This window comes from Emydura macquarii, unplaced genomic scaffold (assembly GCF_026122565.2).
Source record: "Emydura macquarii macquarii isolate MOO-44397 ecotype Brisbane River unplaced genomic scaffold, CSIRO-AGI_Emac_v2 contig_312, whole genome shotgun sequence".
NCBI classification, from domain to species: domain Eukaryota; kingdom Metazoa; phylum Chordata; order Testudines; family Chelidae; genus Emydura; species Emydura macquarii.
Window position 1 is genome coordinate 2,015,333 of NW_027130449.1, and position 247,193 is coordinate 2,262,525.

The 247,193-nt window shown below is 46.6% G+C and overlaps 12 protein-coding genes and 1 pseudogene across 26 annotated transcripts in view; 6 read left to right on the top strand and 7 right to left on the bottom strand.

Annotated features, from left to right (window-relative positions):
• PATE3 (prostate and testis expressed 3) overlaps window positions 1-268 on the bottom strand; it is a 2,390-nt gene extending 2,122 nt beyond the window's left edge. The window contains exon 1 of the mRNA XM_067562538.1: window positions 153-268. Within this exon, the coding sequence (XP_067418639.1) occupies window positions 153-204 (52 nt within the window). The 5' untranslated portion in view covers window positions 205-268. The remainder of the gene's footprint in view (window positions 1-152) is intronic.
• Window positions 269-6,126: 5,858 nt separating this feature from the next.
• CHEK1 (checkpoint kinase 1) lies at window positions 6,127-21,270 on the bottom strand. 2 transcript variants are annotated; one of them, XM_067563422.1, is made up of 13 exons: window positions 21,257-21,270; window positions 20,860-20,939; window positions 19,323-19,546; window positions 17,641-17,705; window positions 17,480-17,549; window positions 16,364-16,552; window positions 14,459-14,563; window positions 13,167-13,262; window positions 11,490-11,598; window positions 8,914-9,091; window positions 8,575-8,706; window positions 8,242-8,343; window positions 6,127-6,679 (listed from the first exon to the last, which is right to left on the bottom strand). In XM_067563422.1, exons 2-13 carry the CDS (start codon window positions 20,922-20,924, stop codon window positions 6,584-6,586), a joined length of 1,431 nt encoding a protein of 476 aa, XP_067419523.1. In that variant the 5' UTR covers window positions 20,925-20,939; window positions 21,257-21,270; the 3' UTR covers window positions 6,127-6,583. The 2 variants fall into 2 exon arrangements, with proteins under 2 accessions (XP_067419523.1, XP_067419513.1); XM_067563412.1 differs by lacking the exon at window positions 21,257-21,270 and adding an exon at window positions 21,094-21,206.
• Window positions 21,271-23,656: 2,386 nt separating this feature from the next.
• Window positions 23,657-46,474, bottom strand: STT3A (STT3 oligosaccharyltransferase complex catalytic subunit A). The gene is made up of 19 exons (XM_067563432.1): window positions 46,406-46,474; window positions 44,056-44,141; window positions 43,457-43,582; window positions 43,040-43,100; window positions 41,826-41,947; window positions 40,567-40,712; window positions 38,987-39,077; window positions 37,677-37,783; window positions 35,606-35,770; window positions 34,294-34,474; window positions 33,339-33,494; window positions 32,084-32,175; window positions 30,997-31,152; window positions 30,497-30,685; window positions 28,240-28,356; window positions 27,897-27,999; window positions 26,384-26,572; window positions 25,497-25,612; window positions 23,657-23,950 (listed from the first exon to the last, which is right to left on the bottom strand). The coding sequence occupies exons 3-19, from the start codon at window positions 43,542-43,544 to the stop codon at window positions 23,912-23,914; spliced, it is 2,118 nt and encodes a 705-aa protein (XP_067419533.1). The 5' UTR covers window positions 43,545-43,582; window positions 44,056-44,141; window positions 46,406-46,474; the 3' UTR covers window positions 23,657-23,911.
• A 3,384-nt stretch (window positions 46,475-49,858) lies between these two features.
• EI24 (EI24 autophagy associated transmembrane protein) lies at window positions 49,859-93,105 on the bottom strand. Its single transcript, XM_067563479.1, has 13 exons — window positions 93,095-93,105; window positions 82,038-82,106; window positions 75,317-75,505; window positions 64,683-64,830; window positions 62,047-62,192; window positions 61,181-61,241; window positions 60,170-60,236; window positions 58,377-58,501; window positions 56,939-57,058; window positions 56,389-56,500; window positions 53,669-53,780; window positions 52,268-52,342; window positions 49,859-51,525 (listed from the first exon to the last, which is right to left on the bottom strand). Exons 4-13 carry the CDS (start codon window positions 64,722-64,724, stop codon window positions 51,363-51,365), a joined length of 1,023 nt encoding a protein of 340 aa, XP_067419580.1. The 5' UTR covers window positions 64,725-64,830; window positions 75,317-75,505; window positions 82,038-82,106; window positions 93,095-93,105; the 3' UTR covers window positions 49,859-51,362.
• LOC137165520 (small ribosomal subunit protein eS1-like) lies at window positions 79,548-80,291 on the bottom strand (annotated as a pseudogene).
• Window positions 80,159-92,072, top strand: LOC137163299 (surfactant protein C-like). 2 transcript variants are annotated; one of them, XM_067563490.1, is made up of 8 exons: window positions 80,159-81,122; window positions 81,455-81,579; window positions 81,859-81,934; window positions 83,901-84,038; window positions 86,697-86,831; window positions 89,147-89,263; window positions 89,492-89,629; window positions 90,823-92,072. In XM_067563490.1, the coding sequence occupies exons 4-8, from the start codon at window positions 83,913-83,915 to the stop codon at window positions 90,895-90,897; spliced, it is 591 nt and encodes a 196-aa protein (XP_067419591.1). In that variant the 5' UTR covers window positions 80,159-81,122; window positions 81,455-81,579; window positions 81,859-81,934; window positions 83,901-83,912; the 3' UTR covers window positions 90,898-92,072. The 2 variants fall into 2 exon arrangements, with proteins under 2 accessions (XP_067419591.1, XP_067419595.1); XM_067563494.1 differs by having other exon boundaries at window positions 89,513-89,629.
• A 2,101-nt stretch (window positions 93,106-95,206) lies between the features above and the next one.
• Window positions 95,207-103,196, top strand: LOC137162643 (surfactant protein C-like). Its single transcript, XM_067562544.1, has 6 exons — window positions 95,207-95,382; window positions 96,531-96,668; window positions 97,904-98,035; window positions 100,017-100,133; window positions 101,427-101,549; window positions 103,040-103,196. Exons 1-6 carry the CDS (start codon window positions 95,335-95,337, stop codon window positions 103,121-103,123), a joined length of 642 nt encoding a protein of 213 aa, XP_067418645.1. The 5' UTR covers window positions 95,207-95,334; the 3' UTR covers window positions 103,124-103,196.
• Window positions 103,197-106,078: 2,882 nt separating this feature from the next.
• Window positions 106,079-126,237, top strand: FAM118B (family with sequence similarity 118 member B). 3 transcript variants are annotated; one of them, XM_067563465.1, is made up of 9 exons: window positions 106,079-106,219; window positions 108,266-108,315; window positions 113,963-114,048; window positions 116,428-116,680; window positions 117,798-118,025; window positions 119,967-120,095; window positions 122,941-123,226; window positions 124,876-124,932; window positions 126,010-126,237. In XM_067563465.1, the coding sequence occupies exons 3-9, from the start codon at window positions 113,972-113,974 to the stop codon at window positions 126,081-126,083; spliced, it is 1,104 nt and encodes a 367-aa protein (XP_067419566.1). In that variant the 5' UTR covers window positions 106,079-106,219; window positions 108,266-108,315; window positions 113,963-113,971; the 3' UTR covers window positions 126,084-126,237. The 3 variants fall into 3 exon arrangements, with proteins under 3 accessions (XP_067419566.1, XP_067419556.1, XP_067419559.1); XM_067563455.1 differs by lacking the exon at window positions 106,079-106,219 and adding an exon at window positions 106,248-106,389 and having other exon boundaries at window positions 126,010-126,236; XM_067563458.1 differs by lacking the exons at window positions 106,079-106,219; window positions 126,010-126,237 and adding exons at window positions 106,248-106,389; window positions 125,495-125,977.
• On the bottom strand, window positions 126,216-147,487 carry SRPRA (SRP receptor subunit alpha). Its single transcript, XM_067563444.1, has 14 exons — window positions 147,272-147,487; window positions 145,395-145,478; window positions 143,570-143,733; window positions 140,218-140,378; window positions 138,724-138,889; window positions 137,326-137,479; window positions 136,338-136,447; window positions 135,635-135,753; window positions 133,887-133,973; window positions 132,802-132,974; window positions 131,217-131,430; window positions 130,221-130,384; window positions 129,954-130,052; window positions 126,216-127,810 (listed from the first exon to the last, which is right to left on the bottom strand). Exons 1-14 carry the CDS (start codon window positions 147,395-147,397, stop codon window positions 127,682-127,684), a joined length of 1,950 nt encoding a protein of 649 aa, XP_067419545.1. The 5' UTR covers window positions 147,398-147,487; the 3' UTR covers window positions 126,216-127,681.
• A 425-nt stretch (window positions 147,488-147,912) lies between these two features.
• FOXRED1 (FAD dependent oxidoreductase domain containing 1) lies at window positions 147,913-177,845 on the top strand. 7 transcript variants are annotated; one of them, XM_067563531.1, is made up of 12 exons: window positions 147,913-148,154; window positions 149,971-150,191; window positions 151,270-151,380; window positions 152,158-152,276; window positions 153,953-154,047; window positions 155,371-155,472; window positions 157,186-157,259; window positions 158,358-158,518; window positions 159,159-159,288; window positions 160,228-160,332; window positions 160,863-161,139; window positions 177,711-177,845. In XM_067563531.1, the coding sequence occupies exons 1-11, from the start codon at window positions 148,019-148,021 to the stop codon at window positions 161,115-161,117; spliced, it is 1,509 nt and encodes a 502-aa protein (XP_067419632.1). In that variant the 5' UTR covers window positions 147,913-148,018; the 3' UTR covers window positions 161,118-161,139; window positions 177,711-177,845. The 7 variants fall into 7 exon arrangements, with proteins under 7 accessions (XP_067419632.1, XP_067419641.1, XP_067419637.1 ...); XM_067563540.1 differs by lacking the exon at window positions 177,711-177,845 and adding an exon at window positions 167,665-167,809; XM_067563536.1 differs by lacking the exon at window positions 177,711-177,845 and adding an exon at window positions 163,997-164,189.
• On the bottom strand, window positions 163,575-177,450 carry LOC137163318 (cryptochrome-1-like). 2 transcript variants are annotated; one of them, XM_067563503.1, is made up of 12 exons: window positions 177,412-177,450; window positions 173,716-173,881; window positions 172,206-172,477; window positions 171,305-171,499; window positions 171,056-171,174; window positions 169,910-170,064; window positions 168,865-169,005; window positions 168,222-168,389; window positions 167,646-167,786; window positions 166,571-166,722; window positions 165,890-166,119; window positions 163,575-165,404 (listed from the first exon to the last, which is right to left on the bottom strand). In XM_067563503.1, the coding sequence occupies exons 1-12, from the start codon at window positions 177,423-177,425 to the stop codon at window positions 165,328-165,330; spliced, it is 1,830 nt and encodes a 609-aa protein (XP_067419604.1). In that variant the 5' UTR covers window positions 177,426-177,450; the 3' UTR covers window positions 163,575-165,327. The 2 variants fall into 2 exon arrangements, with proteins under 2 accessions (XP_067419604.1, XP_067419598.1); XM_067563497.1 differs by having other exon boundaries at window positions 163,575-165,407.
• A 1,016-nt stretch (window positions 177,846-178,861) lies between the features above and the next one.
• Window positions 178,862-187,275, top strand: TIRAP (TIR domain containing adaptor protein). Of its 3 annotated transcripts, none has more exons than XM_067563595.1 (4): window positions 178,862-178,933; window positions 181,906-181,953; window positions 184,069-184,659; window positions 185,050-187,275. In XM_067563595.1, the coding sequence occupies exons 2-4, from the start codon at window positions 181,947-181,949 to the stop codon at window positions 185,088-185,090; spliced, it is 639 nt and encodes a 212-aa protein (XP_067419696.1). In that variant the 5' UTR covers window positions 178,862-178,933; window positions 181,906-181,946; the 3' UTR covers window positions 185,091-187,275. The 3 variants fall into 3 exon arrangements, with proteins under 3 accessions (XP_067419696.1, XP_067419688.1, XP_067419679.1); XM_067563587.1 differs by lacking the exon at window positions 178,862-178,933 and adding an exon at window positions 182,614-182,664 and having other exon boundaries at window positions 181,905-181,953; XM_067563578.1 differs by lacking the exons at window positions 178,862-178,933; window positions 181,906-181,953 and adding an exon at window positions 182,702-183,419.
• An 822-nt stretch (window positions 187,276-188,097) lies between these two features.
• Window positions 188,098-243,310, top strand: DCPS (decapping enzyme, scavenger). Of its 2 annotated transcripts, none has more exons than XM_067563557.1 (6): window positions 188,098-188,286; window positions 195,816-195,984; window positions 219,596-219,741; window positions 230,731-230,844; window positions 238,156-238,266; window positions 242,371-243,310. In XM_067563557.1, exons 1-6 carry the CDS (start codon window positions 188,101-188,103, stop codon window positions 242,635-242,637), a joined length of 993 nt encoding a protein of 330 aa, XP_067419658.1. In that variant the 5' UTR covers window positions 188,098-188,100; the 3' UTR covers window positions 242,638-243,310. The 2 variants fall into 2 exon arrangements, with proteins under 2 accessions (XP_067419658.1, XP_067419667.1); XM_067563566.1 differs by lacking the exon at window positions 188,098-188,286 and adding an exon at window positions 192,407-192,440.
• Window positions 243,311-247,193: the final 3,883 nt, after the last annotated feature.

The window sequence follows — 247,193 nt, forward strand, 5'->3', positions numbered from 1 at the left end:
GTGTGTGACTCTCCCTCTCTCCTGAACGAAGGCCAGCTCCCCTGCTGGTGTACATCATCCAAGTTCCACTGAGGCTGATGGGCCAGCCCCAGATGGAGCTGAGTATCTGGTGCCTTCGGGGCAGAATTGTTCAGTTTCGTCTGGGGACTTACCCATTGCGAAGTAGAGCAGGGCTAGGAAAAAAGGAACCAGGATCTTGTTCATCCTTTGTTCTCTCTCCTTCAAGCCAAGTGAGAGCCCCGGGGGAGTGCGTGGAGTACTGCATACCTCACACACCAGCCAGATTTATATTACCCCCTTGGAGTCAGGGCAGCAGCCAATCAGGGCCCAGCCAGCGGGAAACTCCCAGGTATTTTTGCTGATTAATAGTCAAATCCCCAGATTGGATCGAATGAAAACGAGGTCAGCCAGGGAACAGAACGATTCCTATTCAGGTAACCAGCTCTGTGCATGCAGCTCCCTGTCCTCCCCAAAGGCAGGGTTGGGCGGGGCTGGTGCCAGTCGCCCAGAGCTCCCAGGGGGTCCCTTCCAATGCCCGCAGACCATAAATCTTCCTTTATAAAAATGAAGCTTCTTGCCCCATTACTGTGAATAAAACCTTCCGCCCGGCCCCAGGGCATGGCTGGCCACTGAGTCTGCGTGGCTGAAACCCCCAGTGGGAGGGGGAAGCCGGTTGCAGGTGGAGGAGGCCGCAGCAGACTTGGCAGCCCTTTGAAAGCCCAGTTGCTGGTACGTGGAGGGCAGCTCAGCCAGACTCCCCCCAGCTGTTACGGAGAAAGAGTCAGCGTGTGCGGCCCTCCCAGCTACCAGCAGAAGCTGGGGTGAGGGATCAGAGCTATGATGGGACAGTAGCTAAAACATGGGCATGGGCAGGGAGGACAGGAAACTCGGAAACAAACCTGGAGAACTCATTGCCAGTGCCCTGGGTTTGTCTCTTCACTCAGGCACCCCCTGGCCTGTGGCTTCAGCTCACGCACTGGGAAGGGTGCAAACTCCGCCAACCACTGCTCAGCTGTGCCCCTGGCACTAGGGAACAGAACCCCGGGCCCGATCACTGCAAACGAATAACAGAGGGGACATGCATTCCAACCTTAGGCGAAGGAGCTGGTAGCCCCACCTAATATTACGGTTGCCCGAGACATCCCATTCCAAAGCCCTGTTTTCAGTTGTTTATACCTTTGCCAAACTTCAGCTACTTAGACCGAAAGGTTCCATGCTGGGCGTCTCTCTCTGGCTGAATTTTCTTGGAAAGTTTCAGCCACAACTGTTCAGCTCTGTCTGAGAACAAGGAGAGGGAAAGTTAGATGTAAGGGTTAAGCTCTGGAGCAGGCTTCCAAGGGAGGTTGCGGAATCCCTATCGCCGGAGATTTTTTAAAACATGTTGGTCAAACACCTGTCAGAGATGGTCTAGGCTGACTTGGTCCTGCCTCAGTGCAGGGGGCTGGACTTGGGGACCGCTCATTTCCTCCCAGCCTGAGGAATCCTCTATGATTCTATATAGGGCTGAGGGGTTTCCCTTAGACTGACTGTAAAATATAGGGGCTAGGGAATTGACTGGTTGCAGCTGTGTGCACACCAGCATCAGCAAGCAAATCAGGGGTGAACATGGCCATAGCAGGAAGCCATGTTTTTGGGCACAGTGCTGGCTGGAAATGCAGACTTGGGTTTCTTCTGTGTTTAGGGAAATAGGACGTTGTGTCCAGTCTTTTTAATAAACAGGACGGCACCAAAGAAATACCTACCTCGGTCATCAGTTTCTCCTCCAAGGGAACCAACCCAGCAAGGCCCCAAATACTAGCCAACCACTTGGTCCAAAAGGGGTAACAAAGGTTTGCATTAGCGCGGGCTGTAGCACGCAGTGCATTCCTGTCTGTGCCGGCAGCGGGAAGAGCTCTGCAGGGGGACCAGGGTCTGTTAGCACAGCTGGTGATGTGCTGAGTGCACACAGAGAGATTTTTAAAGGCACTTTCTTAGCAGGACATTTCCTTTGCACAAGATCCACTGGAGAGTTTAGCAACCTAGCAACACAGCACTGGTCAGATTTATTTCCCCCTGTTGGCCCCACTCAGGACATTAGTGTGTTGATCCCAATTTATACTACTATTTCACTAAGTAAAGCACAATATTGATATTAGTATCAACACTAACGTTTTCCTGGTATTTGCACTATTGATGCTATTTACCAGAGTTTTGTATTCACAGTAGACGTGGCTTGTTGCCTTACCCCCTGAAAGAGACCCTGTGATATTTGTTATTCGAATAACAATGCTTCGGCTTCATTTGCACATACAGCACTTGACACAACACGGGCCTCTCACCATGCTAGGCTCAGAGTGACCCTGGGACATGCCAAGCTGCAGTCTCTGTCCCCAGACCAATTGGCTCCGTCTGATCCGGCGCCGTCCCTGCTCCAGGGCTAAAATACTCCCACCAGCTGTCACCCACGTTCCCGGCTCACCCCCCTGCGTCTCTTTCAGCCGAGCACAAATGGCTCAGGTGGGTTGATCTCCGAACACGGTGTTCTGTTCCATGCCCTGCTGGACCTCTCCGCAGCCCTTGACACAGGGCACCATAAGGTGATGCTAACCCACCCCCAGGGTATTGCAGGGGGCTGCGCCTCTCCGAAGGTCCTGCAGGAATCCATACGATTGCTGCTTCTCTTCAATGTCTATCTGAGCCCGCTGGCAGACAACGTGAGATGCCCTGGGCTTAGCTGCCAACAGGGTGCCCCTGACACTCAACTCTGTCTCTTATTCTCACCCACAGCTATTGCTAATGTACCAGAAAACCTTCAGGAAAACAGCCCCTGGGTAAAGCGCAGCTAGGTCCAGCTGAACCCAGTTTCATCCCCTCTCCTTCCCTTTTCACTCCAAACAGCCCTGATCCTGCAAACATCTGCACTGGGGTGGGCCCGGGTCCCTGAGGAGTCCTGCCACAGTCAAGGGTGGAGGGGCCACACGAGCCAATCCCCTAGAGCCCGATCCTGCAAGCTGCTCCATGCAGGTCTCTGTGCCCTGCTGACGGCAGTGGGGTGACGGCACAAAGCTCTTTGCAGGATTTGGACAGTGGCTGGTCAGGAGAGCCCCCAGCACCCCTTTGATGAGTCATTCAGAACAACCAGTCACACGCCCCGATGAGGCTGGCTCTGAACGGCCCTTTGGAGTCAGGGCTCTGGGTGTCTTGTTCTTTTCTGTAATACCCCCCTACTGATGGGCCTCCAGAAAGGGACGCCATGCATCCCTGCCACACACAGAGGTGGCCGTTAATGGGAACTTGCAGTACACACAGTGTGCTCGGACGTGTGTAATAAACATCCTTAAAATAAACCAACTTCACCGCAACCGGCCAGAGGCTGAGCTCTGGACACCAGGGTCCATGGGGAGGGACCCCAGCCTCCCTCGAGCTCAGGATTTGGCCCACAGAGTAACTCAGGATTGGGTCCCACATTATCTCCTCTCCCTCATTTACACCAGCCTGTCCTGACAGGAGTCAGTGCCATCCCATAGTACTCCTCCCCCAGCCAGCAAGCTGCCTGTTGCGGGCAGGGGGGAGTCACAGGAGACGCAGAGCACAGCTAACTGAGTGGTCCAGTGGTGATCATCCTTGTACTGGATGCACAGGGCATTGCACCGATCGTTCCCACATTTCACTGCTGGATGGCAACCAACAGTGTCTCCCGTGTAACCAAATCCCCGGGAGAAGCTGGCAACTGGCTTCCTGTGGGCTCTGGAGTCGCTGCTTAACAGTCAGAGGGAAGGGTGGGGAGCAGTTGGTTGCCAGAGACCCTCTCCATGCCACAGCCTCCTCTCCCGTCTGTGCGTTACCTGCCTCTGTCCTTAGGGACTGGGAAGCAAATATTGTCAGCATTGCCTCCTGTCTAACGACCTCTAACATGCTCGCTGGCCCCTAGTGTAGAGATGCTGGCCTGTGCTACTGCCAGTCCAAGGAAGGATTTACCTTTATCCCAAACAGACTCTTGCCTGGCTTGCTTCTCTGCAGGCCACTTCTTTGGCTCCTTATGCATCCAACATGCTCTTTGCCGGCTGGCTGTCTGCATGGCTCCATGTCAGGTGCATGGGGAATTCTGTGGCCTTATCACCTCACTGCTTCACATCTAGCTCCGTGTGGGATTTTCCTGGAGCCGAAGCCCTTTGCTGCGCCACCTGCCAAAACAAGATACCAGTCTTCGGCTGCATCAAAGGACGGGGCATCTACCACCTCGCCCCAGGGCTACCCTGCAAACGCATCAGAATCTAGACCAGCATGTATGTCCCGAAACAAGCACTTGCAAGGGGTTGGCTGATAACAGCTCAGTCTGCCTGTCTCTCAATTGGGCCCCAAATGAGGGAGGGACAGTGAGAAGACACGCTGTACTCTTTAGTGAGCCCCTGTGGCCAAGGAATGAGATGAGTTGCTCACCTTCGGCTGGGTGTCCACACAAGGGTTGTCAGAGCTACTTACGCAGCGCTTTATTTAGCCTCTGCTTGCAGAGCTGTAGGTTGAGCGTGGACTGACAGTAAAGGGCCGTGAAGAGCTACTTCTCGCTCTCCAAGGAGGGTCCATCCTAGGGCCAATACGGGGAAGAGGGCTGCCTTTTGAAAGGTGGCGTAACTTCATACATACATAAGAAATCAGCTTCAGTTTGGTTGATAAAAGCACTCAAACGGAAACAAGAGTGCCTACACAATGAAGACTGACATCCAGGCAGCCTCCTTGTATCCAGAACCACCAGCTGGTGCAACGTTTCAGCTGTCTCTGAAATACTGCTGATGTACTGAGCACGTTTCCGTTAGTCTAAGATATTGTGTTTCTGAACTGTGAACTTTGTTTTGTTTGGATTTTTCTACTTTGTTTCCTGGTATATAAAGCCCACTGTTGCTAAATGGACATCCTAATAGTTCTGATTTGTTTCAAGGGGTCCCCTTTGTTTATGCCAGGTAGCCTTCTGATCTTTCCTTAGCGTTCTCATGCCAAAAAACCCTAGAACACTCTTGGCCAGATACAGTCTGTTCACTTAAACGATAGTCCCAGTTTGATCTCTGGTTTGGAAGGTCAAATCAGATGGTCCCTGGATCAGAAATAGGTAAATCTTTTCTTTCAAGTTTATGGATAAAGCTAGGCATGAAGAGTTTTCAAAACAAAATGTGTTGCTAAACCACTGCTTAACAAGTGGCAGTGTCATAGCTGACTTGTCACTGTCATTAGGGGAGTGAGCTTTGAGCTGGTCCTATACTGCCAGGCCTGCTGGAGGCGACCCAGAGGCAGAGCCAGAGAGGGGGGCTCTCCTGGATGCTGGGAGAGAGAGCAGCTGGAAGCTGGTGGTGTGTCATTACACACTGGCTTTATCTGGATCCTTCGCTTCATTAATAAGGTGGGATCCCTAGAAGGGGAAGCCGCCACTGAAATAGAATTCCGCCCAAAACACACCAGGGCAGCCATTTGCTTTCTTTCAAATTGTGACTATATTTTATTTTGTAAAAATTTACAAAAGTTTATACAGATCGTGTTTATCTTCACATCATTGTACATTTGACTGTGATTGGTGAGAAGCGAGTGGTCCTTGTTAATACAAATGAACTACATACCATTCAAAGAAATAACTGCCCAAGTAAGTCTGAATTTTAGGTACCAAGAAAGGGGCATTTCTTATTTCCAAGAGGCCCTGCTACCCTCCTGCAAATTCCCAACATAAACTGTTGTACACAACAGGTTTGACTTTACCTTCCAATGTAGGGAAATCTAGAACACACTGAACAAGGGAAAAAGATAGTTAAAAACAAGATAAATGGGACATAAAATGTTAGCACAGTATCTGTTCTGCTGCAGACCTCTTAGCCTGAAATGAGTAAAACTATGGATGAACAATACACTAGAACTAGTGCTTTGGGCCCAACCTCATTATTTTACAAAAAGAGGAAAGGCCAAAAAAGTATTATAAATTTAACAAAAATCACATGACTAAGATCCTCATGGTCTTTTTAAGCCTCTGCACGCTGTCCTCTAATTTCATATGAAAGGGCAACAGACAAGTTATTGCTCAAACAGATTTAAAATCTGAAGATACAGAAATGCAGTAAGGGCGCTGAAACTATTCTTTATTGGGTATAGGCTTTCCCTCCCCTAACCCCCTCCCCCCCACCCAAAATAACCCTAAATCTGCATCAGTCAGTGGCTGCAGCAGCTTTGGGCAAGAAGACGTACACTCCATACGCCAGAAGAACCGTCAGGCTGGCTCCCACAGAAGCACAAAGCATCCCAATGAATCAGGGTTTGCTGACTGAGCAGAAGAAAAAACTGATGCAGTAGCTAGCAATAGGAAGGCATGCCACTGGCTAACTTATTAAAGTCAGACACTTTCACTATCCCAAATTTGTCTGGGAGACCCTGGAATTGTATTTACCAAGCCTGTCCTCTGAGGAAATGTCCTGTGTCAAGACAGATTATTCACACATATTTCCTAAATAAGGGTTTCCATTGCAAGTGGCTCTCAGATAGTGGCAGCCACAAGTGTTTCTTGATGCAGAATAAAAATTAAATCAGTGTAGCAGCATCCATTTCACTCCACTTCCCAATGGCAGCTGGATCACGTGGCAGGAAGCCACACTTTCTGGGTGCTGACAATATCATTCAGTTTCCCTTTAATCTTCAGGAAGTGCCTCTTGAACTCCAACCCATCACCCTAGGTAATAAAAACAAAACTATTTTGGGGACCACATTTGTGCATGCACTAATGCGCAAACCAACAAACAAGAAAGGAACGGGAATGCTGTAACGCCTGCCTTTCTGAGGGATGCTGGGAGGCAGGATCCCAGAGAAGAAATGCTTTCTGCACCAGAGAAGAAGTGAACAAAATCCCTCTTCACTACTAATTACTATAATGGTCTAACAGCAAGAAAGAGCCAGTGATGTCCAGAGGGCCTCCTAGCCATGGCAAAGGCCAGCACAACTTTAACACCTACTCTAGAGATTTTATTTTTTTCTTTACAATTTTTGTGTTCATTGTTTATAATTAGTTACCAAAGAAATGCCTCCTCCTCTATTGTTATATTCACAGTATTACTTTTATAAACTTTTACAAAAGGTGTCTATTTTACTTGCTGAATTGAGGCAGCCGTTGTGGAGTTTGTTCATTTTAGGGTGCAGCAGAAATTGCCCTGAACCGATGTCTTAAAAATATTTAATTTTATTTATCTTTCAAGAAGGGAAATACATGACATGGCAAGAAATGTTCCCAGCTCTACTATTATGCTCTTAACAGCTTGGTCCAATCATGTTATTGGGTGACCTTATCCATTTCACAGGATTTCTTTTTCATGCACACATACAGAATAGACTCTCTCTCCAAATGTGTTGATAATTTTGTTTCTATAGAAAACACTTATCAGGGATCTTTAAAACAGCAAGCAAATCAACTTATTACTGTTACGTGTCATTGGCAGAGGCAGAAGCTGGAGGTCTCTGTCAACTACACCAGACTTTTCTGCACCATCTGCCTAAATATGAAGAGCACCTTGGATATTAGGTTAGGCCTGTTCCATAGAATCACAGAAGTGTAGCTCTGGAAGGGACCTCAAGAGGTCATCTTGTCCAGTCCCCCGCACTCAAGGCTGGAAAGCTATTATGATCCAATACATTCTGATCTCTCTCAGTTTGATGCCACGGGCCAAATTTATGGCATCCTGTCTGTACTATGCTGGGGACAAGACAAAGGGAGCCCCATGAACACCATAATATAACTGTAGTGATGGCAGCCAGGCCAGCCAGTGCCTGCCAAGCTCCCAGAGGGGCTATGTAAGAATGTGGACATGTCTTCTCCCCAATCACAGTAGGCATCAGCAAGGCTGATTAGGGAGAGCGATGAAGGCCAGCTACACCTTTAAGGGCTTGATCCTGCTTCCACTGGAATTCAGAACTCTATTTCCCCACTCTCCAGACTCATAACTGGAAGCAGGGATTTCCAGACAACGAGCGTTAATAGCTTTTGCACTGCATGGGGCATTCAGTACCACAGCCCTGGTTTCAGGCATAAGTGACAAAATATTGTCGCTAACTCCCATTTTGTGTTTCTCTCTTCTGTTAGGTGCAAACTGCTCATGCAAAAACCTCTTCCCCCCAGGCTTGTCATCATCTTATCCCACTTATGCAGATTTATCCCACTTTATCATATGGGAGTTGGTCCAGTTTGCTTCTAACACCCTCCTCTTTCCTTAATGCTAAAGTTTGTTGGTTTATTTTGCATACCTTAGACAGGCGGAAATCCACCAAAATCTTGTCCTCCATTTCTACCAGGTTCACCTTGAAAATCAATTTATTATTTCTTCTGTCGGTAGTTGATATGGTGACCTTGAAGGCAAATGGGAGAGAACATAGTTATGAGAAGGAGAGATTTCACTGCTACGAGCATTATTTTCCCAGTACACTAGTAACAACATATAAAGGAGTCTTTCTGTGTAGGGATTTCATTTACAGGTCTTGTGCTGGTTTAGAAAATGCTACATCTCACTAAAGGATATTTTTACAGGATTTGCCAAATGGAATCATAAACGTTAATTTGTTTAATTCCATAGACTATACCTGGTTTGTGCAGCTTTTCTTCCAGACATAGCCCATCTTCTCACAAACCTCCTTTAAACTATTATAGGAGCGGTCAGCATCCAGCTTCGTAAAGAAACGGGTCATTCTCTTCACCAAACGTTGCCATGGGTTCTGCAGATTAGAGATCAGAGATATGGATTCCTTAGACAACCTTTCTGGGCTGAAAGTTTAGGGTAACTCCTCTCCAATTTACTTGACTTTAAAATTAAGTCAATGTATCTGAATCGGTGCAAACTGCATCTTTAACACCAAAGAACAAATTGCCACGCTGCATGCCTCTGAACAAAGATGAATGACTATAGCATTTCCAAACATTACCTGTGATGATCCCGGGGTGCCAAGTAGCTGACTGTTAACTAGCATGTGCTCAGGGCATGCCGGCTGGGAGAAGCTGATGCCTTGCACTAGTTTGTTGATAGTGGTTGGGCTATTTTCCCACAAGGAAATGCCAGTGCGAGGTTCTGGCTGAGAAGTGGAGTAGCTTACTTTCTCCTCACTGAAACATGAAAACACAAGTAGTTACATTAATAATAAAGTGCATCATAGTAATGTTGCATTTCCCTTGTGCTTTTTACCCTGACGGAACCCCCAAGTACTTTACAGACTACATCACGGATTCCCAAACTTTTTACCTAGGTGACCCAAATTTTGAGATTTACTGTTTCCTGTAACTCCAGACAGCAACACAGCAACCAAGGAATCTACATTTATTGCTCTTGGGCTTGCATGTTGCAACAGCTTCTCAAAATCTGGCAGAGTGGTAGAAATTGCACATCTAATCTCCGACGTGACATCAACAATTCAGAGACTTCATGGACACAAGTGTGATGAATCCAGCTTGTTACAAATATGTGCTTGCAAATGGCACCATCAATTTTAAGGAGAGTGTTGAGAGTACAGGATATTCATTACATAGTGAACCAAAACTCTGGCAGAGAAGGTGGAGTATATCTTCCTTGCAAGAATCAACTGCAAGAAATATTGATGAGCTGTTCGACTTCAGCTGCTGGCAAATCCATGGCATCAGGCTTGCACTACAAATGGTTTTGCACCCAATCAGACTCTCATGTCCAAGTCAGGGAAAAAGGATGCAAACTGTTCCTCTAAGATATTCAGCCATCATCTGTGGGAGGCTGAATAGATTCACTGTCAGCCAGTAACTTGCAAAGCTGCAGGAAGGATTTATAGTTTGTCTTTCAGTTCATTCAGATTCCCAAATATCTGTGACATGGGCAAGACGACATCTTCCTTTGGCCACATAGCAAACCAAATTCACTTTTTGCAGACCATTGCACAGGCATGCTACTCATCTCAGTTAAAATAATTGTCCCAGTACTTTTCTTTTCAACAGCCAACAAGCTACAGCGTGGACCACCACCACATCAAGATCGGATCCCTGTCTTCACACAGTTATGCAAATAGATGCATGTGGAGAGGCTGAGTCTTGATGTAGATCACAATAGACGAGACCTGCTGCAAAATTGCACCTAGCGCTGGACTCAGACCTTTAGATGCCAGTTGTTCTCGGAGAATCATGCAGTGAGTCCACACAGCAGACAGAGCAACTTTCTTTACCAAGGCGCACACAGCTGCTTTGCGGCCTGCCCAAGACAGAGCTCCATCTGTGCAAAAACTCACCGTGTGATCACATGGTACATTTTGTCTTGCATGTAGCCACATAGCACATCAAACATTCCTTGTGCTGTCTCATGTTCGGGAAGAGGGAAACAGAACAGATGTCTTTGAGAACCACAGCCTCCCATGGCATTTCACAAAAGCCAAGAAATGTGCATCACAATCCTCAGACTCACATCAGCTTACTGAGCAAAAGCAGCAGTGTTTTTCAGATGCTCCATCAGTGTTTTCTTTATCTGCTGCTAATGTCCCAACCCTTCACTTCACTGTGTTGTTGGAGAGTGGTGGGGTTTTGAGTTTGTTTGCCTCGGTTTCCCCACACTTCATGTTCACCATCGATTGCAGGCAGCAAAATCAAAGTCTCTCCAATTGCATGAGGTATCTTGGCCTGTGCAGTGTGGTACCTACTTCAAATGATGACTTTTGAGCTCAGTCAGATATGGACTTGGCTCTCTTTAATTGCAATGGTTGATGCAAAAGTTCTTTGCGGCACTGGAAAAAGGACCTTGGTTTTCTTCTGTGTTTCTTGAAAAAGGTTTCCAAATGTCATTTAAGTTTATTAGAGTCATGCTTTCCCTTGATAACACCGTGTGACATAGCAAGCATTTAGCCTTTCTTCATTCTTGACCAAAGCACTGGTGAAGCCATAATCAAAGAAAGCCTTGTCGTAGTAGCAAGCACATTTCTTGGACTCTTGTTTTTCATTCAGAACTGCATCACTAGACTCACTGCTGGAGGTTGAAACAGATGCTCTGTAAAAATGAGTCCATTGTGCCTCTCATCACAGCTCAGAAAGAGGAAGTCACTATTAAGAGAATGAGGCAAGGATGGAGAAAGGCCCTGTGTGGTGATGCTAGGGCAGCACAATGATTCTTTATTGAGTGACAACAGGGTACTCAGAGTGGCATAAAAGATGATACAGGCCCTGCCTTACAGAGTTTACAAGCCACTGCAGATTCCAAGCTCAGAACCAGCTCAAGCAGAGAGGATGCTCTGTTGATAAGGCCGCTGCCCATAGACGAGTATCTTCTGGATTCAAGTCCCTCAGATGGATGTTTGGGTATGGAGAGAAGAGCTGTCAGATTACAGCCCTGTTTTCATATAAGAGGAAAATATGGGAAAAATACATAAGGAAGGGTGTAATTTTGAAGCCAGTTTAACTAAGCTACCAGGTTTTCAAATAAAGGCTTTCAGGTGAAGAAGTGTGTGTGGTGTTAGTTACTGGAAACAACAAAAACACAAGCATAAAGCATTCTGACCTGTGTGCACGTTTCACTGGCGAAAAGTCCATATCAGACCGAATGTGCTTAGAAAAGCCACCTGGCGAGTCTGAAAGGCCCCCTGAGGAGACACGAGCCCGCTTTACACCTAACAGAAGAAGATAAATCACACAAGCAGGTGTCAGAAGAGCTTTCCTAAGAGTCACCAGGGGTTTAAAGTATATGGAATTAGGATGAGCTACCCATTAAAAATACATAGCTCTTGCATAGGTTGGTCTCTGAATTGTCACACAGATCATTTTCTTTGTTTATTTTTTCCATTTGTATTCCAGTACCTGAAACATGTTTAAGACTGAGATTCCAAACATCACTGAATAGCAATCTCAATAGTTCAAATACTAGCATACCCACAAGGGAAAAAATCCTTTGTACATTATAGTTGTCAAAAACAACATTTAATGGGCAGAATAAACCCGCCCCAATAGCAATACCCTGAGACAAATCAGAAATTATATCTACTTTATTCATCCAAAACAGTTTCATCTTACTAGAAAAGGTAAGAACTAGAATGCCTTAAACATATGCTGGCTGTGCTGATCCTGCTGTCTTTATGGTCAAGGAGTCCCAAAGGAAAAAAAATGCTTTGCAGATTTGACCCCTTCCTTGGGATGCTGATAGCACTTTGTACCTTCCCCTATGATTTTGTGTGCCAATCAGTAATAAGAGCATCATTAGACACTGAGGTAACATGCCCACATATAAGTTTCCTAGGCCCACGCGATGACATTAGAGCACTTATATGAGAAGAAGGTTAATGAGGTGACAAAAATATCACACTTGATATCAAACATATGTATGAACATTTTAAAACCAATACTCTGCAGTGTACATATTTGTACTCCACTTACATAACAGGGAAGTTGGGAGGCAAACATATATCCAGAGGATGAATTAAGGTAGTCTGAACACCTCAACTCTGAATTTCCAAGCTTTACAATATTGGAGTTTCTTGTAAATTTAAACCTTAACTCTGTTGATGAAGTCAGTCATAATAAATAAGAGTGGTGGAGGGCAGATATAATCAACCCTAAAATCATGAACCTAGAAGGTTCCTTATGAGCTGAAAAAGGGTGACCTCAAGTTAACTAGAGACAGCTGAGGCCAGTGAAAGGCTGCCAGTGACCTGTAAAAACACCTCTTCTGGTAAGAGAGGGAAGGAGAGAGATGAGAGACTGGCTGCAGCAGGGGTAGCGGCAACAGGAAGGAAAGGCTTCTACTGGGTGAAAGGCTGTCTCCCCTCCCCATAGGGAAAAAAACTAAGATAACAGCTGCTTGGGGAAACACTGGCAACTAGGAGCCCCTGTGGTAGGATAACAGCTGGAAGAGGAGGCAAGGGAAAGTATTTCTGTTTGCATTGTGAATTTGGGGATCTCTTTTGTTTTGCTTAAGAGAACCTTTTGGGCTTACCCAGAGGTCAACCATGTAAATAAGAGAAAATAAAACCCAAATGAAGACAAAAACCCTCAGGAGTCAGATTGGTTTACTCCAGACCAACCACCCAAGGGAGAAATGCTGAGGCCCTGCCACACTCTGAATTTCCTATCTTTAGGGTCTTTTCTGCTAACTACAGCGTGCCAAGGATTTTTACGTCAATATATACTCTCAAACTACATAAGCTGTTTTTCTATGTTGTACAAAGCACTTAAAGGCATTTACCTTTTTTCATAGGTTTGGTGTACCATCTGTCCTTTTTAATGTCTGCAATAGTAATCCTTGCTGTGGGGCTCTCCGTTAGTATTTTGTGGAGCAAAGCTAGAGAGAAACATTACATTCATAGGGAGAAACAACAGTGAATTAACTGCCACATATCCTGATTCCTAGATCAGTAAATCATATTTTCCTTAGGCAATTCCATTTCATAATGATACTTCAATTCCATCCCCAAATCTTTGAGTTCATCATCTGGTCTCTCCATAAATGAATTCTAATCCAGATCCAAATCTACATTCTGATCACTCATAAATTAACACCAAGTTCAGGTAAACTCATAGCTGGGAGGCCTAAGACCCCAGTTGTGTCAAGATTTGTGAATGAGCATGTACCAAAGTTCACTGTGTTCCACATGGGCTGCGGCCCGTGTACAGAGTCTTTGAAATAAGAAACTTGCCATAGCTGATGTCAAACCCACCTTCGTGAAAGCTTTCTGGCAGATTCCTGTAGGCCTGTTTACTTACAAGAATCATTTTGGTAAGAACAGGACGGGAGAGCGTGACACCAAATAAATCTAGCATCTTGGATTTCAGGTCACACAGCAAAGAAACAGATATTAGCAAAACTTCAGCCCTCGGACATTCCAGGATCAGGAAGAAATTTAGTAACCAAAGAGATGGGGGTGGCGGTTAAATTTGATAGGCTCAGACCTACCAAGTGACCTTAAGCTCATTACTTAAGAATAATAAAATGTAGTCTAGCTGTTCATGTCTTCATTGACAGGACTTTTGCCACTACCCTTGGGAAATTAGTTCAGTCTAACAGGTGTCAGGCCCCAATTCTTCACTAGCTTGTGAAGTCATTACAGCTGTGCAAAGTGGATGTGAAATAGTACCAGACCAGAATGACAGACCTTTGTATCAGCTTTGCACAGCTAAGTGACTGCACAGGGCATAAGGCAGTGTGGAGAAAGGCCCCGCATCTTTAGAAGTTTGTCCAGATAAACTTTTGCCAGGACTGCTATGTCAATCAGATGTCTCCCACCAGGCTCACTTAAAAACAAGATGGCACTACTGTTCCATCCCCCATTTTCAGGTAGTTCCCTAAAGGTGTCTTACAAGAACTTTTTTGTACCTTAGAGACAGATCCTATGAGATGATGAGTCCATGGTAGAATCCAGCCTTCAGACACAATGATTTTCGAATACAGATGTGCATAATACCAGCACTTTATTCCCCAAGAAAAGTCATTGTCCTATTCAAATACATTAAAAGTCTGTCAGTCAACTGACAAATTACCTAATGGTGCTGAATCAATCTTCTTCCATGGTGGAAGGTATATTTTCTTTTCCTTCCAATCACAGTATTCTTGGCAACTGTCACTAGGCTGGTCCCATGGCAATTCTGTAAGAAAGTCATGTGCCAAATCATGTTTATGCCTCTGAACACAAATTTAAAGATTACGAATTTAGGAGGGCTGGGGAAAGAATGAAAAGCATGTAAAGAGCACTGCCTTTCTTTGGTATAAATACCACTGCAATCAAATTAGCAGGTGACTCCAAAATTGGAGAGACAAGAAAATAGGACAGACCAAACAGCAAAACCTGAAAAGATTGTTAAAGTAGTGGGAACCACAAGCAACACAATGCAATACTATTAAATAGACAGCCCTACACCCAAGGTGAGGATATAGACAGCAAGACACCATAAATAAAAAATAAAATAAGTGGGGGAAATAACCAAGAAGCCACAGCAGTACTATGAAAGCTATATTGTTTTCATCTGGTCTCCTTAATTCTACTCTAATGTCACTTTTTCATGTGACCATATATAACAACAAGATCGTCCATGGCAGATCACCCATAAGAAAATCTATTAAGAATATTTAAAATACACCATTTAATTTCTCCACCAAGACCACCTCCATGATTTGGGATCAACTCTTTAAATCTATGTGGGTCGTCATGCTGGTTAGATTGGGGGGGAAAAGGGGGGACATTTAGTATATTGTTTGACATCAGTATGTCAAAATCATAATAATTCATGTGGGATATGCCATGTCAGGTACTGTTAGAAAGGCTATAATGTGCTAAGTAAGATGATGATGTTTATGTTCATGTGTTATATGAAAAATGGAAGTTATGGACATATTTGAAATATCTGTATTTCAAATTGTGCTGCCTGGGACATACCCCAGACAGGATGGCTGCAGAACAATAGCCTGCTTAATGGCCCATTAAGACATTCCCAGGTGCAAGGGGCCGAGGGGGAGAAGCCAGCATCACCAATGAATCACGAGAACCTGCTCATGTAACTCTGGACTCCATTTTGGTTCCTGTGAAATTCCACAAGCAGCATCACCTAGTGAGTCACCAGGATTTGCCCATGTGACTCTGGATTCCATTTTGATTCCTGTAAAACTCCACAGGCAGCATGGCCAGGGCCAGAAGGTATATAAGGCCAAACCACAGAAACCATTTTATCTTTTGTTCCTGTTCAGCTACAGACACATACCTGCCTCTGGATCAATTCACCTGCAACTGAACTGAAGGACAAAGACCAATCCAGATGCTGGATGCACACCAGAGGAACTATACAAGCCTGCAACTCCACAATTCTTCTAGAAACCTGATGTATATGGACTTTCAATCATTTGTATGTATCTGATTGCTCTAATCCTTTAACATTTCTCTTATGGTTTCTTTCCTTCTTTTTACAATAAACCTTTAGTTTTAGTTACTAAAGGATTGGCTGGCAGCGCGGTATTTTGGGTAAGATCCAAACCTATATTGATCTGGTACTGTGGCTGACCCTTTGGGGTCAGAGGGAACCTTTTTAGTAAAGAGCATAGAGTTTAAACAACTAGTCTCTTTACTGGCACAGTGCTGATTTGGGAGCCAGAAGCTGAAATGCAGTAAAGGGGGCTGTGTGTATTTGTATATTGGCTTCTGTGGGGATTCAGAAGCACAGTTTGTGGCTTCTTGGGAAGTCTGGCTTCAGTGCCACCCACCAGTGCTGGGAGAATCTGCTCTCCATTTGCAGCCTGCCCTGACCTTGGCATTTTTCAGGGGGCTACCCTGGGCACGGGACAGGTCACATGGGTAATGACCATTTGCACTGCAATTCTAAATCACTGTAAAGCTGCAGCAAATATGCATGTTATAACATAGTTTGTGTAGTGAGAAGAAACTGACCAACTCCTACCTCCTGCCAACATAGCAGTAAGTACTATTCCACATGACCAAACGTCAACTGGTTCTGCATGGAATTCTCTTCTCTTTAACAGTTCTGGGGCAACATATGGGAGAGTGCCACACATCTTATTTAACAGTCGCTCACGACCATTGTGTTTAAACACAGTTGCTAAGCCAAAATCAGAGATTTTGAGATTATCTAAGCAAAGGAAAAAAAGTCATTAAGTATATTATATAACAAGGTAGTGTCATCATCTCTGCTAGAAGAAAACATTATATTTAAGCTAGATAAAACCAGAGATAAGCACATTTATGCTCACTCTAAGATCCCTTTTAAGTTGCCTGTACAGTATAAAGGGGCCTTAATAAAAGTGAAAACAGGCTCTTATGACTTATTTCAGATCACAGGCATTTGAACAAGTGATCTGAAAGTTTGAACCTGAATTTATTCAGGGAGCAGGAGTTTGATTAAAAGAGATGAATGGGTACAGAAAACCTCTAAGACAGTTTGTGCAGAGATATTCTCTCCTTAAAAAAACCATCATGTTAGAAATCATTTTAAAAATAAGTTTTTATTACTAACATCACCTTTGATTATTAAACTGAGTTTTAAAATTCTAGTTTATTTTTCACCATATCCCGATTATTGAATGTTTTGCTTTTCCTCTCAGTTTTAACAAAAATACATCAATGCATTTCATTAGTCTGTTTCAGATTCTCATGCTGTAATATTTTGATTCAAAACACAGCACTGTTTTTAAAAAGTTCCAATCAAAAGTATGTTCAGGGTTCACGGAAACAAAATCTAAAAACCAGTACAAATGTAAGAACCAGCTTAACAGAACTTTAGTTTTTCACAAGTGTGTTCCTTTAAAGGCCACTAGCATCTCTGCAGAGACCCAGAATAACTTGTTCTAGAATACATTGCTGAGTCTATTTGCACAAGATAAGGGCATGAATACAAGTCCTTACAGCATGAACCTGCTTGCATTTGGTTATTCTCAATGCAGCAGGACAGCTCTGGGAGTGTTTTCAGACTCACTAGGTGATAGTGTTTCTTTTCTCCCCTATACCCTCAATGACCAAAAATTTAAGAGAAGATGAAGTCAAGAGTTTTTATATCTACCTCTTTCATCTAGCAGTAGATTCTCAGGCTTAATATCCCTGTGAGTTATTCCTATGCTGTGGAGATATACCTTAAAAATAAATAAAGACTTTAATACCATGTTCTGTTTAATTTAACTGGAAAAAGGAACTTGAAAAAAGTGTGTAAAGTATGACACTTACCACGCCAGCCATAAGCTGATGGAAAAACTTCTGTGCATCTGGTTCAGGCATTCCTATATCAGGCTCTGTAAAAAGTCATTTAAAATCTACTTATCAAAAAACTTTTCTACCATCATAAACAAATTATGGAAAAGAGAGTCTGCACTATGTTTTTGTAACTATTTTACAAAGTTCTCTGGATACTTTGCTCAACATTTATGTTTCATCTGCCTTGAAACAGTAACTGCAGGCAATGCAAAAGTGTAATGAAAGGTTATTGAGTTACACTGCAGTGTCTGCATCTATTTAATCTAAACTGAAATGCTACATTTTTCGTAACTTCCCAAAGTACTATGGGGAAAATGCCAATGGTTCTCTTTAAATCTTATACCACCAGAACACTAGGGCCCAGATCCTGCAAGCTGTTCTACACTAGCAGACCCCCTGCGCCCATACGGAGCTCCACTGTAGTTCCCTACATCTTTTGCATTTATTATACCTTCTTTTTTTAAATTCCTGGTTTCACTCCATTTTCTCTCCTGCCCTATAAGGCAACTCTTCTTGCATTGTCCTTAGGGTCAGTTTCATCTAAGTACCACAGAACTAAATCTTCTAGCCACAGACTTATATGAAAACTGGAAGACTCCAGTGACTAAGAGCACGCAAGCGGGAAGCCAACCCCCCACTAGTCCTAGAGATGTGTTTCCACATCCCCACCTGCCTAGTGGACGTGAGGAGTTGCCTCCAACACTTCACATATACTCCTAGCTTCTGTTTTTGTGGTCTCCTCAGCAGCTACCAATGTTTGTTACCTACATACTGCTCAGAGTTTTCCCAACTATTTGAAAAATATTTTTGAAAATATTCAAAAAATATTTGAAAAATAGTGCTGCCACAGTCTACACTGTTCATGTTCAGAACATTGGTTTTGTAGCCATAAGAGCTAGATTTTTTTTTTAAATGAAAGCTTAGATTCTGCAGAAACTGAAAGTATTGGCATGGAAATTTTTCAAGCTCTTCACACGAAGTTGTTTTATTTGTTTAAATAAAATAAATATATCCTGGTTTGTGAAACACGATGGCTGGCAATAGTCTTGTAACAAAAGTTCTAGTAGGATTAAGCTATCAACAGTGAACATAAGCACAACCATGCACAGAATCTCCTGCAGATTTCAACGGTTACCTTGTCAGCATGCATGCATGCATCTCCCATTAGCACTAAATGGAACTGTGCACTGGAAGGTGAATATAATACATACTGCATTGCAATCTGGTAACTATTGGAATGCAAGTCTGCACATATTACATTTCCCAGCCCATTTATCACATTTGCTCTCAAACCAATTTTTTTCCCCTAACTTTTATTTAACCTGTAGCATTAAATATGTAGAATTTCTGAATTGTTAGGATCATGCTAAGTGAAAAAAGATGGCTTAGTCAGCTAGGCACAGGTTTGAAAGGCAGGAACCCTACTTCTAGCCATGGCTTAGTCACTGACTCACTGTGTGCAGAAGCACAGTCACCTGCTAAGCCGGCCTATCCTAGCCACTCTCCCTCTGAGATCAGTGGCACTGGAAAAGTACAGTAAGGAATCCCTCTGCTCTTGTAAGATGACTATGGTGTTCTAATTAGCTTGTGCAGCCGCCACTGGAGTGGCCCTCAGACCCTCTTTCACTCCAAGAGGGATGCTTAGAATTCTGTACCTATTCGGTCAAAGAGCTCTCCCCCGCTGCAGTACTCCAGGAAGAGGTACTGAATACTGCCTTCTCTACGATGTCCATAGAACTTCACTATGTTCTCATGATTTAACATCTTATTAATACAGATCTCTTTTTTAATGTTCTCTGGACAATCCACAGCACGTTTCATGTCAACTATCTTTACTGCAACAGCTTCTTCTGTGCGTCTATTCACAGCAAGCTGAACTCTGCAGAGAGGGAAGAAAAAGCAAGGTTACAAGGAATGAAACAGGTAGCGCACTATGAGCCTTGGAATGCAAAGCTAGTTTACATTTTTAACACTATGATCCATATATTCAATGGGAGTTAGGCATCTAACATCTTTAAGGATCTGCATCTGAGACACTATGGTGATAGGTGCTAGAGAGAAATCCTCAATACAGATTTGTGTTTTAGACTGTAGTTTAAGGTACCCCATCCTTTCTTTACATAAGATACATACATACATATGGAGCATGGGTGCCTTTATCCCTCGGTGCTAGTGTGAGGACTACCCCCAGTCTGAATTTACATACCCCATTTCAACATATTGTTTTAAAATAGTCTGACAGATGAAAAAAATACCAAAACTAAGCTCCACAGACTCACGTGTCCATGTTCCTAGACAATTAATTATGTGCCTGTATACATGGAAGACTTACATCTAAACTGTAAAAGGGACAAGTTGTAAAAATCCTGATGAGCATTTGAAGTTTGTGGTCTCCATAAATTGTATGGAGAAAATTCTAGTTTTGGTGTAAACGGACACATCTAGACTGAGTTCAGTAGAGTTGCACCTGCTTACACCTGTGAGTTTCACCAAAGTGTCATGACTGAGCTTTAAAAACATCCACATAAAGCTCGTTTTGAAATTCCCAATGATAACAAAAGTTCCACTATTTAAATTAATTCTGATATTTGTTTAAGACGTTTCAATATATGCCTAACCACGACTTAAATAAAGGAAGAGAAAACAAGATTAGTAGTGACATAACTTAACACAGGATGCATCAGAGCTATTGTGTGTCACAGTGCAGGAAATATACAATCTACAGTGAGTACACAGGATGTCGGGGCAGCACCAGAACATAAGGCAGTGGGTCACACACCAGATTAACTTGATTCACCCAGGCCAGAAAGGGGTTCCCAGCGCTTTGATTAAACCCCCTTCTCTGTACAGGGAAGCACAGGCTGACCTGACCTGACCTGAAAGACAAGCCTGGTTACCAGTACCACTGCTGGTAGCAAAACTGTCTGGCAAGTCAGTTCCCGCTCCAAGATGTGACGGTATCTTGCCCCGGCCCCGCTCCTGCTGGGCAGAGCCAGCCGCTCGGCACCCACGGACTCCGGCGTGTGCAGGAGGCGCCGGACCCGAGTGGCGGGGCTGCACGGCTGGGCCCGGGGCCCCGCTCCAGACACTCGCCGCGACCCCCTGCGGCCCCCCGCCCAGCGTGGCCCGGCTGCCCGCTCCCAGCCCGGCTGGCTCGGCGGCGCCCCGGGCGGGGGCCCCAGCCGTACTCACTCTCCGTAGGCGCCTTCGCCCAGGGTCTGCACCAGGTCCCAGTCCTCCACGAAGGGCACGGCCATGGCGGTGCGCGGGCCCTGCAGCCGGGAGAGAGCGGGGTGAGCGGGTGGGGGCCGGGCCCCGGGGCTCGGCGCTGCACAGCCGGGGAGCCCGGCCGAGCCCAGGGCTGGGGGGGAGCGGCCCGGCCCCGCCCCGCCAAGGGGCTCGGCACGAGCGGGCCCCGCCACTCACCTGCTCCGCGGCAGCCGCGCGCCCCGGCCTTTGCCTTCCCGCCAAGCGCCGCCGGCGCCGGCCCGCCGCTTCCCGCCCACCTCAGGCCGCCAACCCCGCCTCAGGCCGCCGGCAGCGGGCCGGGCTAAGAGCAGGGCGGCCGGGCCTTGTCCCCGCCCCTCACCCGGGGAGCCGGGACCTTCCCGTCGGCGCCGAGCGAGCCTGGGACGCGAGCCGAGGTAGGACGCCTGGGTTCTTCTTCCCCGGCCAGGGGAGCGAAGCCGGGGGGGGGAGGAGGCGGCGGCAGCAGGACGCCTGGGTTCTTCCCCTGCCACGGGAATGGGGGGGAAGCGGCAGGACGCCTGGGTTCTTTCCTAGCTCTGCCCCCACGGCCGGGTCCCTGTTCCCCAGCGGCACCAAGCGGGCAGCGCTGCAGAGGGCAGGGCCGGGCCGGGCACGGCGGCTGAGGGTCTGTGAAGTGCGGTGCAGGAGGCGGCTGGAGCTCGCAGCTGCTGGCGGAGAGGGCAGGACCCTGCCCCGGGTGAGGCTGGGACAGGCCGTGCTCTGGGAAGAAGGAGCTGCCTTCAGCCTGCCCCGACCACCAGCAGGCAAAGCCCAGCAGCTCTAGACCTGCACAGGCGTAGATGGACACAGGTTAATTGGTGGGAGGAAGAACTGGACCGGGTACTTGCCTTGATGCCACGCTAGGTAAAAATCAGCTTTCATGGGGGTAAACCTGGTTATCTCCTCCATACAGGAGCATCCTGCTGCCAGGGCTGATGCTGTTCTGCTAAAGAAGTGTGCAGAGACCAGCTAGGAGTGCACATGCCCATGTCTGGCCCAGGGCCCAGCCTTGCTTCCTGTCTGATGGTGTACTCAAGGGGAGGGTATGGGCAGGATGGGGAGCAGTGGGACCAGAGGAGCCCCTTCCTCATGGATCTTCCTGTTCTTTCTTTCCCTTATCAAGGTTCCCTGTTAGGGGAACACAGCAGGGCTGCAGTTATGCTCTGTGAAGGAGTGCTACAGCTACTCTAGATTCCACTCACGAGTGTGCACGCACGCACGCAATATCAGCCCACACTTCAAAACAGCTACCATGCTGAGCATCCCAAGATCTAACTTTCATTATGCAGTAGACAAAACCTTTCGCACTGAGACCCCACACCTTCAGCTGCTCTCTGGGCATTTACCACTCTCATCTCAGAAGTCCCACAGTGCAGAACTGGAAATGTCAGTTTGTACATTTTTCCTGGTTGGTTGGTTGATCTGGTTTATACTGGAAGGAGGAGGGTAAAGGGTATAGTTTGTTCTTTTTAGTTCGTGGTTAACTTGTCACTGGCTGTGAAGGCATCTGCTTAGTTCTTGGGGACACTCCCATTCACTTTAAGCTAAAAAGAGAGGCAAAGAGCTCAGTTACCGTAACACGTGTTCTAATCCTTTACTCATTCTCGTAGCTCTTTGCTGAACCCTCTCCAATTTATCAACATCCTTCCTGAACTGTGGACTACAGAACTAGTCACCAGTTGTGGACACCAGCAGCAGTCCCACCAGTGCCAAATAAAGAGGTAAAATACCCTCCCCTACTTGAGATTCCCATTTATGTATCCCAGGGTCAGGTTAGCACTTTTGGCCATAGCATCACAGTAGGAGCTCATGTTGAGCTGATTCTTCACCAGGACCTGCACATCTTTTTCAGAATCACTGCTGCCCAGCATAAAGCCCCCCATTCTAGAAGTATGGCCTACATCCTTTAGGCATATTAAAACACCTATTGATTGTGCCCACTTTCGCAAGTGATCTAGATCACTCAAACAATGACCAGTCCTCTTCCTTGTTAACCATCAATTTTTGTGTCATCTGCAAATGTTATCAGTGATTATCTGGTTTTGTCTACATGATTGATACAAATGCTAAATGGAATAGGGTCAAGAACTGATCCCTGCTGGACTCCATTGGAAACACACCCACTCACTGACTAGTCCCCATTTACAGTTACATTCTGAGACACATCAGCTACTGTTTTTAACCCATATGCCATATTAATTTTATCATTATGTTTTTAATCAAAATGTCATGTGGTACCATGTCAATCACCTATTTGGGAGGTGCAGCTCAGTCATTTTTTTCTATTGCTGATTGGGTGCCCCCAATGAGGTGTGTGGACTGTCCCTGCCAGGAGAAAGCAAACTCAGATTCAGTTAGAGGCTGCTAACAGTGAACTGTGGCACTGATGCATGAGAGGGAAGCCTGGAACAAGGTGGCTCAGTCAGCTAGAGACTACCTAAAATGATACAGGCTGCAGAAGATAGCAGGCCTGGGTGGCCGGGAGAGGTTTGGTTTTATATATCTACTCCCCATTTCATATTAGTCGCTGTGTTCAGTGCCCTCAAGTGTAGGAAGCCGCAGGGAAGTTTGCTGCTTGTTTGGGTAGGAGGAGAGGTTTCATAGATGCGATCTGAAGTTTTAACTAGACAAGGACTGCTGTTTTATAGACTGCTGAGTGTTGATAGACAGAGGCCAAGCTGCCTTTCCTGTTTATCAGGGGAAGTGTGGACATCTAAATTGCTGCATCGGGCATCATCAGTGGAAGGGAAAAAAGAAACACACTCTTTTTTCTTTCCCCCTTTAATCAACCCACCGTAAAGCCATTATTTCTGATTTGGTAACCGGTTCATATTTATAAAAATCATTCCATCGAATACGGACTGAACGCATGAGGACGGGACTTCATGGGCAGTTAAATCCAACTCCTTTCTGCACTTACAAACTGTATAAAAAAAACTTCTGCTTCACAGGCAAAGGCTCGGTCAGTGCAGTTTGCATTAAAGCTGAAGGCAAACTATGTTCTCGACAATCCACGATTATCCAAGTCCTTTACCTGCAAGACACAAATAATCTTTGCAGCTTTCTATAGTTCCATGAATATAGGGAGCTGCTCTTCTGGGTATTTTCCCTCAACACGTGCTGAGATCATCATAAGTTATTAGTGTTGATTTGTCTGCTTTGTATGTCAACTTAAAGTTCAGTCACATTCTTTTTACTGCTGTTCATAAGTGCTTTGCAGCCTGTAGCTTGTGCGCTTCTCAACACCAGAAAGACAAGTCATTTCACTTACATGGTTTCCCTGCTTTTTCCACAAACTACTAGGTGAGTGGTAGAGGGGAGAGAGAATTGCTTTTAGGATCATTTCACCTGTCAAATTGTATTCCACAGACATGTTCCATTGGTTCCAGGTCTTAGCTGAAGTAGCTACCTGATAAATTTAAATTTCAGCTTTTAAAGCTTAATAAAAGGTTAAGCCCAAATTCTTTAGACTGCTGGCTGCACATTACTATCCAGATATAATCCACTTCAAACATAGTAATACAATACCATTTTGTACTTCTATAGTACTTAGGTATCACAGTGATGGGAGCCATATGTGGTAATTAAGATAACCCAAGTCCAAGTACTGTCTCAGAACAACCATACTAGATCAGACGAATGGTCCATCTATCCCAGTATCTAATCTTCTGACAGTGTCTGGTGCCAGATGCTTCAGAGGGAATGAACAGAACAGAGCAATCGAGTGGTTCCATTTTCTGGCAGTTGGAGGTTTAGGAACACCCAGAGCATAGGTTGCATCCCTGATCATCTTGGCTAATAGCCATTGATGAACTTACTATCATCATCAACCCCATTTTACAGATGGAGAAATGGATGCACAGAGGTGAACAGACTTGTTCAAGGTCACAGAGCAAATCTGTGGCAAAACTGGGAATAAAATCCATTTCTACTTACTCCTAGGCTTGTGCCCTGCTCACTCGAACCATGCTGCCTTTGAGTATTTTAATGGAAAGGGCAAAACCTGTACATGCTGTTTCAGGGAAGGTCCAATGTGATTGCAAATGAAGACCGAACAATGGCAGTCAGTACAGGGGAACTGAAGACTGTGCCATTGTCTGCATTCATTATTTGTTTACTTTAGTATAGCAGAAATAAGACCCGTGATCTAATCTATACAGCTTCAGCTTCATGGCTGACAACATACATCCTCTCTGAAGCGCGTATGGACATGCAAGTAATGTTCAAGAATCCTAATCAAAATGGAGCATTTTCTGCATAACCATACAGGAAGTGCCAACTACAGAAACAAAGAGCCCTGAAGGAAAGGCGGCACCGGCCCCAATTTAAAGCTTGACTCCTTTCTAAATTTAGCAGTCCAGTTACTAGGGCATTCTTGGCAGCTTCACAGGACTTGTAGCCGATAACAGTAACCTAAACTTGCCTCGAAAGCTGGACTCCATCCTCTGTTTAAAAGAAAATAAATACCCAAAGTCTCACTTCCAAAAAGCACAGCACAGGAAAACCCCAGATTACCCAGACTGTTCCCACTCTTCCCCCTCTCCACTGTAGACAGATGACAGCACCTGCTGCTTGCTTACTTTGTATATTCGAACTAGCCAGTGCTCTGTGGTATATGCCTCCTCCAGAACATCGAGCTCAAAGTCTTTGTTTCCAATCTCAGCGTTTCTCACTCTGTCATAACCTGGGGGGCGCTCTAGAAAGAATGGGGGAAAAAATGACCAAGGGCTTCAGAATCCACATTTCTAGCAGAAATAAAACAGGTCCTTCCAACCCAAATGAAAACCCTTTCCAGCGGCCTCTCAAAACTCAGTGGGCACAGAATGCATTCCAAACATGAGCTGGACAGGATCTTCTTTTCCCAGATGATGCCATTCTCAATGTACAGTATACTATGACTTCTAACACAGTCTGTGCCCCTATTAAAGTCAGATTTTCATCTATTTGTGTTCTATAGGGCTGTAGTACCAGCCAACTTGGGGCAAGCTGGAACAGGGGAACAAGGCAAGTGAGGTGTTATTTTTTGCATTCCTTTTGGACAGAGTCCAATTGCATCCTTAACTTTTTCACGTCAGGCATCAAGATTTGCTCATGAGAGGCAGTCATGCACCAACATCAGCACAGGAGGCTCAGAGCTGCCACTGCCTTCAAAGGCGGCCCAGAAGCTGGCAATGCATTTTACATTCCAAAACAGAACTTTGTACTGCTGAGCAGTGCTGGAATGACACCCCTGCCAATAGATGTCCTCCTTCCTGACCCCCAGGAGGCTGGTCAACATCCTCTCTCTGTTTTACAAACCAAGTAAAGACAGAAAAAGGACGGGACCGGCTCAGATTCACACAACAAGTCAGTGTCAGAGCTGGGAACAGAACCTCAGTACCTGGGTACTCATGTTCCCTGCTCTGACCCCCATACAGTATTCCTGATGCTCTTCTGCAATACCAACATATGGACCATTACTACGTACTGGCTTCTGTGTAGACCTGTCCAAAGCGGTAGTAGCACATCTTATACATAAGGCAGTTCAGCAAAACAGGGGAACCCTCCCTATCCACACGGAACTCTCCTGTTGGTGTGTAGTAATCATGCTCCTTTATGTGCTTCCCAGTGTCTGTGCTTCCACCAATTCGCACCATCCACAGAAACTTGTTGATATCTGAAGGAGGTAGGAGAGAGAGGTCAAAGTGTTTATGATTCACATGCTTCAAGCAAGCAGTTAGAGCAGCCAAGCATGGCACTAAGCAGGGTCACTTTCCAGACATCAGGCTTCCACCAGTGAGGTGACTCATGTGAAGGGTCACACACAGGGCCCTGAGAGAACTGCCCACCTAGAGGCACAAGGCTGAAAGACAGATGCCCTCAGTCCCTATATTCAGAAATGTCCGTAGCAGCTAGATCTCCCAGAGAGCCTAGCTGCAGGCTGAAACTATATAAATGGATCTGAGTGAAGAGAGGAGGTAGATGAAGCTGCTCTAAACTTTAATCTCCCCTAATCATACACTAGCACCTTAGTGAGCAAAAAGATAAAAAGTGCCATCTAAGTTCTCCTCGAGTGTAAACATACATTCATTAAACCTCAATGCCCACTGAGAGGTAAGGAATTATCTCCAGTTTACTGATAGGGGAATGAAGGCAGAGAGTGACTTTTGCCCAGAAGCAAAGAGGGAGTGGGTGGCAAAGCCAGGATCAGAACACTGTTCCCTGGCTCCCATCTCATGCTCCATCTGCTACCCAACTGTACCCTTCTCCCAGACATGCACATATCAGTTATCATGAGGCACTTAATTACTACCTCTGTAATAAGTCTCACAGTAACTTAAATTCTTTGCAAAATTGCTGCATGACACTCCATTGTAAGTTCCAGAGGGTACTGCTAATTGAATAGCAGGATTGTCCTTGTTCCTGGCAAAGAACTGGTTTTGCGTTTCTCCAACAGTCAGACCAAAAGCTCAAAAGATGCCATCCAATTCAATTAGCAATCCCTCTGGTCACCCTTTTTATTACCCCATATTGTACAAACACATCCAGGTATTCACCGGCAAGATGGAGAAGCTGCATGAATCATTCTGGCCTTATGCACCCGCTCATCCCCACACTGATTCTCCATCCTAGGAGCCCATCAGAACTGTCAGCCTAGCTGCCCATTCTAGTCTGTGTGTTAGGATTAATTTACATAAGATTAAACAAACCCACCCAATTTAAGAGTAATCAGGGGCCAGATCTGTCCTCCCCTGCTCATTGTGCAGTGTATACCCAGCACTGCAGTAGTTCTAGCAGCTCTTTCATGGTCCCAATGTGGCAGCTGAATGCAGAATCTACTACTGTGCATTGTGCTGGCAGGAGATGGGAGCATCACAGGACAGAAATAAGAGTTGTTCATCCAAGAAGGGAGTGTGGGCAATTGGGCTAGAGGAATGAGTTAGCATGCAGGAGTTTGCACAACAGCTGTAAGAAAAAGGTTTTAGAGTGACATATGTTACCATCTGAGGAATATCCAGTGAGGCCTCCAAATATTACCAGCACATAACTGACATCCAGTTCCCTCATAATCTCATAGGCCTTCTCTTCGGTGGATGCCATTGCCTTGAAGAAAAACGAAGTCAGAGTCAAGCGATAGCAATTAAATCCACAGTAACCCACATGCGGGAGTATAGGCTGCATCATAGAGCTGTCTCCATCATTAAGTAACCACATGGGTCACTCAAATGAGAGTTAGAACCTCCACTTGGTGTAGGACCCAAGAAGAATTTATCTTCATCCATAGGAGGTTTCCGTGGAACACTAAGAAGGGAAATCCTGGGTTCAAGGAGCGACTGCACCTACCTGACCAACTCGGGAGATGTGTGTGTTATTCCAGGTGTTGTTGTCCACAAGAATTGTCCGATTCGCCATGGCTGTTATCTGATACCCATAATCCCACCAGGACATGACCTTTGCATCCTGTGTTCAAATTCAAAAGAACCAACTAGTACACCGGCTTTCAACTGACATTCAGAAAGGACACTGTCCTAGTCCCACTACAACACATTTCAGTTGCAGGCATGAGTGACCTGCCCATGAGCAGCTTAAACATGTGTGTCAGGTTCCCAGAGTCCTTTGGCTCAAGAACAAACATTATGATAGAACACTACAGCATTCATTGAAGTTGAACTAGTTTGTGATGGAAAAAATTGGGCAGCCACAGAGCCACTTCTGCCAGAGGTTCAGAGGCAAGGCAAGAAAAGAGTAACAAGCTTGCTAAAATAGCTGAGCTCCGCAGCAAATGGGGCCCCTCTGCAAATAAACAGAGCAGACCGTTCTTTTCTGGATATCTCATTTCCCAGCTACAAAATACACAGAGGGCATGTCTGCAACAGGGAGTTCATTGAAAGCCACCCAGAAAGGTTTAGCTACAATGGAGAAGGGGCTCAAAGATGTTGTGCCTGCCAATATTCCCTGCAACCATTACTACATACAGATCATCTCCAGCTCAGGCTGTATCCTGAGGAACGCCCACCTAGCCATTTCCCTCACATGGTCTCTTCCTTTGAGTTTGAAGTCTGAGGCCAAAGACCTATCCACACAGTCAAACTGACCATGTCAAGGGATAGCATTCTAGCTTATAGACTGAACCAAGGTGTATTACAACCACGTTAGACTGTGTTACAGCCATGCAAAGACCCAGATGATAACAACTCTATAATGTGGGGTAGTAATGCAAGTTGTTCTAGTCTACACAGGCAGGATCAAACTGCCTTACATTGCAACCATCTAACACAGTTGATTTGGATATCTAGGCAGGTCCAACACAAGTCCTGCTCCATATGTTAGTTGGACAATGAGTTGCTAACATGTTGCCTTCTGGAGCCTGATAGCCTTGTAATGCAACCAACCATCCCAGAGACTGAGGTCATTTCTGAACCTGTGTTGTATCTGACAGAACTACCCACTGCACTGGTCAGTTTTAAATTTAAAAGGACATTGTCTTGGCCTCCCAAGACACAGACAAATACTTCATCTTCACAGACAATTCCTCCCCAGAGGTGGGCTATATTCCCCAGTGCCAGTCCAAAGGGACATAATGGTAATGTTAGTTAGCCCAACAACTCACTCACATTTTCCTCCTCATCTCTCTTTGCAAAGTTCATATTGTTCTTTATATGCCCCCCATCCCAAACAAATGCATCAAAACTGTTTGCTTCCCACAAGTCTAGGGCAGCAGCCCAGCACTCAGGAATAGTAGATCCATGTGCCACATGCAACTCTATGGAAAACAAACCAGCTGATGTGCAACAGATTTTGGCAAAGAACCTTCATTTCCCCAAGAAATTATGCACTCTGTCAGGGACCTTCCTGTACAGATGCTTTCTAAGCATCTAACTAGATTTCTATTGTTTTCCATTAGTGTGTGATGCGATCATACTGAACATTAGCATCTTCCAGATAGGGCAGTGTGGACCCTGCCAGGAAGCCTGGGACCTGGGGATGGGGTAAGAATGTAACCCCATCCTTACCATCAGAGTAATAATATTCACTCGTGTAGCACCTTTCATACCAGGCTATCAAAGCCCTTTACAATAATTAATTAATTGGATCTTTTCACTCTCCCAGAAGGGAGGTGTGCAACTATTATCCCCATTTTACAGATGGAATAATTGAATCACATATTGGCTAAGTGACTTCCCAAGGTCACGCACCATTGGGAATTAGAACCCAGCAGTCTGGACTCCCAATCACTTGCTTTAATCACTAGTCCATGGGTGCACAGTAATGTTCAAGTACAGCCGTAGGGAAGATAAAAATAAAACCCTGCTCATCAGAAACGCATTTAGCTCTCTGTATGCAGTTTTGATTTAGCACATTTAAATCAGAGACCATTTACTTTCTAAAACTGATAAGTGCCTCCTCTTTGGACTTTAGTAGGAATACATCTAAAATATAGTCAAGTATTCTGGCATTTTAGCCCAAATTGTTGCCAGTGTCTCCCCAACTACAGAAGGGGTAGTATTCCCCGTAAGACATTAGGACTAAAGCATCCCTGCTCCACCTGAATCCAAGCCCTAAGATCACTTTGTTTTGCAGAGACCCCGTGACAGTTTACCTCTGGCGTATTGTGACGCAGCCAGTAATACGCCTCTCTGAAGTCATCAAAAATAATCCTGCTGCCATCCCCCCCACGAGCAGACAGCACGATGGAGGGGGAGGAGTAGGCCTCACTAGTCACCCAAGTTGAATGGAAAGTATAGGTGATCAAGAAGAAACCCATGACCAGGATCATGCCACTGGCAACCTAGGAAAGCAGCAGACAATATCAAAAGCACATGGGAAGTTTCACTCAGTTTGAAAGAGAGCTCAACCTCTGTGAGCTCAGCACTGTGCTCAACTCAAGTGCACGGATCACAAGCATTGGTTGGTCTATGCTTAGAAGAGAGAGAATCCCACTGATCCCCTCTCTCCTACTCAAGAGGAGGGCTAATGAATATCTCCATGTCACACACCCCCCTCCCAAATCACCTTGCCCTAACTTCTGTAATTACATTCTCCCAGACCAGCCCCCACATCACCTCCCTTTGAGGCCTGGATTATAATCTGACAACTCACTTCGTTTTTGATAGGGTAGGTAGAGTCCTGTTGCTTTTTGGTTTTCTTATCTGGTCGGCTGATATCCAGGTTCTTCATGTAAGTGGAGAGCACCTGAGACACCCCAATGCCAGACAGGATGCACATAACTGGGGCCAGAACTAGCATGAGACGCACCTGTTGGAGACAGGGGGACATTTAGTACCTGGCTACAGAATGACGGCCTCCTAGCAGAACGCACAGTGAGCACAGAAGTTAAATACAGACTGTGGGTGCATATAACTCCTCCCATTCCCCACTGATGCAGTAACTGTACAGGCAAACAGCCACTCTGTTCTCAGCAATAACCTTCCCAGCCTGGGACACAAGACTGCTTTTCAGCAGGAAGTCATGACCAATATTCTGGTGTTACCCCCTTGTCTAGGACCATGGGGTTTCCAAACTTCATAGGGATAGCCACCAGCCATGTGCAGGAGGGATCTTTATTAAAAGTTCTAGAAGTGAGGTTAAATTGTGTCGTACTGTAACAAAGAATTATCGATGCTTCTTTGCACAGAGATCAACTCTCACCTGGGGCACAATTTGTGCTACAGCAAAATCCTACGCTACTAGTTCACAAGCAGCTACTCAGCTTTAATAATGAAGCCTTAGCAGTTGCCCAGAACCTACCAGCTGGGGAGCTCAATGGGCTTTACAACTGAATAAAACTAGAATAAATACTCACACTAACCCCTCCGAAAATCTACTCACCCACCGCGATGGCAATAGAGAGAGACTAATGAGATTTAGTTACGGCTTCAAAAATCTTGCAAGACTGCATTCCCTAACGAAGCCTCACAACCATGTGTGATTAAAAAACAGAAAAATGTCATGACTGTTTCATCCAGCTCCATGGGTAAGTGACATTATCCCTGTTTGTCAATGAAGAAAGTTCAAACACCAGGAGGAGAAATAAGTCTAAGGCCACTGGTGAGTCAGAAGTAGACTGACTAGGAGCCGTCCTAGTTTTCCACTTTACCCATTTCCTCTTTCAACCCGTTTTTCCATCCCCACATTGGTTAGTCCCATGACTGAGCACACTCAATCCTCAGCACACAGCAGCTCTCACCATGACAGCAGAGAAATACATGCTGGTCACGCCATACATGATGATAAAAATGCGGGCGTCCGACAAATTACTGAAACAGTAATACAGACCAACTGTAAGAGAGGGAGACACAGGTCAGCATCCAACTTGGCAACTTTCTTCCAAGCCAAGAGTCTAAATGCATATGTTATGCATCACCTGATTTGAGAATGCATCACCTGATACCAACAATGAAATCAGTTCCATGCAGCATTAGGCTGTCTAAAGGGGATAGAAGCCTACAATGCATTGACAGCAGGCGGGGGGCAGTGCTGGTCAGGTGTTGCAAGGCTGGCTTGTGAGGAATTAGTCTGTCAGCATGGGGGTGAGGGTTAGAAGACTGCATAGTAAGGAGACCCATGAGCATGTAATGTGCTACAACATTACGACACAATGAGCAGGGCATTTTACTGGCAGAATAATGAATGCTTCAACTGATTTAGTGGTTTTCTGTGTATGAAGCGTATTAGGCTGTAGTACTCTCACTAATCAATGCCCTGCAGACTGCACTGGCTTCTTATTCATATTTGGGTGTATTTCAAAATATTAGCACCAACTGACCCTAAATGCTTAAGTCTGAAGACTGATGGCAAAAACCGCTGGGGATAACTTCAGCAGTGACAACAGCACAGGGTGGGGACTGGCCATCGCTCAGGTTGTAATAATACCCGGCACCTACTGTAGCTACAACTTTTCATCCATAGATCTCAAAGTGTTTTACAAGGCAGTTAAGCATCATCGTTCCATTCCCTTCTCTGTAAAATGACTTGCTCAGGGTCACACAGTGGTAGAGGAGGCAACAGAAGCCCTAACTCCCATTCCAATGTTCTGTCTTCTAGACAATGCTCTTTCTGGTCAGTTGTGACCCAAGCCATATAGGCCAGGCCAGAAGGTCAACACTGAAATGTATCCGGAAGTAAAAGTGCAGGTTTCAGAGTGGATGCAATATGAACCATGTGGCTGACAATGCTAACTGAAGGGCAGCCATACTGGCGCTAGCTGAAGCTTTTAAATGGCCCTAAAATGTAGACCTAATCATGTGTACAGTGCAGTGCAATTTCCTACTGATCTTCTGGATGACAAGGTTTTTGGCTTTTAGTATAAAGCTCCTCCACTCTAGGGCTTTTCCCCAACTGGGGTTGGCAGAGGCCTGCCATTAGGATTTCTGCAGCACTTTTTTCTTCAGCTGAAGATGATTCGTTTGAGCACATTCCATAAATAAATGCACTGAACTCACCTGGAAACATGAAAACAAGAAGCTGCAGGTCAAAGTAATAGGAGGACCAAGTGGTGGGCTGGTGCTCAGAGACTGAAGCAATGATGGGAATGTTATTCTTTGCATAGGAAGGATCCAGCAGAGAGTAGAAACGGCCTGTCCAAGGAGAGATTTTCCCTGGCAGAGAAGACAGAAATCCACATTTATGTACTGAAGTCATGGGTCAGTTTACATCACAAGTTCTTCTACCGAGGATCAATATGTAGAGCTGTAATTTTATCTCACAAATGTTGTTCATGTGCAACACTATTAATACACTGAATTTATTTCTCGGGATTACCAGGTTATAAAATAACTTTGAGGTGCAGCTCTTTTCCAAACCAGATTCTCCGCATGAAGCTCCACAGTGCCATTTTTAATAGTCTGTCCTGGACTCCAGGTCAGTTCTGTTCAGATCCCAAGTCAAGAGGTGGTTGTGTAACCTCCAGCTCAGCAAATGCAGTCTGGGATGTGAGAGTCCATATCACCAACAATACAGATTCTACAGCTGGATATTACATAACTGTTCTGCTGATGATGCATGAACCAGAATATACCACAGCTCCCAGAGTTGTGCTGGTTCTGCTGGGCTACCACAAATACTAAAAACATGCTTTAGTGAAAAATATAAGAAGATTCTGACTCTGAACATGCTCACAGAGGGCCGGGTTTGAGAAAGAAGGAGGGTTTTTTTTTTTTTTTTTTTTTTTTTAAACATTTCCACTTTTCAGAGTACAGCTACACTGCGCATGCCGACTTTGGTACACGAGCTAGTACAATTTCTCAGCAAGGATAAGGGTTCTGCCTGTTTCATTACAGGCATGAATTATAATTAACCATTAGGTCACTTTCCAAAGCAACTGCAAGGAATTGAAGCAGAAATTAACATGTTCCATCACCACCATGAGCACAGCTTTCATCAGGTATCTCAATCTACCTGTCAGCATTAGCACGGCTCCTATCGTGAGAAGGACGAATCCAACCAGGGAGATGACGCTCCTGAAGAGAATTTCAAACTGCTGGGGGTTCAGCTTGCTCCGCAGGTAGTCCACAAAGGCATGGATCTGACACAGGCCAAAGACGCCCAAGGCAGCCATGTGCTCAGAGGACAGGACAGGCTGCGAGAAGAGAGGGCAGGGTCAGGTGCGGAGGAGAACAGCAGACATTTCAGCGTGCTCTCCTGCAGCATTCTCACGGAGGCACACAGAGCCTTCCCCTCTCCACAGAGGGTGCACTGCTCACCCAGGGGAGTCCCGTTCTTCTTACACAAATTAAAGCTCTTAGGAAGCCACAAGTAAAATTAATCCAGGAGCCAAGGAGAGCCTGATCACAGCAATCCCTTTTTCCTTGTACTCTCTCCCCAAGAGCTCCTTAAAACACAGTTGCTGACCTGAACTTCCCATACCGATACCGTAACGTTTAGCATATGGCAGTCAGATGAAGTCTCCTGAGTATTTAAGCAAGAGTCCAGAAAGGTCATGTAACTGTGGCTAGAGCCGGTTTCAACTGACTCATTCGTTTGAGAAAATAGAGGTATTTTAATAAAAGGCAACAGCCAAGATGCTGTGAATAATCTAGTACCAGCCTACTGCTGTAGAAGTCACCCAGGCTAAGTTATTAATCTGTAACATTTTACAAAGGCTGTAAAGCAGCATTCTCCCCATTTCACAGAGCTGGAAACAGAGGCACAGCGAGGTTAAGTGACTTGGCTAAGGCCACAGAAAATCAGTCTGGCAGAGCTGAAAGAGGAACGCATCCCCCTCAGATCACCCTGCCTTTCATAATTAGCACTAGGACTGGTATAATCCATAAAATGAAACAATGACTTTAATCACAACTGTACTGAGCAAGTCAGTGAAGACCAGGTGGTTTTAAGATCAGGCAAACCCAAGAAATTCAGGCCTTATAACTATTTTATAATAATGGATTTTATAATAACTTAAAATATCCAGAACACAACAGGTGAGGCTATTTACTAGCACTGGTAACAGTCTGCAGCACTCTGAGGAACAGTGCAAAGAGCTTAACCAAAGTTTAGGAAGCCCTGCACACTTCTGGGAGGAATTTAAGTCTAATCATCCCTCATTACCAATGGAAAGTCAGAGGGACAGAGAGGTGAAGCATCTCCCCTAAGGTCACACAGTAAGTTAGCACCAGAGCTGGGAACAAAACTCAAACATCAACCTGTGGTTCCCTTGCTCTAACCATTAGACTATCCTCCATCCCATTGCTTCGTTTGATTCCCTTACCTGGAAGCCGACGAAGGAAATCTGCATAGACAAGATGGTTCCTAAGCAGTACACTGTGCAGTAGGCTACATAGATCCTGTGGGAGAAGCGTCCTGTCAGCATCAGCACAAGGACATGCAGGGGGATCAGGTTAATTAGAAACACATAGCCACCCCACGAGGAGACCTGGGTAAGAAGAGAAAAGAAAAATTCTGCGATCAGAAAGAGTTGCACTGTGCAGATGGAAAAGAGGTTAATATTCTTCAGAACATCTCCCATTCCCTTACTCCTTTTGACAGGGAGACGACAAGCCCCAGAATACTTCAATGCCAAAGAGCCATTCCCCCTTTTATACAAATAATGGCTTATGCGACTGAGCCAGTAATTGCAGAAAGAGTGCACGCTCAGTGAACATGCCAGGGAAGCAACAATCATGCAGCAGATCAAATACCATCAATATTTAAATAAAATATATTAAGGGAGACAAGCTAAGCTGAACTGTGCATCTTTCCCTACAGGGCCATCCAAACTCTATCCAACACAGGACCATGTTTGCCAACCTCACAGAAATGCATGGTATGCTCATAGTTTGTGTAAGACAGACTGCACCTGCCATACAGATCACATAGCATAACTGAGCCACTCTCACCCACAAAGTGTCATGGGCTTTTGCTTGAAAACAGGACCATTTTCACTCTGGAGTGGGCCAATTAAGCAAACTAACATTTTCAAACATTTATTTTAAAAAGGAACAAATTCGCACCAAAACCTAATTGAAAACCGGACTTTTTCACAACAGCCAATTCCACACACATGGGACTCGTGCTCACACTCCAGTTGTTTTTAAACAGTTACCAATTCAAAAAGTGCTTCAGAATTAACATGGTCCATATAGAGTGGCCTTCTCGTGATGGCTTCAAACAATGCAGAGTTAATGTCCCTCTTTGGCTTTTCTAACAATTAGGTCACTATTTGGGCAAATGTTACTGTTTGTACATTTCACACTTCCCACTAGAGGGAAGAGAACATGTAAGGATCATGGTGTTGCCTCAATTCCAAACACTTTTGTTTTGTAATAAATGACTCTTCTTTAAAAATCTGCCTTTTCTCTGTAATGTTAGATGAGCTCTCTAGCACTGACCTGACAGAAAAATGGATCCAACAAGGAGAAATCTAATTCTCTTTGTAGCCAGATAGAAGAATTTCAGGATGGCTCAGCTCAGATCTTGCATTATCTGCTGTATTATGGATATAGTCTTAGCTGACACTTACCCAGACTCTCCAATGCTACTAGCATGCACAAACAATATGGCATGTAACACTGGGCAGTTAATCTGTTACAGTAGTCATAAAAGCTGAATGGAGCATTGACCCAATTTGCTCCATTCAATCCCTCTTCCTGCCATTAAGATGGCTGTCCATTTTATAAAACTTACTAGCACTAATATGTCAAGTTTAACTATTCATTGTCATTTTCCTTCCATGTTGTTTTATCTACCATAAAGCCAAATAAAGACAAAGTGACAGAAAATAGCACCTGAGAATACACAGAGGACCACTAGGTCTTAATGACAGCATCCAGGCAGGCTTAGATCATTGGACAAAATGCAATCCACTACAGGAGAAACAGGAGTGAAAGCTTTGCCCCTCACTTCATTTCAACAGACCAGGATGAATGTTCCACAGGACAGGGGAAACACGCTCTTCTGGCTCTGAAATCAAATTCTATTTTTTTTTACACATCAGAAACTCTTTATACTGGAGTTGCTAACCAGGTATTTCTGCTGGGCTGCTCTGGAGTCCTGGGACACCAGACAGCAAGCTAGGCAGCTCTGCTAACTATTTGCTTTGACCAGGTCTACACTAGAAAAACAGGTGATGGCCAAAAAATGCCACTGCATATGCCATGGTTCCTGCATATAGGTATAACCATGGAACACAAGACAGAAGATTGCATACTAGGACAGAGACAAAGACAGCCACATTTGACACCTAGGCTGTATTTTGGTTACTTCTGGTCAACTCCCACATCTGAAGTGGTCACTGGATTGTTGGAGATTCCACAAGGTTATGAACAGAAACAGACACTTACCATGTAGAAGTAGGCAAGGGCACACATGGCTGCCCAGTAGATGGAGCCAGTCTTCACTGCTTTGATCCACATGTAGTAAGTTAGCAACATACAGAATATTGCAATACCTGAGCAAAATAATGTACAGGAATCAGCCTGGAAAGACTACGGACACAAAACCAAACCATCTGCCCTGCAGCGTCCAGGACAACCTCTCCGTGGCAAAAAGGACAAATCTCTGAAGTCAATGGGGATTGGGTGCCTTAGGCATGTCTGTAAATCCCATTTGACACCCATCTGCATCTTTAGACACCTAAAAACCTTGGTAAACCCCTGCCCCCAGGTCCATCATGCAGTCCGGCAACATGATCTCCTATGAAAGTTACAGCCCGATGTCAAAATGGCCTTCCTCCAGCTCAGCGATGGGTCAATGGCACGGCACACTGTGTCCAGCTCCTGATAACCTCCAGTGCTTTGGGAACCACTTGTGCAGTGGCAGCACCTACCTAGATTTCAATATACTACAAGCTGCGTGTATATGTTGTGCACCCTTCACAGAGGGAACCCCAGAAATCCTTATTGGAAGGAGTAGAACTCTATAAAATTACTGTCTGCTACACAGACAACTTAGCAAATCACTGCCTATGTTGCCATGGGCCCCAGGAAGAAACAAACATTTACCCCATATGTGAATTCCACCAAAATGTAAAAAGTAAAAATACAAACATGTAAAAATGGTCCCTTCTTACTCTACACCTTTGCTCCTGGTGCCTCTCCAAATCACATCTGCTAACTTTACTGACAAGTTGATTCTTGGTAGTCCCAGCAGTACCAATACAGCTACGAGGAGCAAGCTGCATTCTATTCTGTCTGAGGTATCAAGAGCAAACTTGTCTCCATCTCAGTTGCAGAATTGTTGTTACTGGAAGTGAGGTAAGGAGCAGAAGGAACCCAGCAAGAGTTTCAGATCCCTAGTGGAGTTTATGGAGCTGGTAGAATCACTTAGTGACTTGGAACTGACGATATTATTATTAGAGCATGATTAGCTTGTTCATTTCTGCACAAAAGAGAAAGATGCTTTCTGTCCTCAGAGGTCAGCTGCCTCACCTGGACAAGCAAAACATGCTGGATGGGCAGAAGAAAAGACAAATCTCAGATTTTGTCTGGTGGATCATTATTGATTAGGAATGATCTGGCTGTAACTCACTGGGAGTGTATGAAGGAGGAACTTCGCTGTGCCATTTTTACAGTCAGTTTTCAGCACAGAGAAGGTAACCCTTAAAGAACCACTATCTCTACAGAACCCTATTTTGGAGTCCCACAGATCTCACCTTCGTTGTCATAGGAGCCAGCAACAGAACGAGAGATGTAACCAGGCACCACAGCAATCATGGCAGCGGCGAGGAGACCTGCCCCTGCATCCTGGGAACCACATATGGTCAGAGGGAAAGAGATTCAACTTCAGTCTTTAAAGAGAGATTTACAAACCAGCACAGCTAATCTAACCAGCAGAGCAAACTAATCCCAGGCAGAGTTCCTGCTTAGTGACCTGGTCAATTCAGTTCTCCCAGCGCCATGGGCCATAGAGAGGATTCCCCACACCCCTTTTCCTCTGGCTTCTGTGTCAGAGCCTGTCTGTCTTCAGCTGAGGAGAGCCGGAGGAGGATCCCCTCTGAAGCCCATAAGTGGTTCTCTTGTCTGCTAAAGGGATCAATGGAGAAACACAGACCAGATAATCAAATCTAATTACTGAACGTACCACCCTCTGGCTCAGAAAGCCAGCAGAAGGAACCCACAGAGCTGTACCTAAACAGGCTCCTGAAGCTACCTTCATTATGGTTACAAAATGCTGAAAGGAAGGCTGAAATTACCAGTTGGGCAGGCTGGCACGGGGGAACACGAACACATGAGACTGAATGAGGAAAGATCTTTGGGCAATGAAAGAGATAGGCAGTAGTCCAAGATCCAATGTCAAGGTCACCCTCTCTAGCCCAAACATATATTTTTAAAAGCCAGAGGGTAGAACTAAGAAAATACAAATGACTTTGCACCATCACTGTGCAAAGCATCTCTGGTGGGAAAATAAAAGCCTCTTGGGACCAAATTGCTCATCCAGGTGAATGTGACTGGGTAGTTGCTCTAGACATGTTGCTGTGCAATTACAAGCCTTGCAGGTCGTTCAAAAGGCATCTCTAGGCAGCAGAGAATTTCAAAGGGCACAAAATAAACTGTGGCCCAGCTACCCCAAGCAGACAGAGTTTATTCAGGACCTCACAGGGCTGTCTTTGGGTCAAGCCAAGGCAATACATTTAGTCCCAAGCCCTCCTACCCCCATTCTCCCGGCCATATTTAAAATAACAAGGAGCAAGGAAACAGAACTCAAGTTGGAAACCTAAGCCAACTATTGCCCTTCACAAATCCCCAGGCACCGTGGGATTTGTAGCATTCACAAAGCAATGCCTGAGACACAGACCCTAAACATGACAGAAGGGGAGAGATGTTCTTTCTTCCTAGTCTACAAGACCCCAGCTTGGTTGCTATCCTGCTGGCTTCCCCATGAAAGCCATCAGTGCCAAGCACTCAGAGGTTAGTGCAGAGTGAGACAGAGCCTGGAAAAGACCCCATTGAGTAGGAGTCAATAAAAAGCCCAGCCAAGAACATACAGGCTTCACAAATACTTTGGGGGATTTCCAAGGCCAGATAAATAAACTGAACTGCCTGATGAATCTGGCTCTTGAACAGCAAATAATCAACAGACAGCAAAATAAAAAGTGTTAAGGATCCACAATCTCAGCTCTCCCCCCAGTTATCAGTGCTTCTGCTCTGACAAACAGGTACACCAGACAGCAAGCCTCATGCCCTCTTACTGAAAGCTACAAAACTCAGCAGCTGTCGCAGATCTGCTCTTTACCTTGAGTTCTTTGGTGAGGTGATAAGTTACTATGGTGGTGAAGGAAGAGAAGAGGGGAGCCAGGAATACACAGACATTTCGGATGTCAATGGTAATGTGGAAGAAGTGTAGAACATGGTAAATCGCTGCTGATGTAATCATTAAACCTGAGTGACAAAGACGATTCTGTTAGCAAGAGGTCATTGATTCACAAGCAACCCATGAGTTTGCTGTACTTCATCTAGAACAGAAGGCGACAGAGATCCTGGTTTAAGTTAAGAAAGGGATAATTTAGCTGCTATACAGAATGCTTAGAGGGAGACTATCAGACTAAAGCATTTAAATTAATTCCTTACATATGTTACAGATAGCTAGGTACTTGTATTGCTCTCAACACTGTAATAACTGAAGGTCTCAGGGACCCCCAAACCTTCCTAAAATTAGGGGTTTGGTGGGGAGAAAAGAAAACGGGGGATTGTCTGGCCAGGGCCTCTAATCCAAGAGGATGCTGGTCAGATTTAAAGGGACAGCCATCAAAATACTCCAGCCCCTTTAAAAGACATCTGGCATCTGTGTTAATTGAGCTCTGAACATGGGATACCCAAGGTGCAGACTTCCTCCCCTAGCTGGTCTTGGGTAAACCAGACACCAGCTCTGAAGTAGGTTATAGCTTTGGAGAACCTAGAGCAATGTGCAACCCTGCAGGACAAAACTGGACTGCATTTAAGTGGAGTCTGGTATCTTAAGGCTGTATTGGAATTATGAAGGTCCAGATCATGTGGGATCTCAGATGATTTCACCTTTCTATTAACCAGGTACCCTGGTGCAAGTATAATCAACAATACAGCTCACTCCAGCCTCCTAATGTCTAAAAACCAAACAAAGGGTGAGAGGGGAGGAAGACACTGGCACATGTGGCTCCAATCACATTGCCTTAGACAAGGAATCCCTAAGCTTTTCACAGCAAGGATTATCTAAACTACCACAATCAGATACTAGCCCAGTGGGCTACCATATTAGTGGTCAATTTGTTTATCCAAAATTATTTCTTAAGTACCATTTCAGCTACGCAACCAGTAAATACAATGCTAATGTTTCATGATACTAAAGTGATAATCAAGTTTAATTGCCCTGTCACAAAGATCTCAGAGTAAGGGAACAGGAAAAAAAAGGTTAAGGGATAAGTCTCTTCAACTAAGATAGGAGCCTGGAACTTGCACCATCTGAACTTCTTGTACTTTAAAGTGAGATTTAGCACAAAAGAAACACCCTGGATTTACCTGGGTAGATGGTTCCACCAATGATCCTCCCCAAGGGGTACCAGGCTCTGTCGTCGAACCAGTTGTGGAATTTATAGAAGCCCTCCTCTGCCAGGAAGCGGGTTGTGCGGTAGTTAAAATACCTGCAATATCATGAGATGTTGAGGAGCAGTAAACGGCATTTTCTGTGTTCAGGCTGCAAAGACACTCAAGTCCCAATCTCAGCCTTTAACTAAGTAATGCATGAGGAAGTGCTGCCACGTATGACAGGTAAGCGCCAGCCCAAGTGCTGAGCTGTACACAGTCTTGAAGTAAAATCCTTAAGAGATTCATGTGCAAAAACACCAAGTATTAGATACAAGAGGCACTGGCCATTTCTTTATTATACATTCTGGAGTTTTAGCAGGCACCTCTCTCCAACTGTAGCTATTTACAGTTAAAGATACAGAACACAATGCTACAACAATTGTCAATATATTTTCTGATGAGAGAAAGAATGCAGTTTAGACCTCTGCATATCCGGGCTGCCTAACATTTTGAGAGACAGTTGCATTCTGTCTTTACTAGGACACCATCAGTAACAGCAGGGCCAGAGGAGACGGCTTGCAGAGCCAATCCAATCCACCATCCTCCCAGCAAGCATGTCACAAAACCGTTCACTGTTTTATTTCAGCTTCACTAAATCACCCTGGACCTCTGCAGTTAAGGTGCCCTGTCCGCCTCCCTTGGGTATCTGTGCTACTGCCTACTGGTTTTAAAGGTGACCACAAAGGTCCAAATTGTAGTAGATTAGCCAATACGAGCTCATACCTGCAAGGGGCACTCAGAGCTTTGCAACCTAAGCATACTTTACTGTATTTTTACTTTTTTGGGGTCCTCAATTCATCCCCATGAGGTCCAGAAGGCATGCACTGGCAGCAACATATTGATACCAAAGCCACCAGGGAACCTGTTCAAGTTAACCCCATCTAAGCCAGCTCCACGCTCCAGCGAGAATCACTGGTAACAGGGGAGTGACAGCTTTTGGGGGAAGGGAATCTGAAGGCCTGTATGGAAGGGTACATTTTCAATCCCCCATCTTTAATGCAGAGCAATATGCTCAGCATCCTCAAACGTGACACTGAAGAAGGGTAATGTGAGCCTAACAAACAGCACCATCTCTACATTCTCACGAAGAAGACTGACAGGAGCCCACAAAACACAAGGAGCCCACAAAACACAAGGAGGATACTTACGGGTCAAATTCATGGATGACACTTTCAAATCTTAACACAGAGAAGAGTCTAGTGGAGAAAGCTGCAATACACAGGCAGAAGGGAGAATCAACGCACAGCATTCATACAGCAAGGGAAATTTGATTCAACTCATTGTCTTTGGTAGATGAAAGCTTAAAGCCTGTGAAAAGTGGTGGGGCCATCGGAGAAGGTGTGTTTGGTTTGTCAGCCAGGACTGGCTCAAATCGACCCGTTGAGGGAGGTGGAGTGATGTTATTTTCAATGTATTAAAAATAATGGAAAGATGTTTGTGAAGCTATTTTAGAGTAGCTGCGTCCTGTTACCCTAAGAAATACAGAACATGGAGCTGGGCTAGCAGCATTCTGGAAGTTCCCTTTTGAGGAGGTACACAGTTAAATTACCAAGGCTCAGACTTACATAGCACAGCTGCCATCGACAGGATGAGAAGCTTGAGCAGCGTGTCCTGTTTTTCATAGGACAGACGGAGAAACCCTAACTTGGTCATTTTCACATCAAAGGCTGTGATGGACAATGCTTAAACACCTGAAAGGGAACAGGACAGAAGAGATGAGTCAAGAGCAAGCCAGCCTGTAGCCGAAGAGCAGCATCTCGGATTCATGTTAGAATGCTTATTCAGCACCCCTCCAAATAAGAAATTAACAGCTCAATATTTACCAGAGTAGGACCATCCTCATGCCTCAACACTATCCATTTCTGCCCCAAAAGCCAGTCTCCCCTCCTGTCATTCTGACCATGTCACCGGCTTCCTGTCTCATGGAATCCAGTTCAAACCTCTCACAAATCCCAGCCCAGCTTAGATCACTGATTCCATTCCCTCTCCCCTTACTTCGCCATTCCTCAATGCCTCTCATTCTCAATTTCATGCCTTCTACCATGCTGCCCCCCAGGGCTGGGACACTCTCCCTGCCCTCACCTGCCAGATATCCTTTTCCCACCCCCTTCAAATTCATCTTTGAAACACAGCTTTTCAACCTTCTCATCAATAATCTCCTCACCTGATCAGTTGTCCTCAGTCTTATCTTGTATTTGTCCTGCTTAGACTGCAAGTTCTTTGGGGCAGAAGATGTGTCTGTTTCTCTGTCTGTAAAGTGCCATGTAAATGTAAACTTATATAAGCAATTAACAATAAGTAATACTTCAAAAGCATTCCCAGGCCTGAAATCCTCCCCTCAACTTTTAATGTGACCTGCAACGGAACGGAAAGGACAGGACAAGACCACACACACGCACGCACGCACGCACGCACGCACACACACACACACACACACAGAATTTGTGCCCTTTTTTACTTCCTTGTGATGCATGAAGAAAGCCTGAAAGTATCTTTTTCCCCACCACCACCTTGATTTGTTTACATTAGAAATTCAGGACTTTTCTACTGTGGACCAGCATAGGGTTAAATTGCACCAATTTAAATATATTTCAAATCAATTTAGTTAAACTAGTGCAACTTTTTTAATCCTGACAAGCCCAAAGACTCTATAAACACAAACAATAAGATTATGATATCAGTCAACAGAGAAGTGAAACCTGATTAAGAAGAGAAGAGATTTTGATTCAGAATACATAAGACTGATTTTGTTAACACCTCTTTTAACAAATACATTTGGGAATAAAGCTCTGCTATTGATTTAGATTCCCTAACCCTTCAAGGGCTAAGAAAGCTCCTTATCCACATGTCTGAGACATCCAATAAGCTCTTCAATTAAGCCAGGAGAGACCAGATTTAACAATCCTGAGATTTATCAGATAAAATAAAGATACATGCAGAAACCCTTCCAGATCTACTTTACCTATCCGAAAGGTTACAAGCTTGCCCCAAAATAATATCCTGGATTGAATCACTGATGCTACATTTGTATAGTTTCCCAATTTCAGGGGCCACAGAAAGACCATTATTATTCTACTTAAGGATAACAGAATGCAAATGCCCAGGGAGGTTTCACGGCAAGAGAATCTGGCACTGGCTCCGGAGACTTTCTAGAAAACAGATAATCCAGCTCCGAGTTTGGCAGCAACCCCAGGAACTTCAGAGTAATGATGAAGGATATGGTGCTGGAGTTGCTGCCTACAGATCGTCTGGATCCCAGATGCTGACACACATAGGAAGTGTCTGCCTCACAGGTTGCTCTACTAACTGGTAAAGGTGGCTCTAGGGAACATTATTCAGCCATGGTTTTGTCATCAGAATGGGGCAACCTGCAATAACTGTATGGTAACTGCAGACAGTAAGAGAAATAAGCAAAAGTGTAGTGCTGAGGGCCATGGAACAACAGTGGAACTGATACCACCCAGATGTCACATCCCCTCCTTCCTCTCAACCCGAACACAGAAGGTCATTACAGACAACTGTTCCTCACCTGCAGTCCCCAAAGACTCAATATTCTCCCCCACATCATTCTACAGCTCAGTGAAGCCTTTGGGAGAGCTATAGAGTGAATACATGTCAAAGTGCCAGCAGAACACAGATGATACCCAGCTCTGCATCTTCTTTATGTTAAACGTACGCAGCACCATCTTCCAGCCAAAATCAGCACTGGGGTGAAGAGCAGCTCCCTAAAGCTAAACTCAGGCAAGACTGAAGTGACGCTGTAGGGTGAGGTAAAATCCTTCAAAGCAATGGGCTCCTCGACAGCATCCCCTACTAGTGAGGACAGGTCTGGGGGTCCTTTTTAAACTCCTCCATGCCGCTGGATACCCAAAGGATTGTGTCAAAGCAGTGCCCACTTCCACCTGTGACTGGCCAGGTGACTGCACCGCTCCCATCAGACACAGAGCGCTCCTCGTGGTGATCAATGCAACACATGTGAGTCGTGACCTCTGGGGTTTGGTCCCTGCAACTCATATTGAGGCCACAAGCCCCGAAAAAGCTTCAGCTGGCACAAAACACAGCAGCCCACCGGCCTGGCGCGGTAAGTCCCTCACCCGGGACTCCGCGCTGCGCACCGGCTCTCCAGGGAAGCGAGTCTCTAGCCCAAAGCACGGCACCCTCATCCCTGCTCCTCCCCAGCCCCAGCCCCACACCCTGCTCCCCCCCACCCGCCTCGCACCGTCCCACCCCCCCCAACCTGCCCCCCCTCGCACCCTGCTCCCCCCTCCCGCCTCGCACCGTCCCACACCCCCCCAACCTGCCCCCCCCCGCACCCTGCTCCCCCCTCCCATCTGCTCCCCCCCACCCACTTACCCTGCCCCCCCCTCGCACCCTGCTCCCCCGGTGACTCGAGGCCCGTCCCCGGCCCGGCCGCCCCCCGCAGCCCGACAACGCGGGCGCTCACGCGGCGGAGCCGGATCGGACGGGGACGGGACCGAGGGACCCCCCCCCCGCAGGCCGGCCGGGCCGCGCACCGGGGCGCTGCTCTCCGCCCCGCTCGCTCAGCCATCCATCCGCTCCGCTCGCGCACCCTAGTGTGCCCCGCCCCCTCCGCTGGCTCCCCCCGCCCCGCCCCTGGGAACACCCCATTGGCACAGACCGCTGTCCCTCATCTCGCCGCGGGAACGCGGCTCTCTAGGCCTGAGCTGACTGGATACAGGGCCTGCCACTCAGCCGGCGGTGGGCGGGACCCGCGTTCAAAGCCTGATTTGTGACTGGTGGAAGGGTGAGAGAGCGGGGCAGTTTGGTTGAAGTGCGAGCAGTGACGTGTCGGTCCGGGCTGGCTATGGGGGCACCCGGAAGGGGCTGGCGGGTCACGTGGCCGGATTCGGAAGTGGCGCCTCCCACTGTCGGTGGGCGGTGACCCGGCCTGTACCAACTGAGCCGCCCTGGGCGCTGCCGGGGGCGGGGCGGGGCGGCTCGGCTCAGTCGGAGTCTAGAGCCGGCGGGTCCTAGCGCCGGGGTGGGCACAGGGCCAGGCCTGAGCCACGTCACGGGGCGGAACGCGAGGGGCCCGGCTCGGCCCCGGCGGGATGTCTCGGAGACCCGGCCAGGAGGGAGGGCTCCGCAGCGCAGGCTGCAGCCGGAGCCGGGACGTCTCAGCTGCTCTTGTTTGCCATTGGACCCGAGCTGAGACTGGCTGTGGGTGTCCCCGCCGTGTAGACGTACCCCGGCGTGAGAGCGGTTTTACAGCGCCACTGGTGCCTGGGTGCGGATTCCTGGGGCTTTGATGTTTCTCAGCCTGAAGGAGAATTTTGTTGCAAGACCCCGCTGGAGAGCAGCATCTTCCATCCCATCGCAATGCCGCATCAGCACAGCATAACGCAATGACTTTCTGGCATCCTCAAAGTTATTTTGAGTCTCTCTCTCGTCTGTGAATCCCTGGAGATACGATCTCACCCACCTTGGCTCAGCCAAATTCTGCTCATTTTACTCCAACTAGTCCCTCTGACTTCCTGCCTTTGTGAGCAGGATTTGACCCAGAGCTTTAATAATGCTAACCGTGACACTAATAATCTCACAGCCATTTGCAACCCTCTAGTGGCCAGTGCTACCTCCTATTTTATGTTGCACACGCAGCAATGTTCAGCAAGCTACAAAAGGCAGGCACATAAAGGGAGGTAGGGTGATGGGTGTAGGGTTTGGAAAAGGGGCAGGGGAGTCTGCCCCCGGGCATTGCACAGCAGCAGCAAAGCCCATGCCTTCAAGGTACCACAAACATCTTTAATGTACAGATCTTAGATCTCCCCTCAGTTCTGTAAGAGAATTAAATCCTACTTTCCTCGCCATACTTCCCTTCTCTTTCCCCAACCCTTGCACTTTTAGTGGAGAGGAAGTACGCGGTTGAGTATTTGTTCCACATTTGGCTTCTTGAAATCCTTACCGCTGAGATGGCTTAACTGAATTCCCTCTTTCCATTTTATTTTTGACCGCCTAGGAACCATTCCCACATACCTGCTGTCACAGCAGTCCCCTTGCGAACGTGCTGGCATCTCCTGCCTCATGTTATGCTGCTCCCTTCCCCAGTGTTTGTCCCGCTCTGACTGCTGGTGAGATCAGATCAGAGTTGGCATAGCACTCCCTATCGGAGCAAACAGCAACTAGGGTCCATTACTTCGTAACTAGTTGCAGAAACCCACCATCATCTCAGTGAAGGGCTTGGTTCATTCTTTAGAACCTGTGAATTCCACGTTGTTCACTTCTAAGTAATGCAGCTCGGTGCTGGGTACTGCAGCAGAAAGATGGAAGACAGCCATTGACAGGCTAACAGGGAGAAGCTTTTACTCCCTTTTCCTAGCTAGGTGAGAAGTACAGGCAGCCAACAAGCCCACACTGAGAGAAGAACCCTAAGCACATTATTGGGCTTGTCGCCTTTAGTACCTGGTTTGCTTAAATAGGGAGAAGCCAGGTCTTGAGCTTGTCTGCTGAACTCCACTGCGCTAGCGCTGCCTGCTCCACCTCACTGTGGAATCTGGATTCCTGTGTCAATCAGCAGACCAGAGCTGAGAGCAGCTCAAGCACCACTGGTCATTCGATGGTGCATAGCTGAAAAGGAAACAGCAGGCCTTGCCAGGAACAGAGAGAGGTCTTTGTCCAGAAAACAGACAGGCCAAAAATGATGGGGAAGCACTGGCTATTAGCGGTAAAGGGAGGGAGCTGGCTGGTACACTTGCAAGAAAAGCAGCAATACCCACACCTGTTCTGTTTCACTAACTCTTAGAAACCCAGCTACTCATGAAGGCCAGACCACAATGATGAATATATTAGAACATGGAGTTTCCTTCAAACAACCTGTCACTTTCACAGGATTCAAGCAGCATCCAGCTGATGGTGGGCAGACTTCAGCCCAGTCCCCCTGGCCAGGGAAATCTTGTTAGCATCCTTCTAGCAAGAAGCATGTTTAAGAATGATAAACCAGAAAAGGTACTAGGTTACCATGCCCAGTGTATCTGTCCTCCATGCTGTTTATTTCAATTAAGTCATCATTCATCTATCATGTTAGCCTGAGAAGGGAGATTCCCATAGCCATGTAAATCTATATATGCATGATCAAACAATAGATGTGTATAACAGATTGTATATTGGAGAAAGATGGCAGCCCTCCCGTTAAATGTGGAAACAGCTTCCATTCCATTGCCCAGTTTTAGCCCCGATATAACTTCGAATTAGAAAATCAGTTTGGTCTGAAAACTGCCACACTTAGAAAGCAACAAAGGAAGTTTTTGCAAAGTTTGGCAAACTGTTTTTCAGTTACAGGCCATTAAAGTTACCCTGGTCTGAATGGTGAATTGTTGTTATCCTCCCTCTGACTTAAAACAAGCTCATTGCTGCCCCTTCAAACTTTCCATGGAGTGAAATCTCCTTGAAAACTCATGCACCTGCTATAGTTAAAGATATGCACATCTTTAAATTCCTGGTAACAACAGTAGGTTTGCTTATTAAATGAGCTATGTCAGATGTAGTGTCCTTCACTATTTCCTTGCTTTGAAGTGCTTGATTTGTTTCAATTATGTAATAGTCAGTGCAGTTATTTAGCAATCTTAAGGGCTGTTAAAGTTTTTGTTTTTACAGTAAAACAAGATTAATTGTACACAATCCCTTTCAAAAATATTAATTTTCAAAATGAATATGAATCTTTCCCTTCTCTTCCCTGTGCTGGAACAGAGTATGTAACATCCAGAAGTGGCTTTCTCTAGTATTACTTTGAAAGTGCTTTGTAGCATGCCAAGAGAGTCATTTAGATTATTTAGAGAAACTTAAAAAGTTCAAACTGTTGAACTGTTTCCCAAATCTTCCCCCTTGCCTCCCACATATAGAGCCTTATTGTACATGGATTGCAACTGAGACTTTAAGAATGACCCATCCATAGTAAAATGCGTTTTTTCATTTTAAAATTAACTTCAGTGCTCAGAGAGAACCCATTGCAATTTTTGATTTTTTGTTCATTTTCATTTAATATTTCAGTGTGAAAATACTAGAGAAAAGTTTCTGTAGACCAACCTCAGTTCTGAAAAACCAAGGGTTTCTTGAATTTCACAGATTTTTTTCTGCCAAACAGAAATTATACATGCATGAAGAACACTGTCTAGAACCAGGATTGCTCACCCTTCCTTTGTGTATATAGAGTATACACACACACACGGAGAGACTTACACACACACATAAATTCACATATCCTGAGCTGACAAAGCAGTTTCACTGCAGCTACAACCAAACAGGTGTACTTTGGCCAATCCCGTTCCACCTATGCTGGGACAACTGCAGTACAGATAGTGTGCCATGGCATCAGACTTGGAGCCTTTCTTGTTAATGGAACAAGCTCTCTCTTCCCCAAGATGCACCCAACACTTACATTAAGCGGGGCAATGGTGCAGCCTGGGTTTGTGTGTTCTCCTGTGCGTCTGGTAGCAACTAATTGTTCTCCTTTGTGTTGTCTGGATACAGTTTGGAATCTCATAATTTTGATTTTTTTTTAAAAATACCACCACTCTGCCTGGAGACCCATGGAAAACTGGCAGACCCTAATTTTCAGAAGCATCTGATTGCTGAGACAAAAAAATAGACCTTAAAAACCTTACAACCCAACCATAGAGTTAACGTGTTTCAGTACGTTTCCATTTCAGTTCCTGACCTTGTTTATACAATTTCCCTTTGAAATTTCAGAAGGAGCTTTCACCAGCTCCAAACAAGATTTAAAAAAAAACCGCATTCTGCTGTTTAGGTTAGGAATTTGCTTCAATCCTGATGAAAGTTGATGCTCTCCAGTATATACTGGGTACAGAAAGGTGGCACTTGTCCAGAGCTTGTATTGACAATAGACCCAAAGTTTGCCAGTTGACAGAGAGAGCTTGACTGAAGCTCCCCGGATAGTGGGCTGGGGGAGTCCTCTCTCTGTATAAATTGATCTTGCCCCTAGATCAGCGTGATCCAGTTTGTCTTCCAAGTCTGCTTTTCAGCACAACAGGAATTACAAAAACCTGACCTGAGATACAATATACAAAGAACTATCATCATTGAGGAAGCCAACGGTTGTGGCGCAATCTACTGTAAAGACTCCCATCAGCTTCACAAAGGTACAACAAAATGTGGATTACAAAACCACTCTTCCTGGGGTATGGAGGGAAATGGCACAGGAAAAGAGTATACAAAACAGTACAGGCACAGGTCTGTTACACTCTATAAAACAAGCACAGAGAACCCAGCTTCTTAAAACTCACAACGGTGTTAAAAATCCAGACTTTTCCAGAGATTTCCATCCACGCTCTCAATGTGACACAAAGCTAATGTCCAAGTGGTGCTTACAATGGTGACTGGTGGGGAAATGCAGCAGCCCCTTGGCAGAATGGGTCCTGCCCTTCCCTAGGTCACAGGGGCACATGTAGCAGCCAAGGATGACACACACACACACACACACCCCCCTTCGGTTGTGGTTCAGTGCCTCAAAGCAGCCTTCTGTTTGGCAGGGGATGAGTGAGGAGAGGGCAGTCTATCCACGGAGGAGGAGCTGCTCAAGGTGGACTGAAGGTAAACTGTCTTGTGAAAGAGTCTGTTGCTGAGGAAAACCACCAAGGAGAAGAGACGCAGCTGGAAATGGCTGAAACACAGAACAAACGCTGTGAGCGCCCATCCCAAAGTCTCGTTTGATGTCTCCTGCACGTGCGCACACACTAATATAACAGTGCAATGAGAAGCTCCCTTTGTCTGTTTTTATATTTTGCTTAGTATATTCTAGGATAATGAGCTTCAACACAGCACGGATTAGTGGAATTGTAGATACACTCTACAGTGAACAAAGAGGAAAGGCCTAACACAGACACAGTTATCAGACCACTCGGAAATGCAAGGTGCCTCCATTCCATCCTTGGATCTGCGTAGGGAGGGCAAAGCCGACCCAATTATTCCAACCTTGGGGTTAGTCTGTCTTGGAAAGCATGAAGCTGCAGATGAAAGCTGAGCTGATGGGTGCCCAGGAATTCCAGGCTTTTGGCACACCTGCTGTCAGCTCACGGAGCACGACAAATGAGGATTTGAAGTTCAGTACAAGACTATCAATATCCTCAGAGAACCTTTCCCCTACCAATAAACACACCTTTGTGAAGTGTTAACACAATGTCCTTTCCCTTATCTTAAACTAATGAAGGCATCCCAGCACTTGTCTTTTCCTCATTACATGACTAAGATGTTCACAGACACACAAGGTCACTCCCCTGACTTACCAGGCAAAGTCCTGCTAAAAACCCTGGTTTAGCTCATTGATTCGAGTGTCATTTCATCCTGCATTTAGCATTACCCCGTTAGTTAAAACCAACTCTGAGTTTCCTAAGGAAAATACTTACTATGCTTTCCCAGGTGTCCTTGCTTCATTGGCGCTGATGATAAACAGAGGGAAAAGGATGGAAAACAGGCAGCCACTGCAAAGAGAAGGCGGCACATTGAGCAAAAGGCCCATTACTACAGGTTAGTGTCATAATAAGGTTACCCAGGAAAATGTCCTCCCACACAATGGAAGCTGATTTCAGGGCATCTCTTTGCAGGGAGTTGAGAAGGATGAAGTGAGGCACCTTTAAACACGGGGGAAACCAAAGGGCCACATGGAATTTGTATAAATGGAGCAGACGCACCTGTCACAATCTTTAATAGGGAACCATTCTGCTGAGACTACATTTGCCAGCAGCTCAGATCAAGATAGTGTGTCATGCTGAGACCTGCAGTTTCCATAGACTGCACCTGCCTATTAAAGGGAGATTGCTGGGGGCTGCATGGGACAACTTAGTGTATGCATATTGCCCCTGCAGAACTACTACTGCAGCCAGCAGCACTTCACGGCAGCTTTAAGCGGGACAGTTGCAGTCATGTGGAAGAAGAGTAAAAGATGCAGAACTGACAATGTAAATAAAGGACAAGTAACTTCAGTAGAATTTAGGCATGTTTAACTCTTTCCCTGCTGGGACCCACTGCAGTGTTCTTTGAAGTGTAAGCATTCGGTGAACTTTCCCCAATCGTGAAGATGACACAGGTACACAGTTTGACATTGGAATCGGGTTTTACCGCCTACACATCTGCTGTGTTAGCGTTACTGTATGCAAGACCAATATAGTTAGAAATGCAGCTCATCACAGAGACACTTACACACAAGCTTGTCTGCATCAATAAATCGTGCATTACAAGGATAAGAGAAAATGTGCCCGGAAGGTTGGCTCCACCTGTAAGCGTATTCCAACTTCATGGGGGAGAGAAGTTACAGCAGAGCCAGAGCAGGACGAAAAATCATAAAGCAAACAGCAATGACACCATGTCACTGGTCAGCAGACAGAACATTTCTGAGCAACGAGAGGATTTCTGAGCTTTTCCCAGCCTCTGTGCCTCCAGTAAGGTCAATACAGTGGGGCAGGAAATAGGGGAGATTCTACTATCCAGATATGTCTCATAGTTGTATGGAAATTCTGTGCAGGAATCTGCACTAAAGCTCTGATTTTAATGGAAAAACCTTCCATATGCCTCAATGTACGCTCCTCATTTTATTCTCCTCCAACTATTTATTAGCAAGAGCTATTCCCTATGGTGCTGTTAGAGCAGAGATACTGCTTTTATCTGTGGGGGGTGGAGGAAAGGTACATTTCTCTGGTGGTGTCTTGGAGGGTGGGAATTTCAGGTGGTGTTTGGGGGACATGTTATCTGTGCATTCACCACCCTCAAAGCAAGATCCCCTAGTGCTACCAAGTCACCGTGAAAGTCACCTGATGATGTAAGAGGACTGCATTGCAGTGAGAAAGGCCAGTGGTAAACCAAATCCAAAGTAATAGGGCCAGTTCCTCTCAATGTTGGATAACCGTTGATGCATTTCAATTCCTAATAAAAACACAAGTTAACATACAGAAATTTAAGGAACTAAGGCAGGAAAGCTTTGGATAAAGAGCATGTGTTGTAACTAAAGCTCACATTTCTAGAGTGCCATGCATCCTGAAAGATCCCAAAGTAATTTACAACCTACATAAGGGAGCAGTACTGGCCATTCCATAGTAAAGGTTGCAAACTAGTTTCTATTACAAATTAGATTTTTGGCTCTACCCTATAAAATCCAAAAATGAAAGAATATCAGCCACAAAAGTGATAGGTGAAGTCTGAGACTACCGTAGAATTTTTCTATCATGCTGAAATAAAATCGGACAAGGGATCCCTGGTTTACAACACCCTAAAAACAGAGATAGTCTTCAAAGTCTAAAAATCTAGTTGTTTTGCCTTTCTGTAGTAATTAAAAAAAAGCAAAACAACATAAATTGGTTTACTGGACACCCTGAGTTTCTAATATATCTAATGCACAAGATAAAAAGCAGTAGTCGATGACATCAAGACTTCAAACAGTAACCTCAGAAAAGCTGATCAGCTCAGTTACAATATGGAGAATTAGCTTTTTAAAAACATATAGTAGGGTTCTACCTTCCTCCCCACTAGTTTGGTGCTTTTCTTTTTTTTATTTTGACACCTTTCTTGTAATGGGTTTTCCCTTGATAAGAATCACATCCACCATCACTGAAATGCTGACACCTTTGGAACAGAATGTGGCAGCAATTTATCAGTGGACTGTAAAATACAGATGTTAAATAGGATGTTAAATGACTCGTCTAATTTAGATTATGAGCTTTTTCTTTTTATGCCTAAAATGCCCCGCAGCCTATGGTGTGATGCAAAATAATGCTGTTCAGCTGAAACTTAACTAATAGTCGAATTTAGGTGGCAGAATTAACATATTCTAATTGGGATAGCTGAACTAACACACCTCTTGTGAAAAATAACATGGGATCTTTTGTCAGCACAAGCTGTCAAGGCATCTCTCTCTAATTTGGAAGAAGATACCATCATTCCAAAATAAATACAATTCTGATAGGAATCTGATTGCTCTAAAGACTAGCTCCAATTGCCTTCATTTAATTTTTTCTTCTATTACCTTTGCTGGAGAAGGTTAAACAGTTAAGAATTTTACCATGGCTGTGTGAGACAAGTCAATGTCCATTTTCTGCTCATTTGGATACGTGTATTACAGGGCAAGAGATGGCCTGGTCCTACCTGACATCTGTCATCAGATTCGTCATCCCAACCCAGAGCTCTAGCATTAGAAATGAAAGTTCTGTTTTCTTCTAGTGTTTTTTCTCTAGTTGAATTTAGAATGCAAATGGCTCCAATAATCGTAAGAGTGCCTCTTCCCTTTCACCTTCGATTTAGTTCCTGTTGGACTTAATTCCATGGAGTGAAAAATATTTGGAGCTGAAAAAACATTACACAGAAAAACCTTGGTATCCTGCAAACTAAGTCACAAGGAGACCAAATCCAGGCTTTTCAAGTAAGAGCCACCAGGAGAATTTCAGAGTGCATCTAGCCTCAAACAAATGTTTATTATTCTACTCATTTCTCCCTGCTGTGCTTCAAACACCACGTGGCTATTTCTCATCTCTGCTATTGCCTCAATGAATAAGTAGGCAAGTGACTCACCACAGCACAACCAGAGTGTTCAGTCACAGAAAAACAGAAGGGTAGTATGCCATCGATAATGGCCCCTTCTCAGCCATTGTTAAATAGATTGTGAAATTATGTATTCATCCCCCTGGTGTCTGCACTGCTCTATGTATTGCACTCACACCCTGATGCCAGAAAGGTGTGGAGTCCAGATCCCTTTCAGGATTTGGATTCACACAGCAATGGGGCATGGGCCAGAATGGGTTGACTGTGATGTGAGAGGTGCCAGCCTTCAGACACGATGCTGAAGTCCCATCTGCCCATCTCTGGTGACTGTTTCAGGCGGAAATGGTCCCATAAGCACCTTCTGAAGAAAGTCAGGGATAACATCCCAGTGTTGCAGTCAACGTTCTTCTCTCTCAGTAGAACAATCTCTTGTCCCACTGGTGGTATGGCTGTTCCACTGCCTATGCAGTCCACATAACACCAGGATCTCACGCCCAACTATGAGGTGCTTTGGGGTGCTGCTCCAGCTGGAGAGCCTTTCTGTTTTATTCATCTTATTGATGTGTCTGACCCTTGGGCAACGCCACAGCTCCTATACCCAGACCCATTACTGAAACACTTTAACATCCAAAAGTGGCTAAACAGGCAAGAAGACAGAGTTGTACCAGTGAAAATCATCTTCTAGTTATATCTTTCTTGTGGACAGCACAATAAATCTATCAACTCAATAAGGTTCAATGCTCTGAAAAAACAAATTTGCAAATATAGCAGAGATTCATTCTTTAAAGAGAGGACCATATTCTATACTCTGACATCAAGGGGAGTGAGGAGGAAGGGAGAGAAAGAGATCACTTGGAAACATCCCAAGTTACTTGCCTGGATAAAGTGGGTTTGAAACTAGATCGTCATCCTATCGGGGAGCTTATGCATTTAAATATTCCCAGCAATGCAGAATGTCCTCAGACACATGCCACATTAGCCTGGGAAGGGCAGCACTCACCTTTATTAAACCAGCGGTACTCAAAGCAGTACAGGGAGTACAGCAGCGACATGTGCAGAAGGCTAACCAACTGACCAATGATATCAATTGGGAAGAGGCTCACAATCATCCCCTGCAGAGAAAGAGAAGAAATTGACAGTTTGCTTTCTACAGTGATGGATTTATGTACAGCACAGCAGGAACACAATACGTTTATCTTCACCCCAGAGAGTGATATGGGAGCACAACAACTAGAGCGGCCATTGCTTTCTTGTCGTTTTAATTGTATTCCCCTGACCTCCAATAGCACCCTCCTAACCTCACCTCCTTTCTAGCAAAGCTCATCCTGTCACTTTGGGAATATCAATCAATTTGGCCACAGTTTTCTGCATATAACAGTCTCCTGGTCACAGCTCACGCCTCCAGCCAAGTGGCTCTCTTCTCTTCCAAGGCTGCCACTAATGCCATTCCAACAGCAGGATGGTTTGACATCTCCCCCACGTTTCACAGCTAATATGCACTTGGGTCTCTACTGACCCAGATACAGAATCTAAGCAAGGTCTAATCTCACCTGGATGAGGAAGAGCGCTTGCAGTAAGAGATTAAATAACATGTCAGCAATGATTTTACTGACACGAGGAAAGGGTTGGGGCTTTCTTCCAGAAACCTCAAATGCCAAATCTGCAATGTCCTGAAACAGAGAAACACATTTCAGGGAAACTAATTTATAAAGACAGTTAACATGAGCAACTGCACTACTGATCTGCAGTCAGCATACAGATTCCACTGAGTACATTTTCAGGATGCTATCTGAAAGCATGTTACTGAAGCAGTAACAGCTTTAGTGTAGCAGTTTATTATATGTAGTAATAAGGGTTTGCACTTTTCATTCAAGGAGCTCAGAGTACTTTAGAAACCTGGGTAAGTATCGTTAACCCCATTGCTACAAATGGAGAAATTGTGACGCAGAGTTCAAAGTCATACAATAAGCCAGAGCTGAGACTAGAACTCAGGTCTCCTGACTCCCAGGCCCTTTCTCTGATCACATCACCATGCTCTCTCCACCAAATATTTTCCAAACATGCCTGCTGCCAATCAAAATAACGGTGGCAAGAAAAAGAACAAGGGTTACTTCTCCCAGAAAGCAGCAAGCTATCTCCCCATGTAAACATCAACATGAAACACTGTGCACATATTTCACAGTGCACCTGCTAACACATTAACTCAAGCAACTATCACATTGCCAAATCAGCAGCACATCTGGAACAATAATCTTTATGTAGAAATATTCCTTTCATGGCATAATACATACGGCTAAGATTTAGTCATGGGTATTTTCAGTAGAAGTCATGGACAGGTCACAGGCAATAAACAAAAATTCACCGCCCGTGACCTGTGACTTTTAATATAAATACCCCTGACTAAATCTTAGCTACTCCTGGGGCGCCAACATCCAGCCCCTGCTCCAGCAGCTGGCGCTGACTGCCCCTGGCTGCTGGTTGCTTTGGGGGAGACCCCAGGGATCGCTCTCCACAGCTCCAGTGGATCCCCAGGGCTGCCTTGGGACCGCTATTCAGGCAGTCCCCGGAGCCAGCCGCACCAGCTGCCACAGCTACGGAAGTCACAGAATCCATGATTTCCGCGAGCTCTGTGACAGACTCGCAGCCTTAATAATACATAGCAGATCACATGACTGTCCACACTTTGACCAAATAAGGGCCATACCAGCAGCTTGTTTGAGACAGAAGGTCTTATCTAATACACATAAAATAAAGCAGGTTACAGCTCATTTATAACAGAGGTGCCAGTCTGTGGAGACTACATGTTTCAGCATGCAACGTTCCATCTCAGTCTCACTGGTCACCCTCCATACTAAAAATAAAGGAGACTGTGGGTTGTACTTTTGCTCTGTGGTCTTAACTGACCCCACCTGAAACACAGCGTATACTAGATCACTTGTTTAATGTCAACTCCTGCTCTCATAGTTACTGAGGCTGATCCTCACCTACCTGAAACCAGATGGCATTGACGACCTTACTGAGCACAAAGAGAGGAAGGACCCAAAGGGCACTGAAAATAGAGGTAAGGATAAATTCCAGCCAAGACCAGACATCGCCATGTAGTGAGGGGTCACCTTCAAAATAAGAATAAAGTCCCCGTCAGCGACATGCACATGGGATTCTCTTCATTTCAGACTGCATAACCTATAATTACAATGGAAAAATAGCTGACAGCAGCCTCCTTTGTACAGATGTGATACTCTAGTCCTACTACAAAAAGGGAGATGGAAATGGCCCTTCCTGGTTTTATCTAACTTTCCTTCTTTACAGATCCTTTTTCACACACTCTGCTCTTTAATTTATTTCTAATAATATCCTAGCAGAAGTACTTCCATAGGGAACCGGTGGTTAATCCTATGGGAACAGATGCTGTGGGATCACCAAAGAGCTTCTTGCTAGTTCAAAAGCAATGGCTGTCAATTTCTTGTGTTATAAACAGGAACATAGTTTCCTCTTCCATCATCAGGAATAAGGTTTCTGGATTTGACGTTTATTTGTTGAAAACATAAAGGGATGGGAAGAGAAAGCATTTTGCAACTAAAATGTCATGCAATAGACACAAGGGAAGACAGCTCTCGCCTACAGCTCAAATACTGTTTTGAGCAGATGCTATCAAAGTGTGTGTTTTGGTTCTCAAAAGATCAGAGCCCCAGAACATCCTGGAAAAAAATGGGTTTCTCCTTTGTTTTGATGGATAATTCTGTAAGAGGTTTCTGATGCCTGTAAGGAGATTCTCTGACCTATCTGCTTCTCAAGTGCTCGCTCTAATCAGCATTCTGTCCCCTGCTGTGCCTGAACACTCAGGGTGGGAAAAGGAAAAGAGAAGCAACAATTACAGCATGCACATCATGAAAATACCAGACATCTGAACAGAGGGAAGAGTGCACCCAGTAAGAAGAAGAGAATATACCAATTAAAAAACAACTCATCCCATGTTTAATGTTACGTAAGTTACACATTGTGACCTCCATAAGAAGCTACGTCCCCAATAAAGAGGAGGATGTACAGCTAGTGATGAGATACACTGTGAATAGTATTTAAATGGCAGTAATTACAAAGGGAAGCAGGATTCCCACATGGAGAAAAAATAACGAGTTTAATACTAAAACACAGGGTTCAAAAAATCTCTTCTCCCTTCCCAGTCCATTAGCAGAATTGCCCATCAATCTGACTTTCTATCTGATATACACTCAAGCTAATCATGTCACTGGGACATTGTTAAACTTTGTCCAAGTGTGCTTTTCAAGGCTGACATATCAGTTTTCACAACATAAAAATGAACAAAGAAAGGAAATATGACTGAGATTTTCAAAGAAGTTGGAGGAATGTGGATGCCCAAGTCCCATTAATTTCAATGGGACTTAAGCATCCAAATCCCTTAGGTAGCTTTAAAAATCTCAGTCTGAATCAGTTCACTAAAGAGAATATGGCAGCATTAAAGCATGAAACAAAAAGGAAGAGGAGGGCACAGCCCACACCGGCTGGGCTGAATCCTGAGATGTGTTGAGCGCTCACATCCCTTGTTCAAGTCAATGGGCGCTGCAGATGCTCTCAACATCTCTCAGGATTTTGCCTTCAGTTAAGTACCTGAGAGAGGGAAATAACTCAAGGATGGAGAAGCAGGGCTGTGGGGGCACTTGGGGGCAGAGTCTCCTTAGTCTGCTTCACAGATGCTGATCACCATTTACCCTGCAGAGGGCTGATGTCTTAGCACTCTTTAAAGAAACAAATTATGTACTTACCAATGATCTGTGCTGTGACTGACTGAAGTACAGGTATAAATACTCGGTAAAACAAGAGGAGACTAAGCTAAAGGAAAAAACCAACAAGGAAACCATAAAAGGGTTTTTGTTAATGACATTTACATGTTCACTTCTATTACTCTGATCTCTAGCCATCAACCCCATCTGCTAATCACGCCAGAGAGAGTAAATATGGGACACAACTGCCTCAAAATGCCCATCTCCCGCAGGAACCCTACTAAAAGTACCATCTTGTCTGACTGTACTGCCATAGTCACTCTGAATGGCTTTGGCGAATGGGAAGGCTGTTTCATATTTGGTATCTACACACCTCAGCTTCAGATGAAATAACTTTCATCTACTACAGAGAAAGATTCACAAACACTGATTTAAAGGCATATGTCATGCAGGCATTGTGCGTTCTCTGTTTAATCAATATATGTCAGGCAGACATTTTGCTAACATTAGACACCATGATCCATCAATGCACAGCACTGAAAAATCATTGCTCTATTTAAACACAACCAAAATATATAATTGAACAGTTTCCTTTCAACATTTCCATGTTGATTCCTCAGCCATCATGACACAGTCGAATGGAAGACGAAAAGAGACAAGTGATTTATTAGACTGCCAAGCGCCTGTTACAATCATGAATAAACCCATTAACAGCTGTTGGGAAAGCAGACCTGAGGACGTGTAATATTTGATTCAGTGGAGGTACAGATTTTGTTTCATCAGCAGGCAAACAAGCAGCATTAGGAACTTGAGAAAGAGACTCCAGATTAATCTAATGATCTGCTTAGGGAATACAGTAGTTCAATTATATATTTTAAGGAGGGTCCCCCTTTATATAAAACACGAAAACTAGGAAAATTACTGGTTTCTCTCTATTCAAAATACCTTCCAATTTAGCAGGGCAGCCAAGCTGACAGGTCACCTTTGAAACCTTAAAAACTGGTGCTTCAAGTTTATGTTTGGAAATAACGAAAAAACAAAACAAACACTTACCCAAAATACGCCTCCATTCCACGCACAACACTGAAAAATCCGGCTAACTATCCGAGGCTCACTGGAGATAAAACACATGCATGTAAGACTGTATCACTGTAATTACTTTTCTCCAAACAAATTACCCCTAGCATCATTGGTCACTGAGCACCTCTTTTATACAATATCTTAAATAAGAATATGCTGGATGCCTTAGAAATATTTATGAGACCAACTTAATTCTAGTAACAGAATTTATTAAGTCAGCAGCACTGTAATTCTCCAATAATTCGCCACACAAATTCATGACATATGCTCACTGCAACATACAAGTTAATCTTTCACCTCCTGTAGAAAACGAATACTGTTGTCAATGATATCGTGTGACAGTGGCCTCAGTAATATCCCATGAAAGTCACTCCACAGGTGCCTTATGTAAAAAGTGCATTTCCTTTCATCCATTTTACATTTGTTACCTTTCTGTTTCAATGGAAGTTGGCTCAGATATCCAGTTTTAACTGTAAAATATTTCAGAGAGATTCTTACCATCTGATCTACTGTTAAGGGGCATATTTTCATCCCAATGCATGGATAGGTAAGCATGGAAAGCCTCATATACAGGGAGGGAAATAGCAGTCTAAATGTCAAATCCCCACTCACCTCAAATTCCCTCCTATCTGGACTACTCTGAAATATCACATATGTGGACAAATCTTCTTGCAGATTGTTCCCAATTCAGTATAATTTTCAGAGTTTTTCTACTCATAGTCCGAGTCAGAACCAATCTGCTTACAAATTATTTTCTGTCTCCCTGTCCTCAGTAGACGGTAGATTTAGAGAGCACAAGCAAATCTCTCAGTCTTTAACACATAAGCACCTCTACTCACTTCTCCAGCTTTCTCTCCTCACTCTGAGCTCTCCGCTGGGCAAGCACACTGCTTGCTCTTCTTCTTCTCTGCTCTTCCCTTTTTTGCTGGATCCGGGCATCTAGCTTGGAGATTGTGCAGATCCCCCAGATGGAGTCCTTAATTCCCTGCAGACGCAAGCAAACAGCACACCGGAACTCAACATACTTTGGGCAGTCAAAGAAAAACTGAAAAGGGACATTGTTAATTGAAAAATCATCTTATTAAAAATTACCTATATTATCTGTAACCCCCTAGATTATAGAAACCGAAGGAATTTTACAAATCTCTTTATTATGATGATGGATTCAGTTTACTTTTCCACACTTCAGTCAGCTTGAGACAGTTAAAAACATAGCCTAATCAGTTTCACTTTCTGGTGCCTAAACTTCTGTCTTCGGGCTACAAGCTCTGCAGGGGAAGGTATGAATTATAAACCAGGTTTCCTGATATTTAGTTTTAATTTTATGTCAACATTCCTTTTAACACTGGCCTTTCAAAAAATATTTTCTAAACAAAACCTACATTTTGGGAGTACTAAACTGTGCAATGGTTTGCCTTTCAATGAAAATCTCTCAGCTTAGGTGGGTCTGAGAGGCTAAGAAATAAAACGGATGTATATAAAACTGCACGTGTACATGGCATTTTAAAAGACAAGGTCCCTGCCTTGAGGAGCTCATAGATTAATGTAGACAAATAATTAGTGAAGACAACCTGGCACAGTAGCAGGAAAACAAAACAAGGAAGTGGAAGAAATGCTCCTGGGACAGCAATTTTGGCACACGCTAAAAATTAGGCTATGTTTCTGTATTGTTCTTTTTTTTTCTTCTTCTTTTTTTTTTTTTTTAAAGTAATCTTGGCCATGCACAGCAGTGGCAACAGAGAGTGCCTGTGGCGAGATCAATGGCGGAAGAAGACAAAGTCATGAGCTTTTGAGATGGAATTCAAAGTAGGCTAGCGAGGCTGCTGGGATGGCAAAGAAGGGAGAGGTTGTTCTCTTTGGAACAGTTTGGCCACCTGTCCTGTGTTCCCTCAGCTCCCATCATTCTCTCAGATTGCTCAGTCAGGAGGGGCAGCCAACACAGTCAATTGTAGCCCAGGTTCAGTTCGATACATTACACCAAATATTTTCTGTGGACCAGTGACCTAAATCATAAACAGTTTAAGTATCGCTAACAGGGATATTAGAAAGCAATTTGTCTTTTTTTTTTTTGAAGGTGTAATTTTTTTGTTGACTTCCCATTATTTATAGCCCCTCTCTCAGAAGCCAGAGAATCATTTATTTTCTTGTCTGTTTTCTCCTATTTGGCAAAAAGTCCTTTTTCTCCTGCCAATTTGTGAATGAAGCTGGAATTAACCCAGCTGGGTTTCTTTACTGCCTTGTTTGTAAGACAAGCTGATAACCAAGATTGTCACAGCCATTTATTCCTGTGCTAGCAACAGAAGTATCAATCCACAAGATAGTGTTTCAAGGATCCCGCAAGAACTGGTTAATTTTATTCGTAATTTCTCACCAAGTGAGAAGTTATTAGTACAAGTTATGTGTATCTTTACACAAAGTTATCTATTATCTTGTTAGCTTTTTTAATCCATGGAGGCAGAAAATATAAGGCCAATAAAATACAATTACATGGATTTAGGATATGCAAGGCTTTTCTGGATGGACATAAATCAGAATCTGGTGTTTACACTACTTGATCATGTCCTCTAGTTACAAAACCAAGGCAGTTTGCTCTTCCTGGCTTCAAAGAAACATCAGCTCCACACTGCCCAAACCCACAAGTTGTGTTAAACCCACAGAGGACTGCACTTGTGAGATTTCCAACTTTTTTTTAAATGGGAAGGGGAAGCAGCATTTTTTTTAAATAGGTGGGAGTTAGTCTTTCACCTGTGGGTCACCTACTGCAACACCATCCAAATCAACTGTGATCAAAAGTCATTTATACCTGAAAGGTGGCAAGTGACCTCTGAGAAGCAAGCTGGCGGTCTCAGTCACATTCCCCATCACAAAAATACATAACTGACCTCTTTGATGGCAGTCTGAGCAGACTCAGCAGAGAAGCCAATAATTAAGGGCTCAGTACTGCAGGGCACTCAGCAGCATACAGAGATGTTTGGAGGTGCAGTGGTGCTCAACGTTTACCCAGACCACGCTCAGCAGGGTGAGTTTGTAGCGGCACCATGCGGAACAAGAGAAGATTTCCTCTTCTTTCCACCCCACCCCAAACACACACACGTGTCCAAAAGAATGCTAAGTGACCATAATGGGAATGTCACTGGGTTGAGTTGGAGGGAGATTAGAATCTTAGTCCTGGTTTGTGATCCCAGGTATTTAAATCAGGAACACAACCATTATATTGTTCCATTTTAAAAAAGGTAACCAGTGGTGAAACTTGAGGTTACTTTTTGAAGAGATATATTCTTAGTCCTCCATTGGGTACATGGAAAGGAAGGTACCAAGCACTGAAGAACAGGATATAATATGATTATTGAAGACATATAATATTGATTGGTCTTTCCGGCTATTTTGCCTGTAAATCTACCACACCACCTATGCAAGAAAATTAAAAAATATCTGTGAAGAGACTCTGGGCTCAAGACAACACAGAGAGACTTACCCTGACGAGATCATGAAGAAAGGTTTTTACACTGTCCGCCATCTCTACTCCAGCATCACCTCTGAATCCAAAACTATCAACTACAGGGAGAAGGGAAGTGAAGAGCCCAAACCTCTCTCATTGTGCAGAGACAAGAAACTGATGGAGCCTGGCAGAGAGAAAAGGAAACATTACCATGACAGATATAAACAAAATTCCTGGTTTAGGCATTGGCGTGTGTAATGGAATTGTAAGTTTAATAGCATCTCAGCCATTTTAAATAGAAGGCAGTATTTGTCCAGGCTACATGAGCAATTTAACACTTATTGCTATATTAACGTGCAGCATTTCTGAAGAAAAGGCAATTGGAAAACACATCGATAACACTCACCCCCCCCACCAAAACAAAGTGGGCACAGGGCCTCTAGAGGTTTGAAAGTTGTAAAATTAAGACTTTTGAACTAATGAAATAAAGTTTTGCATGAACTTCAATCTTCATTGTTGCAACGCATATCTAGGAATGAAGCCAAATACCCTGAAAAAAACTCCAGCAAGTATAAAATGCAGCTGCCCATCTGCTTACAAACACAAGTCTACATGAGCACATCACCCCAGTAACTCTGCTCTCTGCACTGGACTGTTGTTTGATGGGATCCAGTTCAAGATATCGATCCTGGTATACAAAGCTCTCCACAGGATTGGCCTCTACCTACTCAACAGATTCCTTCTTAAAAAGCTACAGTTAGGGCTGCAGATTTGTCACAGTGATAAAAATGTCATGGATACCATGACTTCTCTGTCCAACACATCTGTATGGGAAGGATCTAAGTGGGTCGCCCCACCAACCTGGTGTAGAGGGGAGGCTGGGTGGGGTTGTCGGAAAGTGAGTCCACCCTACACTCACCCCAATCCATGGTTCCTGGGTCCTTTGGGGCTGGGCCCACCTCCATGCTCCAGGCATTGCAACCTGGCCCATGGGTTCGCAGAACCCCTCTGAAATGGCAGAGGAATGGCCAGGCTAATTTGAGTGAGAGGCACTGTGACCTTTTATGTCAGGTCGCAATGCCACTCTCTCAAATTTAGCCCGGCTGCCCCTCCATCGTGACAGAGGGTGACTTGAGCAGAGCTGTGAGTCCATGTGCCAGGTCACAATGCCTGGAGCCAGACTCAGCCCCTTGGGACACAGGAGCCACTGCTGCCCGTGCCCAGGTGACCACAGGCAGACTTGCTCTCAACCCATAGGCCCAGCCCCATGGGGCAGGAGTCCCCACACCAATGGCCTCCCCTCCCCACCAGGATGAGATTAGGGTTGTGGTGCCTGGGGGGAGGGTGCTGCTAAGGGTGATCGGGGCGAGGAGGAAATGGCAGCAGCAGGAACAAAGAAGGATGCTGGCCTATCATCTTAACGAGGTACATTTGAATGTAATTTGTACAGCTTTAAAAATAATCACAAAACCTGTGACTTTTACTGACCTGGCTGTGACTGCTCCATGATTTTTAATAAAAAGTGTCATGAGAAATCTGCAGCCCTAGCTATGGTCCACCTGAAGAACGTAATGTCGACCAATAGGGAAACATGCATGAGTGGGAAGACACATCTTTCACAAGAGATGGTCCTAGACACTGCCACCACACCCACAAAAGAAAAGAATGACCATGGGCCTTATCACATTCGTAACTCCTAGACTATTTTCCTATATGAACACCTCCAAAGTGGCTAAAAGGAAAGTTACATGAAGATTAACAAGCCCTATATGCAATGGCAAGTGAGCAAGCGGTCAGGCCTAGGTGAACAGTGATAAGAGCATGACAAAACTCAGGTCAGAACAGGGGATGCATCTGACAAGCAGAGTTCGGATTAGGTTCAAGACTTGTTTTGCAAATGTTTTGGAAACATAAGCTCCTCCTTGCTCTGTGGCTAAGGACCCTTTACACAGAAAGACCTAGTGTCATTTACATCAAGGAAATAAGTATTACAGGAGGTCAAGTACAGGCCAAAGAAAATGGAAAGTGATTTAGGGCTTTGACTGCATTAGGGATTTGTGCACCGTAACTGGTGTACATTGATGTAGCTGTGCCATAACAAACACCAACGTAGGTGTGCTGCACCAATGTAAAGATGGGCTTGCACCAGTGAGATCTACCGTGGCTTTGAATATTCTGTAGCTTAGTAATACAAGATGTTACTACATCACAGTCTTTACTGTTATATTGTAGCAGAGATGTGCTGTGAATTTAATGAAAGAATTGGTAAAGTTCTATGGTATTTTGATCAAAAAAATCCTGAGGGACAACTTCCTACTGTTAAGGAGTTCCATATGTGCTAGTACTGGCTGCTCTGCCACACTGGCCTCATCAGCATCTCTAGAATTTAAACTTTTAAGTTGTTTCTAAGCCCTTCTGGTCAGGAAAAAAACGCTTCAAATATGCAACCAACACAGTGTCTGCAGACAGTCTAAAATAGCAGATCTGAAGCCTACTAGCTAGAAGTTAAATGTCAACATTGTTAACTATTTAACTCCTGAATTCAACTCTAAATATTCAGATATTCTGAATCTGTGGACAAATCTGAGTACAATAATTCTCCAAATACGTGACCTCTGTTTGAGGCAGATTGTAAACTCCTTGGGACAGCGATTGTGTCTTACAGTGAACACTGCTGCAAATAAACAACAATTTGTCAACATATTCCAGCATTATGCACAGCTTTTCACATTCTTCTTCCTGCAGGATCACACAAATGTACAACCACAGAGGTGAATCATTTCATTTCTACAATAACTGAAGAGTTATAAATACCCAGATGCAGAAACAGTATCAATGAGCAGCAGCCTTCACTGACGTCAGTCAAGGGATCTAAACCCTGACCTTCACACACATTCTGTTTTGCAGTTTTATATCTGCCACACTCAAATCAGACATTGTGTTGACCAAAGGAAAGCCTTTAGGTCTGTCCTTATCTCTAAGCACCAAAACTCAGTGCCCAAAACTAACCTGGAAACAGTATTTATTATAAGAGCACAGAATATGGCAAAACAGATGGGCCATAACATGTAATGGGCCGGGTCTCAGATAAGTAGGCCAGAACCCAAGTGAAGATGATGTCTATTAGTAGTAAACTTTTAACTGGACATAGAGAGCTGAAAATAATACTTCATCTGTGAAATAGCTTCATTACAGACTTGTAAGGCTGTCAGACCAGTATAAAACAAAAGATCTAGAACGAGTGTGCAGGATGAAAGGACAGTTATGAAATACATAAGGGCCATTAATGCAGAAATTATCAAGTGACTTGGGAGTCAAACATTTTCACGAAGTACGAAGAGCTTTCTCTATTTACTCTTCCAGTAGTGTACACACACAAGTTAAAAGGGGAAAGTATGGCAGACATCTTTTATTCTAAAAATGTATCCAGTGCAATCCTCTATGAGATTATCCCACTCAACAACTTTTAAAAAGGAAACACACTGGATTTCTGATCTGTATTGAATAGAAACTCATGTTATTTACAGTTCTCCATTCAACTTCCATGGCGAAAGTGTCACTAGCATTGCGATTCCGAGCTGAGTCTTCTGCCTCCAGCCGTAGGCTCAAGACGTTGATCAGCAGATGGTTCAGGTGTCTATGTACATGTGCCCACACAAAGTGGTTTATGATAATCTCTGAAAAGATCAAGTCAGAAACATGTTTCTATACTAAAAATATTCCCCCTCCAAGTCCTATGCCATTGCTAATTTATTAGAAGGCTGTGTGGCCCAGTGGACTGGCTGGATTGGGAGTCGAGGGTTCTGTTCCCAGCTCTGTCACTGTCCAGCTGTGTAATCTTGGGTAAATCACTTCATACCTCTCTGCCTCAGTTTTCTCATGTGTAACATGTGGACAATGACAATCTCCTGCATAAAAAATTTTGAAATCTACAGATGAGAAGCACAATATCAAGGACAGCCATTATTATTATTGGAGGGTCTCACGATTCCTGTGCTGTTGGCACTAATTATTCCAAACACTCCCGCTCTCACCATCAAATTTTGAGCCTTCAGCTTCTCTTAAAGTGTCAAAAAAGTATTAGTCCAGCCAGGTGGATCTTCACCTAAAGTCTATAGACTGTACTAAATCCAAGACCCACTGAATCACTCCATCTCTCAGTTAAAGAGAAAAACAAGCTGCCAACCTCACTCTTTCACTAGATATAGAGCAGAGGCACTAGTCCATTCCTGAGTGGTCTGTGTTACAACATTTGTCACTTTATCAACTTTGTTGCCATATAATTAAAACATTGAATACAAGCCATTAAAGCTTCAACACATTTGTCCCCATCACAAAAACCAGACTACAGTTCAAAATGACTGATGGACTCTGAGTAGAGTTTAAGTCTGGAATAACAGAGGGTGCTGCAGGCTGGGGTAGATGTGAAGAGGCGGAGCTGTATAAAGTAGTCCTGCACAGAACCAGCCTGGCTCGTAGTCCTCTAACCCATGTTATTAGCCCCTCAACTTCATGGGCCCTAAGTTAACTCACAAATGGACAAGATCAACTTGAAATCAACCTTTATAAAAGTGAATTCTAAGTCGTTTTTGAGGTCACATTTTCCCATTTTTAAAAATCTCTCCATCCACCCCCATATTGCTGTATGAAAGACCCATACAAACAGAGGAGACAGAAAAGTTTACAATGCATACAATCATTCAACTGACAAAGGTAGAGAAAAAACATTTTCTCTGATCTTTCAGTTATCGCAATGTCAGGTGTAAAACATTTCCAGGGAGACTTGTAATTTTTTTAAGGTGCCTGTAGTCAGTCGGGCAAGCGCCCACCCGCCCTTCTCAGAAGCTAGAACATGTCTCCCAGCAGCACCCCTGCCTAGAGGTTATAGTCAGCAGCAGGGGCAGCCACAAGGAGAAAGGGAGGAGAACCTGGGCCTGGTCGCTCCACCGGTTCCGGTGCCCTCGAGTACTGTAAGGATGCTGTTCGTTACCTGCAATCTGGCTAACATCCTTTTCTGGGTCTCTTCCTACTGCTCTGTCCCTCCTGCAGGCACATCGCAGCTTGCGGTTGCCCCCTGCAACCTAAACCACAGGCCTCTGGGGGCTGCCTGTGCAGCAGCCTCCTCCTGGAGATGCACGTTCCTGGTGTAATCCCTCCATCTCCCTCTGCTCCCTGCCCCACTGTACTGCAGTGCCTTTTTTTAAACCCCTCCTCCAACTGGAGCATCCTAGTAGGTCCACTGGGACAGGGCTTCCTGTGCCCAGAGTTGTTCCTGTGCCCCCATTCCCCTAGTGGTGGGCTAATCAACAGTGCCCCCTTAAATTAATCAATGTGCAAATTATATTTCATTGTTGTGGCATCTTTAGAAGGCAAAGCTTTAGCCCTGATTTTTAAGTTGTCATCCCAAATCTGGGCCCCAGTGCTACAGTCACATCCACAGGGGTGCACTCCTGAGACTCTGCAGAGCCCCATTCCGCACATTCTTATGTCACTCAGGCCTGTCTACACTTAAAATGTAAGTCAACATAGCCACAATCACTCAGGGGTGTGAAAAATCCCCCCCCTGGAGTGCCGGAGCTATGCCAATCTAGGTTTTAAGTGTAGGTGCCACCTCTGGAAGAATGCTTCCATCTGCCCAGCTCCACTTGCTCAGGAGGTGAGAAACCCCTTTGTAGTCTGCATCTGCACCATGGAGTTAAAATGCCACAACAGCAGCACTGTGGCTGTACCGCTGTAGCACAGACACGGCCTCGGTGAAGTCAATGATGGTTTTCAACCTTTTTTCATTTGCAGACCCCTAAAAAATGTCAAGTGGAGATGCGGACCCCTTTGGAAATCTTCGGCACAGCCTGCGGATTGCCAGGAATCTGCAGACCCCAGGTTGAAAACCACGCCACTAACGGATCTGTGTCAGATAAGACCACAAGCCACGTTTATGGTTACAAACGAAAGTGAGTGTTTGGCAATGAATCCAACGGACAGCAAAAGGCCCTTCCCCGGGATGGGCCAAAGGTCAGTGTGAGCCCAGCTCAGAGAGGAGCCCGTGAATGAAGTCCAGACACGTTTCAGTGGGAGACCAGCCCGGGCTGAAGGAAAGGGATGGGGGGGGGGGCTTCTCCGCACGGCCGGACACTGGCTGCACACTCCCCAGCAAGGGACCTTCCGCCGGGTCCAGCCCCGCTCCTGGAGCTAAATCAGCCCTAGCGAAGGGCAGCCCGGCTACCGGACCCCGGGACTGCGCCTCGCACTCAGCACAGCACAGCCTCGAGGGAAAGCAGACCCTCCCCTTCCCCTCCCCGCCAAACCCTCCGGCTGGGTGTCCCTGGAAAGCCGCCTTCCCGACGGACAGCACAACACAACACAACACAACACAACACAACACAACAGAACCACAGCACCACACAACAACACAACACAAACACAGCACAACACCGCACCCCACCACAACAACACAAACACACCACAACACCGCACCACAACACAAACACAACACAACACAAACACAGCACCACAACAACACAAACACACCACAACACCGCACCGCACCACAACAACACAAACACAGCACCACACCGCTCCCCGGGTGCGCAGGGCCAGCGCGAGCACCCCCCGCCAGCTGCCAGGCGCACACAAAGGAGATGGGCACCTGGTGGGGGGGGGCGCCTGGCACAGGGCACCCGGCAGATGGGGGCGGGGCGCCCGGAGTCGGGGGGGGCGGGGCTCACCCGCAGCAGCCGGGGGGGGCGGGGGCCGCTCTCGGGGCTCCGCGGACGCAGCGGCGCGGCCCAGGCGGGCTCGCTCCCAGCTCCTCAGCGCGCCGGCCGGCCAGCCGGGGACACACCCACACTGCGCATGCGCTTGCAGCGCTCCGGGCGGCCGCCGGGGGAGCCCGCTGCGCAGAGCCAGGCTCGGCCCGCGCGTGCGCAGCCCGTCCCGCTCAGGGGCGCAGAGCACTGGGCGGCGGCGGCAGCCCTCTGCTGGAGCAACCTTGGCGCTGCCCAACGGGGCGGGGGTAACGGGGCCTGGGCGTATTGCTGTGGCCCAGTGCCACCCTCTGGCCTCGTGCTGGGGCCACCCCTGGTGGAACACACACAACAGCTGAGCGCGGCGCTGTACACAGACCTGCCTCACAGCTGGGTGTCTTTTTTAATAGATCGCTCTTCCTAAGATTCATAACTGTAGTCATGTTTGTGGAGATGGGCCGAGGTTTTCACACCAGCTTTGCACCAGATACTTCTGCTGACCTCAGTGCAGCTTCTCCTGCTTTGTGATGGTACAACTCACAGGACAATCTCTCCATTTTAGGAGCACTTCTGAGTCTGCCACTTATTCCTCACTTGAAACCCACTGTGACATCAGAATCATTTTCCCACGGTCTCACTGTGGTGTTATAAAGAGAATTATACCTATGTCTTCACTGCAAAAAATAGGTGTATTTTTACATTAAGATAGCTAGTGTAACGTAAACTCCTAGTGGAAACAAGGCACAGGTAGTTTCTACCTCAATGTAGATAGCTGGAGTAAATCCTCTAATCCCCAGCTGGAGCTACATAGATGAGCTATGGATAAAAGACAGGGAAGGAAAATTCAGTAAATGACACAAGCAGAACTGTAATTTGAACGTTTATCTGTTTCCTACAAAGTGGCAGTGTGTGTCTTTGAGGAAAATGTGGCCTGTGTTTCTGCTTGTAAGAGCAAAGAGACCACATCCTACGTACTCCAAGCCTGCCTCCTCTTATGATTGCTGGCATGCATACAAATTAACTCATCTGCTCTAAAGCAGTTCTACATACAACACCCTCCCCTTCCAGCTATTAATACACCATAATATTAATTAATGTGGGGGAGGGTTGTGACAGCTTTATGAAGAATATCGTTACATTACAATATCACTACACAAATCAATCACTTATTGGAGATGGGCCTAAGTCTCTGGGAAGAGTAAAGAGGAGCAGAGGGATGGATAGGGTGTATGACACAAATGAGCATCTCTCAGTGTAACAGATGGTTCTTCTTCTTAACTGAATAATAACCATGCCCTGGGTAATAAACATCTCAGGATGTCAGCCCAGGATGTGGTTATTACCTTGTAAACAGGAAATATCCTGTAATTATCTAATTATAACAACAAGCCAATGGTCTGGCCTAGTCAGAGCATTCTGAATCCAGTGAGTGTGGAGTAACTGGGTGAGAGGACATCACCCCACACCCTTCCCTTCTTCAGAGCTTACAATGGCAACTAGTTAAACAAGCAGGTTACTCAGTTCACACAGCTCTGTGCTTCTCAGTTATCTCAGGGTATTACAGCAGCACACCTATGGTGATGCAGCTGGGCCCCTGTAGTGCCCTAGGGTAGATGCTTCCTGCAGAAACAGGCTTCCACTGATGTCATTTAGTGGTCTCTCTGAGAGGCAATAGCTAGGTTGATGGAAGAATTCTTCCGTTGACCTAGCCACATCTACACTGGGGGTTAGGTCGAGCTAAGTACACTGCACAGGGAGCAAAATTTTTCATGGCCCTGCGTGATGTAGCTAGATGGAGCTAAGTTTTAAGTGTAGACTAGGCCTAAGAGGTATTCCCTAGGATTGATCTCCTCACCTTCATAATAGGAGATATGCTAACCCTCGGAATTTGAGGTAGGGCAGGGCCGAGCTGACCCTAGCAGCATAGATTCTGGAGGTGAAGACAGGATGAGTAGCCTCTGCATACCAAAAAACAAAAAAATTCTTATTGCAAACAAACCCACCCACCCCAGCAAAGCAACCTTCCCCCATCTACATATTTGTCCTTGCTGCCCCTTTTCTGCTCAGACATCAGCAGCAGGCTCCTGCAGCTCCCAGACAGGGAGCTCAGACCCTTTACATTAGCTATAGAGCTGTTATAAAGGATTCTGGGCCACGTTCTGAGAATCGTACAAACTGACCTGCAACAGAAACTCTCTCCAGAAGTAGGGCAAAAAGTGCACTGAAGGACAAGAATGGCTTGGGACCAGCATGCTGGAGAGTAACATACCAGCCCTGGTGCTCATATGCGATCACTCTTAGCATCCATGCTTAACCTGTTTCTAACCCTTTTCCTGTCGTGTGAGCATGTTCCTTAAAAAGATAGACACATTTTTTTAATTCTTCTGGCTCATTCATAATGATTCAGAAATCCTATCTAATGCATCATCCCTAATACAACCATTCTGGTCACTTGTCCCTATGAAAGCAATGAGCAAAAAATATTATTATTACTTAATGATCATTCAAAAGAAAATACACCCCAGTCACTGAGCTGCAGCACTTCCTTGGTAGCCAATATCAAACTACAGCCTGAACAGTGAAACCAGATGATTTCTGCTAGATCTCCTCCCTCATACCTCTTAACCTTCTAAACATCAGATATGTAGCAGAGACCTCCAAGGTCCTGATCTTGCAACTGGATCTGCAGAGTCAGGCCCCAATGCCTTCATAGAGTCCCACTGAAGTTACCTGGGCTCTCTGCCCGGGGATAGGAGCCAAACTGCATGGAGGTGAGGGCAGGACTGGGCCACAAATGTGCACCAAATGACCAAAATTCATTAGAAGTCATTTTGGTTTTTACTTCCCACTCCTGGAGGCAGGTGGCCAAGAAACTGAAGCAACAATCCAAATCATTCAATGATTTATAAGCCGCACTTCTACATCCAGCCCCCTTTCAAGCAATTGTGAAGGCTAGGCTGGCTATTTTCCCTTGAAAATGTTGTTACTGGTTGTACACATTTAGAGAGAAAATTAAGGTAGCAATACAGGGATTTTTTGTTTTGTTTTTTTTAAGTTTGGTCTCAGGTCCCTTCAGTCCAAGCAATTCACAGCTGACGTCAAAATGTCAGTGAGCAGAATTCAATGACTATTCAGTTTGCTGTCACTTCCTCATTCAAAAGCCCACTCACAATTTGGTTGGTTGCCTTACAACTAACAACAACCCCAAACTGCTGGCAATTAGCATATATATCACACTCCACAAACAGGTTTCCTTTCCTGTGTAGCATTCAGAGATTGCAGAGATGGTTAGATGCCATGGTGATGAGCATGGTATAAAATGAACTAGAGAGCCATCCCCTTCACAGAGGTGTCTTTTCCCTGACTGAACCCTTTAGCGCTTTACCAATCATTCAGTTTTATCAATCCTGGGCAGTAAGTGGGAAGGCACAGTCACAATCTGGCAGGATTGTGGCTATTAAAAACGAGGCAAACTAGATCAAAGGAATGGCTTGTCAACCCGATATACAGTTAATATCTAAATTAGGGCCCCTACCTGTTGTATGCTTTTAATAGCACCACATAGGAAGAAATACCCTAAGATCATGCCATCTGACAGACACAGCCAACAGATTATTAGATATGGTAGGGCACAACTCCTGCCTGTGCAGAGAGAAAGGTTATTAATGTCCTCCCTGACACGCACCCCGGAGGGAAAGCGCTGCATGTCCAACCTGGCACATAGACACAGATGTGGCTCATGTTCCACCCAGCACACACCTGCACGCAGAGGGAAGAGTCCCCGACTATATTTCCAACACACAGGCGTGTGCCCTTGCTCTGCCTTACACACAGCCTCGCTATTCTGCCTCCAACAGAGTCCCAATGTGTTCAGCACCCAGAACCAGCCATTTCCCAGCCCAGCATGCTCTGCCCCATCTGACTTACCTCCTGGGGCTCCCCAGCTGGCTCTCACTGGGGTCTCCAGTCCTGTCCGTGTCTGGTTGTTAGCGCTGGGATTAATTCCTTGTTCAGATCCAAAACAGATCGGCTCCCCTGTCCCAGGCCCCGGACATCTCTGCACAGAGCATGTCTCTGAGTGAGGATCACCCTGGGAAGTGTAGTTCCTAACCTCTCCTGCAATGTAGGACAGAAACACGTGTCAGAGACAGAGCCGGATGGATGGGCAGAGCTGTCTGGGAAATGTAGTTCTCGAAGGTCGAGCGAGGACAGGCTCTTTCGCAACCTCCTCTGAGTTTCTGGAAAATGGAGTTTAATGTATAATAAATAATGATTGCAGCTATTTTTAAAGCACAAATATCCTCACCCCACCCCCGTGTTGCAAGACACTTAAAGGGCAAAGGCAACTTATATTTGTGCCCAACATTTAAATAGCGTAAAAGCAAACTTTTATAAAAGCTAAGGCTGGTAGAAATGTTTGCACAATTTTTTTTTAATTCCAAAGGAAACAACTGTTTTTAAACAAAAGATCCTTCCTCTTTCGTATTTGCAACCAGATTCAGCTCTCAGAAACAACTGTTTTTAAACAAAAGACCCTCTTTCCTATTTGCAACCAGATTCAGCTCTTAGAAGTGGAAAGTGACATTGACCATAAATAAAAGAAGGAAACTGATTCTGTTTGTTTCCACTGTGCAAACTGAGAGACACGGAGAAAGTAAACAAACAGCACAAACGGCGACAAGCACTTTGGATTTTAAAAATTCTCTCTTCTGATCATCTGAGGTATTATTAATATAAATAAAGAAACGTGTTTCTTTGCAACAAATACTTTTGTTCCTTTTGAACCATAACAGATTGAGATTGGGACAGAGAATCCAATGTGAAAAAGAAATAGGGCAGGATATTTTCTAGAGCTCTGTCCTGCCCAGCTGTAAACATGCGCAGTGTTAGGACTCCCACACCTTTCTTCTGGGAATGTCCCCATGTCCACTTCCCGGAACCCAAATAGAGGGAACGTCCCCATGGATTCCCCAGCTGAATAGATCTCAGGGGTGGGAAATGTTCCAGAGACCCACACTCAGCATTTCCCCTTTTATCTCCCCCTGTGGGGCCCCCTTCCCAGTGCTGCCAAGTGTCCCTCCCACATGGCCCTCACACATCCCACACGGCTGCAGAGATTCCTCTGCAGTAGCTTCCCCCACCTGGTGCATAGGTTGCCAGGTGGACTCTCTGCCTCCCCTCTCATTGTTTCCCCTGCTGGTGCCCAGTGATTAGGGAGGCAAGAAGAAAAACATAAGAAAGGCTCTATTGGGTCAGACCAATGGTCCATCTAGCCCAGTATCCTGTCTTCTGACAGTGGCCAAGGCCAGATGCTTCAGAAGAGTGAACAGAACAGGGCAATTATCGAGTGATTATCGAGTGGTCCCAGCTTCTGGCAGTCAGAGGTTTAGCGACACATGGAGCATGGGGTTGCATCACTGACCATCATGGCTAATAGCCATTGATGAAACCATCTTCCATTAATTTAGCTAATTCTTTTTTAAACCTTGTTACACTTTTGGTCTTCACAACATCCCCTGGCAAGAAGTTCCCCAGGTTGCCTGTGTGTTGTGTGAAGAAATACTTCCATATGTTTGTTTTAAACCTGCTGCCTGTTAATTTCATCGGGTGACCCCCAGTTTTTGTGTTATGTGAAAGGGTAAATAACACTTCCCTATTCACTTCCTCCACCCCATTCAGAATTTTAGAGACCTTTATCATATCCCCCGCTCGGTCCTCTCTTTCCTAAGTTGAACAGTCCCAGTCTTTTTAATCTCTTCTCATATGTGTGGTACTTTGCATAGTCTGGACTGCTCCAGTGCCCCAGCAGTATGGAGATTTTATTTTTGTTGGGTTAGGCAAGAATTTTTATAAAGGCTAATTTTCACTGGAAATTTGAAACTGAATTTCAGTTTTAGCTCATGGAAACACTGCAGGCTGCACAAAGTGATTGTTGCAAAATACAATGGATTTTTAGTGGGTTTAAAAATTATAGCAAACGCTAAATATTAAGATCCCCAGACAGATGCTTCATCCACACTGCTCTTTCCACGTGTTTGGAAAATTAAAGAAAACAATTTTGCTATTGGCACCTGTTTGGCTCTCCCTAGCTGCTCCATTTTAGCACGACGAGTCAGTGTAATAGCAGATTTCAGTATTAAACATCCATGTTTCTGAATGTCCATACTAACCTCACAGTTCCACAATGTATCAGCTGAGGAATCGTGAAATATAGTTTTCTGGTATTTGCTTTGGATAAGCAGGAGCCAAAACTCTTATGTTATATGAGAATCACTGTGATTTAGTATTATAGGAAAGAGACTGTTAGAGGGAGACTGAATGTAATTACATGAGTGGTATATGTCTCCACAGTGAAATAGGAATAGTGCTGTATATGAAAATAGCCAGTGAGTTAAATCCTTACCCTTCAGGTTATGCAATATTCTGACACTATGACAAATCATACTTCAGCTCTTGACAATAGAAACAGCATTGAACCCACACAGGACATTATGGGAAAATCCTGGCTTATTTAAATGCCTGTTGAGTAAAGATTTGGTTAAGTGGGTTGTGATGGATATGTCTACCCTTAATGATAAGTTTGAAAATAACCATACCCTGTTTCCCCTTTGTCCAATTACAACAAATATATGCCTTGGAGAATAAGAAATTTGCTCTGTAATTACAGATCTGCTGAACGTTACTGAAATATATTCATTTGTGCCCCAATCCATGTTGTGATATAAATAATAACAATACTGAGAAGACTGCACAGAAACATCTTTCTAAGGGTAAAGTCAGTACATGGTAAATATGGTCTGCATCAAAGAATAGCCATCATCCACTGACCTGGGATGGATCCATCCAAATACAGAAAATCTGGGGAAAGGATCGACTGACAGGTATTAAAGATGTGGCTGGGGAAATACATTTAAATAAGGCTATTTCTAATTATCCTCATTTTAATTTAATGTTTTCAAGTTCCTGATCTGAAAACCAAGATCCCCTAGATATAAATAGATCTTCACAGTGTCTCTTGCTATCCCGTCATGGGGAACTGCAGCAACAAATAGGCAAACACAAGGCCAGTGGAGTTGGTTGGCAAAACTCCATCTGCCATTTTAATGACAAATGGGCATTCCTCCAGCAATCAGCTGATCCACAAGGGCCGTGCTACCCGGGGTCATGGTGATTCATCTATAGGGGACAGAACGGTGCTTTCAAGGACAGGCATGTAGGGTGATGCTGAATTCAGCTAAGCTCCCCAAAGACAAGATGTTGGCTTCTCAGTTCCAGTCCCCAGTCGATGGCAGAGGTGCCTTTTGTGGGGGAATTCTGCGCAGTGAAGAATTTGCACAGAATTCATGTTCTACACAGAATTTCATTTCCCCCCCCCCCCCAGAAGTGGTGCTGCAGAGCTTCTGGCCACCACTAGAGGTCACCGGGCCCACAGAGCCCAGCTCCCAAGCCTGCAAACAGAGGACGCTGCTGGGGGGAGCTGGAGGGCTGCCAGCCACTGCGGTTCCCAGCACATCCTGGGCCACGGCCCCAGAGTAATCAGAGCACCCGGCTCAGAAGGAATGGAGGCTCTGTGTGTTCTGGCTTCTGGATTCGATCATTATCCATCCAGGAACGAGAGTGGACCTGGGAGAGCCAGTTCTCGCAAAGGGTGAGGCTGGGCTGCACAGCATCCCCCAACAGGACGTAGGAAGCTGCACTGGGCTCCGAGAGGAGGGGTGCACTTGTCTGGGCTCGGGGGGCCCATGCAGCCCCCTCCAGCACCTCCCAAAGACCTTTCCCAGTATACACACACCCACCCCTCCAACATCTTCCAATCACCCCCTCCTCCAGGTCCCCTCTCCCTAGCAATGTCCTCTGTTTGGGAACTTGAAAGCTGGCATCACTATGGGGGCAAGGTGAAACATGAGAACCGGCTAAAAGACCAGAGGAGCAGAGTTTTCCCTCAAGATGTGCCCAGCTTGCACATGTGACACACCCAGACTCGGGCATCCAACCAAAGCATAACAGAGAAACAGGAACTGGGTTGTTGTAAGGGCTTCTTTAACTCTCTGCTTCTGGGGGATTCTTTTCTGTTGTCTCTCTTGTTACAGGCTTACTTCCTGACAGGTATTTTGAAATAAATCACCAAAGTAATTGAAACTGGCAAGATTATATTAAGTTATTTTGACAAAACAAGCAGAATTTTAAAATACTGTCTGCAGAATTTTGAATTTTTCTGGTGCAGAATTTCCCCAGCAGTAAAAGGGGGCTCATATCCATCAGCTCGCTCTACTTTAGCACCTGTCTCATCCCCAGAGGGTTTTCCATCACCTTCACCGCACAGTTCCATCAGCTTGCCCAATTCAAACCTGGGCTCCTTCAGGATTTTCTCTTTGTGGACATACATGTCATGAAGAGACTAGATGGACTGATAAGCTTTTTCTGTGTCTTTCCCAAATCTGCCTGGAATGAGCTCATTGACAACTTCCTTCACGTCATTAATTTGCACATCCCGTGTCATGAGTCCCATCATCTTGTTGCAAATTTGGCAGAAATGCTCATGCTGGGCGTATGGGGCCTTGGGAATCCGGTTAATATGCTTCTTGGTAAAAATCACGCAAAAGAGGTGCAGTAGATAGCCATCAGTAATTTTGACATCAATCATTGTCTGTCATTTTTTAACCATGGAGCACATTTTGTCACAGGTGTGGGCCATTCCATGGAAGTCGGTCAGACAGTTTTTGCCCTGAACATCCTCTGCAATCAGCTTGAATTTATGGATGGCAACTTCATCATTCTGCACATCAGCAAGACTCACTTCAAATACATGGCCCTTACGTCCATCAGAGGCAATTTTGATTCCTGGGGTCCTGGTGAGGAGTGTCTTCCCAACGTTTCTGATGTTAAACATTGCAGATGCCATGCCAGTGGCGGTATGTTGCAGTACTGCCAACCCACCTCATTCAAAAATCATGCACGAAGCTCCAAAATATCATAAGATCGGCTTAAAAATCACGAGATTTTTAAAAGAATATGTTGGGGGTTCTTTTTATTTGCCTTCTGGGTTTTGAGTCCTTGTGGAGCACATTTTCAAGGGTTAGAAACTTGGAGATGGTTTTTTTTGGTTTAGTTTTTTGTTACTGAAAGCTGAGACTCCCCACTAGCCCCATTAAGAGGGAGAGGGCCCAGTCTAGCTGTGCCTGGGTAAGGGCCTTCTAATGGGAGTGAAGACACCCGGTTTATATAAAGGGTGAGGCAGCAGCTGGGAGAGGCAGGAATGGGTGCTCTGAAGTTGTTGAGCTGAGCTGCTGGGGGAAGTCAGCTAGGAGATCAGAGGAGAGAAGTTTGCCTGCTGACCTTCGTGAGCCAAGGGGGAAGGAAGATCCAGGAAAACAGTCCTGGGGGCTGTGTTCCAGACAAGGAACAGGGAGCTGGGGGACCCCTGGAAGAATTAAGGGTGTGAGAGCTAGGAAAGCTCAGGGCCTGGAGGATGGCGGACAAATGTTTGCTTGCTTACCTCTGCTGGCCCAGGAAGAAGGAAGTTCCAAGGGAACTGAACTGAACTGGGGAAAAACCCAGGAGGAACTAAAACCTTAAGCCCAGGGTGGCTGGACCTTGGTTACTTTACATTCTTGGAAAGCTCAGGGTGGGCGGATGCTGTTTGTTTTGTACTTTTTCTTTGTGCTTTGAGTTTGGCTAGGGGACATCTGCCACTTTGATTGAAGAGGGAGACTGAAAAAGCTTCTGTATTACGGTAAGGAACTGTACTCTTTGACTGTGGGGAGTCATTTAGGAGCATTTATGTTAACAAATTAGCCTGCAGCAAGGGTAAGATAGGACTACGTAGCAAAGATGGAGTTTATGAGGAACCCTAAAATGGGGAAACTGAGGCTGAGGTGCCTAGCCAAGAGGGGTAACACCAAGAGGACCTGCCTTGTTACACTCATGTAATCACATGATGCAGCTGCTGGGGCTTTAAGAAAAATACCAAATATTGCAAAACATGCAATAAAATGATGAGTGGGTAACAGTATCATGGGATGGAAACTGAGACTTGCTCAAGCGTCTGTGACTATTGCTCCCTAGAGACTGGAGGCGGACAAGGCTCTATATGCCTCCACACTGCTGATAAAAGAAGAGCACGTTCCTAGGAATCAGCCGTCTGTCCCATACGCAGTATCTGGCTCTGGCACACTTGTGTGTGAGCTTGGGTGAGTCACAATTTCTCTGACCTCAGCTCCCCATCTCTAACATGAGAGTAATGATCCTTCCCTGTCACCCCGGGGTGCTGTTAGGGTAAATACATTAGTAACTGTGTGGTGTTCCAATACTGCAGTGATGGAGTTGTGTAAAGCTGAAGGAAGGAAGCAAGCAGGGAACAGCCATGTTAGGGTTCATTCTGAGCAACAGGGAGGAGTGGGTTGTGAATCTGAAGGTGGAAGGCAGTTTGGGCAAAAGTGATCATGAAATGATACTTTTCATGCTTCTAGGGAAAGGAAGGAGTGAGAGAATCGGAATAAGGACAATGGACTTCCAAAAGCAGACTTTAACAAACACAGAGAACTGGTAAGTAAGGTCCCATGGGATGAAAATCTAAGGGACACAAGATGTTCAGGAGAGTGGGCAGTAGCTCTGGGAGATAATATTAAAGGTATAGCTGCAAACTCACCCAGTGCTAAGGAAAGATTGAAAGAATAGTCAGAAGCCAGTATGTCTCCAGCAAGAGCTCTTTAATGACCTGAAAATAAATAAATAAATAAAAAGGATCCTACAGAAAGTGGAAACAGACAAATTTGCTAAGGAGGAGTACAAAAGAATAGCACAAGCGCATGGAGACAAAAATCAGAAAGGCCAAGGCACAAAATGAGTTACACCTAGCAAGGGACATATAAAGAACCGCTTCTGTCTGTTATTAGGAGCAAGACAAAGACGAAGGAAAGCATAGGTCCTCCATTAGCAGGGAAGGAGGGCTAATAACTGATGACATCAAGAAGACAGGTGGTTAATTCCTATTTTGGTTAAATCTTCACTAAAAAGATTCAGAGTGACTAGACACTCAACACGATTAATATTAACCACAAAGCCAAAATAGGGAAAGAACAAGTTAAGAATATTTAGATGTGTTAGATGCATTTAAATTGGCAGACCCTGATGAAATTTGTTCTAGGTACTTAAAGAACTAGCTGAAAAACTCAGAGAGATCTGAGAGTTCCTGAATTATGATGTGTATTGGTATGGCAGTATTGGCTCGGAGCCTGGCCGTGCACTAGAATCTTGTTGTTTTTGGTGCTGTTCAAACATGGAACAAAATGATGGTCCCTATAATATAAGAACAGCTGTCCAATCTCCCTTATCTCAGTTAGTAATAAGCAGCGATGGGCCCTGCCTGTCAACTTTGGATCCACAGCTGAATTCCTGGGAACTCTACAAAGGTTTGTATCTGAAGCTCAGATGCTCTGGATTTGAATCTTCCCAAAGACTGAAGGTTTTCAGAGCTGGTGCCCCAGTCCAGATTCATTGCTCTTTATTTATTTTCTTAAGAGACACCTATTTCATGCTTCCATAATTCAAACATAGTTCAACTGGATTGCGTTGAAACCTGTCCCCAAACCATTCATCTGTATGCTGAGACTAGACAGAAATGAAAATATTTTTTAAAAGTTTACAGCAGAAAAAAATTAAAGAAGGATTTATTGAAATCTGGAACATCCCTTTCATCCTGTCCTTATCATGGGAGAGATGCCGCTTTCCTGGGAACAAACTCTGACCATCTACAACTCAAGATTTCTCAAACTCCCAAGGAAGTAAATAAAATGTTGTTAATACAATAATCCCTCAGTTTTTACATTAATCAAAGTGGAGTCTCCTATTTGCTGAAGGTAATATTATTTCTGGTAATGCATTTGTTCTTGGCAAGAACTTTCATTGACATACAGAGTAGGAAAACATGTTTTGGCCAATCCTACTCTTATATAAAAAGGACTATATAAAGCCCTGCACCTCAGAGGGAAGACAGCGTGTCTGGGTTTACATTTCATGTGCAGCAAAGATGGACTCTAAAGGTAGCCCTGAGTCCAACATGCCTGCAGAGCCACCTGTAAGTCATGCTGACATATCTTATATTATATTGGATCATGAAGTGTGTGTTAAATGTATGCATGTGCGTGCCGGTTTCTGACTGTGACAGATAGGAGGGCTGAGTGAGTGCTGTGAGAAATGAGAAAGCAAGTGTCGGTGAATGAGGGAGATTTATTTGGAGACTGCATTTGTGTGAGTGAATGTATGTTTTATAGGACATTAAACCACGGGGATGGCTTACCAAGGGATGTACCAAGGGACTTGATTTGTAGTCTTCACATCAAGACTGGACATATATTTTATCCCTCACCCTGATTACAAGTTCTGTACCAGTGTCTGTATATTGGTAAATGGCCATTACAAGCCTGGGTTTCCCTTGCTGTGGAGCAGCTGTTAACATCAGCTCACTGGCATTTAGTGTTTATAATCAGAATATAATGCATGTTTTCCCCAGGCCTACAGATTTATGCCTGCAGTGCCCAAGAACCGGAAGGAGGCCATCCTCATCTCCGTGGTGATGGTCCTCTTGGCCATTATCATCACTGGAGCCGTTCTGATTGGAGTTCACATGACTCAGAAGCACATTGAAAAGGTGAGTAGAGCAGTTAATAGAAGGCAGATGCCATTAATCTGGTCCGTGGGATATGTCTGACTAGGAGAAGGCTGGCTTCCTCAGCAGCCTGCGGAATTATCAACCGTTCCATATTAGTCTTTAGCCTTGGGCTGGGGCGCCGTTTATTGTCCAAAAGACCAAACTCACAAAAGGAAAACAAAAGTTTCCAGCTGGGGCTTGCTACCCCTTCCCACCTGGCGTCTTCCCTCCTCAGGGACCACTGCAGAAGACTCTTCCTTCCTGCAGCTGCACTCTGCAGTTCCCCCTCACTTCAGCCACTTGCTGGCTTTTATTGTCACTTACTCCCTTTCCAGCTGGTTCTGAGAATTGGCCAGGGCTGGCTAGCCCCACGTCTCTGGCCCTTAAAGGAGCAGGACAGCATGTTAAATACGTTGCCTGGCCCTAGGGCAAGTTTTACAGTCCATACTCTCATCAGGGCACAGTCAACAGACCCCTCTCTCTTCCTCCCACCTCTACTAGTCCATCTTTCAGGCTGTAGTTCCAGCTCTCCTTTCAGCAGGCTGATCTCAAAGAGTAACTGATCTCTTGGAGCTCCTCTTGCATGCACCAGAGCCACACTTCAAATCCCTCTCTCCTATCCTCTCAACCTGGAACTTCAGCCCTTGCTACTGATCAGTTCCAAAGCAGCAAGTGCCACCCTGTGCTTCTGAGCCAAGCCGTGCAGGACTCTCAAGTCCTCTCCTCCCAGTGCTCTGTTTGTGCATGGAGTTAGTGTGGCAGCTGTGAAGGCTACTGCCATAATTATGGAGCCCATTTTTGCTGCAGCCTCCAGGCTTGCTCCCTTCTCACACTGTTCCTCCTCTGCAGTTTGACCTTCTGAGCCCAAGCCTGCAGTTGCATTACTTACATTAATCTCCTCTTGCATTTTTTGCTTCATTTGCTCCACCTGGAATCTGACTCTCTCCAGCTCAGTCCTCTTATTCAGTTCCCTCTGCCCAGCCCTGGTTTGGGGAAGGGACTGTCCTCTCCTGCCCTTGTACTTCAGCTATAGCACTTTCCTGCCCGGGGGATTCTGTTGCTACAGACTTTGGCCTTTGTCTCTATTGGCCTCAATGGTAGGGTCTGATGCACCCTTTCCCTCTTGGCCTTTCTGCCTGGAGAATTACTTCCCTTGCTCTGCCCCATTATCCATCCTTTCTGCGGCAACAGGGAGATCCTGGCACACATCTATGTAGCACATCAGGTTGCAGCCCTTCTTCCGTCTCTTCCAGAACCTCTTACTGAGTGCAATCCTGGTTGCACTTTTCTCCGCACCTCTTGATCCTGGCACACACACCCATGGCTCCATAAAGTCACAGGACCTCCTTATCAGCCATCTCCTGGCACTGGCCAAGATGCCCATCCATCATACCAGGAGAAGGAAGTTGGACCAGGGGAGAGCTCGGCAACTGTGGGGCCTCTTCCGATCTCTAGTGCAGTTACATCTCTGATTAGAGTTCCTCTGGGCACTTTCCACTGACGCCTTGGATGGTTTTGAGGAGCTGTGGCTACAAAATGATTGAACTTATTATAGATCAGCCGGACACTTCTCTTTCTATCTGACATGTTTTCTCTCAAAATACTTGCATGTGTCTGTACCATTGTCATCTACGGATGTTGTATCTGGTTTTGATTTCTCTTTCTTATGTATTGCATGGATAGTTTCTGCTGACTGCTCTTCCAGGGTTCTAAACCTTGTTTTTCTTTTTTGTTTGTTTATCAGCTCTGCAACCCTGCTTATCTCCAAGCTTGTCCTCAAAGTTCAGTCCACTTTCCTCAGCAACCATTCTCATACACACTGTCTGGTCTCTTATCAATGAATCTTTCTTATTTCCAAAATTGCAACAGGCTGCTAGCACGTTTAAATCAGTGCTATACTCATAGAAGTATTCTACTCTCTGCCGGGCAGCTCTGAATGGTCTCTACTGCTGTCTCGGACTTGATCCCATGTGTTATCCTTTATTGTGTCTGGATCTTCTGCCATATAAGATCTCACTTTGATACAGGGTTCATTAACAAACTCCAGCTTTATTCTGCTGGGACTCTGATGTTGTTACACTGGGTTCTGTTTACTGTCTGTTTACTGACCACTCACAAAAGAAAAACAAAAATTTCCAGCTGGGGCTTTCTATTCAGCCACAACCCCCAGAGCTTCCCTCCTGGAGCCTCCCTTCCTCAGGGACCATTGCAAGAGACTCTCAAACTCCCCTCAGTTGAGCCACTTGCTGGCTTTTATAATCACTTACTCCCTTTCCAGCTGGTTCTGATCATTTTGACCAGGGCTGGCTAGACTCTGGCCTTTAAAGAAGCAGGCAACTCTCTTACACTCATACAGACTGTTAAGCTCTCATTCCCAAATGCTGACTCCGTGTCTGCATTTCAATCTATCTTTGTTGGAAGAGAAAAGCCCAAAGTCTAGTGATACCTATTGCTGTTTTACTATGGATCTTCCGTGCAATTCACTCCTCCCAGTCTTTGCCAGCAGCTGTTGACAGAGGCCATATCACCATGGGCCAAGGACACAGCCAGCAGGCCCAAGACTTGACAAGTCTTTTACCTTATAGTTGTTTACAAAGCCCCTAACCATGGACCCAGCCCCAGAGGCAGCAGTCACCAAATGCAATGTGTCTCCTTCAGATCATCCAAACCACCAGCAGCGGAAGCAACGGGGAAGTGACTGAGCAGACGATGATGGTGAGCAGCCAGGAGAACGTGGTTGCCTTTCACGTCGAGGGCAACACCTCAGCGACTCTCGTGTACGACTATAAACATGTGAGTCTCACAGATGTTCCAGGCTGACTTGAAAGAGTAAATGAGATCTCAGATCACTGGGTGTCAAAAGCCTCTGTACGGGACTGGTGTGCGAACCCTTAAAAATGCCTGGCATGAGGCAGGCCGGGTCAGGACAGGACAGACATTTACACGGAGAGTTTACACAGTGTGGTGCTTTGTCCACAGTGGCTAGATCACGTATTGGTTAGATCTGCAGTAGGAGCTAGGGCTGAGATCCCAGCTCACATACACGTGCTCACACTAGCTCCACGAGAGCTAGCACGTGTACAAATAGTAGTGCAGCCGTGGTAGCCCTGGCACGAACCCCCCTGAACTTTGTGGGGACATACTCGGCCTGGCTAAGCCGCGCTGCTGCTGCCTCTGCTACTACGGGTGTGTTACTGTTTATTCTTGTGCTGGCACTCATCAGGCTAGACAGAGTACCACATCCTAGCACAGTTTTCTTCACTGCAAGGCCCGGGAGCCAGTGGCGGCTCCCATTGACCCTAAGTGCGGCTCTCTGACCAATGGTTCATATTCCTATTTATTTGATTGTTAACATTAGAATATGTACCGAGCCTATCAAAGTCTGCCTTCTTTACACGTCACATTGGTACGATGTGCGCCACTAAGGACATCGAAGTATATCCGTTGTATAATCACATAATTTTACCATAGCAACCAATGCGTTAATTTAATAGTTCATGTGGCTCTCACGTTGAAGGTTTTTTGCCCAAGTGGCCCTCGCCTGACAAATAGTGACGATTGCTGCCCTAGCAGGTCGGGCTGGCGTAGTTTCCTTCTTTTCCTCAAGCCTTGCTCGGGGTGTCAAATGCATTTGGTAGTAAGGGCCCATTTCCCCTTTCAGTTAGAGTTCTTGGACGGGGTAAACCCAGCACTGGCAACAGGCAAATTCTACAATACTCACGGATGGCAGAACGTGCCTGCTAGTAAAAATAAATACCACCTTTAAAGCTTCCCTTCCTCTGGCCATTGATTGAGCTCTGTATATCTCCACTACGGCCAGTCCCCACCCGCTCCTGCCTCCAGCTTCCTGTGACTTTCCTTCCCTCGGTTCCCTTCCCTTTGGGGTACTTCTCTCCCCCACCATAACTGGACACTTAGCCCCCACCCCTTGGGCACGGCCTGTCCTCCCCACCCCCTCTCACCCACCCGTTAGCGGGAATTCACATGGCTCAACCCCCTAGGGCACTTACCTCCCTCCCCAAGCCCCTTTCTCTTTTAAGCAGCTTCCTTTGGACATTGGTTCCTCTTCCATCTCCCCTCTGGGCACTCCTGCCGCTCCACACGTTCGGGTGCTGGCGCTCAGGGCTCCGTGCTGGCAGATGGGAGATTCTCCCCTGTGGCGGGGCTGCTGAGAGCAGCAGGAAGCAGTGCTCTCCTCAACCTGGTGCTGTGGGGCCTGGCAGCTGCAGGAAGAAGGAGGGCGACGGGTAGGGAAGGACCTTCCTCTTCAAGCTCAGGCTGTGGGGTGCTGGTGGAGGTGGCGTGTGCTCAGGAGGGGAAAGGGCTCAGCAGCCTGTGGCCAATCAGACACAAGCTCTCCTCTGCCATGTCCCCTCAGGGCTGTGGGCCAGATGCCCTGGAAGAATGAACTGTGGGTCCTGAGAGCTGGAACTGGCCCACAGGGCATGCATTTGGTGCCACTGGACTAGCCTTTGGTGGATGGTCTGGCTGCCTCCTGAGCACCACCTTGTGGCCTGTGGTTGCTTTAGAGGCACCCTGCCTCAGTTTCCCTCTTTTTCAGCTCAGGGCCCCTTGAATCGAACTACCAAACGACGCTTCTTCGGTTTAGCCACCCCCCTCCTTGGAACAAAGCCATCCTCATATAAAGTTCTCCAATTCCCATCAAGTCCCTACCCTCTGGGGTCTCCCAGGCCTTGCCTGCCTGGAGTCTTTCCCCTGAAAACTCAGGGCTCCCTGCTGGAGCCTCCTGATTCCCAGCAGTCTTCATGGTTGTCTCACCGCCAGTGCATCCCCCTCTCTGCAGCGTCCTGCTGGTCCAACTAATTAATGTGTAGCAGGCAGGCTAACTGGATAGGGCTGGATCTGGGCCCCCAGCCCTTACAGGGCAGGCCACCCTGTTCTCTCTGTCACATCCAAGCCAACAAAGCTTCCTCTGTGGTGCTGTAATAGCTCGTTGCCAGCCACGCTGCTGATCTGCACACTCCTTTCACTCCCTGAACCGGAGGACCTGATCCCATTTCACACACACTGATGTACAACGGGCTGTGGAGTCAGGCAACAAATGCCTGAGTGTCCTGTGCAGCCACCCTCTCTCCCCATTGCCTTAGGGTCTCATTGGCCTCCGGGTTCAGGACAGAAGGAAGTGTTTGGTTATGAAGATGGATAAGGTCACTGTACCCAGCCTGGCTGAAATGACCCAGAGAATCGAGAACTTCGCCACACAGGTGAGTGGAGCAGAAGCGGGAGCTGGCTTGGCCAGGGAAGGTCTGGCGCACCCTTGTGGGGGGTCAGAGAGGGGATAGTCTCTAAAAGGTCTTTTCACTGACAAATATCGAAGCAGTGACAGAGTTCCTAGGATGTTTCTAAGAGCAGGAAGTGCCAACCAGCGCCAGAATATTTCTTTCCTTGTTTTCCCCTTAAATTTAATTTTCGTTTCATATCAATGTACACAGTTTCACCCTGTTTTACCACAGGGTTCTGGAGACAACAGCTTGTCCTACAGCTTCCGGGAGGGGCAGCTGGCTGACCGCACGGCCCTGGGAACGACAATGAATATTCTCTGCAATGACGTCCCCATCTACTGGGCTGAGGTAAGAGACCTCGGTTTTGAACTTTGCATGACAGCAGCGAGGGCTAGCATGGCCCATCCTGAGCTCAGGAAAGGACTGGAGTCACTGAGCCCATTCCTGTTCTGTATTCACTGAGAAAGATTCAGCACGATGCTGTGAGCTGAAGCAAAAGAGGCCCGTGGCGTTGGGGAGGAGAATCTACAGCGCCCTGCTGCTGTTTTCTCTCACTTCTTTATGTTCTTCCTACATTCTCAAGGTGACCGTCCCACCTGCTAGAGTTCTGTACACAGAGCCCTTTGGAAGGAAGTAAACAACCATTTGCATTTCCCTAGAGTTGTCACAGTGTGAGAACACACCCCCTCATAACCTGGGTCACCCTGCCTCAGTTCCCCCATATGTCTGATGGCTCTTTTGGCCCTCAGTGGAGTGCAGGCACTGCAGTGACCTCGGCCATAAAAGGCCACCCCTTACCAACTAATCAGAGTCCATATGAAAACACCAACCCCCCCTCTTCTACCACAGACTTGTGCTGAGAATAGCCTTCCTCACTGGGCAATTGCCACGACTTTTGCCATCATGGTCTTTTGGAAGTTCATTGTTGCACCCCCAATTCCCAGGCTGGTAGGAAATACAGTAGAACCCACATTTCATCAAGTAACTGGAGTTGAGGAGTTTATAAAAATCAAAATGTTCATAAAGTTGAACATGGCAAAATGACAGTAAGTAGCTTGTACAAGTTGCAGTCTGGTACATTGCTTTGCTTTCACCTTGTTCTTTAAGCCACTGCAAAGCAATTTCCAATGCAATAAAAGCATCAGATTGTGAGGCGACATCCACTTGTTCTTCACTGATATTTTTTTTTTCCTTTTTTGTATATTTTTTCATTGGGAAGAATGGCTCATATTAGTGATCATTCACAAGACTGGTGTTCGTAAAAACCGAGGTTTTACTGCAGGACTCATCCACAATGTGTTGAATTTCCTGCCCTTCGTGTCAGTACCTCTTCTTTAAAACCAAAGACATGAAAACTATGTGTTAGGGTTCCTCATCTGAAACATTGTTTAGTTGTGAGATGACATGGATGTTCAACGTGATTTGGCCAAACTGAGCAAAGTCAGCTATTGAAACCACTCGTGGAGTTAACTTGGGGGAACTGAGAAAAGCAAACAAACACTGGTAAAATAAATATAAATGCCTTTTTTTTTATTTTCCAGAACACAAAGAAACAGGAGCGTAGATGGTGGTTCTGTCTGTACCTCGTGTTTCAAAGAGCTTGCATCTATTATTAAGTGCACCAGAACTCTGCTGTGTTTTGTTATGATTACTCTGTGCAGCCTCCAGCCATTCTGGAGAAGTAATACTGAGCATGTCCTTGTTGAAATATATTTTCTGGAAAGATTTTCTATTGGCCTTCAAAACTCTCCTTGCCTTCCCTTTTATATTGCATCTGCCTCATTGATAGGGTTCTCGGGGGACTGCAGGCTGGGCTGAAGGATTATGACAAGGTTATCACAAAACTCCAATTCCAGCCCTTCAATGATACCAATGTGTACAGTGGAAGGATAAGAGTGTTAGCTCATGAAGGTAGCACCATGTCACTAAACCTATGCACCCTTAAGATAATGCTTGGGAGGCAATGTGCCAAATTCATGCAACAAGATTTGGGGAAAGACCATGGAAAAATGTTAACACTGTCTTAGTCTTGTACAAAACAGCTTATTGCCACGGCTTTGACACACTGTGTTTCTGATAGAACAAAACTGAGTCTCCTGTGTAGATCACAAGCAGCAGCTGGGACTCAGGACCCATCTCTCAGGACCAGATTTGCTTCATAAGAATAAGCAGAATCACTGGAACCATGATTTCCCTGGTAACTGCCCTGCTCATCCCGCAGTCATCCTGCCCATTTGGTCTTTTACATTATTTTTTCCAGTTGCCCCTGCCCCTTGTAATAGATTGGGTGACTCTGCCTTCTAGCAGGGGCAGTACTTCTCATCTGTGAAATCCTGCTCTGTCTTTGCCTCCCTCGTGTGTCCCCTTCCGTCCCCACACCATCTTCCTCCTATCCTCTCTCTCTTTCCCTCTTGGCTTTTCACCTGATCCTGAAATCAGCTATACTTCATGGCCCCAGCATGGTAAGATGAGATGGCCCATCCAGTCTCTTCACCTGAGAAGGACCAGTGAAGGAGAGGGACCTTCCGAGACCAACCAGATGATCTTCCTGACTGAGGAGGTAAACCAGTGTCCAGAGTAACAGCTATTATGGCCAACCTCCTGGCCCAAGCGTCAATCTGTGACTAACCAGATGCCCTGTATCCTGAGAACATCAACAAAAGCCATATTCCCCTCATCTTTGACTAGCCAATCTCCTCTCCTTCTTTTGTGTGCTTTGTCAAAAAACAGGAAAGGGACTATCATTCCCCACCCAGAATCGAACTACAGAACAAATCCTTTCTTCCCCACCAGAAAGGCCTGCTTGACAGAATAAGAGTCTTTAGCCAATATTTCCTGTCTCTAAAAGCTACAGTTTGATTGTTCTGCATAATCGCTCAATTACAGTTTCAATGCTTTTTGGCCTTGTTTTGAGTCTTTTCATCTTGTGTGTGTCAATCAGTAAATTTCGAAGCTTTGGCATTAATTTCCTCATGTGTTTGTCATGGTACTAAGGAGGCTGAGATCTCTATAGTTGGAACCCTGACTCTTGTTTAAAACTGTCAGTGTTGGACAGTTAACACCTTTGATTCTTCGGGGCCATATAGTCCATCAAAATTAATATAACACCTCCCAAGTTAAAACATTTGCATAGCTACATTTTATGGGCCTCCTTATCTACTTTTGTGTGGCGCATTACAGGAAGCAAGTAATTCAGTACCTGCACAGGGCCCTGTGAACATTAACTGAATTACCTCATCAGAATGATTTAGTGCTTGCAGAAAACTCTTGGGAACAAAAGCACACAGTGTAATTCCATTGCAAGCAGCTAGGGTCAGATACACAAAATGGTTCCTGGACTTCCCCAAACTCAATGCTGTGAAGTTGTCATCATGAACAGCAGAGAGAAGAGGCACCTGGATCCCCTGCAGATGCTGGTGTGGGAAAGGCCACAAGGGAGGAAGCACTTTTATTATGCATTTGAAAATGAAGTTGTTAAATTATGAGTTTGAGTCTGCTGGGAAAACATTTCCTCCCACTGCATCCGAGCCTGCCCCTAGCTTCCTGTCCATGTCCAAAGACAGCACAAACTCTCCCTTCTGAGGCAACTCCCAAGGAATTTCCTTTCCCTTCCCTCAACATCTCTGGTCTCCCCTTTTCAAGAGAGGTTCTTCCATGGTGGCAGCTGGGGCACTGCTCCAGTCAGAAAGATCAGATCATCATAAGTAATGACAGACAACAGAATTCTGGAGGGCCTATTAATCCTTGCTGATTCAGGTTTAAGCCAATCCCTTGCTATTAGAAATCAGGAGACCCAACGTGGAGATAGCTTACCCCACATCTGCTACTGCACGGTTCTTATACCATTCTTTGACGTATCGGGTGTTGGCCAAAGTTAGAGGCAGGATACTGAGCTAGTGGGACATCGGGTCTCATCCCCTCTGGCAATTCCCGTGTTCCTATAATAAAATCAAAAGGAAATAAATGTACAGTACCTCCATCCCTATCCTATGTGCTACTCCCCACTGTTAAATTAACAGAGCTGCTCTGCTGCTGCCTGACTGATCCATGCAGGGCAGCACTGGGGTGCCCAGAATGTACATGACACTCATGCATGTGTAAAATACTACGTGTGTGAGATTGTCTCCCTCTAGAAGTGGTCCACAAAGAGAATGAAAGCTTCCTACCAGCTATGGGGAGTTACTCCACAAGAAAGGGCTGATACCACTCACTTCAATAGGAAGAGGCCGATTGTTTAGCACATGCTCATATCAGCAACTGACCAGCTGCTTTGACTCAGTAGCAATCAGTGCACCTCATACCGATGACTGTTAATTAACAAAGCACTTTGCGAATGTAGATACAGCATGTTCTTTGTTCTGAAGAATTTACAGTCTCCAGCTGAAAACACAGATGAAACAGAACTGGAAACAGTGCAGGGATAGGAGGGTGTGGGGTGTTACTGACAAAGTGATAGAGGGATTACTGAAGAGGTGGGGGGAGGCAGGAGTAGAAGGAGGTGAGAGGGTACCTGGTAGATGAGAACTGGGGGACCGATGCAGATGTAGGAGGGCAGCATAATGGAAGGGATGAAGCAGGACACGGGGATAAAAGACAAGTACAATGCTTCCTACATCAAAACCATGAACCTTCACAACAACAGCCACATTCCTTTAGTGACCAGTAGGATAGATTTCACAGGCATACAGATTCCAAGGCCAGAAGGGATCACTGTGATCATCTACTCTGACCTCCTGTATGACACAGGACAGAGACCTTCCCAAAAGAATTCCTGTAATACATACAGAGGTAAAATAACTTTTCTACCTCTACTCGAGAATCCCGGTTATTCATCCAAGATCAGCATAAGCCCTTTTGGCCACAGCATTGCACTGGGAGCTCATGTTCAGCTGATTATTCACCATGACCTCCAAATCTTTTTCAGAGTCACGGTCTCCCAAGGTAAAGTCCCCCATCACTTAAGTATGGCCTCCATTTTTTGTTCCCAGATGTATACATTACATTTAGCTATATTAAAACGTATATTGTTTGCTTATGCTGTTTACCAACTGATCCAGCTTGCTCTGTATTAATGATTTGTCTTCATTATTTATCACTCCCTCAATTTTTTTGTCACCTGCAAACTTTATCAGTGATTTTTTGTTTTCTTCCAAGTAAATGAAAAAATGTTGAATAGCGTAGGGCCAACAACATATCCCTGCACACCCCCACTAGAAACAAGTCTTAAAATGTCATCACTGAGCAGATATATCAGTTAACCAACTTTAATGTGTGCCAGGTTAATTTTATATCATATAGGTTTTTTAATCAAAAGGTTGTGGTACCAAGTCAAATGCCTTACAAAAGTCCAAGTATATTACATCAACACTATTACTTTTATCAACCATACTTGATATCTTTTCGTTCCTATTACAAGTTAGTTTGACAGGATCTATTTTCCCATAAACCCATGTTGATTGGCATTAACTATATTACCTTCATTTAATTCTTTATTAATCAAGTCCTGTATCAGCTGCATCATTATTTTGCCTGGGATTGACAGGCCTATAATCACCTGGGTCACCCTATTTGCCCTTTTTAAATATTGACACCACCTTAGCTTTCTTCCAGCCTTCTGGAACTGATTTAGGAAGGTCAGTTTCAGTGGGCCTGAGAAGTTCAATCCAGACTGATTGGACCAAGGGGGAACCAGTTCCAGTGTTAAGGATTCCTCCTGGCCTGTCAGAAGCCTCCCCTTCTCTAAACACACATTTTGAAGTTCATCAGAACTTCTGTCCAAATAGTGATTCCAGCTGCTTTTTTAAAAACCTCCCCTGACAAAAGCAGATTTTATGAGGCCCTATTAGCACTACATTTGATGGTTTTATAACGGTCTGTTTCTATTATCACGTTCAGGCAAATATGAAAAATTCCTGCGGCAAAAACAAGGAAGTTCAGGGTTCTGAAAATCATCCTGGGAAAGGAACACTGGGTCCCAGGACACTTTATAAAGGCAGGGGAAGCTCCTGGGAGGGAAAACAGCTGCCTTGGATTTACAGAGAGCGGCAGAAAAGATGGATTGCAAAAGCACTACCGAGCTCACCATGCCTGCTCAGCCACCTGTAAGTAACACATTATTTTTGCAGTGGTTAGCAAGGGTGGGAGACCCCCTGTTTGGTGGAGTGTGTCTTCCAGAAATATTTAATCAACGCCCATTAGCTAGTGATTTGATCAAACAAGGAGTAATATGTGGAGTGTATTTGTCTCAAATGAAACAGCACGAGGTCATGCGCTGAGGCTGGATGGGGACTGCAGTCTCTATCCCTATGGCCATGTTTTTAAACAGCCTGCATTCAGCTTTATTCTAAGAAAGAAAGAAAGCACATCCCCCAGTTAATACTTCCCAATTGCTAAGCCTGGACAAGGGTATTTACGTTTACCAGAGGGGGCAGATCTTGTCCCAACAGCACTTAGAGAAGGTGGTTTGGGGCCAGCTCTGTGCAAACAAAAGCTCCAGGTGGTAGGAAGATCAAGACAGGTGGCTGGCAAGAGGGCAGGCAGGGGGAAATGAGAGACCCCTGGGGAGCAGCTGGGGGAAGTTTGAGTTGAAGCAAATTCCAAACATTTAAATGTCTGGATTAAATCGAAGATACTGTGCACGACGGTAGGGAGGGGCATCAGCAGCACGTCCGCTCAGGGAGGTGAGGCAGATGGCTGAACTGGGCACTTACAAACGTTAGATGTTCTTTTTATAATGGACTATCTAAAAATACCTGATTTAAATGAGGACTAGCTTTTACCAGTACACACACACACGCGCTAAATATCTGCTCTCGGAATTAAACCTTAAAATGTAAATACCTTCCCATGCTGTACACCACCGATTTCAGTCAGAAGACAGCCCCCTCTGTCCTAGCGAAGTCCTTGGCATGCACACACAGCAGGTGCTTATCCTGACTGAATGCACAGCCCATTGTGTTCTGACTTGAGGAGGGGGTCGCAAATCAGCATGAGGCTAGGGAACCTATTGCAAATCCAGCTCTGCAAAAATGATTAATCTCATTTAGGGCCTAAATCCTTTAAAACTTTACGCACATTGCTAGTGTTTACTCATGAACGCAGTCCCACCGAAGTCAGCTGGAGTAGTGCAAGATCAAACCCTTTAGTCAAGACTTTACCAGGAACGAATTTCCCATTTGTGGTGTTATTCCTGCCAACGTACTTTGTAACTGGGAATTATCAATTACCTGGGACATTTATTTCCCTTCAGGCTTACAGCATCACGCGCAAAGTGAGCACAACCCCACAGAGAATCATCCTCGCTTCAGTCGTGGTCGTTCTCCTTGGCTTTTTCATAGTTAGTGGCGCTTTGGTGGGAGTTTACCTGACCCAAAAACATTCAGAAAAGGTGAGCAGAACAGCCAGTAAAAAGCTATGCCATTGCTCTTTTGTTTGCTCAACGTGCCTCAGATACACGTCAGTAAATTTCAGCCACAAACTGCCATGAGACATCTGACTTGGCACACATATGCATTTCTATCCCTAATGCACATTTACAAATCACATCAATAATTTTTAAATGCAAAATTTTGACCTTCCCCGCCCAAACTGTCCATTTCAGACATGACAGGATGATTGAGAAATCATGACATCAAGGCACTGTTCTTAAGCTCAGGTTTATAAACCTTAACATTTGTCTGAAGGGCTGTGATGTATATTGACATCAAGGCAAGACTTCTCCAACTTGTCCTGCGGTGTGTGATTCAGCAACGGGCTCCTTGCATGTCATTCCAATTGGCTGGTACTATTTATACAGACCTTGCTTTCACTTAAGAAGTTCAGACATTACATCAGGAACTTCCTAGGTACTTTTCCCCTATTTACACACACAGTATGTACAATTTTATAACAGTTTTTGGCTGTAATAAGTGCAGTAGCAAGGTTAAGAAGTGAACTAAGGTAAATCCAGCCCAGCATCTGTGCAATTTAGCCCTGCAAATTGCCATTCACAGTAAGCTTGGGCGTACTGGTGCCCCACTTTGAAAATTCACCCCCTGATGGCAAAGTCAGCCCTTCAATGTGGTCACAGCTCCTGCTGAACTCAACAGAAAGCTTGTGTGCATGGAGGATGAAATCCAGCTTCCAGCTATAATTTTGCAACCCCCCTGAATTATATTTGCCTCGGGGTAGCTTCGTTATTTTTACTCTTGAGCCGTGCTCAGATACTTTGGTGATGGGAACCAGTGCGTAAGAAGCTGCAGAGATAATAACTTCTCCCCATTCTTGTATTTGTGTGAAATACCCTGGGTCAAACTCTACCTCTGCATGCACATGCAGGTTCAGATTGTGTCACTCAAGTGGTTACTTACTGAACTAGCATTATCAGCAGCCTTTAAAAAGAAAAAAAAAAAGGCTGGTTGTGCATCCCCTTTCTGTACAAGGGGTGGCCCGGACTCCCAGCTGCCTCAGGGCATGTCTACACAGCACAGAAAAATCTCCGGCTGGCCTTTCTTTGTTGTGTAGGCGTACCCTGAGACTATGGGTATCTGGAATATGGCTTTTGGCTCATTTCACTTTCACGCTTCCCTGACAAATATGCTAGGCCTACAGATGGTATTTCATATCCTGAAATGTTTCTTTGAGGTCCTTGACATGGTCATCCAGAAAAGCGAAGGGGAAGAGCAGACAGCCATGGTAAATGAACGGGAGAGCGTGGCTGCTTTCCAAATCAAAAGAAGGAAATCCACAGCCACTGTCGTGTACAACTATAACAAAGTAAGTGCAAGCAAATGGGCTGGAAGAGCTGCTGTTTAACAAAGGAGCCTGGATTGAACTGGAAAGAAAAAAAGGTTCAGTTCAGATAATCAACAAGCTGGAGCCGCTTGTGCTTATGTCAAGGAAACTCTGCCTTTTCCACAGCCCAGTGGAGGTTCCAGAATTACAGCAGAGGACTAGCAATCTTTGCCATCCCATGGCACTACTCTCTGATCAGCCCTCCCGTTAGAATAGGCACTTCCAGGAATGGTGAAAGATCAAAATGTGGTCCAGGTGCATGGATCAGTAGCTTTCATTTAGGCAGGGAGACCAGGCGGGGCTGTCCCAACCCCAGTTATTTAACCTATCTTTGGAGCGTGACATGATACAAGAGTCTCAATATTTATTATTTTTATTTATTTGTATTGTGGTAGCACTTAGCAGCCCCAGTCACAAACCAGCACCTCATTGTGCTAGGCGCTGTACACAGAACAAAATGATAATGCTTAACCCAAGGAGCTAACCATCTAAGTAAATTTACAAAGGTTTCATTTAGGCAGCAACAGCCCAATGCTAGTTGTGTATGTGGATGACAGACTAATATTACTAACTGACCTAACCATAGCCACACCAAGTCAACTGAAAATTATTGCCACAAATGGCCAACTCTCAGGGTATAAAGTTAATAGAGAAACATCTTCTCTATGGTCACTTCAATTAATCCTGCAAACAGAGACCCAATCCCCCTTGACACACTGACTTTAGGGCTTTAAAGAAGATAAATTGGAGAGGATGAACAAATTTCGTCAAGATAAGCATACCTAGGTTTCTTTATTTAGCTACACAGCTCCTTTTAGAGCTCCCCAATGGAGTTTTTTAAAAGGCTTAAGTGAAATCCTCAGCAGTTTTGTGTGATCCAAGTCACTAGGATGTTCTGTATTTGCCAGAGCAGGAGGTAGCCTCTCTCTAACTAATTTTAAACTTTACTGAGCTAAAAGTTACACCATCACTTCTTATCTGAACGCTCCCAGATGGAGGCAGAAGTGCTGGATACACCAATGTTCAACTAAACACCAGTTCACCTGCTTAGCAGACTGAGATTCAGAGGGAATTAAATGCAAGTTTGAAACTATTCCAAAACTTAAATCAAGGGTTTTATATTCCATTATGAATTTACAAGAATGAGACAGTTTAAAACAAAAAAAGGCTTTTTGCTCCAAAATAAAACTACTATTGAATGAAAAGCAGTCTCCTTTTCACTGAAGAACTATGTGATATTTTCAAAAGTACACATCTCAGATTTCCTTTCAAATGAAGATCAGTTGCGGTCAAGACATTTAGGGCCAAATTCTTGACCCCACAAAGACAAAGCAGGCAAGTCAACCCCCTGATCCTTTGTGTAATGGGGAATTAGCAGGTGGGCTAAAGCATAGTGGCTCTTCTCCCCTACTCACAAGCTCCTGGTGTAGGGAGGAGAGTTCCCAGAAGAAAGGGGGCATGATTAGGGAATCCCTAAACCCCTGTCATCTCCAGCTGCCTGACTGGACCCTTGGAGCTGTGAGGCTGGGCATAATTTAGTGCAACAGCTGGATTACTCTAATGCCAGAAGTTCCAAAACTATAGGAATGTAAAAGTGGCTTCAAGCTTTTTTTCCTCTCTCCTCTGCTCCTGTGCTGAACTGAAAACGTAGCCCTTAAAATTTAGAATTTGGCTATTCCACAAACACAAACTGAAATTCTAAGTTGTGAAATGGCCCAAAAGAAGAATGAATAGAAGTGTTTGTAGTATGCTTTGTGCAAACTTTTCATAACCTTTGCACAGCTTATTTGTTGGGGGCTCAGGCAAGACCAACCCAGGCCTTTCTGCTGGGGAAATAAACAATTTCTATACTAGCTTTTACACAGGGAAATTTCACAGGTTGTCTTGTTGGTCAATGAACACCTTGAACTCTATTTCTTGAAAGTGCCTCCTCTCAACTGACTTTTTGGATGTTTGCTTGTAGGGTTTAATAAGTCTCAGAATCACCAACAGTAAAAAATGTTTTGTTATGAAGATGGATAAACTCAACATACCAAGCTTGGATGAAATTTCCAGAGATCTTCCGCATTTTGATATCAAAGTAAGGTTCACGCGTCTGGGCTTTTATGACATTGTTGTACTAAATTGTAGACTGACTGACAGCAACACATTTTAAACCTGGGGCACCAAACTTCTGGCCTACTTAATGTGTTTATCCCACCTCCCTGAAAGAATCAGATTCTGTCAGACAAGATTTCATATTTTTAAAGTTAAATTTCTAGCCCTGATAGCTTGAAAATAAACTTTCAAAACGTAATACTACTCATGGCTGAAGCAGCTCTGAGAGAGATGTAAATTGCTCAAAATTCATCTTGGTGAACAGTTAACCCTGAAGCCTAACGATCATTTAAGGACAATTTCCACATAACCTAATTGTACAAACGCAGCTAATTTGTGCTCACAATTATATAGGGAAACTACATAACTGCATGTACAAATGGCCAAATAAATGAAGGGAAATGATGATGATGATCCTAAAAGTACCCTTGCATCATTTCCCCCCAAGTAATGCTGAATGCAGCAGTCACTAGAACATAAGGTTCATATTCTACCCTCAGTCATCTGCAAATCTTCTAGGGACAGCAGTGGCCAATCTGGCTTGGATACTTGACCCTAACTTCATAGAGCCAGTCCACCGTCCGTAATTTAAATTGTACTCTGGCCCCCTCCACAGATTGAGTTGGATACCCTTTTTAGAACCTGCATTTCCCCTGAAACAGAGTTTTTGAATTACAATTACTGAGTGTAGTGGGACTGGCCAGGCAGCTGGTGGAATAGATGGTGCCCTACTCACTAAAACGGCTCTGAATGTAGCTGTTTGCTACATAGGGCTCAAATCAGAAACTCAAGATAGTTGTCTACAACTATGCTATCAAAGGCTTTTCCCACCATTCAAAACAAGCTGTATTCAGCAGGATGTTAAGGAGCTGCTGCCCTCTGCTGTTACCAAGAGATTCTGCTCTTAGCATTCTTGATGCAAAATTCTCTCACCTCAGCATCTTCGGGTAGACATACACTGCATTTTAAAACCGAGTCTCCTCTGACTCCCACTGGTGTCTATCCATCCATCAACATTCTGCTTAAAGTTCAATAGTTGGATTTTTAAAATGAAAGTAATCTATGAAAAATTGATTGAAAGAACTGGAAGACAGATCTTGTGACGGAGTGGGATTTACTTTTAACTAATGAAACTCTGTTCCATGGTTGCTATAGGAAAGCTACAGAACATTTCCACTGACTAGAGCTCTCCTCGGTTTCTTGCTTGCTGCTATCAAGCGCCAGTGCTTGTACCTTGATCATATGAAGGGCTAGACTATGGCAACTTCTTTTACAGAAGGTCTCTGGAGACAATAACGTCTCGTACAGCTTCACAGAAGCGGAACCGGCTGACCGCACTACACTGGGAACTACTGTGAACATTCTCTGCAGCGACATCCCCATCTACTGGGCTGTGCCTGTGAGTGGTAGTTCTTTTTCCTTTTCGGCTTTTGCCCCTCTCCAAACCTATCTAGAGTCAAAACTCTCCTCCTCTGAGTCAATTGATGCAGCTCCCCTCCTTTCCTGACTTGCTACGCATGCATCTTCTGGGGCATTCCCATTTCAGTGGATTCAGAAAAGGAGATAATTCTGACTCTGAAGCCAAAGTGGAAGAACGTTTCAGTGATAAAAAAATCCAACCACACCCTAACCTGCCTCTGCTGAGCACAATGTCATGGTGGGGGGTCAGCACACTCAGTGCCTGGACATTCACTCTGCATCAACTTGTCAGGATCTACCTGCTGCGAGCCCATCTCAGGAGAGAAAGTGCTCCCTCTTTCAGCTAGCACTCTCTTGCCCTCCACAGCTTAAGGGTAGGCGCACAGAGCATGGGTTCTTCTGGGCTGGTGGCACCAGATGATGATGTTTGTGTCATAAGGTTAAGATGCTCCTATAGCAACACAGTTGATGGGAAGTGGGGCATCATCATACCCTGTGGTTAGAATCCAGCCCTACCCTGAAGAATCAAAAGCAGTGTTCAGCACTGCCCATAACACTTGGGCTTTGAAGAGGTGGGTGTAAGTGAGTTGGAAGCCTCAAGCAAAGCCTCACCTGGACTGACAGTTTGGAGAAGCTGCATCTTTTATCCAGAGCAGAAAGTGCTCAGTAAGGAGCCTGGATGGCCCAGAGTGCTGACAAAAAGTTGATCTAGGCTACATGCACTCCTCAATCCTAATTTTGATAGGGATTCCATCTTTTAAAGCTCACAGGGTACAAAAATCATCCTAGATTGCCAAGGGATCTGATGCAAAGTCATAGTACAAAACTGGGAGGCATAAAGACAGCAGATAAGCGAAGCGGAGACTGATCTGAGGTCTCATTCTCAGTTAGGCAGGATGAATGATGGATGAGTTAGGCATGGCAGAACAGCATTTGGAGAGTGAATGATTTGCATCTGGTGGTTTAGAGTTGCCCCCACCCCATTATTTTTGGGCCCTGTGCTTGCAAGTTATTAAAAGCATCCCACATTTTCCTTGGGGCCCAATAGGTTTCCTTGCCCTGCCCTGGCTACATAATATTATGCCAAAGTCAACCACACCTATGATGTGATCACTATCTAGGAGATCAAGTTATAAAAAGGCAGCAATGCTAGGCTGCGATTCTGACAGCGGATTTCAGTTTGTGCCCAAACTACTTAACCTCCCCACTTCTGGCTCAGATTATGAGGAATGGGATTGGTATTCATCCAACGGATCACACAACACTTCTTGTCACAATCTTATTTTCAAGACTGTCTTCAAGGTAAGTTTCATGACTCACCCCACAAATTTGTCTCTTGAAAGGCAGTCAGGTTTAATGTTATTTATGGTAATTCATCCATCCACCATCACTTAATATGACTAACCAGGTAGAGCGAAACAATTGGTATGAGTTCTCGGAGTTTGAGTTTTTCCTTCTTGTTTCCCCCAGCGCAAGATCCAAAGAAACCGCAGCAGTTCTGCTCCTCTTGGCTCCCCATGGTGTTTTTTTAGCTCTTTCTGTTTCTACTTTTGATCTGAAATCTCAAGTTACTGTGTGAACGATGCCTATTCCTCAGCACAGATAGCAGAATCCTGGATGAGACATGCAATGCTCAGAATAAAAGCCATTTTTAGAACTTTTTGGAGTGGGTTAATACATCAGATCCCTCATGTATTTCAGAAGATCCTTCCAACTGGACAATGCCATCACACAATACCTAGATCAGGGGTTTCCAAAGGTTTGACACATTTCAAACACCATAGGAAATAAAATTACTGCAAAATATGGGGAAACAAATCCAGTATGAGAGGAAATAAGCAGAAAATCAAAATTCTCGAGAGAGGAATGCCCTCAGCCCCGAAGGCTTCATAATCAGTTTCTACAAAAGTTGTTCTGACATTATTCGTCAACCCATACAAGAATAATTCAAAGATTTTAGAAGAAAAAACAAAGCAAAAAACTACTTTGCCCCCAAGAAACATAGCAAAGTTCATTAATAAGGCTCAGACTCCTAACTGTCCCCAGACCAGGAAGAGACATTTAGTTTTGTGCATGCTGCAGACCACTATCCATTATTAACAATCTGAAGACAGAGCTATTTGTCTAATGCAGGCGGCTACTCTGGTATTGCAACCTCCCACCATGTATGGATTTTGGCACCTGAAGGAAGAGCTCCCATGATGACTTGAGAAGCTCCTTCATTCCTAGGATTTTCAGGGCTGCCCTGATGCAGCAGCAAATCTTCTGACTGCCCTCCCTTCCCTGCCTCCAACTAACCTCCTGCATTATCATCTGCCCATGATCTCTACCCGGGATAGTAGGAGGTAGGGAAGGGCTGCTGGATTTCTGGCAGAGATGTGGAAGTCAGGGAATTGCTGCTTTTTGGAAAATTCCAGAGTGTTTTTATGGTGACATTACTTACATGAGTGATTAAGTTATGCATAGAAACAGTCATGACAGGGTCATTTTGAACATGACAAATAGTCTCACCACTTATTTTTCTGCAGCATTAATGACGGAAGATTGCATCATTTTAACATGTTGGCTAACCCTTGTTAAAAAAAACTGTTGGAGGACTGTTTTCCTAGTGCAGCCATGGTTAATGTTTCAATAACTTCCACTCCCTTTTGCTAATCAACAAGGAACCATTAAATGTCACTTCCTCCACATGAAGCAGAAACATTACTTGAGACGCATTGCTATGTTATGTATTCACAGGGTGTGGGCTATGCTCCGGCCTTTAAACACTCTGCCAGAGTTAATCCTGTAGTCTGCCAAACGGCTCAGGGTCACCCTTTCCCACAAGAATAGGCCACGTGACTTCAACATCTCCAAGACTGGGTCTTCAGGCACCCACACTCCTAGTTCTCACCCTGAGCTCTGTACAGTAAACAGGAGTCTACCTCCATCACACTCAGACTTTTCTACTCCCTTCAGGGGCATGGGAAATCAGTATTTGCAGAGATACCAAGCAGACGTTTCCAAAACAGGGTAGGTTCATATACTGCTATTAGGAAAGTTACTGAGTCACAAACCTCAAGTCAGCTCCCAGAGAGAATGAGGGGAGAACCGAACATCCTGAATACCTCAATGAAATAAAAGTTTATGAAGTTTCATTTATATTGTTTAAATATTAAAGGCACCTAAAAAAATTGTTATAGGCCCCTCAAAGGGGAAACTATTACCCACATCACTTGTTCACTAAAAAAAAAAAGCAGCAGCTTTTCATCTTCCTGAGAAAAATCAGACTAGATCACCTAAGACATTTTATAGTCCTTTTTACAGGTTTTTTTTACATTTTTATATATTCAACAAATAACATTTATAGCTTTAATTTAAAATGTCATTGTTCATGTTGCTGTTTGTGTGGGCAAGGTTGCATATAGTTACTCAGTGTAAGCACTTGGCTCCACATATTGAAGTAGATATTTAAAGAGATCACAAATAATCACTCCATAAGGACTGAGATTTTTAATTTGTTAAAAACTACATATCCTTAATTAACACACATACACATCTAAAACAAAGGCTGTCATGATTTATCTATAACTCCTTTATCCCAATACTGCAGAAGACAATATTGCAATTACCACAACCTATGCAAACACTGTTAGTAAAGTATCATTTGTCATATTATGCTTTCACCCATTTCTGAATGTCATGGGCCACACAGACTGTGCTTTCCTTCTACCCTTACTGCCATGCTCCCTCCTTCTGCATAGTTTTTGTGGTAACGCATGAGTCTCAAAGCTCACATAGGATTTCCACCTAACCTCCTGTAGGCACTTTAACGGAAGCCACACTGAGTTTCCCAATTTCCTCCTTCCTACACAGCCAGGCCAGGAGAGTGCTATCAGTTCACTAGCCTTGCCCAGGTTTCTGTGGGTTGGTACCCCAGGCCGTCACACTGCCTATCTCACAGGGAGGCCACACTAGGTAGGCCTGAACCCCTGAAGTGTTTACTTTCACACCCAAAGCACAAGGCAGCCAGCAACTCCCCCACAAAGAGCTCATCCAGGGCCCCCAAGTCACCCCTGCACCTAAAGGAGCCACAGTCTGAGGGCAGCCCATGAGGGATCCCGCCAGGCCAGGGGCCAAGCTCTGAAACAACAGCACCAAGGCACCTCCTGAGCACCCAAAATAGGGGCAGCGATGCCAGATCAGAGCAAGCTTCCCCCATAGACTCACCGCCTCAGGGGACCAAACAGACCACTACTCCCTCCCACTTCTTTACTAGCCCAGCCCGCCCCCTATGGCTCCCTTTATATATCCCATGAAATATCGCGATAACACAGAGGGAACGATGAGAGCCGATTGGCGCCGGGAGCCGGAGTTCTCGCGGTATTTCCCCCTCGCCTACCTAAGCGGGTACGGTCGTGAGGAAAGAGCCGACGCACGCTGCCCGCTAGGCGCTCCCAGAGCGCTATAACCCGCCCCCTTGCCGCTAATAGACCAATGGAAAGTGGGGGGCGGAGCCAAAAAGGAAATGCCCCGAGAGGCTCCCTGTCAGCTCCTCCCTTACCTGCCCTTCGCTGTGGCACGAGAGCGAGGCGGGCGCGGGACCTTCCTCGGAGTGCGCCGGCGCCAAGCGAGCCGGGTTGCACCGGCGCCCAGGAAGGCCCCTGCGCCGTAAGAAATGCGCGGAAGGGGTGACGCGCTTGCGCAGAGGGAAGTGGCGGGCTGGGCAGCGCCGCGCTGCGCCGGTGTGAGGCGGCGCCCGGCAGTAGAGGCTGGGCGGTGGCGGAGGGAGGGGCGGAGAGGTGAGGTGAGGTGAGGTAACGGCGGGGCCCCGCAGCTAGGTGAGTACGCGGCGGAGCCCGGCCGGGCGGGGACGGTCTGGGCCCCTCCCTCCCCTCTCGCCGCTGCCCTGCGCCCGGCCGGGCCCGGCCCCGCTCCTCCTGCCCGCGGCGGGGAACGCTTGCCCGGCGGGGAGGCGCGGTGGGGGTAGCCAGGCTGGGCGGTGCTGCATGGCCATGGCTCACCTGGCGAGGAAATACAGCCCCCTCTGGGGTGGGGCGGGGTGGCGTGGCCATGTGGCCATGGGTCCCCGAGCAGGGCGCTGCAGCCCCATCCTAGCGGACACGTCCGTGCTAGGGAGACGGCTACGCGGAGCAGGCCTCCCGCACACCCCCTTTTATACCAGGAAAAAGGGCTTTTAAATGTTGGCTGGTCCCAGCGCCAGTCGCCACCGCGCCGTTTTACCGCGTGCGCGCTGTTCCAGGGCCGTGCTCCTCGCCTAGCTGTGGCCGTCGGGGGATGTTTCACTAGCTCTATGAAAGCCCCTCCTGGGATGTGGAGAGTGAAACCAGTGCTTGAGACAGTGTGCTGTGTGGTGGATTTGCAGGGTCGGCGCTATCCCCTTGTCCTGTACTATTACAAAGTTAAACATCAGGGTTGTCAGAAGTTTAATCAAATAAGTACATTAGACTCCTGGTTTCAGCTCGAGCGACCATTCATCTACTGTGTAATCGGTTATAAGTCAGGAAAAACAATCTCTGGTTGATGGGAACCTGTTAAACACTTAGGAAGAAGCAAATAGTACAGATGGAAACTCCTGTGCAGACTTAGTTGCTAAGGTTACAGATAGATAGGTAACCAGACAGGAGCATGTAGAGGGATGGGGTCATGAAAAAAGCAGCACTATTGACTTCTGATGTGTGTATCAGGATGAAAATACCACATTAGTGTCCTATAACTGACTTCCTGCAGCTCTAGTCCAACTGGCTGCAGTCCGTAGTACTGTCTCTCAAAACTTAAGAAGGATGTAGGAAATCTAAAGGGAAATACAAATAACTTGAGAATTGAAGGATAGGTCATTTGAAGAGAGACCGTGGGAGCTGAATTTATATAGTTGAAGAAAGAGATGGCTCAAGGCATAATCACAGGGATGACCTTGGAAGATAACCATGTGTTGTAGGAAGGCAGCACTTAATTCTCAGAAATTGGTAGGAGGAATGAACTGAAGTTAAGGGAGGAAAGTTTAGGCTAGATATTAGGAAAGAGTTCTGAGTTTCAAGGGGGATTGTTTGGAACACCATCACTGCAGAGATTCAAGAACTGGTTAAACCAAAAGTTACTGAGGTGATTTTGGGTGGCTACTTTTTGCAAAATGTGGGGAGCAGACAATATTACACAACTGCACCTTTCTGCCAGTGTTATCTTTGATTCTGTAGCCTGCTACTGCAAGATTCTCAAGTAAACACCCTAGAATTGCTTCCATAAGGGGAAAATAAACTTCTTAGTTGGAAAAGTTGGGTAACCAAAGATTTATCAAACATACCAGCTCGTGTTTTAGTGGTGTTTGACATTCTTGAATGAACTGATTAGATCAAGTGCCTACCATTTACAGGCCTAGATGACCATAATCTCTATCCTCTTCATACAGAACTCTTGTTTGATATGTGCTATTGTGCCTCCTGACACACACATCTTTGCTTTGAAAAAGTAATATCAGACTTCAGAGATAAATTGGTCAGTCATTAGTGGCTATTTTGCAAGTGTGGTCAAGGGTTCTTTAAGGCACACCTCATTACACGCGCCATATCTAAGAAACATCTGCCGTCCTGATCTGATCTCTTTGTTTCATAACGTGGGAGTAAATGAGAGCAGGTTGGTTAGATCTGGAAGAAACTGATACCTGTTTGGAGTGTTCCTAACTTTTCTTTGGATCTACAGTGACACAATCTAATCAAAGGGACGGTCAGAGGACAACAGAAAATATAAAGGTAAGAGAACAGGTGTTATAAATATTTTATTATAAATTAAAACAATTTGGAAGCTGTTATGTGCTGTATAAATTTGTCAATGAAATGATGATCTGTTATGTTTGATACTCGTTGCATGGGCAGTCTGGTAATATTGCAGTTCATTCTACTTCATCATTTTTTGCAGAAGTTCAAAATGAGGTGGAAAAAGACACAGTTTTTAGGTGACATTAAATGTAAATAATGTCTGTATATAACTCCGTAACATAGGGAACTCCTGACATGAATTACTTTCTCTTGTTAAAGACAACATACTTGAAGGGTTAAGTCCCAAAATCCTTGGGAACATGCTGCTCCAAACTCCCATGAAGTCACTGAGAACTTGGAGCATGCAAAGAATGCAGGATCAGGTGCTAGAAAGATCATGGGTAATCAATTTTTTTGCGGTCCATTCAAAAGTCTGGTGGTTCAGATTTGGCCTGCAGTCCACCTATGAATCTCTATGCTGGTGGCAGCTGGAGGCTGAAATTCACACAACAGCTTGCAGTGCAAACTGCTACTATGCCTTGAGCCTGCACTGAAGGGCCTATCTTTGGAATGAGAAGAGGAGAGTTCAGTTTTCATGACCCATTCATTTGGTTTCTCATTTGAAACTGCTTGTAAGGAGTTAGTTGTGATAGTGGTGTGTGTTAGTGTGTGTGTTTAAAAACCTGGAAACTCGTTCGAGACTTTCAGTTCTAAAATAAAAATACTCAGAAGAAATTATCTGGACTTTAAAGTACAATGTAGTATGGCTTTGTATGTGCATCTTGTGCATGGATTTTTATTAAAACAAACTATTACAAATATTACTTAACACCAGTTACTGCAGTTGCTGTATGTACTTTACTTTCAGTAACTCAAACTTTCTGATCAAATTAGCAAAAAATATGCATTTTTTGTGCCTTACTGCACTTGGTCTCACTGACTGCATCTTGTCCAGGTGCTATGGATCCATTATTTGTATAGGCTTCGAAGCCTGTCATACAGTATTAGATAACATTATTTGTGTAGATTTAAGGATGATCCATTTTAAAAATCACTTTCGTTGCACATAGTGGGTGTTCAGTTATCTCTTCACTCTGCACAATCATTTCAAATCAATGTGCAAGTCACCTCACATCTTTAATAAAAAAAAGACTTTTTAAAACCTGCATTCAGCATTTTGCAGAGCTGTCAGGATAAAGAACTCAGATTTTTCACTGCAAGAATAAGATCAACAGAACTACTTATCATAAGATAAATATGACCTGACTTTCTCCATTTCAGACTAATTCAGACCTTTTGAGAAATGCTTTTGGTCTTTCCCTCTCTCCATAAGAGGGGTAGTCTTATGATGGGAGAACAGGATTTTGGACCCAAGAAATCTTCAGCGCTTGATGCTCACACAGTCTCCAAAATTACTGTAGTATAAACTAGGGTGTTCCAGGGAGCAGGAAGAATTAAAAATTGTTTTTTTTTGTTTTTTTTTTGCCTGGGTGTTGCTATTTCCCATTTTATCATCACTTTTGTTCTTCATTGGACTGCCATTCATAGCAATACCAGCTAGTGTAAGACTCCCCTCTGCAATCTTCTCCACAATGCAGTTGGCACAAGGCTCTATATAATTCAAGTGCCTACTAGCCTGGTCCGGAAGATGCTCATTCACTCACAGTTCCATCACCCCTGGAGAGCAGCCATTTTCTCCTGGCACCTGACCTAAAGACTTAACATTTCTTGACTCTGGAATTAAGACCTTGTTCTTAAGAACTGTCATCCCTGCCAGTAATAGCCTGACTGCTGCTAATGCTTTAAATATAAGCACTCTTTCCTGAGTTTGCAGGCAGTACAGAGAAATGCTTACATCCAAATTCTGTAAACTGTTTTGATACTTGACTGTCAATTGCCTGATTATATGAAAATGTGAAACTCACATAAAAACTTAAATTTTGTACTTAAACTACCTGGGTGTCATTTTTTAAAGAACTTTTGAAGCCTATGTAGGCTACCTGGGCTTAGAACAGAGTCCCTGGAAAACTTAAGTGGCCTAAATAACTATTAAACACTTGGCTGTCATTCCTGTTTTTCATTGTGGAATTGAGGTGGTTTTGCATAAATGAATGTGCAAAATATGATTTTATATTTCAGCTACATTTAATGCTTAAACCCTATTAGTTTGTGTCTAAACAGATTTTTATACCTTATTTACATCTTTCTTTGTGCTGTGATTGACCTGCTTCGAAATACTTTTTTCTATTAACAGGGTTTAGAATGATCAGAAATAACTGAGGAGAGATAAAATGTTCCCCATGGAAACAATCACTGACTTGGATCACATCAGAATTAATACTGCTGGAGGAAAATTGCTTTTCCTTCTATACCTTTTTTGGACATGGGAGTAGTTCATACAACAATATGTTGAGCCAGAAAGAATGAGATTAAATTATTTTCACTTTGTAAATTTACAAGTATGTAACAGTGAGGTTGTGATCAGCATACTGCAGAAAAAAAGTAATCCAATGCAGAAAATCAAAACTTTTTTTGGCGGGGGGGCACTCACTTATAAAGAGGGTACTAATAAAGGTCATCTGAGGTCTATAAGAGGCACAGCCTGCATGTATTAAATCAGCATATGGGAAGAAAGCCAGGGTGTATTTTGAGTTCTGTAAACTGTACCAATGATGATGTCACAGCCGAGGGTACACTGACAACTTGGCCTGCAATGTGCAGGAGATCAGACTAGATGATCATGATGGTCGCTTCTGGCCTTAAAGTCTAGGAGTCTGAGTCTAACTTGCCAGAAGTTTGGGAGCTGCACTTAGTCTGAATAAAAAGAGCCAGTAATCTCTTCTGCACTCCCCTCCACCCTCCAATCAGCCTCAGTCACTGTGTCACCTCTGTGGGCTGAACCCCTGGACTATACATCTTGTTCTCCAGTCTCCAGTGCTGTAAGATTTCTGTGCACTGATCTGTTTCAGAAGTGATATGGGGACCGCCTGTCCCAAGGGGTACTTTCTGCCCTGCAGCTGAGAATGTGAAGGCTCAGGGACAGGAAGAGATGACGATGAAACTAACATGCTGCAGGAATATGTAATCATGGAAGTTGGAAATGAGACCTGCTGGACCATCCAGTCCATCTCAGTGCCTGTGCAGGATGTTCCTTATGATGTTGGGTGGAAGCTGAAGATGGGGATGAGTGACAGTGCTTTCATCTGCATATGGTGCCACCATAGATTTCACTGAATGTTTTAATTTCCTCAAAAATGCCATTAGCCCTGCTAACAGATCTTTAACTAATCACATTGTGTACAGTAGCACTTAATATTCTTTCATGTTTGTGTATGTTAAGAAACCCTCCACTACACTGATAAAGCTATTCTTTGCAATAGAATCTATTTAAATGTGTCACTGAAATAAACCTGATAAGTCTATCAGTACAGGTGGAATTTCATGATTGTAGCTTTCTGCAGTATTAAATTAAATTAACTGTAGCTGGCTGGCTGAGATTTCCAGGAGACTTGTATTCTTTGAACCACTGTAATTCTGCCATTGTTACTGGCCAAGCAAGGAAGAGTCCCTACCCTCCAGAGAATGTCAGGAAGCCAACTGCCGAGGCCTCTACCCTACCAAGTTTCTTCAGAGAAGAGCATATTAGCTCACACCTCCCTCAGCTGTATCTTAATATGTGTATTGATCAGTGATTGTAAACATAAAGTTGCTGAAAGTGCTGGCTCATGCTTAAGGCTATGTCTTTGCCAATAGAATTCTAAAAATAGAATGTGTTCTCCCTTCCTTGCATCCTAGTAATTCCTGTTGGATACTAAAGCAAGTCAGGCACATGTGTCAGTGGGAGCCTGTAGTAGGCTTTTCCTGATCACTGTTTAATGTGCTTTGTTCATGTAAGTTGGAAATGAGCAGAGGTGTTCTAGTCTGGAAACCAGTGACACTGTTAATACAGACCCCAGTATTGCATACAACACCTCTGCATTACCAGGGTGGAAATGGAAATTAGCCAGCAGCGTTAACATGTTTGAAATGGAATTGTAGGTTGCATACTTATAGGAAAAAATTAGAACTATAAATTTCCTAGGTACCTGAAGACACTTTCCAACCACTTTAGTCAGTTACCTTATTTTCATAAGATTATCACGTGGCTACTAAAATTCCTGAAGGGCTGGAATTTGAAAGACATTGTCAAAACAGGGCATAGCAGTAAAGTTTTTTTTAATTTTTCTTGCTTTGTAGACTACAAAAAATCTAAGTTGGTCACACTTAAATTGCATAGCTGAGGGGAAAATGTTTAGCACTGTTTGCTCTCCTTAGGTTTATGTAAGTGTTACTAGAAGGGAATTGGGACCATGAAGTTAATATGCAGATGTTATTAGGTTCAGTCCCCCAATTTACACCAAAACATATTAAGAGGACACTGAGTTTTTACTCTAAAATATAACATGCCTTAAAAGCTCTTTGTAGAGGTACTGGCTGACTCGGGACTAGCAAAGGAACAAAGAGTCTCACCTGTAGGTCATTTGTTCAGATCTGGCCCAGGCTGAATAGCTCTGAAAGTCAGTGATCTGTGTAAAATAAATTGTGGTCTCAGGCCAGTTGCTACTGAATACACTTCCATGTCACAAAAACTACCATCACATTTAGCACAAACTAGAATCTTGCTGGCTGCTTTGAGATTGCTAAGGACTGAGTAGGCAATAGAGACTAAGACTAGAGACTCTCTTCCCTGGGTGATAGTTTTGTTCTGGAGGGGCTGATTTAGTAGTAGGAAAAATATGCTGGCAAAGCTCCTGATCAAGAATGTCATTTAAATGGGTATTGACAAGGGTTTTCAGGTATATCATTTGACCTTGAAATTATCAGCATGGAATATCTTCTGGAGTCTAGATATAGAACGAATAGGATTATTAACTCATCTCTGAAGAATAAAAAAAAATCCACACTAGCTTTTTTTATTTATTTTTTATTTTTATTTTTAAGTCAACAAAAATCTTTGTGCTTACTCCTGCTGGCCCTGGAGCAGCAAGTTTGTTGTCAAATATGGTTCTCAGAGAAGTGCCAACATTGCCCAAGGATACAGGCCAACAAACCAAGATGAGTGGGCAAGGTAAAATGAAGGTGTTTGACTAGAATCGAGGTATTGCCTTGATGCCAGTGATAGTATCTTGAGGGAGAACAGCTGCATGGTGGAAGAGGTGATCCTACAGTCAGGCTGGCATCAGGCATGATCATGCAGTGGCACAATGATTATGGAGGCGGTTTGAAACGAAATCAACAATGTTCATTCCAGCTATTAACCTGGGAGAAAAATGTTGGAGGGAGGAGTTGGAATTCTTGTTTTTTCAGCTTCTAACAGGATATTCTAGCTAATGGGGAGTTTGAAACTATTTGTGATAGGCATCCATTGTAATAGTCTCCTGGATACTTTGCAAAACTTCATTAAAAATAATACATTTTTGGTTCAGTAAAGATCACACTGATAAGCAAAATCCAGAATAGGGCAATCCTTAGCCCAAAAGTGATGTGATAATGATACTAAATATTTGTTCTTTGTTTACAAAGTTGACTTGGCAGAGTTATTTAGTCTGCTCCAGATCAGATTGCATATATTAATTTTGCTTATTGTAACTTTGTCTGCTAGAGAAACTGGATGGATTCTACCGTGACTGTGAATTTAGATAAAGAAATGTTGTTAGTGGATGGAGTACCACCTGCAAAAAAGCCCAGGTAAACTTACTAATCTTTCACTGTTAATGTAGGATAAGTAAAAGGGAAGTGATGAGAGCTTTTTTCCATGACCCTGCATTCATTTTAGAAAGGGATGTGCCATCTAGCATTGACTCAGTGATCTCTCCAATGCTTGTCTGACAATGTATGCTGTCTTCAACAATCCATTATAGCCAGTGTTTTCTTCTCAGGGTGGATAAACAAACAGATTTCTTTAAGATTTTTAAAGTTTGAATTGTATCTTTGATTCAAGTCCAATTTTACAAATTTTATTTTAATTGAAAAGGGTGTCTTTTGCTTCCTTTTCTTTCATTCTACTCCCTATCATGCTGGAGGGTGCCTGGGTGAGCTTAGATACTAGCCAGTGCACTATGTTCCGCCGACCCAATCCGGAAAGAAAACTGTCTGTCTGAAGAGCTGTTGGAGGAAGTGTATTCAACTAGCCTGTTTAGTGGCTGGGAGAATGCAGGAAGATGGATGAAATAAAACTTCTTAATTTAAATAACAATAAAAAAATTGGGGTCTTTGGTTTATTTTTTTTTCTTTTTCATCCAGCCTGCTGAATTCTAAAATAAACAGAGGAGGATGGCTGCTAGGAATGCACTGATAGAAGTGGCTATTGCTTATCAGTGTGGGAACAGAATCTTTTTCCTGAGCTGTTATTGCTTGGAATCGTCCCTATATTGGGCGTGTGCTCTTAGATGCTCAGGATTTTGAAAATATAAAGTCTTGGTTAAGATTTAATTCCCATGCTATTGGGAAAAGCGTCTTGTTTCTTTTGTAGATGAGGGAGAATTGGGGTTCAAAAATAATTTAACTGCCTACATTTTCTGAATGAACTGAATAGAGCCAGATTTGCAATGGCAACCAATAACACACGTGGCACAAACCAAAGGGTCAAACACGGTGTTTTTGTCAAGTGGTACTGTGGTGACCTCAAAAGAGTTTTCAGGCAAATCTGCTACTGTGCCCACACAACTCAATACAGAACCTGCATTGAGACAGAGACTATGGGAATGTCTACACTGCATACACACAAAAAATGGCCTAGTGCAGCAAGTCTCAGAGCCTGGGTCACCTGACTTGGGCTTACGCTACTGAGCTAAAAATAGCCATGTAGATGTTCCTGTTTAGGCTCTGAGACCCCGGGCTTGAACCTGAGTGGGAAGACATGCACTGCTATTTTTAGCCCTGTAGCACTAGCCGGGTTAGCTGACCTGGGCTTTGAGCCTTGCTGGGGTGAGGGGGTTGCAGTGTAAGCATACCCTAGGGTATCTCTGTATCTACTTTCCCATCTTTGCTGAGTGTCAAGACTTCACAAATGAAATGTTCCTTTTGTATTTGGGCTGCTTCTCTTTGCTCATTCTCTAGTAATAGCTGAACCTTTCTGGGACACTGTGGTCACTGGGTAAAACTACACACTAACTACACCTTGTTAGTTAATCACTAGTGATGGGGTAATTGCTTCCATTCAATAGGGTGTGGGCAGACAATCCCTTTATAAGACTCTGCATGGCCTAAGCTTTGAAAAGGATGGCTTTGACTCTGCTCCTTTTCATGGCTCACTATAAATCCCTCTCCCCACCCTCTGCATACTAGTCTCAGCAGAGGCCAGTGACACTGGGTCATGGAGACACTAAAGATGGCCCTTCCTGAGCAGCATACACTGGGAAGAAACTTTTACTTCTGCTGGCCTGTTCTGTATATAAAAAAAGCTTCTGTCTCAAGGGATGTCAGTGTAGCACCTGTCCCTTAATAAATAAAAGTTGGTGACGAGCTGTCTGGGCCTTTTTGAAGTTGGAATCAGACTCACTTAGGGTTACATTATTTCTTCTTCCCAAATCCGCAGAGGTGGGCTGGAGCACCCTTTGGTATGGGGCAAGGAATGTATTTTGAGGCTGACAGTTGATGTATGCAAAAGTGTAAAGAACTTTAGTGTCAGCGGCTGATACCCTCAACGCAAAGCTCTGTGTCCCTTACCCCATTCCAGCCGTCCTTCTAACCTGCATTTCTAGAGGTGGAGGACCAATTGCCAGGGTCTCTGCTGTCCTGTAACTAAATAAAGTTAACTTGACTTATTCTGCTTTCGGGGTAGCAGGCATTTTGCCTTCACTGGGCTGATAAAAGACCAAGTTGGGAATATCTCATACCTATAGCTGGCTGTTACTGGCCTGGAGAACTGTGCACTGCCTTTTGTGAGAACTCTGTCACTTCCCTTCGCTTTCCATGAGAGACTGAGTGTACGCTCTGACTCCAAATCTGAGCAAAGAGCAGCTTCAGCCTTGTCCATTGTCTCCTCTAAGTTCTGTGACCCAGTGTGTGCATTTGGGACATTCATTTATGTTAGCACAAATGTACTTCTCTCTTACTCCATTGCAGGAAACTGTTGCCAAGCCTTAAAACCAAAAAGCCCCGGGAACTTGTTCTGGTAATTGGGACAGGGATCAGTGCAGCAGTAGCTCCTCAAGTTCCAGCATTGAAGTCTTGGAAAGGGTTAATCCAGGCCCTATTGGATGCTGCTATTGACTTTGATCTTCTTGAAGAAGAGGAGAGCATAAAATTTCAGAAATGTCTCAGAGAAGATAAGAACCTTGTTCATGTTGCCCATGACCTTATCCAGAAACTGTCTCCGGTAAGTGAGTACATACAGCAGGATTCATCAACTTAAATGTGTAGAAGAATGTGGCTTTTAGAGCAGGGGAGTGGCCAAGGATTCCCCCCCCCCCCCGCGCAGTTGCCCCAGGGGGCCTGACTGGACCTTCCAGTCAAAGCTAGGTATAGCTCTCTCTGAAACACACCCATCGTCCTGGTGCACTGTTCTTTGTGCAACCTCAGGTTTGAGAGAGTTGCATGAAGTGCCTGCTCCCACCCTTAGTTTGCCAGTATCAAGGCGCCAAACCATTTGGGCTGGGATCAGTCAGATGGTGCATCGCAGGCCCAGTGCTTGATGGCTCTGGCCCGGTATGTCATGGTTGTATGGGCTGACATGGTGATGTTGGGAGCTTAGATGCCAGTTTGTGGAGATCAGCTTGATCTATACGCTGTTCCCGTACATAGCTGTCTTGTAGAAAGTACCTGCTCTGTTAACAGCGTATTTTTGCACCACTGGAGAGTGTAAATGTTAGTTTTTCTTAGATATTTCAGAGTAAGCATGTTCTCCCAAAGGCAGAGCGTGCTGCATAGTGTAACCCCCTTGATCTGTTGTATTTTGGGAAGAATATGCTTTTAAGTTGTGGGTTTTGGGGAGGCCTGGCTGCCAGTGGTCTCACTTCTGGGTAGAAGGATATGGTTCAAATCTCACCTTGGGTTCATCCTTGTTGCTGCCACTGAAGTGCAGCCCTAGAGGTGCTATAGGTAAAGGTGCCGCATTCTGAATGATTACATTTAGGTGCCTTCTGCTGGCCTGAGTGTTCGACAGACAGTAAAAATCCCACTGTATTTTAAGGAAAAAGCAGGGTGCCTTGCTTCTAGCTCCCAGTGATGAGCATATCAGATGTGCCTGGCTGGACAGATCAGCTTTGGGTCCCGGCCCACATTCCATCTCAGCCGTTCAGGCAGCTTTGCATTCTTTAACCTGATCACATAACTGCTGCTCTGTTTGCCTTACACATAATTTGACTCGTTGCTTTGCAAAGTGTTTCAGGGTATGTATTTAGGTTTTTATACTGCTCTTGCCCCCATTGTATGAAAAGTGCTATAGGAAACCAAATTCCCAACTCTGACCTTGGTTTGTTTGATTCCCTCCACAGCGCACTAGCAATGTCCGCTCCACATTTTTCAAAGACTGTTTATACGAGGTGTTCGATGACCTGGAGTCTAAAATGGAAGATTCTGGGAAACAGCTGCTTCAGTCTGTGCTTCACTTAATGGAAAATGGAGCACTCGTATTAACCACGAACTTTGATAACCTGCTGGAACTGTATGCAGCAGACCAAGGGAAACAGCTTGAATCTCTTGACCTTACTGATGAAAAAAAGGTAAACCAGACACTGATCTTTGTGTCAGCAAGGCTAAACATTCTGCTGTTTATTCACATAAGTCATAGGTCATGGGCAGCCTGACCTAGGCAGTGATGGTAAACATCCTGCACCTACTTGAAATGTGTCATGCTATTGATACTGACATTAATTTATAGTGGTAGATAAAACACCAGTTTGGTTGATCTGGAGTGTTGTACATTTAAGTGTCTCTGGTATTCTAGGAGTGGAGTTGGTAAAAACTGTGTGTACTTCAAGGTCCTTGCATCCCAAATGCCGATCCTTAGCAATGTCATGATTGCTGGCTGACGTCCTTGTAACTCAGGAGAAGCCTGCAAGCATCTTTAACATCTTCTTTACAGCTTTGATCTGTTTCAGACTCCTGGCTTCAACTGCCAGTGTGGTCCCAGCTTTATCTGACTCCAGGTAGGACTTGGCTTTAAGATTTTGAACTATGCAGGAAGCTATACGCACCGAACAAAGCTGATCAGTCTCTTTAGATAAAACACATTCCTTTTGCGGTACATTATAGAATATATAATACTTGCTGGGCCATAACCTTCAAGGCCTTGCGCTATTTAACCCCTGCCTACTTTTCTGTTCTTGTCGTCTTTTTCTTTCTCCCATCCTCTGTTACTTTTTGTCTTCCTCCTGTAATCTCTATTTTCTTCCATGTAGCCCCCTCTTTTTCTCCTGAAACCCCATCCCTTACCCACTCTGCCACATGTCAAACTCTCCTCCAAGTCCCTCCTTCATGCACACTTCCTCCATAAGGTTTCTGACCCCTAGACCTCATGATGGAGCAGTCACCAAACAGACAGATAATCCTAATTTTATTTTACTTTAACAAACTGTCGAATCAACAGCACATTCTAAATTGCACCACTCAGGCACGTGGTGCTCTGTCCTATTCCTGATCCTTACATTGTCAGTTCAAACCTGGGTCAAGAATCTGTTCTCCATACTGTCCATAAAAGGCCAAGCATGCTGTAGGGTTTAAAGAAATAGTGTGAGTAGCTAGTGATTTTTTTCAATTATGTCTAAGTAAAATATACCACAGTTCCATCAAATTTTTGAACTCCAGTCTCCTACATGATCTCCCAATCTGTACTGCTGGATATATTTGCAATGATACAAATGCAGCAGTCTGTCATTGTAGGGTTAAATAAGGAGATGAGCTGTATAGGAATGAATTCGCAAACATGGTAAGCAACTATGAAAATGTGATAAGGATTTTATACTAAAGCATGCAAAGGCTAAACTGATAAGCTTTCTCAAAACTGTTTTGAGTCTAGACTGGTAATGGAATAAACATGTAGATTTAAGAGAAGTGGATACTAAAATAATCAAATAGCCTGTTTCACCCTTTCCTTGCTGAGTCATGAGTCAGGATTCAACCTTTTCCTATCAATCATGGGTGATAACACAAACAGCTGAACCTCTGGTGCAAATCAGCATTTTGGCATCGTTAGTCTGATGTGAGAGAAGCTGTGTCCAGAACTCATGAGAGTAGATACATTAAGGAGAAACTGACTTTTCAAATAGCTTTTCAGGCATGTGTTGAATTTCAGTCTATGTGCTGTTAATAACTTGAACCTGTTACTGAAAAAAGATGACCGTGCAAGACCTGCTGCGAGGTGCCTGGGAAGAGCATCTGGTTCCCCTGTGGAGGAATGGCCTAAGCTGACCCGTGAGAGGCTTTGGATAAACACTGGCCTCCTGTGGTGTAGATGCCTTGCAGATGATTTGGGTTTGTTTTCTTCATGCGCACTGGGATTTCATTTCTCCCACCTCCAGAATCTCAGAAATGTTCCTTAACAATTTAATTCCTGGAATGAGAGATTTGACAAATGAAAACATTTGCCCCACTAAATTCTAAGTTGCCGAGGAGCCCAAATTGATGGTCACTGCTTGCTGATATTTTGTGTTTATTTTGTGCAGGTGCTGGAGTGGGCACAAGAGAAAAAGAAGCTCAGTGTCTTGCACATCCATGGAGTTTACACAAACCCCAGTGGAATAGTGCTCCATCCTGCTGGATATCAGAATGTGCTGCGCAACACAGAGGTTATGGTGAGCTTCAGCCTGCTTGCTCTTTCAGTCCAGGACACCCAATCTGAGAATGCTTTATTTATCTGCCGTCTTGTGCTTGTTTGGCTTTCCCCTTCATCTTTAGGGGTAATGAGGCTTCCTGTTCCGCATAACATTTCTGCTTCAGCATAAGGTTCAGATTTCACTGAGTTCAAACCCGTTGCCTTGAAAGGGGCAAGACTTGGACTGTTTGGAGAGGAGGTGGAATGTTTCCATTTTCACTGTCACTTGCTGCTCATGGCTGACTGGTTTTAACTTTCTGCTGAAAAATGATAGTTCCCCTGAGACTGAATCTTCTCTGCCTGAGGCAGGATCGCTGGGGCCTATGGATAAAGGTCAATGTTTCATACCCCCTGGCTGTTGCATATAAATATCTATAGATCTTGTGTGTAGCTGAACACTGTCCTTAGTGTGGGACTAGAATATATTTAGAATAGGATGTTCAGTTACAAGTTACAGAAACATTCCTGATTTCCTGTTGTCAAAAATGTGATGGCATTTAGGAGTCTTACTTAAAAACACAAATCAGCTGCTTTTTAGTACCAAATAGCTACAGAACTCTTCAGTCCAGCTTTGCACCGGAGGCTACCAGTCACTACAACTCTTTGTATTCTCAGCATCTCCAGCTTCAAACATCTGACATTATCAGCATGTAAATGTCTTGTACTCCCCACTTTGCAGCCACCCTTATCCTGACGTTTGTGCTTCTATTTTCTTCAAAAAACCCACTGTTTTTAAAGCTAACTTTGCATATTTCAGCAAAACTACCAGACTTGTCTATGCAAGTTAATTAAATTAGCCAGTTCTGCAAATGGCAAGCAGCTGGAATCAGTATTTGGACATAAGTTCTGATGAACTTTTAAAATGTATGTGAATATAAAGGGAACGGGCATCTGGCAGAGCATTTTTCAGGAGAAGTCCTTAATTTAGATATTGGTCCCCCACTTGGTCTCAGGCCCACTAAAGTCAACTTTCCTAAATTAGTTCCAGAAGAGTGGAAAAAAACTAATGTGGTTCCAGTATTTAAAAAGGGTAAATGGGATGACCTGGGAGATTGTAGGCCTGTCAGTTTGACATTGCTCCCAGGCAAGATAATGGAGCAGCTGATACAGGACTCAACTAATAAAGAATTAAAGGAGGGTCATATAATAAATGCAATCAACATGGGTTTATGGAAGGTAGATCCTGTCAAACTAACGTGTAACCTCATCAAAATAGTTTATTTGATAGAGGTAATAGAGTTGATGTAATATATACTTAGATTTAGTACCGCATGACATGTTCATTTAAACTAGTGCTATATAAAACTAACATGACACACAGTAAGTGGATTAAAAGCTGGTTAACTGATAGGTCTTAATGCCCTTTATAAATGGGGAATCGTGGTTCAGCAGGTGTGTTTCTAGGGGATTCTGCAGGAATTGGTCCTTGGCCCTAATAATTAACACTTTTATTAATAGCCTGGAAGAAAACAAAAAATTGCAGATGACACAAATTGGGGGAGTAGTAAATAAGTAAAGACAAGTCACTGATACAGAGCAATCTGGAGCGCTTGGTAAGCTAGGCATTCACAACCAATATGTATTGTAATGTGGCTAAAAGTAAATGTACACACCTGGGCACAAAGGATGTAGGCCACACTTAGAGGATGGGGGCTCTATCCTGGGAGGCAGTGACTCTGAACAAGAGTTGGGGGTTGTGGTGGATAATCAGCTGAACCTGTTTCCAGTGTGATGCTGTGACCAAAAGGGTTAATGTGATCTTTGGAGGCATAAAAAGGAATCTTGAGTAGGAGTAAAGACCTTATTTTACCTCTGTATTTCTAGCGGTCTGTCAGCTGTCGATAAATTAGAGAGGGTTCAGAGAAGCGCCATGAGAATGATTAAAGAATTAGAAAACTTGCCTTATAGTGAGACTCAAAGGGCATGTTGGCTTCAAAATTAAAACCTGCATCTGGCCCATACCAGATGACTCTGGATTGTGGGGCTCAGACTAAGAGGCTGTGTAACTGTAGTGCAGACGTGTGGGTTTGGGCTGGAGCCTGGGCTCTAGGAATCTGCGAGGGGGGAGGATCCCAGAGCTCATACTCCAGCCTGAGCTGGAATGTCTACACCACAATTAAACAGCCCCTTAGCCCACATCAGCTGGTACACGCCAGCTGTGGGTTTCTGATTGCAGTGTAGACATTCCTGCAGAGCTCCATCTTTTTAGCTTACAGAGCAGGTTAAGGGATGACTAGATCACAGTCTGTAAGTATCTACAAGGGCAACAAACGTTTGATAATGGGCTCTTCAGTCTAGCACGGAAAGGTATAACACAGTCCAATGACTGGAAGTTGAAGTTGACTAATTCAGATTGGAAATAAGGGGGTTGATTTTTAATAGTGAGGGTAATTAGCCATTGGAACAATTCACCAGGGGCTGTGGTGAATTCTGAGTCACTGACCATATTAAAACAACAGTAGATGTTTTTCCACAAGATCTGCTCTAGGAATTATTGTGTGGAAGTTCTATGGCCTGTTCTATAGAAGGTCAGACTAGATGATCACAGTGGTCCCTTTCTAACCTTGGAATCTATGACATTAGCAGTTGGGGTAAGACAGGGATGATAGCAGATGATAGACAAGTGCATCTGTGTTCAGGATGAATGGGTGAGTTGCCATGGGATAGTTCGGTTATTGTTAGAGTTCCAAATTTAAATCTTGTAATGTTTAAATAAGTGTAACGAGCCTGGGGTGTAATTGGTAAAAGCCAAACAGTGCGTAACTTGCACATTGTGAAAGCTAAAACCTGCCCACACTGACACTTTTTCTCTTTCCTTTTTAAAGCGGGAGATCCAGAAGCTGTATGAAAACAAATCATTCTTGTTCCTGGGCTGTGGTTGGACTGTTGATGACACCACGTTTCAGGCCCTTTTCCTAGAAGCTGTGAAGCACAAATCGGACCTGGAACACTTCATGCTTGTGCGGAGGGGAGACGTGGACGAGTTTAAGAAGCTCCGTGAAAACATGCTGGATAAAGGGATTAAAGTCATTTCGTATGGAAATGAATATGCAGACTTACCTGACTACTTTGAGAGGTTGTCAAGTGAGATCTCCACACGGGGTCGGACAGGTACATGCAGTGATAGGCTCTGTGCTGAATAGTAATGCTTCTCTTCACTTCTCCAAGCCACTTTGAGGGCTTTTGCTTTAAGGATGATAACGTAGCGAGCTCGGAGGGCTTTTATATAATGGTAAAGCCTGAGCTGCCCATTTTCAGCCTTGAACCTCATTCAGGTATTACTGCCCCTTTCTCTTGCTCCTGTGGTGCCACAAAAATACCACGTAACAGAATGTTTGAATTACTGAAGATTTTGGAACGCATCTAGTGCCTGCTTCTAGCTGATTCATATATTTGGCATAATCTACCTTTTTCATATTTTATTACTCATGGAATCACTTGTTCCCCCAAGGTTTATCTGTAGTTGAGGTCTGTCATTTTACTGCTAGTTTAAATTTAACTAGAGTAGGTGGCTATTTTTGCTTGGGTACCTCCTACACATCAACCATGATTTCTAGTTTGTTTATAGCAATCAGCTTTTTCCTCCACTTTAGTGAAATTAGTTGTGGAACCCTCCTGCAGCTGGACTCCTCATGAGCTGTTAAAAGCCATCTGCAGCTGACTTAAAATACACCAGACTTGTGCCTCTCTCTGATGCTTTGATGTACAAGGCCCAATTTTTGTTTTTTTGCATTTACCTTTTAGAAATATCAGGAACAGGAAATGACTTGCTGGAGGATATCTAGCAAGTCTGATATTGTGTGCTCAAACAGCATGGTTGAAGGGTGTTTTGAGTCTTCAACAGCCTGGGAGGGGAGAAGCTTGTTAGTCCCTGAAGTTCACTGGCTGACAAACCAAAGCTCTACACTCAGCTTCATGGTGTTTGTGTCTGTCTGTAATGTAAGTCGTCTGTAGGTCAAAAAATCACTTGAGGGCAGCCATTACCACCTTCTAACAACACACCCCTATACCAGCTTTGCCTGTTGTCCTACTAGTTTAAAATGTTGCCACCCTGATTTATCTCCCAGCCAGACAAGATATAATGGTGGGGGAAGAGCAGTATGGTGAGGAAAAGGGAAGGGCAGGGCTCCCAGAGCTCTTGGCATGAAGCTGTGCAGGGAATCCCTGGAATCAGCAGAGATGGGAAGGTGGCACAAAGGATGCAATGAGTTTTGCCTACAGAAACACTGAAGTGTATAACCCCCTTCTGTACCAAGTCCCTTTCCCTTCCGGCAGCTCAACTTCCTCACAGTGGGTGCTCATTTTCTCTAGTTCTACAGTCCATCTTGCAGTCTAGACAGGACCTCCATTTCTAATAGGAAAGCAGCTTGTTTGAAAGTACCTCAGGCCTTTATCCAGCAAAACACCAGAGGCACAAGCCCCAAATAGTTCTTTACAGGTCACTTTTGTCGTTCTGAATCCTACATGTGAACTCCGTGTGACTGTCTATTCATGCAGCCTATGGCTCCCTTCCCTTGTACTCTGTATTTGCGATGTAAGTTCTCCTAACCCCTTCCTTCCAAGATCTAATTTCCAAATCACTCAATCCCCCCCTTATCCCCCCACGGAAGAGTGGGGAAAGAGGCAGAAACTACCACAGCAGGAAATCTTGATTTCCCTTGGCTTGTTCACTGCTTCAGGTTTTTGGTTCCTAGGGTTCTAGCTGGCTGTAACCCCATACCAAATAACATTTCTTAAACGGTATCTTCTCTGTTCCCTAGCTCTGCCTAGAGAAGAACAGCTAAATGGCTCTGCTACAGCCTACACTGAAATAAAAGGTATGGCACTTACTCATGAAGCTCTTAAGCTAGAGATCTAACATGGCAAAACTGATAATCAATTTACCTAACTTGTGGGGCAGCTCTGGAGGTCTGTCCAGATGGGGGTATCCCCCTTGCAAAGATGGAACCACCTAGGCCCATGCTAAGGATAGCCCTGCTTGTGCATGGGAGGAACATGTAGCGGTAGCTTTGAGATCAGACGTGTATTCTAATGTGCCAGTAATTATGGATCTGAAAACAGTCAGAACCAGCCCTCTGCCTTCCTCAGCTGGCTGATTTTGAAGGGTTGGGAGGCAATGCAGCTTTCACTGAAGGTTAGCTGGGAACACAGATCAAAAAGCAGCTTGAATGCTGCTTGCACCTCTTCACAACTTGATGCTTAGAACAGGAGAGCATATGATACTCTTCCTTCTCCAGGGGCTACAGCTTGTATTTTCCAGCTACTGGTGGTATCAAAATTAGCACTTGACTGCTGTGAGCAGTTTAATTAGGATGTGTTTTGGGTAACGTAATGCTTTTTTCCTAGACTTCTTTGAAAAGATATTTTAACTTTACACAGGGTGCAGCACCTGACCATGCAGCTCGCCTGTTTGTGCTACTGGTTAATCTGTTTGCGTTAAAGACCCTGGCAGCTAATGCATGGGCCTGTGAATCTGAAAGTTAGTTTACAGGAGAAATGAAGAATCTCACTTTTTCAGTGGATGGTTTTTAAGCAACTGGGATGCAGCTGTGATCCTGCTGTTCTCAAACCAGCTAGAACCTACCAGACTTGACCAAGCCCCACCTGGATTGTTGTGGCTGGCCAAGAGGACTTGTAGCTTACACAGCAGTTGATGTCCTTTCTCTCAAGGTTGCAGTATCTGCAAGGAGAGTTTTCTCTCCCACTGAACCGCAGCCTCTGCAGTTTCATATCTAGTACTTTTGTATTCTTTGTTTCACTAATGAAACTTGAGCAGTTTTTTTTATTACTTGAAGCTCTAGTTTTCTAGTCTTTATACTGTACAGTGTTTTGTATGTTGAAGCTGTATAAAGAGCCTGTTCATTTAACTGCTTTGGCTTGATTCATTTGATTAGGTGGCAAGGTGGCTGTACATAGCTGGGACATGGAGCTAGTTCAGTTAAAATATGGTGGTACCAAAAAGGAATAAACTGCTTGACAAATAAGGTGCAGGAAGCTAAACATTTCCGAGAACATTCTTGCTGGTTGTCTATGCTGGTCAGGCACTCTCCTTCCTCAGAGAAGCAACTTGTCCAAGGTAACTATATGCACAACACTCCACTTATTTATGAAATTTATTTAATATAAATTATGTATTTCTTTTAGCAGACAGCATTCAATTTATTGCACTATAGCACATCTGCAATACTGAGCTATGACATCTTAAAGAGTTTTGTATTATTCAACGTAGCACTTTAGACCAGGACCTAGAGGCACTCTGAAGGGAGGGAGAAGAGGGACAGGAAAGCAGCAAGCAGCTAGCCTTGTCTTCCATTAGAACAAGTTTCCTTTTGCTAGCTGGTTTTATTAGAGGCAGAAGCTAACACCATAGGGACAGCAGGCAAGAGCTCATGGTAGCATCAGTTTGATCCTCTGCACTACTGGGGGTGAGACACAGGCATCAGCTATTAGTGGAACCAGCTTCTGAGAAAGGAGGGAAGGGAGCCTTGCAGTACAGAAAGCAGCTCTATCCTATGCCCTCCAGCAGTGCAACTTTCCTGCCACAATCCAGGCAGTGCTCATTCAGCTTAGAGGAAGATGCAGCTGGGGGTAACTCCCAGTTCCAGCCTCTGACTCCCTGCTCCCAGACTCAGACCAAGGGGAAAGGCTGCTTGCTGTGAGCTGTAAGGGCTCTCAGGTTCCTGCAGTGGCTGGCCAGCCCTGCTTTGGGAGTCCCAGTGCCGATAGAATAGGGACCTTAAGGCAACTTCAGCATCTTCCTTACAGGCCCCTGCTTGACAAGCACAGAGGGTTAGAGTTGAATTTTGGTTTCTCAACTTTGGTGAGCTGCCACAGTTAAAAGCTAGCAGCAAGTATGAATCAATGTGGATACACTAAAACCGTTACTAAGCAGCATCTATTTCTGCTCTACAGAATGTGCAAAGCTAGCCTTGGATTAGCAGAGGATCAGCCCCCACACTAGGCCATTCATGCTCTCAGATACCACTAAGCCTAGCATCTAAAAATCCAGATTAGTTTGTTAAAGGGATCTTGATCTGATAAGCCAAACAGTCCACAGATGCTTGCTTAGTGGCAGAGCAGCCCTGAAGTGCTGCAGGCCTTAGACACCTCTCATACGATATGAACAATACAAAGCTCTGATTTCAGCATCTACTAAGTGTGGAGGCTGAGTCACTTAGAATGAAGGAATCCAGGGGGCAGGGCTTTCACTGGATGAAGGCTATAGAGCTGATCTGGCCAGGGTGCTCCACCTGAAGGAAACAATTCCTACCCCAAAACAAGCTTTATAGCCAATAAATATGGAAGTGTAACAAATCAGAGTAAGCAACATGATTGAAGACAGCAACCTCCTTCCAGGTTTAAAGTCATGCATCAGGTGAAGGGAGGGGTAGGCACTGGTGAAAACAATGCAGTATTCAAGCACATGCTGGATGCAGCAGCAGCAGCCCCTTGCTCTGTTATCCCTTCATTCTGGTTTGCACTACACTGAAAAGACAAGTCAGTCACATTGTAAAGCACGTTCTTCTGAGACATCTGCAAACAGCAATTTGGTGCAATAATTGGATTTTAGGCCTTCATGAGAGCTGTGACGACAGCCTTGGCGTTAAGGCTACGCAGATCACGGTAGGTCTGTCCAGTACCAACGAACACAATTGGCTTGCTAGTGATGTAAGTCATGGAGATGGCAGCGCCAACCTGTGGAAGAAAGAGCTCCAGTAGTTGGTTTGAGGAGATCTAGTGACCAGGACTCTGCCTGAATGTACAATGCACACCACCCACTCCTAACAAAACCATCAACGTGATGGGCTAGAGCAGACATCTGTACTCTGGGCATGTTCAATTCCCCTTACTGCTACAGCAACTTGGAAGAGAATTTAAGGGTTTGACAGCCAGGAATTTGAATTAAGGTTCTGAACAACCTGAACTCCCCCACTCAGCCCCATGGGATAGGATAAATCAAAGTAACTCTGGAAACTGCATCTACTGCAAGAACAAGACTACTCTTGTCCAACTGAGAGGCCAGTTTCTATAGACCAGCTAGGGTGTGTCAGAGGAGGGAAGGGTCTCCATTATGAGACAGAGTTCCATTACAAATGGAGGGAGTGTTCTACTACAGAGAGAGAGGACAATGTTTCACGGAAAAGCCAGGTGAACCAGAGTAGGGTCCTGCTCATTCTGAGTTGTATGCAAGACGCTGCGACTACTATTTTAACTGTAGATGAGGGATGGTAGCTTAATGTTAAGGGTGCCAGTCAGCTAACTTCAAGTTACCAAGTTTGTAGCTTTAGAATACAATGGGCTAATTGCTGTCAATAGGTATTACGTTATCTAGGGATTTCTTTAAACTGTATTCCTAGCATGTTCACAAGTGAAGGAGTTGACAGTCAATCAGCATTTCCATAGTCTCACACTGAAGAGAACAGTTTCCAAAGCTGAACCTGGAGCTAAGTAAATAGCTTGCTGGACAGATCTTAAAGCCACTACCTGTCTTCCTGGGCCACATCAGTTCAAGGCTCTGAATGGAAATAGTCTTTCCCTGCCAAAACTACTGATGTTGTAAGAGAAGTACCTTAGGCAACAGTACAGTGCAGCTAAAAATCTATCCAGTGATAAGAGAGGACAGGAAAACACCCAATTTTTAACCAGGCATGGACTCACCAGCCAGGGAATAGGTACCATGCCAAAACAATCTTTGCTTGTGTCTGTGATTCAACATCATGCAATAACAGCAAAAGTAATGACCTGATAATTCCTGATCTGAATTTCTTTTGAACTAACCATGGATGTGGATGGCTCAATATAAAATGAACCATCCACTTTTTCTGCACCATCTTTTCAATGGAACTATAGCAGTGACAATGGAAGCAAGGACACATTCCCAGCAGCAGCTGAGCCATGTTTGTGAAGTCCTGTACTGACACTTCTATTCAATTGTCAGAATAAGAAGCAGAAAAGACCAGACACTCTTTGCTTAGGTCAACAGCTTAAAACCTCACCTGCAACTATCCCCCACACATCCTGGAAGAACAGTGACACTGCCTTTCCAAATCCCCTGCTGCTAAGTTAGTCATACTTGCAACATCCAGGGTAACACTTGCTGGAACTGGTTTAGAGTGTAAACATTTTGAACCAGTGAAGGTTTTTATACCCAACACACCAGTCCAGAAAAAAAGATGGGGAAACAGGCCTGCAATGGCAATATGCTAGCATCCTTCACAGGCGGTAGAGTAGAACTGCTACCAGCAAGAAGACATTTGAGAGTGCAAGAGGTTTTTATGTTATGAACTGTCCTGGGCTAAGGCAGTTTTCCCTTTCAAGGCTTTAGAGCAACTTTAAGTTGCCAACCACAAGATATGGGGTTTGGTTTTTGTTTAGTTCTGATTTGCAATAGGAATTTCCTTGTGGGCCATTTGTGACTTGCTTGTTACAGCACTTCTAAAGCTATCTGTGTTGGGGAGCAATCAAAATAGCGTCAATTTGGACTTCCAAACATTCAGATCTACAATAAGATCCCACTTGCCCCAGTGCAATATTGTTATATTACCCAGCAGTCACTCCCCACCTCAAAGTGGAACACAAACTTGTTAAACTACTTAAAAGTAAATCCAAAGAAAAGCCCATGTGAGAGGAGTCTCGGGAGGGGACATCTGACTGATGTATTGAAAGAACATGCCCTTTTGAGATCTGAGACACAGTTACTCCATTTCTCTGCTGCTGTTGGGTCTCAGCAAGGAGAGGATCCACCTGTGGTCGTTTATAAAGACAGTAAAAACAGAAGACTCCGATAGTTAGAGAAAGAATGAGCAATCTCCCTGCATGAAGCGAATGGCCATCTTACCTTGTCATCGATGGTATCAAATTTGGTGAGCACGATTCCATCAATGAGACGTGGTGTCTGGGCCATAGAGTGATCAGCAAGGGCCTTGTTAAACTTGACCTGTGGGAAAAAAAAAAAAAACAGCCAGGAAATAAGTCCACATAGGTTCTTCTAAGATATTTCTCCCTGGTATGTGAAAAATTCCCCAAAGTGCACACACAGGCTCATGCCAACAGGGGCCTTCTCTCTGGGGCAGAATTTTGTTTGAGGTTAAAGAATCACACTAACCAGCTGATCCACAGCTTCGTTTCCCACTAAGGCTTCCCCCACAAACAGGACCAGGTCAGGGGTGTTGACTGCAATGAGTTTAGCCAGAGCTGTCATCAAGGGGGCGTTGTCTTGCATACGGCCAGCAGTGTCCACCAAGACCACATCAAAACCCTGGTTACGTGCTGGGAAAAGAGACGTGAAGGGAGTTATTAGCTGACACAAGTTGAGAGAATCTATTCACGGACGCTCTGCTCCTCCAGCTATTGCCCTTCAGTGGCGTATCAGGGATTTATGCAAGTCCCTTTTGCTGTCAATATTATTCCACTACAACAAAGCACTCGTAATCCACAACAAACACCGTAAACATGAGGGAATTAGAACCATGGGCACAAGCAAGGCCCCCGATGAAGAATCTGGCACTCTAGAGAAAGTCAGATTGATGCTACAGCTTGGGCCCTTCTCTCCAGCAGGTGGAGTCAAACCTTTCCCAGTAGACAGATACGACTCAACCTTCACAAGGTAATTAGAAATCCAGCTGGGGAAATTGAGGCTTACTCCACCCCATCCCCACCCCTAGGCTGGTCAGGGTTCAGAAAGGGGGGCATGGCAGCTAATGCACAAAGTCCCTGATTTCCTGGACCAAGAAGGAATCCATCCACTCTGCTGGAAGCCTTCCTTGGTCTCCAGTCTGTGCTCCACCCACAGGCTACTCCTGAGCTCTCCACTGGGCTGGGGACCGGAGGGGGAGGTAGAGTCTATTCCAAGGGCAGTAGCGCGGAAGCAGTAAGGAAGGGGAGACTTGCAGCATCAATGACAAAGCCCGGAATAAAGCCCAGCAGTCCTGCCTCCCAACTCAAACTCTTCGGCCATACTTCAGCCCAGGAGTCCCCCCCTCAAACCCCATGACCACTCCCCTTCCCTAGAACTGCCAGCTCCTCTCTTGGGAAATCTGCTTTCCCATTTCCTTTCTTGGCACCTGTGACCAGTCAGCCAAAGCAGGACTTGGAGGCTCACCATAGGAAATGGCCTCCATGGCAATGGCAGCAGCATCCTTCCCATACCCCTTCTCATAGAGCTGCACCATGGTGCGGCCGCCGTGACTCTCCGGGGGGTGCATTGCGTTCAGGCGGCGGGTGTGAGTGCGCAGCTGCTCCACGGCCCCGGCACGGAAGGTATCGCAGGCGGCAATGAGGACGCTGAACCCGTTTTCAATCAGCCAGAAAGAGATCTGGGGCGGGGCAGAAGAGATCTTGTTGGCAACCGCAGCCTGAGTCCAGCTGCTCCATCTGAGCCTGACACGCCACCCCCAGGCACTTTGCGATTTCATTTCCTCCCCACCCCGACGTCTGACAAAGGAGTTTCACGGAGTGTCCCAGTCCAAGATAGTCACTGACAAAGCAAGCAGGGAAGGGGTGTAAACCTAGGCCCTGAATCTCCAGATGAGAGGGTGCATATGTTGGCCTCTCTCCCCTGCCCCCTGGCAAAAAAAGAAGAAAAAGGAATCTGCTCCATGCTCTTCTATAATGCCAACAACCCATACAGGGGGCTTCCCTCTCAGGCCCCAGCTGAGTCCCTTGGCGGAGATCCAGCTCCCTCAGTTCCTCCATCCCCACAGAAATGCCTCTGTGAACACACCACACTAAGGCAGTGATTAGAACCAGCTCTGGGGTTCCTGATCTCAACCCACCATGGAACCCGCAGGTGCTTATAGGCACCACTAAGCTCTGCCTGTTCTAACCAATACCCTGCATGTTTACACAGCTGGCTGGCTGACCATGCCAGAGCAGTTCAGTGCTTGTCCATTGCCTGCTCGGGGCTATACAAACAGGCCAGACAGTCTTTGCCCCAACTAGTGACAGCTCTGTCCTAGGGTAACATCACCACTGCTGCAGTCCAGGGCTGCAGGCATGGCTTGAGTCGTGCATTTAGCAGCACGATATCAAGCCATCCAGACAGCTGGACACATTGTAGGAAGAGCTTGATCACCTAAGCCAGACTGAGCCTGAGGGAGGTAAGGACCCAGGGAAGAGTCTGAAGGGGTTTCCTTTCCAGATTCTCAGTTTAACCAAGCCAGGGGTTTTAAAGATCAATGTGAAGGGTTTTGAAATTCACTAATGTTTCAAAATGGCTGGGAGAAGTCCCTTCAAACAGCACAGTGATTTATTAGAGGGATCTCTTCTCTCCTGCGGATGGTGACAAGGGGCTTTCAGCAGGGAAGGAGGTATGCATGTGGATGGGCTCAGAGCACACACCAGCTCTCCATCCCTGCTAGGGAGTGCATAATAATAGTGGCAATATATTGGTGCATGATTTAGGAAGCTGAACTGCACATCAGCATAACAAAATGCAAAGTGCTGTCAGACACACAAGGGAAGTGAACTGAACATAGGAATGGATTTTGCGAACACTTCAGTTCTAGGGATCAGGGTGCCATCTGCGATAGCTGTAAGTAGACATTCCTAAACCACGGAGATGTCGCCACAACATGTAGACCAAGGGGATTTGAGATAGTGTCTCTGGAATATAAGTAGGAAAGGTGCGTGGATCTCCCCAAAGGGACCAGGCTCATCCCTGAGAATGTATGCAGGTTGTGCCCTACCTTGGCCAGGTTGGTTGACTTTCCAACCCCATTTACACCACAGAAAGTCACAACATATGGCCGGCGGTGACCCTGGGCATCCATGACGTCACGTAGGACGTCCACGCGGCGCTGGGGCTGCAGGATCTGCACCAAGGACTCCTGCAGGGCCTGCTTCACTGTTGAAGTCACCGCTGGGAAAGGAATTCAAAGAGGAACCTTTGTCAGCATTTGATCCCAGATGGGGCAGCTGGACCACTGCCCATTCCTCCCCCAAGGCATCTCAGGAACAGAACAGTCAAATGCGCCTTAGACTGACACACAACTGCCACGCCAAGGAACCTGAGGTCCTTTGGACAGACTGGCTGTTCCCTTTTCAATTGCTGATTGTGCCACTAAGTTCACTTGTGACTGTCCCTGATAGCGCACCTCTAGAACAATGCTGCCTCCTCCACAGAAGTCCTCTTCTCTAGCCTGGATGAGGGACAGACGAATTACTTCACTCCTGCTCCCTACTGCTATGAAAAGGTGTGAAATCAAGCAACCACCATTCTATACATTTTCAGGCCTCTGCTGATCTTGTGACCTTCCGCCCACTTATCTGCTGCAGCAGAGCTTCCCACTAGCAAAATCCCAGCTATTGGTTGTAAAGGGTTAAACTTGCGAACTGCTGCAGGGGTTGCCATCACAGAAATCTTCCCCTACATTCTTTGAAGGCCAAACTACAATAATTAGTGCGGGGGATTAGACATTCCTAAACCATGGAGATGTGCTTACCCAGCAGGAGAAATATTGGCTGAGGCTATCCCCTTCTGCACATGCACTGAGAGTTACAAGTCAGTTGGCAACTAGAAAGGCGGCTATACAAGAACAAACAGGCTTCAAGGGCACGTTGGAACAAGCCCATGATCTTAAGTCCCTCTAGATATCAGAAGAGCCCATGCACAGTCAACAGAAAAGCAGCAGTGATCTGCTGCAATTAGCACGTTTTGTTTCAAGCATCAGGGAAGTGTGTGGGGGAAGAATTAGACAGCATTACAGAGACTTTGGCGAACAGCTTAGAGAACTCAAAGCAGCTCCTTGAATGGAAGGACAGAAACACTTACTGCTGAAGGTGCCCATCACTTTCCCTTCTAGTTTCTTAGCCACCGATTCACACAGCTGGACAGCGATATCGGCTGCAACGTTCTTAGCTTTGGAAGAGAAAAACCAAGGGAGTGGGTGTTAGCGCTGCGGTCGAGACCCTTGGGCTACAGTAGTCAGGGTTCTTCCAGCCCGCACCCGGAAGCTCTGTATCCCAGCCAACTGCAAGGGTGGGCGAGTCGGAGGGTAATCTGCCCCTGTGGAAGAGCAGAGCTTGGTAGTGCCAACTACGCCCTGCTCTAGCGCAGACAGCAATATGGTCACTGAGTGCAGATAACCTCCAAGGCCTTAAGAAGAGCATGAAATGTGCCCTCTTATCCCCAGTCACAACCCACAGCCCAGCAGCGCAGATGCTTCCTCAAATGATCTTTCAACTCTGAAGCAACCTAGATAAATGTGATCATCTCCGACAGATACCACCCAGGGGGAAGGAGATCAAGGCAAGGACCCCCAGAACAATACAGTGCCTGTTTTGGGGCCAATGGTATCTCTCCGCATCAGTCAACTCTAATGACCCCAACCATTTTATCCTCTTCCCCTGCCCATCAGAGTCCTCTGGATGAGACAAAGGCTTCAGAACCTGTCCACATCACGACCTGGTGAGGGGGCTCTGGCCAGCTGATAAATCATGGGACACTGGCTTCCTCTTCAGTCTGATACAAAAAGTGCATTATACTCAGGCACACAGTTCAGCCCGACTCAATTTGAAAGGGCTGAATTATTGCCCTCTTAAAAATCTCGGACGGTCACTAGAAGCCTGACCAATACAACCCTAGGGGCCTTTTACAGATTGCAAGCAAACTAATTAGAATATATAACGAATAGGATCTCTATAAAATACAATGTGCAGAGACACACAAACCTATATGCCTACCACCCTCCTTGCCACACTACCAACTAGTCCAATAACAAGGGATCGTGTCAGACATAACTCAGCTGGGATTATTCAGTGTGTCATGCCACAGGGAAGATAAGTGACAGACAGTCGTGGGTTTCACCTATGACCTTGGCATCACAGATGAGCTGGCCATTCAATGTACTTGATTCACTTGCAAAAGTCCTTATGAGCAATTTTACACCAACACTGGTACAAGTCAGAGCTATGTTCCAGGTTTTTGCAGTATCATTCAGAAGACAAGGATCTATCTCAGTGAAGAATGCTGGTTAAGTGAGTCCTCAGTTCAATGACAGGTGTAAATCAGTCACATGTATTCAGCAAAAGGCTCATCAATGGGGAATTTTCATAGTGAGTGCTATGTGTGGGACATGTCCCAAACTCTTCACTAGCCCTGTTCTGCACGTACATTCAAAACAGCAGAACACATGCATATGCAACACTCTTGCAGCACAGTTTACAAACAGCGTGGAAGGACATAACCAGACTCCATTGAGGAGAGATTCTAAAAATGGACAACACTAGAAGAGTTCAAAAGAAAGGCTGGAAATAGCAACAGTTCCATGATCACTGGCAAATGGGGTAAAATTCAGGCCACAGTATCCACAGTTGATACCATCCGATTGCCTGGAAGAGTCACTTTAAATCCTTAATGCAACTATTGATATAAAAAAAGGAAAACAGAATTTTAGTGAAAGGACTGGAGAAGTGGCTCCTTCCAAATGCAGACCAGTAGATCTACAGAGCCTCACCCCAAAAGCAAGGGCACAGGGTACTAGTTTGATAAAAATCCACTCAGGGACATTCTGGACTTACCAATCAGATGATCCTTCATCTTCTCCAGCACAGAGTCCATATCCTCTCTTGTTAAGCTTTTGGAACCCACCAGGCCTTTCAGCATCCCGAACATACCACCCAAGCCACCCTTCTTAGCACTGCGGACAAGCAAAGGGTGGTTACACATCACAGTTATCAAGCTTAAAGGGATGGTGACACTTTTGAAGAGAATAGCAACTAAAGGTAGGGAAAGGCTGGACAGCCATTAATGCAGTTCTCAAGCAAAAACACAGCTGGTCACTTTCACCTTCTGGTACTGAGCTACTCCCTAGTTCATGGCATTTTAACATGAGAACCAGATTACAGGCAACAGTTCAAACCGGGAGCTGGTATTAGATTTATACAACATCTTTATTAGCTGATCTGCAAGCAGCATTGACACAGCCAGGTTTGCAAACCCCATCTTGTATGAAACTTCTGTCTGAAAAAAGTTCCAAGTTGTCTGGGAACAAGCAAGGGTTTGCTTAGTTCCCATGCACAGACAGGTACAAAAGGTATATCAAGGAGTCGTCCAGGGAACACAGATCTTTCTCAGAAGTGGTGATTACAGGGTCATTCAGTCTAGTGAGGCATCAGCTGGCAGTGCCCTGTAAGCTACTCTATACAAGCTCAGCAGACTGGACATGTTGGAGGAGATAAAGCAAGGAGATAGCTGGAATAGGATGGCTGCAGGAGGACTTACCTGGGCTGTGAAGAGTTCTGAATAACTCTCTCCTCTTCAAGTTCCTCTTCATCACTCTCGTACTCAAGATCATAAAGGCGGCCAGGCTCCCGATCTTCATCTCCTAGGGCCTGAGAAAGGTGGTGGTAGGGGAGAGGGGGAAGAGGTACAGAGAATTAGTAACTGACGTTGAAGTCTCAGTTGACGACTTTCATTGGCTCATTGCTACAGGGAGCTCGGTCAGGTCATTTTAGCAGCTGAGTCAACTTCTGCAACGATTCCAGCCAGAAGGTGCATTCAGCTATTTGTGACACCATCTGTGAGCAAACCTGATGCTTGTGAGGGGCCAGTTGGAATAATCTGACCACCTGTAGCACCTGCAGGACCTCAAGGAGTTTTATTGATATTTTTGAATCACCACAACTCCCGTGAGCTAAGCGGTGGTTTCCTTTTACACAGAACACTGAAATAACTCTCCTCCTCCCCCCAGATCACACAGCAAATCAATGACAGGCAGAAATAGAAATCGGGGTCCTGATTCCCAGCCCTCTGCTCTATCTACAAAATGACCTTCCGTATTGAATGGGTAGCCCCCTTAAGGTAGGTTCCACCACCTTCCTCCACACAGCTTTGCTAGCCGTTGGGGAGCTGATTCCAGTTTCTCCAAGAGATGATTCCTCCAGGAATGAGGTCCGAAACTGTAAGAGCGCCATGAGGAACCAGATGGTGCAGCTTTCCACACCCTGGTGGAGACTGAGCAATAACTTGGGCAATGCCTTCCCACTTTCCAGGGAGCTACCAGTTTGCCAAATTAATACCTCAGCTGTAGCAGCCACGCCCCACAGCTTCCATTCAATTGTGCAGCCTCTAATCCTGCCATGGAGCTTGGACAACTCTCGTTCTCCATCAGAGTGCGCCATTCAGTTGAAGGAAAGTTGCAGTGGCAACGCCCCAAGGCCTAGCACAGAAGCTAATCATTCTGTAGCAAGGGGAATGTTTAGGATCTTACCATATCAGGGTCATACTCCTCTGTGGGACAAGCATCTGTGTTTCCATTGGTAGTGGAGTTACTGTAATCGAGTACTTTGGCATTAGAGTTCCCCAGATCCCACACACGGGGCTTCTTCCCCTTCTCCTTCTGAGTCTCAGGCTTTGGGGATTTGCTGGGAAGGCAGAGGAGAAGGAATTAGCGCAAATTCTATGATGACTGCAGTGACAGTACCACTGTGAGTGGACTACAAGAGATTTTAGAAAGGAGGTATCTCCCATCTGGCATGGGATGAGTTTATAGGGTTTACCACGTGAGATTGGACCAATGGGTCCACCAGGTCTTCCACAGTGGCCAGTATGTGATGCTTTAGCGAATGGGAGAACTTCCATAACACCCCTGCCCAGCTGTGAGAATTCTTTTCCAACCCCATCAGTTTGAGTGGTAAATTGCTAGCATCCCTTTAATCTGGAGATAGTCAAAAAAGTATTGGCAACATTCAAGGAAGACTAATTTTAACAACCCAGACACTAGAAAGACAGCAATTTATGGTCTGAAAAAAGTTGAAGTATAGAAATGTACCACAAAGGTCACCCAACCAGCCTCAACTCTGACCCTGTACTGCTGCCAAACTCAGTACAACTAATTACTTTTATCTGTATGTTTCCCCAGTACAATTCAACATGCTGCCCTTTGCTCTTATCCTGAGAATCCCATCACTGAGGAGGTCTGTATCTGGAAAGTATCTGCTGGTCCAATACTACTGTTCTTTGGAATCACATGTACCACTGGGGAGCAGGGTTGTACGGCTGTCCCAAATACACTCGTTGGATTCCCAGACTGACCGAATACTCTCTTTCCCCCCTCCAGTGAATGTCATGGGCATCCTAAAGAAGCCAAAAGCCACCGGGGGTGTTTGAATGATGGCAGTTTGCAACCGCTGGCAGATTGAGTGTATGGCATTCCAAGAGTTTCAAGCAAGCTCAGAGAGATACTTTTGAAAAAGCCAGTGTCTTGTTTAAGCCTAGCTCATTAGAGCTCAAAGGTAATGTACTGCTGCCTCACCTTCACCCAGGAAAAATGGCAATGACATTTCAAAGAGCACAGGCATTTACAAGCCATACCATGTGCAAGTCCTCAGGATTAGAAAGGCACAGGTCACCACTGACACTGGAACGAGATATTCCCACACTGTAGTGCTAGGAAGGACTGTTTGTTCCAACTTAAAGGAAGAGAGTATGAAGCTTTCTTGCCCACTATCCACCCAACACATTAAGAACAATTGGCAAAAGTTGGTGGTTCAAAATCAGTATGATAAATAGCTCCTTGCCCATTTGTTAATGGATGAAACTCACCCCCCACACAGATCTGTCACCCTGCCACCACCATCTCACTCAGGTCTGTCACCCTCTCACTCACTTGAACTTCTCTCCTCCTTTCAGGCGTTTCTTGAAGAATTCCTCACGGTTTTTTTGCAGGATCTCATCCTTGGTCAGTTCTTCCCTGTCCTCAGCTGCTGCAGGAAGGTTCTGCTTTGCATCTGGAGATGCTTTGCTGGGAACAGTAGCAGCTTCAGTTCCTGAAGCTGAGTAAGACATAGCTCTCACCACAATGTACACACACACAAGCGTGATTGATGGGAAAGAGCATTTACTCAATGCAAAAAAGGCTGATCAAGCACTCAGGAGTCAAGGAATCCTGGACGAGTTCCCCTAATATCAGCTCAGCCATGCTACACATTTATCCATGTTTCTACATCCTGCTCATCGGGACATAGATGCCTTACACAAAGGGGTTTGTGTTTGTCTCTAGCCCCTAGCTGAAGAGTTTGGAACTAACAGAAGTGACTTATATTTCAGTCTGAAGGCAGCCAGGTTCGCAATCATAACTTTTTCCAGAAGTTGCAGTGTTATGGGCCAGGTCCCACGAAGCTATCTCTGTAATCATGATTTGTGATAGACAGTAAGTTTTCCATTTAAATAGGGGAAAGAATGGCGAGCACGTGTAACATGGCTGAGTCACTGCCAAAGTGATCTTAGCTTTGGGATATCCCTGACCTCAGCGCTTAATCCCATAACTTTAATGCTAGTTTTCCCTTCCATTAATTTCCCACATTTCTCTCAAAAGTAAACAGCTTGCATCAGGTGGAGATTTAAAGCATCTACCGCCCATACTGCTTTAACTTTCTTATTTCAGGACTGCCTTTCTTCCCTCTCACAAACAAAGTAAATGCACTAGTCCTCAGTGGGCTTGAGTTCAGGCCAAGGTTCAAACTCCAGCCTTTTTGCTGTAGCCCTGTCTGTGTTAGATTTTAAAGTGACCAAGGGAGGTGCCGCAGGATTCAAAGCTTATTTCACATGCAAAACAAGGCTGCCTTATTACATGGGCAGTCAGTTCTAGCAGGAACATCCATGAGAACAAGAGTCAATTAGGCCAGACGTTTTGAACTTGGGCATTGAAATCAGACCCTAAATCCATATTTAAGCATTAATCACAGGAACCAGTTTTTCACATGTGCTGAGCACTGGAGTCAGTCAGGCTACTTTGATTTAAATCCTTAACTTTAGGCACTTAAGTTTGAAAATTTTGACCTAAACTTGTATGAAACAAAGCAGAGTCAATGAGCAGCAAGCCTGCGTGTTATGCATCTCGACCCGCCAGCTGGCGGGTGTTTCACCGCATCAACTGCTACATGTAAGGCAAGGGACGCTGGCAACCACGGGATGGCAAAAACAACTAGAATATGGGATCTGAATCAACCTGTTTCAGTAAAAGATACTACTCGGAAGATGTGCCTGCTGAGAAGTATGCGCTGGTTTACGGTCATCGAGAGCTACGACACAGCCTGGTTTTGAAGCCTTCTGGGCTATTTGCTTACTTCACTGCATGTATCTGTCAGTTACATCCACTTACCCTCCTTTTTGGAACCTTTGTTTTTCTTGTTCTTGGCTTTCTCCTTTGGTTTCTCCCCTCGGGTTTCTATCATAGACTTGACAGTCTTCTGAGACTTCAGGGACTGTTCAAACGTCTTCATGGCAGTAGGAGCTCGGATTTTACTGCTCTCCTCTGCATCCCTGATCAAAAAGAAAGAGTGATAGTCACTCTCCAAAATACAGCTCAGCTCCAGAACTTAGCGTCACACCATGATAATCACTGGGGCAAAAGCCTAGCTGCAGCACCTACTATACTGCAAACCTCTTAGCTCCCTATGGTTAGGCCTTGTCGACACTATAAAGATAAGTTGACCCATGTTAGGTTGACTTACTACATTGATTGCCTCAGGAAAAAAGTTGACTGTGAAATCCTTAACAAACATCACAATCACTACGATCTCTCCAATGGCAAGAGGACAGCTACACACACAGTCCCTGAAATCTGACCACCAGGGACCAGTGACCAAACCAGCAGACAAAGGCAGTGCTATCATAGTCCTCAATTTGAGGACTACGTTAACGAGGCCAACCAACAACTCTCCAATACCACCTACTATAAAGAACTCAAAGATAATCACATACCACAATTTACCCAGGAATTTAAGGGTATTATCAAATCCTTCCCCAAAGTCCTCCAAGAGAAATTCTACAAACTTATTCCTCAAGAACTCAACCCAGGGACCTTCATGCTTCCCAAGATACACAAATGGGAACCCAGGCAGACCCATCATGTCTGGCCACGGCACTCTTAGTGAAGGACTATCGGGACTCATAGAAACCATCCTCAAACACTTAAAACACAAAGGGCCAACTTTCTGCAGGACACAAGCAACTTCCTTTGTCAAAACCACAGGAACAGCTATGGGTAGCAAGATGCTCCCCAGTATGCCAACTTCTTCATGGGCCACCTTGAAGAAGAATTTCTGAACAAATGCACCGCTATATCCTGGGATGAACACTGCATACAACAACTTGTTGTCTATTAACAGAGGAAACCTGGAACCTGAAACTCCCATGGACTATATCTTCATCTCTAAGAAACTGGTGTTTGTTCATTCAGTACCTAGCATAATGAGGTCCTGGTCTATGATTAAAGCTTCTAGACGCTACCACAGTACAAATAATAAATAAATACACACAGCCTCCTTTAAAGTTTAAGCTTGTATGGAGGATTCCTTCAAAGAGAAAATGCTGACACAGATCCATGTCCTAAATTAGCAGGTAAAATTGTGCAATTTATCTTTCAGAGCTGTTTTTGGTCAGAGAAATGTCTAAAAATGGTACCTTTGTGCTCTAGAAGGTCAATTTAGTGACAGTCTGGCTATTACCATTAATCCTGCAGCTGCACGTACAACTACCCAACAGTATGAGACGGATTCTCCATCATCATCAGAACTATAGGACTAAATCAGACCCCTTAAAGACTACTACACTACACTGCCACAGAGCTTTCAGCCTCTAGACTTGCATATTACAAACCAATACACAAGAATTGCTTCAATGAAACATGGCCCGCTTTGGGGTGGAACCATCATTTAACAGCACACTACTATTACTTGCTAGAACAGAAAGGGAAGAACCTGCATCCAATTATATCAAGAATATAATTACCCGACTGGAGATTTACCAGGAATTTAAATCAACACTCTTGTTCACAGAACCACAGGATCTAGTGACAAGAGACCAGAGCTTCAGTGTTGCATCTCCGCTGAAAGATAGCACTACCTAAATGGCCGCTAGCATCATGCTGTGGCACTGTGGTCAGACCTGAGAGGGAGTGTCCTCTTTTGCAGCACCCAACAACTGGAGGTCTCAGAGAACTGACCAGACTCACTCAACATGAGGTTACAGCCCAGGATCTTGCTTGATTTTGTTATTATCTGTTTAGCAAGACTGGCCTTTCCAAGGCATTCGTTAGGATGCTCTTCATCAACTGGTAGAAACATTTGAAGATTGGAACAAGCCGTTTTTATCCCAGAGTTGAAACCTCCACAAATCAATAGGCCCATTGGATATGGGCCAGGGATTAGGCTGCAGAAGTTCCATTGCTTGGAATTTCAAGGAGTGAGCAAAACACCAGAAAATACCCGGTAGGTTCCAAGTCCAAGCTAGGACAGAGGGGATGGGAAGGATCATTTTATGGGCCTTTCCTAACATTTAGGATTCAATAGTTACTATTTTTGCCTTTTAAAGCGTGACCAAATTTTGGCACTTGTGTCAGGAACAATCAAAGCAATGATTTCAGCTGTTTACTTTGGCAGAGGCTGTAACTGGTAGTCTCACCTGGGAGGTAAATAGACTTTGTACTCACCATGGCTTCATATTAACTAGGACATTATCCACTCTAACACCAAACCAGTGATCTCAGTTATTGAGGAAAAACACTCCAAAAGCTTTTAAGGTCAAGTAATCTGGAAATTGGTCAATGTTGGCATTTCTGAAGGAGCAGTGACTCCTATCAGGGATGCTGGGGGAAAGAAAGGTTGGGTGTATGGAGAGTGAAGGTGGACTCAAAAGAGATGCCTTTTACACCATCTGGCTTCATCCCCTCTCATGCTCTGAACAAAAGATCTGTTGATGAGATGACCCTTGACGTGAAGTTTATGTTCTCTGCTCAGTCAACGAGATACAAGATGGCCAAGTGCCACCACCTTCACTCGCATACATCGATAGCCAGCTGGGGGTGGGGTATGATACAGCTAGCTCAGTTATTTTCAACGCTAGGTGCTGTCCAAATTGACAGTGCAGCAGGACCGCGACCCACCAGCTCTGACTGAGATGGCCTCAGTGTTCAACTGGGCCAGATAGAGAGGGGCATTGAAAGCAGTCAGGCTGGTTGGTCCAATCCAAGATTTTGGATGTTGAGTATCTAGCATGAGGTCACTTCTCCCGGGAAAGCTCCTGTATGAGAAGTCTCCTGGCATAGCAGCCACATCTGCATAACAGCCTGTTAAACAGGTGAGCTCCTATCTCTTGCTCAAGCCAGATATGGTTCACAAAGGACTTTAGTTTAGAGACTTTTTGTTGAGTCAAACACTTCTGGACACTATGGCATCCTTAGGTTATGCCTAGTGAGGGTCACAGCAAGTCAGTGGCAGTGCAAAGCTCCTCAGTCCTCTGTGCTAACCATTATACAACACTCCCTCCAATTTCCCCAGTGGAAGACAGCCAGCCAGAACGAGAGCCCAATCAGCACACACTGCATCATGAGTGCACAGACACAGTATGGCTATACAGACCATGTGCCATTCCCTAATACAGGGCATTCAAAACAACTTAGCACAAATGAGACACACAAGGAAACCGAGCTACAGCAGAAATGGTCTTATTACCGGAGGAGGCGTAAAAAATCCTCTTTAAAATCAAAGGTGCCATTGAGAAGCCCCAGAGTGCCTTTCTGCTGGAATTCATTGCGGTATTTATCCCGGAACTCCTTATGGACATCATCTATCAACTTATCCACGTAGGTTAGAGTCAGGATCTTCTGAAATCCAACCTGGAAGGGGTACAGAAAGTTACAACCATTGATACACATATTGTCTGCCCTCTGATGTTAGCTGAAAAGAAGATACACTGCAACACATTCTTATTGCTACATCTAACTAACAAGAAGAACAAACTACTAAATAGCTTAAATATGAGAAAGGAGATAAAAGAAGCTGCCATTTTGACAATTCAATGATTTATGACTCTAGGACTTCAGAGTCCACTTCAATGTTTTTGGAGACCAGAGACTTTCAAGATGCTGTTAGGAAAATTCCATGTACAAGCATTTTAGATTAAAAAGCACACACTGGAAAATACTGTATCTACTATTGTTACATCTAAGATGATGCTAACAACTACCAGAAAAAAATCTTCATTTTCTTTAGGCTGTTGTACATTTGAGAGCACTTTGTGTGTAGTCGGATTCTCCTTTGACTTAGACTGTCACAGAGATAGGGTAGGAAAAACTAAATAGGAAGATGTTGTTATAAAAATCACAAATTGGCAGAGATATGACCTGAAGCTATTTCTAACTTTTTTAAATGTACTAGATTTCAACTTGAAATGTGCCTTCATTTTACTATTTTGACCCAATTACATTAACCAAATTAGTTTTTAGAAATTGTACCATACTGTACAGCTTCAAAAGTCCGATTTCCAGTGGAGACAGTTCTCAGTCCTACTGTACATCACAAGGCTAGAACTGTTAGTATCTACAGTGCCGGATGATTAAAATAGCCACCAGCCACACACACATTACTGAAGAGAGATCAAAACAGCAGCAGGTATTCCTAAAAACTACTCTCAAAGTTCATTTAGTACACACCCACTAAAGCACACTTTTTTTAGGATCCAAAACTCTGCAAGCATCTTCAACTCTGAGGTCATTTTTACCTACTGAAATCAATGGAATTTGAAGGCACTCATCTCTCAGAATCAGATCCTAAATTTAAAGCACACTAACAGGTAAGAGGGAGTACAGCTTAGCCTGTACAAAAGCACTGGTTATCACATCAGGAAGAGAGTAGCCACGGTTTATCTCGTAGCAATACAGTGCCTTCACTCATATCCCCAAATAGAGTAGCTATTCTCAGGACAAAGAGTGTAAGAACTGCATTCGAGATGACCTTATAGAAGGACTTGGCTAATCTGGGATTGGTTTTTGATCCCTAAACCAAGGGCATCCAGACCAGTTAGGCAGAACAGATCTGACAGCAAATACACGTGCCATGGATGCCTTAATCTGCATGTTGTAATCCATGGCTATCCTCATCAAGCCTGTTTAAATCAAACACTAAAAGCAAAACTGGAAACTGAAAGAAATCTGGCTAAATGTGTATAAAACGCTGCTGACAATTCAATCTTTGAGGTAGATATCAGAGCTGTTTTACATAGAGGCAACAATGAAGCACAATGATACCAACTGACTTGCTCAAGTTCATGAAGCAAGACTGGAAAGTTACTGGGAAAAGAGTCAAGAAGTTGAAATAGCCTTTTTCAGCTATGCGCATGTCTTGAGTTTAAGATGTTCTAATAAGGGTCTGTTTATTAATACACTAGCATAGTTTATTAGCTTTGGGATTTTATGTCATTCCAGGAAGATACAGAGTCCTATAAATCTGCCCCAAATACCTGGGCAGGGAGGAGGGGCTGTTAACATAGTTTACTTACCACAAACACAAGCTCAAACTGATTGTCCAGTTTGTATTTAAGCGTAAGAGCTTCATGGTTAAAAGAATTGTTGCCAACTCGCTCCTAAGAGAAAAACAAACAAAACAATTAATCCACCATAGAAGAGCTGTACACATGTCATGCTGCACAATATAAGTGCACTACAGCTGGAGAATTCACTGTATACTAATGCCCAGATTTCTAGTTGCTGGAGACTTCTTTGCAAGTTCCTGCTGTGTCCTCATCTTTAGTTCACAGCATCTGACTTACATCACAGCCTGTTTTCCTGCAACAGGAATAATATGCTTTTCACAGGGAGAGTTTGTTAAACCCTTCACTGCAGAGCCCCAGCAACCTCATGGACCTCATCTGTTACTCCCCTCCTGATCATTTCCTATGATCCCATTTCCCCCTTGTCTTCACACACCGGAAGCAGAGTCAGCATGAAAGCTAAATCATCTACTGCTCGTGCAACCTGGAACAACCTTCTTGAAGCTCCTGTTCTTATCCATCTCTACACACCTTCAGTTTAGACACATCAGATGTTTAGCTCTGTAACCAAATAGGTTTAACTATGAAGCATTTAGAGACACTGGTCAAATTAAAGCTTTAAACCAGTCTTTAAAGTTCTCTCAAACCACCTAGTCCCTAAGTATTTCAAACCACAGAATATCAGACAGTATCTGCATGTCCACACCGGACCTTGGAACTCTTGTCAAACAGTTTACAACATAGCAACAACCTAATGCAAATTGTGCGCATTTTGCAGCCACACCAAGAAGTTACAAATATAAGAAACTGTGCTAGACCACAGCGAGTTGTAGCCCATAGCAGCAGCAGATGAAAAGGTACACACAAGCCAAAACTGATGTTTACATAGCACCTTTCATCCCAAGATGATCCAAATGCATTTCAGTCTCTATACAATTTAATCTACCCTTGTAAAGCAGTCACTTCTGAAGCAGATCATGGCAACCACCTGACAACACACAGCTATGATACACAACTGTTTAGTGCAGGATGTGAAGAAGAATTCTGTAGTCAACTGAAAATACACAGGGAATTTAGGAAGGTGGATTGTAATCACCCTTGGAATCAGCCCTGGACACCAAAGTTAACTTTGCTCTTGCAACCTGTCTTACAAGCAGCACAGAGTTTTTCCTCTGCTGACCAGGATCTCAGTTTCATGTCTCAAATAATACGTAAACTACATGGGCAGGAAACATGAGCATTGCTTGATGTCCCCTAACATGTAGCTGACGTTGGGGATGCACTCTATACCCAACCTCCCCCCTTTCCAGTGAGCGACCAGGGCAAAGGCAGCAGCGGGAACCCCAAGCAGTCAGAGCAAAGGAAAGGACGGGGAGGCCCCACCGACAAGCCCAACCTGTGCAGCTGATGGATGCCTTGGCAGGCGGCCCGACGTGGGAGGCCTGCGCTCAAGTGGCATAAAGCAGAGAGGAGCACAGACCGGGCACGTCTCAGCATGCCCGGCGGACAGCCGCCCTTCGCCGGACCCCACGGCGGGCACACACAGGCTGCGCCCGGGCAGCACCAGGGCTACGAGGCAGTGGGACAATCCTCCGGGGGCCTGGGGGGGGAACTGGATCAGAAACGACCCAGATGGTTTGGGGGGAGGAGACTCTGCAGGGGAGCGCTTCCTTCCCCACTGCTGCACCCCCAGCACACGATGGGGAGCACCAGCCCCCCCGGGCAGATCTCCTCCCCCCCAACTGAGACACCCCGGACGGTGAGTGGGGCGGGGGGAGGGAGGCTCTCCCCCACCCAGGGCCGGGGGGGGCGGGGAAGATCTCCCCCCCCCCCCGAGGGCTGAGCGGGGGGAGGGGAGGCGATGGCGGAGCGGGGCCCCGAGTCACCTGCAGCAGCACGGAGCGGATGAGCGCGTTGACGGGCGCGGTGCAGGCTGCCGCGGGGCCGCGCACGCCCTGGAAGCACCAGAGCACGAGGCCCCCCTTGCTGAAGATGGTGAAGAAGTCGAGCATGGCGGGCGGCGGGCTCCGGGCCGGGCCCGAGGGAGCGGGGCAGCGGGGTCCGGGGCGCCGGGGAACCAGCCCGACCGACCGCCTCCGCGCGTCCGCACACGTCAGAGTCTAAACTCCCGGCCTCACTTCCGCCGGAAACACCGCGCCGCGGGTGGGGCCAGAAGGAGACAGCGATTGGTCCGTTCGGCGCCGAGGGCGGGAGCGAGCGACCACACTGTCCAATTCCTACTGGCGTTGAGGGAAGAGTCGGGGCTCGAGGCCACGATTGGTCCGTTCTAGGCATAGGGACGGCCAAGAAGCTCAGGCTGCCCTATCCGCGCGCGCCGTTTGGAGGCGGAGCCAGTAGTCGCGATACTGATTGGTCACCTAAGGCAAGATCCAGCCCTGTAAGAGGCGGTGCCGGAGCACGGGACGGTCGGATTGGTCAATTCCTAGGAGTGGGCGTGGTGACATCGGGGAAAGCACACACGGAGGACGTGGATTGGAGGTTTGTCCGAGGGGGGTGGGGCCGTGTGGTTGGAGGCTATTGGTTGCAGCGCGGCGGCGGGGTGGGGGCGGGGCCTGTCCGGGCCACCTGCGCTAGCGGCCCCACGCGCGGGCAGACTGTGTCCGGCCGCCGCTATGATCCGGGCCGGCCGCTTGTGCCGGGCCCTGGGGCCTCTCCTCGCTCGGCCCCGGCCCGAGCCCGCCGCGGGCTCAGCGCCACGGCCCCGCCGCCTGCACACGGGCCAGCCGCTGCGCCGGGACATCTTCAGCGGTGAGCCGGGGCTGGCCCGGGCTGGGCTGGGCTCAGGCTTTGGGGCGGGGCCGGGCCGGGCCGGGCCCCGTGGCGTTGGGGGCGGTGTTACATGCTGCGGCCCGACCCGGCGCGCTGCCCGGCTGTCAGCGAGCTCCCTGCGGGTGACACCCTGGGCATGGCCGGGCCTGCGGGGCCCTGCGCTGCTGGACTCACCTGCTCCGGGGGGTGGAAGCGCGACACCAGCGGCTGTCCCCAAAACACTCTGCCCCAGGGCTTCACTCGCCCGGCTCCAGCTCCCTTGTCCCCGCTGCCTCCCGGCCCCGTTACGTTGTGTTCTCAGATCATGGCTCAAGCCCGGGTCTGGGAGCCAGGATTCCCGAGCTCAGTCCCCAAATCCCGGTGTAACCGCCCCTGTCCCCGCGTCCCACCTGTACGGGGAGGGCTAGAGTCCATGGCAGGCGAGTTCGCTTCCAAAACCACCGTCACCTGTGGCACTGTCGTCTGCGTTATTGGCAGTCTGAGCAGAGAAGCCAAGGAATGAAGGAGGAACTGGGAGTCAAGTAATTTCTTGGCTCTCAGGGCGTCCCTCCGTGGCAAGATTGAGGCCGCGTTGGCTGGGCAATGTGAGACAAACGTGTGCTGCCACTGCCTAGGCTGTGCCTGCAGAGCATGAACAGAAAAGTCCATTTCCAGAGCTATCGGTTGGGCATCACCTGCACTAAACCCACGTAAAGATTAAAAAAAAAAATCAATGTACAGATTTCCCTCAGCTGTCCAGGGGAAGTGGGGAAACCCTTTCGTGAGTCATTGAAGACTGGACTGCGGAACATGTGGTATTGTATTTCCACCGTAAGGCTTGATCAGAAAGGATGCAGTCAGACTGAGGAATGAGCCTAAAAGGCAAGGAGTCCCAGAGCTGGGGTTCCATGGGTCCGAGAGCCGGAGACTGCTCTGCTTATTGTCTAAATCTGGGTCTCTCTGGCAGCAGAATTCCTGTGGAGCATAGCTTCCTTGTAGGCTGGGGTGATCCCAGCCCATTAAGGTTTGTAGGGGTTAGGACCAGGACCTTGTTTTCTGTCCTGAAACAAACAGGGAGCCAGTGGAATGTACAATAAACACGTGTGACATGTTCATGTTGGCCTTGGTTAATGAGATACGCTATGGCAGGCTGAATCGCATGTCAGTTGAATTCAGCCCTAGATAGAATGGTGTGCAGTCATCTAGCCTGGTGGTGATGGTGTGAATTTCAGTGGCTAGGCCTTCATCCGAAAGCAGGAACGTTTCCTAGCCGCACAATGAAGGAAGGAAATATTCCTCACCCTAATGTCAATCTCTGTGTTCAGGACTAGTCAGGGGTCTGGGAGCATCTCGCAGAGTCTTATGGCTTGGTTGTCAGTGTGGTTATAGCATTTCAGAGTCTTTCCCCTTCCTAGAAACATCACTTTAAACTTTCTTGGGCTGAACCAGAGCCAAATGCTCTTCGTCTGCCTTCTGAACTCCTCCAGGTGTCAGGACGTCTTGGGGATGGCAGAGGCTGTATCAGTGGACAAAGGAGCTATGCAGTTATCTGCATCCCAGTGGAGCCTGGATCCAGGGTATCTCATGACCTGACCACATGGTTTAACGGAAAATAGAGTAGGGCATTGTGTCCTGAGCCTTGGGTGAACTCGCCCAGCAAACACAATACCCCTCCACCGAGCACTGCCCAGCTCGCCCTGCACACCACTTGCATAGCTCTTAAAGTGTTCTCTTTTGGGTTGATCATTGTTCCTGCTGTCTGGATTTCTCCCACTGGAGAGGGCGAGCCAGCTAACAATCCCTTCTCTCCTTACAGACCTGGACAAGGGTTTAGTGAAGTTTCAGAAGAAGTTAAAAGAGAACCTCCCAGGCAGTGAGTTGGACCTTGTAGGTATCACGAAGGGTCTCCCTCCTGAGGAAGCAGATGTGGTCATCGTGGGGGGAGGAGTGATGGGCTGGTCCGTCGCCTATTGGCTGAAGGCGCTAGAACCCCGGAGAGATACACTTAAAGTGGTCGTGATTGAGAGGGATCCAACGGTAAGTTACCTTCGGGGAGGCTGCTACTAAAATATGCCGCATCCCAGAATTGTGTAGAGTCCGAGCCTTATTTAGGACAGGGTTTAGAAATTGAGCTGCAGACCCAGCTCCCCTCTTTGCACCAGATCTCCCTCTTCCCCTTCCCCCCCCCCCCAATAAAGAATTGCATCCATAAAAAGGGAGGCCAGCTGCACCAAAGGAGCTGACCGGGCTAGTCCAGAAAAGAGCCAGCTCAGTGTGGGAGGCGGATTGGAGCCTGTACGGATCTGCAGAGTAACGTAGTAACGTGGGGAATCAAGGAGCAATGGCACAAGGTGAAGGAAGAAAAAAATTAGGCTGAGCATTGTGCAGAGAGAGAGAGGTTCTTAGCAGCCAGAGTGATAGAGGCAGTTGAATGGGCTTCCCCAGGGAGGGGCTGGAGGCTGATAAAGAAGGGGTCAGTGGGGAAGGAGGTAGTGGCTGGCCCTGCAGAGACCCGGTAGTGACTCTAAGACCTCTAAGGGGGTTACAGTTTTGTTGAGGAAAAAAGCCCGATGTGTTCCAGCTTGTTTTATTTTGATCAAGCACTCCCGTGTTCCATGGTGTTAAAATAGATCAGCGCCTGTGAGTTCAAGACGTTGCTTGGGCATGGCCAGGACGCACCAGTGGGTCCCTTGGTCTCTGTTCGCTCTGCATTGGAGCTTGATGAATCGAACAGCGGGATTGCATGGGGCTGCTGCAAAGAGCAGACTTGTTCCCCAAGAGCAAGTGCCCCCGTCACCCCATTGATCGTCTCAGGAGACCGACTTGGGAGTGAATGGGCCATGAACACCGACCTCCCCTCTGCCCACTAGAGGGAGATCCCGGGGTTCCTTGGTAGGGCAGCATCGGGGGATTCTTGCACCGCTGCTGCTCATCCTGGCTTTGCTCTGTGGAGAGAGGAGTGCAATCTCCAGGGCCTTCGGGCCCAGGCCTTTCGCCAGACTAAAACCCGTTAGCGGGAAGAGCTGAAAGCTCTGTGTAAGTAGCTGCCTCATTTCTGTTCTGGTAACTCTGCCATCCTGACCATCCATCTCTGTCCCCTTTGGTTTCCCCGCAGTACTCCCGAGCGTCCACCGTGCTCTCTGTGGGAGGAATTCGGCAGCAGTTCTGCTTGCCAGAGAACATCAAGATGTCCCTCTACTCAGCGTACTTCCTGCGCACAATCAACGTACGTCGTGCTGGCCAAGGCCTGAAGGGAGGCGCGGGGGCCTTGATTCTCCAGGGGCCCCGAGGCCTGCAGGCTCCATGCTAGAGGTTGGGGCTAGGAGGCTTAGGAGAGCTGCAGGCATGCTGAGCTCTTGTCGCCCGGGCAACAGTGGAGCCCTGTATGGTTCACTGAATTAGGGGTGTGTGTGTGCGTGGGAGAGAGAGACATGGCTGTCTTGATCGTACGTGCTTGTGGGCCTGAGTCTGCTGCTCACTGGTGTCAATCCAGAGTGACTCTGGATTGACACCAGTGTATCAGATTGGCATCTGGTCCTGTGCCTCTTCTGAGGAGAATGATCAGTCAGTGGCCTTTGCTTAATAATATCTCTGCCTTTCTGTTGCTCTGTGTGTCTGGGAAGCACGGTACAAAGAGTAACCAGGTCACACTCCATACAAGGGACCTGGGTTCACGTCCCATCTTTGCTCCCTAGCTGACACGTGCTGGGACGTGTGCACAGGTGATGGGGTCAGTCACTAGGGGGGCTGTGTAGCTTGTCAGCGACCCGTCTGGCAGAGCAAAGAGCTGCACTGACGGGCTCCAAGGGAGGCCTCGAACAGAGGAGTACAGGTCGTTCTGACGGGGCTGCCAGACCAGAGGGGCTCCCTTCTGGAAGAGCCTCTAAAAACACCTCCCTGAAATGGGCAGAGAATGCAGGGAGGCTCTCTTGAGTGAGTGTCCCTCTTCATCTGCCTGAGCAGACCAGTGACTGGCGTGTTGACAGGCGCTCTCTGTCCCCAGGAGCATTTGGGGGTTGTGAACCAGCCACCCATAGACATTCAGTTTAACCCCTCGGGGTACCTCTTCCTGGCCTCAGAGGACAAAGCTGCCATGCTGGAGGAGAACGTGCACATTCAGAGGTACGGCCCCTCCACGGGGAGAACGTTGGGGGGTGAAACAATGGGGGCTGCGAAGAGGCTCAGGGCCATAGATGCAGTGGCTGGTAATGGCCAGTCGACCTCGTAGTAAACAGCCCACACAGTTACACTTGTAGCAGGGTCAGGCTTGGGGCAGAGGGCAGCCGGGGATACCGCCTTTATTGCCACTCCAGTTCAGAAGCATTGAACTACCGCCAGCTCTGCAGAGGTGAAGCCTCCAGCATCTACATACTGGGGCAGCTGCCGTCCCTCTGTCCCTTGCTGTTCTAGTTTGGGGGTTTCCCACGTTCTTCTGGAACTGCTGTTGTCCCGGGCCCCCTCACACAGTTTTGCGGCTACATCCCAACCCTGGCCTGCCCACCCCTCCTCGCTAACCTCAGCCTGGGGCCTTCCCAGAGATCCCGTAGCTGATTGTGGAAAACCCCATGGAGTTTCTGGTGCTGTGGACAAACGTTCCCTAAAGGCTCGATTGAAAGGCCACTAAATTATTCCTTTTCCCGCACGACCAAAGTCTTTAGAGGCCAGGTCTTTAGATGGGAGGGGCGTGTACACTAATCCCTCACCCCACCTGGGCGCCTCTCCTCCCCCGCACTCACCCGCCAGCCCTCCTACAGAGTGACCTTTGAGTAGAGGTGCTGCACCACTGGCATGATGTGCTCCCTGGCAATGAACTGAGATGGTCACAAGTCCTGTGAGACCACGTGGGTCTTGCCTGGCGCTTTGAAGGTAGCTAGATTTGGCAATTTCCAGTGGTAGCCAAGGGGAGCAATAGGGGCCAGAAACCTAACTTGTTTCACGATTGAGCTTGATACATTTATGGAGGGGATGGTATGATGGGACGGCCTACAACGGCATGTAGCTGATCTGCGACTCTTAGCAGCAAATATCTCCGGTGGCTGGTGATGGGGTACCAGCTGGGGAGGGCTCTGAGTTACTACAGCAAATTCTTTCCCAAGTGTCTGGCTGGTGGGTCTTGCCCACAGGCTTAGAGTCTAACTGATCGCCAGATTTGGGGTTAGGAAGGAATATTCCTTGGCACAGATCCTAGGAGTTTTTTGCCTTACTCCGCAGCATGGGGCCTGGGTCACTTGTGGGTTTAACCTAATGTAAATGGTGGGTTCTGTGTCACTTGAAGTCTTTAAATCATGATTTGGGGACTTCAATAACTCAGCCAGAGGTTATGGGTCTATTGCAGGTGGGTGAGGTTTTGTGGCCTGCAGCGTGCGGGAGGTCAGACTAGATGATCATGATGGTCCCAGATAGTCTGAATCTATGGATAATGATTTCTGTAGCCAAGGGCCACTGCTGAGAATGTCCAGCCCCTGTGATCTTCACCCTGGGGTTCTCCAAGTGAAGTGTCCCTGTGTGGGGAGCAGGAGGAGAAATGGGCTTGAGCTAGCTGGGCCCCAGCACATGAAGGGTTTTAGGGATGAAGATCCTTGCTCCCTTAGCATAGGGAGGAGATCTAGAGAGAGAGAAGCAGAACTGCTGGGGGGGAAAAGGAAACTTTCAGGTCACAAAAAGCATCACTGGTTTCCTTTTTTTCCCCTAGTGGTTATACTTCATTCTCTCCAGATCTCCTCCCACGTGTATCCTAACAACAGCTGTGTTGGCACACAAACTCAGCGTGTTCTGATGGATGTTTAATGGCTTTTCAGGAACCATGGAGCTCAGGTCGCCCTTCTGTCACCAGCACAACTGAAGAAGCAGTATCCATGGATGAATACAGATGGGGTGGCCGTGGCATCCTACGGTATCTAATTGCTAAACCCCTGCCTGCCCCATGGGGGAATGGAACTCCCTTTGTGCTGCAGTCTCAGGAAATATTAGAGAAGTGAAGTTAAAAAAGAAAATGTAACGGATGTCTCTGAAACTCTGGAAAATACTATGGAAGGAACTGAAAGGGCCAGCTTTAGTTACAAGGGCCAGAGCTGCTGTTAGATATTAAGTGCAAACCCACATTTTAGTGCAATATAAGGGCTGAAAAATCAAAGTCCAAAGTAAGAGAATGTCAAAAATTAACGTTTCTGTTAAGTATTAATCCAGCTCGTTACCTGTCTTGTCTGTTTCATGGCAGACCTAATAACATAACCAACAGTACAATAGGGCTTCCATTTAACAAGGCAAACGGGTATTTAAGTACATGTGTACAATATGACCATGTAAACATAACTTTTGGGTGCTTGATTTTTCAGTTGTTGATTAGCATTAGGTTTTTGCATTTAATTTCCCTGGTTTTTTGCTCTGGGAAATAGAGGGGAGAAAGGTCAGAAAAAATATTGCCAAAAACACTGAAGTCATCACCACATCGCACTGGGGAGGGGAAATAGAATTCAAATGCATTTACTTAGAGACGCTGAATTTACATATTCATGCCTCTAAAATTACTGAACTGTCTTCCTTCAAATTTGAACTGGTTTCCCTTTGAGGTTTATAAAGCAAGCCAAGTTTAAAATTTCTAGATTCACCCACTTGAGTTACACGAGCATACAATTCTCCGTTGAAATGTGTGGGGAAAGTGCTTTATCTTCTTGACTTGAAAATAGCGAGACTGATCTCACTCACTCTCCAAGCAAATTCACCTTCTGGGTGAGACCAAACCCAGAACCTTTCAGACCAATGAGACTTTATTTGACAAAACGGAAGGAAAAAAATGGAGCTAGAATGCAAGTTGGAATTCCCACTTCATTAAAGTTCCCTTGCTGGGAACTGGTGCAACTTTTGTATAACCATAAGTTAAATACTTAAGGGTCTGTTGCTGAATGATGCCTGTGTATTAAAGAAAAAAAAGATGCCTTAAGCAGAAACAAAGCCTAGCTAACCTCACCACCTCTATAAAAGAGGATGATAATAATGCATACCTGTCTATATTGTGCATTTGCTAAATCCACAGTTGCTTATGCACATGCTTACCTTGTACGTGTGACTAATTCTGTTGACTTCAGTGGAACTTCTCATGCATAGAGTTAAGCGTGAGCACAAGTGTTTGTAGGATTCACAGTTTAGGGGGCTTGTATGGTTGAATGGCTGCTTCTTCATGCCTCCTCTTCCATGTGTTCATTCCTTGTTTCTTTAGGTCTAGAAAACGAGGGTTGGTTTGATCCTTGGTCCCTCCTCGATGCCTTCCGGAGGAAAGCAATGTCCATGGGTGTCTATCTGTCCTATGGAGAAGTGATCTGTAAGTGATTCTCCTCTCAGCAGCTAAGTGAGGCTCACAAGTAGTTTTGGCCCCTTCTAGGGTTGTGTCACCACCATCTGCTGAGATCCTCTAAGCTAAGCAGGGTTGGATGGGAGATCTCAAAAGAGCACCTACGATTGCAAGTAGTAGTGTTAGGGATTGAGTGCTGGTCCAGCAGGCTGCTGTGTTGCTGAAGGTGGTATCTTTAAAATAAAGTAAGAAAAATGAATACAGCTGATAAAATTAAATAAATAGCTACCAAAACCACTTAAGACATTGAATCAGAAACAAAAATGTGTAGATGTAAGTACTGGAAATATGTTTTAGAAACACACTGACAATTGGTATCATTTGTTGGTTCAAACTGCAGTCCGGGATTCTGTGTTTCCCCTGCCAGACCTCTGTGGGGATGGCACATACATTCCACACACTGCTCTAGTGTAACTCCTCGCCCTGCTCTGGAAATCAGTCATTCCATCAGCTGTAGCAGGAGAAACTGAGCTCAGGGCTTGCCAGGTAAAATGCCTTTGGTTTCAAACAGACAAACACAACCTCCAAACCTTTTCTAGTCAATTTCCTCCTCTACTCTTTTAAATTAGATTAGATGCAGCAATGGAGAATATATCCTGTAGGGAACAATGCAGGCCTGTTCTGGGAGAGTCACCCAAACGGTACCACAGTCCATTTCTGATGTCTGTCATTCTATGTTAAACTCCATGGCGGTCTATCTGAAGTGCTGTCCAGTGGATAAATGAGCAGACTGGAGAGTTAACAGAATAAGGACAGAGCTGGGAGTCAGGAGACATAAGGGCCATTCCTAATTCTGCCACAATATCACTGAGTGACCTTGGGCAAGTCACTTAGTCTCTCTGTGCCTCCGTTTCTCCATCTGTAACATGAGGCAAAGGACAGTTACCTACCTTTGTAAAGTGTTTTGAGATCTATGTCTGAAAAGCACTGTATGAGTGCTAAGTAGACACTGCATCTAACACACAATATCTCTGGTGCTTCCTTGGTCCACCTCTCAGCACAAGTTAAATTCCTCAGTAACCTGTCTAGTGGTTTTGGGTTCTTTTCCCCCCCTTTTGCTGCAACTACCTCATGAGTTGAGTGCCTGCCCGTTCCCGATCGCCGTATGTTACGAATCAGTGAGCGAGCACCGTGACAGAGCAGGGATCATAAAACGTACTGAAATCAAATGAGCAGCTGTTAGAGATTTTAGTTCGAAAGGCATATTGGAATACACATCGTGTACTGGCGAAGAGACTGGAGGTTATTCTCTAGCAGTAATGGGTGGTTCTGCAGTCCCGAGAGCTGTTCTTTGCATGTTACTTACAAGCTGTGCAGACTAGGCAGTTGTACCTGCTGCATATAGGCCCACGTATTTATAGGTATTTGAAATCAATAGAAGTTGGGGGATTAAATACGTTTGAGGATCTGGGCCATAATGGTTTTCAGGTGAGGTTGTCGACGTGCTTTACGAAGAGGGGTAAGTATGGGGGCATTATCCCCATGGAAAAAAGGGGTACAGAAAAAGGTGACTTGCCCAAGACTATCCAGGCCAAATGAGACATGGAACCCAGGAGTCCTCACTCCATCCTCTGATCTAAACACTAGGCCGCACTCCTGCCCACACCTGATGCACTCATGCGGCTTCTTGGGACTGAGCGAATTGCTGTTTGCTGCATGTTTGTTTCTTTGTCTCTTTCCCAGCCTTTTCCACTTCCTTCCGAGAAATAATGACGGATATAGGGGAGCTGACCTTTTCCCGCATTAATTATGCCCATGTAAGTAATCCCCCACGGGTCTGCCATAGTGCGACAGGAGAGGTCTGTGCTGGGTCCTGGGCTTGACACTGCTGATTACATGTGGGAGAAAAATATCAGTCATCATAATTAAAGATGGTATCCTCATACATACGCACTACAGGGCTGATTTGGGTAACCCTAACTGTGAGATGTTTTAACAGTGAGGGTAATCATTAGAATAGTTCCTTGAGGGACATAATGGGTTCACCATCACTTGGTGTCTTTTAAATTGAGACTGGGTGTCTTCCAAAACACTCCACTGTAGTTCAACCCCAAGTCACTGAGCCCGGTGCAGACTCACTGGGTGGAATCCCCGGGCCTGTGCTGGAAGTCCGACTGGAGGGTTCTTCTGGTCTTGAGTCTATGAAATCTGTACACCATGTAACTGCAAAAGCTTCTTTGCCCTTTGTGTTGGGCCATGTTTCTGTCGGAGCCAAAATACTGTAACAAAACAGCGATGTCTACTGGTCCAAGAACCCAAGCTCTTGGCAGTGGGTCTCCACGGATGGTGGGACTCCAGGTTTTACTCCCACCTCGGCCATGGACTCATTGCATGACGCTCCCTCTCTGTGCTTCATTTTCTCCTCGCTTGCCCCTGGTGAGACAAGTCACTCATATCATCTCACTTTAACCGATGGGGAAACTGAGGTACAGAGAGATGATGTGGCTTACCCAAGACCATGTTCTGAGTCAGTGGCAGAGCCAGCAAGAGAACTGGGAGGTCTGTCTCTGTGGGGCATTGATTTGCACGTTCAGGTTTGATTCCTTTTTAGGGAAATCCTACATCTCCCCCCCCCAAGGGGCTGGGCTGGGTTCTCTTGCTGCCTAGCCTGATGCTATAACCACAAAACCATCCTTGTTTGTCCTCCCTGCTTCCTGAAGCAGTGGTTCCCCAACATCTTTTCCAGTACAGGGTAATTCAGGGGGGCAGTTCCCCTGTTTATTCCAGGACATCTCCTCCAGTGTAGCCTGGTTGCTTTGCCTGTTGATGGCCTGGAAAGACCTTCATGGGGTATCTGGCACCCAGGGCTCTGTGGGGTCTGGAAAGCTCACTGCTCTGCCTCTTGTGCCTCCCAGGTCCAAATGCCCAACAGTCTGGAGTGCCAGCCTGTGAAGTGTGCCCTGGTGGTCAATGCAGCTGGACCCTGGTCAGGGAAGCTGGCAAAGATGGCTGGCGTTGGGGTTGGCCCACAAGACACCCCAGAAGGGATTGAACTGCCAGTGGAGCCCCGGAAAAGGTGCACATTAAATAACATGATATGTGGTTCCAGAGGGGTAGCCGTGTTAGTCTGTATACAGCAAAAACAACGGGAGTTCTGTAGCACTTTAAAGACTAACACATTTAATTTTGGCAGGCATAAGCTGTCGTGGGCTTACGTGATCTGTAGCGTGGGCCAATGATGGAATTAGCGCAGCGGGGAGAGGTGATGGGACCTGGAGTTGGCAGCCATGGAGCGCTCTGCAGGGCTGATGCCCTGGGAGGTCTGTGTCTGTGGGGCATTGATTTGCACATTCAGGTTCGATTCCTTTTTAGGGAAATCCTACATCTCCCCCTTCCAAGGGGCTGGGCTTGTTGGGTTAAGTGACGCTTCAGCACCAGAGCTGACGAGTTTAAGCTGCGAAGCGACGTGTTCTCTAAGGGCGACTGCACTGTGTTGTAGAACACAGCCCGTTGGCTCTCGGTTGGGTTGCTTTGTGAAGGTGGAAAAGCAGGCGACTTGGAAATCAGGGAGATGCGGATTCTGACTGCTCCAGCCTGCTGATAAAAAGGCAGCCCTTCCCTGGGGCTGCCAGGGCTCTGGATAACCCCTCTCAGGATAGAGGAGGGTTTGGTGTTCAGTCCCTTAGCCGAACTGACCCCTGTCCCTTTGCCCCCAGGTACGTCTACGTCTGGCACTCCCCCAGTGGGCCTGGCCTGGACTGTCCCATGCTGATTGACACCACAGGGGCCTATTTCCGCCGGGAAGGCCTGGGAGGCAACTACTTGGGTGGCCTCAGCCCGGCAGAGGTGAGTTCATCGGGGTCTCAAGGAAATTGCAATCAGCAAACCATCTCATAAAGGGGGAAGCTGGCGGGGGCTCAGCAGGGGAATGGATAGCCCCGTAGATACGGGGTGGAGCAGGGAGACAGCCAGGGAGCAATAACGCTGTAGTTATAGGGGCGAACTGGATTTAGTGACGTCAGACTACGCTGTGCTAGGCTGTGCTGTGCTGCGCTGTGCCCACCCCGACTCTGGGGGCACCTGACACCGGCCGGAAATCCGGGCTCAGTTAAACAGGAACCACCAGGGGGTCTTTAATTGCTCACCAGCGCCCTCTCTGGCTGACTCACGCAGGGGGCATTTGTCCTAGAAGGGGAAGGTGGGGCTGCAATCTAGGACTCCGGAGTGGGGCAGTGTAATGGAAACGGCTTTTGGCAGATTGGAGGCTGCCCCCTGCCCCCCTCCTGAGATCCTCTGCTCATGCACCATCGGACGTGGCCATTGAGCACGTAAGCGCTCCCTTGAGTGGGGGAATTCTCCCAGGCGGTGCTGGGGCCAGGCAGCTTCTCTCCAGCATCGAGAGCAGATGCGGGCACCCGCTCCGTACAAAACCCAAGTCTCACCCAGGTACAATCACCCACCCGTCTCCCTGGGAACTCCCAGCCCTAGAGCCTCAGCAGAGCAGTTGAACCAGCCCCGGCCCCACTAGCGTCTCTGGCGCGTAGCCCGCTCGCCTCGAGTGAATTCTGTTGCAGCACCAAAGCCGGACTTTCCATCACGCTGCCGTGCGAGACAGCCCTGCTGTCTGAGCTGCCCCTGAATGCCTGCTCGCCAGCAGCCCCACACGGGTGGCTCCCTGCCTAAGACTCTGCCTGTCCCAGGCGAATATCCTGGCTGGGCTCTGGCACCAGGACCATGGGTCACTGTCTGCTTGGGGCTCAAACCTCTCTCTGCTCCCACCTCCAGGGGGAAGAGCCAGACATCCAAGACCTGGAAGTGGATCATGATTTCTTCCAGGAGAAGATCTGGCCCAAGCTGGCCCATCGGGTGCCAGTGTTTGAGTCCCTGAAGGTAACGGGGCCTGTGCCTCCCTGTGCTTGCTCACCGCGAGAGAGGAGGGTGAGGAAGTGAAGGTCTCTCCCTTCCTTTAGCCCTCCCACCCGCTCCCGCGGGGGTGGTCCCTGGCTAGGAGAACCCCAGGCAGGGGGAAGGTTTGCTGCTGTGACCTGCTGGGCAGAGGAGTGTCCACGTTGGCGCGTATCCCTGCGGCTGTATCAGGCCGGGTGGCTGAGGGGGATGAGAGAGCATTGGGAGCTGCATTCACATGAGCTGAGCGCTGGTGAAAGGAGTTGGGCTGACCGCCCTGAAGGTGGGAGTCCCCCAGCCCCAGAGCGGGAACACCCCAGAGCAAGCATCCCCTCTCACAGCCCTGCCCATGAGCTGCTCCTCTGGGGCATGAGAGGTGAGTTCAGCCTGTCTGTCCCCGGGTCTCCCCGCCAAGCGTGGTACTAGTCAGTGCCAGCCTGAGGGGCTTCCTGGGGGGTAGATCGGTCCCGTCGATGGGTGGCCCACAGGGCCCTGAGCGTGTTTTCTTTGGCCAGGTGAAGAGCTGCTGGGCTGGCTACTACGACTACAACACCTTCGACCAGAACGCTGTGCTGGGCTCGCACCCACTGGTGGAGAACATGCTCTTCATCACGGGCTTCAGCGGACACGGGCTGCAGCAGTCGCCGGCGGCAGGCAGGGCAGTGGCCGAGCTCATTCTGGAAGGCAAGTTCGTGAACATCAACCTCAGGAACTTGTCCTTCCAGCGGTTCTTCTCCGGAGAGCCGACCCTCGAGAGGAACATTGTCTGAGAGCTCGGAACTAACCCAGCAGGTGGGTCCCGCCTCCCGGCACGCTCTGTCTGTAATGCTCAGAGCTCCGCAATCTGCTTCTTGGTTGAGGGTCCTAATGTAGAAACTGAGGTAGAGAGAGAAGTGACTGGCAGTGGGCCAGGCCGGGAGTTGAGAACAGAATCCAGTCCCCTGCTCCATTCACTAGGCCACGCTGCCTCTCTGGAGCTGTTGGGTTTTGACTCCCGAATCCCTCTCTGCCCTCCTCCCACCTGTTGTTCTAATCACACCTTTAGCTGCAGGAGAAAACACATGCCCCTCCTCGGGGATGGAAGTCTGTTCTCGGACACTTCTGAGTGCCCTTTTTGTGCTGGTGGAAGGTGCTGGCTTATCAGCCCCGGAGCCTGGCTGCGTCTGTGTATCCCACAACGTATGTAGAGATCTCAGATAATTGCTGTGTCTGGCTACTGCTAACGTTGGGCCAGGTTCATCCTGGTGGTGTGGGGTGAAAGGCAGCAGATCCAACTTCTCCCCGGGAGCCATTTGCTCCCCATTCTCGTTGCAGAAATAGGCTGTCTCTCCACCTCCCATTCTCTCGGAGCCTGAGACAGCCACTTGTTCCCTGAGTCTAACCTCTCCTGGCTCTGAAAGGCACCAGCTCATCCTGGGAACAGAAATTAACCGACTGGTTCCACAGCCTATTGCTTTCCAACTCCTGCATGCAGGGCGAAGTGGTTAACAGCTGGGTGACTAAGAACATCCATGTGAGAGGCTATTCACAGAGACCTATGGCTTTATCTTAATCCAACCCTCCTGTTTCTTTGAGGCCTCATTTTTCTGCTCCAATTCCGATTTAGCTAATAATTCTGCCTACCTGCATTGTCCTTGCAGTGTGTCCGTTATCTACAATTGTCTTCTCTTCCCCTCCCACCCTGTTGTATGCTGTTATGTGGATGGCTCGTTCCACCCCAGCGGTGGCTGCATTTCTTTAAATGATCTGTCTGTGCAGAACTTTCAACCCCCCTGCTGGAGTTGCAAACTGCTTTGGCGCCCTTTAGACTGAAGGCACTGTAGGAAGGGAAGTTCACCGGTTCCGCTGGCCATGGAGGGGGGAGAAAACAAACATTCTGACAGCGTCTTGTTCTTGGCTGTAGCAATCCGCCCCTGGGCGCAGGTCCTCTGAGGGCCATAGCAGGGGTTTGATACAGACCATTAACTTCCCAAAATGTGCTGAGATGCCAAGAACAAAACCTCATGAAACCCTGTGAGGGGCTGGCGGGCTTATTGCTGATTCTTTCTGTTGTAGCTGGAGGCCTGGCCAAGGAAGGAGGAGGGTGCCCCTCTCCAGCTGGGGACTGACTGGGTCACTTGTTTTCAACGCAGCCCGTCGGGAGCCCGTGGCCCAGAACTACCAGGGGGTGGAGTGTGGGATCCATCCAAAACACAACCCCCCGTTGATGTTGCTAAAGCCTCCCTTGCCTGAAGTGCTGACTCCGTTTCTGAGGGACAGAATTCAAGGCTGGGATGGGCCCAGTGCAGAGAAGAAAGATCAAAGCTATGGCCGAGGTGACAGATGCGGGACGCACACACTCCTAGTCTCCCCCCGACATGTCCTGGATGCTGGGGCTGACTAACAGCCTGCCTGGGCTGAGATGGGCTTTCCCCTGAGCGGGGCCAGGAACCAGCAGAGCCAGGCTGCTGCTGTCTAGGACTCTGCCCCAGCTGGGAGCCCACCCTCCCTCCTTCTGCAGGGGGCACAGCCTGTGGGGGGGGGGGGTGAGGAGTTTAGAAGCTGAGCTGGGCTGGAGATACCGTAAAGTGGGAAATAGCTGCTCTCCTGTCCCAAAGGTGCTGCGCTCCTCAAGGACGGGAGGGGAGGCAGCTGGCCCAGGAAGACTGCCCAGGCCTGAGCTGCCCCCGTGCAGCTCCAAGCGCAGGTCAGATTCATGTCGTCTCCTCCCTCTGCTTTGTGCTGCAATAACGTGAGTGCACAGCCCGGGGCTGGAGTGGCAGCAGGCGTGTGGCTGAGGCCAAGACGCTCCCCACGTTAAGGGCGGCACTGCAGTTACTGGCAGCTACGCTTGATTCAAACCCCAGCCAAGTCGCTGGGAAAACTGCCCTTGGCAGCAGTGAGCTGTGGCGGGGGGCCCATGCAGGGGCCCATGCAGCAGCTCCTGCCCAGGGCCCCTGGCAGAGGGCAGTGGGGAAGTGGAGGGAGCCAAGAGCAGAGCAGGGAGTGACTGGGTGCTGGGCTTGCACTTACATCCCCTGGGGGCTGCTTACCAGACAGCTGTTGTAAGGCACCACCGTCTGCGAGGGATGCTCTAGGGCACTGTCACCCCCAGGAAGTGTTGCCCCTCAGGAAGTGCTGCCCCTCAGATGCCCCCTGTGACATGCACGCACTGGGTGCTGCTCTAGCCCCCCCGTTTCCATCGTCAGACCCAGGTGGTAGGTGTAGCACATAACATACAGCGAGGCTTTGCCGGCGCTTCTTTGCCCTTCCTTTATTAGCACAAGAAATACACAGCTCTAGACAAATCCACTGGTTCCCTCACCACGCCGCTGCATTCTTCAGGCTGGGGACAGACCCGTGCAGGGCCAGCCAGGCTCCTCGGGCTGCAGCGCATGGCTTGAGTGCTAGACTAGGGAGCCTGCTTGCCTGGACCTCATCTGCTCCAGCCACTTCCTCTTTCCTGTCCCAGACTTCCTCTTGGGGCTCAGTCTGGTTTCATACGTCCCACCACCAGCACCTGCTTCCTGGGCCTGCTTTTGGTAACTTTCTCCCACACCTGGCCCCAGCCCCCTGCAGACGAGCTGCCCCCAGCTCTATCCAGCCTTTTCCCATTATCTATTGACCAGCGTGAGTACAGTCAAAGTGACACACACTCCCTTGGCCTTAGGCTGCTGGGTATCTGCGCCAGGCCCTGTCACAACGGACAGAGTGGAGCTGGTCCGTGCTACAGCCATCTCAGAGAACGGCCAGAATTCCCCACCTCAGTGATACGCAGACTGCAGGTCACGAGTCACAAGTGGCTTGTTGAGGCTGCGGCGGCTCTTGCAGCACCTGCTATTAAAACTGTGTGGTTAAAATAACTTCGCTTGGTTAATAATTAAATACATCCGTTCCAGAGGGGTAGCCGGGTTAGTCTGTATACAGCAAAACCAACCCGAGTTCTGTAGCAGTTTAAAGACTAACCCATTTAATTTCTGCAGGCATAAGCTTTCGTGGGCTGTAATGGCTGCAGAAATTAAATGTGTTACTCTTTAAAGGGCTACAGGACTCGCGTTGTTTTTGCTAAATAAATCAGGATGCTTTTATTAGTAATTAACCAAGTCAGTTCAGTTAGCTTAGTGCTGTAAGAATATAGAGATATAAAACTAAATATTTCCCCTCCTAGCGCTTACATGGGAATCTACAGAACTGTCATAAACACAGCCATGAAGTCACACAGCTGTGGCGCTGGGGGGTTAATGTTGCTTGCTAATTTGGCTCCTGCGCCCCGGAGGGCTGCATATCACTGCCCCAGAGGGTCACACTGAGCCCGCGTCTTCAGCTAGAGAAAAGGCTGCTCAGTGGTTCGGAGAGTAAAGGATTTGGACCCGGCTTTACTCAGGAGTGTGACCATACAGTGTTTGTTTAATAGGCTCTCTTACCTGTCGGCTAAACGTCTGCAACAGCCTGGCTCAAGAAAGCACAGTGCAGGAGGGCGGGGGGGGGGAGGATCGTGGGTGGAAGGCACTTGATTGTAGTTCAAGATACAGGTTCAGTTCCCGGCTCTGCCTCTTTGAGTGATCCGAGCAAGTCAGTTAGGGCAGGTTTTTTCAGGGCTCCGGCAGCTCGCGTTGGAAATCGGTCCTGTAATCTCGGTTTGCCCCAAGCACTGTAGGGTAAAGTTACTCGCACACACTGATCCGCTCCATGGCAATGGCCTTTCCAAAAAAGGACAGTCGGCGTCCGGCCTGGAGGCAGCATAGGACGCACCAAAGGACGGTTAGCTGAATGGGGCTGAACAGAAGGGTACAGCATGAAAATGTTGCCTGAGCCAATGAGAGAGACTGCCAAAACCTCACCGTCACTTCCTCTGGATTTGGGCGGCCAGGGCTCCCGTCAGCCAAGGGAGTAGGTCAGAGCCCAAGTGGGATGTGAGTGGGCTCTCGTGCTCCCTGGCACCAGGGGGGTGCACAGAAGAGACTGGCCCATTGTCAAGATCCACTGGCCGCGGGGAGGAATTCAGCTGCTTTTCGTCTTCGGTTTCTTGGTCAGCAGTTCGGCCACAGAGGGACCAGCAGGCGGCTTCCGTTTGGCCCCTACTGGGAGAAGCAAGCAGCCAGGTTATTTGGCTGAAGAGGGCAGGACCGTCCTGTCTTCCCTGGTCAGGCACCACCCTAGAGACCTAAGGACTGGATGGTGGCAAGCTGGCACAGGTGGGGGCCTCAGGCGCATTTGGCATGTCTCAGCTGGCAGGGAGAACTGGCCAGCAATACAAATAATTCACTAACACTTAGCTCTTGGGAACCGTTCTCAGCCACAAAGCTGAAAGTGCCTTTCAAAGAGGTTGGTGTTATCCCCATTTTATACAGGGGGAAGCTGAGGCACAGGGCGGTCCCGTGACTTCCCACGCTCAGCCAGCAGATCAGTGGCTGAGCTGGATATAGAGCATAGGTCTCCGGAGTCCCAGGTTAGTGCTCTAGCCATGCTCTGGATTCTTTCCTCCCAGCCTGTACCTTGCACTTCACCCCCAGCTCAAGAGAGCCCACGCCACAGAGCAGCTGTGGGCAAGGGTGGTGGTTACCTTTCTTGCCGCCCCCTCCCTGCTGCTGGGCTGTGGGGCTGGCCGAGCGCCGGGCGTAGGCTGCCTTCATCCGCTCCACGTTCCTCTTGCTCACCACCTCGTGCACCACGATGGGCTTGGGGTAATCTCGGCCAATCACGCAGCCCGCCTGCTCCTGCAAGCTTCGCGGCGCCTTCCAAGGCTCGTAGATGTACTCGGCGGGGAACTTCCGGAGGAAGGGGAGGTACTTCCTGCAGGAGGCCCAAGCAGCCCCCCAAGAAACAAGCTGAGGCGGGAATTCAGAGCTGATGCAGGTCCCCCACGTATCCACAGACTGAGGGGGTTAGAGGGGGGTATGGGACTTCTGGCCCACTCACTACTTAGCCTGTCCCCTGAAGCTGCTAGTCGGGGGTGGAAGGTGGCAATCGGTCCTTCCCCCCCTTGGAATGGGACAAGAGCTCCCAATTTCCCCTCCTCACAGACCACCCAACACAGGGTTGCCTTTCAGTTAGACTCAGGCGAACAATCTCGAGGTGGAAGGATTCCCTGCCGCCAGCGGTCCCCTGGGTGGAGACAGATGGCTGGATGGCCCCCCTCCAGCCCCGCTGTGTCCCCTCGGCAATGCCACGCCCCGACACTGCAGCAGACGCCTGCATGCCCCAGGAAGAGGCTGGGCTCTGCTGGACTTTGCCCTGCACCTACTTGATATACTCTCCGCCCTTGTCCGTCTTCTTGCCGAAGGCGACGGGCGAGTAGACACGGAAGAACTGGTGGAAGAAGGCGCTTGCCGACAGCCACTGCCAGTTGCCAGCATTCAGGGACCAGTCAGCATCCAGCAGCAGCTCCTCAAAGACCTGGGGGGGTGGAAGGAGCAGATGTTCTGGGGAAGCATGAGAGCATTCGTGGCCTGCCCCCACTCCCAAAACTTGCTGCTTCCCTTCAGCCTGGGCTCCTGCTGGCTCAAGCAACCTGTGTGGGCAAGGAGTGCAACCAGGAACCCCGCTGCATGAATTGGCACCTCCCAGGAAGTACCAGAATGGGAAGGTAAAGATGGTGCCTATAGATTCCACAGGGGCTGGTGCCAAGAGCCGGGATTCGGGAAGGGCTGCCGTAGGGGTCATGGGAAGGGGTTTGCGGCAGGCCTGTGGCTATCCAGCATGAGGAGCTAGCCACACCGGCCTTCCCCAGTCTGGCTCAGCTGTACGGCAGTGGGCCCAGAGCTGCAGGCAGAGAAGAGCCTCAGATGCTCCCTAATTCATCTGAATGGGTTTGGCGTCTAACTGGATAGGAGGCTGCAGGAGTTCCCATCTCCCTCCCCACCAGAGCAGCCGTCAAGCCAGCACCGTGAGTGACCGCCTGGGGCACCCATGTCCGTGGAGGTCTAGTTCAGCAGCCCCAGGGCAAGCCTGATCTCCCCTCCGGCAGCGGGACCGCAGGCCACGACGTAGCTCCCGCTGCCAGAGGCGGAGATGGGGCAGCTGGACTGGAGTAGGGAGGAAATTCTCAGCCCAGTTCCCAACTGCTCCAAGGCCAGCCTTGCCCCTCGCTGCATCACGCTCCAGCCGTTGGCTGTGGTGGTGGGATCTCCGCCTCCTGCCCCCGCCGTTTGCTCATCGACAGGCCGGGTGGAGAGTTGTGGGCTGGACTCCAGGCTTTCCTGTCTGCAGGACAACGGTGCAGCTAGCCTGCTCTGCAGCTGTCAGCCTGTCTGTTCTTCAACAAAGGCCACGGTTCTGGTGCCCCCCATTTCAGCAGAGCCCCTCGTGACATGCCTGACCTTTTGCCCTTCCTCCCAGGATATCCAGAGGTCTCCTCGAGTCAGGAAGCAGGCCACAGCGTGCCGGGCCAGGTGATGGATCCAGCCTTCAGTGCGCAGCTGGGTCATGATGGCGTCTATGAAAGGGTAGCCCGTCCGGCCCTGCCAGGGGGAAGGGAATCAGAGCTTGAGTTTAAGCCTCCAGCAAACTAATCCAGGCAGCCATGTGCAGGGCCCGCTCCTGGCTGCACCAGGGAGAGGTGGGGCTGGCTTCTAGTGGCTGGACCCACAGAGCTAGGGGACCTACTACAACCACCAGCCAAGGGAGAGCTCTGCTACCTCAAGAGGCAACTACTGTATGTTGAAGCCGAAGGACCAAGGTTCTAGTCCTGGCTGCCCACGCCTGTCTGACTTATCTAGTGACCGTGTCTCAAATGTCCATTCCTCACATGCCGTGCTCCCAGGCCAGCACAACCACTGATCTCCGGGGCATGAGCACTCAGTTCTCAGCGCTTCGTGCTGGGAGGCAGGGGGAGGCCTAGCCACGAGCGCACTAGAACGAAGGTCAGGCATGCCGCCGTGGCCAAAAACGAGTACCTCGCTCCAGGCTCTGAGGTGCTCCGGATGGTCATCCCAGTCCACCTGCACGCAGACGGGGTTGCCTTCCATCCTGCTGAAGTTGGGGATCCCAGCTCCTGCTGTGTAGAAGAACTCCCTCCACAGGAGCTGCCCGTGCAAAGACACGGGCGGGCTGGAGTGTTTCCTCTGCCGAAAACACAAAAGGGCGGAAGTTGTTCTTGTCTCTGGAACATGGGAGAGAAGAGGCCCGGAGAAGAGAGCCAGTGCTGGTCCCCTAGCAGGGGTTACTGCTATTGGCTTCCCAGCCATTCATCTACCCAAACGCCCAGTGGAGGTTAGGGAGGTGCTGAACCATGCACAGCTCTGAACCTCAGCCAGGCCTGGGCTTTCCTGTCAAACTCTGAAACCGTTGACTTAGAGGCAGCGAGAGAGATCTTCACCGACCACGCCAGCCATTCGTGGAGGCTCGTTGACTTAGAGGCAGCATCTTCACCGACCACGCCAGGGAGGTTATGTGCCTACGCAGAGCGGTTTAACTCACTCCAAATGCCCCACATCTGTAAGCTCCAGCAGCCCTTGTGGGGCAGAAGGCCGTGGCCTACCTGAGGCCTAACGCGAGCGCTGGCAAGGAGCTGCCGAGCAAAGCCGCTTTCCTCCTTACCCCCTGGTAGATTTCAGCCAACTTCCACCAGAAGGTTCGCACCGACAAGCATCCAAACTTGATGTAGGGGCTCAGCACGGTGGTGCTAGGGCTCAGGGAGTTGGGCTCAGTGTGGGGCTTTTGGAAATTACACACCCAGGACTGAAAAAGGACAAGAGAAGCAGATTAGAGGTGCCTGAAGCCAGACGGGGCAAAGCCCAGAGGATTGATTCCCTGCCCACAGGAAGAGCTGGTCTAAGCCAGACCCTCCTCCTTCCTGTTAGAGCTGCCTGGGAGTTTTGCAATGACAGGTGTTTTCCATCAAACGCCGACTTGTTGAAAGTGGGAACTCTTCACGGAAACCTATCATTTTAGGGAAACCTGTCAGGAGGGTCTCTCTGGTCAAAAGCAGAGCGAGCCCCACCCCGGAGCAGGCAGCTGGTTTGAGCACTTGCCAAGGAAGTGAGAGAGCCAGGCTCAAGTTCCTACTCGGACTCCAGCAAAGCGGGGGCTTGAACCTGCGTCTCCCCCATCTCGGGCGTGTCCTAACCACCAGGCTGTTTGCTGGTCTGGGGTCTTGTTTTTCTCCAGGCGCTGGAATAATGTGTATAGTGGGGGTGCTGAGAGCCATTGAACCAAACTGTAAACCCTGTATGTGATGGAAACCCCTTCAAGCCAGGGGGTGCAGCAGCACCCCCAGTTCCAGCCCCTACGATCCTGACACCATAATAAAACAGAGAGGGGAGTCGTTCTGGGCACTACATTCTAATGAGCATTTTCCACTCACTTAGCTCAAAAGTCAGTGACCGCAGGTGCAAGGCAACACTGAATTAGGTCTGGGGTCAGTAATGGAACTGCTGGCAGTGCCGTGCTTACAGTCACGGCCCAGGATCTCCCCGGGACACTCCTGCCAATACCCACATGGGCTCAGCATAGTGTTGCAGGGAATCAGAGATGTTTTCTGACACCGTTTGCTTGAACACTCAAGGGCTCAGGGTTAGCCTTTCGTTGCCCCAGGCAGCAGGGGACGCTGAAGGGGACAGGGGATCAATGCCAACTACCATACCGTCCTGTTCATATGCAAGTCAAGCCTGCCAAGTGCCTCAGACTCTCCTCCTGGGTACAGGCGAGGACCTGCTTGCTCGGGGTCCTGACCCAGCTCCTCCAGCGTAGGGATCCCATACTCTGCATCGTGGTTGTCTTTGCAGGGGGTACAGCAATCTGGGGAAATAGGCACAGTCAGTACTCTGTGCACCACCAACACTAATATACACCATCTAGCCTCTTTAGTTAGTTATAGAGTCCTTTGTGAACTAAACAAGGATCGCTGCACCCAGCACTGAAATGCAGCCACCTCTGGAGTGAAACACGGCAGCTGTTTTACAGCCTCAGAACACCACTACAGCAGAGTCTAGGAGAAGAGTCCCATGGAAGCTGCAGGGGGATTTTGGGGAACACACCAGGGGAAGCCTAGAATACCAGTCACAGAAGCTTGCAGTCCATTCTCACTGTCCACAGGTTCTGGTCTATATCCAGCCTGTCACCAGTCCCTTGGAAGTGACCCACACAGTTCCACAGGGACAGCCTCTGGCCCCCAGGACTCTGAGCCTGGGCCTTCAGGCACCAGCAAACCTTTCTCTCCGCGACTCCCTGCGGTGAATCCAGCCAAGCCGGATTCCTGTGGAGGCTTAGACTGGGCCCCGTCAGGGTGCAATGCTCTCCCTGGATGTTTGCAGCAACACAACAAGCAACAAACCTTTGTTAGTCACCCAGCTGCAGAATCCAGAAGCCCTTATGTTAGCACAGAGAGGCAGAGCGAAGCCATAGTCCACCCTGGGCAAGCCAGTGCAAACGCCACCCAGTGTGGGATGGACTCTCTCCCCCTTCCAGTCCCAGCCTGGTGAGAGCAGCCAGCTTCTTCAGAAGCCCACTCTTTATTCTTGGCTGGTCTCAGCCCTTTGTCTCTAGGCAGGGCCAGGCAACTGCCAGAGCCTCCCGCTGTTGAGTGTGGATTGATGGTTCAGCTGCTGGGACTCCCTCTTGTCACTCTGGACCCTCTGTTGATCTGGGTCAGTTTCAGCCAGTTCCTTTACGACCCTATTTGTTCCACCCAGACGACCAGGTGACACACAAACACACACACCTGTGCAGAAGGACACTCAGGCACACATCAGGATCATTACAATATTACAAAACACTTTGTCACACTCACCCTTCAGGTTTTCCAGCGTGGGAGCCGGCATGGGCCGCTCTGGGGGTCCCAGCGACACCAAGAGGGTCTGCAGGCGCACATAGGTCAGAGGCGCCTTGTCGTTGTTCTCAGCAATAACTCTGGAAAATCAAAGGGACCTATCACCAGGGAGAGCCCACAGGGCAATGCCATTCTCCTTTGCTGGGCCTGAAGGGGCTTGAATGCCCAGCAGTGAGTGAGCCTCACAAGGATCCCATTCCTGGCACCCACCTGTCAGTGTCATACAAGGTGTTGGACACTTTCTGAATAACCTGAACGCCATGTTCAGCCGCCAGCCTCGCCACCGCAGCATCGCGCTGCCTGGAGTAGGGTTCCGTGTCTACCTCGAACGTCAGCCGCGTCACCTTCCACGCTTTAAAGAGGCCTGGGAAGATCTCTGCGGGGCGGCCACGCACCACAAACAGCCTGCAGGGACGCCACCAAAACCTGGTCAGTGGGAGGCAAGGAAAACAGCTGGGCACAGAAACCCAGCCGCAGCATCTGGGCTCGAGAGGAAGCATTGCATGATGGGAACTGTAGTCTACACACGGTCATGCCAGGCCACTTCCAAGCGAGATGGAGCAGGGCCCGTTGGGACTTGTCTCCGTGGGTGGCACCTCCATGTCAGAAGTCAGGGCAGCTACAACCTGCTTCATTTTAATGGACTGGGTGTAAAGTGTTGCTCTGGCTTCCACCTCTGACAGCTTAGTCAGGACCACTGGAGCGTGAGATCTCTCAGTGCCGGGTCTTGGCCGTCTCACCCTCGGGGCTCCAATCTATGAGCTGTGCAGAGTCCCTACCCCTTCACAGCCGGGGTGCTGATATAAGCAGCGGTCTGCTTCTCCCAGCGTGGGAAAGAAAATGCAGGCCACATAGCTGGGGAAGAGAGCGGCTAACATTCCCCTCCTGCTGGTGCCCGAGGGACCCAAGGAAGCAGAATTCTAGCATCTATCAGGCCCACCCTGTAAGCCCTATATGTACCCAGCTCACATTGAATGCGAGGCGGGTCCCATGTGGGCAGGACTAGCAGAATCAGGCCCATTGTTTTTCCAGGTGCCAGGGACAACCCCAGCGCTGGAACAGTGCCCCTGACACGCCTTGTGCCGCAGTACAGGACTTGGACAGAACTTGCCTTGAGTTCAGTTTCTGGAGGCTCTCGTCCAGATCTCTCAGTGACTCCACCAGAAACCTCCAGCGGTTGACGCTGACCCGCATGTTCTTTGGGAACCAGGGGTCGAGGATGAAGATGGGATAGAGTTCAGAGCAGTCCGTCATCGCGGCCAGCAGGGCAGGGTTATCATGAAGGCGAAGACCCTTGCGGAACCAGTGGATCGAGCAGTGCTTCATCCTGAGGGTTGGGCCCCCTGGCCTGTACCTCTCTCCTCCCTCGTCGCCGGCTGGGGTCTCATGGGGGCAAAGGAAAACACACAGAACTAAGCATCTTGAGAACAGATGTGTCATGCCGCTCTCCTCCAACCCAACAGCACTGAATGGGCCTTTGGCACTGGCCACACCAGAAATCGTCCCAGATGTGCATTCCCCAAGCCCTTAGAGGGGGGGTAATGCTGTAGGAAGATGCCAGACTGGCATCCCTGGAAACCAATGGCCTTGATTTGCCGACTGAGCAGGTACTGCTTGGGCAGAGCAACCCTCTTCTTCTCCCGCCAACAGGGTTCATCACTGCACACGCGGGGAGCTACGCTGGGGTGACAGGGCGCGCGCTCAGTCTGTGAAATCCATGGCATTTCTGGGAACTCAGAACGTGTCTCACTCTGGGAACGGGGCTTTTTGGTATGGTGGGCACCCATCCACTAGGACAGGGCTGACACCACCTCGTGGCCACTGATTGATAATCAGTCTCTACCAACCTGCACTGGATTTGAACCAGTGTCCTCCAATCCACAGCCCATGACAAATTCCCCAAGTCAGGGCCAACACGTTACTGGACTAATGCAATGGACAAAGAGCACCTGGCTTTCTTCAGAGGAGAAGAAAACCATCACGCACACGGGCCGACTCCTGCTCGGGGCACTTGGCTGGCTTGCCACACCAGAAAGCATCCAAACCTGTACCACAGCTGCTGTTTGATCTCTTCCACGTCCTGTAAATAAGGGGTTAAATCTGGCAGACGCCTTCCCAGACAGAGTTTGGGAGGCAGGATCCAGCGGAAGGGGAGGGCTTTAAAACCCCAGACATTAAAGTCAACTTTGCTGTGTGATTTTCAGTGCAATGCTCCTTCTGTGAGCGCCACTCAGTCTAGCCGTGCAGTTCTCAAAGATATTGAGGGGCCGCACTGAAATCAACGAGCTAGGTTCCTAAGTACCTTAGGATCTGGGAAATGGGTGGGAGTTGGGCACCTGAAGCTTAGGAGGATCCAGGCTCACATGCTCAGGGCTCGGTCCGACCACGCAGCTGCCCAGACTAACTGTGCGCTCACCCAATCTGAGCTGCATGGCCCAGGCCGCAGACTTCCCCCGGTTCCCTGTTGGCAGCAGACCGGCCCTTTCAGGGGAAGCGAGCTAAGCATCGCCAGGGAAGGAGGATCCACCCCAAGCCCGGGGCCCTGTTCCAGGGGTTCATGCCCCGCGCTTTGGTGTCTGTTATCGCCCTGGCAGCGGATGCTGATCTAGGTCCCTGCTCACCTGGATGCTCCGCCTCGGGGACTCGGCGCTGCTCAGAAGGGAGCAGCCAGCGCCTTTCTCCTGCAGAGACCGGACCGGCTCCGGGGCGCTCCAGCCGGGGTGGGAACGCGAGCACACCCCAGCCGGGGCGGGTTTGCTTAGGTAACGCTGGGCTGCCGGCGCCGCCCTGCAGGGGAGGTTATAAAACAAGCGGCTGTCAGTCAGCGGGGAAGGGCAGAGCCGAGCGGGGACGGCCCGGCCCGGCGGCCCGGCCCGTAGGCTGCTCTGCTGCGGGCTGCGGAAGGCGTAGGCGTGCACCAGACAGACAGACAGACGGACGAGTGGGCGGAGTGGAAACCCCGCAGCGCGCAGCGATCTCCGCCCCCGGCCATGCTGGAGGACGGCCCCTGCCTGCCCACGCGGGCTCGCCCAGCTCGGGGTGGGGGTGTCCGCCGAGCCCTGGCCCGCTGCCAGCCGTCGCCCCGCGCGATGCGGTGACCAGCCCGGTTGGCAGGTGCCGGCCCCGCCCGCCCGCGGCGGAAAGGGAGGCGTGTCCGCGGCCCGCAGCTGCACGGCGGCGAGAGGCGGGGCCCGGAGTCCCCGGAGCGGCTCCACGGAGCGCCCCGCGCCGGCCGGGCTGAGTGAGTGAGTGAGTGTCCCCGGCGGGGCCGGGAGCGGGGAGCTCCGGGGGCTCGGTCACCTTCTCCGATCCCTTCCGGCTGGTGGCGGGCCGGGCCGGGCGCTCCTGTGCGCCGTGGACAGGGCAGGGGGCCCTGCCCGCCTGCCCCGCTGGTGGAGAGGGGAGCCCCGGGGCCGGAGCGGGGAAAAGCCGCAGATCGCCGCCCCCGCGCAGTCCTGGGTTCCCGGGCGGCGGGGCAGGAGCTCGGTGTCTTGCCCTGCCCGGCTCTGCGCGGCCCGCCCGGACCCCGGCCGCCTTTCTCCGGAGCGGGCTGGAGGGGTTTGAAAAGTGCCGCCGGCGGCCGACCGCTCCCTCCCCACCCAGGTCCCTGGCTCGGCCGGGTGCGGGCCTTGGCCTTGCCCCGGTGGAACGAGGCCTCTAGAGCCGAGGATGTTCCAGGAGCGGCGCGAGGGCAGGACCACGGCTCCGCACTGCTCCCTGCCCCAGACGAGCACTGCCGGGAGCTGCCCCGAGCAGAGGCGGGCCGCTGTGTGACTTTGTGCCCTTTGCCCTCGTTTACCGTGGGAAATCTGCACCGCGCTGAGTGAAGACAATACCGTGGGGCATTGCCCCCCCTCTGGCCTGGCCCCTTCCGACCTGTGGAGCGTGAGCCCTGAGCTGTGCCAATAGAGAAATCTCTGCAGCTCCCCCCTTCCCAAACCTTCCCTCACACAATCATTAGGAGTTCGGGGGCAAGGCCCCACAATGTGCTCCACCTTTTATGAGACAAATGTGAACTGCCCCTGTGCCAAGTCGCTCCCACTCTGAAGGACAGACGCAGGGATGCACTGGGGCAGCTTAGGTGCTAATTTGAGTATATCATCACTCCCTCCCAGGAGCACAGAGGCCCTTTGCTGCGGTGCACAACGGATTGTTACCATAGGGTCATTTGGGAGCCCTAGGACTGCATCTGCTGCTTTGTTTGATTTATTATTTCGTTATTACTAAGCATTGGCTTGTTAGAGTAACAGGAGGGCTGGGACAGGGCACACACTGATCTACTATCGGAGGGTCACTCGGGCACCAAGAGGGCAGACATCGGCGTGCTGTCGGAGAGCTGTGGAGCCACGCACACTGGCTCGTTATTGTGGGTTTGGTTTTGAGCCCTGAGACTGCGCCCTTAGTTTGTCGTAGGGTCGTGGGCATTGTGCTGGGGGGAGTTGGGTGAGCGAAAAGGTGGGGAAGGGGGCATTTTTATCCATATTTGAAGCATTTCTTTTAGGGGGGAAAATACAAGTTACAACTGGGCAAACAAATATAATTTTTTTTTTTAAATCAGATTTTTGGCCCCAAGCTCCCCAGTCTTAGCAGTGTCATTTTCAGACAAGATTTGGAAACAACCAACCCCAGAAGGATACAAATCATGTGTTAGAGGAAGGGTGCATACCATTCTCTAGTATCATTCTTCTGCTTCTTCGTATGGCTGATGTAAATATAGAACAACAACTATAATTTTACATTCAGATGGCTAAGCCAGGTAACTGCGTCTGGAGTAGCAGAGTGTATTGCTGTGATGCCTCCTTTGTATTTGTGAATCGGACGTGGAGTTGTTCTATATTCCTCGGTCTGTTCTAGATGACCACAGTCACACACTGGAGAATCTTTAATTTTCCATTTGTGGAGCGAATATTCGCATCTGCCCCGGTTTGCCAGATGCAGTTTAAGGTTGCCCCTAAGCTTCATGGGAGATTGAAGCCAGTGATTTTCTCTGTCAGGTCTTTTATGAAGTGATTATTTGTAACTTCTCGTGAACTCATTCGACTTTCCAAGCTCCATCAGGGTTGAAGTTGCATTGTTGAAGGTTAAATGCGTGGATCCAAAAGGGCTTATGTGACTTCAAGTGGTGGTGAGGGACGTTGTTAAGGTCCCGGTGGATGGGAAGACATTCGTTTTCCATGATCCTGTGGAATTCCCAAAGGGTTGGGGCATCACAGCAAATGGATGGGGGAGTGATGTGCAATAGTCAAGGTGTTGGAGTTGACTTGAAGGTTCCAGTGATGAACTTCCGGTCCATAGCAGTGCACGGTACTTGGCGACGGAGTACACAAGGGCCATCGCTGATGTCTGTAGCACTGATGCCCCCTAGCTTGTGCTTGCCAGTTTCTGGACCAGGCTGACCCTTGTCTTCGTCTTGGCAGCTACCTTCTTCAGATGGTCGTGGAAGGTCAGCGTGCGATCCAGCTTCACTCCGAGATAGGTCAGAGTGGGGTCATGTCAACAGCGTTGCCGCAGAAGGTCGCTTTCAGGGTGCGCTTAGTGTTCCTGTTATCAAGATGGAATTCTGTGACCGTTGATTTGCGAGGGCTTGGCTTGAGCCTCCACTTCTGGAAATATTCCTCCGTGGTGTTTAGGTCCCCATTCAAAGTGGGCTTGGGGTCGCTGATGCCAGGGCAACATCTAGCATCATAATGTATAGTCTCACTGCCCCTTTCCCCATCTGTTTGTTGTATCCATCATTTCTTGTCTTCAGGGTAGATCGATGTAAAGCAAGGCAATTTAAATCACCAAGAGTAAATAATTGATTTAAATCAAGTTTCCCACTGATACTACTTCACATATTTCTTAAACATTGGTGTAGATCTGATCACTAAAACATGTTAATTTACAACTCAATACAGCATTTTACAACATCTAGGAGGGTATACTTTGTGTACATTTTTAGATAACTTGATTTTTATTAATTTAGGAAATAGTACATAATACTTATTACCTGCATCAAGCTGCAGATGCAGCAGCAGTACATTAGGAGTGGTAAGAACTAAATCACACACACAAACAAATGACACCCAGTGGCAACTGGCAACTCTAGATTTCTCTTACTGCAGCTTTCTGTACCATACACTTGGGTGATAGATTCTAAACCTAGTTAACTAATTAAACAAGCCATAAGGATTAGCTAAGCTAAAAAAAAATTTCTAGCAACATCCAACATAGCAAACAGCTTGGGAATGTACTTGTTAAATCACACTTATAATAAAAGGCATAGAGAGAGTCTTGAAGAATGATGCATTGCAAAGCGAATTATTTAAGTTACTAACCAGTTAATCCACATTGTTCTTCAGACATATCCACATCTTCATCCACATCATTTTCTCCCAATAAGCAGTTTTCATTATGATGTTTCTTTCTTGCAGCTAGGCCCTGTATCTCCTTCTTGCACGTCTTACACTTGACATGTTTTCCTTTTTTACCCAGGGAAGGCATTTCTTCAAAATATTCCTAGGTAGGGTCTCTCTTACGCCCAGAAGCCATGACAGTTTTTCTGTGGCAAAGCTGTGGGGATATATAGGAAGCTGTGTGTGTACTGAATAATGTCTTTTTTTTTTTTTTTTTCCAGTCCACTCCACTGTTCCTTTCTACTTTGCCTCCGTCCTTTGTCTCTCTGTCTTTAAGACAGTGTCTTAACTAGCTCCTCTGCCTTGCTTCGCCCAGCTCCAACACCACATGAGCACAGAACAACAATCCTATCCAGCCTGTGTCTTTCTTTGCACGTGACTTTAGTCTGCTGAGAAACAGAAACTGAAAGCCCAGAACTTTGAAGAAGCAAGAGCTGGTGGTTAGCCTGGACGGACTAGAGCCATTAATTCAGAAACTGAAAGCCCAGAACTTGCAAGAAGCAAGAGCTGGTAGGTAGGTTGGACAGACTTAATTCATTTTTATGAGTCTGTAACTGTAGGTTTAGCATGTTTGTGATGGGATTTAATTGTAACTGTTATTTTTTAAACCAGAGAGAGTATTTTATTGATGATTTAAAAAAATAAAATAAAATAATCTGATTTTTATCCACCCTACTTGTCTTAGACTGTAAGGTCTTCTGGGTAGGGACATCATTGTGTTCAGCACCATACAAATATGTAACAAAATGTGGTTGGTGCTTTTGGGGATACCCTCATATAGATAAATAATTACACATAGCTGGTTGGGGTTTTTTAATTAAATTAAATTATACACACAAAGCCTAATTAAAATGTTTCCGCACTCTCTTCCTCCCGACCATCTTGTGTAAAGATCATCTGTGCAAAAGGGTGTTTGCTAGAGAGAGATTGTTGTATCTATTATGTTGTCGTCTTAATTAAATTGTATTGTAACCAAGGAGGGAGACAAGACCACGTAGTAAACCCTGAGATCAGCTTGCCAGAAATAATTGTACTGTGTTCTTGGAAATATAGTGTGTGTGCGCGCGCGCATGTGTGCTTGTGTTTAAGAAGATGAGAACGGCCATGAGAGGATCTAGCCCAGGATCCTGTCTTCCGACAGTGGCCGGTGCCCGGTGCTTCAGAGGCAATGAACAGAACAGGGAAATTACTGAGGGATCCATCCCCTGCCGTCCAGTCCCAGCTTCTGGCAGTCAGAGGTTTAGGCACATCCACAGTGTGGGATTGCGTCCCTGATATCTTGGCTAAAAGCCATTGATGGACCTACCTTCCATTAATTTATCTAGTTCTTTTTTGAACCCTGTTATAGTTTTGGCCTTCACAACATCCCCTGGCAATGACTTCCCCAGGCTGACTCTGCGTTGCGTTCGTTCGGTGACCCTTGGTTCTTGTGACATATGAAGGGGTAAGTAACACTTCCTTATTCACTTTCTCCACGCCATTCGTTTTGTAGACTTCTATGATACCCCTCTCAGTCGTCTCTTTTCTAAGCTGGACAGTTCCGCTCTTTTTAATCTCTCCTCATATGAAAACTGTTCCATACCCCTAATAATTTTGGTTGCCTTTCTCTATACTTTTTCCTATTCTAGTATGTGTTTTTTTGAGATAGGGCGACCAAAACTGCATGCAGTATTCAAGGTGTGGGTGTACCATGTGGTATTATGCTATTTTGTGTCTTACTATTTATGCCTTTCCTAATGGTTCCTAACATTCTGTAAGCTTCTTCGACTGCTTTTTGCTTCACATTGGGCAGATGTTTTGAGAGAATTATCCACAATGACTCCAAGATCTTTCTTGAGTGGTAACAGCTAATTTAGACCCCATCATTTTGTATGTGCATTTGGGATTATGTTTTCCAATGTGCATTACTTTGCATTTATCAACATTGAATTTCATCTGCCATTTTATTGCCCAGTCACCCAGTTTTGTGAGATCCCTTTGTAACTCTTCACAGTAGTTTTGGACTTAACTATCTTGAGTAGCTTTGTATCATCTGCAAACTTTACCACCTCACTGTTTACCCCTTTTCCCAGACCGTGTGTGAATATGTTGAATGCTACTGTCCCAATACAGTTCCTTGCAGGACTCTGCTATTTACCTCTCTCCATCGTTTTGTTTCCTATCTTTTAACCAGTTACTTATCCATGAGAGGGACCTTCCTTCTTATCCAATGACAGCTTACTTTCTTAAGAGCCTTTGGTGTGGTGCCTTGTCAAAGGCTTTCTGAAAGTCCAAGTACACTGTAATTAATCACTGAATCACCCTTGTCCACATGCTTGTTGACACCCTCAAAGAACACTAGTAGATTGGTGAGACATGATTTTCCTTTACAAAAGCCATGTTGACTCTTCCCCAACAAATTGCTTTTATTTATGTGTCTGATAATTCTGTTCTTTTCTGTAATTTCAATCAATTTGTATGGTACCGAAGTTAGTCTTACACCCCTATAATTGCCAGGATTGCCTCTAGAGCCTTTTAAAAAAATTGGTGTCACATTAGCTACCCTCCAGTCATCTGATACAGAGGCTCATTTAAGTGATAGGTTACACACTATAGTTAATAGTTCTGCAATTTCAGATTTGAGTGCTTTCAGAACTCTTGGGTGAACACCTTCTGCTTCTGGTGATTTATTATACTTTATTTTATCAATTTGTTCCAAAACCTCCTCTACTGATGCCTCAATCTGGGACAGTTCCTCAGATTTGTCACCTAACAAGAATGGCTCAGATGTGAGAATCTCTCTCACATCCTCTGCAGTGAAGACCAATGCAAAGAATTAATTTAGCTTCTCCATAATTGCCTTGTCTTCCTTGAGTGTTCCTTTAGCACCTTGATCATCCAGTGGCTCCAATGACTGTTTAGCAGGCTTCCTGCTGCTGCTGTACTTACAAAAAATTTTTGCGTTAGTTTTTGTGTCGTTTGCTAGTTGTTCTTCAAATGCTTTTTTGGCCTGCCTAATTACACTTGTCTTGCCAGAGGTTATGCTCCTTTCTCTTTTCCTCAGTAGGATTTGATTTCCAATTTTCAAAATATTCCTTTTTGCCTCTAACTGCCTCTTTTACTCGGCTGTTTAGCCATGGTGGATTTTTTTGGTCGTCTTTTTGGTTTTTTGTTTTATTTGGGGTATGCATGTAGTTTGAGCCTCTCATATAGTGTTTTTAAATAGTTTCCTTGCAGCTTGCAGGCATTTCACTCTTGTGACTGTTCTTTTAATTTCTTTTTAATTTAATATATATAAAAATCGTATGTACCCAATGTGTATCTTGATGCAGTGTGATATCTGTCAAAGACAAAAATCTCTTAGCAGTACTTGAGCTCCTGAGTTAAGTCATCTCTGGCAGAAATAGTCTAGCAGTATTCACAGATGGGGTGATCCCCTCAGAGGGACGGAAGTCACCCCAGATCCTCCTGGAGTTCAGTGGTGTTCTTTCCAGCACACTGCTGCCATCACTGGGTGCTTGGAACTTGAGGAGCAGTGGCAAGTAGAGCCCCTTGCCAGTTCAGGGACTTGGGCAATGCAGATCCCACAGAGCACCCCAAAGACTGGAGCTGAAGCAGAGCCTGCCTGTCACCCCTGTGCCAGAGGATGAAGCCTGTGGGAGCCCGATGGACAAGGCAGGCTGCAGAAAGCCTGCACATGGGTGGGACCACCCCGCTGTTTGAGTTATGCTCCTGGGGCGGAGGAACAGTTTTTACGTGGCCAGAGCCTGCCTGTTTGCATCCCGGTAGGATAGACTTAAGCCCAGGTGACCCTGCTTTGCAAAGAGGGTGCTCTGCTCACGTTCCCTAGGATTCCTATTTGGCACCTTGGGGTGTATTTCCACAAGCTGCGGTCATCCAAGCATTGCACTTCTCTAAGCAAAGTTTGAGCATCAGCTATAAATGGCCTTTGCTTCATTTCCTTATTTTAAAGAAACTGCTTGTTCGACAATAAGGATCCAAACACGCTCCAGCGCCTGCTGTTGCAACACAAGAGAAGCCCAAGTATCCAGTCCTGTGCTGGCTTTTAGGGGCCGGCTGTCCCCCTCTTGTGCTACAGCCAGTATTCTCACCCGCACCCGGGACTCCTTAGGGTGTGATATACAGGAGAGTTTTTTAGTCAATGGATTTTAGTACAGGCTGGATGGCCTTAGAGCCTGACATGCCGTGTTGACCCCAGAGCAGAGAGAGAGCAGTAAAACACTGATCATTCCTTCCCCAGGAGTTGGGGGCCGGGGTGTTTATTCTGGAATTTTACAGCATCTAGCACAGGGGGTCCTGCTCTTTGACTGGGGCTGTGGTCATACAAATACATCACATCCTAAATTTAATACCTGCATGAAAGTAAGCATGACCGCTGCTGACCGGTCATCCTTTCCCTCCCTCTCTCTGTTCCAGGTCAGGATTGATGTGGGCGGCTCTTGTCTGTTACTCCTGATATGGCTGGTGAGTAAACAAGCTCTGTCTCCTAAGCAGCATGATCTGATTGACTGAGGGGCTGAGAAGAGGAAGCAGAGCGTCTGTCCCAGCTCTGCCCCTGACTTGCGATGAGCCTGGGGGAGTTGTTTTTACTCTTGTGCGACTTCCCCATTCGCTGAGAAGGGACGTAAGTGAGCCACTAAGGACCCCTCGTCCATTTAAATTGCTCACCTTTGTATGATTCTAAATGAACTGTATCCGCTCAGGACAGGGACCTGGCTGTTGCTTCAGATAGCCTCAGTAGAGATCTCGGCTTGATGCACAGCTGCAGTCCAACACCCCCTCTTCTCCCCGCCACCAAACCTAGCAAGTAAGATGGTAGGCTGGCTGAGGAATGGGATGGAGAATACAGAAACCTATAAACTGACAGATCTAAGTCAACTCTGTGGCCCCATCTGGAATACCACGTGCCGGCCTGTCTCTAGGAGGGTGATGGGAGCTAGAGACGCTTCTGAGAAGGGCAACAAAGCTGGGAGAACTTTCCCTAGGAGAAAAGATGGGATTCTTTCTCTTAGGAAGGAGACCAGTAAGAGGGGAAGTGTAGCAGAGGCTTTGGGTCCAACCGTTGCCTCAGTTTCCTCTCCTAGATGGGGATCCGCTAACTTCCAGTGTGTTTGGATCACGAAGGTGACCTCACCCTCCAGCACCGTCATGCGAGTCCCACCTCTGGGAGTTCAGGTCAGAACAGAATCCCAAATCTTCCGCCGCAGCCACAGCCCTTCATTTCTGCGCCCGTCCTGTCCCGTAACAATTTCGGGCCTTTCTCCTAAGTGCCAGTCAGGTACTAGATGTCGAAGTATCCAGAGTTATCCAATGAGTGATGACACTTTCCGACGGGCATGGTGTGAGGTAGCTAGAGCCTGACAGAGCCAATGCGGGGATGTCAATCACTCCTGTGCTAGGCTCCAGCCAGGAGCTGGGCCGGTGACTCTCAGGGCGGCTGGTGTCTAAGCGGCTCAGTCTGCCCAGCTCCCTGCCTGGCTTGGAACGCTCCCTGCCCGAGAGTGGTGACAGACTCCACAGGCCTTAGCTTCCTCCATCTCCTGCCTCGCCCTGGCCTGACCGCCACCACGCTGACCATTGGGCCTGACCATCCGCATATCCATTTCTGACACATTAAAACTCCTGTTTCAGAGCTTGCGCTGGTCTCTGACTGTAACAGTTGGGGGCAGATCATCCCACATCTGCTACTGCAGGGCACTTCCCCTGAAGCATGTGGTGCTGGAGCCAGACACTGGGCTAAGTGGACCTCAGGTCTAATCCAGTTTGGAAGTTCCCATGTAAACCTGACTTAAACCCTAATGTGGAGCAGCACCAGGGAGTGGGGGAGATGAGAGCCGACGTAAGCGGGAAGGAGTCAGGTTTCACACTTCATCCCACAGCAAGGCTGCCCCATCTGGGGTGGAGCGCAGCAGCCACCATCCCACAGAGCGGTGAGTGGAGGGGAAAGCTTTGCCCAAGGGCACCAGGGCAAACATTAGTCTGCCAACCACCCTCAAGTGCCTGTGCAGAACAGAGAGCTTCAGTATTTACGAGCTCACCAGAGTCCCACCTGCAGTAAACTACCTGGAGCTGGGATCTCCCTCTGCAGGAAGAAGGACAGAGTGATCCAAGCTGGGTCTCTACCTTGAGATTCCAGAGTCTGGGAATTTGAGACCTGATACCCGGTAAGACCAGGGGCTCCAATTAAACCTCCGTGAAAGCCAGAGGTGTTTTTTAATTGGCTTTTGATTACAGGCCAGCCATTCCGATCACAATCTCCCTGTGCTCTTCCAGGCCTGTAGATGTAGGAAAGGCCTCTTTCTCTCTCTATATGGTGTTGCTCTAGACCGGTCTGCTGCACCAGAAGGGCTGGCTCCGCACACTGCTCCACCTTCGCACCAGATCTGTCTGCCCAGCTCCTGGGGCCGCCAGGACTGACGCTTGGTCTCTGCAGCTCTGGCTCCCAGATGGCCCCCCGATAAGAAAGCAGGAGGTTCAATGGGAGAGGCTTCTTGTGCTGCCCGGGGAGGGGCTGTGAATGTGCCCGGGAGGCATTTTAGCCTTCAGTGAATCTTACTCTGAATCTTTTAACCTCCACAGGCTGGCTCAGGCAGCTCCTCCGGAAACCCAAGCACAGCTCCAGCTCTGATGCTGTCCCCAAACAGTCACCACCCTCCTCCTCCTCCTCGGTGACAACTGCCAGCCCTTCCGCCAGCCATTCAACGGCCAGCCCAGGGCAAGGGCCTTCTGCCTCCCAGCTGAGCATCAGCAGCCCCGGGAGTGCCCGCTGGGCCAAGAGCTACGACGTGTGCATCTGCCACAGCGCCAAGGACTTGCAGTTTGTCGAGGAGATGGTCTCCTATCTGGAGAACGCTCCCGAGGGCATCCGGTGCTTCCTGCAGTTGCGGGATTCCATGCCGGGGAGCCCCATCACGACAGAGCTGTGCGAGGCCGTTCAGGGCAGCCACTGCTGGGTCATGGTAATAACCCCCAACTTCCTCGAGGACCCCTGGTGCAGGTACCAGATGCATCAGGCATTGGCAGAGTCGCCGATGGCCAACGGGCGCACCATCCCCGTGCTGAAGGACATTGACCGGCGAGATTACCCCCGGGAGCTGAGGTGCCTGTATTACATCAGTGTGACGCTCAAGGAGAACGGCTTCAGGCAAATTAAAGCCACGATCCTGCGCTGTAAGTAAACCGAAGGGGGCAGTTGACTTATTAACGGGCTCTTGTAGGATATTTGCTCTTCGCTCTGCACGTTCTAAGCTAAACAACCTGGAGCGGCCCTTCGATCAGACCCTGCATTTCTATAGCACCTTCTAATAGCAAAAAGCTTCTGGGCTTTAGGGATGATGCCTGCCATCTGTGGGGTGAAACACAGCAGCTGTTTACAGCTCACAGACTCTGTACAACATTCTGGGATGGGAAGATCTAAAGAGAAGGGGCTGAGGTTCTGTATCCGTTCTAGTGGGTACGGTATAAGTTAGCTCTCTGGAAGGAGAGGTACCAATACAAATTGCAACGTGACAACCAGCCGATATCCCTTAGTGACCCTGGTTTTTGTCCTGTGTCCCTCAGACCTGCAGGAGCTCTGTCGAAGCACCGCGAGCGGAATATAGTGACTGGAGTCCTGCAGGGGAAGGGAGTGCCTTGAGAAAGCGGATCCTGGCAGAAGGGAAATGGATCAAGAATCCCCACTGCTATCTCCAAAGTGTGCTGCTGCTGCCGCCTTTGATCTCCGTGGAGAGCAGATTGCAGGGAGGCTGCGGCTAAATTCCCGGATCCACAAAGCAGCTATAGAATTGCAATGGGGACAGACTCCCACGAGGGCTTCTGAATGGAAATGTCTCTCTCACATCGGGCAGCTCTGCACCAGGAACACTAATATCAGGCACTGCTGAGGGGACAAGCAGAATGGCTTAACGCCAATAGAGAGCGGGGCTTACACATGGCTTCTGGTGCTAAAGACTTGGAAGAAGCATGAGGCTTGCTCCAGGTTGTACTGTACAGTACAGGGGACGTGGCGTGAGCTTCGGTGACTCCAAGCAACACTGTAGTCGAGGGCAAAGATGGCTAAATGGTGTTTACCCACTTCTCATTGGAGCATAGGTTAGCTTGGTTTACCCACTTCCTTTTTTTTACCACTGACTCCAAGTAATCCTATGAATATTGAGGTTCGTGATACCGTCCTCACTTGGGGTCTTGGAGCCCAGACAGGATTGTCAGATCCCGACCCTGCATTGCAGCATCTGCATCGCGCGGTGCTTGGGCTAGCCTTTCTCCAGGCTTTCCTGGTAGCTCTGTTCAGATTGCTCAGCACTCGCTATGTTGGTGTGGAGCGGGGGAGCTGAAGCTCTGATCAGTCCCATGGGCTTGCTCTGGAACCAAGTGGCCTTGCTGATTTAAGAGGCATGTCCTATGGCCCTAGGTAGACTGTAAAGGCTTGTCTGGGAGTTTTAAGTAACTACCATGTTTTTTAAATACACCTTTTATCCTACTCTCGACAGGCCCTAAGAGCTGACCCCAGATGGGTATTGTGTAGACAAGTTTGTCCAGATCAGTAACTGGAATCCATTTGCTGTGGGGCCGATGGAAACCTCTTTCCATGCTCAGCGCTGTCCAGCCACTTGCTGAAATCTACCTCTGGCCCCCCCGCTTCTCGTGTGCAGAGACCAAAGTGTGTCCTGGGAATTCTTTGTGGTGTCCTTCACCAGGAGGACTTGTTCTTAGCATCCCCCCAGACCCTGCTCCCTAGGGCTGCCTAAATGCAGGGGTGGAGAAATGTACTCTGCACTGCCACCCATGGAAACCCAAGAGTCTCTTCTGTTGACGTTCACTAACTATAGGACAGCAGATAATCTACCTCTGTCTAAGGTACCTGTATGCCTCCCCCCATCACAATATTGGAGCATCTTTACTGTGTTGAGCCTCACAACACCCGGTGAGCAGGGCAGTGCTATTATCCCCAAGCTGAAACACAGAGAGGCCATGTGACTTGCCCAGGGGCCCATAGGCAGTCCATGACAGAGCTAGACTTTGAAGCCAGGTCTCCCATGTCCTAAGCTAGTGCCTTAACTGCTGGAACATCCTTCCTTTCATAGGCAGCTAAATCTTTAATGGTTTTCTAAGAGCCAGTTTTGAGCTGGTACAACACACACGCTTTCCTATGTTACATTTCTTGAAGCCCAAGGAGTATATCAGCTGACAAGAAGTTTCCCTTTGGAGCTGTGACACTCCTATGAAGAGGAGCTACACATAGGCTTGTCTTTGGCATTTTGAGTGTAACGTCACTTTTTTTTTTTAACAACTGTAATTTAAATGTGTGCACAAATGAATGCAGAAAAGTGTTTTTTTTTAAATCAGATCTCTTCTCGTGCTTTTTTTTTTTTTTAATGAGTGGATCTAATGCTGGTGAAAAGGGCTAAACCGAGAGCTCACAGAGACCTGTTTAGCCCTAGAACTGCTGCTCATATTGTAAACTGCTTTTCTTCTTCTTCTCTGCTTTCCACCTGCCCCTCCTCCATGCACACTTCTGAGCCCAGACCAGAAAGGACTCTGCCGTGGGAGAAGAGTTGAGGCTTGTTTAGGCTCTGGCTTTGTCCTGTTTAGGAAAAGTGGCTGAGTTTTTAGTTTAGGCTTAGCTAATACCCTAGTTAACCCCAACCTAAACTTCATCATTTTGCTAGCAGCGGTGCGGAATCATACCTTGTAGCATGTCGCTGAGCTGTAGCCTAGGAAAGTTGGAGGAATCCATGTTACTCTGTTAAGATCCTTAAAACAAAAGACTCTGGCAGTGGCTGCTTACATTTTTTTCCAACAACCCGTTTAAAAAAAAATGTGACTCCTAAACTAATTAACAGATCCTCTTGAAAATCATTCTCAGTTCGAAGTGCTGTCAGGGGGAGGAGACGCAGTATTTTTCACACCGTGATGAGGTTAAATCCCCGTTTCAACTGCCCAGCTTAACTTTAACTGTGGCCAAGGAACTGGCCCCTGCGTTATTGGCAGTGGCCGGTGATCAGCAGCACGTGGAAAGTTCAGGTAGCCTTTCTGCATCGCAGGGGCCCCGGCCATGCTGGCAGAGTGGATGGAGTGCTTGGAGCTAGAGGCAGAAGAACGATGCACCAGCTCAGCAACCCTAAATAGGGTTTAACCGACCTCAGTAGGTTAGTGGGGCTGTGGGACGTGTGGGGGTCCCACCTTCCCAGGGGCTGGTAACCCACCCTGAAGCCTTGCTCCGCCTCTTTCTCCAAGGCCCCGCCCCACCCCATGCTCCGCCTCTTTCTCTTAGGCGCCACCCCTCCATGGCACACAGACACCCCTGCCCTGCCGCCTCCCTTCCGCTTAGGGCTGTGTCACAGGTCCAGAAAACGGGCCCCCAGGACTTGGCACCTGGCAGCCGGCCGCACAGGCAGAAACCCAGACTGAGAACGGGACAGGTGCCAACAGTGCTTGAGTTTCCCTCCCCCCCCCCCGGGGGAGTGAGTGGAATCGTCCACCCTTCCCCTGCTCCATTCCACCCGTGGTTCCCTCCAGTAGCAGCCCCCGCCCCGCAGGGGGCGCCCTCTGCAGGGCAGGCCGGAGGACTGAGTGCCCTCTCCCCGCCCCCCCTCGTTAGTACCGCGGCGCATGCGTACTCCGCTAGCAGGGATGGCGGAGGCTCCCGGCGCGAAGAGGCAGCGGGAGGGGGAGGAGGCGGCGGGCATGGCCGAGCCTCCGGCCGGCGGCGGCGGTTCCTTTCCCTGGGCCGAGCTCCGCGTGCGCAGGGTGCTCAGGGAGTCTGCGCGGGACAAGGCCATCTTCCTGCACGGGCAGGTAGCGCGGGGCGGTGCCACGGCCCTTCCGGCCGCGGGCGGGGGTGGGGGCGGGGCCGGGCTGAGGGGGCGGGGCCTGTGCTCTGAGCCGGGGGGCGGGGGTTGGTGATGGGGGGAGAGGGGGGCAGGCACCGCTCTGAGCTCGGGGGGGGGGGGGTTGGTGATGGGGGAGGGGCAGGCACCGCTCTGAGCTCGGGGGGGGGGGGGGTTGGTGATGGGGGAGGGGCAGGCACCGCTCTGAGCCGGGGGGGGGGGGGGTTGGTGATGGGGGAGGGGCAGGCACCGCTCTGAGCCGGGGGGGGCGGTCATGGGGGGGGGCAGGACCCGGACCAGGACCAGCTGAGCGGCGTCTAAAGGTCTGAGACCCTCTTTGTGCCGGGGCCCGTTAAAAGATATCTGCCAGCCTGTCTTTAAACACCACCTATTTTCCTGGTCTGGACACGACTTGGGAGCCCCTTGTGTTTCCTCCCGCCAGGAGCAGACTCCGTCCACCTCGGCTGGGTGTTTCTTTGGTTTGTTTCAGAGGCAAACTGCAAAATAAGAAAAAAAAACTCTCACTTTTGACTTGAACATTTTGTTCTTGGTGTTTAAAAACTGCCTGGAGTTGCCTTAAAAAAAATCTCTTCCCCTGCATGTTTGCTACATATGAAATATCAGGATCTTTTCTCTTTGCTTGCTGGAAGATTAAGGCCTCATGTACACTTGAAAATAGATCAACCTAGCTACGTCACTCGGGACTGTGAAAAATGTCATGCACTCAGTGCTGTCATTAGGTTTACCTAAATCCTGGTGTAGACGCAACTAGGTTAATGGGAGAATTCCTCTGTCAACCTAGCTGCTGCCTCTCTGAGAGGTGAATTAACTACATTGATGGAAAAATACCTCCTACACCGAAGGAAGAGATCACCTTCAGCGCTGTAGCTGTACTGCTGTAGTCGCTGAACTGTAGATGTGGCCATAGGCAAGAGTTTTGCAGCCTCTGAATAGTGACATCACAAGGGCTGTAATCTTACTTGATGCCTCCCAAAACGATGGATGGGGGAGGAATTGTTAATTCTTAGAAGCAAGAGCAGACTTTAGACTTCATAAAAGGCACAAATGACTCTTAGCACTTTGCAGTTCACCTTTTAGCTATTTTTATCTTTGTCTCTAACTGTCTTTTGTACTGACATAGTTACTTCAGCTGAGGGAGAGACATCATGTTCTTTTCTCCTTGCTTCACTTGTGATGCATGGGTTTTAATGTCTTCTGCTCCCCTCTGGAGAAAGTTCATGTGCTATTGACATAGTAATAAACCATAACATAAAATAAATTGTAGTGCCACTTTAAAAGTATTATGGATTTTTGTAGCAGACCCAGCTTGGTTTTCTCCCACTCGGTTTCCGAGGGATAAAATGAGTAATGCATATGTAATCACCCAAGGGAAGTGGTGGGAATCCCATTGCCTCAGCTGTTAAAAACTCGCCTGGAGAAAAGACTTAAAAATATGTTGCAGGGTACAATCTTGCCTTTGTCTCCAGGTGAGATGGACTGGATGAACTAATGGGTCTTTTGCACCTTTATGTTGCGATGATGTATATTTTTCACTAGGTTACAGTTTGCCCTAGCTGATACCTACAGTGCCCGTTAATATTTTTTCCAGCCCTTTTCTCAGTTCTCTGCTTGGCAGTGATATGATGGAATTGCATTCCTTCTGCGCTCTGGGTATGTTTGTGTGCTTTTTATTTTTTTTAAGAAGATTTAAATCCAGTTTCCATTATTAAAATTATCCAAGTAAATCAAATCCTTCTGTCATGTCCAGTAAATCCCTGGAATGTAAGAAGCTTGGAGCAAATAACTTTTAAAAACCAAAACCGGTGGAGTGGGCTTCAAACTATATGAGGAAAGCACCTCTGGTTCTGTTTTAATGAGCAAGGTAGTTGTCATGGGCGCTGAGTTGCCTCCAAAGTCTGAGGTGAGCCAGAGAGAGCAGGACTGCATCATCTCATGATTTCAGCAGCTCCTTGCTTGAAATGTGGATGAACAGAAGCAAGACCCACCAGCCTGGATCTCTCATGAAGATTTATTACTGCTCTGTGCGGCTGCTTTGAGCTTGGAAAAGAATTTGGATTGACTTGGACAGAAAGAGGAAATGGCAATCATTCTGGTTGTAACAGTTTCATTAACTGTGAGAGCCGGTCAGTTGGACTGGGGACTTCTTGTCTCAGCAGTGATAATTATACATTGCCATTTCATCCAAGGATCACAAAGTGTTTTGCAAGCTTTAAGGAAGCCTCACAACACCGCCAGGAAGCAGGTATCTCACTCATTTTCCAGATGGTCAAACTGCAGCAAAGGGATGTTCAGTGACTTGGCCATGGTCACATAGCAAGTCAGCAGCAGAGCTGGTGATGGAACCCTGGAGTGTTGATTCCCAGTCCTGTGATCTACCCACTAGATCATCCACCTTTCCTCAAATGACATGGTGCTGAGACACATCATCATAGGAGGTAGCGCGCTGCCTGTTCAACCAAATGGGAATGGCGGGGAAGCATGGAGGAAATTAATTGGGCTTTAGACTGACTAATGCTATATTTTTATTTTTTTTAAGCGTGGTAGCTACAGAATCTGAATATTTTTTATATCTTTGTGACTCCATTGTCCTCAAGGGAGTTACTCCTGCCTGGCACTTGTATAAGAGGTCAGATTTGAGCTCTAAAGGTGCAAAGCCATTGTACTAATACTGATTCAAATTCAGCTTTGCTGTGAGTGGCTGCAGTTTCCATTGAAGTCAAAGGGAGTTGTGCACCTGCTTTCTACCAGGAATGAAACTAGCCCCAGGAATGCCGGGGACAGTTAGTGGATGAGAGAGGGGTTGCTTTTTCTTATTACGTCTTAGTGTTGTTTCTGCTAGACATACTGCTTTTCATCCCTTTGGTATGTATGCTACACTTGTTGTGCATATCCACTGAATGTCAAGTTGGTGCTAGAAATGCTGCTTTTTCCATTTATACCACCCTTCACATCCCTGCTGATTTGACCTGGAGCTGTCCTTGGGAGTTGTCTTTGGTCTGGAGTTTAAGTATTTTGTAAAATGGCTTTGTGAACACACAGTGCTTTCTGCATAGAGTAAATGTTTTTGCATTGTCTGTCTGAAATCTAGGCACTGCTGAGATGATGCTTAAGATTTTCAGCATGAGCGGACTCAAACATAACTAATTCCAATCCTGAACAATACCGAGCGGAATACAGATCCCCTACCTCAGTCCCTTGACTGCCTCTTTTGTAATTTCTTTACAAAGTAACTGAACCCTGAAGAAAAACAAGTTTTCAAAGGTACCAGCCAAAAAGCAATCTCCCATCTGAGAGTCCTCTGAGGTTTTCCTTCCTGCTGCTGTATCATGCTAGATTCAAAGGAGATCGTGCTAGGGCAGCAGGAAGATCATGTCAGTCCTTATCATTCTTGCTTTAATTGTCCCACAAAGTCCTTTAAAACTCTTCGTCTTCTGCACAAATGCAGGGTCAAGAAAACTGCCCCCAAAAAGGAAGTTGTATTATTATTTACAAATTGTTAATTTGGGGCAACCATAGAGTGCTCTGAATGTGAAATTAGAGACAGGCAAAGAGTCAGAATTGATCAAGAAGAGAGTGAAACAATTGTAGCTTCTCTAATGCATGTTCAATTTGCTGAGGGGGGGGCGAGGGGTTTTAAATAAATGCCAAGGATGCTGTAATGGGGTGGCAGAGCTCTTCTGTTGTTCTACCCTATTACTAGGTGTTTGAAGCCTGCAAGAAAATGCTGACTGATTCCTACTGTCTCCCCATGCCAAGTGTAGCTTGTTAACTCCACCCTGGCTTTAAGGGAGGCGGGAAAGTCCTCTGGGCAGTGGGATGTAGGGATGAGACGTCCTAAAGGACCATGCCTCTAAAGAACAGCCATGCCTGGAAGCAATCTTGGACTGGAGTTTTGATTTTGCGTTAGGTTTGTTAATAAATCCAACCTCTGTGTATGCGTGTGTGTTGTGCACCTGTGCAGCATGTTTGGCTTTTGTTTTGCAGCAATGTGGCAATGCCACCTGCTGACAGATGTCTAGAACACAGAGAGAGATCCTTGAATACAGCGATGAGAGTAATATGGGAGTCGGTGTCTGCGATAGTTCTGTAACTCACTAAATGGTGGGTGTGATGTAAATGAGGGGTAACACTTTCAAAAGCAGCCAAGTCTCATTTTCACAGGTAATTTAGGTGCGTTTGTAAGGTTTACCCAAGGAAAATAGTAATACATAAAACAGGTCTGTCTCTTTATAGGTGGCTGTAGATCCTCTCTCTTTCTGGAAAGCCTGATGATACTAGAACAGGGCTGCGAGCCAGGTGAAATGGTTTTATTCAGCAGACAGTCAGCAGGATGGTGCTCCTTGTGGCTGGGTGTTTCCCACTTCCTAGCTACTGTGGAGCATTACCTGATCCTGTCTAAGCAATGCTGGACATAGAAAGGAACACACAGATTACCCAACCTCTCTCTGAACCACGCTGGGAAACTCTTTCCTCTGTGTCCTTCTGCTTGGGAATTCCTACAATCCTGACACTTGCAAGTCTGCTTGAACGTAATTGTGTCCTCCAGTACTGAAATCCATAGCACTACTTGCCCAGTTAGGTCCACGCTCTTCCATTCATTTTTGTTAATGGAAATTGACCATTGCTTGGGTTGCGTCTGGTTAGTTCATCAGGTCTCTCTTTCCCTAAGTGAATTCAGTACTAGTAAACAATGTTGGACTGACAGCTGTAAAGTCCATCCACACAATATGCTCAATACAATCAAGAGCAGTCTTCGCTTCCACGGTTTGGCTCAGTTTGCCTTACATGAAGGGACCCTCCCACTGGAGTACGAGAGGAGTTCAGTCTTCATGAGCCATTTGAACCCCAGCCTCTGAAGAGACTACCAATTGTGTTGGCTTTTGCGGTGTGGAATTTGCCTGTTGGACAAGATATGGCACATATTTATTATTTATTCCTCCCAACTTTGTCACTAAACAGCCTTCCCTTCCAAACCGGCCTGGCTTCAAATCTGAGAGGTGCAAAGCGCCAAGCTGCTCAGATCTGTATAAGCAAGTCATGAGCTAATTGATAGTTCAGATTCACATATCCCCACTGGTATAAAGCCAGCTGTGTACATGCCTGAGATTCCATCTGGCAAAATCCAGAAGACCTGGTCCCAAATCTTCAAACAAGCTTTTGCTTTTTAATACCCTGAATAGTCTGCGTTTGACCAGTGACAGGCTTCAAAACCAACTGGAGGGGGAGGTGAATATGTTTTTCAAAAATAGCCCCATTAAACTAGCCTTATTAAAATGTCTTTCCATTGAGAGAGACTTTTTTTAAAGATAAGTTTAAGCATGTTAGAGTGGTTCAACAATTGCTTTTAAGTCTCGTACTGTTCCAGTCCAGTTTACTATGCTGTGAAGCAGGGAAGTATTGGAGTGCGGTGATTTCAATTGGTCTTGGTAACCAAGCATTGGAAACCTATCTAAAGCTTTAGATTATTTTTCTTATTAGCATATCTATTACTTTTCGCCTGGAGATCAGTTTTTCATGTTTAAAGTGAAATTGAATTGCAAACTAGATGTTAACTCAAATGCTATAAATAAGACGGATGGACTTGCCACTCGGGCCATAAAATGGGAAATTTGTAAGTACTCTTTTATTTCAACTTTTACAGCCATACAGCAGTCTGAAAAGGTCTGATTGTAGCTCACAGCTCAGTATATAAGCTTGGTATACTATTGGGTTAGTTCCTATTGTCTCCAGTAAATCCACCTTTGAGAGAACTGAGGCAGATGATGAAGTGTCAGGAAATTGCAAAATGTCTCATAATTTCAAAGCAGCATGTTAATCTTGGATGAATAAATCCTTTTGAGGAGAGGACAAGAGTTTATTAAGTTCTGTGGGCCAAATTCAGGCACCTGGTGTAAGTGGGTCAAGTTAGATACTTGTAAGGGTGTGTGAGTTGGAATAATGTACATGCTGAGGGTGTGAGTTAAGGCATCTAAGTCTGGGACGGTGAAGGACTTTAGCTTACCACTTCTTGCATCCTCCTATTGGTTTGTCCTTCTTATTACACTGCTCTCTTCTGGTCCTGTGGTATGTAAATTACACCAGCTCACCGTTGTGTAACTTACCCCACCAGACATATCGCCTCTGAATAAATCTGTGCCATATCTTGTACAGATGATAGAAGAATTTGCACCTATACCTAATTACTGCATAACTTGGAACAAAGCAGAAGTATAGCAAATGCTGGGTCTAACCATCACTTCCCCATCACCTCAATAGATCAGATCCAAATCTGAACTCTGTAGTTCACACCCATCTCAAATTCTTGGACAGCTTTTGGTAAAGGCCTTAGTTTTGTGAGGAATCCCTGATTGCTGAAATGGGTACATAAATCAGGTGGCATTCCCAGTCTGCTCCAACCAAAGTCTGCACGCACTGTGTCAGGTCAAATTCACCCCCTTTCCTGAGGTGTGGCCTTATTAACAAAGTAACTGGTAAGGTAACACAAGTTTCACCTCAGGTCTTTCCCTCTTTCTGGGTTGGCTGATTCTTCAAAAGGGTCTCTCTCCCAGATCCTATATCCTTCTGACCAGCAGTCCAATCCCACCTCCTGTATGTGTGGAATGGAATCAGCGATGTCAGGAGTCAGCAGAAATCAGTCATCATCTCCGTGTGGGGTTCCAACACCTGCTGACAGGCAGAGACAGCCCTGGGACTCTGTTACAGTAACCCAGGACAGAACCGCATTAATTAGCCCCCAAATCCCATAAGAAACAGAAGACAAAGAGAAGGTGGATGTTCTTATTTCATCAGTAGCCCAGGGCAAACACCCTGAAAAGTGCCTGCCCCTTGGAGCATTCAGTAGGGGAGTATTTGTGTGTCTGTTTTGTGTGTTAGCTGCTGATGCAGTTCAGGGCAACTGCACCTGTACTTCCTCTCAGTGGTCCAGCAAGGGCACCCACTGTCAGGCTTCCAGCGCCCCAGCTGTTGGCTGTCTTGGGTGAAGACCCGCGCGTCTCTCTCCCTTCAAACCAGGGTATTTCCAGTCTGAACACATCACACACACTGTTCCAAAAAGACTTTTGCGCTTCCTTGTATCTTCCAGAGATTGCATTAATCTTGTCTTCCTGCTAAAGAAGTTCCATACAATCTCACAAAAGTACATACACATTTGCATTTCCAATACAATGTACCCCAAAGGTATTAACCTTAAATCAATAAGGTTTAGCTTAATCCAATAAAGTTCAGTCAGGGTATTGCTAGTCTGTCAGAGCCTCCATTTCTCTCCCTTACGTAGCCCTCAGGCCCTCTGTAGAGGGAAGAACAGTATCTACAGCCATGCAAGTTAAGTGGCCAGAGGAAAATATGCTACTGACTGTGAGCAGGTGGGCTAATGCTAGGAAGCCACATGGCTACTGCAGTGATGAGGACGGGGGGTATTTAAGTGCTTAGCTAGAATAAGTTTGGTGTACGCAGGTTGATCTTGACTTCTTACTGTAGGTGAATGGAGGCTCTGAAGGTGCAAAGGATGCAGTAGTGATCCTGGAGAAGACTCCCTTCCATGAGGAAAGCATCTCCGATCTGCTGAAGAAGCACACGAAGTTGCAGCTCCAGATGTCCAATGATATCTACAGCACCTACCATCTGTACCCGCCTCCCCAGCTGAGTGGTAAGCAGACAAGTGTCCCTAGACTCCAGCATCTTTTGGTGTTGAATGTAAAGGACCTGTGCAGTGGCGGCTTCCCATGTCTTAGTCAACGTATTGTGTGCGTTTCAGGTGGAGGATGCTGTTCACTGTTACTGCTGTGTTATGGTGAGGGAAAGAGAACCAGAGTGACAGGATAGCTCACCCTGTAGTTAACCATGTGGCTTAGCTGATAAAGCTCTGACTCTGAGCCCTGGTCTACACTTACCTGGAGATTCAGCTGCAGTCGACGGGAGTTATGCAAACTATGCAGAGTAGCTTGCGTAACTCCCATGGATTGCTGTGCTTCCCTTCTGCGTGCCATCTTCATTGCACTGTGCCGACGGGAACTGCATTCCTATCAATGCAGCGCTACGCTGTTTGAGGGGGTGGTTTTCCTCAGTCGATTTCCTGGTCGATCGAGCGGGTCTACACTGACCGCTCAATTGATCCAGAAAGATCCATCTGGCGGTGGTGACTTTGGGCTAATGTTTTCTTGTAGGACAGGCAGTAACATGCCAGCAGTGGAACTATAGATGCTTGTAACCTTGAATGTCAGGTGCAAATGGGCATCTGGGGTTATCTACCTTTTAGATACCTTTGTAGTGATTTCACTCTTTCATGCATAACAAACTACAAACAGTAACGGGTTAATAGGCAAATGAACTGAGTGAAGGACTGTCCCACAGTCTGGAATTTCACCATCTCCTGATGGCTGAGAAGCCTCTGTTTTTCCTAGAGATGCAGTAAATGTTCAGTGCAGTAAGGAGATGGTGGGATTTGCACTAGCCTAATCAGTAAGTCCCCAATCTGTCTGTTTTTGGCGTTTCTAAGAACTGTTCAAGGTAATAGCTAGTTACAAAATTGAGATTTGCATTGAGCTTGTTTATAGAGAACCCAGCTCTTCATCACTCCCGGTTCAGTGACTTGGACTTGGAGTTTCCTCCTACTTCCCCTCTTGTTCTCTCTCCTTTGTTACTGTGGGAAGGCTTTTTTCCAGAGGGCGTTTGGCACCATGCTTGGGAGAAACCTCTCTGATCTGGTCTCAAGGATGCTGATTTTAGAGCCACAATTTCTTTCTGTTACATTGACTAGGACCAAACATATGCTGTCCAGTTTTTGATCAATCCATTAATCATGTAAAATTTGTACCATATAGCAGGTGGCTATAAATAGGAAGCTTTTACCTTTGCATGAAGTCACATCCTAATCGTAGGGAAATGCCTTATTTCTACTCAAGAAAGTATGATACGGTGACTGTTCCTGTTGTCCAACACAGAGAGAACATTGCAGAAGCTGCTGTATGCACCAGATCCTTTGCATGGTTACTATTCAGTAATTCAAAGGAATCTTGCTTTGTAGCTTGGTATTGTTTAGCAGTGCTTCTGAGTTGTCTGTTTCAGTGGGTGATAATGAGATGCAATGGTTTCCACAAGGTGGCATCATTGCATTAGAATTCCAGAATCTCTTTCTGTACTAATATTACCGAGTCACTGATATTTGATTTCTCTTTTACCATCTTGCTGGTTGTCCAATCTCGATGACAACCCATCACTGCAAATAAAATAGAAGCCTGTGAAAAAAGACCAGCCTTGCATTGTCACCTGAACATTGCCAAATTCCTTCTTTGGTGGGACCATTGCAGGGAACAAGATCTGCAGATGAGAGCTCTCCATAGTGAAAACTAGTCACTGGTGCAAGGAAGCCACATCTCGGCCACTGTGAATCTAGCCCTCTAAAATGCCAACTAGTACAGAGACTAAACAGCTGGAATAAAAAAGTAATTACATGGATGCTCACCTCTTATAGCAATACCAACACCTGCTATATCTCGTGTGGCATTGGACTGACTGACATGTGGAACATGAACAATTGACAGTTTGGCTTGGGCTGTTTAGTGAACTGAGTTTTGATGCCAGGAACTCCTGAGTTGTAATCTCTGCTCTGCCACTGTCTCCTCTGTAGCTTTAGGCAAGTCACTTGGCTGCCCTACCTCACTCTGCCCATCTGTGAAATGGGGATAACATCTACCTGCGGGCATGTTGTGAGGAATAATTCATTTGTGTACGTAAACCATCTGAGGTCCTTGGATGGAAGGGTCGGTAAAAGCACAAGGGGAGGGTGGGGGGAAAGTAGTTCGGGTTTGTAAAGTTCTTTGAAAATATAAAAAGTAAAATGGAAATACTGAGGTCAGAGAGCTCCTAGGCACTGCAGGAAGCAGTGTTGGTGACTAAGTAATGGGTGCTCTTTCCTCTGAATCATAAACAACAAATGCCACACATAATTTGGTACCCTGCGATACCAGTGGCGTCATCCTTCAGCTGCAATATAAAACCCAAGCCCTGCTGACTTCTGGCTATTAAAGATCCCATAAAAGGCCCTTTTTGTTGCAGTGTCCTGACTATATTCCCAGCCCAGGTAATTCCGTTCTGCCTCCCTACATTTCCCCTGACCTTTCAGTTGGCAATGGGATTCTTCATCTACTGACTTAAATTATGTAGAGCTATAGTATGCTTTGTAACAGCTGCCATGTTCTACCCCAGAAGTGGCTGCATTTCTCTGTTGATTTCACACTAAAGTGATTCCTATTTGTAAAGGGCTTTGGGGTGAATGGTGCTATATAAATGGTAAATTGATATTTTTAAGCTTGAAATGATATGGGCAGTTTCCTGATCCAGCTTTTTCTGCACGTTAGACTGCTGTATGAGAGAGCTGGCTGTATGCCTTAACCTCCTCCAAGCCAGATTGCTTTACCATGCTGACTGTACCTAACAAAATGAAACGTCCTTACCAGTGCAAAGAGTAAACATTGCTCCTCTATCAAAACTACATGCTACAGCCATGAATTTAGTGCCCAGTAGACCCATCTATGGCCATAGGTACTTATTTACAGCATTAAAATACATTAATGATGTCAAATAGCAGTGGGGAGAAAAATTAAACAAAAGCTAAGTCAAATCAATGCATCCTAACCGGCAGGCCACTAGATCCATGCTGAATTGTCAAGAGAGAGGGAGTTCCAAAGGCAACACTGAGAGAAACTCTTCGCCTAGAAACCCACCAGACTGTCTTAAATGCCACACTAGGATATAAGGCAGGAGTGGGGAACTTTTTTTCTGTCAAGGGCCTGATGGTGGCCCTGGCAGCGGGGGAGAATTCGGCGACGGGGGGGGGGGGAATTCGGCGGCGGCGCGGTTTCGTGGCGGCGGGGTTCCGTGGGGGCGGGGGGCAGTGCCCGCCGCCAAAAAGGGGCAAACGGTGGCAGGGTTTCGGCGGCGGGCACTGCCCCCCGCCACGGAACCCCGCTGCCGCCGTGAAACCGCGCCACCGCCGAATTCCCCCCGCCGCCAGGGTCAGACCTAATGATTTCGCGGGCCGTCTACGGCCCGCGGGCCGGACGTTCCCCACCCCTGATATAAGGGGAAAGATGTGCTTCCTGAATAATCAGGCCTGGGACCGCTAAAGGCTTTATAGGAAATCACCGAACCTTTGAACTACACGTAAGTCTGGCTTTGGGGCCTGATCTAACTCCCTTTGAAGTTGATGAGTCTCCCGATTAACTTTAATGGGAGTTGGATCATGCCAATTGGCCAGTAGCTGTTTTATGCTTCCAACATCCTAACTCTTTGGCTGCATTTAAGTGTTGCAAGTTTAAGGATCATTTTCCCTTTATGCTCTCCCATGTCTTGGCCAGAGCTCCTCAAAGGTGTGTCTGAAACATTCACTTTATTACTCTAGTAAACTTCCCTTTCTAGGATTGTCCCCTACCTTTACACAAACTGATGTCAATAACCAAACTTTCATAGGTTTCTAAAGTGCTAGTTAATTTTTTACATCGGTTTTTATTATATTTCCATGTGTTGCGGCTTTGTTATATATAGCTGCCTAGTTCACACCTCACTGATAGCATCTTGCTGTTACTGGCCCAATCTTCTTGTAACATAGAGCGAGTGGTTGTGCTGTTGGCTTCCCTGTATGAAAGAGAATAACCTCCCAGCTTTCTCAGGTTAAGGCTGGGTTAATCCTCCAGGCTGCACTGACATTTGCTGCCTATCCTGAATGTCTAGCAAAATGGCTTTTTCACTTCCTTGCAGGTTTGCAAGTATGCGTTTTGCTCCTAGGAAGATAGGACAGAAGCAAGTGAAATGGGGATGGAGATATTGCCTATTTGTAAGGTTAAGGCTTTGTCACGCTTATTTTTAGTAAAAGTCACAGACAGGTCACGGGCAATAAACAAAAATTCACAGAGCCTTTGACCTGTCTGTGACTTCACTAAAAATAATGGGAAGCAAGGTGCGGGGTAGAATGACAGCTGGAGCCCTATGCGGGGGGCTGGCTGCCCATCAGCTGTGAGGCAGAGCTGCCGGAAGTGGGGCTGGCTGCTGCGGCCTGGGGCTGGCCCCTGAACAGTTGATCCTGCTGTCAAACAGCGGAGCAGCTGATTGGCAGGGGCCATCCTCCCTCCCGGGCCACTGCTGAGTGGCCGTTTGGTGACTTGGTGCAGCCGCTGCTCTGTCCCGGAGGTCCCAGAAAGTCCTGGAATCCACGACAGAATTGTAGCCTTACCTATTGGTAGAATGTAGCACGGGGATTTGGAAGACCTTGGTTCTGCTCCCAATTCTGCCGTGGACTTGCTGTGAAAGTCACCTGGGTTCTGTTCCCTCTTCCTCACTTCTTCAGCTGCAAAGTGGGGATAGTAATTTACCTATTGGGAAATACTTTGAGTGCCTATGAGCTGTGCACAAACTGCTTTGAGATCCTCATATGGAAGGTGCTATAGAAGCACTATGTGTTGTTAATACATCTAATGCCATTTTTCTGTTCCTGAAGGGGCTTGCTTGTTTTTTCTCATCTGTATTTGGATAAATTCTCTCTCACACATACACACAGGCCTTCAATTTGCTTTAGCCAATGAAGGAGAGTGAAAAGAACTTGGCTTACTGTGGTTTGTAGACTACAAGGTATAGAATGTGGGATTAGGGGCTAGGAGTGATCATGCTGAAGGATTTTAACAGGGACTTGCATTAGCTGTGGCTTAAAGAATGGCCGGCTTGACAGCTGGAATACCGAAGTTTGTCCAGGTGTGTGTTGTCTCACATCTGCCGAGTGACCTGAACTTGTGAGGTTTTCTCCCGTGGTCCTATCTGCAGCTTCCCCTCCCTCTGGAAAGCGAGGAGGTGACAGCTCTGAAGAGCCACATCTATTTTTGTGCTTTATAATGTTTAAAAAAATCCAGCTAGAGGGCATCAGTAGGAGGGTTAATGGAAATCTTGGGGGCGGGGAGGGGATGCAGAGGCAACAGGAGTGCTGTATGTGCATACAATGGATTATTGTACCACATTGCAGCAGAGACCCGGACAGCAGCCCATTGCACTGCCGGGGTCTGATCAGCAAGATCAGTGGAGGTACTAATTCCCTGCCATTTGTTAGCAACAGTCCTTGCAATTCAGATCGGAATCTGTCCTGTGCAGTGGCTCTGCAAAGGCTTCTAGTAAGCCTCTCTTTACTAGAATATGGATGACTTATGGGACCCTTAATCTCGTCAGCTTCCTACACTGACATCTCATTAAAATTTCACAGAGCAAAATGTAAGTGGGGTAAATAATGAACTCGGCAAGGAGAAATCTTCCAACCTTCCAGCTCTTTTTGGCAGTTTATGTCCCACTTTCATAGACTGAAATTGATTTTTTTTTTTAAAGGAAATTCTTCTTAGAAGGAAATGGGGCCCTTCATGTACCAGCTGCCTTGCTCCCTGAAGAGCTTCAGAAACTGCAACATAGACATCTCCTTGACTAGGCTCTGCAGGTTTCTCTGTGCCTTCCCAGATTCATTACATCCTGCTATGGACTTCAAAAATCAATGGAGTCTAATCACTTGACACTCTCTCCTGCACAGTTGGTACTGGTGGTGGGTGGTGCTCTCCTGGGGTCTAGCAAGTTGCTGTATGGATCTTGGTAGCCGCATATGTAGACCAATCACTTCAGCTGACCGAGTGCAGAGATTCTGGCTCTCTGTTTTTAAAGAACGCCTTTCACTGGAGATAACAGGTTAAGTCCCACTTGGATCTCAGAGGCTTGTCATTCTTGCAGAAGAGTGCATTGTTTTGAAAGAAGAAATTGGAATCTTGAGCAGGGTCACAAGGGCAAGATGGGAGTCGGCAGGAGAAATGACGATAAATAGGCCTGAGGCAGGGAAAATGCAAACCCAGGGACAGTTTGAGGCTTAGTTTCAGGGTTCATCTATGGCTGCAAATTTGCTATGTCAGGAAACACAATAATCTCCTCGCCAGGTTATAATTCAGTTTTCTCTTGCGTGTGTAGGTGGGGTTAAACAGCATTTGAACCAAGTTATGAAATTGTGTATCATGGTTAAGGTTAAGATTTTGTCACGGTTATTTTTATTAAAAGTCAGGGAGAGGTCACGGGCAATAACAGAAATTCACGGAAGTTGTGACCTCCCTGATTTTTACTAAAAATAGTTATTTATGACAAAATGGGGCTGACTGGGGGTGAGAGGGAGTCTCCCCAGCTGCCTGCAGAGCTGGGAGCTGGGGGACCCTCCACCACCCTGTGAGCCCCACAGAGGCTCAAAGCTCTGGGGCATCCCCCCCTGCCGATGACAGTGGATTGGAGCTCTGGGGACCCCCCCCCCCACTGTCCATGGCAACAGGTAGTTCTGGGGACCCCCCACCCCAGGGGTCTCCTGCTGGTGGCTGTGGTGTGGAGCTCCAGTTCTCTCCTTCTCCCTGACCATTGGGACACGGAGCTGGAGGCTGACTGCTCTTGCCTACCAACTTCCCAGCTGAAGCAGAAAATGTAATGGAGGTCGCAGGAAGTCATGGATTCTGGGACTTCTGCGACATCATCTTAGCATGGTTAAAGCATGGCGTTTTCCCATCTCTGCAGGCAGGACCAAATTTTGGAGTTATGTGATTTCCCAACTCGGTAGAAGAATCCTCACTGTGCCAATTTTACTGAAGCGAAATCTGTCCATCCGAGGGATTTCACAGTGCCCATCTCCTAGCATATAAGCCCCTAGTTTGCGGGAATGTCACACACAGAATAGGCACTTCACCCTTTGAAGTTAAGGGAAAGTCACTTTCTGCACACCATTTCGACAGAGGAATTAGCATCTGCAACTATAAATGCAGGAGCCCACTGTTAAATCAATTACATAAGGAGTAAACATATTGCTGCAGAAGGATCAATATCTTTCCTCTTTCAATTAGCTGACTTTAGATGGAAGTCTCAAAAATCAGAATGCCTTTATTTCTGTGGCCCGTGTACTTTTCACTTAGTGCTCTGCGCTCTCTGTGAGTTGAACGCCATGGCAGGTTCTGATTAGCCCGGAGTTTCCTGATCACTGCATGTGGTGCTCCCCCACTGCTTCTGCCGCCACCGCCAAGTGAAGCTGATGCCTCGCCCTTCTATGGTGTAAGGCTATTCAGATGCTGTTTAATTAAAGCTTGTGTGGTAAAGTCAGGCCAGATGGCTCCAAAAGGGTATTAAAAAAATTGGGGACCTTGCAGCGTGGAAAGCTCTTGTGTACAAATAAGCTGCACTAAATGAACTACTGTGTCAAAGGCTGTTGACAGATTCATTGCATGGACGAGGTCCTCTCCTCATGTCCATAAGATCATCAGTGTCTCCCAGCCATCTGTGCGCCATGTCCTGGCCTAATCCTTGTGAAGAGTCTGGGATACAGGCAAAGGTCAAGTATTGCGGGAGAGCTCTCTGGCTGGGAACCTTGCCTTTGCGGCCCGGTGGGTCTCTGAGAATTACAGGCTGCCATCCAGTTGCATGAGGTGCATCAAACATATTCTGAAGGTGCTGTACATAAAATCTAGGGCAAGGGGAGTCCATTATTTTTTGTCAAGGTCCAGATTTCTTGGTCAAGGTATAGTTAAAGTCCAGCCTCCAGAGAAAATAATTTTAAAGAAAACAATAATGATGATAATCAGTAAATAAAAACATACCAGGGCTGGTCTGTGAGCCCTAGAATGCTAAAGGCCCTTTTCTGGGCCGGCAGAGGAGAGGTTATTGCAGGTCAATTAGAGACACCTGGATCCAATTAAGGGCTACTCCAGGTGTACTTAAACCCTGCCTTCCCTAAGGGCAGGGGGGAACAAAGGAGAAGGAGAGAAAGGAGCTAGATTGCGTAGTAGGAGAGAGGAGGGTAAAATGCTCGACTTGCAACAGAGAAGGATGAGAGAAGGAAACAGTGTTGAGGGATGCTGTGAAAGTTTTCATTTTCCAAACTAGAAGGAAGAAGTCTGCTTGGACTTCAGACGGGATTATTGTTTGAATTACTGTAGCACCTAGCAGCCCCAGTCATGGACCAGGACCTCAGGGTGCTAGGTATTATACAGACACACAACAAAAAGATGGTCCCTGTCCCAAAAATGATCGTCGTTCATATCTCTCTTGATTCTTATAACAGTGCCCGACATCATAGTATAAGCATCTGTGTCCTGTTCTTTATTCTTGCCTTCCGTTTCACCAGTACCCATAAAAACTGGTGTGACAATTTTTTTTCTCCTTTGATGTATAAGGAAGGCCTGAAAGGTGTGTTTAACATTTTTGTTTTTGCTTATTTTTATCTTGGAAACATCAGAAACTCATGACTGTTTTGCTAGAGGGCTCCTTGGAGGACTTGAAGTCGATTGGGAGGTTTCTTAGTCCTTCACTGACACGGTGAATCTATTGTTTTCTAATCATTAGAGGTTTCTATACCGCACTCATCACTGTAGTATCTGAGCGCCATCCAGTAGTACCTTGAGCAACGTTACTACACATCTGTCACGTTTGTTCTGTCATCCTCTCCCCAGAGGGAGAAGTGTGTAGAGTGGAGTGTCTTGTTTGGGTATTGTGTGTGTTTACATACACCTGTTGTTCTGTGTTTATGAAAATGGTGAGGTTTGTGATGGTACTTGGTTCCTGGGGAGTTTGTTCCATGGTCTTGTACTGCGCTCAGAGAAGGTTCTGTCTCCCGCACAGAGGAGCTTTACTCTTACTGTTGGGGGTTCCAGTTTTGCCAGAAGAACAGAGTTGTTGACCACAGTCTTTGTCCCAGAGCTTTGGTTGGTTTTTTAGATATCTGGGGCCCAGGCCCTGGAGTGCCTTGAAGATAAGGACCAAGACCTTGAACTTAATTTGTAATTCTATGGGAAATCAGTGTAGAGTGGCCGATAAGTTTCATATGTCTGAGGTAGCCTGTGTTGCGGAGGAGATGTCCCAAAACATCGTAAACTAGTTAGTTTCCTAAATGATGAAGGCTTTGTGAGCAGGTATGTCACACTGCTGTAATCAAGCTGAGAGGCAACGAAGGCGTGAATAACTGAAGCCAGGTCTTTGTCCACCAGGATAGGATGGAGTTTCCTAGCCAAGCAGAGGTGGTAGAAAGCATTTCTCATGGATGCTGGTATGTGAAAGCTCAGCAGCATCAGCAAGGGGTCCAAGAGCACTGCTAGACTATGGGCTGAATTCACCAGTTGGGGGTATGTATCTTCAACCAACAGAGTCTGCACTGTGGCTGAAAGCTCTTCACAGTACTTTTGTACGCCCGCCATCAGCACCTCTGTCTTGCTCGGGTTCAGTTTCTGCCAGCTGTTCTTCATCCAAGAGCTGATTTCATCCAAGAATTAGGCGGCGTTGGTGGTAGTGCTGTGGCTGTCTGTGGTGAAGGATAGGTAAAGCTGTGTATTATTTTGTATGTTGCTGGCACTTGAGTCCATCTGGTCTGCCCAGCTCACCTAGTGATTGCATGTAGGCGGTGAGAAGAGCTAGAGAGGGAATGACATCTCTTCTCCCCTATGTTCTAGTTTGTGTGAGTTAAACAACGGAAAAACAGCTCAGTGTGCTGCACATTCAGAATAAATCCATTCCTGTCTTAGTCAGACTTCAGTTTCTTGCTACTTGTGGGATCCTCATCCTGTTAATTCTGTCATCATCCCTTGAGTTTTCTGGGAAAACTGGAATTGGCAGGATGTGAATTTCTTATGAAAAAAAGAAGTAGAGGGAAAAAAAAAACCCTTTCCAATTCTGCCTCTGTCCAAAACAAAGAAGAAAATAGGATTGTGTCCTTTTTTTTTTTTTTTTAAGCTTTCTTTGCAGGCCACCTTTATATCCTTGTCCATCAGGAAAGAGACACCTATGTGTAAAGTGGGAAATTCATCTGAAAATAATTTGGTGTCAGTTGGCTTTTGAGTAACCTGATGAAGCTGTCTTGTTGGAATCAGACCTGGTTCGTGACACTGGCTGCAGGGGGCAGTGGGGACCTGCTGTTGGAGAATGTTAACCAGTTTCCCACATCTATAAGTGGCTTAATAATCAGAAGAGAAAGTGTTTAACTTCTAAAAATCAAAGCAGTTTTCATGATTGTTTTAAACCAATCATTGATCTTGAGAGAGATCATTTGGAGCTAAACCTTTGTGATCCATCTACATAGATCTGTGGAGGCAAACATTAAGTATTATTTTAACGTGCTGGAAAAGTGGATTGAATTGATTTCCCTAAAACCAGTGTTCTCTGTGTACTGCTGGTTTAAACAAGTTCCTGTTGCACATTAATGCCTATTCAACAATTTTCTTTTTCTCATTCAATAGGCAACTTACTGTAAGTTGGAAAATTTGAAATTCTGCCAAAACACAGCCCCATGTTCCATAACTAACTTCGCTGAATAAGAGAAGAGCAGAGTTTGCTTACACAGCAGTAGAGTTTCTGACGCCAAAGGCTCCATCAATAAAAGCCAGATATTAAGCTACATATTTCTTCATTTTTTATTTGTGCTGGTCTGTTTGTTTAGTTGACATCTGGTTTCTTTTAAGCTACTATCCAGAGCCTGTCATTCATATTTTGTGGGATAGCATGAGTATTCCAACTGTGTTTAGTAAGCAGTGTTTCCAGATTCCAGCAAGAGGTGATCTAATCCAGTCTAGCCACTGAGATGATGTGTTTTCTGGAAAATCTACACTCTTTATTTTAATGGCACCTGGAAGCACTGTTGTAGTTGAAGGTCTTTCATTATGAACCCTGTTTTGGAGATGTTCTAGTTAGCTATGCACAGCTATGCATTTTAATGATTAGCAAGTACATGGGTATCTGTCCTGTGTAGGAGAGTAGAGTGCTTCTGCAACACTTGGAGTGAAACTGACTAGTCTCTTGAGTTCCTTCACACTAGCACATCAGTGACCCAGATTCTAGTAACTTGGTTGTGCTGAGCACAGGGGTGGAGAAGTTGCAGAGAAGAGTCTAGAAGCTAGGGAGGAAATGACTGGCATACAGGAAGTGATACTACTTCTGAGGTGGCCACATCCAGAAGTATCCTATTCCAGGCTGCAGATGCAGAAGATACTCTCAAATCAGCTGCACCATGAAACTCTTTTTATCTTTGAGATGCTCTAGTACTTTCAAGTCTCTCTCCTTTTGTCAGTCAGTTGCTGTCTGGACCACACTACATCCTGAAACAATTAGTAAAGCTCCAGAAGCAATGCAGGATGGGAGGATAAAACCTGGAAACAAAAGAAGACTAGGGGAGAGAACAGATGTGAGAGAACAGCCTGGGAAGGGGAGGCTGGACTCAGGAAAGAGCTTACAAGTAAACCTGTGCTTCTTGCTACTGGGCTGTTTTTAGATGTTGACAATTTGCTTTCAAGTCCTGCATGGTTGGGGAGCTAGTTACTTGAATTATTTCTTCTCCCACCCCCAAACCCTTCCTGTACCTTATAGCAGTGATTGTAACCAGCTAAGTGATGGTAGTCCCTAGGTGTGGACTGCTGAGGACCAGATCATGGTGGAGTTTCCCCAGCTTGCTCCCTGTGGCTGTCCACTGGAGTTAATGTGTTGGCATTTTAAGAAGGTTCATTTTACAACCAAGCATTTGCCTAATAGGGTCTAAATTATGGAGGCATTTTTCTTTTTCCTGGTGGGTGGGTGGATAATTAGGGCAGGGTTTTCATTACAGCCAGCTCTTGTCAAGTATGAAAGGGCTTGATGCCCTGTAGGTTAAAGCCGGATGCTTAGGTGAGAGAACTATACAAATGTGTTCACAAGTAAGAGAGAGCTGACATTAACACAATAGAGGAGGGGAATTTGCGTATGTTGTTGACAGTGTTCACACTGCTGTTTTGCTGGTTATTTAAGTGAATACCTGAAGGTTAAATGAGAGCAAGTGTAGGACGGTAGATAAGCAGAGAGAGAGGGGTCTTGGGATTGCAAATTTGTCATTCAAATTTTCTGTTATTTCTGCAGCGTCCTAGCTGTGCATGGGACTTTTCAGGAGCAGTGTTAATAATAATTCTTATTTTTTAAGTAAATTAACAATTATGAGCCAGGTGTATTGTCACTTGATCCCACCCTCCCTGCAGGCTTCTCGTCCTAGTTCAAACCCAGAATACATTTCAATTTTTTTTAAAAGCTTACCTCATTAATACTGCATTAATACTTACCTCATTAATACTGTGTGCTGGGTAGGATGAGAGAAGAGAATACAAGGCTTCTCTGCTCCAGCTGGTTCAGCTGGGACTCCCCATCCTATGCTGCTTTTAAATTTGCATCGGATTGAAATTTGATGCACTTAGCTAGATAAGAATTTCTAAGATGTCTTGGGGAGACTGCAGGATGGGAGGGGACGTTGCTAAAGAACTAGAATACTAAAGACATCTGAAACTGGGATGCTGCAATATCTGTATTAGCCTTTTGAGTCACTCTTCAGAAAAACTGAATTGTGGAGTTGCTGTCTAAGTAGGGTCTCTTGCTTCTTTAACTAAGCAAGGTAATAAGCTAAGGCAAAAACTATCCTGACATAACACTCTGGATGTGAGCTAAATCCAGGCAAGATGTGGACTTCATCTCAGTGCAAGTTGTCCTGGTACTTCATATTCCAACTTCCTTGTGTTTCAGCATCTTAGTGTATGTCTATGTTAGATATTGCAACAAACAGCTGGACGGACATCTGGAGCTTTGTGGCATCTTGCATCCAAATACAACAGCAGTTCTAGGGAGTTTGCCATTGTTGAGTGTACGAATTTGTTGCAATAACTTTCGTGAAGACTTCAGCTCTGGTCCAGCTGAATCAGTGCATGCTACAGTGGCTTCTTGCTGGTGTAGATGGGACACCTCAGTCAGTGCAGCTGCACCAGTTTAATTAGACTTCACAGGGATAGGTGCTTTCAGAGTCCTAGAATGCACTGGTATAATCACAGCTTTAAGGCACCCTGTGCGTGGATGCACCAGAATGATTCTGTGGGATCCAATAACCCATTTCCAGGATGAGGTGCCCAGGTAACCATTTTGTGCAATCAGAGGACCCCCAGTGACTCTCTTGTGTGGTGCCTGTTTGCTTCTCTCAGGTTTTCTCTGCACCAGAGGTTTTTAACTCCAGTTAACTGTCAATTATGAATCCTTCCAGGATAAATCACAAACATTTGTGGAGTCTTCAAACTAGCATGTATAAGCAACTTAGTTAATTCAATTAAAAAACCCCCCTCTAGTTCAGAAAATCCCCCAGGCCCCAGTGAATGCTCAGAACTATAGAGTGAGGGGAGGATAGAGTGACTCATTGTTTCTCAGTTCTTGTAGGTTTCAGTCATTAATGTTTTAAGGTGTATCTAGTTTCTCAGGAACTGTATGGTTGTTAGACATTTTAAATTTAGAACCAATATAGTTGGTCACCAGGGGCTGGAAAGACTTAGCGGTTTAGTGGTCAGCATTGCCTCATTGATGTCTGTGGCTAGGTGAAGCTGTCCAGTGTGAATCAAGCTAATCCCTCCCATAGCAAATCTGGAGTGCCCGGGGAATTGAAGTCAGGGTCTGAACTTGGTCTGCGTTAAAACAACATACATGACTAAGGCTAGAGAAGCTAATTAGTGGTCTCGGAGTCAGGATGTTCCAAGGTAGATGAGATCTTTAGAAGGGAAATGATCATTAGTGAATCCAAGTCTGCCTTCCACTTTCTTTCATAATCTTTGCTTTTTGACCACAGCTGTGCCTTAAGGGTTTATTTTTCCTTTCCCCTGCATTGGGTTCTAGAAATGTATAAAGTACATTAAGCTGCAGTCTCCACTGAAAGAAAAACTCAGAAATTGTAGATCTAATGGTGCCTATTTCTTGTTGGCAAGTTTTTGATTAAATGTTGGGGAATGAGCCACAAATGATGTTATGCAATCTTCAACACTGGAAAGCCTAGGTTTAAGGGGAAACTTTACCAAAAAAAACGCTGGAGCAGTTACCTTCCAGACTGCATGAGAAATAGTAGTCTCCAATAACCAAGTCTGCCACAACTTGAATCGGTTCCCCTTCTTGCTGCTTGAAGGCAAGAAATTGAGATGCAGAAGTTTCTCCTGGCAACTCTGAATTTTTCAGAAAGTTTTTATCTATATTGCTGTTGTGCTGCGAGTGTGTGTGTGTTTTATTTTAAACTGCCTTATTTTGAGGGGAATTAAGCAAAGTCACAGCCTTGTCTTTTGCTATTACCTCATCCAGAGCAGTGCTAACCAATGGCTGGAAACTGATCTCTTTTGGACATGTATATGGTGGGAATCGGATCAGACTGTCCTTATGGTTCACATTTTAATTTCTCATGTTACCAGTGTTTTCCTGTGGATTTCATTAAGCTGGGTTTGGCATGAAATGAAAAGGCCCTGTCTCCCAGACTGTGCAGCTCTGACCTAAAAAATGTTAAGTCCTGGCTTTAAGGACAAATAGATATTTATGTCTGGACCTTAGACATATGTATGTATATATTTATATTTAGACATCTATATATATTTTTATATATATACTTAGACGTGTATATTTACACTAAGCACAAGACACAGCCTTCTAACCAAGGCTCTCCAAATGCTTCATAATTCATAAGTCTCTTAGACTCCATGAGGATGGCAGGTATGGTAGTTAACCCCATTTTATGTATGGGGAAACTAAATTATTTTGTGTCCAAATGCCTTGCCCACCATTATACAGTCAGTGGTTAGCAAAGCAATGTTAGAGCAGTAATTAAACCTCAGGTGTCCCTAATTTCAGTTCTGTACCCTAGCCACTAAACCATATTGCCTTCTGTATGTATAAAATGCTCAGCATCGGCATATGTCTTGAAGCATAAATCTGAATGGGCAGGTGCTGTGTAGTATTTGTGGAGGTGAGCCATGCTGAAAAAGTAAACGTGGGAGAGAAGGCCCTGTATTTTTAGGTTGGATAAAATGGTTTCATTTGAAATGTCCCTGGTTGCTCACTGGGACTGAATGAAAACCTCCCTCCTGCCCCCTTTGTTTGAAATGGATCAGATGGCCGATCTAGGTTTGTTTTTTCCATCTTCTACATTCAATTTTAGAGCCACTTTCCATAACAATGCAAGTTTCACAGCAAGAGGATTGCTCACAAATTTTGGCTCTGTGCTACATGCTGAATTCCCAACTAAAGAGCTTAAAAGCAGGGCTTTTTTATTTCTTTGTTGTTTTAATGCTGTGGTTGGATTTATTGCTCGTGCCTCTGAGGTCAAAGCTGTCAAACTGTAGGAGTAGAAAGCTACATCTCCTATAATGTCATGGAAAGTACATGCCAAGAACTTTAATCTCAAAATAAACAGATATTGTTTTTTCCATTGTTAGCTATATATTCTTTCTAAACACATGTCAGCTGGGTCTAGGAACAAGTCATTGAATCACTGAAGCTTCCTTTCTCAGAGCCTTCTCTTTAGTTGTATCAATATGGGAGAGCTTGTACAGTTTTCTTTTGGACATCACCTCTCCATGACGAGTCGTTTCTTCACAATCACACAGGCCGTCTCATCCTCTGGGCCTGATTGCCCTCTGTGCTTCCATGCTTGGGAGGAAGCCAGATTGGATGCATCTGTGGTGGGGAGCGTGTAAATGGTGAAGCACTGGCTCCATTTCTTGCTTTCATTCGCCTGGGGATCCAGCATGCATCCATCTGCCAGAGCTCTGCAGACAAAAAATGAGCAAGATAGCCACACTATGACGTATCCCGTGTCTCAGGCAAGCAATACCCACGTCCTTATCGGTACCAAAGCTAATGCTGGTAGCAGCAGCACTGGCTCTGCTCTTGCATCTTCCTTGGCGTGTGGAGCTTGTTGGTCAATAGGAAGCCTATTGCTATGGTGGAGGGGACGGCCCAGCTGCTCTGTGTGGAGATCGACATCAAACTCAAAGCCATCTCTGGGTTAAGACTTTGAGCCCCTAAGATGGGAGTGGCTACGGAAAAGCCAAATCTGATTATTTGTATAGCAGAGTAAGTTCCTGTGGTGCTTTAAACAACTGAAATGACAGGCTGCTGCCACAAAGAGGGTCACACTCTAACTCAGATGTAACAGAGTGGTACAAAATGAGAGCTCTGATGGCGTGAGGCCAGGAGATAACCTGTCTGGCCAGAAGCAGTGAGTCACAAGGGAAGGATCTGAAGGAAAATGAACTGCATAGCTCGTGGGATCAGGGAGATTGTTCCAGGCTTTGCTGGGGGTATGAGACAATCAAATTAAATAAAAAACAATGTCAGAGAGAGAGAGCTCAGCAGAACAACTAACAATGAGCACCTGGGCTGCAATGAAAATAGACAAGGATAAGTGTAAGAGAGAGAAATCTGTGCGCTTCAGAAAGATGGACATTGAAGGAGAGAGAGAGACTCCCCCTCTGCCTCTCTCTCTTGCATAGAACTTCATCCTGTTGTCTAGCTCTGTTTGCAGCTGAAGTTATAGACAAAGCTTTCAAATTTAAAACCGGCTCCACCTTAAAGATTCAGCCAGGGGAACTCGCTTTGCTTCGGGAGTGCTTCCAACGCACCTTAGCAAGACAGGCTTTCCACGGCTAGAAAGCAACTAGCTGGAGACAGATACCAAAGATGGGGGGGAGGGGAGCCCCCCTGGGGCTCAGAGGCAGTGCGCTATTTGGAAGCCCAGTATTCTCTGCTCTCCTCTCTCCTGCCAAGATGTTATCTCTGGAAACCATCCCTTGTACTGGCCTTGGCTAGCAGGTTACATATGAAGGTTTCTTTTCTCCAGCCCCCTGCTCTCAGTCTAGCTGGGTAAGGGGCAGAGGAACCACCACTCTGACTTGCTCTTCAGACACCCCCCTAGGAAGTAGGGTGGTTAACTCTCTAGAGTCTAGAACAGTGGTTCCCAACCTGTGGTCCGGGGGCCAAAAGTGGCCCGTGGGGGCTTTCAAAGTGGCTCGCCCCTCCCCTCCTGCTGGCTGCAGAAGGGAGCCGCTGCTTCAGGACCCAGGTGGAGCGCGTTGCTGAGGGGCTATGAGACGGGTGCAGGCTCCTTGCTGCAGCCAAGGGGACAGGAGATCAGCTCTGCCCTCCCCCTGGCTGTAGCAGGGAGAACGGCAAAGTGCTTCGCCTGGGTCCATAGGCGCTGGGGTCCCTGCTGGAGCCAGAGGGAGGGGAGCACTGATCTCCCGTCCCCCTGGCTGCAGAAGGGAGTCACTGCCTAGGGACCCAGGAGGTGTGCATGGGGCTATAGGACGTGTGCGGTTTCCCTGCTGCAGCCAGAGGGAGGAGAGATCAGCAAAGAGGCAGCCTCCAGTCTGGCTGCAGGGCGGGGGGCTGCTGGCGGAGACTGGTGTCTCTTCAGGATTGTAAAAATTATATTTGTGGCCCTCGAGCCAAAAAGGTTGGGAACCCCTGGTCTAGACTCTAGTTGCTCTGCTCCCTGCTTGGCCTTAATGAGATGCGGGGTGGACAACTGATCACCGGAGTCTGCCGCGCTCCCTGCTGTCATGGAACGGAGTGAGAGCAGATGGACTTGAGCACTCTGCTGCTCCTCAGCGTACCCTTGGAAGAGCACCCCATGTGCTTCAGACAGAGCAAGCAGGATATCGATTAATGCCAGGGATGCCCCCCCTTAACTTGCCTCCATCCCTTCCCCGCAAAGGCAGGTGTGTGTGTTTTTTGTGCTCTGAGTCTCTGCCTCGAGCTCGGTACAAGATCTTTGTGGTTACACCAACTCCCAAGAGAGAGATTTAAAGTTGTCATGCCTTTTCCTTCTGGGTTATGCCACATCAGAGAGAGTTGTTAAGATAAGACTTCTGAAATGACAGTAATTCAGATTCCTCCTTCTTCTTGGAGGCCTAACAAATTTTCATGTCGTTATGCGTCTTGGAGATGCTACTTTTTTTTTTAAGCCACCTAAGAGCTTAGCTCCCACTTACGCTCCTAAGGGCTTGTCTACATTAGAAAGTTGCAGTAAGGTACCACGCCTTGATGTAGTTAAACTGTTGCATCTTACTCCAGTTTTGTGAATGCACCTTGCTGGGATTGCAGTGGAAATAGTCGTATTCATGCCATGTGGCTGTGCTGTGCTTCTCTGCATTGCTGTATGGGTAGCTACGTATCAGGATCTTCGCACTTCACCCAGGCCTACTGTATTCTGGGCAGCTTTCTCATGGATTGTGGGATACCCATACAAAGCCAAAAGAATTGTGGAAAGAGGGTTCAGACTCCTATAACTTCACCACTTTTATTCCAGATCTCACCTATTGCCAGCCCCTTTGCCAGACTACTCTTCTGGGCCTCCTGCATGCTGGGAGAATGAATGCTGTGATGGGCGTTGGTCTGGTGCTGAGACAGAAAAGCAGAATCTGGTGTATTTAAGAGCCCGCAGTTTGATGGAACTGTGTGTCCGTTCTCTTTTCCCCTGACCAAGTCTCAGAGCTGATCAGTTGAAAAGGGTATTTCTCTGTGGTTGTGCCTTAAGGGATCACTGGCTAGTCCGTCATGGCAACATTTTCAGAAATTCAGCTGTATTCCCAACAATGAAACGAAGAGCTCTTCTCTCCCCCCCGGCCACTCACAGACATTAATGAGGAGAATACACCAGCTGGTCTGGGCGACCCGGCCTACTTCTCTGCTTCCTGGGTTTCTGAAATATTTGTGCCACTTGTTGTACAGTTGGGTCCTTGTCCATGGCTGGGACTCCTAGGTGCTACTGCATGACTAATAACAATGAACCGTGTCCTGGAGCTCGTGCGGGGGGTAAGAACTATTGAGCTACTATCCCGGAGTTGCTGTAGTGTTTGTGGAGTGCGTCTTTTGGTGAGCTGAAGGCAGAAGGAGTTGTCTGAGAGGCATTGACTGTTCTGAGAGTCATCTTCCCCATGTTATCTCTGGTGATTGTGTTTATGAAACCACTGGGGTCCTGTTATCAGACAGCTGGGAAGCCAAGGTGCGGAGGCTGTTTGCCAGCCTGGAGCAGCCCAACAAACACCCGTTATTGACAGCAGGTGTGCCAGGGAAGCTTTGAGAACAGGATGTGGTACCTTATTGCTCTTTAATAGAATATATTCTGTTCTAAAGGAGAAAGAGACATCTGTATTCTATGTATTGCTGTGGCACTTGTGTCTGTTGGCTAATGTGTCCACTCTGCCTTCTGTGCTTTAAGAATGTCTCTTTTGTTCTATATCTGGATGTGAGCAGTTGTTAACGTCTAAGTGAGCCAAACCTGACCTTTCTAGACAATCAGCTTTTGCAACCCTGTTTTGAAACCAAGAACACCACTATTGTCAAACAGCTGAAGCTTCATTAAACACAATAATCTGTGCTGCACGTCTCACTGAGAATGAAGGAGGCAGTGGGAGTAGCTGCATGCCTAGCTCTTCTGAAAACCTGATCACTTCATCTAGGTACTTAAATGGGAGCTAAGTTCCTTTGAAAATCTGGCCATAACTGTGTATTTACACATCAGCAAGTGACTAAACGATAACCATTGCTTTGCTTTTATTGGAGTGTGCTGAGCCTAGCTAATACTATAGTGAACTTCTACAACCTTTTCGTCTCAGAATCTCAAAGCACTTTGAAAATAGCCAGTCTCCCAAACACCCTATTAGGTAATGTTTCCACTTTACAGATGGGGAAGCAGGAACAGAGAGTTTGAGTGAGTCACTCAGGCAGGGTTGCACAATGAATTGATGGCATTTGAGAATAGAACCCAGCTGTCCTGTGTCACAAGTCACAGTTGTTACCAAGAGGACACACTGCTTCCATGAAGGTTGATGGTGGGGGAGACTTTGCTTCAACCTCTCTGGGAGTTTTCCACTTTAATTCCCTCTGGGACGCCCAACAGTCTCTTATTTTTTTCTGAATTCTCTATTCTCCTCCTCAGAAGGATATTTGCCTGGCTGACAGGATGAATTTGTGTTTCATCTGCCCCATTAGTGCATCTTTTGTGAAGTCTCCACTGCTTGACATAAACTCTTCTTAGCTCCTTCTCTATTCCTCTCCCATTTCTTAAGAGCTCTCCTCAGACAGTGCTTTAATATTTCTCAGTGCACAGTCTGGGATTTTATTATAGCTGTGTGTTTAATAGCTTGGTGATTATTCAATTCTTCGGTATTTGCATTTAGGAATCATAATAGTAAGTCCATTACTGAGTCATCTTCTTCCAAAGCACTGGACCAGTTTGACAGGCTTTCTGCTGCTACTTGTCTGCCCCGTGCCTGAATGCAGAAACCGTCCGGCATGTAAATAACTTCTCTGACCCTTCTTCTGTGGTCAGGCATACCTTCTGCCTCACTGTTCAGTCACAGCTGTCCTCTCAGAGGGAAACCCGGGGTCACGAAGCAGCCCAGAAGTGTAGCATCCAGAACAAACTGGAGTCTGCAACACAAGGTCAGCATGTGCTGCCTGCAATGGGAAATGGAAACTCCTGAAGTTTTACTTTCAGCTGGTGCTCTTTACCCCTTCCCAACCCACCTTAGGTTTTCTGTCATTTGAAGGGGAAGGCAATCATCCAGTGTGTCAAAAAATGACCGGTTCCCTACTTTAAGTGAGTCTGCAGGGAACAGAACAATGGCCTGCCTAGCCCAGAGCAGTGTTCTGTCTTTCTGTCCTGCTGCCGGCCTCCTTTCACAGCTGCACTGCCTCTTTTCACCATGCTCAAATTCAGGTGCTTGTTGGCTCTGTACCAAACAGCAGATTTGGGGATGTCTTCCTCCAAAAGCCAGCAGCCTTTAAGGTGGGAGTAGGGATGAATTCTCTGTCTATAGCCGTCTCCCAGTGCTCCTGTAGGAGTCTCCTGGCCAAGAGCTTGCAGGCAGACATGCCCTCGGTCAGAGACACTGAGCGGCAATTTCAACCTATGGATTTAGCTGGTAAGGAAACATTTTAAAAAAGGAATTCTGCATTGGGGCTGAAATAGTGAAAGTGTCTCTGGATTTCCAGAATTGTTTTGGCCTTGGGACCAACAATTAACATGGGGGTTGTGGACTCATAACAGCAGACAGACCCATTAATGCGGTTTATTAAATGAAACAAAAACCCACAAGCCAGAGAACGAAAAACACTTACGGAAAATTATGGAAAGATTCTGACTCCAGGGACCCAGACTGCTTCAGAGCATCAGACAAAGATCTGCTCAGCATGGACTAGATATCCTTGTGTAAAAGCAAGTCCAGTGTCTGTAGGGCCATTGGGTTCTATCCCTGGTTTCTTCCATGCTAGTGGTAGTTACTTGGTATTGTGGTGTCACTGCTGACAACAGCTTGGGGATTTTATTTAAAAAGTTGCCATGGTGGTTTTGGTGTAAGGTGTCTGATTACCAGCTCTGGAGACTGAACCTCCTTTCTGTGGGACAGGAGCAGCATAGGCAGTCATGGCATGATTTTTAAAGATACGTAGGCACCTAGTGGCATTTTCAAAAGCCGCTCAGTGCCTGACTCCCACCACGGGGAGTTAGGAGTTCAGTGGGATTTTTCAACCCCGTTGTGGGAGTTCGGCTCCTAGGTGCTTTTGAAAATTCCATTAGATGTCTGCCTGCATCTTTACACCTTTACAAATCTGGCCCAGGCTGCCTTCCGTTAAAGTGCCTAGTCCCTGATGGGGCCCACCTGTAGGTTTGGCAAATGAGTCAGTCTCTATGGCCCACCCAACCCTTAGGTGCTCTGAGAAGGCTGTCAGTGGAGACGCCTGATGTGGTAACTTTGGGATGTGGACAGCAGTGTACTGAGAGTGGCCCTGAGATCCTCTGCCCCAGCTCATTGCTCATAGGCCCCTGCACAGACATCAGGGGAGGGACAGTTTCAAATTACTGCTGATCTGGGCCAGATTCTAGCTGACAAGAAGCTCTGTAATCCCTTGAAGTTCCACCTTGAATTCTGTATCCTGTGATGGCAGCCCTGAGCAGAGCCAAGCCAGCATGCCCCTGAGTATGCATTCAAGCCAACCTCCCTGGAGTTTGGTTTTGAACTGTTCTTGGACCTGAAGGTGAGGGAAGCTCATTGGGAATTGCTCTAGCTTTCCCCAGGTCACTTCCCGAGGTGTCCGTGATCAGCTTGCGAAGGAGCTCAGGGCAGGTGTACTTTTTGCTGCGTAAATATGAAATAGTTTTTGCGTTACAGAAGGGGCGATACATAAATCTGAGCTCAGGAGACCACATCCTGGGTTTCCTTTCTCCGATTTAAAATCTGTTGACCAGCTTCTAATTTCACTGATTTTTTTTCAGCCAGTTGTAAACCCTCAGACTGGGAAGAATGTGAGGGCATTGCCAAGTTTGAGCAAGGACTATTGATTGGCAAGCGGGCAGCAGATGGCAAAGAGACCCTCATTAAGCTAAGGAGGGAGTCTCAGGCCCTGCTCCTGCAGCCAGTGTCTTAGCCAAAAGGTTGGGGAGCAATTAGTGTAAAATAAATAGTTGCTGGCTCTGCAGTGCTATAGCCCGATGTCAGAACTGCCCAGGAGTTCCCCTCCATAGCCATTCAAGTGTAGCCTGCAGGTCCTGACACTGGAAGAGCCAGGTTCACAAAAGGGAAGGGTAAATTACATCCCCCTGCAACCTCTGCTCTCCCCCATTCCCTCTGTGAGGAGCGGGAGTTCCAGGCATTTATGCCACCTGCCTTCCCTTGTGGTTTCCACTGGGGGTGGGCAGGTTTAATGGGTCTGTGGGGTGTGAGATTTTATAGGTACGCTGCTATTAAAGCTGCTGCGGGATTGGCACATCCTACAGCTGCTCAGGCCATGCCTCCTTTTGTTGTACCCTGATGGAGTGGAGATTGTGACTACTCTCTGCTGCTGCAAACTCCACTCCCCAGATGGCCTTTTCACCTCCAGAACTCCTTACGTGGATTTCCACCAGGAAAAACCTGAGCCCAGTCTGGCCTAAAGAAAAAATGAGGAAGTCTAGACTGACCACTCACTGTGTGTATCCATTTCCGGATTCATGACTGTTTTTCGGTGCAGCGCTAGTGTATGCATTTTATTCATCTAATTGGTGACTGTTTGAGAGCCGTTCCCTTGGAAGTGGTCCTGTAAATCCAGGCTGCTGCGCTGTTGCCACTGAAAAAACAAGTGTGCAAAAATACTTTCACCTGTGTGTCCCATTCCAGCCTTCGCTGGAAATATGCACTCAAACTCTTTTACCAACTGATTATCTTCAGCATCCAGGGCTGTGAGAGCCTTTCTTGATGCCAATGAGCAATATGAGCTCTGGGGCATAGAGTTTCTTTGATTTTTATGCAAATCTCCCACTATCTTGGAGGTAATTTCTGAAATCTGTTAGCATGATGTTGATTAAAAATGAGAAACAATTCGTCAGTGACTGACGGATGTAACTTAGATTCAGTCTCTGATAATTGTAACATGTTTATTTCCAGAGATAAAAACCACAGTGGTGTACCCAGCTACAGAGAAACACCTTCAGAAATATCTGCGCCAAGAGGTGTATCTCATCTCCGAGACTGGGGAGGATTACAAGAACATTACGCTGCCCTTTATACAATCCCAGAGCTTCAGCATCCAGGTACGTATGGGAGCTTCTTGCCTCTGTGCTCCAGTATTATCTGGGGCATCCAGCTGTTTCCCTAAGACATCCCAGTCTGTGAGGGTCAGCCTTTTGGACAACGGCATAGCGTCCTGTATTCTAGTTTGTGTGGCACTGGCTGCTGAGTTTGAATAAATAATACCATATTCCAGTCTGGATGGGATTGGTGTAGATTTGGAGTAACTCTGAAGTTAAGGGAGGGGAGAGGTCACCCAAGACCCTGCAGTAATGGTTGGCTGCTTGTCAGTTTGTCAGATGTCATTTGTTCAGACCAGATTTGGTTGCCCTTGGGTTCTAATCTATAGAATCTTTTACTAACTTGGTAGCTACTATGTCTTTCAAATTCCTGTATGTAGTCTTTCTCTTAATAACTTCTGGTGTGTCTTTCTCTCTCACCATCTTGCTAGCTGTGCATATGGGAGCACGTATGGCTGATGATGATTAAAATTGCAAAGAAAGAGACAAACTTAATGATGTTACAGCAGGTGTGCCATCATGCTCTTCAGATAAACAAACCAGCAATCTACATGAAAACTTGAATTCTTGGGAGTCTTAGGAGCAGAAGCAGCACTTGGGCAACCTGCTGCCTTCGTCAGCTTGCGCTTATATGCACAGGCAAGCTCTTTAAAATATCAGGTCATGAGATCTCTACTCAGAGATCAAATCCTGGCAGACTCAGATCCAGGGTAGAGAAATTGTGACATCTCCCTTCTGGACACTGGTAAAGTCAGGCCAGATGGCCACAGAAGGGCATACCAGGGCCGGTATGTGAGCCCAAGAATGCTAAAAGCCCTTTTCCCTGCAGGCAGAGGAGAGATGGCTGCAGGGCAATGAGAGACACCTGGACCCAATGAAGGGATACTCCAGGTGTACTTAAACCTGCCTTCCCTAAAGGGAGGGGGGGAGCACTGGAGGAGGAAGCTGCCAGAAGGCTTGTGACAGCTGGAGGAGAAACTTCCCCCAAGCTAGGAGACAGTGCTTCTCTGCAGCCAGAGGAGCAGAGAGGGGGAAACCCTTAGCCCCAGCCGGCAGGAGGGAGCCAGAGTAAGGTGCCTCCCTGGGGAGACGGGGTAACCGGTGACTCCCTGGCCCACTACCAGGGGCGGAAGCGCGAGATCCACTCGGGTGAAGCTGGCTGTTTACCGCAACACATTCCCCGTTTCCTTCCTACACACTCTCCACCTTCATCTCCCCCATCACTGATACCAAAGTGTCTCATTTGTTCTCTTCTGACCTCTTCATCTGCCTCATTGAGCCCATCCTATCTCCTGCTCTCCCTCAGCCCCACTCTGAGCCCTGATCTTCTCCTTAAGCACCCGCTTCCCTGTTTTTCCCTTCACAATGCAAAACCCAAACCACACCCATAGCCCCTCTTGCCTCTTCAGCTACACCCATCTCCCTTCTACCGTTCATCTCCAAGCTCACTGAACATGCGGCTGGTAATTCCCAGGCTGGAGTTCTTCTCCTCCAATTCCAGTCTAGGCCTTCTCCACTCCAGCTTCTTCCCTCTTCACTTGCTAATGCTGTTTTTCTGAGCTCAGAACCAATACTCCTCCTCCTCCTCCTCGACTTGTCAACTGCTTTTCATACCGTTGACATGATTTTCTTCTTGATAACATGTCCTCCCCTGGCTTTCTTGAGTCTGTCGCATCCTGGTTCTCCTCCTCCTTCTCTTACTCTTTCCTCATCTCCCTCCAGCTTTCTGTGTGGGTTTCTGCTCCCTTCTCTTCTCCCACTGCACCTCATCTCTAGGTAATCCCATCTGCAAACTTAAATTCAACTATCGTCTCTGTCGATGACTTGCACATCTGCTTCTCTGTGCTGGGTCTCTCTCCCTGTGTCTAAACTAAAACATTGCCCTGTCTCTCTTACATGGGTCTCATGGATGTCCAACCATCATCTTCAGATCAACATAGCTAAGACTGAGCCCTGGTCTACTCTACACTGGAAAATCCACATCCCTGAGCACAGTTATTACTGACCTAATTGCCTGTGTAGACAGCATTATGTTGACAGGAGGGCTTCCCCCACTGACATCCAACAGAACCGCAGAGTTACGAACACCAGAGTTACAAACTGACGGGTCAGCCACCTCATTTGGATCTGGAAGTACACAATCAGGCAGCAGCAGAGGCAAAAAAATAAAAAAGCAAATACAGCACAGTGTTAAACGTAAACGACTAAAAAAAAAAAAAAAAGTTTAAAACAAATTTGAAAAGGTGAGGAAACTGTTTCTGTGCTTTTTTTCATTTAAATTAAGCTGGCTAAAAGCAGCATTTTTATTTTGCCTAGTAAAATTTCAAAGCTGCATTAAGTCCATGTTGAGTTGTAAACTTTTTGAAAGCACGATCATAGCATTTTGTTCAGAGTTACAAACATTTCAGAGCTATGAACAACCACCATTCTCAAGCTGTTTGTAACTTTGGGGTTCTACTGTGGCTACGGCCTCTCAGGAGGGCAGAGTACCTACTCCTGTGGGAGAAGCTCTCCCATCAGCGAAGGTAGCTTCTTCACTAAGCACTAGAGTGCTGTATGTGGTGACGAGCCCTGAGCTCTTAATCTTTCCTTCTAAACCCTCTTCCCTACCTCCTTTCACGGTCACCATGGACACCACCACCATCCTCCCTGTCTGTCATTCAAGACCATACCCTAGGCATCATCTTCGTCTTGGCCCTCTATAGATCCTTACATTTCATTATGTCTAAATCTTGCCCATTCTGCCTGCATAAAACTACTGCGAAAATAATTTTCCTGGCTCATTGTTTTGACCACCTCATCCCTTTCTTTGCATCTTTCCGCTGGCTTCCCCTTCCACCATCATACCAAACGCAAACTATTTGTCTTCTCTTTCAAGGCCCTTTCCTTAAAGCTCTCCTTTCCTGGGATGCCTACAGAAAGCTTGACAACCGTTAGTCTGCTGGTGTGCTGAGACCACTTCCCATCATATCCACTGGTATTGTCTCACTGGTTCCTTGCACTGTGTCTGTATCCAGCCGTTATCTCTTGTCTTATACTTAGTCCCAGACCTAAAGAGTTTACAGGCTACCTTCTTGTTCTGTGTTTGTACAGCGCCTAGCACTGTTGGTTCCTGGTCTGTGCTCCCCGTGCAATACGAATAATAATTGAGTTACCTGAAGTTTACTGTGTCAGGCTCTTTCAGATGAGGCCCTAAATCTGTGCTGTGGCTGGACACTGAATTGCCTCAGCCCTTTTCATGAGACACAATTGACCTGTCCACAATCTCCCATCACTCCTTCAATGAGGTAGTTGCCATCCTCCATTAGAGAGGTGGTGGAATTTTAGTGGTGCAGTTTAAGTTATTTGGGATCTTTCAGAAAGAAAAGTGCTCCAGAAATGTGAGACAAGGCAATTTCAGGAGAATGATTACAACATCACAACAGGTTGTTAGTCCTTTATGTTACTATTTCAAAACAAGCCCTGAATAGTCTCTGAGTTTCTAACTGACTATTAGAATACTGCTTCTGGAAAAATTCAGTCCTGTGCTACGATGATGGTCACCAGAGGTAGAGAAATGCTGTCCTGAGTATCCACAGACCCATCACTTCGGATGGTTTCTGTCTCTTCTTTAATTAGACTTTTTTTTTGCCACTTTGGAGCCAGCGGTTTGTTTTCCTTTCTTACCTGCCTTCTGATTTACCAGTCCCACTTGCCATCACACTTTGTGCTTCGCAGGGTAGAGGGAAAACAATTCTGCTAGTCTGCTGGGACCAACTCATGCTGACTACACAGAAGTAGGAGTAATTATTCCGGAAATGCAACATTGACTCTAATTAGTTAATATTTGTGTAGGGCTTTGAAAACTGCATTAAAAGTGATGATCGTAATTAACATCTGTCTAATCTGAACAGCAGCTGATTTAAAATCAAATCCAGCACACAATCCAAACTGTTCCTAAACCTCTTTGCTGCAACCTCCATGTGTTTGCCTTTGTGAAGTTGCCTCGGCTGATTCCTGACGAGGGAGTTGCATGCCTTGCCATGTGACCACAGGTGAGGGTCCGCTGAGGCAAGGGCATTAGAAATCATCTCTTTCTCTGAAGTGCTGATCTCTCATTGGAATGTTGGGTCTCCAGCAGTGTTGTATCCAGGGCATCCATTTATCTACTACCCTACACAGCATTGAAGTGGTTAAGAACAGGGTAACTGTTGTAATGTTTGTTCTCTAATCATTTACAGCTGAACATGCTTTGGCTTTTTTGCATGTAGTGAGAGAGACCACTTTGCAGGCTGCAATGTGCTCTCAATTATTCTCCTGTCTCATATCCCTTTGTTTGCTCCGTTTTTCAGCTCTCGTGCCAGCATCATCAAACTACATCGCCAGTACTATACAATAGGTGTTTATTAGCTGGGAGAAAGCAAGAGGATGTTTGTACAGATTACTGTAACTTTCTGGAGCAAACATTTTTCTCCAAGTCTTTGCTTCTAAGACTGTAAGCATCCTGGACTTGGCTGCTGTTGGCACTAGACTAAAATGAACCCTCTCTCTTGTATATATATTCCAGTCTACACTCATGGGTTGTTCTTGAGAATATGCAGACATCCTCCGGGGAAAGTATAGTAACTAAGGTACCTGTGATGGTCTATCTCAGATAAACTGGGAGACGTCCCCCAACATCGTTTTATGATATACCCTAGCCATCCACTTTTAATACTGCAGTCTCCCATCTTCTTCTTCCTCTTGTTGAAACCAGCAGAGCAGAAAAAATAAAAAGGGTATAAAAAAAAAAAGTACTTTCCATCCTGCAGAAAACCATCTGTTTTCCACTTCAGTCTCCATCCTTCCAGACAGAAGAATCTTTGAATCCAAGGCATGGATAATTTTAGAGTAATGTCCCCATGGTAGCTGCATGAGTGTCTCTGGCCAGGCATCTTCTAGTGTCTAGTCCTGTAGACTGAAATAATGATCAGCCGATCCCCTTTTAATCACACACCACCACCTTGTTTTCAAAGGTACTAGGAGTTTGATAGGGCAAAATTGAGGCTTCAAAATGACTAAAATGGATCTTCAACCACCCGCCCGACTCTGCTACATACCTTAACAGCCTTTTTAAAGAGGTGGTTAATGCTGGTGGCATGACCTAGGAATCCAAGAAGATGTTGCATCAATTCACTTGGAAGAAACCGAGTCCCAAATATAATTTCTAAAAAGATGCTTTTAAATTCTGCGAGGTGCAGCCTGGGACAGATACACATCAGTGATGGGGAGCTGACCGTGTTGCTTTTGACAATTCCTGATAAACCTACTGGAATTCAGAGCAAGAGAGGCCAAACACAACTGAATGGTTTGTTCCTCATCTAAATATCTCTGCGCTTTTACAGGCATGAATTCAGGAAGCTTCACAAGGGAGAGAGGGATTAGACCCATTTTATAGATAGGAAAACTGGGCCACAGGGGATGACTTACCCAGCAAGTCTTTGGCAGAAGTAGGATAGAATCCAGGAGTTTGAACTCTCACTTGTTCAGATTAATTAACAGACGCTTTCTGTTGCTAAAAATGAAATGGAGTGATGTCCAGAACAAACGCACAGTAGCCACCTATTGTCATAGGGGGGCTAGCATGGTGATGCAAAGTCTGAGACCCTTTGCAATACAATACTGCAAACACTGTCTTCATCTGCAGATTGTGAAGCACTTTCCAAAGGCACGTATGCCTCTTATCTTGGTTTTACAGATGGGGAAATTGTTGCAGAAAAGGAAATGACTTTCTCCAGGTCACACAGTAAGGCATTGGCAGGACAGAAATAGAACCAGATCTCCTATGTGGAAGCCAGGTACTCTAACCACTGAACCACACTGCTGCAAGAAGCATGCACGAGGCATCCCTAGATACTGTTTTTGACAGTAGAGCAGAGGCAGACCCCCCCCCCCCCCCCCAAGCAGGTGGGCAGGTAGTGTCCGCCCTTCTGAATGTGAGCTTTGGAATGCCACAGAGGGCTAGTGTCAATCCCCAGACAGCACAAAGATAACTTACTAGTTCTGACTTTCACAAGCCTCCGTCCCCACATCCACAAACCTCCTGCTCTGCCTTCAGTTCCTGTCTTCTTTCATTTCCTCAGCAGGAGGCTAGGCACCTCCAAACACTGCTGTCCTTCCTCAGTACTAATGCCCCAGTATGAAGCATTTCTCTGCACCGTCTAGGGCCCTATATCCCTTCTGAGAAGAAGGGGTTTGGTCTCCTGCCAGACAGACAGTCAAATAATCCAAGTGCAGCTGGTAAGGATGGGCATAGTTGCTGAGAGGAGAAATGTGAATGGCCAGAGCAAGTCATTAAAGTTCTTAAATCAGCAATCAAAAGCTCCAGCTTTAAACATAGTACAGAACTAGGGGATTGTGCTTAAATTTATCAGGTAACCTGCTGGTTACCTTGGCCCTTAAATTAGTTCTGGTTCTCCTAGGTCTCCCTGGTAGCTTCTCCATGTTCCAGAGTTCCTCCTAAGGCGTGGATCCTCTGGCTGGTGGTTTCCCCCTTTGAGGACTACACAACCTGTAAACAAGTAACACACACTCTGCAAAGGAATTTCTAAACACTCACTCACTCACTCTTAGACAGCACAAGAGATATACAGATTTATGGGAAAAATAACATATATATGTAAATCTCTGCTTCAATTTCCTTCCCCCTCCAAGTGCTCTTTAGCATTTGATCAGTGGCATTTGGTCAGTGTCTTTTCAGGGGGTCCAGGATTCCTCTTCTCCTGTTAACCTTATCTGCTTCTGGGGGACTGGTCTTGGTCCAGTGAGTCTTTTTTGTAAAGTTCTCCCTTCGTCAGCTGATCATCCGATGCTGCTTCAGTTCTCTCTTCAGGTGATCCATTTGCTTGGTTAAAAGTGCATCAGGTAGAACAGGTTATCCTGGGCAGTGGCCAGCTCATTGTCTTGGAATAGTTCATCTGAATGAAAGACCATCCATGTTAATCGCTTTCCTTTGTTAGCCCTCTTCTGGGTGCAGGAATTTCTCCTAACTCCACCCTGGAGGTTCCAGCACAAGATGTAGGGAAACTAGGCATAGTGGAGCTTGCAGATTGCTTTAGGCCATGTCTATCCTCTGAGCACTTGACGAGGGTAGCTATATCAATATACTACCCTGGGGAAATGCTCCTAGCGTGGATGCAGTTTATACCAACGAAAGGACATTTGTGTCCATTTAGCTTATCCCAGTCTGCATGAATGAACTAAGCTATGCTGTGAAAAGCACAGACAGTGGTAGGGGCTTTTGCTGGCACAGTTGTGTTGGACAGAGATCACCCCTGTGCTGGTAGATGTTTGTAGTGTAGCTATGGCCATAGAGTCATGCAGACTCTTATTAAACAGAAGGCAAAAAAGAGAGAGAGAGAGAGAGAGAGGGAGTGGAAAGAGAAGAAATAAAGTAGAGAAGGAAAATGACACATGATGGCGCAGGTGACAGCAGGATCCAAAGTCTCTCATCCCAGGTGGTGGTTGGGATGTAGCTGAAGCCGTTGGAGGTGGCGATGTCCCCTCGGTTACTGTCTCTGGCCTGATCTGAGCAACACGGTTTTCAGGATGATGAAAGTCCAGCCGTGTTACATTGGATCCTGGGGCCTCAAGAGATGCTGGGGGGGCAGCCATGATGGTAAAACTTGCTCCTTTCAGCTCACCTGTTTACAGAGAGCAGCTAGGGTTTTTTAAAGCCCTGAAAAGGGAATGATGGGTGGAATAGCCCATCCCTCATTATTTTCTCCACCACTTGGGCGTAATTTCCAACACACAACACATTTTGGTCCATTGGTTGCTGGTAACACTCCTATTTACCAGACATAATCCTAATGCAGTCCTTGAGTTAGATCAGCAAACAGTTTTGTTTGGACTAACAGAGAGAGTTTCCCTTTGGTACTTTTCCCCATCCACAATTCTGATAGGTGATTGGAACATTTTATAAACTTGTATCCATTTTCATCCAGCTGAGCTCACTATTAGGGTAGGCCTGTCATGCCCCAGTTATTACAACAGTGCTATTCCCAGCTGTGACATTGACTCACTCTGCAGTCTTGGGAGGTCACGTCACTTCTGTGTGCCTCTGTTTCCTCCTCTATAAAATGTGAATAATGGCTCACTGGCGGTGGTTGAGATGCCTGTGGCAAGATCTATGGTTGTTGTATAAAAGGTGATAGAAGAGCGTGGTGTATCTTCTCTGCTGGGATCTCAGATGTGGGACTTTGTTTTTTTTAGCTTCCTTTTTTCAGCAAGGTGGCTGCTCAGACGTAGTTGTAAGGATGTACTGTTCTCAAATGCGGTTTGCATTTTATTCACCATGGAATTAGCCCCATGGCATGTTGGCTGGGAACTGGAAGGAAGGAAGGAAGGACAGGGCTCAGTAGGGACTCACCATCTGTCCCATGATCAATTTCTGGGACTGCAGGGAGCCTCAGGCCTTGGTGGCTCATAGAATCATTGACGTGTAGAACTGGATCTGGAGTGGTCCTCTAGTCTAGTCCCCTGCAGTCAAGGCAGACTATGTAATAACTAGACCATTCTTGACAGTTGTTTGTCTAACCTGTTCTTAAAAACCTCCCATGATGTGGATTCCACAATCTCCCTTAGGTAATTTGTTCCAGTGCTTTGCTACCCTGACAGTTAGGAAGTTTTCCTAATGTCCAACCTAAACCGCCTTTGCTGCAATTTAAGCCTATTGCCTCTTGTCCCATCCTCAAAAGTTAAGGAGAACAATTTTTCACCCTCCTCCTTGTAACAACCTTTTATGTACTTGAAAACTCTGATCATGTCCCCTCTCTGACTTCTCTTCTCCAAACTAAACAAACCCAGTTCTTTCAATCTTTCCTCATAAATCGTGTTTCTAGACCTCAGTCAGCTTTGTTGCTCTCCTCTGGACTTTTTCCAGTTCGTCCACATCTTTCCGGAAATGTGGCACCCAGAACTGGACTCTAGTTGAATCTTTATCAGCTCGGAGTAGAGCGGAAGAATTACTTCTCATGTCTTGCTTACAATACGCCTGCTAATACATCCCAGAATGATGTTTGCTTTTTTTTTTGCAACAGTGTTACAATGTTGATTCCTTTTTAGCTAGTGATCCACTATAGCAGGGGTGTCAAACATCCGGCCCGCGATTGTTTTGTCTGGCCCGCGGACGGCTGGATATGGCCGGCCAACCTTTTCGGTCTGGCCCCTGACAGCTGCTGCCGAAGGATAGGACGCTGCGAGATTTCTCGGTGGCGGGTAAGATGAGGGTATGGCCCATTTGAAGTACAGTTACTTCCAGTCTGGCCCGCCATATGAAGTGAGTTTGACACCCCTGCACTATAGCCTCCAGATCCCTTTCTTCAGTACTCCTTCCTAGACAGTCATTTCCCATTTTTGAAAGCGTACAATTGATTGTTCCTTCCTAAGGGGAGTACTTGGTATTTGTCCTTATTGAATTTCATCCTGCTTACTTCAGACCATTTCTCCAGTTTGTCTAGATCATTTTGACTTTTAATCCTATCCTGCAAAGCGCTTTCAACCCCTCCCTGCTTGGTATCATCTGCAAACATTATAAGTGTGCTTTCTATGCCATTATCTGCATCATTGACAAAGATATCGAACAGAACCAGATCAGGACCAATCCCTGTGGGACCCCACTCAACGTGCCCTTCCAGCTGGACTGTGAACTGCTGATAACTATTCTCTGGGGACAGTTTTCCAACCAGGCACGCACCCCACTTTATAGTAGCTCCATGAGAAGGTCATGCAAGATAGTATCAAAAGTCTTATTAGGCAAGATCCCTTCTCCCTTAGCTCTGACTCTGAGATGAATCTTGCTGTGATGAGCTTCCTTTTTATTAGATTATTTACTGAAGGTGTCAAGAACAAGCAAAATCACCACGGAGTCATTTAGCAAAACACAGAGCGAGTGAGCGGACACATACTGTGTTGCAAACCTCTTTAAAGAGAAATAGATGGGAAGGACCATGGCATAAAACTTGGACCACAGATCTTAGCATTACCAGAACCTGTCTACCCTGCAAAACTGACTGTGTTAAAGCATGATGGTTTAACGTGGGGAGACCAGCTGTGTGTTATAACCATTTGGTTTAGGGGGATGGATGGATCTAAGTGTTTTTTAAAGCTAGGGCTAATGCACTTTTTTTTTACCCTCGTTAAAAAATAGATCGATACAGGCAGGAGCAAACCATATTATAACACACAACATGTTCTGTGGTGACTGGCACGCTTGTGAATTATTGTTGTGATGGCCGCCAATCAGGCTCAGAGCCCCATTGTGTTCTATTCTGCATGAAGAAGAGTGCCTGTTCCAAAGTTCTTAGGTCTGTCTACACAGCAAAGAAAAACCCGTAGTTGGCCTGGGCCAACCAACTTTGGCTCCGGGGACTCAGTTTGTGGAGCTCTTTCATTGCTGTGTAGACGTCCAGACTCTGGCTGAAACCCGGGCTCCGGGACCCTCCCACCGGCAGGATCCTAGAGCCTGGGCTATAGAAAAGTAAGGCTGGAAGTGACTTCAACAGGTCATCTAATCTATTCCCTTGTGCTGAGGCAGGACCAAGTAAACCAAGACCATCCTTGGCAGGTTTTTGTCTAATCTGTCCTTAAAAACCTCCAGTGGGAGGATTCTGTGACCTCCCTAGGTGCGTAACCTGTTCCATTGTTACCTATCCTTAGACTTAGAAAGTTTTTCCTATTATCTAATCTAAATCTCCCTTAATGCTTTAGAGGAAAGCAAAATCCCCCATAATTCATCTAGTCAATTGTGCAATGCTGTGAAAATTTCCTCCTCACCCCTCTATTGATCAACTGATGCCCTGGAGTATTTTTGATTATTTCATGGATAATTAACTACAAATGTTATTGGCCATAAAATTATTTGGTCCTTTTAAAAATCCATTTGCAGAGAATCAGAATTAATCTAAGTTCTTGAGGTGAAGGGTGCAGTATTTGTTTTTTGTTGTTTTTATAAACTGTATTTCTCTCTTCTAGTGGGTGTATAATATCCTGGAAAAGAAGGCTGAGGCTGATCGAATAATCCATGAAAATCCTGATCCTTCCAATGGTTTTGTTCTCATTCCAGATTTTAAATGGAATCAAAAACAGGTTAGCTTCTCATTTGATCTCTAGTTCTTTAAAGGGACAATGCCTGTTTCAAAATAACACACAAGAAGCTTCCTTAGCTGCATTTTTAACAACATTTGAGATTATTAAAATGGCAAGTTTTTAAAAATTAAATGTACTTCTATCGTTAATGCTGTTATTAGTTAATTATGTACCATTAATGTCACACTTTACATTTTACTCTCCTTGACAATGAGAACAGACTGGTCAGCTTCACTTTTGTTTAGTGACTCACTAGTAAACTTCACTTTCTGGTTCTTGTGCACTTGTGCAAACATTGCCGGGGCATGCTTAAAGCCAAAATTATTTGTTTATACTGGACAAATGTCTATTGATTTTTAGATTTTGTAAATCTTCATTTTTGTAAACATAAATATTCTACATAAATTGACCGGACAGTGTCCCTTTTAATTCACACACTTAACTTTCCTTCTTCCTTGAATGTTTAACTGTTTGCATTCATTTCAAGGTCACTGTCATAGCTTGTATCACACAGTCACCTCGTAAACAGTTGTTTAACCCTTACTGGAGTGAATACTCCTTCTGCACATCTTGAAGTTCACAGACCTTAGTCCAGCCTAAAATCCTAGATTTAGTGGTTCTTAAATAACAGTTTGTGCTCTTACACCAAATATGCTTAATGCACTACTTTTGTGGTGTGGAAATGCGGGGCCTGGGACCAGACAAATGGAGTTTAAACCCTAAAGCTCAAAATAGCAAGACTCCAAGGATGCCGTCCTGGCTTCACTGAAATCATTGGCAAAACTCAAACACATTTAACTAGGCCAAACTGGGGAAGGCTTTCCATTGTTCCAGCTCATAAACCACACAAACAAGGACTGAAAACAACTCCTGAGGACTCTGCGCTAATGCTGCAAAGTAACTTCCAGCACATAGGGCACCAGACTGGGAGTTCAGGAGACTGTTTCTGGCTTTGTCACTGACTTGCTGTGCAACATCGGGCAAAACACTTAAGCTCTGTGTCTCAGTCTCCCCCATCTGTGAAATGGGGATAGTGATATTTATCCATCTTTGACAAGTGCTATGAGATCTCAGGATGAAAAAGTGCTACTTACAATTAACCGTCATCTTTCTTCTCCCCCCCCTCCTCCCCACCCCCAGTGAAAACATTTTCATGTAGGAATTCCAAAAAGCACGAATTCTAGTTCTCTACGACTGAAACATGCGACTCCAGCCAGCACAGGAGATGGAAGGGTTAGAAGTGCTGATAAGAGCTTCTCTAGAGAGAGAAGTGTGTCAGCATCAGTGGAAGCAGTTCAGATATTTAGGGCAGGTGATATCTAGATTGTATTGTTTTCCTTGTTTCCTACTCTTTCATTTAAAAAAAGATCAAACAGAAGGCCAAGCAGTGTGAGCCCTTCCATTTCATCCTCAAACACTGGCAGGCATAAAATACTACTCTTTCCCACAGGTCCCCACTGCCTTGAGGCTGTTGCAGTACATTAGACCCTTCCGCTCAGTGATGTGCACATTTGGAAATTGTCAGTAACACAGCAGCTGGTTGATGGATCACTTGATGATCACCAGTTCTAGTCATTCTCTCTGAAGCGCCTGGCATTGGCCACTGTCGGAAGGCAGGATGCTGGGCTAGATGGACCATTGATCTGACACAGTATGGCCATTTTTATGTTCTTATGCTGAGATTTAAAAACCCATAGAATTGTGTGTCAGGGCTGCCTCAATTAACGATTCATTAAAGCAATAAAAAGATCAAGGAAGCAATCTAGAGCATAGTTTCTCAACCTGTGGTACACATATCCCTGGGGGTATGCGAGACACAGGCAGGGGTTACCCGGGGAAAAACAGTGAAGGGGAGATGGGCAGCAGCTGCCGACTTCTGGGGAAGCCAGGCTGCAGACCCCCACTTCCTGTCCAGTCACAGCTCCCAGCTGGGAGGCGGGTGATAGCCACCAGCTTTTGGGGAAGGCGGGCAGCAGCCCCCTGCTTTCCACCAGGTCCCAGCTGGGAGGCAGATGGCAGCTGCCGGCTTTTGGGGGAGGCGGGCGGCAGCCGCCCGCTTCCTGCCAGGTCCCAGCTCTGAGCTAGGAGGCAGGTGGCAGCCCCTAGCTTCTGGGGGAAGCAGGCAGAAGGCCCCTGCTTCCTGCTGGGTCCCAGCTCCCAGGTGGGAGCCCGGTGGCAGCCTCCTGCATCTAATGAGCTGGGCTCGCAGCTGGGGGGGCAGCCCCCACGCTGCGGCTCTGAGCCGAGGGACAGCCTCCCGCGCCCCAGCTTGAAGATGGGCAGCAGCCGCCTGCCCACATCCCTGGCTCCCAGCTGGTGCGGAAGCCTCCTCTGCCCCAGCTCGGATTGGGAGGCAGTCACCCACCTCCCAGGCTGGCAGCCAGGCGGCAGCCACCTGCAACTTGCCCCGGTGGCAGCCCCCCTCCCTGGCTCAAAGCCCAGTGCCCAGAAAACTTGTCAATTTCACTGCTCTATGACAGCCCCAGATTTTACCAGTTACCCTCTTCTCCTGTCTCTCTCTCCCTCACCCTCCTTCCCTGTCTCTCTCTCACCCCTTCCTCCTCTCAAATCTATGGCAAAAAATGTGGCCTGGTGCTTTATTTTCCCCAGCATTGGCAGGCCGCTCAAAGCCTCCGAGCTCTGGCCAACATCACCTTTAGCCCAGGTACATACTTGAGTTGTGCACCCCTGGTGTAAGGGTGGTAACCCGACCCACACTAGATCTGACACCTGTCATAGCACAGCCTTGTATACTCAGCCCTTCGTCCAACATGGGGCTCACATTAGTCTGTGAACATAAAATCCCTTGGAAAATTATGTATTGGGGTACTTATTAAAATGTTCAGAAGTTAGGGGGTACTTGCTTCTTAGAAGGTTGAGAAACACTGCTCTAGAGAACATCTTTACATCTCCAGGACCTAGATCCACCAGGATTTGCAGCCGCTCTCCCCCAGCAGGGAGCCGCACAGGAAGGTCTAGGTAGTAAGGAACACTTCTGTCTTTGGCCCCATAAGCACCTGGAATTGGTCCCTGGCTGTGAATGGCTTTGACAAGCACTGGCCCTTTGGAGTCAGGCTCATTCCAGGTGTATTGGTGCCATAGGCAAGCAGTTTTTGTCCTGCCCTTCTTCCTTCTGCACCGCCGCCCAGGGCTGTCAAAGTGGACTCCTCATCTTGCCCACTCCCAGGGTTTCCCCAGGTTCATTTCCCATCTGCTTTCTCCTCGCTAGAGCACTTACTGGCCCATCTTTTTATTTAGACTGGAGCTTCCCTGTCCCTGGCTGAGGTTTGAGCAAACCCACAATGGGTTGTGCCCTTCAGCTCCTGGTCCAGTGCTGTTGAATATGTGAGGCTCCCCATAATCATTAAGAGAGGGAGGAGACCGGCAAAAATACAAATCAGGCTTGTGACCTTATTTAGGGAGGAGTCTAGGTTCTGTTCCCACCTCTGCCACTGATTACTGTGTGACCTTGAGCAAGTCACTTCACATCTCCCTGCCTTCCTTTCCACATCAGTAAAATGTGGCTAACACTTGACTACTTTGCATGGGGTATTGTAAAGTTTAAGTTCATTAATGACTACAAAACATCAGGAGATGCTTGGATGAAGTCGGTTTCTAATTGCAAATTGGCCTCTAACATTCCTAGCATACTATTGGTATTATACAAATAATAAATTATTTTATTTTGAGAAAATGTGGCTGGAACAGGGACATCTCCTAAGAAGTGGGAGGAAAAGAGTGGAGTAAGAACAGAGAAAACACTAGTCACAGCCTTTGTTACAAACTTCAGTGCACTAAATGATCTCTTGCATTCAGCAGGTTGCATACACAGTTCATAGTCCTGCCCCCCAGAAAGAGTGGAATTATGTACTTCAGATCAGCTGATTTGTGGGAAGCTCAGGCATGTGCAGTCAGGAGGGAGGGAAAATATCTAAGAGAAGCTAAAGACACCCGCTGTAAATAAATTACAGTCTGAAAAACACTGAACAAGTTGGAGTCCAATGCATCTCGAGTTCTATAAGGAGCATATTGGATTCAACTTGCTATCTGTCATAACAACCATTTCAGCTGTGACTCTTCAAAGCACTCATCTGTTCTGAGCCGTCTGATTTTTGATTCATCCGATCAGCACACTCAGCGGGCTCCATCCCAGAGCCCTAGGCCACTAGATTAAATTACGACAGCTCCACACGGCTCCCAGTAGGGCTGTCAAAGCATCTCTTGAGCTAGGATTCAGAAGCCTGCTCAGTGAGGTCGTGTTCTGCTTAGCACTTTAATTGAGGATGACGCATGTGTGGCTCTTTAATTATTTCAGGCTGGTGGATTGCAGCAGGAATTCTTGTTTGTTTGTTTACTCTTTGAAATGGTTCTGAATGTCAGTGACCTCGCTAAACAGAACAGAAGCTGCTGACGTTACTCGCTGTCAAAATGTGAAATCTGCACAATCTTTTTTCCTTCCCCACCTAAATAATGCAATGGAAGTGGAGCTCTTGCTGGATATCACCATCAGGGTCTGCAAGGCTAGAGTCTTCCAAAACATTGCATGCTCTGTGTGTAAGAAGGCTAGAGCTCTTCGTGCAGTATACGTGTTATGTGAGCTTTTCCCTCAGTGTGGGCAGGTAGTGTGGCTATTGCTCTGCTGGGGAGAATTAAACCTGCCCAGTCTTGTGTAATCATGCCTTCCTCTAGTGGCTGGGGACCCACAGAGTTTATAAACCTTAGTATGATTACAGATAATGGGCCGGTTTCATGGGTAAGACATTTGTGCTTTACACAGGTACAGCATTCTCTCTTAGCTGGCCTCTATAAAACCTAAGCGGTTGTAGGGCCAGATTCTTAATGTTGCCACTACATTGACTTCAGTGGGACCATGCCAGGTGACATTAGCTGGGAATTTGGACCGCAGCATGTTCTGTAAAGGATGGTTACAAATCCATGTAGCCTCTGATTTTTTTACACGTGTCTGCATGATTATCTTTGCTCTGACCACTCACCGAGGGCGGCAAGTGGGCAGAGCGACTGGCCTCCCTGTGTGATTGTAACTTTCACATTGAAATTGTGGGTGAAGTTCCGTTCCAGCCCAGTGATGTCAGGGAAATGGGAATGCCCACATGGACAAGCTGTGTTTTCCAAGTGTTTGAACTAGTGCAGGAAGTGCCTCTAATCATCCATTTCAGCTGCTGAGGTTTGGATTGGAAAGATCTTCTCCAGGATCACCAGGCCACATATAATAGGAGTAAATTGATGCCTAGGAAATACAGTAGCTGTTTTTTGGCCCGCACAGAGAAATGCATTTTAGTTAAACATGCGGCTAAAAGCCCGTTTTAGATCTCTCTAACAGTTCACTTTTTCTCAAACCCACAGGAGTCCTGAGGCGTTGCCTGAAATGTTGTACATTACATCATCCAGAGCCTATTTAGCAACAGGCGTATTTATTTCAAACAGCAACATACAGCTGTTGTTCTAAGGAGAAGAGAGAGATTTGCTTTGTTTCTGCAGTCCACCTCCAATAGGGAGCTCAGGGTGATTTTAATAAGCCTCAATACTATCCTGTCTTGTCTAGGAGCTATAAAGCAAACCCACTGAGCTAACTAGGTCAGCCTGAGAATGATAGTAAGTGTCGAGTAATGAAAATCACTTCGTGACTTGGAAACGAAAAGATGTAATTGTAAGTGTCATGATTTGGGTGTCTGAGCTGGCATCCTGAGAGCCATCTTTCCAGATAAACTGCTGTTTCAGAGTAGCCAAGTAAAATTATTTTACCAGTGAAAAGGCATAGAGGATCTTAGACATCTAAATTGTTTGTTTTATGCACATATGTTGAATGTACCTTAAAGAGCAGCAAACTCAGTGCAAGGAGAACAAGCTGTGGGACCCTACAGAAAGGGAATATTTACATACATGAAGGATTCCACTTCGGAAGCATGGGGCAGCTGATAGAACGTGCTACAAAAGCTGCATTCTGCAAAGTTTTGCCATTGCATGGCAGAAAAACTGCAGAATATAGATAGGGTTTTCAGGTGTGACTCTTAACAGGCCCCCAGTTTCAGCTGGGGTCTCTAGATGTTGCTTTAATACAAATAATAACCATTACTAATAGTATGCATGTATGTGCTGACATGAGAACTTCACAACTGATTTAATGGCCATTACAACCCTTGAACTCAACAAGGATCTTGAGAGAACATCTGTGTGTGTGTTACCCTGTATGTACTACCTGGCCAAAAAGATTTGTTTTGTTTCCATCCATTATGACTTCCATCCGTACGGCTCATCAAATGTTTGTTTCACCGAGTATCTTGAACAATGCTGGACACCTGGCGTAGATGAGATGTAGCTCACTACATCGGTATTATGAATTGACTCATTAATTCTTCAGAGATGAGTTATTTAAAGAGCCAGAGGGATTGGAACCTGGCTCAGTTTGTAATACTAAAGCAGAAACACATTATACCTTTGGATTTTGAAATCTAAAGTTATGCCTTTGCCCTTCTGAATTCTTAGAAAAATCTCCTTAACATCTATGCAGGGGGAGACATTGCTCTCGTGTCCTGCAAAGAGGCAGTGCTTAGCGCAAGTGAGTGGGGATCTAGACACCTGACCTTCTATTCCCAGTTTTGCCATTGCCTCGCTCTGGCTTTGGACAAGTCAGTGCCTCATTTTACCCACAGAGATGTTGTGGGACTTGATATTAACATTTCAAAACTGATTTTGAGATACTCCTGTAAAAGGTTGTATAAAAGCATAAAGTGTCACGGTGGGAGGTGGTTCAATTGGCTAATCCATTTAAGCACATTGGCAACAGGAAAGTATCAATATTCAAGGCCGAAGAGAAATTTGTGAAATGATGGAAGAAGAGAGAAGACGTGGTTGTAAAGATTTGATCCTACAGCACTAGATCATCATTAGGTTTTCGTTAGCTGCTCCATTTACCATAGCAAATGCGGCAGCAAAACTGGCCAGATGATGGAAAAAACCTTGCAAATACATTATTTACTGATTGGGGAAACATTTTGATGAATAGTATCTGACTAGCTATAGAGCAGTGGCTCAACAGTGGGGGAAACTCCATTCACAAAGAAGTCACTCCACAGCAATATGGGGGAAGATATCTAGTATCCTATTTCACAACTACTCTTCAGTCAAATCTAGGTGGTAGTGAGAGGGATGACAACAGTCCATATCTATACGGGACAAGACCTCTCTCATAGCTGCACTGGTATAGTTATATTTCCTGTGACGTCTAAGACCTAGCTTCTCCAGCTGCTTTTTATGTTCTATTTTGATGGTAACAATGTCCTATCCCTGCAGCTAGATGACCTGTACTTGATTGCCATCTGCCACCGTCGGGGGATAAAGTCACTGCGAGACCTCACCTCTGAGCACCTGCCTTTGCTGAAGAACATCTTGCAAGAAGGAAAGGTGGGTGTTAGGACACTTATCTGTCTGCTTATGGCCCCCATTACCATAGTAGCTAGGCACCCATCAGGGTCTCTGTTTTACTCATGGAAGGTCAGTTTGGGAACTGCCTCGGTTTCTCATCAGCAGGGAATAGCAGTCAACTTCGCCCTGCTCATGCTGGTTTCCCTCTAGTGAGACTTTAGAGAGTTGACCTGTGTTGTCACAAGAGGGCTTTGCTCAGGGAGTGGCCTAGAAAGTTTCTGCATGTGCTGCAGGTGGCGTTCACAATCTCTCTGCATGGGGTTTCATCCTGAGTGTTTCATATCAACCGCCTGCACACCTTGGACCTGCATTTACATTTTCACACTCCAGCCGCACCTCTTCTGCTGGGGGGCAGTAATTTGACTGATTAATTTTCTGCTGTCAGATGTCACTGACCAAATGAAAAGCGACTCTTTCCGTGTGACCAGATGTTGAACACACTGTCACCAAATGGAAACCCAAAGTGGAGGAAATGGCTTAGAAGTATAAAGATCCAGTTTGAAAGAGTTCTGCCTTTACTGCATAGCTGGCATGTTGCTTCCCACCTCAGAGGTGGCTGCAATTCCAGTGATGCTGTGTGGTATTTGTGATGCTCTTCGGGATGAAAGTTGTTAAGTAAATACTAATTTTATGTATGAATGCGGCTGCTCTGCAGGGCACCACCTAAGGCCTGTTGTGTCGCTATATATAAAGCACTTCTGTGCTAGAGGGAGAAATTAGCAAAGGAAGAATCCGTGTTATATAAGATTTATTCACTAGAGGCCTGATGATTTACAACGACCCTGTTGAACTGCTTCAGGCAGTAATAAGGACTGTGCCTAGAAAAGCAACATGTCTCTGTAGGGCCATGGGAAGCAGTTTCTGGTTTCCGCTCCTCAATCTCCACGCTCCCGTGGGACATAAGGGCAAATCTCAATTTGTCTCGCCAGCCTGGTTTCTCCCCTGAGGTCAGAGCACAGAGTTCCAAAGGTTAATGTCCTCTTCTGTAGCTTTACCAGTGTCCTTCTCATGGTAAAACCCGGTCTGCAGCTCCCCGTGCTGTGGAGATGTCCTCTAGCTTCAGAATTGGAGCCAGGACAAGGATTCCCCATGGCAGACTAGTGCGTTTCTTATGTAGGGATGGGTGACTTTTGATGGCAGCAGCGCATCTTACGGTGAACTGGGCTCAAGCTCTTGACAGAGTCTGGCTCGATGCCTAGAGCAGCCGCGTCCATCTTCACTGGATTCAGCTTCCCACCAGGTTATTGTCTCTTGGCTTCCAAGTCACTGCAGCAGCTGGCTTCCTGGAACAGACATGGCGAGATGGTGGATGTAACCCTGGTTATGATATTACCCGCTCTTTGGAGCAGAATCTGAAGGTTCTTCTGAAAGAAAACACCCTTTTATTCTTGGCGCCTGGGCTTGGAGCACTGAAGTCTGAACACACAGTGACTTGGAATTGGGATTTTTAGCCCGAGCCAAGTGAGTGCTTCATTCGTTCTCACAAAGCCAATCACTGGGACTGTTTTTAGCAAGTGCTGTCTGAGGCTTCTCTTCTGTGTCTTTCTAAAGCTGTAACTAAAACGGCCCTGGCTTGACCCACTAGCACTTAGAACGGAGCTCTGTGTTGATGAGTGGGCGAAGGCTCACTGCTGCTCTGGGATTGTTGCAAGATATGAAACTCCTGGCTCTAGAGAGGAAAATTGGATGGTAGGGGGACGAGCAGGGGACTGGGAGTCAGGACAATGCAGTTCTATTCCCTTTGCCGCTCACTTGTGTGATCATGGGCTTCCCCTCTCTGTGTCTCAGTTTCCCCATCTGCAATGGGGGGATAATACCTACTTTGCCAGGATCTGTAAGATGCAGGAAAACATGGCTGGAAGTTGAAGCTAGACAAATTCAGAGTAGAAGTTAGGCACCGATTCTTAAGTGAGGGTAACTAACCACTGGAACTACTCACCAAGGGTTGTGGTGGATTCTTCTCTCACTGGGCATTTTTTAATCAACTTTGTATTGCACAGGAGGTCAGACTAGATGATCACAGTCGTCCCTTCTGGACTTAAAATCTCTGAATACAAAGTGCTGTAGAAGTGCTAAGCATTATTACTGTGACCTCTGCAGAAACTGGCGTTTGGAGTTGAGGGTGCAGTTCCTCTCCTGAGTCAAGCAGGAGGTTTGTCCCCTGCATTAATAACTTGCTTCTAACTTCTGGCCATTTTTCTGTTCCTGATGATCTTTTCTAGGCCCATGATACAACATGTTCGGTAACGGGGAGTTGAGATCAAAGCATGATGGAGTTTTTTCCCCCCTTCATTGCACTGGAAATTCAGAAAGCAATTGCACCGGGGAGATTAATTAAAAGATTGGGTGAGGGATCTTCGTGTTCCCAAACAGCACACAAGTGCAGCATGTTGGAAGGTCCCTGACAAGTTCATTGTTGCTGTTTATAGCTTTAATTAAACCGACTGGTAACGGTAACCTGTAACTCACCGAGCGAAGTGGAGCGATAAGGCTGGAATGAAAACCAATACAAGCTGAGAGAATGCACTCTTAAGGGGAAACGTGCTGTGTGTATTACCCTGCCCCCACACCGACAGGCCTCGTTATGGAGGTAGTTAATGGGAAGGAGGCAGCCTTCTGCTCTGCAAACCGGCTTGTACAGGGCCAGCTCCTAGCCAGTCTCATTGTTGACCCTGGAGGGACAGACTCAAGGAACTTAAGTGGAGTGGCTCCAGATTGATACTGGTCTTGAGATCACAATCTGGCCTATAGTTACCTCTCTTCCTGCGCTGGGTAGATGCTGAGCCTGCGGACCTTGCTTTCCTACCCATGAGGACGTGTCCTGTGTATACGGAGCTGGTGATTTGAGATCACAGCTGGAGCAGGCATCTGCCTTGGAGAATAAAATGTCTGAGTCAATAGGCTCAACTGTGTGGGTGGTGGTGGTGAGGGGGGAGGGGTTGGCTAAAACTACTTCCACCTCTGCCCCCACAATGACTTTCAGATTGGCTGGGGAAACTGTATCCCACCCTTCCTTTCCCCCTGCTCCTCTATGAGTGGCACTGGGATGCTTTCCCCCACAGCAGGCACCGTCTCCTCCCTTTCCACCTCCCCACTCCTGCTTGCTCGCCTCCTGCCTCCCACCTGATGCTTTAAATGGTAGAGCTCAGCTGCTCAGACATCATCACAGCCTGGACATCTGCTCTTACACATTTTTCTGCTAGAATACATGAAGCAAGTGCTCATCTCAGTCTGTTTTTACAGCTCCTTCCTTAACGTTTACACTGCATGGTATGTCTGAACCAAAAGTAGTTCTCTGCCCACTTAAATTCTTCTGCAGGCATGTACCTGATGGCCAGTGAGCTTGGTTGGTAACGGGCTTTAAGGCAAGGCTTGGCTGGGTGATGCTTTGGAAGTCTGTTCCCCCGCCCCACCCAATGAAGCTTTAGTGTGCAGCTGGAATTCTCACAGAACAGAGCCGTAGGTTTGCAGCTGGGCGGCCTCTCAGCCAAGTATCTAGTATTGCATGGCCCTGTCCATCAGTTTCCTTCTGCAGGAATCTGAGAAGAGGGAAAATCTGTAAAAACGTTGGAGAACAAGTTCCTTAAGATGTAACCGAAACCTCGTCTCCTGTTAGTCTCAGACGAGACTTAGAACTGAGGGCCTGATGCCTCCTGATCGTTACAGGTCCCATGCCACATTTTGTAAAGCAGCAGTGTTGATCTGTTGTCCTGGCTACATTCCAGTTGAGCAATTGCATTCTGCTACCTAAATCTTATCCCTGTCCCCCTTCACCTGCTCTTCTGCACTTTCTGTTCTACATGATCCATAGCATTGCCATGCACTCAGCTCTTGTGTTCCACCTCAGAGATGGCTGCATTTCAGCAATTCCTTTATACCATTTGGAAAGTTTCTCCTGAACGTTTTGGGATCTTTGGATGAAAGGAGCTGTACTGATGTCCCTTGATGTTAATTCATCATCACAAGAGACTGGGCTAGGTCTTAGGTGCTTCTATCCAGTTCCGTGCCCTTGGATATGATGCTAAATTCTTTCAGCATATTGTATTATTTAGGAGATTAAATTCTCTACCCTTTCTCCCCCAGGAAACCATATTGAAGCGCTTTGGCGTGGTTGGCTCCCAGCTGCGGATTTACCTTCATTACCAGCCATCCTACTTCCACCTACACGTGCATTTCACCGCTCTGAGCTATGATGCACCAGGCTGCTCAGTGGAGAGAGCTCACCTCCTGGCGGAAGTTATTGACAATCTGGAGCTCGACCCGCAGTACTACCAGAAGCGTACACTAACCTTTGCCCTCCGGGCAGACGAAGCCTTGCTGAAGAAATTCCAGGAAGTAGGCAAAGCTTGAGATCTCAGGGACAGGAAGTGAGCTGGTTTTATACCTTTTTATGTATGGATTATTTTTATTGTCTTTGCCTTTTTTTTTTAACTCAGTTTTATAAGAATCCGGATTGTGTTCCTGTTGTAACTATTCCCTGTGTTTCTATCCATAAAATGTTGGAGTAGAGACTGTTCATCAGTGTGTCACATGGAATCATGTTCTCTGTGCTCTACGGGAAGGTGCACTTAACTTCTATGACCAATTAGGAGCTGGTGGTCATCTGACTCTAATAAAGCTCCCTACAGCGGCAGAATTTCTGTCCCCTTCTTTGGAAATGGTTTATTTCTGTAAACCAAATAAATAAACCAGATCCTGCTATCCTAGTCCTTTTCCAGGTCTTTTCCCCTGACCTCAGTGTCCCCTTCAGGGTTCTTTCTTCAACACAGGTGCTTCGTTGACCTTTTATCTAAGGACCATGTGACCTGTAGATTATCACCTGATCCCTTGTCTCAGACCTATCACTTAGGGGGAAGCTAATTAGTCACAGGTGGGGCTTAACCCACCACCCTTAAAAGGTCTGTCCCATTCTGTGATATAAACACTCCTGGATTTTGCAGCAATTCCTCATCAGCTTCAGATAAATGGGAAAAAATGAGGATTTTTAAATCTAAAAATGGATAATAAATTTGAAGTGTTTTGATATTTTTTCCTGTCCCTGCGTTTTCAATGCACTTCAGGATGTTGTACTCATAACACATAATTACATCTGAGAAGTTGCCTGGTGGGAGGGGCTTTTGGCACTTGCGGGGACAGTTTGGGATCATGGGACAAACACGTGAACTGGTAATTTCTGCTAAAATGAGCAGCAACAAAATAGTTGAGTGTTGACATTTCAATTGTCAAGGTTAGATTTCAGAGTTCTAGCTAGCAGATTAATAGGGCAGTTTGGAAGTTTTTCTTCACAACCTTTTTTTAAATGAAACCTGCAAATTTTGCAGCCTTTGAATGGCAGAATACTCAGGGACTTTCAGGTAAGTCTTCTGCAGCGTCCAGAATGAAATCTGAATGTAGAAAACCCAATACTCTGTGAAGAAGACAGGGCAATTTGCTACGAAGCAGCATAGCTACTGGCGGCTGGAATTGCAACTCGGTCTCTACCCAGGAGAGGCTGAGGCGCTTGAAGCTTAGCGTAGGTGCCCTGAACTGTGACACTCCTTACATGCTGTGTGTGATGTTAATGCTTTGTAAAGAAGTGGCTTGACAATCCTGGTCACTGAACTCCTCCCTCTCTCTGCAGATCAAGTACAACTTGAGTTGCCCCATCTCCTCCTCTTTCACTGCTATGCCCCAACCATTGTGACTTAACTCTGACCTGAAGGGACTCCCTCTAAAGGTGAGAAACAAGTTTGCTTCTCATGGTCCCTTCAAACCTTTGCATCTCTGCTGGAGTGAGAGCAACGAGTCATCCAGCAGCTGAAAGGAACTGAGCTAGTCCTGAACCGAGAGAGAATGAACTACATATGACAGATCTTAGCCACATGGCTTAGCACATTTCTGGAAGGTGCCCAGATACTACAGTGAAGAAGGTGGGATGAAGACCTGTAATGACCAGAACTGGTGATCCAGAAGTGAAACGCTTTCCAGCCTATTATGGATTCCCTGGCCAGTCAAGCCCCCGATGTCTGATGCACACTCTAGCTCTCTGAACCAGCACTGCTGGTTTGCTCCTGACACCATGTCATGTTTCTCTGTACCAGATACGGGACTAGCTACAGAGACTGCTTAGACACACCAGATGTGTTCGTCTCAATATCCTTTAATGCTCTACCAAGTGTGGCTGAGGTTCGCTCAAATAAGGTATTTTACACACTTCACCACCTAGTGGCCGAACAGTATAGTACAGTTTAGCACGCCATTGCTCCACCCACCCCTTAAACCGTGACAGCCAGATTTGCCACCAGCAGTGTAATTACTGGTGATCTGCTCAGGCACCTCACCGTACCACTAGTGCACACAGGTAGTAGTCAGAGGGTTGGATCAGCAGCAGCAAACTTTCCGTGGAGTGTCAGATGCAGGCTTGGAGGCAGGCAGCCCGCCTCCTGGGATGTCAGCCTTGGGTTGGCAGACAGATGCCTCCATCCCCTTCAGAAGGGATTCCCTGACCACCCGCACCCTGTGCTGCTGCCTTTTGGGCCTCCCGGCCTGGATGTCTCCAGGTGTGTCCTGTCAATGAAATCTTTGTGTTGCTGGATGTTCTGCAGACGAGCCGCCGCCGCCTCCCCCCCCCCCCTTACCTGCTTCCTGAGGGACTCCACCAACAAACGTGTCTCATACCAGCTGGTCTCCCTACCTGGCTTTCTGCCTCAGAGACCTCTAGCAATGAAGCCTTCAGCTCTTAGGAAGTCCAACTGGCACAGAACAGTGCAGTGTCTCCACAGCAACATGGACTACCGCAAGCACCTCATACCTGTCTCCCCACCCTACACTAGCTTCAGCGACTCACGTTCAAGGTCTTGGTTCTTAGCTTGAAGGTGCTCCATGCCTGGGGCCCTAAAAGATCAATTAAAGCTTCACACTAAAGACCGTGGTCGTCAACTCCTCCTCTGGCGCAGTGGAACTCTCTACAACAAGGGTAAAGCTCATCTGTGCAGGGCTGAGAACCTGCTCAGAGGTTGGTCTAAGATTATGGAAGAACTTCAGCAGCTACTAAGAACCACCATAAATCTTCTCGCCTTCGCCCGAAGGGCAAAGTGCATTTCTTTGACCTGTCTTCTCTGACACAAACCCAGAGCAACGGGTGTGTGATGGGGTGTGTAAACACCACACCGGTGATGAAGGAGTTAAAGAGCTGCCATTGGCAAAGCTGGCCCTGTCCCTCCGGTCTTGTCAACCATGTCAAGGGTGGAATAAGGGCTTAAAAATAGGATGTTCCCAACAGTTTCAGGGCAGCTCTGGGAGAGAGAGAGCAGACGGCAGCTCCCCAAGGAGACTCCTGCAAACCTTCAGATGTGCAGTCACGTTGCTTAAAGCAGGAGCAGAAGGCGCGCCGATGTTACGATGGCGCATGCGCGTATGAACCTATATAGAATAGAATAGATCAGAAGGAGTTTTAGAATTCTTTAAAATGAACCCTAATTAATTGAAGACTCTCTGGTTTTGCATAGGTGTGATATGCAGATTGCATGTGATAAGATTTGCAAAACCTCAGCTTCCCAAAGACACCCTGTTCCTGCTTTACATGTTGGGGAAACTCTTTGTCAGAGAACAAGGTGCAGGGTGTTGTGGGCTGCAGAAGGAACCAGTATCCAGCACCTGGGAAGAGCATGGCTGAGTTCATCTGATCCAACACAGGTTTCAGAGAGCTCTCTGCAGACTGGATGGATCTCTTGATGGACAGCCGAGCCCCCTTAGCAAATCAGACTAGGTAGCTTCCTTATGGTAAGGAGTTTAAGGGAACTACAGAGAGCTTGGCTGAAGAGTGATCCAACCTGTCAGTGGAACCAGGGTGTGAGGGGTGGGCAAGGCAGGAAGCAATGAAGGACTCCTGATTTTACTCAGTCTGTGCCTTGGTTCCTTTGTGCAAAATGGGGATCTTGCAGTGTTGTTGTAGCCCTGTTGCTCCCAGGATAGACGAGAGAGAAGGTGGGTCAGGTCACAGCTTTTATTCCACCAACTTCTGATGGTGAAAGACAACCACTACGTGCTCAAATGAACTCGCACAGAAAAATGAGAAAAGACAAAAACACTCTGATCACCTGTGGGCCAACGCTTTCCACATAACCATCACTCTAAATCTGACCTCTCCGCTCTCATCCGAAAGGAAACCCGCACAGCACTTTCCAAAGGAGCTTAAATCCATAACTTTGCTAGACACTAAAAATCATGGGCTTAATAAAGCCACCGGATTTATGGCTTATTACAGCAATATGTAATCCCCTCCCCTCCCCCCCCCTTTTTTTTTGTCTTGTGACTGGAGGGGTGTTAACAGGCCACTTCACCTTGGATGGTCTATTGGAATATGTGTTAACTACTTATGCGAAATAATCTGTTCCATCTTGTATTTAGTTGTCACACTGAGTACCTTTCCCAGCCCTGAAGAAGAGCTCTGTGCAGCTCAGAAGTTTGTCTCTACCACCAACAGAAGTTGGTCCAGTAAAAGATATTCCCTCCCCCACCTTGTCTCTCTACATGGGGATGTCACTTTACCTTTATTAATATCTTGTTGACATGACAAGTTCTACAAAGTGTTGCCAAAGTGTGAGAGAAAGGCAGGGCCCTCAGTTCTCCACCAGAAGTGGGCGCAGTCTGCGACGGATGGTGGGTGGGAGATGCTGCCCTGTTTGTGGGGCAGCATCCTCTGTCCAGTTGTTACTGTCTGGTTTTGATGCAGCTTACCTTCCTCTCATGGCTGTTGGGAGACTTGTTTTATGTTCTTGCAGTGCTGTGGAATCCCTGGGGAAGGTGCTGTCTGGCTCAGGACCAACCATGTAGGTGCTGTACGATCTGCTTTAGGAGATATGATGCAACTGGTGCTTCCAGACTTGGCACTGTCTCTTTGACTCTCCAAGAAAAGGTGAACAAAC

What these genes read in the sequence shown, in the direction of transcription:
- LOC137163318 (XM_067563497.1), bottom strand. An exon ending in CTCCAGAAACTGAACTCAAG is followed by an intron (nt 171,500 to 172,205) that starts GCAAGTTCTGTC and finishes GCGTCCCTGCAG; the next exon opens with GCTGTTTGTGGTGCGTGGCC. An exon ending in ACCTCAGAGCCTGGAGCGAG is followed by an intron (nt 167,787 to 168,221) that starts GTACTCGTTTTT and finishes TCCCCCTGGCAG; the next exon opens with GGCCGGACGGGCTACCCTTT.
- EI24 (XM_067563479.1), bottom strand. Translation starts at nt 64,724, where the DNA reads ATGGCGGACAGTGTAAAAACCTTTCTTCATGATCTCGTCAGG. An exon ending in GAGGAGAGAAAGCTGGAGAA is followed by an intron (nt 61,242 to 62,046) that starts GTGAGTAGAGGT and finishes TTTTATCTCCAG; the next exon opens with TGAGCCTCGGATAGTTAGCC. An exon ending in CAGTCCTCTTACATCATCAG is followed by an intron (nt 52,343 to 53,668) that starts GTGACTTTCACG and finishes TTCTCTTTGCAG; the next exon opens with TGGCTGCCTGTTTTCCATCC.
- TIRAP (XM_067563578.1), top strand. Translation starts at nt 183,317, where the DNA reads ATGAGAGCCGACGTAAGCGGGAAGGAGTCAGGTTTCACACTTCATCCC. An exon ending in AGCCACCATCCCACAGAGCG is followed by an intron (nt 183,420 to 184,068) that starts GTGAGTGGAGGG and finishes TAACCTCCACAG; the next exon opens with GCTGGCTCAGGCAGCTCCTC. An exon ending in TAAAGCCACGATCCTGCGCT is followed by an intron (nt 184,660 to 185,049) that starts GTAAGTAAACCG and finishes TGTGTCCCTCAG; the next exon opens with ACCTGCAGGAGCTCTGTCGA.
- STT3A (XM_067563432.1), bottom strand. Translation starts at nt 43,544, where the DNA reads ATGACCAAGTTAGGGTTTCTCCGTCTGTCCTATGAAAAACAGGACACG. An exon ending in AGCCGTGCTAATGCTGACAG is followed by an intron (nt 33,495 to 34,293) that starts GTAGATTGAGAT and finishes CTTCTCTGCCAG; the next exon opens with GGAAAATCTCTCCTTGGACA. An exon ending in TCTTGTTTTCATGTTTCCAG is followed by an intron (nt 32,176 to 33,338) that starts GTGAGTTCAGTG and finishes CCTCTCTTACAG; the next exon opens with TTGGTCTGTATTACTGTTTC.
- SRPRA (XM_067563444.1), bottom strand. Translation starts at nt 147,397, where the DNA reads ATGCTCGACTTCTTCACCATCTTCAGCAAGGGGGGCCTCGTGCTCTGG. An exon ending in GATTTTTTACGCCTCCTCCG is followed by an intron (nt 140,379 to 143,569) that starts GTAATAAGACCA and finishes CTTTTTGATCAG; the next exon opens with GGATGCAGAGGAGAGCAGTA. An exon ending in TTGATACCATCGATGACAAG is followed by an intron (nt 127,811 to 129,953) that starts GTAAGATGGCCA and finishes TTTCTTCCACAG; the next exon opens with GTTGGCGCTGCCATCTCCAT.
- FAM118B (XM_067563465.1), top strand. Translation starts at nt 113,972, where the DNA reads ATGGATTCTACCGTGACTGTGAATTTAGATAAAGAAATGTTGTTAGTG. An exon ending in CCACCTGCAAAAAAGCCCAG is followed by an intron (nt 114,049 to 116,427) that starts GTAAACTTACTA and finishes ACTCCATTGCAG; the next exon opens with GAAACTGTTGCCAAGCCTTA. An exon ending in TGCGCAACACAGAGGTTATG is followed by an intron (nt 120,096 to 122,940) that starts GTGAGCTTCAGC and finishes TCCTTTTTAAAG; the next exon opens with CGGGAGATCCAGAAGCTGTA.
- LOC137163299 (XM_067563490.1), top strand. Translation starts at nt 83,913, where the DNA reads ATGCCTGCAGTGCCCAAGAACCGGAAGGAGGCCATCCTCATCTCCGTG. An exon ending in TCGAGAACTTCGCCACACAG is followed by an intron (nt 89,264 to 89,491) that starts GTGAGTGGAGCA and finishes CAATGTACACAG; the next exon opens with TTTCACCCTGTTTTACCACA. An exon ending in TCCCCATCTACTGGGCTGAG is followed by an intron (nt 89,630 to 90,822) that starts GTAAGAGACCTC and finishes TTTATTTTCCAG; the next exon opens with AACACAAAGAAACAGGAGCG.
- DCPS (XM_067563557.1), top strand. Translation starts at nt 188,101, where the DNA reads ATGCGTACTCCGCTAGCAGGGATGGCGGAGGCTCCCGGCGCGAAGAGG. An exon ending in CCCAGAGCTTCAGCATCCAG is followed by an intron (nt 219,742 to 230,730) that starts GTACGTATGGGA and finishes TCTCTCTTCTAG; the next exon opens with TGGGTGTATAATATCCTGGA. An exon ending in TTAAATGGAATCAAAAACAG is followed by an intron (nt 230,845 to 238,155) that starts GTTAGCTTCTCA and finishes CTATCCCTGCAG; the next exon opens with CTAGATGACCTGTACTTGAT.
- LOC137162643 (XM_067562544.1), top strand. Translation starts at nt 95,335, where the DNA reads ATGGATTGCAAAAGCACTACCGAGCTCACCATGCCTGCTCAGCCACCT. An exon ending in CCCAAAAACATTCAGAAAAG is followed by an intron (nt 96,669 to 97,903) that starts GTGAGCAGAACA and finishes TGTTTCTTTGAG; the next exon opens with GTCCTTGACATGGTCATCCA. An exon ending in CCATCTACTGGGCTGTGCCT is followed by an intron (nt 101,550 to 103,039) that starts GTGAGTGGTAGT and finishes TGTTTCCCCCAG; the next exon opens with CGCAAGATCCAAAGAAACCG.
- CHEK1 (XM_067563422.1), bottom strand. Translation starts at nt 20,924, where the DNA reads ATGGCCGTGCCCTTCGTGGAGGACTGGGACCTGGTGCAGACCCTGGGC. An exon ending in AGAGCTCTTTGACCGAATAG is followed by an intron (nt 17,706 to 19,322) that starts GTACAGAATTCT and finishes GACTTTTTACAG; the next exon opens with AGCCTGATATAGGAATGCCT. An exon ending in GCACCCCGGGATCATCACAG is followed by an intron (nt 8,707 to 8,913) that starts GTAATGTTTGGA and finishes TCTAATCTGCAG; the next exon opens with AACCCATGGCAACGTTTGGT.
- FOXRED1 (XM_067563531.1), top strand. Translation starts at nt 148,019, where the DNA reads ATGATCCGGGCCGGCCGCTTGTGCCGGGCCCTGGGGCCTCTCCTCGCT. An exon ending in GTCCTATGGAGAAGTGATCT is followed by an intron (nt 155,473 to 157,185) that starts GTAAGTGATTCT and finishes TCTCTTTCCCAG; the next exon opens with CCTTTTCCACTTCCTTCCGA. An exon ending in CAGTGTTTGAGTCCCTGAAG is followed by an intron (nt 160,333 to 160,862) that starts GTAACGGGGCCT and finishes TTCTTTGGCCAG; the next exon opens with GTGAAGAGCTGCTGGGCTGG.